The sequence below is a fragment of the Rattus norvegicus genome, chromosome 7 (assembly GCF_021556685.1).
Source record: "Rattus norvegicus strain SHRSP/BbbUtx chromosome 7, alternate assembly SHRSP_T2T, whole genome shotgun sequence".
NCBI lineage: Eukaryota > Metazoa > Chordata > Mammalia > Rodentia > Muridae > Rattus > Rattus norvegicus.
In genome coordinates, this window is record NC_141540.1 from 72,445,458 (window position 1) to 72,720,745 (window position 275,288).

At 49.8% G+C, this 275,288-nt stretch overlaps 16 protein-coding genes, 5 long non-coding RNA genes and 3 pseudogenes across 85 annotated transcripts in view; 9 read left to right on the forward strand and 15 right to left on the reverse strand.

Moving 5' to 3' along the window:
- Window positions 1-4,377, reverse strand: part of LOC120093628 (uncharacterized) — a 5,016-nt gene extending 639 nt beyond the window's left edge. The window contains exon 1 of the long non-coding RNA XR_015624755.1: window positions 4,288-4,377. This is a non-coding gene — a long non-coding RNA (uncharacterized LOC120093628). The remainder of the gene's footprint in view (window positions 1-4,287) is intronic.
- Window positions 4,378-28,619: 24,242 nt separating this feature from the next.
- LOC108351472 (uncharacterized) lies at window positions 28,620-50,350 on the reverse strand. Of its 6 annotated transcripts, none has more exons than XR_015625417.1 (7): window positions 50,190-50,350; window positions 47,967-48,060; window positions 33,980-34,182; window positions 32,397-32,471; window positions 32,048-32,255; window positions 30,135-30,204; window positions 28,620-29,548 (listed from the first exon to the last, which is right to left on the reverse strand). It is a non-coding gene; the product is annotated as an uncharacterized LOC108351472 (long non-coding RNA). The 6 variants fall into 6 exon arrangements; XR_015625418.1 differs by having other exon boundaries at window positions 32,048-32,259; XR_015625419.1 differs by lacking the exon at window positions 50,190-50,350 and adding an exon at window positions 49,793-49,907 and having other exon boundaries at window positions 32,048-32,259.
- On the reverse strand, window positions 45,412-47,750 carry LOC148004733 (uncharacterized). Its single transcript, XR_015625421.1, has 3 exons — window positions 47,403-47,750; window positions 47,240-47,275; window positions 45,412-46,569 (listed from the first exon to the last, which is right to left on the reverse strand). It is a non-coding gene; the product is annotated as an uncharacterized LOC148004733 (long non-coding RNA).
- A 71-nt stretch (window positions 50,351-50,421) lies between the features above and the next one.
- On the forward strand, window positions 50,422-70,325 carry Ctdsp2 (CTD small phosphatase 2). Its single transcript, NM_001398613.1, has 8 exons — window positions 50,422-50,764; window positions 62,533-62,678; window positions 63,962-64,000; window positions 64,348-64,449; window positions 65,355-65,411; window positions 66,441-66,533; window positions 66,631-66,816; window positions 66,973-70,325. The coding sequence occupies exons 1-8, from the start codon at window positions 50,701-50,703 to the stop codon at window positions 67,096-67,098; spliced, it is 813 nt and encodes a 270-aa protein (NP_001385542.1). The 5' UTR covers window positions 50,422-50,700; the 3' UTR covers window positions 67,099-70,325.
- On the reverse strand, window positions 70,251-98,183 carry Tsfm (Ts translation elongation factor, mitochondrial). Of its 8 annotated transcripts, XR_015624370.1 has the most exons (9): window positions 98,124-98,183; window positions 97,785-97,958; window positions 96,881-97,009; window positions 95,914-96,036; window positions 92,228-92,315; window positions 90,696-91,076; window positions 83,793-84,036; window positions 73,112-73,360; window positions 70,251-72,539 (listed from the first exon to the last, which is right to left on the reverse strand). XR_015624370.1 is itself a non-coding variant. In XM_087558979.1 (7 exons), the coding sequence occupies exons 1-7, from the start codon at window positions 98,175-98,177 to the stop codon at window positions 74,689-74,691; spliced, it is 1,017 nt and encodes a 338-aa protein (XP_087415105.1). In that variant the 5' UTR covers window positions 98,178-98,183; the 3' UTR covers window positions 74,016-74,688.
- Window positions 71,089-89,116, forward strand: Avil (advillin). The gene is made up of 20 exons (NM_024401.3): window positions 71,089-71,188; window positions 73,234-73,318; window positions 74,630-74,704; window positions 75,997-76,193; window positions 77,081-77,189; window positions 77,277-77,387; window positions 77,694-77,896; window positions 78,325-78,403; window positions 78,510-78,608; window positions 79,301-79,454; window positions 79,549-79,649; window positions 80,090-80,227; window positions 80,310-80,468; window positions 81,066-81,245; window positions 82,531-82,676; window positions 83,097-83,241; window positions 84,379-84,567; window positions 85,044-85,112; window positions 86,551-86,676; window positions 88,562-89,116. The coding sequence occupies exons 2-20, from the start codon at window positions 73,253-73,255 to the stop codon at window positions 88,673-88,675; spliced, it is 2,460 nt and encodes an 819-aa protein (NP_077377.2). The 5' UTR covers window positions 71,089-71,188; window positions 73,234-73,252; the 3' UTR covers window positions 88,676-89,116.
- Window positions 98,184-99,812: 1,629 nt separating the features above from the next.
- Window positions 99,813-109,388, reverse strand: Eef1akmt3 (EEF1A lysine methyltransferase 3). Its single transcript, XM_087559750.1, is given in 4 exon segments — window positions 99,813-99,941; window positions 99,943-100,318; window positions 108,921-109,032; window positions 109,155-109,388. Coding segments are annotated over 4 exon segments (693 nt in total). The 5' UTR covers window positions 109,332-109,388; the 3' UTR covers window positions 99,813-99,913.
- A 490-nt stretch (window positions 109,389-109,878) lies between these two features.
- Window positions 109,879-114,228, forward strand: Mettl1 (methyltransferase 1, tRNA methylguanosine). 3 transcript variants are annotated; one of them, XM_087558982.1, is made up of 6 exons: window positions 109,879-109,996; window positions 111,036-111,199; window positions 112,455-112,639; window positions 112,736-112,849; window positions 112,993-113,094; window positions 113,259-114,228. In XM_087558982.1, exons 2-6 carry the CDS (start codon window positions 111,055-111,057, stop codon window positions 113,406-113,408), a joined length of 696 nt encoding a protein of 231 aa, XP_087415108.1. In that variant the 5' UTR covers window positions 109,879-109,996; window positions 111,036-111,054; the 3' UTR covers window positions 113,409-114,228. The 3 variants fall into 3 exon arrangements, with proteins under 3 accessions (XP_087415108.1, NP_001385863.1, NP_001385862.1); NM_001398934.1 differs by having other exon boundaries at window positions 109,886-110,057; NM_001398933.1 differs by having other exon boundaries at window positions 109,886-110,000.
- Window positions 114,229-116,322: 2,094 nt separating this feature from the next.
- Cyp27b1 (cytochrome P450, family 27, subfamily b, polypeptide 1) lies at window positions 116,323-121,273 on the forward strand. 2 transcript variants are annotated; one of them, NM_053763.1, is given in 9 exon segments: window positions 116,323-116,519; window positions 117,123-117,313; window positions 117,772-117,974; window positions 118,061-118,261; window positions 118,335-118,507; window positions 118,758-118,930; window positions 119,147-119,225; window positions 119,592-119,789; window positions 120,256-121,266. In NM_053763.1, coding segments are annotated over 9 exon segments (1,506 nt in total). In that variant the 5' UTR covers window positions 116,323-116,345; the 3' UTR covers window positions 120,370-121,266.
- A 2,768-nt stretch (window positions 121,274-124,041) lies between these two features.
- Marchf9 (membrane associated ring-CH-type finger 9) lies at window positions 124,042-127,520 on the reverse strand. The gene is given in 4 exon segments (NM_001100601.1): window positions 124,042-124,895; window positions 125,170-125,362; window positions 125,965-126,120; window positions 127,107-127,520. Coding segments are annotated over 4 exon segments (1,041 nt in total). The 5' UTR covers window positions 127,464-127,520; the 3' UTR covers window positions 124,042-124,560.
- A 3,628-nt stretch (window positions 127,521-131,148) lies between these two features.
- On the forward strand, window positions 131,149-134,587 carry Cdk4 (cyclin-dependent kinase 4). 2 transcript variants are annotated; one of them, NM_053593.3, is made up of 8 exons: window positions 131,149-131,289; window positions 131,745-131,978; window positions 132,110-132,245; window positions 132,358-132,525; window positions 132,675-132,784; window positions 133,491-133,541; window positions 133,630-133,765; window positions 134,224-134,587. In NM_053593.3, the coding sequence occupies exons 2-8, from the start codon at window positions 131,761-131,763 to the stop codon at window positions 134,314-134,316; spliced, it is 912 nt and encodes a 303-aa protein (NP_446045.1). In that variant the 5' UTR covers window positions 131,149-131,289; window positions 131,745-131,760; the 3' UTR covers window positions 134,317-134,587. The 2 variants fall into 2 exon arrangements, with proteins under 2 accessions (NP_446045.1, NP_001389324.1); NM_001402395.1 differs by lacking the exon at window positions 131,745-131,978.
- Window positions 134,579-137,453, reverse strand: Tspan31 (tetraspanin 31). Its single transcript, NM_001008378.1, has 6 exons — window positions 137,298-137,453; window positions 136,552-136,719; window positions 136,106-136,186; window positions 135,671-135,802; window positions 135,469-135,582; window positions 134,579-135,381 (listed from the first exon to the last, which is right to left on the reverse strand). Exons 1-6 carry the CDS (start codon window positions 137,358-137,360, stop codon window positions 135,307-135,309), a joined length of 633 nt encoding a protein of 210 aa, NP_001008379.1. The 5' UTR covers window positions 137,361-137,453; the 3' UTR covers window positions 134,579-135,306.
- A 140-nt stretch (window positions 137,454-137,593) lies between these two features.
- LOC148004734 (uncharacterized) lies at window positions 137,594-138,208 on the forward strand. Its single transcript, XR_015625423.1, has 2 exons — window positions 137,594-137,737; window positions 138,013-138,208. It is a non-coding gene; the product is annotated as an uncharacterized LOC148004734 (long non-coding RNA).
- Window positions 138,209-142,274: 4,066 nt separating this feature from the next.
- Window positions 142,275-159,324, forward strand: Agap2 (ArfGAP with GTPase domain, ankyrin repeat and PH domain 2). Of its 4 annotated transcripts, none has more exons than XM_087558966.1 (19): window positions 142,288-142,602; window positions 149,437-149,495; window positions 150,156-150,243; window positions 150,391-150,476; window positions 150,609-150,756; window positions 151,977-152,111; window positions 152,417-152,526; window positions 153,059-153,217; window positions 153,392-153,478; window positions 153,565-153,669; window positions 154,049-154,211; window positions 154,376-154,495; window positions 155,389-155,517; window positions 156,336-156,395; window positions 156,622-156,770; window positions 156,868-156,958; window positions 157,065-157,287; window positions 157,383-157,638; window positions 157,759-159,324. In XM_087558966.1, the coding sequence occupies exons 1-19, from the start codon at window positions 142,443-142,445 to the stop codon at window positions 157,999-158,001; spliced, it is 2,571 nt and encodes an 856-aa protein (XP_087415092.1). In that variant the 5' UTR covers window positions 142,288-142,442; the 3' UTR covers window positions 158,002-159,324. The 4 variants fall into 4 exon arrangements, with proteins under 4 accessions (XP_087415093.1, XP_087415092.1, XP_087415091.1 ...); NM_023026.2 differs by lacking the exon at window positions 142,288-142,602 and adding an exon at window positions 146,711-147,860; XM_087558967.1 differs by lacking the exon at window positions 156,336-156,395 and having other exon boundaries at window positions 142,275-142,602.
- A 2,892-nt stretch (window positions 159,325-162,216) lies between these two features.
- Window positions 162,217-188,770, reverse strand: Os9 (OS9, endoplasmic reticulum lectin). 3 transcript variants are annotated; one of them, NM_001007265.1, is made up of 15 exons: window positions 188,580-188,770; window positions 187,992-188,168; window positions 187,254-187,317; window positions 187,054-187,130; window positions 186,753-186,851; window positions 166,687-166,897; window positions 166,469-166,570; window positions 166,202-166,299; window positions 165,977-166,031; window positions 165,291-165,376; window positions 164,798-165,073; window positions 164,483-164,672; window positions 163,473-163,637; window positions 163,195-163,307; window positions 162,217-162,929 (listed from the first exon to the last, which is right to left on the reverse strand). In NM_001007265.1, exons 1-15 carry the CDS (start codon window positions 188,739-188,741, stop codon window positions 162,804-162,806), a joined length of 2,001 nt encoding a protein of 666 aa, NP_001007266.1. In that variant the 5' UTR covers window positions 188,742-188,770; the 3' UTR covers window positions 162,217-162,803. The 3 variants fall into 3 exon arrangements, with proteins under 3 accessions (NP_001007266.1, XP_087414042.1, XP_087414043.1); XM_087557916.1 differs by lacking the exon at window positions 163,473-163,637 and having other exon boundaries at window positions 188,580-188,757; XM_087557917.1 differs by lacking the exons at window positions 163,473-163,637; window positions 187,254-187,317 and having other exon boundaries at window positions 187,054-187,162; window positions 187,968-188,168; window positions 188,580-188,757.
- A 15,294-nt stretch (window positions 188,771-204,064) lies between these two features.
- On the reverse strand, window positions 204,065-205,684 carry Coq4-ps1 (coenzyme Q4, pseudogene 1; annotated as a pseudogene).
- Window positions 205,685-210,613: 4,929 nt separating this feature from the next.
- LOC148004735 (U6atac minor spliceosomal RNA) lies at window positions 210,614-210,751 on the reverse strand (annotated as a pseudogene).
- Window positions 210,752-220,624: 9,873 nt separating this feature from the next.
- Window positions 220,625-241,050, forward strand: B4galnt1 (beta-1,4-N-acetyl-galactosaminyl transferase 1). 9 transcript variants are annotated; one of them, XM_087558936.1, is made up of 11 exons: window positions 220,625-220,940; window positions 234,753-234,971; window positions 235,468-235,632; window positions 235,749-235,855; window positions 236,221-236,261; window positions 236,404-236,584; window positions 238,251-238,349; window positions 238,473-238,663; window positions 239,205-239,345; window positions 239,533-239,773; window positions 240,338-241,050. In XM_087558936.1, exons 2-11 carry the CDS (start codon window positions 234,754-234,756, stop codon window positions 240,553-240,555), a joined length of 1,602 nt encoding a protein of 533 aa, XP_087415062.1. In that variant the 5' UTR covers window positions 220,625-220,940; window position 234,753; the 3' UTR covers window positions 240,556-241,050. The 9 variants fall into 9 exon arrangements, 7 of the variants coding, with proteins under 7 accessions (XP_087415062.1, XP_087415060.1, XP_087415061.1 ...); XR_015624367.1 differs by lacking the exon at window positions 220,625-220,940 and adding an exon at window positions 233,912-234,605 and having other exon boundaries at window positions 238,216-238,349; XM_087558934.1 differs by lacking the exon at window positions 220,625-220,940 and adding an exon at window positions 233,912-234,605.
- Rps26l1 (ribosomal protein S26 like 1) lies at window positions 224,073-227,241 on the forward strand (annotated as a pseudogene). The gene has a single exon (XR_015625422.1). The product of XR_015625422.1 is annotated as a ribosomal protein S26 like 1 (transcript).
- Window positions 230,761-235,080, reverse strand: LOC148004736 (uncharacterized). 8 transcript variants are annotated; one of them, XR_015625429.1, is made up of 4 exons: window positions 233,582-235,080; window positions 233,000-233,156; window positions 232,727-232,836; window positions 230,761-231,183 (listed from the first exon to the last, which is right to left on the reverse strand). It is a non-coding gene; the product is annotated as an uncharacterized LOC148004736 (long non-coding RNA). The 8 variants fall into 8 exon arrangements; XR_015625430.1 differs by having other exon boundaries at window positions 232,668-232,836; XR_015625427.1 differs by having other exon boundaries at window positions 233,442-235,080.
- Slc26a10 (solute carrier family 26, member 10) lies at window positions 240,029-248,947 on the reverse strand. Of its 8 annotated transcripts, NM_001134595.3 has the most exons (18): window positions 248,532-248,947; window positions 247,935-248,045; window positions 247,178-247,335; window positions 246,791-246,955; window positions 246,428-246,580; window positions 245,607-245,689; window positions 245,333-245,480; window positions 245,126-245,239; window positions 243,464-243,541; window positions 243,268-243,363; window positions 242,731-242,837; window positions 242,551-242,620; window positions 242,369-242,485; window positions 242,264-242,267; window positions 242,085-242,167; window positions 241,941-241,995; window positions 241,734-241,840; window positions 240,232-241,290 (listed from the first exon to the last, which is right to left on the reverse strand). In NM_001134595.3, exons 1-18 carry the CDS (start codon window positions 248,896-248,898, stop codon window positions 241,252-241,254), a joined length of 2,055 nt encoding a protein of 684 aa, NP_001128067.2. In that variant the 5' UTR covers window positions 248,899-248,947; the 3' UTR covers window positions 240,232-241,251. The 8 variants fall into 8 exon arrangements, with proteins under 8 accessions (XP_087414621.1, XP_087414620.1, XP_087414619.1 ...); XM_087558495.1 differs by lacking the exon at window positions 242,264-242,267 and having other exon boundaries at window positions 240,029-241,290; window positions 241,947-241,995; window positions 248,532-248,909; XM_087558494.1 differs by lacking the exon at window positions 242,264-242,267 and having other exon boundaries at window positions 240,029-241,290; window positions 248,532-248,909.
- A 1,850-nt stretch (window positions 248,948-250,797) lies between these two features.
- On the reverse strand, window positions 250,798-257,911 carry Arhgef25 (Rho guanine nucleotide exchange factor 25). Of its 6 annotated transcripts, XM_087557303.1 has the most exons (17): window positions 257,712-257,911; window positions 257,343-257,457; window positions 257,084-257,198; window positions 254,980-255,194; window positions 254,753-254,848; window positions 254,183-254,259; window positions 253,956-254,022; window positions 253,673-253,776; window positions 253,395-253,464; window positions 253,195-253,284; window positions 253,018-253,110; window positions 252,838-252,888; window positions 252,562-252,639; window positions 252,183-252,383; window positions 251,874-252,054; window positions 251,424-251,620; window positions 250,802-251,253 (listed from the first exon to the last, which is right to left on the reverse strand). In XM_087557303.1, the coding sequence occupies exons 4-17, from the start codon at window positions 255,160-255,162 to the stop codon at window positions 251,146-251,148; spliced, it is 1,596 nt and encodes a 531-aa protein (XP_087413429.1). In that variant the 5' UTR covers window positions 255,163-255,194; window positions 257,084-257,198; window positions 257,343-257,457; window positions 257,712-257,911; the 3' UTR covers window positions 250,802-251,145. The 6 variants fall into 6 exon arrangements, with proteins under 6 accessions (NP_001387885.1, XP_087413429.1, XP_087413430.1 ...); NM_001400956.1 differs by lacking the exon at window positions 257,084-257,198 and having other exon boundaries at window positions 250,798-251,253; window positions 257,712-257,871; XM_087557304.1 differs by lacking the exon at window positions 254,753-254,848 and having other exon boundaries at window positions 257,712-257,740.
- A 319-nt stretch (window positions 257,912-258,230) lies between these two features.
- Dtx3 (deltex E3 ubiquitin ligase 3) lies at window positions 258,231-263,304 on the reverse strand. Of its 15 annotated transcripts, none has more exons than XM_087558638.1 (6): window positions 263,270-263,304; window positions 262,002-262,062; window positions 261,757-261,830; window positions 260,654-261,383; window positions 259,218-259,435; window positions 258,231-258,905 (listed from the first exon to the last, which is right to left on the reverse strand). In XM_087558638.1, the coding sequence occupies exons 3-6, from the start codon at window positions 261,783-261,785 to the stop codon at window positions 258,830-258,832; spliced, it is 1,053 nt and encodes a 350-aa protein (XP_087414764.1). In that variant the 5' UTR covers window positions 261,786-261,830; window positions 262,002-262,062; window positions 263,270-263,304; the 3' UTR covers window positions 258,231-258,829. The 15 variants fall into 15 exon arrangements, with proteins under 15 accessions (XP_087414764.1, XP_087414767.1, XP_087414761.1 ...); XM_087558641.1 differs by having other exon boundaries at window positions 260,654-261,402; XM_087558635.1 differs by having other exon boundaries at window positions 262,002-262,220.
- Window positions 263,305-264,852: 1,548 nt separating this feature from the next.
- Window positions 264,853-275,288, reverse strand: part of Pip4k2c (phosphatidylinositol-5-phosphate 4-kinase type 2 gamma) — a 15,049-nt gene continuing 4,613 nt past the window's right edge. For both annotated transcript variants that reach the window (NM_080480.2, XM_087555524.1), the window contains 8 exons: window positions 274,358-274,454; window positions 273,263-273,406; window positions 268,649-268,795; window positions 268,453-268,491; window positions 267,851-267,964; window positions 267,185-267,452; window positions 266,911-267,014; window positions 264,853-266,771 (listed from right to left, as the gene is read on the reverse strand). In NM_080480.2, coding sequence (NP_536728.2) covers window positions 266,691-266,771; window positions 266,911-267,014; window positions 267,185-267,452; window positions 267,851-267,964; window positions 268,453-268,491; window positions 268,649-268,795; window positions 273,263-273,406; window positions 274,358-274,454 — 994 coding nt within the window. In that variant the 3' untranslated portion in view covers window positions 264,853-266,690. The remainder of the gene's footprint in view (window positions 266,772-266,910; window positions 267,015-267,184; window positions 267,453-267,850; window positions 267,965-268,452; window positions 268,492-268,648; window positions 268,796-273,262; window positions 273,407-274,357; window positions 274,455-275,288) is intronic.

The window sequence follows — 275,288 nt, forward strand, 5'->3', positions numbered from 1 at the left end:
GTACAAGGAGGCCCTTAGGAAACGAGTTTATCTATCGTTTCCTTCCTCTACAGCCGGCATTTCCAGTTCAGTCTTCACCACACAAAAACAGTACTTCTTTGTATCTCTTCCAGAAGGAAGAAGAAGCAACAAAAGTCCAAAGTTACAGTTGCAGTTCGACAGAGCAGCTGAATTCCCGCAGCTGTCTTGTCGCTGAAGGGGAGGCTGTCGGCTGGAGGGATGACTATCTGCTGAGTACTGACTACTCTTCCTCAGGACTCTGTTCAGTTCCCAGCGCCCACAGGGCAGCTCACAACTGTCCAAGGAACCGGACATCTCTCTGGCCTCCGTGGGCGCACGGTACACAGACATACGCGCAAGCAAACACCTGCACCTATAAAAACTTGCTTTAAATGTTGACTTTTTTTTAAGTAGAGGCTCTGGATGGTAGGACAATGTGGAGGGAAAGGACACTCGTTTCCAGCCTGGCTGTAGCTGATGGAAGGAAACCTGCAACGTGGTGAATCGTGAACTCCACCGAAGCCTCGTTCTCCAGACGAGGTCACTCTGGTTCAAAGAGAAGAAATAGCCCTGCCCAAAGCAGCTCTGGTGGCCTCCTGGCCTACCTGCAAAGACTCAGGACTCTTCCCATCCAGGGAACCTCCAACCTCGGTCTCTCTCCTCTGTTCGCCCCACCCCCGCCCCCTGAAGACCTGTCTTCAACTTGAGCACGTGCTCAACTTATGACATCTTCTATGCAGATTCTCTTCCCTGGCTTCCAGGCCCCTGGGCATTCCTGTTTGAGCCCAGAGTCCAGACAAACAAAGAGTACCTGGCCTCCTCACCTCCCTCCAACAGTCAACATCACTTGGAGCCCTCTCTCCCTCCCCAAACCACTCAATCACTCAATTCTTTCTTCTAAACAGCCCCCTACCTCCCTCTCATGCTTGGTTCTTTTTCTCCTAACTTTCCAGCACTGAGACCTGATGTTGGCCTCCCTCCAAACCGCCTCCCTAGGGGCCTCCCTTTGTCCTTACACACTGCTGTAGGATCCTCAAAAATACTGTTGACCTGCATTCCCATTCGGCTGGGGGATTGGGTGGCGATTGCTCCCTCTGCCTTCGCGGGATCACAGTTCATGCTCCGCCCACACTCAAAGCGCTTTCAAGAGAGTGGCCGGCCACCCTGCAGCGTTCCAGCCTCAATCCTCACCACCTCAGTGTTCCAAAAAGATCGCCCACTCTATTCACTCCCCCCCAACACCACGCTCCTTCCTCCCTCCCACTGAGACACCTAGCAGGCTGTCCCCTCCTGCCTCCAGCTCATGCCCACCTGCAGCCAAGGTCCCCAGAGGAGCTCTCCTCCCAAAGTCTGCAGGACTCATTATCCAAACTATTCATCCCCAGGTAATTACGCACGGCCTGTGACTCTCCTCTGTTTAGCCTGAAACAGGTTTTGAAGCTGCCTATGCTGCTTGATCCAGCCCCTGCTTCTGTGTCTGCCTACCTCATCACAAGGCTGTTTCTCCCCACAGTGCCTAGGAGTTAGACAGTAGATGCTAGATATATGTGATGGTTGGTTTTTCTTCCCACATACAGTGTCCTCAAAAGCCAGAGCAGATCAGAACAGTAAGCCCCTGCCTTAGAACCCTGACTACCAGAATTTTCTCCTAAGTCCTCAGGATCCAAAACAGGCACCCGGGGTGTCAGCCGGTTGCTCGGACACACTGCTATTCACAGAGGCTGTTGGCCCACCTCTGAAAGGAGGCCCCATCCCGCGTGGGTTTCTGACTTGGTAATACTGTTTCCTTGCCTTTTCCTGGTCCCCAGGCCAAGGAAATAATCCAAGTACGGAGGAGGGGCCAAGCGTAAACCCTGAACTGTGACAAGTCCCTAGCTGAAGCCACTCCTGCCCAGCTTGCCCTCGGTCAAAGGCACCCAGGGGAGCCCCTGCCCTTGGGAGAGAAAGAAGACACTGCACCTTTAAGTCTGCAGCCAGTTGAGAAAAACAAGCTGTGATTTATATAAGCGGGAAAATCATGTGATTTGCAGGAACGCTGCCTCCTCCCCGGCCCCCGCCCCGTCGCCTGTGAGCCCGTCCCAGAGGGCCGGGGCGTGGCCGGAGCTGGGCTGCAGGGGCGCGGGGTGCGGGCGGGGCGTGGGGTGCGGACGGGGCGCTCGACATAACGCTGCCCAGGGACCTCTGGGCGGCTCTGCCCTGCCTCCGACGCTGGGCCCAAGCGCGCCGTGGAGTTTGGTCCCCAGATAGTCTCAGGGAGCACAGATCTCGGGCACTGCCCCTCCTTCCGCGACCCGCCAATGAGGTCGCACAAAGCAACCCGGGTCCCCGAGCCAACTCCGCCTGCCCCCATCAAGCCAAAGCTTGAGACACCGAGGTTGTTCGCAACTTCTCCCAAAGAAAGGAAAACCCGGGCCCCCGCACACTGGCTTCTTGTGTCCCAAAACACACAGCAGGGGAGAAGAGCATTTTGGGAAATGGTTGGGAAAGGGAATGATGAAAGCCATCCCCACAGCTGAGAGTGGTAGGGGACAGGCAACCAGTTTTCAGGGATTAAACAAAACAAACCCCTGGTGTGGCCCTTTCAGACAGAAGGTCCTGAGAACCGCAGAGACGTTTTTCCATCTTAAAGACAGGCGGTGTCTCTGTATGGAGTTCACACCCCCGTAAGAGTTCAGTCTGACCACTCCAAGAGCAAGGGAAGGGCGTCACTCCTTCGTGGAAAGAGGCAAGGCCACACGCAGGTGGGATAGAGTACATACACCCAAAAACAGACCGAAGAGAAGTGGAGAGGCTTTCTCAGGAGATAAGCGAGGGAGAAAGAGACAGGCATCTCTCTTGCTTCCTGTAAACCACAAAGGTGGGCTTCCAAAGGAACCCAGAAAGGACATCATGGTCTTCGAAAAGTAACCAAGGCCAGACATGTGCCACACCCTGTCAGAGATAGCATTTCGATTCTATTTCATTCCCCCAGGCAGGGGATAGATGAGGTTTAGGATGGATGTCTTCTCCTGAAGAATAAACGCGATGCTAGCGAACATGATAACATGACCTCACGCTCCAGCCTAGGTCAGCCGGAGCCTGCCCTCTGCAGCCAAGGGCCAGCTCAGTGGATCTCTGTGCCACGCCCCCATCCCTGCTGTATCCCACGAAGGGTCTTCATGCAGAGTTCAGGAAGTCACCTGGTGTCCTGACTGCCAGAGAAAGCAGACTCATCCTGGTGAACAAATGTCTCTGGTTATTCTATAAAACCTAAAGGAAATCACTGTAGGTTAACAGTATTCTAGAGGATTCCAGAGGCGCACACTTCGCCTTCACATACTAACACCATTCATCCACTGTGTGTGCTTGGCACAGAACTAGGCAGTGGAGTGCAACGTAAGGGCAGCCGCTCCCTGAGCCTGGATTCTGACTCACAGGAAAAGGCAAAGAAAGACATTTCTGTCCTCCACTGGCACGTCTGGCCCCTCCCAGCCCACCCCCAGCAGGTGTTGCCCCCTCTCCTGCTCTGTGTGCCCCACAGTTTCTGCCAAGAGCCAGTTCTCTCAGAAGGCTCCAAATCTCCAGGGTTTGGGCGGTGGCTATAAGAGGTACCCTAAAGATCTCTCCAGAAAGTGAGATCAAAGTTGGCAGCCTCCTGAGTCCCTCCCCAAAAACGATAAAGCCAGCAAGTTATAATTTAGTTTGTGCTCCATTCAGACCTCCCCCACTTTGTGTTCTACCTCCCCCATATACACCTCCACACCTCTCTCTCTCTCTCTCTCTCTCTCTCTCTCTCTCTCTCTCTCTCTCTCTCCTCTCCCTCTCTCTCTCCTTCCTCTTCCCTCCCCTCCTCTGGTATGACCTTTCAGCTTCCAAGGCCCCTCCTTCCAAAGCTTCCTGAGCCAAGGATTTGCCCAACTTACAAACAGCTCAACTACCCTCTGATCTCTGGGGTGCTGAAGCCCCTTGGCCCTGCACAGATACCCTCCTGGATCACCGGTCTCTTCTGCTGCTGTAAGGATTCCTGTCTGCAGGTGTCCACCATCCACCACTAACCATGATTCTGCCCACTGCACCTGTGAACCCCCTATACTAGACCAGTCTCTGCCTTATTCTTGGGGTTATTCAAATATTTCCCATATTCAAATACCTCTCCTATTTCAAGCTCCCTCCGCCCTTCACAGGCACAGCCTGACAATGCTCAGAGGAAGACCCGACTGTGAGCCTGCAGCGAGCCAAGATTTTAAACGAACAAACAAATTAAGGCCCTGATCTGAGAACACCCAGGGAAGCCATGAGCTCTGTTACCTTTAAAAAGAATCTCTGAGGCTTTTGTCAAACGAAATGAGGAACGCAATGGCCACCGAGTCCGATCGGCTCACCATGGACACTGTCTCTGTCAGGAACCTGAGCCTCAGCAAAAATTAAAAAAAAAAAAAAAAAAGTGGCCCAGACCCTGCCAAATCCAACTGCTTTAAATTAGCCTTCCAGTGAAAAGGGGGTGCTGTACTAACTGGTCCCCAAAGCCCCCCAAGAAGCAAAGCTCTGAGACTGCATTTCCCCTAAATAACCTTTGAGGAAGCACCAGATGCTCATAACAGAGTGGAAAATGGATTGTGGATCAGGCCTGGAGCTGAAGCTAAGAATTGGGCTTTCACAGTGTCTTAGGCCTGCTTCCCTCTCTCTCCCTAAAAGGGCCCCTGCTCTTTCCCAAGCTGCGTCTGAGTGGAAGAGAACATGTAACTCCCCCAGAGCAGAGAGGCCCAGGAGAGGGGAAAGTTGGCCCAAGCCCCAGTGCAGGCTCCCCTCTGACTCTAGTGGAGACATTTCTCCCTCCCAGCTCCCAGCTGGGGTGTGTGTGTGTGTGTGTGTGTGTGTGTGTGTGTGTGTGTGTGTGTGTGTAGGGGGTGTGGGTTTTCTAAACAACATACCCTTCAGCCAGCCCAGGCCCCCAGCATCCTGAACCTTCATTTACAAGTTTTTAGTGGCAACCAGCACATTTGACAACCTCCCCAAATATGGGCCCCACCAGGTCTCATTTCCAGGGTCTATTAGTGGAGGATGCTGAGAGAAAAGGGAGGAGGTATGAGTTGGGGGAGGGGGGAGGAAGGAAGGAATCCAACCAGACAAGCCCAAAGCCTTGGTTTCTTGGACCAAGGCTAAAAAGGACCAGAAGAAAAGTCTCCAGCCGGCCCCATGGCGGTCTCACCCCCGAAGGAGCAGATCCAGAGATCTCAGGAAGGTGAATCAACAGTTCCAGGAAGGGCTACACCCCCTCCCCACCCCCAGCCCACACTCAAGCCCAGGACCTGGCCAGGAATCACCAAGCAGTCCCAAAATTTCAAGGCACAGTCACTTTCCAAGTCAGGCTGCTCTGTGCACCCGCCCCCTCCCGCCCCTCCCGCCCCTCCACCCAGCGAGCGTCTGCTCTGCAGCCCCGTAGCTAAGAAGGGATCAGATGGTTTTAAATCAAGCGTTCCCAGCTCAGCTTTGCTTCTAGCTCTGTCGCATAACCATCCCCTTCCCTGTGTTTATAGGAACTCTGGAGGCAGGAAGCTCAGCTGAGGGTCCCCCCTAAACTGCCCAGTCTGTGCCTACTCCAGATTTTGTCAGGGGGCCTTCAAGAAGAGGCCTTCTAGCTAACTGTGTGCCTGCCAAAACTATATTCAAGTACATGATTGGAGCCCCACCCTGCAGGAGCTCCATGATCGCGCACCCCCACAACCTCACAGTACCTTCCCAAATTTGCCCCCACAAACCACCCCAAGGTCCTAAAAAGGTTTATACTCCCACTGGCCTGTGGTCTGGATTTTCTGCCTTTCTCCCCTCCAGTCTTTATGACCCTCCTCTTGCAGTGTCTGTTCTGTCTCAGCACCCTAGGGCTCTGTCCCTCAGACTCTCTCTCTCCCAGCCACTCCACAATCTGCACAGCAGCAGACTTTTCTCACAGTCTGCAGTTACTAAGAAAAGGAGGCTCTGCTAATGTAATTATTCTCCTGAATATGTATTGACTCCACACCTCCAAAACTTCCCACCGTTCCCCTGAGTCCCCCATCTTTTCTTCCTTTCTTTTATTAATTTCATGATGTTCTTTTATGTGTATAGCTGATTTTTCTGCATGTAAGTCAGCCTACAAAAGCCAGAAGAGGGCACTGAATCCCCTGGGACTCTTGTTACAGATGGTTGTGAGCCATTATGTGGGTGCTGGGAACTGAACCTGGATCCTCTGGAAGGGCAGCTGGTACTCTTAACCTCTGACTCATCTACACACACACACACACACACACACACACACACAATCTTCCGTTTTTTGCCTCTCTGCCTCTTTCTCCCTCTTCTCCTCTAGACCCAGAGCAATTTCAAGTCCCTGTGGGATCTTCCTTCTCCAGCAGAAGTTTATCTGAACTTCAGCACGTCCAGAGAGGCTCACAACCCTTCCGAAAGTGAAGCCTATTCCAGCCTACTCCCCAAAGAGAAGTGTGTTCTCTGGGAGCGTGGTGGGCTTCTTCCCTAGGATGACGAGAAATAGCATTTTATGTTCTAAGTGGCACTGTCTTCCCGTCCACCCCACCCCAACTCTCACATCTGGTACCGCTGACAGTCAAGAAATCTACCCCTAACTGTTCCCTGTTATTTGTTTCTAAATGAGTAAATAAAGACATTTATTAAGTCAGGGCTGGGAGGTGCACATACGTGCCTCGGTGCACAGATGGAGGCCAGAGGACACCGTGTGGGAATCCGTTCTCTCCTACTGTGTGGGATACAAGGATGGAAGTTAGGTCATGAGGCTGGTGTTTCTGAAGGTTCAGAATACCTGTTGTAGTTGGAAAGGACCATTCAGTGTCTAAGGCACAAAAGGACAATAAATGGCTCCCTCAGAGGAGATTCTTAGAGAACTCAGGCTCTCAGGGCAGGAGGAATGAGGGGCAAGGGACCTGGATGGAGTATTGGTGTGGGGTGAGGAAAAGGATGGGTGGTCACACAACACGACGGTGTCACCAAAGTTGGAACTTGAAAGGGAAAATATTATATTACATATGTTTTACTCTACTTTAAAAACTAAGCCAGAAGCATGACCTTAAGAGGAGTTAATCCAGGTTAGAGAGATGGCTCAGAGATTAGGAGCACTGGCTGCTCTTCCAGAGGTCCTGAGTTCAATTCCCAGCAACCACATGGTGGTTCACAACCATCTGTAATGGAATCCAGTGTCCTCTTCTGGTGTGTCTGAAGACAGCGGCTATATATTCAAATATATAAAAATAAATAAATCTGTTTTAAAAAGAGGAGTTAATCCAACAAACAGCAGCCTTCCTCCTATAACTTTGGTCAAAGCACAGCCCCGAAAGCCCCGTGCAGGTCCCTGAGGTAAGAACACCTCACGGGCCTCAGAGCCAGCAGCCTGCCTTCTTGTCAGCCCTGCACTGATTGCTACAGGAGCCTTTTTTGAATCTAAGGAAGACATTAGAACCCCAGAGCAGCAACAACTGGAGTAGCCTCAGCTATTGTTTCTATACCTAAGTCTGTCATTAAAATCAGCAGTGTGATTTTTATCTATCTCAGCGTTCTTATAGAGAAAATCAGAAAGGTAACAGCCAATCTCCCATCAAGATAACAGAGGGGAACGTGCTTTGAGAAGTGTGTGCAAACTGGTTTCACCATCCCATTTCACTTTATCAGACAAGAAATCTCAAGCCTAAGAAGGAACCTGCTAGCTGGAAATAAGGAGGTAGCCTACAACATTCAGTAAACACAACTTCAGCCAACACCCTCCTGTCATCATCCTAGCAAAGACAGAAGGACATCCTCTCCTAGTCTGTGCCAGAAAAAAAATTTTAGCAAGACACTTACTTCTCCATAGTTGACTGTTTTGTTTCAGAGGGCTTTTTTTTTAAAGCTGATGATGATGGTGGTGGTGTTGATGATGATCATGTTGTTGTTGTTGATGATGTTGTGTTGATGATGATGGTGGTGGTGGTGTTGATGATGTTGTTGATGATGATGTTGATGATGATGGTGTTGTTGTTGATGTTGTTGATGATGATGGTAGTAGTGGTGGTGGTGGTGGTGATGATGTGTATGTGTATGAGTGCTTTGCCTATGCAGGTATGTATACCATATGTGTGCCTGGTACCTGTGGAGGCCAGAATAGGATGTTGAATCTCTAGAAACTCTAATTACAGGTGATTGTAAAGTACCACATGGGTGCTGGGAACTGTACCAGGTCCTCTGGAAGAGCAGCCAGCGCTCTTAACCTCTGAGCCATCTCTCCAGCCCCATACTTGACTTTCATTCTGAATCAGTGTCCGGCTTTGCATACAGGTTGTCTGTCATACTGTTCTGATTAGGCACTGAGAGGGCCTCTTGGCAGAAGCATGGCTGGGGGTAGGGTATGACCATCGTGCTCCAAGAATACATGTTCAGAAGTGACACCTTCTGGAGATGGTCAGAGCACTCTAATGTGCTGAGTTTCAATAGATCGATGGGGGAAACGTCACTAGTGCGCGTCCAGTGGCCAGACCACAAATTTCATGGAAAGGTGGTCCAGAGGTGGCTCCTGTTGGCAGTGTTGGCTGCCCTTCAGTCTGCCCACCAGCTGGAGTTATTACTCTGGCTGTTTCCACAGGATGTAGGCGGCAGCTTCTCCTTTCAATAAAAGTCCTTCTTTCCCTCAGACACAAGAAACAAGCTCAAATTACTGTGACCCATGAATGCAGATCATCACCCCTGCCCTGGGTATCCCCGCGTTACCATGACCCTTTTCTAGGTCCTCTTCTGAGAGAGGAGAGTCAATATGGAGTCTTCCAGAGAAAGGTTCTGGGCCTCCTCCTGGTCTCAGGCCCACAATACTCAGGACTTGCCCCGCACCTCACAGGGCCCCCAACTCTGTGCATATGGAAGTCATCTGGTTGAGATTTTGTACTGACTTCACCAATAATTACATCATACTTGGCCACACCCATCCCCACGTCACCTCCTTCCAAGTCCCCTTCCCACTCACCCAGGCTGTGCCAAGAAGCAGAAACCCAGCAGGGGATCCTGGGACGTGATGTGGGCCAAAGACTCGAACCATGCACAGTTTCAGGCCCCTACCTTGTTCTGCACAGCCTCCCACGCATCAGCCTCGGCTCTGTAGTAGAGGCTGTAACACCCAGTAGCCAGGTGCCTTTTCTTTAACCCGTGAGAAGCTGTGGAGACTTCCTTCTACCTGGAGCTTTTACACCTCCTCTCTGATGTATTGCCCTACCCTTGCAGGGTGGCCAGCTCTTGCCTAGTCCCCAAGTCCTCCATTTACCTGGGAGCATCTATAGGTCACCACATCCCTGATTCAAAGGCCCCCCAGAAGAAGAAGAGGGTTGTTGTTAGGGCTCTGAGATTCGAAAATGACCTTCGTTCCCCTTTTGTAAGTGCTTCATCCTGCATGCAGGCAGGGCAGATCAAGAGGACTTTGAACCCGGGGCACCTGGTGGAATAAAATATTACTGTAAACCTCTTCACCCGCTCTCTCAGAGGTGGCCTGTGTAAGAGCAAGGCTTTTCTCACCCAACTATACCACAGCTTAGGAACCAGGAAGAAGACAGAGTGAGAAGGAACCAGAACTAAGAGGCCCAGGAGCTCCAAGCTCTGTGGAAGGGGAGGGGGATTCCAGAACCTCCCTTTCTGTCAGGGCCGAGAATGTCTCCTACAGAGATCTCCAAAAGGTCCACAGCAAGACCCTGGCAGCCTGGAATGTGGGCACAGCCACCTCTTGCTCCAGCTGCCTTCTCTGCTCCTCACCGGAGGGGTAGTGTCCCGTTGGAGGCCCTCAGGCCCTCAGCTTGTGGAGACCCACCCTGCCTTCTCACAGAGAGCTTTGAGGAACTGCAACTCCAGTCTCTGCCCTCACAAAGGCCCCCTCTGTCACAGCCTCCTTGAGAACAACGCCCCCCCCAGTCTCCCCCGACTGTTCCCACCCCCACACATGTGCCTTCTAGAGCAGCAGATTCTAAGCAGAGTTAATGTCAGATACTGTCTCCCAACAGCATGCTGGAACAAAGGCTGTGCATAACTAAGTGCGCCGGGGTGCTTGTCAAGGCTTAGGCAAACTTAATTACAGGGAGAGGCAAAGCCACTCTCAGTAACCACACCTGGCCGTACAGTAAACAGCACTCCTTCCTGTCGAGATGGGGGAGCCGAGAGACAGGGAGGCAGGCGACAAACCACAATTTGAATCATTTGGGGAGAAGCTATAAATATAATAATGAGTCATTTGTAAAATATAATTTCATCCAAAAGCCTAGGGGAAAAAAAAGAGGCAGAAAAGCATCTCCTGTGCTATTTCAGGCTAAACTGTTCAAGGGTGTTCTGCCAGAACCTGGGGAGGGGACCCAGATGCCCACCAGCCTGGGATTCACATATGGGCATCCTCAAGCTCAGCCTCTGCCAGGGTGCTGCTGAGGACCATGCCTAGGCACAGGCTGGGGTCAAGAGGCTGGCATCGCAGAACGCCTGATTCAGAGAAGCAATAAGTCATGGGCAGGGTTGGCGTACAGGCAGTGAACACTTGGGCCTAGGACAGATGTGCTGTTGCTTTTGGACAACTTTTTCCCAGCCTTGGGGCCTAATAGCCTTTCAGGGACAGGGTGACTGACTATTTTTTTTTTTTAGCTGGTGTGGCCAGGGTCTCTGTCTGAGTCATAGGAAGATCCATTCCAGCCCTAGGTCTCAGTCTCTTTCGAGCAGAGATCAATAGGTTTGGTTGTGAAGAGCAAGCTCAATTAAGGAGAGGCAGCATAACAACTCTGTGTGATCTTAAACTACTTAGAGGGCTGGAGGGGTGTCTCCGTCACCTGAGAGCAACTGCTGCTTTCGCAGAAACCCCAGCTCAGTTCCCAGCACCCACATCATGTGCCTCACAACCACCAGCTCCAAAGGATCTGACACTTCAGACCTCCCGGGGCATCTGTGTTCACGTATGCATAGCCACATGCAGACACACGTGCACACACACACACACACACACACACACACACACATTTACCTATTTAATTTAAAATGATAAAATAAATTTTTAAAGAATGCTAATTTCATGACAGATCTTTGTTAAAAAGATCCTCCGGCTTGTTGGTTTTTCTTTTCTTTTCTCTCCTTTCTTCTTTTCTTTTTCTATTTTTTCTTTCTCTCTTTTTTTAATAACTGAAGCTTCCAGGCACAGGAAGTGTGGACAGTTGACAGCTATCAGACCACCCCGTGTGTTCTGCAGCAAGGGCAGCGCCACAGCTGGGAAGAGAGAGAGAGAGGCCAACTGGTCACTGTTATCCTCAAAATTCCCAAGCCCAAAGAGCCTGTGAATGCTGCTGCCATCGCCCGTGAAAAATCCCTTGGGATGATATCCTCTGCAAGGCTAATTCCATTTTCACGGGGAGCAAGGGACCTGTCAGTCAAGCGGCCATTTCCTTGAGCTGCCACCTTTTTGTTTGTTTGTTTTGTCTTGTTTTCTTTCTGTTTTTTAAACACACGATGAACATGATTTATTGTTAATGTTATTACTAAATTGTTGTCATGTGTGGTGGGTGCTGGTGGTGAGGTGAGCAGCGGTGGTGGGTGCTGGTGGAATAGGGAAAAACCTAAGACAGGGTCTCCTTGTGTGGCCCTGGCTGTCCTGGAACTCTCTCTGTAGACAGGCTGGAACTCAGAGATCCGGCTGATCCGCAAGATCAGGAAGACCTTGAGTTCTTGATCCTCCTGCCTCTACCTCTCAAGCGCTGGGATTACTGGAGTGTGCCACCACACCTGGGTTAGTATTTGTGTTTGAATTGAGAATCTGGACAAGATCCATTCATTGTGACACTGATAGACAGACATATCTTGTAGTTTCTCTTTCAATACAAACACTTCCCTCTCACCGTGTGGTGGGTCATGCCTGTCAGCCTGTCACACTGGTGACTGACACAAGAGGATCAGGAGTTATCATGAGTTCCAGACTAGCCTGGGATACACAGTGAAACCCTGACAAAAAGAAGAACAGGTCAGGCGGTGGTAATGCCCACCTTTAATCCCAGGACTGGGGAGGCAGAAGCAGGCAGATCTCTGAGTTTAGAAGCCAAGCATGGTTTGCAGGGTGAGTTCCAGGACAACCAGGGCTATACGAGAAACCCTGTCTTGAAAAAGAAAAAACAACAACAACAACAACAACAACAACAACAAAAACCAAAAAACAAAGGATGAGGGGGGAGAAAAAAAGGAAAGGAAAAAACAGAAGCAAGACAGCCTCTCCATCTTCCTCCCTCTCTCCATTTCTCCACGCACTTTATTTAGAAAAAGCAATGCGGCCAAAGATCCTAAAGAGCTCCCCATGGGGGTGCTGGGAATTGAACTCAGGACCTCAGGAAGAGCAGTCAGTGCTCCTATCTGCTGAGTCATCTCTCCAGCCCACCTGGACTCCTCTGATGTGTGGCTTTCCTTGCAGAAGAATTCTGTCAGTGACTCTTGGAGCTCAGATTTATGGGCAAAGATTTCCTTTGCACTTTGTGCGTCTGCGAAAGATTTGCTTTGGTTTTCTTTTTCTTTTCCTTTTTTCTTTTTTTTTTTCTTTTTTTTTAAGGTTAGGGTCTTCTTACCTACCTTGTGCTGGCCTTGATTTTACAATCCTCTTGCCTTAACTTCCTAAGTGCTGGAATTAACGGCATATGCCATCCTACCGGACATGAAAATTCTTTCTTTCTTTTTTTTTTTTTTGGATCTGGGGACCGAACCCAGGGCCTTGCGCTTGCTAGGCAAGTGCTCTACCACTGAGCTAAATCCCCAACCCCATGAAAATTCTTTTATTTTACTTTTTGTTTGTGTTAAATATACAACTCTAAGGTGGCAGTTTTCTCTTTTGGAAATTAAAAGTACGCTGTTTATTGTCTTCTGGCCTTTGTGTTCTCTCTCTCTCTCTCTCTCTCTCTCTCTCTCTCTCTCTCTCTCTCTCTCTCTGACCTTGACTTGAGCATCTAAACAATCCTGCCTTCATTTCCTAATCTCTACATCCCAAGTGCTACCAACACCCGGTTTATCAGGTTTTCTCCACATTGCCTGTCTGTTTTCCCTGACCTGGGGCTCACACCTAGGACCTTGTTCAAGCTGAGGAAGTCACCTACCATTGCTACAGCGCCATTTTGAGAAGACTTCTGCAGCTGTATCTTCACACTCGTTTATCCTTCTGCAGTATGGAATCCGCTAGTCATCTCACCCAAATATATTTTTTTTAATTTCTCTTTCTTTTTTTTCATATATAGAAGTTTGATATCGGTCTTCCCTATGATTGGTAAATAAAGTTGCTGGCGGCCAATGGCTGAACTTTAGGATTCTCAGGCAGGGGATCTGAGAGGAGGAAGGAGTTAGAATCGTCACGCGGGAAAATGGAAAAGGACCAGGCCTGAGGGGTGCAGAAGAGAGAGCATAGCAATCGTGTAAGGGCCGGGGAAGAGCAGCCCCTAAGCCCGTCCACTGGATCTAGGGCAACGACCGACTATCTATGGAGTATAGATTTTAGTAATAACTCAGGAATATCGGAGAGGAGGTGTTAGCCACGTGGATGTTTGGGAGTGACCCAACCACTGAGCTGATTAAAGCATATTAAATGTAAGGTTGCACGAGTGTGTGCGTGCGTGCGTCTTTCATTTGGGAATCCAGAACATTGGGGCCGGGTATCGAGGAATGCATGCAGCCACTGCCGCCACCCCTGGGGCGATTTGAGCAGGATTAATTGCCTACTACAACACCTACACCTACACCCCCTCCACCCACACCCCACACCCCCTCCATCAAAGTCCTTGGGATTGTCTCCACTAAGTTACAGCCTCCTCTTGCTCTGGATTACTCCTGACACTGAAGCGCCCAGAGACACACTTGTATTCATTTCATGCAACAGTTTTTGTCTGGTTGTTGGTGTTTTGTTTATTGAAACCACATCTCATCCTATCGTCTAAGGCTGGCCTGAACCCCTGGGAATCCTCCTTTCTGGGCCTTCCAAGTGCTGAGAACGCGATGCCCTGCTGATCTTGTACAGCTTTTTAATTGCTTTAGGACAGAGGGTGAATTCTGTTTCTGCTACTCTGTTTTAGGCAGACACAGAAGCCGCAGGGTAACGTCTACTTGTCTGTCTATTCAGCTCAGGGTCCTGTTTTAGATTTTCCCTGTAACCAACACTAACTCCACTACCACCTCCTTGTCCAAATCCATGGGTGGCAGGGTCACATTCACATTTCTTTGTATCCTGGTATCTGGCATAAAGTAGGTGCTGACCCAGACATGGTGTGCACACCTGTCATCCAGAACTCAGGAGGCAGAGGCAGGAGAGTGAGAGTTCAAAATTATCTTCAGTTACATGGTTTGAAGCCAGCCCGAACTATGAGATGCCCTATGGAAAAAAATAAGCAAGTAAATTAATAAAGTACTGATGAACTAAACGTTTAGGACAATGAATAAAGAGAAACAAATGGTCACTTAGTCATCACCAGCTAGAAACAAACAGTACAGTAGCAAGCCATGTGGCAGAGGCAGACGGATCTCTGTAAGTTTGATGCCAGTTTGGTCTACAGAGTGAGTTCCAGGACAGCTGGGGCTACATAGTGAGACCCTGACTCAAACAATGAGGCTCTACCCGTGCTGAGTATGTGCTTTGGGACTTCAGCCCTCACAGCAGCACTGACAGTGACAGCTGTCCTCTGCACTTCTCACCCCAGTGAAGCTGGCAGTATGCAGAGAGCTCCCAAGAATGTGACTTTAAATATCCTGACCTTGACAGTCCTGCAGCCTTTGATCCAGGGCATGTGAGGCTGACACAGGAGACACCCAAGGTGCCAAGAAAGTAAAACTGCTTGCCTGAGGCTCTCAAAACACTGTCAGGGGGTGGGGTGGAGAAGTCTACATGGAAAAGTCTGGAAATCATCCACACTCATGAATGTATTCTGTGTATGCATATGCATGCACACACACACAAGCACATACATACATACACACAAACTGCCTCATGCACACACACATATACATATACACACACAGAAGCACGTACTTATACCCACATGCATATTCAGTGCGTGCACACACACAAACACACACTCACACACAGAAGCACATACATACACATGCACCCCCACATGCACACTGACGTGCACACATACACACATGCACTCACACACACATGCACACATACACACATGTATGTCCATACACAAACACTCACCTAGAACTCCCTGCTTGCGCAGTGACACCGAGTGAAGACCCCAGACATCCTTGTTGCCACTCTGTAGCTGGGCCAGCAGCCCCATTAAAGTAGAACAAGAGGCTGCTTGAAGACCTGAGACCCAGGGCAGGTGAGGCCCTGACATTGCAGCCAGCACATCTCCCCAATTCCCTGGGCTTAAGAATCCACATTTTGGTTTGGTTTGGTTCAGTTTTTCTTTTTTAAGATTAAAATATAATCGTATTGGTTCTCTCTTCAAGTGCCCCACTATATCTGTCTTGGCTCTCTTTCAAGTCCCATGCCTCCCTCCTTTTTCATTAATTGTTATATGCATAGATGTAGATGTGTGTGTGTGTGTGTGTGTGTGTGTGTGTGTGTGTGTGTGTGTGTGTACGTATGTGCATGTCTATATATATTCCTAAATGTAACCGCTCCGTCTGTATACTGTTTATACTGTTACTTGGGTGTAAGCTTTCAGGGCTGACCGTTTGCTATTGAATAACAGGGTCATGTGCTCTTTCCTGGGGACGGTTCCCTGGGGTCTCCCACTCTCAGCTTTCCCTAGTTCCCTTAGCTCTTTGTGTAGGGTTGAGGCCTGTTCTTTCCCCATCCACTTCAGCTGCCATTACTGCCTTTGTTCAGCTCATGTTTCCACAGCAGCCATGTTGGCGAGAGGTGTAGCTTCTGACATTAGGAGACGCAATCTCACAGCAAACACACTGATCATCTGGTTCTTACAATCTTTCCACGCCATCTTCTGAAATATTCCCTGAGCTCTAGGTGCCAGAGTTGCTTTGTAGGTGTCTCCGTCAGGACTGGGCTTCCCAACTCTGCGTTTCGATTGGTAGATCAGAACTGGGCTTCCCAACTCTGTGTTTTAATTGGTAGATCAGAACTGGGCTTCCCAACTCTGCGTTTCAATTGGTTGCAGTTTTCTGTGATGGTCTCTGCTGCAAAGAGCAATTTCCTTGACGAGAGGCAACCCCTGCTTTTGGGGGCTAATAAATAAGCTTCTTTCAAACTCCTAGTCTATGCTCTACATGCGGCAAAAATACTGCAAGGACAAAATACTAATCCTGTTACCTATCGCTAAGGAGTATGTAAGGGCCCTAAATGCAGCTTTCTCAAGGTGGGTCTCCCTAGCCCCCTAAATGTGGATCAGTATTACAGATCCCTGAGCCAAATTCTATATGGAAGGCGTCAGACTTGAAGATAAAGCCCAAGAAACTGTATTCGTGTGTATACAGGAGGGTGCTTTTTTTTTTAAAGGTTTATTATATATATATATTATATATATATATATATATATATATATAGTAGCTGTCTTCAGACACACCAGAAGAGGGCATCAGATCTCATTACAGATGTTTGTGAGCCTCCATGTGGTTGCTGGGATTTGAACTCAGGACCTTCGGAAGAACAGTCGGTGCTCTTAACCACTGAGCCATCTCTCCAGCCCAGGAGGGTGTGTTTTATGTGTGGATACACACTGTGTGTGGAGACCTGAGGTCAAGAGGTTGTTTGTCAAGAGGCGTTCACTTTGACTTTTGATATCGGGTCTCTCAAGCAAGCTTTATGGATCCACTGTCTGCCTTCCCAGCACTGGGCTGACTAGCTGGCGCACGCAGTTTTCTCTATGTGCTGGGGATTGAGCACAAGTCAGAATGCTTCCTCAAGCACTTCGTTGATTGGGCTCTCTCCCCAGCTGCAGGAAGCTGTATTTTAACGAACTTCTTGTAATCTGAAAGTATGAGGACCAGAGCTTTAATAGTTCAGCCCTAAGAAGACTGACTCACCCTGCTTGGGAAACAGAGAAGGAGAAATATATTGGGAGTTGCAAGATCTCCTGCCCAACATAGTCTTCGTCTCAGCATGGCATCTCTCTGACAGCAACTCCCTGCCCTGATTTCAAGTTTGTCTGTTTCTGGATGATTCCCAGAGCTAGTATATAAAACCAAATATCACTGAGGCATATTCTTGCAGCCTGCATGATAACATATAAATCCAGATGAAAGACTGACATCTACCCTCTGTGCCCTGCTCAGGATCAGCAACGTGCTATTTGGTTCTCTAAGCCAGTGTTCCTTAACCTGTGTGTCTTATGAGCAGAGTCAAATGATCCTTTCATAGTCAGGTATCAGACATCCTGCATATCAGATATTTACATTGTGATTCATAACAATAGCAAAATTATGGTTATGAAATAGCAATGAAATAATTTTACAGCTTGGGGCCACCACAACACAAGGAACTGTATTAAATGGTTGCTGCATTAGGTTGAGAACCACTACTCAAGCAGTGAGGTTTAGAAGTCTTCCCAAACCCCCAGCTTCAAGCACAGTCCTGAGTTACACTTTAGAGCAAATTGTAGGAACATGAAGGGAGAGATTTACATCTGGTCCTTGCTCTTAGGCTACCACTCATATCTGTAAGAGGAATAGGGTCTCCTTGGTTAGAGGTGACTCTCAAACAGTGTCAGGACTAGGGAGCAGCTTCATGGATACCCAAGTCTGTCTCGTGTGGTATGTTCTCCTCTCTGCTTCCACATACCAGAGGATACCACATACCTTAAGTGTCAGAGGATGTACTACATACCTTGAGGACCTGCCCATATACTGTAGGGAGTGATCTTAATGCTTTGATCTATCCAAAATCTGCAAGTAATCGCTGAAGGTCCTGTTCCCCAGTTGGTTTTTGATCAATCAATAAAGATGCCAGCAGTCAATGGTTGGGCGGAAGAGGCGGGACTTCCAGTTTCCCCCAGAGGAGAGGGAGGAAGAGGAGATTCACCATGCTTCAGAGGGGGAGAGAGCCACCAGCCATGTGAGATCTTGGGTGGAGTGGACATTGACCACTTCCTCGATTGGGCCGGGGGTAGCGAACAGGAGATTAGAAATGCAGCTAAGCTGAGGGCAGATTTATGGTGTCGAGCAAGGAGAAGGTAACCAGGCAACTAAGATGAGGGCAGATATAGAGTGTTAACCAAGGAGTAAAAGGTAGAGCACGCTGACTGCAGGAGGCATGCTAACAGAAGAGACCAGTCACTGAGTCGTAAGGCGGGTTAAAAATGAACTAATGTGCGTGTGTTTTTTCCTCGGATATGAAATAGCTCCTGGGCGGGTGCCTGCCTGTGACCAGCTGGGAACCCAAAACAGTGTAGACAAAACTACATGTTACAATATACCTACGAGTGCATCTTGAATCCAAGTTTCTGGACTTTTCCAGGTTTTAGGATATTAGCCATTTCGTTTGTTTTGGTTTGTTTCTGAGACAAGGCCTCTCTATACAGCTCTGGCTGTCCTGGGACTCACTCTGTGAACCAGGCTGGCCCCAAACTCACAAAGATCTGCTTGTCTCTGCAAGGTCTCACTGCCCTGGGCCCTGAATCTTCTGACTGAACCAGTTCCACCTTTATGGCCTAGCTCAATTAAACTTGTTCCTATACTCATTGGAAATACTTAGGCTACAGTAAACAAAACTCCAACTCAACCGGCTTTAGCAATATAGAGCCAGTGTTACCTCACCTTACTGTGGAGTACAGGAGAAGGGGTGGCTTCAAGCTTGATCTAAGAGTTTACACAGAGTCAAAAAACAATCAGGTCCCTTCCTCCCTCCCAACTCTGTGTTTCTTGATGGCTTTCTCACTATGTGTGGTGGTTTGAGTAAGAATGTCTCCCATCAGTTCCTATATTTGAATGCTTAGACATCAGAGAGCGGCACTACTTGAGAGGGATTAGGAGGTGTGGCCTTGCTGAAGTATGTGTTGTCTTAGTAGAAAGGGAATGGGCTTTGAGGTTTCAAAAGCCCAAGCCCGGTCTGGTGTTTCTCTCTCTCTCCTGCTACCTACATGCAGGTCTGCATGTAGAACTCGAAACTCCTTCTCCCCCACAACATGTCTGCTTATGTGCCACCATGCCTTCTACCATGACGATAACAGACTAAACCTCTGACACTGTAAGCCAGTCCCAATTAAGTGCCTTCTTTCATAGATGTTGACATGGTCATAGTGTCTTCACATCAATAGAACACCAAAATACCATGTTTCAACAGCTCCCAACACTCCCCTTGACCAATCATAACCTCAAAGGAGTAGCTTCCAAACCACCCTGAGATTCATAGTCTGTCACTGACTTGAAACAAGGTCAAGCATATGACTCTGATGCATCGACTGCAACCACTGTCCTGATTAGCATAGGCATGAGGGGGCTGGGGGTGAATAAGTTTTCATCCTGGCAGAACTGTATGGCTGGGGCTATGATTCCATGTGCTATGTGGCAAGGAGTTTCGAGTTCTACATGCAGACCTGCATGTAGGTAGCAGGAGAGAGAGAGAAACACCAGACCGGGCTTGGGCTTTTGAAACCTCAAAGCCCACTCCCTTTCTACTAAGACAACACATACTTCAGCAAGGCCACACCTCCTAATCCCTCTCAAGTACTAAGGGAACAGACACTGGGGAGGAACAGACTAATGTACAAAAGTGGATGGGGTGTATAGTGACAGTTTCGCCCTTTTGGTTTCTTTAAAAAACACAGAAATATTATAAGAAAGTGTTCTCTTTTTAATCCCAGGTGTGGGATATGAGACCGTTTCAGACTGTCCACAGCAGCTGACTATGAATTCGCCTCATGCTCTGGCAGGGGTGTGATTTTGCCAGTCGCAGGCAATTTCTGTGAGTGTGTGACATTTGAAATTCTGGGAACTTTTCAGAGGATAGATAAATGGGTCTGATTGGGGGGCAGAGGTTTGTTGGTTGCTGTTGGTCATGGTTTGTTAGATAGCCACGTACAAAGAAGAAACAACAACAAGAAGAAATTAGATCAAACTTGCCCCAAGGGTCTCAATGCCCCTAATCAGCAGGAAGAAGTGTAATGATAACACTGCCCCCTTTCTCCCCTACCCTTTGTCTCTCTTATCTAGTGATAGGGGGTTGAAAGGGTGGAGAAGGGTAGAAGAAAGAAGAACCCACAAAAATAGCAAAAAGCCAGCTACAGAAGAGCACTAATTGTCTCCTATGCCTTATCCAAATTGGTCTCAGAATTGGCTCAAGCTCCGTGACATCCCTGTCTTGATTTAAATCCTCGTGGCTTCCACTCCCACTGGAGTAAAGGCTGTTTCTTGCTAATGGGCCTGTTTCTTCCATCTTGCTTCTCTTTCCTGCCTCATGCTTCACTCATGCCTGCCCTTTCATGGCACCTTGAATGCCTCGTGTTGGTCTTCCCTAGCACTTCCATGAGTGCATGCCTTCTCACCAAACCTCTGCCTGGCTAGTCACTCTTCCCTCACAGATCTGTGTGGGTGCCGCTTTTCCTGGACGCTTTCCCTGACCCTCAATATGACCCATTTCGTCTCTTCGGCACCTTGAATTACACATGGCTTGGTAATGTGTCTTGGGTCAAAGCTTTTAGTGTTTCATACTGTCTCAGCTGTCCTCCGGGCGTGATCTCCTATGAGGAGACAGATGGAAAATGACTTCTGAATTTCTGGCCTAGACAATGAAGGGATACCTAGTGTCACACGATAAGCAGTTTAGATTCTTTGTTAGCCATGGTTGAGCATGGAATCCATCATTCCAGCCCTTGAACAATGGGGGCAGGAGGACCGTTGCAAGTTTGAAACTAACCTGGTTGACATAGTGAATTCCAGTCCAGCCACTCGAAAAGGAGTCCCTGTCACAAACAGAACACTCTAAGACCCTTCACCCACCAGAGTCACATGCAGCTGTAAGACAGCCATCACCACCACCACCACCACCACCACCACCACCACCACCACCACCACCACCACCACCACGCTGTCAGCAGTCCTCTTTAGTGGACACCACATGGCTGGATCACACACTTGGATGATGGAGCCTGAGAAACTCAGCCTCCACACAGGGCAGTCTAGCCATCCTGTGCCCAGCATAGTCCTGAGAAATAGCATAAGGAACTATGAGCTAGGCTCCTGCCCTTCAGAATTATCTGAGATGCTTCCACCCGGCTCCTCAGTACCCCATCCAGCTGCCCAGAGCTTAACACCACGTCCCTCAAGCGTTTCCTGCTTGCCTGCTTCCTTACGCCCTCGTTCTAGCTTCCCAAGACCTCCTCCCCGATGGACTGTCTGAACTCGTCTCAGGCTCTGTTTTTATCCCCACAAGAAACGAAGAAGCCACTTTAACAAAGGAAAAACAGAGAAGCAGGGAGAGCTCCCACGGCCCCCTTGTCTATAAGGAATCACCACAGTGATATGACCTTGGCAGAGGCACAGCCTTTGCCCAGACTACAGAACCTCTAGCCTTTATCTCCCCCCGTTGACCCTTCTCGCCTGGACATCCTTTATTGACACAATACTTCCCTGGGTTTCCTCCCACAGCCTGGTTACTATTTTCAGTTTCCTTTGTAAAATACAGTGGGCGGTGTTGACGCCGGTGACGGGTGCATAGGAGGTTGGGACTCTGCTCTGCCCTTCAGTGTGTTTTACTTTCCAAAATAGTTCTTAAGAAGAGCTCTTGCACACGGTTGTTCTCTCCTCCATCTACCTACCGGCTCTCAAACGTGCAGAGGCTTATATAAGCATCACCCTGGGCGTGTATTAAATGGACACTCGCTTGCCTTGCTTGGCCGGGTCCCTGCTCTTTTTCTGACTTTATCTCCAGCCACACTCCTTTGCTCTCACACTGACCCAGCCACACTAGACTTCTTTTTCTTCTTTAAACAAACTTGTCAAGAAGTTCTCGCAAAGCTGGGCAGCGGTGGCACACACACGCCTTGAATCCCTCTGCAAAGCAAGTTCTGGGACAGTCAGGGCCTGTCTCACAAAAACAAAAGAAGTGGGGCTGGGGATTTAGCTCAGTGGTAGAGCGCTTACCTAGGAAGCACAAGGCCCTGGGTTCGGTCCCCAGCTCCGAAAAAAAAGAACAAAAAAAAACAAAAAACAAAACAAAAAAAAAAAAAAACAAAAGAAGTTCTCTGTGGCTTGTGCCCTTGCACAGTAATGATTGACACATGCTGCTACATGATCTCCAGTCAATGTCACCTGCCCCAGCAGTCATCCCGATAACTCATACATAGGCACACACCCTATCACACTGACCTGACTTTTGGCTTCATACGCTTACCACTCTCTAAAAATATCTGATCTGTTTCCTTGGCTTTTGTCCACTAGCTCCAAGTTGGCTAACACTCACAGAAGGTGAACTCCTGTTTTCTCAATCCTGGCACATTCAATCAAGATATGTTGGATGGGGAGATAATTCAATGGGTAGGTGTAACTTTAATTTTTTTAAACCTGATTTTAAATGATAGTTCTTAAATGCTTTAACCTCCCGGGTAGCCAACCAGAGATAGTAGAAGAGAAAGGATTTGGGGGAAGTGGACATGTTTAGAAATGGTTCTTTGGAGCAATTCCCATCCGTGTTATCTGGAAATCGGCAGTTCAGTCCATAGGTCATCAGTGGCAACAGCTCCATTCATTTCAAAAACACTTCACAGATACACCAGCAGTCTAGCTCAGCAAATTCAGGTTAGCAACAGAGGTGACACAGCCTAGCAGAGACAGCCAGGCCTCAGCCTTGGCTCGAGTCATCAGGAGGGACCCGGAGGGACGTCAGAAAAAGTTCTCCACTGTGTCTCTCTGAGAGAAGCGAAGATCAGAGAAGACTCAAGACCAACGAGTGTTGCACAGCTAACTCTGTAAGCAAGCCAAGCTCAGCCCCCATCGCAGTCTGTCAGGTCCTAGTTATACTCTCCAAACATCCCGTGTCCTCCTTGGGCCTTGTCTCAGCATGAGTCTTGCCTTAGCATGTGTGTCTGTCTCAGAAGACATCACTCTGCCAATCAGTCCACAGAAGCAGCGAGAAACTGTGATACACCACCAGAAGTTTTTTGGTGTGTTTCTGAGTCCTGACAAATGCAGCTTAACAACACAGTGTAAGGCAGACCAATACATGCATATCATTAGTGAAAACTCCTTTACCACGTGGTCCTTTCACATGCTTGTTTAGGTAGAACATCTTTTCTCCTGTGTCCCTTCAGCTAAATGTTCCTGTCTTAGTCTTTCATCTGTGTTTACTTCAGAAAAACACTCCTTCACATGTTTGCCCCAGAAAAACACTTTCCAACACAACTGACTTTCAAAAAACCCCTTAAGTTTCCACTTCAGGTAGGTATGTAGATAGATAGGTAGGTAGATGACAGGTGGATGGATAGAAGATAGATAGATAGATAGATAGATAGATAGATAGATAGATAGATAGAGATACATAGATAAATACATAGATACTAGATACATAAATACATATATACATCTGTAGATATATACATAGATACATTAGATAGATGGATAGATAGATGAAAAGATAGATACATGGATAGGTACATACATACATATATGTGTAGATGAATAAATAGGTAAACACATAAATACACACACTGATAGATACATAGAAACATATATATGTAGATAGATGAATAGATAGATAGATAGGTAGATGATAGATAGATAGATAGATAGATAGATAGATAGATAGATAGATAGATAGGTAAATGAATAGCTAGATAGCATTCAGGGCTCAGGAAAGAGCTGGGACTGGAGATTGGAGAATAGGAATAGAATTTCATGGAATGGTCGGCCCAGGGAGAGGGAAGACTAGAATAAAATCCAAGAAATCATCATCGAGGGGAAGGAAGAAGGGCTGGGAAGGAAACCAGGAAGGAGAGAGCAGAGAGCAGGACAAGCAGGGGAGGGAGAAGTGCCTGAGAGACCAGGAGAGATTAGATCGTGAAAACAAGGTCCCATGGACACGTCCAGCAAGGCTAGAACTGGACAGAGAAACACCTGCTAGGTTCATCATCGCTAGGAGCTCCCCTCACCTGACCTGAGGGTGAGGGCCCTGCACACACATAGACATACCCACTTGCAGACAAACACATCTACACATAACTAAAAGTCATAGGAAAAAAAGCACATTTCGACCCTGCACATTTATGTACCTATGATAGCTATGGGTATATACAATGTGTACCTCCACTCTACCAGGCACTAAGACAGGAGCTGGAGTCTGGTCTCAGAATGAAAGAACACAATGTAGCCACTGTCACTTGAAGGATGTGTTATCCAGGCATAGTTTATAACCCTATGAAAGAGCAGAGGCTACCCTGCCCCATTCCTACTCCAAGGAAGAGTTATTTAGGGTCTTAGGGTTTACTGCTCTGAACAGACACCATGACCAAGGCAAGTCTTATAAAGGGAAACATTTAACTGGGGCTGGCTTACAGGTTCAGAGGTTCAGTCCATTATCATCAAGGCGGGAACATGGCAGCATCCAGGCAGCCATGGTGCAAGAGGAGCTGAGAGTTCTGCATCTTCTTCTGAAGGCTGCTAGCAGAATAATAGCTTCCAGGCAGCTAGGATGAGGGTCTTAAAGCTCACACCCACAGTGACACACCTACTCCAACAGGGCCACACCTCCTAATAGTGCCAACCCTGGGCTGAACATACACAAAAAGCATCACGGTTAGCATAGACTAGATAATGCTGGAGAAACAAATAACTACCCAGATTGGTTTGCCCCACGCAGCCCATGCTGCACAGATGCCCAGGAAGTCCTACTGGCATCATGCTCACCCTAGAACCCCGCCTGGCAGAGCCGCCTTTATCTGCACATTGCCCATCGCTGAGTCAGAGGAAAAGAGAACTCGGAAGCATTTTTGAATTAGCCATTGGATTCTTGGCCCCAAAGTGAAGTGTATGGCTTCCACTCACAACCCACTGGTTAAAACCAGCCAGATGGCTCTATCCAACAACAGAGGGCCAGAAAGATAGATCAGACCATATGTCAGAAAGCAGGGAAGCAGAGATATTTGGTTAACAGCTCAAAACCTTCTGAGACCACCAAGGTAGACTGACCTTTGACGAATGTCCCCCAGCAGACAGGAATCATGTGAGAGAGGTCACCGAAGCACCACAAGCCCTGGCAAACATGACCAGGAGTTGGGGGCTGGTTTGGAGTTCAGAATCTGGCGGGAGAGCTGAGCTTACACTGGGAAGGACTTTGAATTACATAGGAAACATTGTATAGTCTAGTAGATTCTTGGCAACAGGAAGTCACCAGAGGAGCTTTAAGCAGGGAAATGATAAAACCCGGTTGTATTTTGGGAAGATTTTGGCAGTACAACTGGAAGGTTAGAAGGGCTGGAAGACTAAGCAGGAGTCCAGGCAAGCAGTGAGGAAGAGGAGACTGAGAAAGCCTCTCAGAGGAGACAGACAGAAGGGCCTTTCACCTGAAGAGGACTGCTCTTGGGGCTGGAGAGATGGCTCTCAGCCATTAAAAGCACTGACTGTTCTTCCAGAGGTCCTGCGTTCAATTCCAAGAAGAAGAAGAAGAAGAAGAAGAAGAAGAAGAAGAAGAAGAAGAAGAAGAAGAAGAAGAAGAAGAAGAAGAAGAAGAAGAAGAAGAAGAAGAAGAAGAAGAAGAAGAAGGGGAGGAGGAGGAGGAAGAGGAGGAGGAAGAGGAGGAGGAGGAGGAAGAAGAAGAGAAAGAGGAGGAGGAGGAGGAAGAGGAGGAGGAGGAAGAGGAGGGGGAAGAGGAAGGGGAAGAGGAAGAGGAAGAGGAGGAAGAGGAAGAAGAGGAAGAGGAAGGGGAAGAAGAGGAAGAGGAAGGGGAAGAGGAAGAGGAAGGGGAGGGGAAGAGGAAGAGGAAGAGGAAGAGGAAGAAGAAGAGGCACTCTTCCATGAGCCTTCTTACTTTTGTGGAAATATTCAAACATAAACAGGAGTAGAGAGATGGCTTAGCAAACACTAATGTCAGGTCACACAACCTTTATTCATACCTGTCTAATGCATCCACTTACCCTACACACCGCTAAACCCTCAAAGCAAATCTCAGTTACCTCAATCTGCAGTTTCTTTAGTATGTGTCCCAAAAGATTAAAATCTCTACTCTTAACTCACATAAAAAACAATAAGCCAGGCAGACACTTTGATCACAGCTCAGGAGACAGGCAGACAAGTCTCTGGAGTTCATGGTCAGCCAGGGTTATCAAAATCATTCAGTTAATATAAAATTCCCTATGGCCTTTTTTAATGATCACAGTTGGTTTGTTGAATCAGCATGCAAATAAAGCCTTTACATTTCACACCAACTTTCAGGACTTGAGGTCATTCGCCCTATGGAATCCCCCAAATTCAAAATCTTACTGACAGACCCCACCATTCCCTAGCCCCCAGCATCAGTAAACATGTTTACCTTCTTCCTGTATTTCCTGTAAACTGGAAACTAAATCTAAAACTTCCCTCGTTAAACTTTTTCTACACTTGTTTTATTTGTGTGTGTGTGTGTGTGTGTGTGTGTGTGTGTGTGTGTGTGTGTGTGTGTAAGCCCCAGCTGTTGTTCCTCAAGTGGCATCCGTGTTAGGTTTTGAAACGGGGTTTCTCGGCAGCCTAGAACTTAGCAGGCAGGGTGGGCTGGCTGACCAGTGAGTCCCAGGGACCCACTTCTCAGCTCTGGGATTACCACTGCCAGAGTGTACACACACACACACACACACACACACACAAACACACACACACACACACACACACTCCACACAGTGGAAACTGAATTCAGGTTCTCAAGCTTTACAGAAAGCACTTTACCAACTGAGCCATCTCTCTAGCACTCCCAGGAACAATTATTTATAAATCTTCATTTTTTAATTGCATTTATTATTCCTGTGTTTATGTGTGCATGAGATGGGGGAGGCAAGCATCCTCATCGAGTGTAGAGAGGCCAAAGCGTGGAGCTGGTTCTGTCCTACCTTTTTAAAGCAATGTATATGTAAGGGTGTTTGGCCTACACGGATATCTGCACATCCTGGATCCTGTGCACCAGGCATCCGATGCATGGATGGTGCCCCCAGAGGCCAAAAAAGGACATAGGATCCCTTGGAACTGGAGTTGCAGATGGCTGTGAGCCACCATGTCCTCTAGAAGAGCAGTCAGTGCTCTTAATTGCTGAGCCTTCTCTCCATTCCTCAACTTTATGATTTTTTTAAAGATTTATTTATTTTTTATACAAGAATACTTGCTGTCTTCAGACACACCAGAAGAGGGCATCAGATCCCATCACAGATGGTTGTGAGCCACCATGTGGTTGCTGGAATTGAACTCAGGACTCTGGAAGAGCAGACAGTGCTCTTAACCACTGAGCTACCTCCCCAGTCCCCTCAACTTTATGATTTAAGACAGTGTCTCGGGGTTGGGGATTTAGCTCAGTGGTAGAGCGCTTGCCTAGCAAGCACGTGTGTCAGGGGGTAGGGGGGACAGTGTCTCTTCACTAGATCTAGAACTCACTGATTGGCTGGCCAGAGTTTCAGGGTCCCATGTCTCTACCTCCCAGCAGTGGGATTGCAGGCACATGCTAGAGTACTCAGCCTTTCACATAGGTGCTGGAGACCTGACTGCAAATCTTCATCCTTGGGCAACAAACACGTTCCCCAGTGAGCCCTTCCATGCAGCCCTGTGTAGGGGTTGTTTATAAACACGAATTGGGTCCTCCCCATGACCTTTCAAGGGGAGTCTTTATTACAAATGAAGAAACTGAGACTTGGTGTGACACAACCTCCCAATCTCACAAAAACCAGGAAGTAACGGAGATGGAGCGGGAACCTGGTCTTCCAGAACAAATGCCAAGAGGAGGGAGCCTAGCTCTCCCGATTCCCCGAATAACTTCAATTTTAATTATAGGCACTGTGATTTTATAGGTGCCTCATGTGTCTCGATGGCCTAAACAACAGGGGTGCCAAGCTTCCACTCTCAGGAGAGAATACCAAGGTCCAGAAAGGAAAAGTAGCTTGTCCTGGGTCCTGCAGCTGGTGCCTGCTTCCAGCCTCATAGTCAGGTGACTCTGACAATGGCCCCTGCTTCCTCCATGCCCTGATGGCCATTTTCTCAAGAATGGCACCGACCTGCCAGTGCCTAGAGATGGAGCCCTGTAAGAAACCGGACACCAGCAAGCCACCTCTCCATGCTGGAGTACAGGAGAGAGCTCTCAACAGACCCAGGGTGACCTACCCCTTTCTGTTATACAGCCCAACCAAGCTCAACTGGCATCATACACATGCTCGCACACACACACACATGTGCACACACACACACATAAATGCACACAAAGAGAGAGGCCGGGAGGGAGGGGTGGCTTATTCTCTCAGAGGCCCCTTGTCCTGTAGCAGTGGGACAAGGATTCAGAAGCCCACTCAAAGGAGAGACAGAGACAAGACTCCCCATGAGCACAGGATCCTCCCTAGAGCCATGGTGACAATTGGAGAGAGAAACGGGGACATTCTCCCCCACTGGGCCATCTTGTGTGCTCTGCGCTGGCTGCTGCGTTCCCTTCATCTTAACAGCTCTAAAATTTCAAATAGAAACGGTACGGTGAAAGCGTCAGCGGCGGGATAAATAGCCACAGCGATCCGAACTGAAGCCCTGCAAGCTTTATTCATAGCTTTAGAAGAACTCCGAAGGTTCCTAGTAGCAGCTGTTACACAAAGCTTCACACTTTAATTCTAAGGCTGCCAGAAATAGGTCTGTCAGGCCCCGAAATATCACCGCATTCCATTACTCTTAACTGTACATTACCATCATGCCTTCATTACCAGCTGGGGGGTGGGGGTGGGGACGCTCACCCCCCACCCCGCCCCCCAGGGAGCAGTCAGGAGCTGCGGCCTGTGGAGATGGTCGAGTAGGGGCCCAGCAGAGGAGACCAGCCGACTCACACTGAGGTCACAGAAGCCAGAGGGTGTTGTTATTAGCTGTAGAAGAGGGTGATGTCACTGGCTGAAGTGTGGAACACATGGGGCAGTGGAAGGAGGGACAGCCCTGCTGGGGTGGGCCACCAGATCATGAAGAACGTACATAAAGAACGAGGCCCAAAGACTCGCTGGGGGAAAGAGTGCCCGGGCCTAGTGCCTAGCAGCAAGGAGGATTCAACCAAAGGGGAATCAGGCCACAGAGCCCCAGGAAACCACAGGCACAAAGCCGACTCCTGGGGGGAGATGCTTGACCCAGGGTTGGGAGCTTAGAACCTGAAGCAATCTGCATGTTTATAATAAAACTGACACTGGGCAGTTGTCAATAATTAAGCAGGTGCTGTGATCTCCTTACACCCGCATGTCCCCGAGGCTCAAAGGGAAAGGGGCAGGCTCATCCCAAGCCCGCTGTTGCTGGGCTCTATGAAAGGGTGTGACAGATGGGCCGACGCTGGCCACCACCCAGTCACGCTTCATGCGCCGATTGGTTTTCAAAGGAGGACAGGGTTTGTGAATGGGGCCAGCTTGTTGCTTGCTGCCTTCAAATGGATCTTGCTGGTCCTGTGGGCCAGTCAGGCTCCCTTGTGAATAGGTATGGCCTGTGGGTGGTAAGCAAACCAGAGATATGACTCTCCCCATCTTGTCCCCCTCCCCATCAAGCTGAAGCTAAGGTAGGGCTGAGGGAGGAGAGGGGAGAGGTCCTCCTCCTCCCTCTCCCTCTCTCTCCCTCTCTCTCCCTCCCTCTCCCTCCCCCTCCCTCCCTCTCCCTCCCTCTCCCTCCCTCTCCCTCCCTCTCTCTCCCTCCCTCTCCCTCCCTCTCTCCCTCTCTTTTCCTCTCTCTCTCTCTCTCTCTCTCTGCTGGTGACTTTACTCCTTCATCAGTCTCCCTTGCCCCAGCTCAATGTCAGCTATGACTGTGTTCTGTCGAACATACGTTTTCCAAGTTAGACAAGATGGAGGTTTCTTTCTCCATCACAAAGAAAAATGCAAAGGTTACAGCACACAGCTAGTGTACATGTTTCTCACTGCCATCACCATCAGAAACCCAGGTCACTTGCCTTTTTTTTTTTTTTTTTTTTTTTTTTTTTGGTTCTTTTTTTCGGAGCTGGGGACCGAACCCAGGGCCTTGCGCTTCCTAGGCAAGCGCTCTACCACTGAGCCAAATCCCCAGCCCCCGTCACTTGCCTTTCTTAGTCCTTGGCATATCACACTGGGTCCAACATGGCTGCTCAAGTTCCAACGTCACATCCTGCCTCTAGGCACAAACGAAAAAGGAGACTGGACGAAGATGTCCATGGTGCGTGCCTGCCATGGAGATTTCCCTGAAGCTTAGGAGCTGGAAGCTTAAGTAGGGTCATGGCAGAGCATGTCATTAATCCCTGCCCTGGGGAGGCTGAGGCAGGAGGATCTCTGAGTTCTAGACAAACCTGGTCTACATGGTGAGTTCCAGGATAGCTAGAGTTACACAGAAAAACCCTGGAGAGAGGCGGGTAAGGAGGGATAGAAAGGGAGAGGGAAGGAGGAAGAGAGAGGAAGAGAGAGAGAGAGAGAGAGAGAGAGAGAGAGAGAGGAAGAGGAAGAGAGGGAGGGAGAAGGAAAGAGGAAAGGAGGAAGGGAGGGAGGGAAGGAGAGAGAGAGAGAGAGAGAGAGAGAGAGAGAGAGAGAGAGAGAGATATGGTTATACCTAGTTCCAAGGATAGGAAAATGTAACGTTGGTTTTCTTTTTTTTCTTTTTTCTCGGAGCTGGGGATCGAACCCAGGGCCCTGCGCTTGCTAGGCAAGCGCTCTACCACTGAGCTAAATCCCCAACCCCATAACATTGGTTTTCTATGGCTATATGGTTGGGGGGGGGGGTGTTCCCATGATTCCCATCCATTCTCCCACATCCTCGGAGAGTCTTTTGTTTTAGATGGTCATTTCCAGGATGTAACAAATGCAGAAGTGAAGGAGTGCATGGGCAAGAGGAGGCCGCCCTGCTATGAAATAAGCACCTGTCTAACATTAAAATTTTGGGGGACTCTACTTAGGGATCCCTCTTGAAATGCAATCTTCCCTGTGCTGCCCATGAAACACTTTGCAAAGCCCTGTGAGGACCTGGAGCTGACACCTGCTTCAGCCACCGCAGTGAACAGCAGTCCTTCATCCCACCTGGAGGCTCTACTCTATTAGCAGCCATGATACGGGTGGGCTAATTTGTGAGCCTATATGTAGGGTGCAATCTCAGTCCCTTCACTGCGGGTGCCATTCAGCAGAGTCTGACTTTCTGCATGGGGTAGTTGGTAGACTCCTGTTCTAGATCTCTTCCTTGCTACCAAGCTGCCAAGATAGGAGTTCCTGGGTACTTGGACTCTTCCCATTATCAGAGAGAAAACAGCGCATCCAGATCAAACTTCAGTCACTTCCAGTTCTAGCAGGCTTTGAAATGCCTAAATCTGTCATCACGAGCCTGTTCACCTCCTCAACCCTCAGAGTTCCCAGAATCCTATGGTTTTCCCTGTCTATGTCCAGGTTAATGAAGGATACCGAATTCTGCTCTGGTATCTGCACCTGAATTGATCTAGTGCCTTCTCTTGATTCTCTAAGACCAAACTCTGCCTCCTTCTATGCCCTAGATGCCTTTTCCCTCGGTGCCACGGTCCATCCCCACCAGGATCTCAGAAACCACAAGCCTGCAGGCTCTACTTCTCCCTCACTACCCTTTGGCCAGCCCCCTTTAGAAATGAAGGCAGGACCCAGCCACCCCATGGCTCCAGTGCTCATGTCTATGCCTACTCAAGATGTTCTTCTGGTGGTGGAGAAAGACAATGCCATCCATTCCACTTCCCCTCTGGTCTCTTTTCTCCTCAGCCTTCCTACCTCCCCCAATCCATGCTCTAAGCCCTACCCCCTTGCACACCCTGAAGTCTGTCCCCATACCCAGCCCTACTGCTGTGGCCCAGGCCTCACTGCTCTTCATGTGGATTCTTATGAAGAAGCCCAGCTGTCCTCAATCTCCAGCCCAAGCCCCACAGAGCTGCCAAAGGAGCCAATCTGCGAATTACATTGGTCCATGGCCCTCAGTGGCTTCTGGCTGCCACCAACCATTGTCTCTTCCTTACCATGGCACTGAAGACAGAACTACAGCTGTTGTTTCCATGCTCCTCTCAAAGGCCTTTGCACTTTGAACCTGCTGTTGTCTCTGCCAGGAGTATCCTTCTCTCCTGTCTTGCCAACATCCATCCTTCAAGTCCTATCTCTGGCATGACTTCATCGGAGAAGCTGTGTCCATGGTCCCTCATCATCCAAGCAGCAGGCTCGGTCTCTGGGCTGCCTGACACACAAGTGCATATACTGTAGTCCCTGAGTCCTCTCCAATCGGGCCCACCCCAGGAGGCACACACTTAACCATTCTCATTACTCTAGAGCTCCTGGAGAGAGGAGCCTGAATTGTGCATCTCTGCTACTAACCAAATTGTCTCTTGCTCACTTCCGGTTTCAAGATGAACTCACTGGGAAGCTGTGACCACATGGAAAAGGTTCCCCCTGGGGATTTGAAGAGAGAAGATGGAGAGAAGATGGTTCTAGGATCAAGAGAAAAGTGGGGGGAGGTGCTGAGAAAGGGTGAATGGGGGTTCGGGAGAGCAAATGAAGGAGTGCAGGTGAATCAGGTTCCTCACAGATGCAGATCAGCCCGAACAAGATCTCCATTCTCTTTCAGGTCGAGTGTGTATTTGGGGGCGGGGACAGGGAGGCAGGACTCTGTAGGACTTGGGAATCTGGATTTGTACTAGGTGCTCTCAGAGCTAACACCCCTTTATAGCAGCAGTAGGAAATCCTGGACTCAGCATGCTTCCCCGTCCTCCGGACAGGCAACTCAGTCAGTGCCAAGGACTTCTGCTTCCTGCCTCACCCCAGGGACAAGGCCCCCAAAAGGAAAGTAGATTTCACAGCAAAGGCTCATAGCCCTAAAGGAAGTTGGTATCCTTGAATGGATCCTGAAATACACAGACAGGAATGGCTGGGCAAATCTGAAATCCAAATAAAGTCTGCATTTTGGCTAGGAGTGTTGGAGCAACATTGGTTTCTCCATTTTGACAAATAGGCCGTGTCTGGGTGAGATGTTAACTTTGGGGAAGCTGGCTTAAGAGCGTCCATAAAGTCTGTTTGCTACTTTTGCTAAATTTTGTTGACTAAAATGAGAGGTCTGGAGAAAGTTCTGTTGGTAGAGTGTTTGATTCTCAGCACCACTTAAAACCTAGTGTGGTGATGCAGGCTTATAATCCCTGCACAGACTGGAGGTGGAGGTAAAGATTAGAAATTTAAGGTCAGCCAGGCAGTGACGTCCTATTCCTTTAATTCCCAGCCCTTGGAAGGCCAAAGCAGGCCCATCTCTGAGTTCAAGGCCAGCCTGAACTGAGTTCCAAGACTGCCAAGGATACACAGAGAAACCCTGTCTCAAAAAAAACAAAACAAAACAAAAAAAAAAAAAAAAAAACCCCACAGCAAACAAAAGTCAAAAGCAAGAAAATTATGACCTAAGTTTTTTTAAATATATATTAAATATAATATCTATATGCATGCCTGTTTGCCTGCATGTATGTGCATGTACCACACACATGCCTGGTACTGATGGAGACTGGAAGAAGGTGTCAGATCCCAGGGACTGGAGTTACTAATGGTTGTAAATCACCATGTGGGTGCTGAGAACCAAAACCCAGTCCTCTGTAAGAACACCAAGCACTCAATCTCAGAGCCATCTCTCCAGCCCCATGGATGGAATTCTTAGGAATCCGAAGATGATCGCATATTAATTCATCCATTCAACAGCTGTTTATTGAGCCCCTGTTAGGTACCAAGCATTGTTCTTAGAGCCTTGGATACAGCACTGTCCCAGCCAAATCCCTGCATTTCCAGACTTTAGGCTTAACAGGTCTCGACTTTAGTGACTTCTCTAACCCCACTCCACTCCACAGACCCCCTAGCTGGGCTCCTGGAAAGGAAAGTGGGAACAGGAAGGGAGGCAGGAGGCTTGAGGTGGCTCCAGATCTCACACTGATTGCATTTCTGAGTTCCCAGCGTTCTCAGCGTCAGAGAGACTCATTTATGAAAAAAGCCAAGCAACTAGAAACCAAGGTTCTTCCAGATAGGCTGAAGATTCGTGGGCGTGAGGGCGTGCTCAAAGGATGACACCGTTGCCGTCATGTGACTCGATTCAGAACAGAGGACTGGGCTGGCAGCCCCCTTCTGGTGTTGGCTGTCAAAAAGGAGTAGAAAATTGAGGCAAACAAACATTCGGGGCTCACCCAGCACCCCAGCATGGGCGAGCTTCAATTTGACAGTCAATTTATAATAATTCCAAGTTCAAGGTCAGGATCTAACCCAAAGCCACAGGAAAGGGAGGATGCCATAGTCCGTCCCCACCCCCAACCCCACGTCCCTGAAACACACTGAGTCCAGCACACAGGCAGGTTTGGCTCAGAAGGGCTTGGTAGCTGTGGTCTCTTTGGTCTGCACTACCACCTAGGCACCAAAACCCAAAGCAGTATCCTAAGAGGGGCCCCCAGCACAAGGCTTGCAGGGCTTCAGCCTTGGGAGGGAAAGTTGCTCAATCGTGAGGAATGTGATGTTAAAGCTGAAGCCAGAGGATGCATGAAAGATGACAACTGGGCCTCTGAGGGACTGCAGGGGAACCGACTGCAGACCTCAGTTGATGGCAGCTCTTAGATGAGCCCACAGACAGCAGAAGATGTTCGTTCGCACAGCTTGCTGCTGCCACTGAACCAGGACTTGGCTCCTGCCTCAGGCTCAGGGACCCAAGCAGGAACCTCCCACTGAGAACTCAGGCAGCAGATTGCTGTGGCTTCAAACTAACCGTCTATCTCAAGCACGCGGGGTGGTTTTGAACATAGTAGGTGCACAATAAACCGTTTTGAATGATCTAATGGCTCTCCACCTCAGTTTCCTCCTATGTACCGGAAGGGTTTGATCTCCGGGCTCCTAGCAACTCTGAAATTATGGGATGCTGCGATTAAATTCATGTTGTAAGGCTGTGGTTTTGCTTTTAGTTTTTCAGGGACATTTTTAGTGCTACCCTTTATGATGTGCCAGGAGTGAATTTGACACCAGATGGCTTTTTTTTTTTTTTTTTTAATAAGAAAGAAGACAAAGGGAGGGAGAAGAATATTTTCCAACTGGCAATGCTGACAGCATTTTGGAAGAAAATCCAGAGAGGCAAGGAGGAGCTGTTTTAGCTTGGTTCTTCCTTCCTGCACTCTGCTTCCCTAGTTTTCAACAGAAAGAGGGTGAATCGTGCTGGAGCTTTTTATGGATGAGGCCCAGGGAACTTCATCATGCCCAGCCTCGTCCTCTTCAGAGAGATGGCCTCCGAGCTCAGGGTCATGGATTCCGGCTACAGGCAGGATTCTGGCTAACGGTTGATTCTGGTGTTCATTGCAACAACAGGCGCCTGGCACACTCCGGGCTTGATATGTCTGGGAAGCATTCAAGAAAAGAAACAGCCAAAGTGGCAGAAACTCTTCTGGAATTCCTCCCTCTCGCGGTGGGGAGCAGGGGGTTGGTCCTTGCTCAAAATGGCCCCTAGCTCAGTTATTAAAGTGTTGTAGCACAGAAGCAGGAAATTCCTAGAATAAGATCTGGCAGTGTGCATGGTGGGTAGATGGATGGATCCAGAGTCAGCTTGGCCGTATACAGTGTGGATAGACGGAGGATCCAGAGTCAACCTGGCCGTGGATAGATGAAGGATGCAGAATCGGTCTGCTCTGGTTCCACTGACTTTGCTGTGGCTCCACTGGTTATTGGTTGTTCCAGTAGTACAAGAGAGCTCTACCTCCGTGTGCCTGTCCTGCTTAGGGTTTTTATTGCTATGATGAAACAACCATGACCAAAAGCAAGCTGAGAAGGACAGAATCTATTTTGTTCACAATGCCACGTTACTTCATCAGGGCAGGAACCTGGAAACTAGAACCAATGCAGAGGCCATGGCGGGGTGCTGCTAACTGACTTGTTTACAGTTTCAGATGGCTAGTCTGTGACTATCATGGCAGGGAACATAGGGACAGACAGGTAGGGATGGTGCTGGAATGTGCAAGCTAAGAGCTTACACCGTGGCAGCAAGAAGCAGGCGAGAGAACATGAATAGGCCTGGTGTGGGCCTTTGAGATCTGGAAGCCTACCCCTAGTAAAGTAAGCACTGCCCCCCACAAGGCCACACCTCCTAATCCTTCGTAAACATACAGTCCACCAACTGGAAACCAAACATTCAAATATATGAACCTGTGGGATCCGTCCTTCTTCAAACCGCCACAGTCCCTTAGCTGCCTCAACTATAAATTGAAACAATTGAAAATCTCACCTCAGAAAACTGTTGTCTGAATTGAATAGGAAAATACAAGTGTTGGACTCAACACAAAAGTCACAATGTCTTCCTGTTCAGCGACAGGAGCACCTAAAATCTGGACCTTGTGAGGGGAAGACCCTCAAACTGTCTGATTTTGATGAAACCCACTATCACCTTTGAGAAAGAGAGTGTGCCTAGTTGGCCCATCCCTACACATCCCTAGCGGACTGGAAGAAAGATACACAGGGTGAGCAGAAATCACATGATGGACTTCTCTAGTCCACCAAAAGGATCCAGCAGAGGAAAGGAGTTGGAAGGATTGCAGGCAGCTGGCTGGTGGCTGGCTGGCAGGTTGTACCAATGCAGTAGACAGTAGATATCTGTCATAGACAGCATGCAATGACCACCGGCGGTCTACAGCTCAGCACAGGGTTTGCATACCCTCAGACATCAGGAACTGAGGAGGGTCTTGACCTGCTCATTCTTCTGCCTCCACTTCTGAAGTGTTGGGATTATTGGTAGGAACCATCACACATGGGTGACAAATTGTCTTCTGTCCCTGCCATGGGATCTTGACTAGAAAGCTTATTTTTAGTGTGTATGTGTGTGAGCATGTGTGCGAAAGCCTGTGAGTGTGTGAATATGTGTGCGAGAGTTTGGTGTGATGGCGTGTGGAAGTCAGAGGATGACTTCCAGGGGTCAGTCCCCTCTTTTTTCTACCATGTGGGTCTTTTTTTTTTTTTTTTTGAGCTGGGGACCGAACCCAGGGCCTTGCGTTTGCTAGGCAAGCGCTCTACCACTGAGCTAAATCCCCAACCCCTTGGGGGATTGTCTTAAATAAGGCTTTGCTGCTGTGAACAGACACCATGACCATGGCAAGTCTTTAAAAGGACAACATTTAATTGGTGCTGACTTACAGGTTCAGAAGTTCAGTCCATTATCATCAAGGCAGGAACATGGCAGCATCCAGGCAGGCATGGTACAGGAGGAGCTGAGAGTTCTACATCTTCATCTGAAGGCTGCTAGTGGAAGCCAGTCTTCCAGGCAGCTAGGATGAGGGTCTTAAAGCCAATAGTGACACACCTACTCTAACAAGGCCACACCTTCAAATAGTTCCACTCCCAGGGCCAAACATATCCGAACCATCACAGGGATGAAACTCAGGTGGGTCTGGCTTGGCAGAAGTCACCCACTGAGCGGGCTCATCAGCCCTAGAAAGCTTCTCAAAGCAGCTCCTGCCTTTAAGTCACAGTGTCTACATTACACAAATAGCAGGAGAAGCTGGAGAAGAAAACTTTCACAAGTGCTGTGTGGCTAGATGGATGGGAAGGTAGGGCAGGCCGGAGGAAGCTAGTGCTTAGGGCACAGAGACAGATCATCTCCTAACCCCAAGTACCACCTCCCTTCAGCACTCTGGCTGCTCTTCCTCCTCCTCATACTCCATTCAAACTTTTCAGCCCCAAGAAAGTCTGGGCACCTAAGTTCCCAATTGATCTATCACAGAGAGGCAATGCTTAAGGAAGGCCTGGGAGCTAGACTTTCCAGTGCTGTCAGACTTGGCTTGCAGGAGCTTCCACGGCAGACCCCTCCGTATCTTTTCCCCTTCCTGAATGACTACTGGACTCCAACTGCCCTAGGCAGGACCAAGCCAGCTGCTTCCTGAAATGTCTTCTGTAGTCTTTGTGTGGTTCTTTTTGAGCTAGTATTTCCATTTTGGATCTCCTCAGAGGGACTTTCTGACAACCATCTATCAAAATCAAGCATCCAGGACTGGGCATGTGGCTCAGTTGGTAGAATGCTTGCCTCCTATTCGCAAAGTAAAACCGGATGTGGTGGCTTGTGCCTGTAATTCCAACACTCAGGAGGGCAGAGACAGAAAGAGCTAAGGAATCCTCAACTACATAGAATGTTTGAGGCTAGCCTAGGCTACGCAGGACCCTATTTTAAAGCTAGCAAATTAATTATACCATAATATGTGCGAAATTGTATCAGGATGATCATGTGTTCAAGGCCAGCCTGAGCTACATAGTAAGACCCTGTCTGAAATAAAATGGAATAAGAAAGAAGGGGAGAAATGAGAAGGAGAAATAAATAAATAAGCTAACTAGAGGTACCTGCCATTATCTTACCCTGCTTACATCATATTCATGCGCCCACTGCACACAGACTGAGTGCTCCTCATTATTCTGTATCACCGTCCTAACCTATTTTGGGGTGTCTGCATGGCGGTGTTTGCTTACTGAGTGATGCCTCTTTCTCCCTGGGATGGTCCCTTTCTCTCTAGCATTTTTAGACCATTCTTTTCCGGTTGGGGTAAGGCTCAAATGTGTAGACTTCCTGAAGATTTGTTTAAAGAGCATCTGGAGTGTCAGGAAATCCAGCCACATCCAGCATAATCAGGGGACTTCCTGTGTCCCTGTTCCCAGCCAATATTCATACAGGAGATAGGAAGATCTGTCAGAGACATGAAACCAGAGAAAAAGAAGCAGAACCAAAAACTGAAAGCTAGCATCCTGAACCAGATCAGAAGTCCCCAGTACACATACAAGCCAGTGCTCACATTCCACATCTAGGACTCTGGGCAAGTATGTGCGTGTGGGTGTATGTGCACGTATGTGTCTGTATGTGTATGATTGTGTATATGTGTGTTGCATGTGTGCATGTGTATGTGTTACATGTGTGTATGTGTGCCCATGTGTGCATGTGTATGCATGTGTGTTGCATGTGTGTATGTACACATGTGTGTGCATGTGAGCGCATATATGTGTGGATGTGCTCAGGTATTCGTGTGTGTGTATGCGTGTAAGTATGAAAGTATGTATAAGTACATGTGTGTGCATGTGTATGTGTGTGTATATATGTGTGTACATGTGCATGTGTGTGCATGTGAGAGCATATATGTGTGCTTGCCCTCATGTGCTTACATGTGTACATATGTGTAAGTGTGAAAGTATGTATAAGTGTGTGTGTGTGTGTGTGTGTGTATGTACGCTTATGTATGTGTGCTTGTATTTCAGGATGAAACATAGGGCCTTGAACACATTTGGTAGGGGTCTACCACTGATCCCTGAGCACGTAGACAGCTTATAACATGCAAGCAGGGGAGGAAACTAACAGGTCTTCTGAGAAAAGGAACTGAGCCAGAGAACAGTGGCTCCTGAGACTGCTAACCTAACAGGCCTTCCCAGGGACAGTCCCCAGCACTGGGGTGCTGAGCCATGACCCTGCATGTGTAACTTCAGCTTCCACCCAGCTCTTGGTCTCCTCTCAGAGATTAATGGGCAGCTAAAGAAAGTCTTCATGGGATAGAAAACATGAAATCCAAGGAGACAAGGAACTAAAGGAAAAAATGTCATAGCTCGGGTGTGGGGAGGAAGGTGGGGGGGAGAGAGAGAGAGAGAGAGAGAGAGAGAGAGAGAGAGAGAGAGAGAGAGAGAGCGCATGATTCCAAATAACATGAAACTATTTTTAAATAGGAAGAAAAGGATAGCCAGTGAGTATGAAAGCACTGATTCATATATATATATATATATGATCAATCTGCCTTTGCCAACAGGGATTAAAATTATGTGCCACCTGAGACCCTGTTTTGAAAGACAAAAGAAAAACGAGAGGGCTAATAAGTCAGCTCAGAGGGAAAGTATAAGTACTGCCCAGTAAACACATGAGTAAAATTTGAAAGTATAGGATTGAACAGAGGAAAACAGTAATGGAAGACATTTAAATAAATAACAAGTACATTGTGGAACAGAGGGTCTTTCATGAGGATGGGTCACATGTCACATGGCGGTAGGGACAGGGGGGCTGGCTCATGGAAGACCAAACTGCAGAGGCCAATCCTAGAGTTTCTGTTCAGTAAGTATGGGCTTTGGGCCAGAGTTTTGTTTTAATAAGTTCCATTACAGGAGGACTTTGAGGGGGGGGACAACACATACGAGTAAGTTAGGACAATACGTGTGTGTGTGTGTGTGTGTGTGTGCGTGTGTGTGTGTGTGTGTGTGCGTGCATGCTCGTGCGTGAGAGAGAGAGAGAGAGAGAGAGAGAGAGAGAGAGAGAGAGATAATATTCTCCCTGGTCCTGGGAATATTCTCAGTCACCAGACTTAGCAGTAAATGCCTCTACCCGCTGGGCATCTCAGTGGCCCTAGTTTGTATCTCTAGAGCATTTCCACAGCCTTCTGGATGCCATGAGCCTGAGGACACAGGTAGAGCGTGATTTTAGATGGAAAAGAGCTCCCAAAGTCAAGGCAGTGAATGAAGAAACGGGCTGTGCCAGCCAAGCAGTGTGCACACACCTTTAGTCCCCACACTCAGGAGGCAGAGGCAGGCGGATCTCTGTGTGCTCAAGGGCAGTGTGGCCTACGGATCAAGTTCCAGAACAGCGGGGCTACATACAGAAACCCAGTCTTGAAAAACCAAAATAAATAAATAAAAAATTTAAAAAGGAAAAAATGGACTGTGTTGTTGGCATTTCAATATACTAGATAGAAAAAATTTATTCAGAAGGCAGAGATGAATCTCTGAGTTTTCGGCTAGCCTGGTTTACATAGCAAGTTCTAGGACAGCCAGCGCTACCTAATAAAACCCTGTCTCAAAGGAAAAAAATACCTTAAAAGGGGACTAAAAAGGAGGTGAATCAATTAATTCAATGTCTCAAAAATAAGGAAATAGCAAAAACTTCTCAACTGCTAGAAGCAGAGAAATAAAGGAACAATGTCTTCAAAATTCTGAAGGAAAGTAATTTTCAACTTAAAATTCCTTACCCAGCCAAAACTATCAATCAAGTACAAGAGTGAAAATTTAAATATGCAAAAATAATATTTAAATATTTAAACTGTGCAAAAGTCTTACATTTAAAAAAAAATGTTACCTCTTAGGCAGTCTTTTTCAGGGAGCTATGGGAGGATTTGCTTCATTAAAACAAGAGACTAAAACAAGAAACCAAAGGAAACCCCTAGTCCAGGAAGGAGAGGAACCGTGGACATAGCTGTGTACAGTGGGCATTTGCTAAGTTATTCGTGAGGCCTCTTGTTCCAAGAGAACTCAGAATTGTTTACTCCTGGCAATGAGACATCTACAAAGGCAGTTTGTACCCCGGACCTCCTAAACACATCCAGAAAAAAATTACCAGAATGGAGTATCCCAGGACACATGACTGTGAGGAAAGGAAAAGATGATAAAATTCTGACAGCCTTAGCCATATACAAAACTGTACTGAGGGCATTTTGCAGAGCTATGGAAGGGTGTGGGAAGACAGAGCCAGCAAGTCAAAGAAACAGAGCAAGTACGAAATGAGACATCTGGCTGAAAAAAAAAATTAAAATGAAAGCAGTTGTAATAAGAAGGAGATGTAAACAGAGCAGACAACAAAAAGTCATGTTGGAAAGGGATATAACCAGAGCCCTGGCCTCAGAACCAACAATATTTACAGAGTTCATGATGTCATCGTGATGACGTCATAAAGGGATGGACACAGAGAAAGCAGCGCTAGCAGAAACCCTCTACCAAAACAAGAAGGGAACAAATTATAGAGATGACGCCAAAATGTCAGGAGATAGACTATTCGGAAACAGCTAAGAGATGAGAGAGAGGGTGGTCCCCAGCGACTAGGGAGAAAAGCCAGGGGGATTTCTGATTCTGTCAGAAGCCTTTTGGCACTATTTGATGTTTAAGCTGTGAGCATGTTATTTTGATAAGATAAATATTAATTTTTGTAAGGCGGCTAGAGTGCTGACATCACTCCCTGCCATATGCCTGCAGAACTCCGTGTACTTGGGCTGTCCCCGCTATCCTCCAGGCTGGCCACTGTTCCTCAATTTACCCCTCTGTCTCCAATGCAGTTTCGCCATTTCCTCCTGTTCACCTGCGTCTGAACTTACTCAAGTTCCCATGCCTCGGGGCTTCGAGCTCCAAAGTCTACCTTCCCCCCACTCCACACTCAGTCCAGCTGATGGACTCCGCTTTCTCTTTCATGCCTCAGGCAATATTTCATTCCTCACCTTCGCTTTTTCTCTAATCTCTTCTTAGCGGCCTACACCTGTAGCCCTTATCTCAGCACAGGATTGTAATTGCCCCCAATTTCCATCTGCCATTGATCGCAGAGTGTAAAAGAGGCAAAATCTCTTGGAGGCCTACTGCACCGTGGAGTCCCGGATAGATGCATGTGTCATTTTTACTGATAGACATTTGTGGGACTGGGGATTTAGCTCAGTGGCAAGGCCCTGGGTTTGGTTCGGTTCTCAGCTCCGGAAAACACACACACACACACACACACACACACACACACACACACACACACACACACACACACACACACACACACTCGAGTGAGTGAATGAATGAATGATTCCCGAATGACTTCCCTCTCACCATGGATATCGAGAGTGCTGGTCTCCGCACAGCGTTCCCCTGTCCACTGGCTTCCTTCCTCTCCAGGAACAATTTACTCCTGAGGCAGTAGGCGGTGTTCAAGTCCCAAGCTAGCCATTCCTGTCTAGCCATCCAACCCTTCCCGGAAGCCAGGGACACTTCCTGTGACCTGGGTCAACTCCAGGGCAGGGTTTTTCTAAGTTTACACTAAATCAAAGTAAGTTGCTTGTTATCTGTCTACCCATTTTGGAAGGAAACCGACCGATCGATCCTCTCAGCTTCCTGGTCCCCTACCCTAAGACAGCTTTCAGAGGCCTCCAACCAGGCTTAACAGGGTTACTGATTTAGACAAGGACAATCTTGGCTTTCGCTAAGTATCTGACTTTAACCAGTCTTCTCACTTCCCTGCGCATTTTGCAGGCCAAGGGCCTAGATTCCAGTCCTTTCAGAAGGCGTGCCCTCCTGACTCCCACCCAACCACGGCTGGGGTACAGAGAGGCTTACAGGTGGTTAGCAAACAACAAATTCGCAGCAGGCTCAAGGAGAGTAAATATGCCCCTGTTGGCCGGCCAGAGGCCAGACCGAAGCTGGCCTTTGGGAGCTCGGGGGAGGAGGGGCCAGAATCTGCAGCACTGTAGGGCGTCAAGGCCGCCTGCTAGGTTAGGGGCTTCCTGCTTTCCCACCCACACTGCACCGCGTGACCTCAAAGAGCCGCCCAGGCTTTGGAATGCAGCGACAGCCAGGGAGCAGCCTGGAGGGAGGGAGAGGTGCGCCTGGTTGGAAGGGAGGGGGTGGGGCACAGAAGGGGCCCCGGCTGTCCTTTCCTTATTCCGCAAGCCAAGAGCAGCTAGGGAGAGGGTTTGGTTTGGTCCAGGGAACCTGTAAACACTGGACTCCAGGAAACTTGATCTGCTCCTGTGGCTTCCTTATTTAGGATCAGGCTAGGTCCCCAATTGCTGGGGCCTAGCTCCAGTGGTCTCCCAGAACCTGGGAGGGGAGGAGCCGCTTTTGCTCCTGGTGGGTGCAGATCAGCGGAGGGGAGTAGGAGTCAGTCCCCCAAATAATCCAGCATTTAGTTCACACTACTCCCTCTGCCCCAATCCGGAACGTAGTGTGTTAGAGCGGCAGGTCTGCCCTGCCCTGGCTTTCCTCAGTGTATGCACCCTATCTGAAAGCTTGGGCAAAGCTGTTAGCTTGAGTGTAGATATGGAAATTCAATGTAGATCTGATTCTGGGGCCTCGGTGGCCCGCAGGGTGTTGGCTTGCTCAGTTATGGGGCTATGGGGTCTTCGTGTCCTGGGTGTGAATGCAGCTGCCCTGATTCAGGGCTCAAAGCAGGGAAGCCAGTCTGAGAGGATGAGTAGAAAACAAGAAAGTCACAGGATGGTCACAGGCTGCTGTGGGCCATCACCTAAGTCACACTGGTACCTGGGAGGATTTGAGGAGGAGTAGCCCCCTGAACCTTAATCTAAGGTGAGGCGGTACCACAAAGACAGGGACATCCAGGCAGACAGAAAGGTCCCTGGGTTCTTCCTTACAGCCGCAAAGTGCAGGGAATGGAGGTGGGGAGTGGGGTGAAGCCAGATGTGGGGACCTTGGGTACTCAGTCAAGACCTTGAGCTTCCTCTTGGAAGCTGTGGGCGAGCTGCTGCATCCTTCCACATAGACAGCAGACAGCGTCAGATTTGCATGTAGGAGCAGGATGAGGCACTTGCTGCCAGCCTGGTGACAGAACAGCCCTGTGACTGGAGAGGAAAGGGAGGAGCCACTAGTGTATAGCCACTCGCTATAGGTGGTGTGGATGGACTCGGGGAGGTGGTGACTTCAGGTCTCTGGGGTGAGGGGCCTGGACTGAGGAGTGATTTTACTAGTGGTGATTCAGACTCCATACTTCACCTGTTTTCTTACTGAATCTTTACAACCAGCCACGAAGGAGGCTGTTATATTTACCGGAATATACGTCCACAGACAAGTGAGCGGTGGGGCTGGGTGACGGCCCCCATCACCTTGCAGAATTCATCCATCTGAAGGTCTGGGCAGGTTCCCAGTCAGCACCAAAAAGAAGCTATGCTCCCTACACCAGCTCCTTCCTCCTCCCTCATCCCCAGTGTCTGGTGCTCCCAACCTCTCTCCCTGTCACTGGTCTCCCTCCTTCTATCGTACTTCCGCACAAGCGCACAAGCCTCGTGACAGGACACAGGGCTGTGCAGCCCTGGTGCTGAGAGCTCACCAATGGTACAAAACAGAATGGGGACTTGGGAACAACGAGACGACAACAAAAAGTACAAGGCTGTGGACTGTTTCTATTGTTAAAATAATAAAGGCCAGTCCTGGTGACACAGCTTTAACCCCAGAACTAGGAGGCAGAGGCAGGAGGATCTCTGTAGCTGAACCAATTCAAACGTATCCATGACTAGCTTACAAATGAACGAGAGATTCAGACTATGGTTATTTTATTTGGCTTTGACAATTACTGGGGGTCACCCCTAATTTACTTTTCTAACTGCTGGCCTGGCTACCTGGTAAGCAGTGTACCCCAAATACTTGCTGTTTCTCCTGGCCATCTCCCTTCATGTTGGCCCCCTCCTCTCTCCCACTCCTGCTCCTTCTCCTCTTCCTCTCCCCCAGCCCCGCCCCCCGCCACATCTCTGCTTCCCCCCAACCAGGGAACTCAAAATCTGTCTACCTCTAATCCCTCCAAGTCATTACCATTTTTATCCAACCAATAGCTTTAAAGAACACGGTTTGCACAAGCTGGTAAACGTGAGAATTTATTGGTAGGCAACCAGAGGCCTTCGGGTACAGAATTCAGCATTACAACACACAGCAACAGGCTAAACCTCAACAGATCTCTGTGAGGTTGAGGTCAGCCAGGACTACTTAGTAAGACTGTCTCAAAAATCAAACAAAAACATAAAGTAATAACAAAGATGGGATTAGGAGACAGGCCGGTAGGTAGAGTGTTTCCCTAGCATGTACAAAGCCCTGGTTTTCATAATTCCCAGTCCCACATAAACTGTGTGTGTTGGTACTACATCTAGAATCCCAAAATTAGGGGGATGGAAATAGAAGATTCAGGGTCTTCCATGGCTGGGGAGATGGCTCAGCAGCTAAGTATGAGGAACTGAGTTCCCACCTCAGAGTTCATGTAAAAGTTAGATTTAGCTCAGTGGTAGAGCGCTTGCCTAGCGCGCGCGCGCACACACACACACACACACACACACAGACAGACAGTCAGACAGACAGACAGACAGACAGACACTGGAATGCCAGGCATTCAAGAACATCTTGGGCAAGGCCCTGGGTTCAGTCCCCAGCTCCGAGAAAAAAAAAAAAGAAAGAAAGAAAAGTTAGATGTGTTGGAAGGAGAAGGGACGAGAAGGGGAGCAGAGACAGGCTGATCCCTGGAGCAACTAGACAGCCTAGCCAAACTGTTTTGCTCCAGGTCCAATACAAGACCCTGTCTCAAATAATAAAATAATAAGGTGGTTAGGTGGTTGAGAAAGACACCTGATATTGACCTTCTGGCTTCCACAAGCACACATACAAGTGCACACACTCAAAGGAATACATACATAACACACACACACACACAGAGAGAGAGAGAGAGAGAGAGAGAGACAGACAGACAGACAGACAGACAGACAGACAGACAGACACTGGAATGCCAGGCATTCAAGAACATCTTGGGCTACCCTTTTGAGTTGGAGGACAATCTAGAATACAAGAGATCCTGTCTAAAATATTTTTTTTCTGTTTTTAAATATAACATTTCCGGGCTGGAAAGATAGGTCAGTGGTTAAGAACACTTGACTGTTCTTCCAGAGGTTGTGAGTTCAATTCCCAGCAACTACATAGCAGCTCATGATCCGGTGCTCTCTTACGGTGTTTATGCACACAGGCAGACAAAAAGCACCTGCATAAATAAACAAACTAACTAACTAACAAATACAACATTTCCGTGACTTCAGAGAGGACCGTGAAAGGTCTCTGTTGGCCTGCCCTGTGCACGTTCTTTACAGGACGTGGTAAGCATGCAGGTCAAGAGGAAGCTCCTCTAGTCCTGTTCAGTTCTGTTTCCCTCTGCCCAGTCTTGGCCCAGGGACACCCGTATGACCTCAATCTCCACAGAAGACAAGGCAGTCACTCTGTGAGTTTTCCCATCCCCATTCCAGTGTTGGGGGGAAGTTGCTGTTTCCAATCTGCTTCTCAACATGCCAGTCACACAATCAGGGATGGTGAATGGAGCAGTAATCTGAGGAGAGTCAACAGGCTAAAGGGTTGGGCTCCACTTATCACTCAAAATAATTGTGTGTGTGGGGGGGGGGGTTGGCCTGCATGCCTGCTTGTGCATCACATGCATGCAGTGGCCTGAAGACCAGAAAAGGCCACTGGACCCCTGGAACTGGAGTTAGGGATGGTTATGATCCATCCATACATGTATGCTGGGAATCAAACCCTGGTCCTCTGCAAGAACAAGGGCTCTTAGCTGCTGAGCCATCTCTCCAGCCCCAACTTGTCACTCTTGAGCTAAGTTAAAGCTACATCTGGGGGTTGGGGATTTAGCTCAGTGGTAGAGCGCTTACCTAGCAAGCGCAAGGCCCTGGGTTCGGTCCCCAGCTCTGAAAAAAAAAAAAAAAAAAGCTACATCTGGGTATCTGGCCCAGAGTTTTCAGGCAGGAGATCATTTATAAGTCTGTTAGACAAAAGTCAGAATGGCCTTGCCTCCCTCCTCCCTTACCATCCTACCTTATAAAAGAGCGCCATCACTGAAACCTTAGAGGGCTTTCCTAGTAGAGATGAACAGAAGGGTGCCCAAACTGTCTTTGTCTGGGCTTGGGAGATCCAGTGGGGCTACCTACCCATGGGCAGAAGAGTCCTGATTGGCCTCTCAGAGGCCTTCCCTCTTGCCCTTCTTACTCCTCCTTTTCTTTCTCCTCCTCTCTTCCCATCCCTGCTTGTTCCTATTTGTTCACACTCTGTCTTTTTTCCCCCTTGGGTTCCTCTGAGTGTGTGCACACAAACTTCCCTTGGCTTCAAGCAAGCAGTGTCCAAGGGTCCCCCCGCTCTGCATCCTTCAGAGATGCCCGGAGCTCTCTGCACATAGGAGAGGTGGGTGATGACATCATTTAGAGAGCATCTTGTAAAAAGAAATAGAAGCCATGGATAAAACGTACCTGTAATTCCAGGACTCGGGGGAGCTGAGGCAGGAGGATCAAAGTAGGCTCAGGGTACCATGGGCTGTGTGGCAATGCCTGACTTTAAAACACAAAAGCCAGAAGAGCAGAAGAGAACACAAGCAGTGGAACATACCCAACCGTGTGTACACCCAAGGATGAGTGCAAGCCTCGTTCAACACTGTTGTCTCACGGCACACAGTTCATCTCTGGCTATGAGCCACTGCACCCTGCACGGAAGAACACCGAGACACAGTCACTACGTGTTGGGCAAATATACAAAGACCTCTCGTTCTGTCTGGTTATACACAAGACACAAGAGATCCAATAATGGACTGGACAGTGCCCAGTCTCCAGGGGCCTTCTAAATTGGCAGGCAGTTCCTAGATAAGCATGTAGAAGGACTGGAGCTCATGCCGGGCCTGCCTCAGTTTCCCCACTGCTGCTGCAGCTTCATGAGCTGAGACCTCAGATGAATCAACCCTTTCCAGACCATCCTCTCGAAGATGAACATATCTATTCTGTCAACCAATGAAACGAAAAATCAAACGAATCAGGTTGTGTGTGTGTGTGTGTGTGTGTGTGTGTGTGTGTGTGTAAGTACTCTGTAAATATTAGAGGGGAGAAAGTATCTGTGGAGGAGGAAATGAGCAGGAGAGCAGTGTCATCCAACAGACAGGAGAGCAGGCCTCAGCGTAGAACCGCCTAGCAGGAGCGCAGGGTCAAAGTCCAACAAGGTCCCTTAGCAACCAGCTGAGACTCTCCTTACCGATCAAATCCCATTGTTTCAACGGTGGGAGGCAAATATGTCAGAACTCCCCCAGCTTCCTTTCTGTTAATGAATTAGAATCTACCCAGACTCAGGGTTTGAGGTTATATAAGCATCATTCAGATCCTCTGTAACAGTCACATTCATTTTGGAAAAACAGGGTTTTCATTAAAATGGTGTTATGTAAAGAAGTATTTTTTGTGTGTGTAGGAATGGGCAAGCATGCGCACTTGTAGGGAACACAGGATATATACATATCATGATAGTACCTTGTAGGTTCTGACCTGCTTGGACAAGATGAAAAGAGAAATGTCCAGTGATGAGAATGAGAACCAGAGTAAGAAGGCCACCACCGGCTGCCCCCATTCCCCAGGAACTAAGGTCTCCTCCTTCTTTTTTTTTTTTTTTTTTTTTTTGGTTCTTTTTTTTTTCGGAGCTGGGGACCGAACCCAGGGCCTTGCGCTTCCTAGGTAAGCGCTCTACCACTGAGCTAAATCCCCAGCCCCAGGTCTCCTCCTTCTTAACTAGGGAAGCTCCCTTGAATCATAGTAACTCATGATAGCAATCTGAATGACCTGGGCAGATCCCTTTCTCCCAAGGCACTTCACCAGAGGACAGATCACCAAAAAGCATTTGAAAGGAGGAATGGAATAGCTCAGCCAGTAAGAGAACTTCCCACCAAAGTTTGATTCCCAAAGCCCACTGTGGATGGATAGAAGAGACCTCCTCTAGTGGCTGCAGCAAATACACAACATACCATTAAAAAAACCAAACCAAAACAAAACAAAAAACCGATAGAGTTGAAAACGCTCCTTTGGAGCTGCTACTCCTAGCAGACAAGTGGAGAAACCCTGAGCAGTTTGGGAGTTCAAACCTGGGCCTGGGCCTGGGCCTGAAGAATGAGGGAGGGCTCTCTGGGTCCATTAGGCACCTCTATCCTCCTCAAACTGAGGATGGAACTGTGAGTATGGTGGTGGGGAGCTGGGCTAGGAGGATGGATGGATGTCTGAGTGGGAGCGGCTGGCACCTAAGGTGGCCTTACAAGTAAAATGTCATTTTAGTGTGGTCACCCGGTCCCGAGGTCAGTTCCCTTCCTTACACTCTGGAGTCTCGGCTCCGCCCCTACACACTCCTTTCCAGGTATATATTAGCGGTATTCTTATATAAGGCACTGGGCTCTAAGCAGAAAATACCGTAACTGCCTCGAACCCAATTTGGCTTCTCCATCTTCGCAGGTTTCATAGGGCGGAACCATTGAGCCTTCTCCGAGTAAAGCATCGGAAACACAAACACCCCAGCACCCAGCACGGAAACCGGAGCTTTGGAGTGGCTTTTAAGTAGTTGGGAAGGGGGTGTGGCCGAGAGGACCAAGAGGCCGCAGCCCAGCAAGCGGGGAGTGGCTCGGGGGCGTGGCCGTGGCGACTGGAATGTTGTTGGGTCCTTGCACCGCATAGTAAGGAGGGGCCACGCCCCCTTCTGCGAGAGGGCCAATCGGAGTGCCGGAGCGGTTTCAAGTCTCCCCGGCCAGCCTGCCCGCCCGCCACCCCACCCCCCTCGGGGATTCGCTTTTTCCGTAAGAAAATAGCAAACCTCTGCAAGGTACGCAGCCCCAGCCGCTCGCAGGTGGAGGGTCCCGGGGCCTAGGACGCTGGGCCGGAGCGGGACGCGCCGGCAGGCGGTGGAGAGGCCGGTCCAAGATCTGGGAGGAGCGCGGGGGTGGGCGCTGCAGCCGCGGGTTGTTTATCTGGAGTACGGAGGGGAGGGGGGAGCCTGGAAACCGCCCCGTGTCCCATTTCCTCCTCTTGTTTTCGCTCCGGATTCTCCATGTTGGACCCAAACTGAGGAGCCCGGAGCTGCCACCGGGGGATCGGGGCTGGGGGGACCGGGGGAGCCGCCGCCTGGGCCGCCCGCCCTCTGTGCAGGCCGCCTCCCTTCCCGCCCGGGGAGGAAACGCGAGGGGGGGGATGTGAACAGCTGCGGGAGTCGGAGTCTCGGGAGCCGGAGCCCGACGGGCCCCCGCCCAGGCCCCCCAGCCCAGCCCGCCTGCGCGCCCGCCCGCGCGTCCTCCCGCCCAGCCAGCCCGGGCCCGCGGGATTGTTAGATGGAACACGGCTCCATCATCACCCAGGCGAGGAGGGAAGACGCCCTGGTGCTCACCAAGCAAGGTAGGGGCGCAACTTCCCAAAACTTTGCGTTGCCCCCGGGCGGGGAGGGGGCGGAGGGTCCGGCGGGGACCGGGGGGGTCCGTCGGTTCTCGCGCACCCGTCGGCACTCGGACCCCAGTGGGGGCTGAGCGAGGCCCGGGCTGCCAGCGCCCGGCGGGAGGGTGTCATCCGCGCAGCTGTCACCCGTCGGGCCACCCCTCCCCCCGGGAGCAGGCAGAGACTCCGGGGGCGCGCGTCGCGCCAGGCCACCCGCGCTGCCCCCACCCGAGCCGCGGAGATGGAGTGGTCACTCCCCCCCCCACCACCACCGCTGCACGCCTGCCCCGGGGCCGCGGGGAGGGCACGAGGGGTCCCGAGCTGGAACGCCGCCCGGACCGGAGTTCTCGTGCAGGACTGGGATGCCCGGGCACTCGGCCGTGGCGGCGCGGGGACTCGGGACGAAGTTCACCGGCCCGAGGCTGGGGTGGGGGAGGGGGAGGGAAGGCCGCGGTCAGGGACGAGCGCGGGACTCTTGCGGTTCGGCTGAGCAAACAAGCCGGACCCGAGGCCGGGCCGGAGCCCCTCCCTGCCCCGTGCGCTCCCCCGGGGCCGCCGCTGCGCGCACACACACACAGCCGCGTTTGTTTAGCCCGGGAGCGGTGTCCCTGGTTACATAATTCGCCGGATGGCATCAGACCCAGTGTGTTTCTGAATCGCGCAGCGAAAAAAGTGCGAGTTGTCTGTGGGCAGAGGCTCGCGACCCCCCGCCTAATTGGGGGGTGGGTCGGGTTGGAGCAGACAGGGGCGTCCTCAGGCCCTCTCTGAGGTGTGCTTGAGCAGCGGAGCAGAGGCCCCAGCCTCCCGCGGGGGCGGGGAGGAGATTGGGGCTGGGAAGATGGGATTGCTCGGGTTTGATCACAGTGGGGTCCCCTGAAACTCTCCTCTCCCTATGCTCATCTGGCCTTGAGTATTGTGTTCAAGATAGCCGGTAGAAATTTCCGCCGAGAGTAAGGACTAGTGTTGCCCCCCTCTCCCTTTTTTCTAGAGCACTCCCAGGACTGTGGCCACTTGGCTCAGAGGCTGAGTGGTGAGCACGCTCTTGGAACCAGATCTCAAGCGTTGCAGCTTGAGATTCCAGCGGGGCATAAAAGGCCCGTGCCACAATTGAGTAGACTGGGGCCTAGAACCTGGAAGGAGGCCAGCTGTGGGGCCTGGGTGTAGGTCCTTATCCCCTACTAATACTAAGCAGCAGGTCACTTTTTCCTGGGTTCACTTTCCAAGGAGTCTACCCAACTTGCCTAGCCTAGGGGTAGGGCAGCTGGGCTGGTGTCCCAGGCTCTCTGGAATTCCTTGTTAGGATGGGGGAAGGGGAGCAAGCGGTGCGTGTTTCTTGGCCTTCTGAAGCAGCCTGCGCAGACAGCCGAAGCCCTGCCTGCCCCTCCTCCTTGCCAGGGTCACTGCATCACTGACCCAGCTGTGAGACTCTGTGCAGCAAGTTCACCTCCTTCTCTTGGCCCCTCAGCCGTGCTGAGTGCTGTAAAGAGAGGCAGCCTGTGTTTATCAGTTACTGCCAGTGTTCAGTTCCCTTGGCAGCCTCATCCCAGGCAGAGGACCCAAGCTTCAGGTGAAGAAATCTGGATGGGCAAGGACATAAGAGGAGGGGGTAGTGACAAGAAGCCAGGAACAGCTGGTGCCTCTTTCCCACCTGTGCCCCCTACAGGGTCTCCTAGTGACGTCTTGAGGGTGGCAGGGCCACTGCGGGATAAGAAGAATCTGGACTGGGCTGTAGCCGCACTGAGCAAATCAGAGCTGAAGTTTCATCCAGCAGAATGAGTGTCGGGCGGCAGAGAGCAGAGCAGCTGGCTTCCTGACCGTGTTGGGTTGCTGGTGCTGGTTGCGTTTCCTTGTAGTTCCATTTTTGTTTTCTTTATTTGTGGGAAGTTTGTCCTTCACATTTCTCCCTGGAGGAACCTGTATTCTCCAGCCAGCAGCCTCTTGGTCTCTCCCCCTCCCCTTGGCATTTGACTGCATTCCAGGGAAGGCGGACTTGCATCTGAGCTGCTTGGCCCCCAGCAACCAGCCAGACTAGCTGAGTCGGACATCATTTACAAACAGAACCTGCATCTTAACACGCCTTCAGGAATTCCTGCCCCTCCCCTCTCACCATCTCCCATCCCCAATTCTTGCCTACCTTTGGAAGAGCTGAAGAGGAGTGTGAAGCAGTTTATTAGTGAGTTGACTTCTAGAAAGAAACAGGTTGCCTCTAGCCTCGGCATTTTCTGGGTGAAGTTGTTTACCAGTGACTTTTTTATGTTGACTATGTATTTTTAGCATTCTGTTCTGAGTGTTAAAGCTGCCTAGTGTGCTGATGATTCAAAGGTAATTACAGTCAGGGAAGTAGAACAAAGTTGCTGAAATTGTTGATAATAAAAGCAGCAAAATTAGATCATCTTTCCAGGCAGAAGGAGAAGTGGCTCCCGGTACAGCAAGAAGCTGGTTGTGTGTGTATCACATCAAAATTAAAAGTATCCCTTTAGCAGGAATGGGTACTTACTGCGGCCTGGTGTAAGAGTGTCACCCAGTTACAGGGAGGCTGTGCCCCTGGGCTAAGATGGGAAAGCAAAGGAAACAAGGCTATCTTTGGCAGCCCACAGTGAGGTAGGGGCAGGGCCTCTATTAACCTATCAGAACTTTGTGGAGGACTCAGAAATAACCTGCTAAGGGAAAGATCCGATGCCTACTCTTGGAAGAATGACTAAGCTTTGGATTCCTCTTCTCACATCTGGAACTGGGCGGGGTCTGATGGCTAGTTACACGGAGGAGTCTTCTTGGAGACTACTGTCACTAGAAAACAGAGTGACTGTTAGATTTAGATTTTATGTGTATGGGTGTTTTGCCTCCGTGTATGTCTGTGCACCACGTGGGTGCCTAGTGCCCACAGAGGTCAGAAGAGGGCATCTGGTTCCCTGAAACTGGAGTCAGATGGTTATGAGCACCATGGGTTCTGGGAATTGAACTCAAGACCTCTGGAAGAGCAGCCAGTGCTCTAAACCTCTGAGCCATCTCTCCAGCCCCTCAGCCCCTCAGCCCCTCAGTCCCTCAGTGACAAGTTTTTCTTCTTGCTCTCCACAGAAGGAAGAAATCCTACCCTTTTCCTTTGAGAGTCCAAGTTCTCTGTGGCTGCAGCTAAGTCTTTAACAGAAAAAGCTTTGAAAGGCACATTGTTGGTGGGTGGGTAGGCCTCCTAGGCCAGCCTGCACAGGTGGGAGCTGACAGACTCAGTCCCGCTCCCTCAGGATTTATCCCCGTCCTGGAATCAGGCTGAGTGGCCGCCGAGACTATGTAAGCCAGATTGCTCCACACTGAGAGCCCTGGGGTGTGACTTTTGCCCCACTACAGTCAGTAAGGGTGCAGAGCCTGAGGCTTGGGGGCTGACTTGTTTAAAGAAGCCATACTTGAGAGAGAGGTTCCTGGGGATCGCAGGCATGGGGAGGTGTGGAGGCGTCATGGGGCCTGTAGAGGGAAGGCCTTCCTCCCAGCCAGAGAAGGTAGGGAGTTAAACAGAGGGGACACTGGAGGGAGGGACACTTCTAACAACAGGATGTGAGAAGTATGAGATGCTGTAAACATTTAAGAGAACATGTAAATATAAGTAGGTTATGTGAGTGTCCATGCATGGGAGAGAACATGGGAACATTTCGTGGGCTGTGAGAGTGTACATACATGCACTTACTGACATGTAGTCAGGCACAGCGTCCCTGAAGTGGGGTGTTATCTTCTATTTCTGTCTTGGGATCCTAGGATTGGTGAAGAAGTGGGATTGGCACTTGTGAAGGAAATGGTTGTTAAGTGTTCGTTATTGTCAGTCCAGGAGCAAAATTGGTTGCTTCAGGCTCATTCCTAAATGCAGCTTGGCTGGCGTTCTGTCCCCCCTCTTCTGATCCCCTGGACACGCTGTGTAAACAGTGCCCAGTCAGATGAATGGGTTTTACCACAAAGGACAGGTGCCCCCAGTCACTGTTGGTGTGGAAGGAGCCTGAGCCTCTGAGCCTTCCACAGCCTTCCTACAGGCGGCTGTGGTGCCTGTGTGACAGAGATGGGGCCTCAGGCCTTCCAGCTAGTGCCTGGGCATTTGGGGGTAGGAGGAGGCCTTACAGCCCTGGGCCTCATGAAGAGTCTCTGAAGTCTAGCTTAAACCTTGGAAGTAGTTTGGTGTCTTAGAGACAGAACTGGCACTGTCTTCATTTGGTAATCTTCAGGGTAAGATTAGGTTCTTCTAGGTACTCTTTTTTTTCTTTTCTTTTTTTTGGAGCTGGGGACCGAACCCAGGACCTTGTGCTTGTTAGGCAAGTGCTCTACCACTGAGCTAAATCCCCAACCCCTCTTCTAGGTACTCTTAATGACAAGGAGAAGGGAGATTTTGAAGAGAGCAGTGGCTTTGGTCTGAGTGACTGAGAGGAAGGGCATGGATGTGGCTCTGATTATGCCTCACATATTCTCACATATGTAGCCAGCTGAGATGTAGATGACGATGCTACACGCAGATCTTACGAAGACACTGGTAGGGATTAGAACGGGGAAGTGGACTTCTTTGAAATGGAACACTCATGATCAGAGACTAAGAGCAAGTTCTGGGTGAGTGCAGCATCCAGCCCTTCACTCCACGGGAGCTTTCTCACCCGGCATCACCGTGTGTTATTCCTCAGACACCACAGCCTGACTCTGGGCAGGAGTGTGTGCTCTCTTCTTATTGGTTAGCTTCTCTATTGCTAGCCTTGAGTGAACCTGACATTCTTTTCCTGAACACACACACACCTCTCTGTCTCTGACTCTTCTCTTGTATTCATATTGACAGAGGTATTCCTCCTTATCCTTGGTGCTATGCTGTAGTGGGACTGAGACCTTGAGCTTCTCCTGCCTATTGCTCAGTGCTGGGTCATAAGGAGGGCCTCCTTGTCAGCCTCTTAGAATCTTGACAGACTCCCGTCCTGTTGATTCGGCTCTAACACACTTGCACTGTTCCCAGGGAGCAAACATGGCTCCCACTCCAGTGAGAGAAAGGCTGTGTCACACAGATCTATGGGAAGGGACAAAGCATTCCACCTCTGTTTGCACAGCAGGAGGGAGAAGGAGGCCTCTCCTTCAAGATACTGAGAGGGAAGACAGCAAGCCCAGGCCTCTTGACTGGGGTCTTGTTTTTTTTTGGCAGTGTAAAACAAGTGGCCTTAGAGAAGCAAACCTGAGTTAGCCCAACTAGTCGCAGGCCATCATCAGATCTGGTGGAGAGAGAGGCTTCCGGGGCTCCAGAGGAATTGCCTTGTAGTCCTGGAAGGGGGTGGTTAAAATTCTCTGACTCTCAGCCAAGGACACACATCAGCCTCTCCCCTGACACTTACTAAAAATACAGCCCCTCCCCCACACGCACACCTGGGACCCACTGACTCAGAGCCTGGCAGGTGGGCCGGGTGTGTGCTCCAAATGCTCCCCGGGATTCTGACAGGTGTCCTGGGAGAAGAGCCAGGAAGCACAGCAAAGACACAGGCAGGCCAACTGCCTCTTCATCCCTGAGCAGAAGATTCCCTCAGGGTCCAGAGTCACTTTCATTCGGCAGCCTGTGGCTCCTCCAGGGGAGCCTAGAGTTTTCTGAGTGAATGGATAGAGTAATTGTTCTTGTTTACTCTGGTCCCAGCCACGATTTACAGAACAATCACCATGGGCAAGGTGCTGTGACCAGAGCTAGTCTCAGCAGCCTTGGAGATAGAAGGTATTCCCACTTGTCAGATAGAGAGTCTGCTGAGAGCTGAGCACCATGCTTGACCTGTGGGGGCCACCCTGGCCCGGGCCTGGCCACTCCACTTCTGCTGCCTTAGGCCAGTGCAAGAACCAGGTTGCTGAGAACCTGCTCTCATCGGCTGCTCCAGTAGCAAAGCAAAGGGGAGTAGGGAGGAGCACAGGTCTTGGACAGATCCTGAGGAGGGAGGGAGCAGGTTGGCTAGCCTCGAACAGAAGCAGAGACATAATTGGTTTTGTATAGTCCTAGAAGAGGCCCACTCCTAGGCCTGTTGCTGCCCCACTGGTTGTGCTATGTGGCCTCTCGAAGTAAGGAATCTCAGTTGGTGTTGTAGTGTGAGCGTTCTGTGATTGAAGCAGACCCCCCCCCCCAAGCTAAGAACTGAACCCAGGGCCTTGCACTTGCGCTCTACCATTGAGCTAAATCTCCAGTCCTTGAAGCAGACTGTTTTTTTTTTTTTTTTTTTTTTTTGGTTCTTTTTTTCGGAGCTGGGGACCGAACCCAGGGCCTTGCGCTTCCTAGGCAAGCGCTCTACCACTGAGCTAAATCCCCAACCCCTGAAGCAGACTTTCAAATGTGAAGGGGCTGTGTTCCTAGTGCCTAGCAGCCTACAGGGGGCTGTCATCAGGCCAGTACACTCTAAAGTCCTTAAAGTCCTTCTCCACTTTCTAAGATAGTCATTCTTTTACCATTTTACAGATGGAAGAAAAACTGAGGTTCCTGCCACATTTGGTACTTACGCCAAAGCCAGAGTTTTTTTGTTTTTTGTTTATGTTTTTTTTTTTTTTTTTTTGGGGTTCTTTTTTTCGGAGCTGGGGATCGAACCCAGGGCCTTGCGCTTCCTAGGTAAGCGCTCTACCACTGAGCTAAATCCCCAGCCCCTGTTTATGTTTTTTTACTGGTGGAGATCTGACCCAAACCACTACGATTCACCTAGCCCTTTTCCAATTCACCTAGCCCTTGGAGCCAGTACATCGTGGGTAGATACTTTTCAGCTCTGTCCTCCTGCTCTTCCTATGCCTCCTCGCCCTGGATTCTTCTTGGTTCTCCGTGAAGCTCAAGCATTTGAAAGGCTGGGACAGAGACCCCAGACTAGCCTGAATCGCCATCAGGATGTCTCAGTCGTGTCTGCCATGTCTCCCTTAGCCCCCTCCCATGAGCGTGCACAGCACCTCTCCAGGAGGAGGGAGGGCTGACAGTGTCACCCTTGCTCTGGGCAGCACTGTGCAGCACAGTAGGATGCAGCCCCTGGCGTTCCTCAGGTTAGAACCTGCTCTTCCTGAGACCCCACTGCAGCTCACCTCCATTCTTATTACTACTGTTTGTAAATACTGACGCTGCCTGCGTTTTTCCCCAATAATTCAGCTAGAGGCTCCTTCTGAGATGAAGTTGCCTGAAAGTCCTTGTTCTGAGAACCAAGATCTTCTTGATTAAAGGAAAGTTCTTAAAATGGAGGTCTGAGGCCCTGAGCGGGATGAGGCTGAGGCAGGGGCAGGGCTGTCAGGCAAGGTAGGATAGGGTTGGCCCATCCCTAAGTCCTCTCGAGGCTATGCAGGATTTTGAAGCTGCTGTGACTCACTTGGAGATGGCTGCCTCAGATACACACAAAGAGGAGAGGAGCCTCTCTGCCCAACAAGGGGAACCGAGGAGCTGTTGGTGAGCAACTACCAGAGGCCTCAGTTGTGCCAGTGCGAGCTAAATCCTGTGACGCAAACTGCTTAAACAAGCCCAGCCCATGCAGCCTGATTCACACATCTACTTTTGCCCTGCCTGCCTTGCTAGCAGAAGAGAGCGCATCAGTTGTTGGGCCACTGGATAGAGAGGCCCACCGTCCACTGTTGGTCTGCCCATGGGCTTGTCTAGGCGTCTCCTGCCCTCTTGTCTCTCTGCCCACTCACCTGCTGGTCCAAGGAGCCCTTCCATCAACTTGGCACTTCAGTGCCTGTCTGTAGCCAAGGCACAGATGCCTCTTGCTGACAACCTGGGAGGACTCCTCTCCACAGGGAGCCCCAATCAGATGTGTCTTGGCTGCAGGGCCCAGGCAGCTGGCCAAGAAGGGCCGGAAATGCTCCAAATACTCTCCTTCCTCCAATAGCAAAGGGGAGGGAGGCCACTCAGAGAGGCCATTTTATAGTGAGAGCCAGCCCTGCCCTTTGCTGAGGTAGGATGGGAGCTGAGGGGGAACCAGGAAAGTATTCATGTATGTGAATGGTCTGACTCCCATCCCATAGCTCAAGGAATGCCTTTTGCCTGTCCTGCGCTATGTGGATTTCCTGTGAGGAGCTCCTTTACCGGGACACATAACTGTTGTTGGCAACCCTGATAACCAGACCTGACCTTCAGAAGGTTAAAGTCCTGTCATCTTGGTACTGCCAGGCTTCACTTGTCTGGCATTACAGGCACAGGTTCTATAGGGTGGTTACTGCTGCGGCGCTGTGTAGGGGAGAGGGTGGTGCTTGTCATAGCCAGAGCACCATCCATCAGCTGAGAATGAAATGGAAGGTCTGATGGATGGGGAGGGGGTGTCTTCCAGACACACATTCCTCTTCTGACCTTGAACTTCAACCACACGGTGAGGTTGGAGTGGTGAGGGCCCCTAGTTCCCTGTTGCCCTTCTGGAATGGGACTCATGCCAACTCCAGTTAGCGGTCCATGTTGAAGCCTACAAATGAGGCCCAGGCTGTTGCCAGTTAGTGTAGTAGCTTTTAGTTTGAGAGGCTACCAGGGACCTGATTCATGCATTTTGTTTATCCTGAGTGAGGTCTTACTATTGACCCAAGTTTTGGATGAGGAAACTAAGGCTCTATGGTTGAATCCAGCAGAGCCTGGACTCCAGCCCAGACAGTACCAAGTGAAGGGAGAGCTCACTGGCTGCCTGGTGAGGAACTAGCAGCCTTGAGGAGGAGGAGTGGTGGGAAGGTGTTGGCTTCTAGTCTTTAGTGGCAGCCCTTTCTTCTTAGAGCTGTCTCCCCACTGTGTCTTGCTGGCCTGTTGGACATTGAGAGGTTTGGAGCAAGGAGAGCAGGTGCTCCTCAGCAGACAGGAAAGGAAGCCATTTTGGAAAGAAGTGGGTGGGGACCAGGATGCTCTTGTGCCTGCCTAGTGTTGCCTCCCTGGCGACCAGGGATACAGTGCAGAGCATTGACTGAAAGGAGCCGTCCATCCGAAGGCTTTTGATACCAGTTTGGGGAGGGAGTAGATTTACATCTCAGCCTGTGTCCTTGCTGCCTTCTGTACCTCGCTGACCTGCTGGAGAATGTGGAGGAGGCTGGCGGTTGAGGCTCCACACTGGTCCTTCCTCAGCTCATCCTGGAAGGGAGAGGATAGCAGTGTGTGGAGCTGTCAAGAAACTGTTGGGGAATGCCCACAGCCTTGGCTCTGGGTTCACATTCTCGCTCTGCCCTCACAGCACTGCATGACCCCAACAGGCTGGTTAACCTCCGCCTTCGTTTCTTTCCCCCTGCAGATGGGGGGCAGGACCTACAAATCAGTCCCTACTGAGAGTTAGTGAGGCACTGACAGCAAGTTTCTAGCACAGCCCAGCTTTGCTCTTCTGCTCTGTAAGCATGGCTGTGGCCCACTCAGCTCCTTCCTTCCCTCATGTGAGAGCTATGGCATGAGAATGGAAGCTTCTCCAGGACCTAGCTGTAGGAGTGGCAGGCCAGAGATGGCCTGCCTAGTAAGTTGGTGAAATTATAGTACCTGCCTTACTTAGGCCAAAGGCTGTGGAACAGTAACTGGTGAGGCTATTGTTGGCCCTGCAGGGAACCAGCCACGTGGGGGAATCTGAATCCCGCCCTGGTGCCCCTCAGAAGTAGTGTTTGGAAAGTAAGGAAAGCAGTCTGCATAAAGGTTGCTGGGAGGTGGGGCCTGAAAGGAGGGTGGCTCATGGTCCTGGGTGTGGGCCTTTAGGAGCCTGCACTCCAGGTCAGGGTGGTTTTGATCTCCTGAGATGCAGAGGCTGTTGGTCACACTGTGCCTTGGAGAAGCCCCTCATCCCCTACAGAGTTCAAGGTTCCTGAGTAGGCCTAGGAACTTGTGCCTCCTACAGCGGACACCGGACACCGGCAAGGCTTTTCCCTGGCCCCAGCCAGCAGCTTCAGGATTACTTTTCCTCACAGAGCCGGTCACAAAGACATTGAGCACACTTCTGAGGCAGCCTCTCCTGAGGAGAGGCCTGGGTTGTGCGGTCTTTTAAGAAAGACTGTGCCTGGGTTAAGCCTCCAATTGTGGTTTGTGCAAGAAGAAACATAAATCAAAGGAATAGCTTCAGCTTTGGTCTTGGACCTCTGTCTCTGCGTCTGCCCTGAGCCTCTGAATGGAGGATTTAGTGCGGGCCAACAGGGGTGGGTGGGAGCAGCCCCTCCCTTCTGGTTTCTGCAGAGATAATTAGGCGTCCAGAGGGTCTTTTCTAAGGAACAGCCAGCTTGTCCCACCACCACTGAACTTTGCATTTGGTCTTGGAGAAGGCTTGGCAGACTTCTTCAGCAAAACCTTCACCACAAAATGCCCAAAGACATCTCAGTTCTTCCCATGTCGCCAGGATGTTGGAAGTGATGCCATGGGGCCAGCAAAATGGTTCAGTGGGTGAAAATGCTTGCCTTTCTGCACTCCTAACAGCCAGACTGTAAACTTTGGAATCCATATACAGGAGGAGAGAATTCACATAAAAATCTGTCCTTTAACTGATGCCCAGATTTTCAGACAATTTCCTGGAAAAGCTCAGTTACTTTTGGAGAGGTCCCTAGCAGCCATACCAAAATTAAGGGTAACCCTAAGCCTAACCCAAGAGGGGAAAGAAATCACTTACTAGAAAGACCCTGGCCATCCATGTGAGAGCACTTCACTGACCGCTGTATTGGCTGCTCTGTGGGGACCTTTTCTCCACCCTTGGTCTGGGGAACTGTTTGGGTTTTCTTTCCTCTTCCTCAGAGTCTCAGGCAGCCCAGTCAGTGGGTATGGTTCTGCCATCATCTACTCCAATAAGGGACCTCCCTCAGGAGCAGAGGAAGCAAGAGTTGCCAATGGGTGACCCCAGCTACGGTGTGGGTTTTCCCCTACCCTGGGAAGAACATAGGGGAAGCTCTTGGGGTGGGACTGGGGGCGTCATTCTGCTTTTCCCTCACCTGGCCCTTACTTGCCTGCACAATAGTTTGTCCAGGCTTTAAAGCGGACCAGCCTGTTTGATAGCTCTGGGACAGGCAACCACCCCCCCCCCCCCCCAGAAGAGATGTAGCTGGGACCATCCATAAGTGGGTGTATAGCGCCATCTCCTGGCCACATTGCCCCTCGCAGCAGCTGCTCTTGCATAACAGTTCCTGGAGCCCATTGCTGCTGCGCCCTGTAATGCCCTTTGCTCTGTATCTGTCCAGCCTTTCTGGGGCTGCCTTGCTGAGCTTCCTGTTAAATTGACTTTGTACTCCAAAGCCCAGATCATCTGGAAACAGGCTTCAGCCTCAGACTGGAAGCTGCTTTATGTCATGACCTAGGGTCCTAGTTCAGCTGTCTGTGCACATGAATGTGTACACTCACCTGTCCACACACATGAGGACAGCTTGTAGAAATTGGTTCTTCCCACCATGTGGTATGGAACTTGGGTGGTCAGGCTTGATGGCTTCTTTATCCACAGCAGTCTCAAGCCATTTTGGGGAACCGCTGAGATTTTAAGCAACTTGAACTTAGACCTGTTGCTGCTGGTCCATGGTCTAGCTAGCATTGATCTGAATCACGACTCCGCTAGCTCTGGAGGACAAGGTCACTCTTGCCTGGAACTGTTGCCAGGGTCCTTAGGGCCTCCCAAGCTCATTGTGGTGGCAGTGTGCTGGCACTGGGTCACAGAACACCCAGCCTGTCTGGGCATCCCCTCCAGACCTGCCATAGTATGACTGATAAAGCCTATCTGGCAGACTTGAAAGCATATGACCATGTGGAGCTGTTGACTGAGACTGACACTGTCCCTGTAGCTAACGCCTCCATCTGTCCTTCGTTCTTTCTCTAGGCCTAGTCTCCAAGTCTTCGCCTAAGAAGCCCCGAGGCCGCAGCATCTTCAAGGCCCTCCTGTGCTGTTTCCACACACAGCATGTCAGCCAGTCAAGCTCTTCCACTGAGCTCACACACAAGGAGGAGGCCAACACCATCGCCAAGGTAGCAGGATGGGTGCACACTCTGGCCTGGTCTGGTGTCATGAAAATCCCCGGCCCCTAAACTCTCTTCCCTTAGTAGTCTGTCTCCTTCTTGATACTTCTCATCTATGGGGGTGGCTATCCAGGTCCTGCAGACTCCAGAACCCCAGAAAGGTGCCTTGCAGATGGGAAAGTGACCCATATGTTAATGTTGATGGTGGGACTGGAACTCACATACCTGGCTGTGGCACCTGTGTTTTTAATGTCTCGTTTCCAGAACTGCTTTCTGAGCTAGTTTCTTTGTAGAAACCAAGTAATTATAACTGCCATGCTCTGAATAACCCAGATAGCATCCCAGCACTTGGGAGGCAGGAGAATCCCTGTGAGTTCAAGGCCACCCTGGTCTACATAGCAAGCAAGCATCAGGCCAGCCAGAGCTATGTAGTGAGACCCTGTTTCAAAACAAAACAGCAACAAACAGAAAGATCCTACTAGCAATTTGCCACGGTGCTATTGTGAACCACTTGTAATACTTTAAGCCACAAGCAGAATGTAAACTCATATATTCCTGTGGGGAAATGCTAGCCCATGTTTGAAAGAAACATGCTCAAATGACAGTCTTAGGGTTTTGTAAGTTCTGGAATAATTTTTTTCAAGATTTACATTAGGAACACTCAGTGCTTTTTACAACACTTTAGTGTTGTTGAATGCCACGTCCACATTCTAGGCCTAGTGTTTTGTGCTGGAGTGCTCAGTGTCTCCATGCTCCCTTGTATAGCGTGTGCCCCATGGGGCTGAGAGGAACAGGTGTTTTTTAGCAAGAAACAAGTTTAAGGGGTTGGGGATTTATTTAGCTCAGTGGTAGAGCAAGCAAGCACAAGGCCCTGGGTTCAGTCCACAGCTCCAAAAAAAAAAAAAAAGAAAAAAAAGGTTTTGGTTTTTTTTTTTTTTTTTTTTTTTTGGTTCTTTTTTTTCGGAGCTGGGGACCGAACCCAGGGCCTTGCGCTTCCTAGGTAAGCGCTCTACCACTGAGCTAAATCCCCAGCCCTCCCCCGCCCCCCCCCAAAAAAAAGCAAGTTTAAGAACTAAGCAAGAGGCTAACTGCAGAGAGGAGCTCAGACCCGAGTCCCTAAGGGCCTGTACTCAGTGTGGAGAGGAGGCTTGCCCTTCTGACCAGCTCCTGAGGAAGACCACTTTGTCCTGAGGGAGCAGCTGGATGGCTGGGTTCTTGGAGAGCACAAGTGGTGCTTTGGCTGGGGCTGTAGCTGATGAGTTAGCACTTAACCATGTCCTTTGTCTCCACAGTCGGATCTGCTCCAGTGTCTCCAGTACCAGTTTTATCAGGTTTGTTAATCTGGCTGGCCCTGTAGGCCCTGACGAGTCTGGCAGGCAGAGCGGCTATCTTCCCTGTCCTGAGCACCTCCTTATCCTCTCTGCTAAGTATTTGCCATGGCCCCTATAAAGCTGTGAGGACAGGCACATGCCCTGTTCCCACCTCTGCTGTCTAGTCAATACCATCCCAGGATGACAGACACTAAATGTTCCTCGGCCTCTGTTCTCTGCCTCTAAGCAGGATGACCTTCCTGGGTTGGTGACTGTACGCAGACAGCCTGGCTCTTCCTAGCTTGTGCCGAGGGATGGTTGGGCCTCTTGTTGGGCACAGCTCAGCAGCTGGCTCTGCTTTCCTTTAGATCCCTGGGACCTGCCTGCTCCCAGAGGTGACAGAGCAAGATCAAGGAAGGATCTGCGTGGTCATTGACCTGGACGAAACCCTTGTGCATAGTTCCTTTAAGGTAAATCAGCATGGTGACACCCTTCTCTAGGGGCTGTGTGAGCTGCATGACAGGGTCGGTAAGGTGAACAGATGAACATGGAAATGATAGAGGGATAGGGCCAGGCCACCCTGGAGTCATGATACCTGGGGGCCAAACGGACGAGGTTAAAAGGGCATATTCACAAGCACACATGCATGCTTACCACCACCAAGGACGAGTGTCTGTCTGTCTCCACTTGTCCTCCACCACCAAGGACGAGTATCTGTCTGTCTCCACTTGTCCACCACCAAGGACGAGTGTCTGTCTGTCTCCACTTGTCCACCACCAAGGATGAATGTCTGTCTGTCCCCACTTTTGGGAGAGTAGCTGGGTTGGCCTCAGCACGTCTGGCCTTCCTGACGACTGTATTTATTAACTCAAGAAAGCCGTAAGCCGGGTACAGAGGCAACTTCCACAATCCTAGTGCTCGGGAAACTGAGGCAGGGAAATCACAAGTTCAAGGATAACCTGGGTTTACAATAAGAGCTGGTCTTAAGAAGCTAGACATGTGGGGTTGGGGATTTAGCTCAGTGGTAGAGCGCTTACCTAGGAAGCGCAAGGCCCTGGGTTCGGTCCCCAGCTCCGAAAAAAAGAACCAAAAAAAAAAAAAAAAAAAGAAGCTAGACATGCATGCCTGTATGTCCGTAGCTCAGGGGAGCAGGAATTAAAGGCCAGCCCAGATGATGGTGCAAGACCCTATCAAAATAAAAGCCCTGAAACCTACTTTAGGTAGAATTTGGCAGGTAGATGGATGGGGGATGAAGGAGAAGGGAGAACCTGAAGAGATGTGGTACTTTGCCCTATGCTGGCTAGAACCGCTTAGTGGGCTGTCTCCAGGGTAGGGGGTTTCCTGTCTGCTGACACTACCCATTTCTGCCTTCTAGCCGATCAACAATGCTGACTTCATAGTGCCTGTAGAGATTGAGGGGACCACGCACCAGGTGAGCTGTCTGCCAGCCCACACCCAGCCTCAAAGGGAGTCAGGGAGCAGTGGTGCAGACATCCTAGCAGGCAGCATCCCTGTTTTCACAGAGTGGGAATGGTCAGCTCTAGACTTCCCTGGGTTTGCCGTTGTAGCCACTCCCCCTTTATAGGCTCTCGGCATCAGAGCCACAAAGCCGCAGCTCTTTGCTCCGCCTGTGAGTCCCTGCAGTCTTGTTGAGGATAGAAATGTACAGAATGTATGGGGCCCTGGCATAGGCTGGTGTGTTCAAGAACTCCTGGTTAATAAAGCCGCCTGAATGGGAGGTGCCATGCCATGTGGATCTGAGGAAAGACTGGGAGGAGAGCCATGCTGGTGAGGAACTGTTGAGGAAGGGGCTGAAGGAGTGGCAGGCTGATAGAACAGTCTGTGGCTGCATGGAGGGTTTCTGCTGCTAAACTGAAAAGGTTCTGCTCAGCTGGTGTCTGGTCTGGGCTGAGAGGTACTGGATGGGCTCACCCTGTGCTGCTTTATAGCTTGGCTGCCTAAGGAACACATGTGCAGGCTGAAGTGAGAAAGAAGCAGCACATTAGTTGAAGAACCTTTAAGAGCAAGCAAGTCCTCAAAGATGGTGGTATTCACTGAAACCCTGTGAGGTGTGTGTTTGAGGAAGTTTGGGGTTCTTGCCACATGGGGACCTACATAGGCTGTCCTGCTGGAATCCAGTACAGAGAGCCGGCTGTGGCTGGATTCAAGTAATCCAGGATAGGCTGTTTCCATCTGTGAGGCCTATTCTTGATTACTTGTTTCTGGAGGCAGCTGATGGTCCACCCCGGATGAAGATGGCTCCTGGGACATGGTGTCCTTTCCTTGCTGGCAGGTTAGGATTGGGCCTGTTGAGGCAGCGGAAGCCTTGTAACCTGGTGGAGCTGTCCATGGTGGGCAGAAGTCGCAGGGGCTTGACATAGGCTGTCAGTGGGCACGGGCAGTGCTGTGTCCTCGGCCTTGCCTCCTGGGGTTCCTCCAGCAATCCACTCTGTTTCCCCAGGTATATGTGCTCAAGAGGCCTTACGTTGATGAGTTCCTGAGGCGAATGGGGGAGCTCTTTGAATGTGTTCTCTTCACTGCCAGCTTGGCCAAGGTACCTGACTTCAGGAAGGGAAGAAGGAACAGGAGATTGTTTGGCAACCGCCAGGACTAGCACTGCACCCAGGCTAAAACTTCTCTTTTTCTTCCAGTATGCTGACCCTGTGACAGATCTGCTGGACCGGTGTGGGGTGTTCCGGGCCCGTCTGTTCCGGGAGTCTTGTGTGTTCCACCAGGGCTGCTATGTCAAGGACCTTAGCCGCCTGGGAAGGGACCTGAGGAAAACTGTCATCCTGGACAACTCCCCTGCGTCATACATCTTCCACCCAGAAAACGCAGTGAGTGCTCCAGACCAGGCGTCGAACTGGGGGTGGCTGCAGGCTGGGACTGTGGGCTTTATCAGAGGAGTCCACTACCCCTGTGTGGCCCAGCAGCCTCCAGTGGCACTGGAAAGGAAAGGAAAAGTCAGATAATGTCACCTTTTCCTGCCCCAGGTGCCTGTGCAGTCCTGGTTTGATGACATGGCAGATACAGAGTTGCTGAACCTGATTCCAGTGTTCGAGGAGCTGAGTGGAGCGGATGATGTCTACACCAGCCTTGGGCAGCTGCGGGCCCCTTAGCCTTCCTGCTCCAAGAAATGGCCACCCCAACAGGGGATTTGCTACACTGTGCCTTTGTGATCAACCTGACTGTCAGGGTCTGCAAGTACCCAGGGCATGCTAGACAAGAGCTGTATGGCAGGTCACATGCAGAGCAGGAAATCAGACTGAGACCCAGAGCTCTCTGAACCCTGTGTCTCCCAAGTGTGCGTGTGGGTGGGTGTGTGTGTGTGCGCATGCATGTGCATGTGCCCGTCCAGTAAACTATGGTCCACGGTGCCCAGTGGCCAGTAGGGGGCGAAACTGAAAGATCAAGACTCGACCCAAGTCTCTTGTCTCTTTTCCTGCTGCCCTGGGAGCTGCTAAGTGTCACAGCCAGGCAACTGTTGTAGACTCCCCTGCCAAACCATGGCCTTTCCTCAACATCACCAGGCCTGTGCCAAGGAGAAGGGAGAGGCCAGAGGCTGCTTTCAGATGCCCAGCCACACACCTAGAAATCTAGCCAGCAGCTGCAGACGTTTGGGAAGATGAGGACATGTTCACAGACCCACCAGGTCCTGTGTCCTATGGACTGCACCTGACTCCAGCAGAATTGCTTCTCTGTCTCCAGGCTCCAGTACCAGGCCAGCCTCCTCACTCCCAAGCCATAGTCTTACTCCCATGGGAAAGGAGGTCTTCTCTCTGTCCTAGGAGAGGACAGCTGATTTCTGTTCTTTTAACTCTTAAAGTTCTCTTTATAAACATGGAGTGGTTTGTATCCAGCCGAGCTGCGGTCATGGGCCTGAGATGCTTGTGGGACGTGCTGGGTACAGGGAAAACGCCAATGTTCAATGCACGATGTCTGTCTCCTGGCTTGTAGATCCCAAAAGTGCTCTTCAGGGATTCTGTGCTAGCTGATGCAAGGCCATTAGCTCCAAAGGCTGGGGAGGGCTAGGCTGTCCTCCCCAGTGTCCTGTCCTGGCTAACTCTTGCCTGTTCTGGCCTTTATCCTTCCTGGCTGTTTCTCTCCCTCCAGGGCCTTGGGAGAACCACTTTCCCAAGTTGTAGGTTTTGCTGTTCTTGATTTGCCAAATGCTTGCTCCTGCTTGTGGAGATGGGGCTGAGCGTTCTCCAGCCCTGTGCTCAGGCATCTCCCAGCTCTCACCCTTTATGCTTTAAGATTAGTGAGTCACAGCGGAAAACTAACAGGAAGTGTCGCTGTTACTGGGAACACAGGGGCCCCCACCTCAGCATCACTGCCTTAACTGAGTCCTGCCCAGGGTTAGGTGGGATTCTCCTCCCTCCCTCTGAGGTTGGTGGGGGTTCCTACCCCATCTCTGCTTCCCCTGGAGGTGGGTCAGCATTTGTGGGTTGGTTTCAGGTGTGGTCACCTCCCGCTCAGGAGTCACAATATTTTCTAGTTTCCATACACGAGGTCCTGCCTCAAGTTCGAGAAAGCCTCTGTTGGAGCTGGGTATTCTGAGTGGAAGCTGGCTGACATCCTTCCAGCATTATGCAGACTTCTTCCTTGGCCCAAGGCTGAGAAGCCTTGTCTTTCACTTCTGTGACAAAGACATGCCATTTCCCCAGCATCATTTGCTGATGTCTATGGGGTCCTCCCAAGGTGAGGTGAGGGCTCCAGGTGCTAGCCAGGAATGTGGGAGCTCGGCTGGCTTCAGGTCCAGGGCCTGGTCTCACTGCCATCCTAATACTGCAGGAGGGGGTCTTCTCACAAGGCTACTCTGAGGGCTAGTCTTAACTAAGCAATAAGAGCCTCAGAGTTGATTGAAGGTCCCTTTCTGACTTCTTGGTTCTCCATGCTTACCTGTGACCAAAGCCCAGTGTGGCTTCATGGGAGCTCCTGCAGCTTCTCCATGAAACCCCAACTCTCTAGGCCTGTCTGCCACCACAATCCTTCTTGCCACCTGCAGTCTGCTACAGAGATGCTACACCAACTCCTCTTCTCAGACCTAATCAGGATCTACCGCAGACTGAGTCAGCTAGGTGGCGTATCTTGCTATCCCTGTGCTAGTTCCGTGGTTTAGAGGCAAGTGATGCAGGGGAGAAGAGTAGGGCAAGACTGAGAGGAGCCAGCTCCTCCTCAAGTCTGTCACCCCAGTGCACACTGCTTTTCAGGAGTCAGTAGACCACTGGGCCCAGTGTCAGCATCCACTCAAAGCCATGCCAGGAATCTGCCCCCTGCCAGGTTCAGCTCTTTAAGGTGCCTCTTCAGGGACACAATGTGTGTCTGATTGGGCTTCTAATCAAAAGCCTGATGTTCCTGTCCCTCTTATAGGGGGAGCTTTGGACACAGGACCAGTTTGATAAAGGGCCAGGTAAGGGTTTCCACTCTGCACATTGTAGAGGGGACACCGTAGGCCCATGGGTCCCTAATTAAGGAAGTTGAGTGAATTGCCTTCATTTAACCAGGGACCTGTCTTACTCCCTCCTGCCTCCCAAAGATTTTTGTGTAATTGTATAACCCCCTCTGTTAACAGTGGCTCAGAAAAGCTTTGTACTAAAAGCATGGGACCCTCACAGCAGCCATTCCCGGGGAAATGGCCCTGCCCTGCCCTGTTCAGAGGCTTCTTGGCAGTGCGGCCCATTTGTGCTGTCCTGCATCCAGTGTATCAGCCTAGCTAAGTGTGAGCCATTTCCATTTGGGGCTACTCTTCAGTTCCTTTTTTAAAATAGCTTAGCCCTCTCCCTTACCTCTACCCCTAGACAGGGTTTCATGAATTCCAAGCAGGGGCCTCAACTCACATTTAGCCAGGAATGATCTTGAACTGACCTCCTGAGTGCTGGGGTTACAGGTGTGATCACCTTGCTGCTTTAGGAGGTGCTGGGAACAACCCAGGGCATCGTGTGTGTTAAGCACACACTCCCAGCTAAGCTACATCCCCAGTCCCTCTTTCTAGAAAACATCATTAGTTAAATATATTCAGGGGAGAAGAGGTCACAGGTCTGGCCAGCTGCCCCATCCTTTAGTGCAGGGTCAGCTCCCAGAACTGCTCTGCTCTGCTCTGCAAGCTGGTGATTCTCCTTACCTGTGATTACTCCAGATCTGCCTATTTCCAAGATGCCATTTGAAGGGGAGGGGTCTGCTTCCCACTGTGACTGGGCTATGGGATCCTTGACCACCTTGCTTCATGATTTGATACATTTGTTGTATTCAAAAACTTGAACTGTAGGATGCCATTAAGAGTCTGTTTATATTTTTGGAATATTTGTATTACAATTGTTTTAATAAAGGCCGGTTTAAAAACCTATGCATGAGTGGGGGCTGCTTTCCTTCCCCGCCACTGGTCCCACACACGGTGGACGCTGTTCTTCCCGTATTCCCTTTTTGGTCCTAAGATTATAGCACCCAGCAGAACAAACACTGGGTTCTGATCAAGGTTGCAAAGGTTGGACTGCATTAGCTCTTCTCTGGCCCAGGTTGGAACCAACTCCCTCTCCCCTGGGTACTTAGCAAACATGTGCTTGCTGTGCTATTGACTGCTGGGTATAGACTGAAGCCCTTGGGGAATTGGGGACTCCTGTGCATGCTCTTGATACTGCCAAACAGGAGCCATGAGACTCAGAGCCCAGCACGGTTTCCAGGCACATAGTAGGAGGACTTGTAAAGACTAAACAAAAGCTTTCCTATCACCACAAATTTGCCCAGAATCATCTCGCCATCCTGAACATCCAGGCATACAGTAGGAGAGCTCTAGCCAGCCGCCTGTCATCAGCATAATACATTCATATCTACAATATGGCAAATTCATATCCTCCCTCACTGAATTATTGATGGACTCTGCACTTTTAAAAAAATCAATAGACCAGGGGTGGAGCTGGAGTTAAAAGAAGCCTTTAAAAGTCTGCTCTTCTTGTTTTTGCTGTTTTGAATAGGAGCAGATAAAGCTTTCCCCGCTGGTTTGAATAAGTCAAGCCCAGGGCTAGGTCGGCTGTGATTGGCCAGAGCTGGGAAAATGTGGTTATGATGCAAACGCAAGCAAATATAACCCAGTGTCTGTGTGCTGTGTGGCCATTGCTGAAACAGGCTTCAGGACCCGAGGTCGCCTGCTTCGGGACCGCTCGTCAGTACTTCACCTGCTGCTTTGCTGGGAAAGGGAGAACAGAGGGTCAGGTAAGGTCTACTGTGTGTGTCCTTGTCAGCTGAAGGTGAGGGGACAGGGGTCACGCCTTCCCTGGATTTTGTCTTCTGGGATGAAGCTTTGAAAAGATTGGTCCAGGAGCTTGTGACCAGCTTTGCAAACCACATTGAAGGAGAACCTGTAGAGCCCACTGAGTAAGTTGGGCACATTCTTGAGGCTCAGGGATTTGGAGCAACAAGACCCCTCTCATCTGTCCCTCTGTGGAGCAAGAGAAGTTTAAACCCCAGTAGGTTACAAGGCTTGTAAGCTGGAATCTCCAAACCACACCCTGTGCCCGTGATCTTTGCAGCGCTCAGGACCCCAAAGTGCTGATGATTAGGACTTGGGAAAACAGACAGACCCAGCTTGGGGGAGTTTTAATGTGGATGGATGGACCTGGGCTTTCCGGGTGTGGCATTTCCTGAATCTTGGGTCTCTAATCAGCTCGTGGATTCTGAAGTTCCATGGGGGACATGGGACCCAGTAGGGAGGGGAGGGACTCAGATTCACTATGCAAACGTGGTAGGTTACCAATAACCAGAGACACGTTGGCTCTAGTCCCCTTTCCTGAGCAGGTCATGAATTAGACTTAAAAGCGAGAAAACTAGCCCTGTGGGAAACCTGAACGTTTCCTGGTGATTCTGAGCTGTGCAGGGTGGGGCCGCACAAGTTATCAAATTAAATACTCAAACATTGGCAGTTCCGCGCCACGGCTCTGCTTTAGTCGACTGCCAGCAGCACACAAAGGGACCCGGCTTTTTGGGGGTAATGGTGAATCCTCTCCAAACCTGGTTTTATCCATCAAGGCTCAAGAAAAGAATGGTCCATGGAGTCAGACTCTCTCTTTTGCCAGGGATGGGGCCATGCTGGGGATGACAAATGTCTACCATTTGAAGCCCCATATAGCACCAAGTTATCAAATGTCTGCACAACCTTCCCCCAGGCGATTTTGTTTTTCAATCTCCCATAAATCCATCCATCCCATCCTTGGCTTTGAGTCTTAGGAGAAACCAACCTAGTGATCACCCAGTGTACGGTGAGAACGCAGCCTCCCTGAGGGTAGGACTTGGGAGGAGGCACGTTCACAGAGATATTGGGTAACTTTGTGTGTTGACCCCAGCCAAGTGCTGACTGTAAACAGTGTGAGGACCCCATGGTCATCTTACTACTTCCCTCCCTGGCCTTATTCAGCCCTGTGGGTGCTGGAAACCTCTAAGCTCACTGAGGATGAGCCTTCTGGGGAAGTTGGGGTCTGTGGGCCACACCCATTTTCCCTAGGCACAGGCGTTATCCTTTCTTCTGCAGGCCCACATACTGGTAAACAGTCATGATAAAGGGTTGTTACTGTAAAAAAAGAAAAAAGAAAAATAAAAAAAAGGGTTGCTATTGTTCTAGGCTTACAAAGTTAGGAAGGACAGCTGAAAGCAGGCACAGAGGGAGGAGGGAGGACAAGATCTTGCCAGGGATCTGGGAAGGGGCGTTCAAGGATTGGGAGAAGGGGCCTCATTGGGAAATACTTTTTCTGCCTGGATTTCCTCTGTACGAGCCACTGAAGGCTAGCAGCGAGAAAGCGTGGCTAAAATGCAGACGTTTAAGGTTGGGTATGAAAATAAAAGGTATGGACCTCGGGCTGGTGGTGGACGCCTGTAAGGCAGGCACTCAGGCAGCTCAGGCAGCTAAGGCAGAAAGAGTTTGTGACCAGCCCAGGCTATGTGGGTAGATCCTATGCTGATAAAATAAAACAAAACATGCCGGGCAGTGGTGGTGCACACCTTTTGTTCCAGATCTTGGGAGACAGAGGCAGGTGGGTCTCTGAGTTCAAGGCCAGTCTGGTCCACAGAATGAGTTCCATCATGGCCAGGGTGTCAGAGACCCTCCCTTGAAAAGATTAAAATGAAACAAAACCAAAAACTCACTGTGTACGGTGGGTCATACGGCGGATGGACATATGGCGTGACTGCTGATGAGACAGGGAAGTGTCATAGGAGAAGCAATGGTTCACTGTGAGGAGCATCACCCTGGCTTTGTGACATTTCAGTTCCAGGAAGACAGACACTATGTCTCTGAGCAGTGCCTTCAGGACTGTGACCAATGACCCCGGGATTATCACGTGGAGAATTGAGGTGAGTGGGAGCCACACCCACCCTGGCCGCTGGGATCTGAACCTGTGGTTATGAAAGGTCAGCATCAGAGGGCAGGTTTCCCCAACCCTGAACCTCTCAGTGACTCAGTGCCGGTCCCCAGGCAGAACCAAGCTTGTCTTTCATCTGTGCATCTGGTTGGCCAGTCTACACTCCATAAACGTCTCAGAAAGGCAGGTCCCTTACCCAAAGACTCTTGGTTGCTGGTCAGAACATGTCTGGTTCCTCCTAGCTTTGGGGTGCGACATGTTCAGATGGGCACTGCTTGTCTCTGTCCTTGTGGCCTTGGTCTCTGGGGTGGCTCTGTGCTGTGGTCTGGGTGCACCTACCGGATACCAGGACATGCCCACCTCTAGCTAGTCAGTTGCTGCAGCCTGAACCCCACAAGTAGCATTTCCTTTCACCCCACTCACCAAAGGGTGAGTCACAAGCTCTCACGGCTTGTGGGAGTCCAAGTTCACGCCCAGTGCCAGGCTCCTCACGTAGTTGAGAATGAATATGAAGGGTGGGCCAAAAGGAGAAAGGTGTGTGCAGCCAAGCCTGGTGTCTGAATGCAAGCTCTGGGGCCCACACAGGGGAAGAAGAGAACCAACTCAATTTCTCTGACCTTCACACGTACAGTGTGGCACACAAGAAAGAACTGTAAGAAGAAAAAAAAACCAACAAACAGGCACCAACCTGGACTCATGAATGTATTTAATCTTTTCACACCTGACATTGGGTTTTACATAGAACATATACAAAGATGGCTACAGGTTTGCTTCACTTGGACAGAGAAAGCATCATTTGTACCTGAGGCCTCGTGCATGGCCCTCCTGGGATGAGCAAATCAGGGCCCCACAACCCAGACTATGACTGTGGGGCCTAGAGCGCCACATGCCTCTGACTTTCTCTGTGCTGTCTGCCTCCTCTCCTGCTCTGCTTCCCAGACCCTGCAGGACAGCACGTGGCTCTAGGCAGTCAGTCATGAGCAGAGGGTTGGAACGCTGCCCAGACTGTGGACAGTCCACACAGCTCAGATGAGGGTTACTTGGCAGTTACACCGAACTCTTTCCCCTGCTGTGGGCTTTGGGAGCTCACAAGCATCCCCAGAAGACTGCGGATGAGACCAAGGGGAGGCTATGGAGGACACCAGAACCTCAGACCCAGAGTGGTCCCGTCCTGCACTGCCTGCCGCCTGTCTGTAAAGATAGGGAGACAGTTCCTCTGCTACCTGTGCCAGCGACAGAACAGGGGGGCTGTGGGGAGGGCAGGAGGGAGGTACACAGCTGCATACTCTGCTAATCCTTCTAGAAAATGGAGCTGGTGCTGGTGCCCCTGAGTGCTCATGGCAACTTCTATGAGGGAGACTGCTACATCATCCTCTCGGTGAGCAATGTCCTCCTCTCAGCAGGTAGTTCCCAAGCTGAAGACAGTTCCGCTGGTGAGAGAAGTGGAGTTCCCAGTGTCTGTGTGTGACAGGCAGTAGGCATGGGGCCCTCAGTCCAAACCCCCTCCTGGGTGTAAGCTACCCTGCATACCGCACGCACACACACACACACACACATACACACACACACACACACACACACACACACACACACACACACACACACACCCCCTAGGTCCCAGCCACACACTCAAGTATTCAGGAAAGCACACAAATATGCAGCCTGACTTTGGCCACAGAGTGTCACTGTGCCTTAGGTGTGATAGTCTCTGTGACTGTGATAAATGCCCTGAGCAAAGCAGGTTGGGACAGAGAGGGTTTATTTCATCTTACAGCTTGTAGACCGCCACTGAGGAGGAGCTCAGGCAGGAAGCTGGAGGCAGGAACTGTAGAGACCACGGGGCAATGCTGCCTACTGGCTTGCTTCTTGTGGCTTTTTACAAAATATACCCAAGGACCACTTGCTCTCCCCCATCAGTCATTGATCAGGAAAAACGCACACAGACATGTCCACAGGCCATCAAATTCTTCCTCCCAGATAACCCCAGCTTGTGACAAGTTGACAGGATAGGCATAGTGTATGCCTGTAGTCATGGCACTCAGCAAGATCACAGCTTCAAGGTTAGCCTGGGCTACATACTAAATCCTTGATTAGCCTGGGCTACGAGCAAACATTCTCGTATGGAGCCTAGTGGCACACACACTTGTGATCCCAGCACTGGAGAGGTGAAACTAGAGAGATTAGGAGTTCGAGGCCTGCCTCAACAAGTTTGACAAGCTTGGGCTATAGAATAACCTGGGTTTTATTGTTGGGGATTTTTTGTTTTGTTTTGTTTTGTTTTGTTTTGTTTTGTTTTAAATCAAAGCTTTTGCTCTTTCTACTGGAGGAATAATATCACATGCACAGTGCTAACAGCTATGCAGTTCTGTGAGTGCAGGGGCCCTTCAGAGGGAGCCTGAAATTCGACTGGGAAAAGGTTTCCCACTTTAGGAAAAGCAAGTGGCCAACTTCCACAAGTGTGGGAAGGAAGTAAGGCTGTACAGCTTCAGTGGGCCTGTAAATGGGTCATGCCAACTCCAGTACAGAGAAAGAAGGGCTGCGTATGTATGTGGAGGGGTCTTGCCCTGCAGCCTGTAAGACAGGCATGCTGGGGCCTTCCCACACCAGAGAAGTCAGCAGGACAGCACAGGTGACCTTGCACCTGACCTTGTCCCTCTGGCTACATCCTAGACCCGGAGAGTGGGCAGCCTTCTCTCCCAAAACATCCACTTTTGGATCGGGAAGGACTCCTCCCAAGATGAGCAGAGCTGTGCAGCCATCTATACCACACAGCTGGATGACTACCTGGGAGGCAGCCCCGTGCAGCACCGTGAGGTCCAGTACCATGAGTCTGACACCTTCCGTGGCTACTTCAAGCGGGGCATCATGTGAGTAGCTATGTACAGAGCACAGGCAGATACAACAGTGTCCAGGAATGGAGACTAAAGGGTCAATGTGCCTTTGAAGTAACCTGAGAGATGCAAAGCAAAGCAAAACAACCACCTTAACCCAAGAGCAAATCAGAGCAGGGTGGGGCTGAGCGCTGGGCAGGCTGAGAGGAGCCATAGGAGGGGGAAGGGTCAGCACTACGTTCTGGAGTGCACTGGGACTATTCATTGTGAATCCCATCTCTCAGGACAACCCCTCACACACCCAGGCCTGTAAGGACCCATGATCCAGAGTGTTCCCAACTGTGCATTAGTGGTGGGAGGGGTCTGTGATCAATGTAGGTGTCTGTCACAGAAAGGTGTGTCCAGAGCAAGCCTCGCCTAGCACACATGAACAAAGACACAAACAGGGTCTACGACAGAATGACAGCCTCTGTTTATGGAAGTGGTGGAAGGGGTGACAGGACACACTTTACTGGAATGAAGGAGGGACCTTAGATTGCCAGAACAAGCTGAGGCAGGGAGAGGCCTGGGAGGTCACATGCAGGCGCTCAGTGCGTAGACACGTAACCTGAGGGCCATGGCAGCCACCTCTAATCCCAACCAATGAGGTTCCCTCTGCCTGCAGCACTACTTTTCTTGTCTGTGGGACTTCTCATCATAATATCTCAGCTCAAACGTCCCTTCAGGAGAGCCTGACCCGGCCACTCGTCACAGACCTAGCCTTGGGGCAGCAGGCGCAGTTTCTGTGTATGTTGCTCATTTACTATGAGTGACGTGGACAGAAGCTGATGTCTCTATGTTACTACTATAATTAATTCTCAGCAGTCTTCCCAGAACCTAGCTTGTAGCAGGCTCAGGACAAATAACTATCAATATCCCCGCAGCTATAAAAAGGGGGGTGTGGCCTCTGGGATGAAGCATGTGGAGACCAACACCTATGATGTGAAGAGGCTGTTACATGTGAAGGGGAAAAGAAACATCAGAGCCACTGAGGTAAGTCCCACACATGACTGTCTGGGCCCAGTGTTCCTGCCCTGGCCCCTAAGACCACCTCAAACAGCTCTGGCCTCTCCCATGCAGGTGGAAATGAGCTGGGACAGTTTTAACCAAGGTGATGTCTTCTTGCTGGACCTCGGGATGGTCATCATCCAGTGGAATGGCCCGGAGAGCAACAGTGGGGAACGCCTCAAGGTCTAGCTCTTCTTCCTCCTCTTCCTCTTCTTCCTCCTCCCCTCCTCCTCCTCCTCTCCTCCAGGCCTGGTGTCAAGCTGGGCTTGCCCTCTTGGGTGCTTTCTCCTTGGCCTTCTGTGCTTGCTGACCCTCGGGAGCCCAGGGGGACTCCTGCCTTAGCCTAGACTGTCTTGCAGGCAGGCCAAGGGCATGTCTCACTCCTCGACCTCAGAGTAATTTGTCCGCAATCTTGGTGGCTCCCACAGAAGGCGTTGGGAAGGAAAGGGCACCGGCTGAGCTGAAGGCCTCCTTTGGCTTCTCTGGCAGGCTATGCTTCTAGCAAAGGACATTCGGGACAGGGAGCGAGGGGGCCGAGCTGAAATCGGGGTGATTGAGGGAGACAAAGAGGCAGCCAGCCCAGAACTGATGACGGTTCTCCAGAATACCCTTGGCCGACGCTCCATTATCAAGCCCGCAGTTCCTGATGAGGTCACCGATCAGCAGCAGAAGTCAACCATCATGTTGTATCAGTGAGTGCTTTAGCTTGGCTGTGGGCTGGAGGTTGGTTGTGGAGAGATGTCCCCTAGAACAGCAGGCATTTGGCTTGGGTAGAGGCATCTGCCTTTGCTCTTAGTTCATCCTTTTTAAGTGTATCTCCTACAAGGAGCTCAGAAACAGCCCCTCTCAGAGAGGCAGCTATCCTCCGTTCCTGTTAAAAAGTCTCCTGACCTACGCGTGTAACCTTTCCGGTGTATCCATGCCTAGGGATGTGGATGGGATAGTTTGGGAGAGAGGCTCACAGTCTCTTCTGGAAAACAGAGTATATCTCCCTCTCTGTATTCAAGCCGTGTCTATCTCAGGAAATCCACTCTGTCCAGAAATGCCACACTGAAACATCACTTTAGCCATGGGATACTTCCCAAAGAGAAGGCACAAGCTAATCTCTCTTCTTCACCAGTGTCTCCGACACAACTGGGCAGCTGTCGGTCACAGAAGTGGCAACAAGGCCCCTGGTCCAGGAGCTACTGAACCATGATGTAAGTCGGCTGGAGGGGCTTTGCTTTAGGGATCCAGAAGTAACTTCAAAGGCAAGTCCTCTGTATCTTGAATTTGAGTGACCATACTTCTCCCTGCCTGATTCAGGACTGCTATATCCTGGACCAAAGTGGCACCAAGATCTACGTATGGAAAGGCAAAGGAGCCACCAAGGTGGAGAAACAGGCGGCCATGTCCAAAGCCCTGGTAGGAGCTGCAGATGTGCGATGCTGACTGAGTATCTGTCAGTACCACAATAGAGCTGTGCCCAAACACGCCAGGCACTTGAGCACAGTGACATAAAGAACTTCAAAGTAGACAGACTGACTAGAATGTGAGTGTAGGCTTTACCTTTTCCAGCTGAGTGTTCTGGGCAAGGCCACTAAGCACCCTGAGCTCCCGATATCTAACAGGGATGGTCCCTGTCTCCCGGAACCACTGTGAGATGAAACCGATTCCTGAAGTGCTCAGAACCATACTCGGCACACAACCTGCTCTTGGAAGGTGCTGTTGTTATCGAAGGGGGTGTCACATGTCTAGATTAGGGCCAGGTCCTCAAGGGGCATTTACTAACTTCTGTAGATCCAGCACATGGTGTGTTTACAAGGAACAAGTGAGCAAATAACTATGATATAGTCAGTAGAGGCGCACAGTAGGTCCCGCAGAAGTCAACCCATAATGGCCATCGTCGTGGCCGTCTAATGAAGAGATACTGAAGTGTTCGTGTCTTTTGGTGGTAGTCACTTGGAACCTCAGACGTGAGGCAGAATAGGCTATGATCCCCAGGGTCAGAGAGGAGAGCATCCCACCACCTGACTTCAGACAGTGAAGTACCAGATGGGCGAACACCCAGTAAGTGCCCTGGCTGACATGCTTTTGTGTGGGGGTGGGGACTGCAGGATTTCATCAAGATGAAGGGTTATCCCAGCAGCACCAACGTAGAGACCGTCAACGATGGCGCAGAGTCGGCCATGTTCAAACAGTTGTTCCAGAAATGGTCGGTGAAGGACCAGACCACTGGCTTGGGGAAAACATTCAGCATTGGTAAAATTGGTGAGATTTTGCCACATGTGTCTTCTTCTGCTGGGATCCTAGAAAGAGGCTCGAGTGTGTGTTCACTTGGCTTTCCCCACCTCTTTCTCTGCAGCTAAAATCTTCCAGGACAAGTTCGACGTGACTCTGCTACACACTAAGCCAGAAGTGGCTGCTCAGGAAAGAATGGTGGACGACGGCAACGGCAAGGTTGAGGTGAGCCCAGAGAGGGCCGCACTGGGCCTCTGGGATCTTCCTGCTGCAGAGGAAGGCAGCCCATTCTGTATGCTTCTGTCCCCACTCCACATTTCCGTACTGTCCAAGAGGTGTGGGGCTGGCTGTTTACCCACAATGCTTCAGGAAAGTGAGAGACGCTTTCCCCAATGGTCTATCACCTGGAAGACATGTTCAAGCTGTCTGTGAAGAACTCGGCTGCTTGACAGGAGCTGTGTGACCTGGGACTGTTCTTGGGATTCAAGTCTTGCAAATGTGACGGCCTTTGAGGCACAGAGGACCCAGGCAGGAGGGGCACTTGAGATAGATGTTAGTGCTTTTTTCCCACTTGGAGTCTGTTCAACACTGCCCAGTTCCCTTCCGGTGGAATTCCCTGAACTGGATGCTCTTCTCTGAGAGACTGTGTCTTCTCTTGTACCCAGGTCTGGAGAATTGAGAACCTGGAGCTGGTCCCTGTGGAATACCAGTGGCATGGCTTCTTCTACGGGGGAGACTGCTATCTGGTTCTCTACACGTATGATGTGAACGGGAAACCCTGTTACATCTTGTATATCTGGCAGGTAGGTCAGATGCAAGCTCTCAGTGCGCGGGACTGGATCCTTCCGGCCACTGGGCTCACTCCTTTCTCTCTCACCACCACAGGGACGCCACGCTTCCCAGGATGAGCTGGCAGCCTCGGCCTACCAGGCGGTGGAGGTGGATCAGCAGTTTGGTGGAGCCCCGGTGCAAGTCCGGGTTAGCATGGGGAAAGAGCCACGCCACTTCATGGCCATCTTCAAAGGGAAGCTGGTTATCTATGAGGTGAGGACTTACAAGTAAAACATCCTATACAGGGATGCTCAGAGCTAAGGAACCAATAAAGAGATACCAGACAGGCTGCGGTCCGGGTGAGGGGTGTGTGAACAAGGCTTAGTTTAGACATTAGGGTGAAGGAGGTGCTTTGTCTGAGACATCCAGGGAAATCTCAAGCCACTATCTACCTGGTGCCCATGGTCTTTCACATTCTGTGCCACATGACCTGCACCGCAGTGGCCTGTTACCCAGTCTAACACTGCTCTGCACCCTTAGTCACTGCCCAGGTGTGCCCCTCTCCTAGTCTAAGGCCTGCCTCTTCCACGGAGCCCTGGTGGAAGTCTCGGCAGGCAACGTAGACACTCACGTATGGGGGAGTCTCACAAGCCTGATGTCAAGTCTTTCTCTTGCCCTGTGTAAGACAATTTTCCAACCTCAGTTTCCTCGTGTGCACAGTGGAATAACACCTGTTCCTCAGAATTACTCTGAGGTCAGTGAGTGGTGGGAGACACTGGTCCTCACCCTGACCCTTCCCGTTAGCCTAGGGGATCCTGAGGGATAAAGAGGGTATGCAGTGCTCTGGAGGTCTGCTTTTCTCCTCTCCAGGGCGGGACTTCCAGGAAGGGAAATGTGGAGCCTGACCCTCCAGTAAGACTCTTCCAGATCCACGGGAACGACAAATCCAATACCAAAGCAGTGGAAGTCTCGGCCTCCGCTTCCTCCCTCAACTCTAATGATGTCTTTCTGCTTTGGACTCAGGCGGAGCACTACCTGTGGTATGGCAAGGTAGGATGGCTGCTGGGGTCTACTAGTTAGTCACGACTGCCCTGGCTCTGCCCTCAGCCCTGTCAGCAAGACAGTAAAGAGTAGTACACCCAAATTCAACCCCAGCAACACAAAAGGCTGTACGTGGAAGCTATACACACACACACACACACACACACACACACACACACACACACACACACACAATCCTATCTCTTTAGGGGCTGGAGAGATGGCTCAACAGAGATGCCTCCTGCAGAAGACCTGGGTTTGGTTCCCACATGGTGGCTCACAACCATTTGTAAATCCTGTTCCAGTATCTGGCACCCCCTTTGACCTCTATGGGCACTGCACACACTTGAGGGCACATACCCATACACATACATGTGGACAAAACACACAAGTAAAATCAATCTTAAAAAAAGCACCAGTGAACAAAAACCTCCTTACACAAAGAGTTGTACCCGCTATGCACATGCATTCACAATCCCCTCAAATTAGAAGCGATCTGGAAAATAGATAAACGTGGATATACCCATTCAATGGAATATTACTCAACAGTAAAGATTGAAGGGCCACTCATGCACACAGTACGGAATCTCCAGTTCCTGTCAAGTGAAAGAATCCATCTCCAAGGCTGGATGTTACATGCTTGCACTTAAGACAGAAACAGCAGGACTGTTCTAATGGAGCACAGCTTAGCATATGTCAAGAGTGCAGGACTCAGGGCTTGACTTCAAAGGGGTAGGAATTGGGGGAGGACTAAGGAAATTGCACTGTGGGGACAGAGATCTGTTTAAGCCTATGGATCCCAACAGAGTCAATGTTACTGTAATTTAAAAAATGTGGATGAAGCTGGGTGGTGGTGGCACACGCCTTTAATCGTAGAACTCAGGAGGCAGAGGCAGGGGGATCTCTGAGTTTGAGACCAGCGTAAGTTCCAGGGCAGCCAGTGCTTCACAGAGAAATCCTTTCTCCAAAAAACAAACAAAAACAAAACAATAATGAAAGTTCATGGCAGGCTCGTGGGATATGGGATATGGTGCTTGCCACAGAGGCAGAGCATTTACTGGGAAAGTGTGTGCTAAAATTCCAAGCGACGCTAAAACAAAGGTGATGTCTGCATAGGAGCACTGTGGGATTCAGAGCAGGGCAACCCTTTGCTTGCATGTCCTGTCTTCCTCACTCTCCCCATCCTGGGGCACTGCAGCTCAGAGCTGACCACCCCCAGTTTCAGAAGCCTGGCGTCCCTATCCCTGTGAGTGTGCCCTGTGTCTCTGACACCCGTGCTCTCCTCACCCCTCAGGGGTCAAGTGGGGACGAACGGGCGATGGCTAAGGAGCTGGCAGAGCTTCTCTGTGATGGTGACGCAGACACTGTAGCTGAGGGCCAGGAGCCACCTGAGTTCTGGGACCTTCTGGGAGGAAAAGCCCCCTACGCTAACGACAAAAGGTGAGCAGTCAGTTCTGTCTTCTTGGCTCCCCTGGCTGGTGGCCCATACAAATCCTGAGATCCCTCAAAGCTTTAAACATTCCGGGCTTGGGACACAGCTTAGTCAACAAAGTCCTTGTGCAAACACAAGGACCTGGGCTCCATCCCTAACAGACAGAAACCAACTACTGCAGCCCAGATCTGTGACTCCTGTGCTGGGGACCGGGGGACAACATGATCGCTCAGACATGCTGGTCGGCCAGTCTAGCCAAACTGACAATCCAGGCCCTAGGAGACCCTGTCTCAAAAATACTACAGTGCAGAGCTATGGAAGACGACACCCAAAGCTATTTCTGTCCTCATATGGACACACACACACACACACACACACACACACACGATTCGTATGCAGCTCTGTCCTTCTACTTGACTGTTCTGCAGGCTGCAGCAGGAAACCCTGGACATCCAGGTCCGGCTTTTTGAATGTTCTAATAAGACCGGCCGGTTCCTTGTTACTGAGGTCACGGACTTCACCCAGGATGACCTGAGCCCAGGTGATGTGATGCTCCTGGACACCTGGGACCAGGTAAGACACAGCCACAAAGTGCAGGATGCTGGAAAAGGTCTCTACATTTGGGCTTGTTTCTCTGTGGCATCCCCACCCAGGATGAAGAGGCAAGTGCTAGACCAACTGAGTCACACTGAGTCGGTGGTTGCTAGAGAGCTTGCTTTATGCCACAGTCAGCAGAGACTGATGTCTCACCTCACCAACCTGAGCCAGGAAACTGACATATGCATGGAGTCCAAGCAGCCAGCAGACAGGCGGGAGGATCCAAACAAAATTTGAGGCCAGCCAGGGCCCCTGTCTCAAAAAAGCTAAAAAAAAAAGGGCGGGGTAGGGGGGTGGGCAGCAAGCCGGCCCAGTGAGTAAAGGTGTTTGCCACCAACACTGTCAACCTGAGTCTGATCCCCAAGACCCACCCAATGTGAGGCAAGAATGGATCCTGCAAGTTGCCCTCTGACCTCCACGCCTACACTCTGGCACAGGTGTTCCCACACCCACCAAATAGAGAGGATAGAAAAATTCGAGCCAAACCAAACAAAAATTTCCTCTCAGCACCCTGGGAATTTTCTCACCTTATTTTGGAAAACAAAGCATAGCATAGTTCCTGCCCTTATGTGAGCATGACAGCAGATTCTAGAGACTATGGCCTTTTAGGCAGCAGGTGAACGAGATGTCTTCCCGAGTATGCCATTTCCCTCCATGCTAATGAGCCTTCAGTGTTTACAGGCTGGAGGGAGAAGCCAGGCAAAGCAACCTCCGGGCTTTATGGTGAGGTGTGTGAAGCACTTAGTGCAGTTCCGAGCTCTCAGAAGACTCCTAGAGAAGGACAAGTGGGAAGAGGGTGAGACACGGAATCCTATCAGAGAATAAAATAAGTCTGGCAGAGTAGCTCACGCCTGCAGTCCTAGCACTAGGGAGGCTGAGGTAGGAGAATTTCTGTGAATTCAAGAAAAGAGTAGGCTTGAGGCCAGCCTGGGCTAGACAGTGAGGTCCTATCTCAAAATCAAACAAATAAACACACAAAGATGTAAGACAAGAGCTAAGATACACCTGAGAGATGCAGCTGAGAAGTACTTGTGGACTCTGAGGGCCTGATCCATCATACCACAAAGCGGCATGGGCCCAAAAGCACTAACAATATGACATCTGTACTCCTAGGTGTTCCTGTGGATAGGAGCGGAGGCCAATGCCACAGAGAAGGAGGGGGCCCTCTCGACTGCTCAGGAGTACCTGGTAACACACCCCAGTGGCCGAGACCCCGACACACCGATCCTGATCATCAAACAGGGCTTTGAGCCCCCCACTTTCACAGGCTGGTTCCTGGCATGGGACCCTCACATTTGGAGTGTAAGAAGAAAGAAACTGAGGATGCTGTTTTTACTGTCTGGAGTCTCAGAACCCATGGGGAGACGGGGTGCTGTTCCAGACCCAAGTAAAGCCAGGCTCTCACTCCCTCCCCACCCACCACCCCTCCCCCCACCCCCCACCCCCAGCTTTGTCTCCATGGCAGGGAGCCTAGTCAGTTCCCAGCTGTGTCGGCAGGAGGCAGTGAGGAGCTGTGATACCAGTGATACCATGTCTACACATGGTCACAATCCTGACAGTCTGCAAAGTCATGGTGGGCCAGTGGGAAGACCAGGCACCTGACCCACCCACCTGCTTGTTTTTACCACTAAAGAATGTTGGTCACATGCAAATGGACCTGAGCATACCCAAGTGCTTCATCGTTCTACCATGTTTTGCTTTCCCTGATAATACACACCAGGCCTATGACGCCTGTTCCCCGTTATCAGGGAATATTTCAGTTTTTTTTTTCTTCCTAGGAAGGAAAATCATATGAGCAGTTAAAGAACGAGCTGGGAGATGCCACTGCTATCGTGCGAATCACCACGGTGAGTCCGGTTCGCACTTAGGAAAGAGAGAGAGTCTGGCAGATGCCCTCGAGTCTTTAAGAACTCCTCCAGTTGTCTACTCGGACGCAGAGGGCTTTTGTTGTCTGTTGTGTTGTGTTCTGTCTGAGGTGCAAACTAGTGAAGCTCTCTACCATTGAATTGCACCCATTCTTGGAGGTCATTTTAAGTAATAGAAAGCAAGTCTCAAGCACTTGAAAAGCAAATGTGGGAGAGTTGTGAGTTCTAGGCCAGGCTAATCTACGTAGCAAGACCGCAAGGCCTCCGTCTCAAGGAGGGAGGGAGGGACGGAGGGAGGGAGAGAGAGAGTGTGTGAGGGGAGGTGAAGGAGGGGGAAAAGCGAGTCTCAGAGCCAAGTTCCTAATTTACTGCATTCAGAACATGGTAGGTATTTGGGGGAGGGGGCTGGAGAGCCAGCTCTGCAGCTAAGAGTGACTGCTGCTCTATCCATTCCAAACACCTGTGTTGGGTGGCTCACAAGAGACCGTAACTACAGCTCCAGAAGTATGTATTCCTCCGGTTTGCAAGAGCGCCCACACTCATGTGCACGCAGATCCCCCCCTATATATAATGTACTAAATAAACTAAAGAGCTTCAGGTCATCGTGCTACATATTAAATGGCGGACCAGCCTGGGCTATATGAGACCCTGGCCCAAAAAAGAAAAAAACAAAAACAAAAACAAAAACAAAACTAGAAAGAACAGTAAGAACAGAACCTAACTTTATTACTCAACCTTTTCTGCTTTCCAGAGAGATTAGGATTATTGTTAGCATTCCCAGGTACAAGCTTCTAACCCGGATGATATTTTATTAGCTTCCGACAGTAAAATCCACAGCAGCTTAGGCCACTGACCCCCTATTTTAACAGCTATAGTAAGTAGAGCTACAGCCAGCCGCGCTGGAATGACAGGACGGGATGCATGGCACAGGGAGGTCCAACATTTACAAGCTGTCCTCTGCATGCCGCTAACTCGGATCCCAAAGCTAATTGGATGCCGTTAGTGTCTTTAAAGTGTACTTAAGCGTGGCTTCAGTTGGAAGGCATTTAGCGACTGCAAACTCAGGACCTAGATAGAAACTGGAACAGAAGGGATACAATCATAGTATTTACAGGTGTACAGCTCAGCCGCAGAGTGCCGGCCTAGCACACGGAGGCTTTGGCTTCAGTTCTCAGCACTACATAAGCAAACGTTTGTACATAATGCATGGGAGGACATAAGTGCAGTCTGGCTCTAAAGCCTCACACTGGACCTGCTGAGTCAGCTTTCCCAGGTTTGTCATGCATCCAGGTTTAGGGACTGCCTGAAAGATGTTCACACAGGATGGAGCAGCATAAGACAAAGTGTAAACCTTATACACGCAGGGAACCGAGGCCAAGCAAAACATCGCTCTACCCACGTCCGTTCTTCTCTTACACAGGACATGAAGAACGCAACCCTCTCCCTGAATTCTAGTGAAAGTGGGCCAAAGTACTACCCTGTGGAGGTTCTGCTGAAAAGTCAGGACCAGGAGCTGCCTGAGGATGTGGACCCCACCAAAAAGGAGGTGAGTGGTTGTGCAAGTGAATGAGGGTGCAGCGGAGCTCCCACGGGTTAAGCACCAAGCTCAGGAAATGGCTCAGAGCATATTGGGAATGCTACAGAACTCCAGGGGCATCTGAGCTGCCGAGTCAGCTCGAGGGTTCCTCCCACAGGAACCCATCTGGTGGACTCTGTATCCTTCACCTCGATACTGTTAGCCTAGTCCAGCCACCGTGGAACTGCTGTGAACTAATGTGTTTCCCCTGCCATTCCCCAATTCTTCCCTAGTGTACCTGTAATAGCCAGGGGTCTTCCGAAAGCAGATATGCTCTATTTAAACCACATGGGGGCTAGAGAGATGGCTCAGCAGTTAAGTACATTGGACACTCTTCCAGAAGTCCTGAGTTCAATTCCCAGCAGTCATGTGGTGACTCACAACCATCTACAGTGATGCCCTCTTCTGGTACACAGATGTACATGAGGATAGAGCACCCACATAAAATAAATCTTTAACAAATAATAGTTTAAAAAATTAAATAAAAAATAAAGCATGGGCTGGCAAGATGGGTCAGTGGGTAAAGGCACTTGCAAGTTCGGCACCCAGGACCCACGAGAGGAGAAAATTGATTCCACAAGTTGTCCTCTGATCTCCATGTCTATGTCCCCCTCCCACATGCACACTAAATACATGTAATAGAAAACTTTGAAACACTTCAGATGGCTTCCCACTGTACTTACAAAAAACTCCAAAGGCCTCCACAGTCTGTCCCTGCCCTGGGGGACCTCACATACCCTCTTTCCTTACCACCTTCAGCCAGTACCTGCTTTTCTGTCCCTTGAACAGGCTTGCCCGAGCCATGCAGTCTTTTGCTTGCTGGCGTTCCTATGTGAGAGAGCCAGCTGCCCGCCACATAGAGTTGAGCTCTGGCCAGCTTTCCTTGACTACCAGTTTCCTAACTCTATTTCCCACCACATACACTCCCCTTGGGCCCTTTCATTGCCTGTGTTAGGTTTTAGTTAAATGAATTAACATATTCATGTTGAATGGATAGATATATGAGTGAATTTTCTCCTTGAAAGAGTTTCTTAAAGGACTCTGACTTTTCGGTAACATCTTCTCTAACTAAGTGCTAAGCATCTAGACTACAACATTCTTACAAGCAGAGACCACAGGTTACTTGGGCTTGGTGGCTCATGGCTGTACTCCCAGCACTACAGGGACCAAGGCAGGAAGGTCACCGCAGGTTCCAAGCCAACCTGGGCTATGCAGTGAATTCTATGACAGCCTGGGCTATGGTAAGATGCTGTCTCGGGGAAAAAAATTAATAATAAAAGTCGTAGTTTAGATCTTGACATGGACACTGCATTGGAATGATCTCAATTGCTTATTTTAAGGATTGTGGGGTACTAGAGGTACAGTACACATTGCACATTCTCAGGTTCCTCAGAGAGCAGTCCTGGGTTCAACCCCTAGCACCAAAAGTAAGTATTCAATAAGAAAGGGCATGAAGCAAGATAAATACTTTACTCAAACCTCCATCCATCCAAAATCAAATGTTTATAATTCATCTGTTAACATATAATCCATTCACTGCCTATCAGGCAAGGAACCAGGACTGAGTGGAAAACCCAGACAGTCTTCACCACTGGCTTACATGGCCCTCCATGGCTAAGAAACAATGTAGGTCTGCTACAGCCTTCCTGAGAACCCATTGACACACCTCTCCCAGGGCCGGCCTACCTCACTATGACTATGACTAGTCTTACCGTTCTGGGCTCAGATCCCCTTGCAAGCTAGGCAGGCACACAGCTGTGCAGCTTCTCCGCCAGCCCCAGGCCTCCCTCCTCCCACCTTGCTCACTTGTACTAACGTGCTGTTTTCTTTCTCAACACAAATTCTATTTTCTCAGAATTACCTCTCGGAACGAGATTTTGTCTCTGTGTTTGGCATCACCAGAGGGCAGTTTGTCTCTCTGCCTGGCTGGAAACAGCTCCAGCTGAAGAAAGAAGCAGGCCTTTTCTAGAACAAGGCGTGACCACAGGAGAGGGCTAATGCAGTGCCAACATCAGCAAAGGTTCATCTACGACTGAGCCCGACACACGCTGCCCTAGATACGACAGATCTCAGGGTCGTGTATTCTGTCTTTTGCATTCATCCTTGCATTTCTAGGTTGCTATACACTAGATGCCAACTATTTGCCTTTTAGCTTTGGTGGTCCTTTAGCGAAAGCCTCAGCAGAGAGAGTGAAGGCATAAAGGTAGAGAGAACTAGAAACTAAGCTCAAAATATTTAATGCATCAGGACCCACATTTGCTTTGAACTATACCCTGCAATCCCCAAAGTGGTGGAGTCAGCACACGCTTCCTGCAGGCCGGACTCCAAATGCCCAGGTCTACCATGTGCCACACCATGTTCATGTGCCACACCATGTTCAGCCTTTCAAATAAAGAGGCCATGTGCCATGTTCTGGTGACTGTAGTTATTATGGGAAGAGTATTTCGGTGCTGAGAAAATAAAGAGGCAATCTTGAAGTTGGGCCTGGTTCGCAAGCCTCTAACCCCAGCTCAGCTGGGGTAACAACACAGTTGTGAGTTCAAGGCCTGCTTGGGCTTCAGAGTGAATTAGCTGAGTAACTTAGAAAGTCCCCGTCTCAATTTTGTAGAGTGCAGTGTAGGGTGGAAGAGATGGCTGAGGGGTTAAGAACACTCAGTGTTCTTGCAGAAGACTCGGATTTAGTTCCCAGCCCCCACATGGTGGCTCACAACCACCTGTAATTCCAGTTCCAGGGGATCCAATGTCCTCTTCTACAAAACACTCATACACATAAAAAAAAAAAAAAGTAAAGGAGCTGGGTGGTGGTGGTGGTGGTGGTGGTGGTGGTGGTGGTGGTGGTACTCGCCTTTAAACCAGCACTTGGGAGGTAGAGGCAGGCAGATCTCTGTGAGTTCAAGGCCAGCCTGGTCTATAAAGTGAGTTCTAGGATAGCTAGAGCTACACAGAGAAACCATTTCAAAAAACCAAATACAAAAGAAAGAAAGAAGGAAAGGAAGAAAGAAAGAAAGAAAGAAAGAAAGAAAGAAAGAAAGACAGACAGACAGACAGACAGACAGACAAGAACACACTCCCCTTAGTTCAATCTCCAGCATCAAAGCAAATAAAAGGCAATGCTAAGAGAGAGAGATGTATCATAACTGGACAACTGCTATTCCCATCTGCCTCAGACCTAGCCACCCACACCCATCTTGGGCACATACCAGCGTATGTGTGCACCACTGCAGAGAGCATGCTGTAGCTGTCAACAAAGGAGCCCACATCTCCCAGACAGCTGTAGCATGTGCCAACAAGCACAAAGTCCAGATTACAGGAAACATTGCTGGGGAAGTTCCAGGGACGATACATGACCCAAAATGTCAGAGTCAATGCAGAATGAGAGACCTTTGTCACAGGAGCAAGACAATGTGCTAGAAACTTCGGCAACTACACAATCAACAGGCTGGGGATTGGGAAGATGGCTTATTGGGTAAAAATGCTTACTACACAAGCCTGGCAAGTATGCACTCATACACTCACATACACACACACCTACCCACACACTCATACACTCACACACACTCACACTCATACTCACAGACACATACACTCACACATACACTCATACTCACAGTCACATAAACACACACACACCCATATACTCACAGTCACATAAACTCACACACACACATACACACTCATACTCACAGTCACATAAACTCACATACACACTCATACACACAGTCACATAAACTCACACACACACACTCATATACTCATATACTCGCAGTTACATAAACTTACATATACACACATGAGTTAAGTATTATGCAAATAAATGATCATGCTTTATTACATTGATATTTAATAACTTTACCCATGAATATATAACTTCATTTTAAACTAAAAAAAAAATCTGAGGGTTGAAGAGGTTTAGAAAATAACTTTTTATAAGGAAATCCAGGTATGAAAATTAAATATTTCCACCTATTCAGCCTCTGCTACCTGCTCACCTTCTCCACATTCGAAGCGCACAAAGTCGACTACGGTCACGCCCTGGGGCTGCACATACTGCCCCAGTGTGATGGAAGGATCCAGGAGATATGGCTGGGGCAGCATCCGGGTCTCTGTCTCCCCTCCAGGCTCATCATCCAGGGAGCCCACTGAGAGAGGGGCCATGCCCACCACATGCTGTCCCAAGCGGCGGCCAACCTCCTCCAGGTTTGTGATCTGCTCAGGAGTCTGGCAGATGACCAGGGCCCCGTACTTCCCCAGCACCAGGTTCTGGAGGGAGGGGCTCTGCATCTCTCCGTGCACATAAGAGCCGACATAGAACCCAGAGGGCACCTTCACCCAGGCAGCTCGCTTAAGACTCATGTTTTCTCCCAGTGTCCCTATAAAAGAGCAAAAACAAGACGACTACTGGATTGTGGTGACTATGGTGGCACCCATGTGAACTATGCAAGACGACCTTTCTGTCCATGCTAGTCATCACACCACTAAACTCACCACTAAATAAATCACTGACCCACCCAGCGATACTAGGCAGCGCTAGAGTCACAACGCTCAAGTCACAACTCAAAGCTGACTTCAAAGCAAACCTGCCCCCATCACCGATCACTTTCGAAAACACATCCACAACTGACTCCCATCACCAACAGAGTCCGGGAAAGGTCTGCAACAGAAAGTTCCAGGAAATCCAAGCCCCTGACACCAACAGTTCCAACCACCACTTATCAAAGGTACAAAGATTCTGTAACATTCTCGAAACCAAACACAGATTCTAGTCTTCTCCTGTTTCCCCAGGATCCCCTTCCAAGAGAAGCCTAAATAAATCAAGATGGGGAAGGGATGTGAAGCAAACAGCAGGGTCTCGTGAAGACACAGGGTTAGACACAGTTATGGTTAGAAGCTGGTCATTCAGAGGAAGATCCAGAGATCAAGTAAAAAGTCCTATTTCTTCCAGGACTTCTTCACACAGCTGTCGGCATGGCTGCTCATTGTGGCTCACCACGCAGAACTGGAGATGACCGTGTGAAAGCAACTACGCCTTGGCTAAAAGCTGCAGACAGAGAATTCCCAGCCACTCCAGTCCAGCCTGCTATCCCCTCCCTCCCTCCCTCCCTCCCTCCCTTCCTCCCTCCCTCTCTCAGGACACAGGGAAAGAGAGCAAGATCGGCACTGTAGCCCCATAATGACCGGAGCATGGTTCTCCCACAGTGGCTAAAGACATGCACCTGCATAAACTCATTATCGAACCCTGAAACAGATGATCTTCAATTTTCTTTAAAAGGGAAAGAATTTTTAGACAGTGAGTAGGGGTGAGTGGCGAACGCCTCTTCTCCCAACACTCAGGAGGCAGAGGCCAGAGGCAGAGGTAGATGGATCTCTATGAGTTCAAGGTTAGCCTGATCTACAGAGTTCTGGAACAACCAGAGCCACACAGTGAAACCTGTCTTAAACCCTCCCTGCCCCAAAAAGGAACGGATACCAAAAAAAAACCCAATTGTAACGTCCACTTTCCAGAACTCTCACAGATACTCACCAATCGCTAAGGCCAACTGGTCCTTGAGAGACCCTTCCCCGTCGGGCCCAGCTGCAAGTTCAGAAAGCTCAGAGGAGTTGAGGAAGCCCTAAGTACAGGAGACAAGTGTGAGCTGGCTTGACAGCTGAAATCACCCAAAGAACAGCCAGAAAGAGCTGAGACCTGGGAAAACGCTTAAGACAACCATCTATAAACAGATGAAACTTCAGCCAAGCCACGGATGTTAAAAACTGATGACATCATGTTCATAAATATCTTACTCTACCACTGCACCACCCCAACTCCATTAGACTCTCATCCTCTAGCCCTGCCTTCTTAGCATTTCCTAGAAACAGGAGTGGGACTTTTATACAATCATAAAATATCAGCACTGCCAGGAATACCTGACAAAGCACACGCAAAGGATTGAGCGGAGCAGAGCCGTCTATGTACGAGGCCTTGGCTCTGCAGTTCTAGGACTGGGAACTGGAGGATGCATTTCCTTTTCCAGTACTGCTTTTAGGAACAGGGTCACATTCTGCAATCCTGAAAGACTTAGAAAAACAATGCAGCCCAAGCTAATCAAAAACTCCTGGAAATCCTCCTGCCTCTGCCTCTTAAGTGCTGGGATTACAGACATGCATCACTATAACAGGCTTGATGATGAACTTTCAAAGACACAAGAGTATGAATTCTTTAAAAGCACATAGCACGTATACAAAAGATTATCCATTGAATAATTATTTCTAATCATTAAAGTTTGGCAATAGACAAATGCCCAAATACAGAAGACTAATAGAATAGTCTGTGGCACATCATACAACAGAATACCATGCAGCTAGAAAGCAAAGGATAGTGAACATGGTAGAATATGGTAGTGAACATGGTAAAATATGACAGTGGACATAGTAGAACTTGACAGTGGACATGGTAGAACATGACAGTGGACATGGTAGAACATGACAGTGGACATGGTAGAACATGACAGCGGACATGGACATGGTAGAATATGACTGTGGACATGGTAGAACATGACAATGGACATGGTAGAACATGACAGCGGACATGGACATGGTAGAATATGACAGTGGACATGGTAGAATATGACAGTGGACATGGACATGGTAGAATATGACAGTGGACATGGTAGAACATGACAGCGGACATGGTAGAATATGGTAGTGAACACAGTAGCGAACATGGTAAAGTATGGTAGTGAACATGATAAAGCATGGTAGTGAACATGGTAGAACAGAATAGTAAACATGGTAGAACACAATAGTGGAACATGGTAGAACACGGTAGTGAGCATGGTAGAACACAATAGTGGAACATGGTAGAACACAGTAGTGAGCATGGCAGAACACAATAGTGGAACATGGTAGAACACAGTAGTGAGCATGGCAGAACACAATAGTGGAACATGGTAGAACACAGTAGTGAGCATGGTAGAACATGGTAGTGAGAATGGTAGAACATGGTAGTGAGCATGGTAGAACACGGTAGTGAGCATGGTAGAACACGGTAGTGAGCATGGTAGAACACGGTAGTGAGCATGGTAGAACACGGTAGTGAGCATGGTAGAACACGGTAGTGAGCATGGTAGAACACGGTAGTGAGCATGGTAGAACACGGTAGTGAGCATGGCAGAACACGGTAGTGAGCATGGTAGAACATGCCTTAATCCCAGCCCTTGGGAGGTGGGGACAGAAGGATGAGAAGTGCTTAGCTGACCAAGGCTACAGTGTGGTCAAGGCTGGCCAAGCCTGTGTGAAACACTGCTAGAGACTGTTTCCGTGATACAAGGATATGTTGAAAAGCAAGTCTATATGTCGCCATCAGTACCTGACACAAATGTATTACAATGGTGTAACAAGAAATAAAACGATAATCTGATGAGACCACTTATGCAATGGCCCTGTGGTCACGAGAACTGGCTACTCTTCTAGAGGACCCTGGTTCAATGCCCAGCACCTCCTGGTCTTAGAGAGCAGTGCACACATATGCTGCACTGTACACATTAATTGAATAAACCTTTTAAAGGGGAAAAAAGAAAGAATCGGAGTCAAGGCTGGAGAGGGCTCAGAGGTCAAGAGCACATGGCTACTCCTCTGAGGACCTAAGTTTAGTCCCCAGCACCCACATGGCAGCTCACAGCCACCTGGAACTCAGCTCCAGGGATCCTGCATCCTCTTGTAACCTTGTGGGCACCATGTGCATACGAACAAATATATATAAAGTTTATATAATAAAAATTAATGACATTCGAAAGGGAGTAAGAGGGAGCCAGCGAGGCGGCTCAGTGGTAAGAGCCCTGTGTCACAGAAGCGGCTCCTGCAAGCTACCTTCTGACCTTCATGCCCACACGCTCACAGGCACGCACGCACACGTGCACATGCACACACCCCAGTGCTACGATGTGATAGGGATGTTTTCTTAAAGCAACAAGACATCTCTTATCCTTTTGTTTGTTGATTTGAGACAGGCTTTCTCTTTGTAGCCCAGGCTGTGCTGGAATTCACTCTGTAGACCTGGCTAGCCTCAAACCCGTAGATCCAGCTTCCTCCTAAGTGCTGGGAGTAAAGGCATGGGCAAACCAGGTCCACCAAAATGATGCCAATGTATTTAATTTATTATTTGTATATTGTCTAATTCAGCTTTGATATGTCTGTATTTTTTTTTAAAGAATTATTTATTTACTTTATGTATATGAGCACACTGTCGCTGTCTTCAGGCACGCTAGAAGAGGGCATCAGATCTCATTACAGATGGTTGTGAGCCACCATGTGGTTGCTGGGAATTGAACTCAGAGCCTCAGAAAGAGCAGTCAGTGCTCTTAACCTCCGAGCCATCTCTCCAGACCATTTCTTTTGTTTTTTTTTTTAAAGATAGGGTCTCACTGTATAGCTTGTTTTTTCTGTCTGTGTGTCTGTCGTTTTTACCTGTCTCCCTCTCTCTTTTCTTTGAGAGGTCCTTTAAGACTGTCATTCATGTGATATTTTGAGTTATGAATCTTGGTTTCTGATCAGCTGGGGGCTGATCAATCAGCCTGTGATGAACAAGAGTCAGCACCGCTGACAGAAAGCTTTGCTTTCCTAGGACAATCAATGCTGTCTAGCTGGGACTGAGAGATCAGCATGGCTGAGGTGAAATCTTCCGGGAAGTATTTCCTCAGTGTTATCACAGTAGGCAGCGTGAGCTCCAACACCCGCATAAAAAGATGGCACGCATCTCCGATCCAGCAGTGGGGTGGCAGTAGTCTTTCTAAAACTCACTACCGGTCAGTCTGGGTGAATGGGTGAGCTTTGGGTTCAGTAAGAAACCCTGTCCCCAAAAATGATGGGAGCCAGGCGTAATGGCTCATCCCTCTACTTCAGGTTCAGGAGGCAGAGGCAGGAGGATCTCTGTGAATGTGAGGCCGTGTGAGGCCAGCCTGGTCCCAGATGCGCCAAGCCTACAGAGAGAGAGATCCTGCCTCAAAAAAACAAAAAAGCGCTTGGGAGGCAGAGAATAACCTGGTCTACAGAGTAAGTTCCAGAGCAGCACAGGGAAACCTTGTCTCAACCCCTTCCCCGCCCAAAAAGAGAAGCGTAGCTCATTGGTAGAGCAGTGTGCACACAAATTCCTGGGTTCAAATCCTCAATTAGTCACCCCAAAAAGGTAAAAAAGAACAGACCCGGCAAGCTGGAGACGACCTTCATGCTCACCTTACTGTACGTGGAGAGCTGATCCGTCAGGTTCTGACAGTGTGCCATGGTTCCCAGGGCTACTTGCTGGACCAACTGTTGAAATTTTACATTTCTGGAGACGAAATCTGTCTCGCAGTTTACCTGTGGGAATGCATGGATGTTGCAGTATAAGCTAAAAGGGCCTTAAGGTTGGAAACCTAGCCAAAGAATTGCCGGAAAAAGCCGAAGACAGGGACATTAAAGCTGCAGGTCCATAGTTGTGGAATGACAGAAGCCGCGGAGGGAGTCAGTCACAGCCTGCATACCCAGGAGCATCCCGGAACACACTGAAGGACTCACACCATGATCACTTCATCCACTGTTTTGCGAAAGGGTCTGGGGCTGGCCTTGAACTCTCTAAGTAGCCCAGGATGACCTTGAGTTGACCTTCCAGCCTCTACTTCCCATGCACTAGAATTACGCCCACACAGTACCTTGCCCATGCCCCAAACTAGTTTACTACCAACTGTTTATCTCGTTCCCTTATCCTTTCATGCCTTGATCCTACAGTGTCCTCCAAATCCACTACTTATCAGACATCAACACCTGAGTAATACATTACTACAACCACCAACTTCCTTATTGGTTTTTCTAGGAGTAAAGATCAGGATTTCACTTGGTAGCCTAGTTGCCCTCAAACTCACAGTAATCCTCCTGCCTCTGCCTCCCAAGTGTTGAGAACACAGGTGAGTGCTGCCACTTCTACCTGTAACAGGTAACAAGGTTGCACTGGATTCATATTTATGAGAAATGATCTAGGTTGCTAGGCCATTTCCCATCAAGACACCTATGCATTTAAACCCAGTCTATATAATGGAGGCCTTGGGGACTTAACTCCAGCCACCACTTACAGATTCTGTAAGCATGTGAGGGTCCACAAACTGTCTGCTCCAAGACACAGCTGTTTTCTAATATGTAGCTAGTATGTAGCACCCCAACAACACACCTCTACTAAAACAGCTGTGTTTTCCTCCTGCAGCAGGCCAATCAAGCCTTCTTTAGTCTTTCTCCCATGGAGCTTGGCGGCTTTGCTCCATCCTTCCTTCTGGGCCTGTTTGTGCAGCCAGGCCTCTGCCTACAAATGCAAAAGAAACACGAGGGAAACGTCCGTCACAGGAAGTAGAAATGAATGGTACTTTAAAATAATGTGTGCAAACCATATGACTTCTTCTGCACACCCACATTCTATAACAGAAATCACTTAAATGCTCTACACCGGGCTCTGTAGTAGCTGATGCTTCTCTATCTTTAATCTTCACGACCCCACAATGAGACAGATGGTAGTGTTTTCATTGTATAGACAACGTTGACACAACACGAAAGTATTCATTGCAATCTCCAGAGTTACAGCATGTGTGAGGGCCTCTAGAGTCTAATTTCAAAATTTACACAAATGCCCGATCTCTAAGCAGCAGCGAATCCCACAGCCTTCTTTTTTTTTTTAAGATTTAACTCCTTATTATATACAACTACACTGTAACTGTCTTCAGACACACCAGAAGAGGGCATCAGATCTCATAATCTCATTACAGATGGTTGTGAGCCACCATGTGGTTGCTGGGATTTTAACTCAGGACCTCTGGAAGACCTATCAGTGCTCTTAACAACTGAGCCATCTCTCCAGCCCTCCCACAGCCTTCTACCAAGGAATTCTAGTTAGTTAACTGAGTTTCTAGGTTAACTGCTTCCAGTGAAAACGAAGTCGAAGGGGGAAGCTATCTTTTATGCCAGAGAACTCTTTGGGTTCTGTGGCTCAGGACACTGGGCAGCAGCAGGTCACGTCTATGCTACCCAGAGTAACCCCGGAAGGAAAGCATGGGGTGGAGCCGTAACACCAAATCGCATTGCACCTGCTTGAGATCCCCGCCACAAGTCTCCAGAGCCTTCTTGCAGTTGACAAAGGAGTAGCCTGTTGTCCGCCGCAGCTTCATGAGGAGCTCCTTGCTGGAGGCAGAAGACGACAACGAGGGGCCCGCGTGAAGCGTGTGCCATGGCTGGGACGGCTGGAGCAGGACAGCCCTTGCCTGGGAGGGATAAGGAGAAAGGGATGAGCGTCCGGAGCAGGACGGAAGAGGGAGGGCGTCCGCGGGGCGCCGGGGGCATTATGCGCGGACCCGGGACGGGGGAAAGGAAGGGCGCGCTTACGGCGCCCAGGAGGGCAGGTTAGCCCCTGGGCCGGGAGCCCTCACCGAGCGGCCGGTACACGCGACCGGGAAGAAGCGCAGCGACCGCAGCAGCGACATCCCTGTGCCCCTCCCAGTTACGGCGCACAGACAAGACGCCAGTCTACGGCGCGGCGCGAGGGCCAAAACGCTTCCCAGAACACTTGGCGCGAGGACGCTGCCGCTTGCAGACCGGGGAGGCAGTGGGAGTGTGATCGTCTCTTTTGCCTGCTTCATTAAAACATTTCACAAAAGACTTAGCCGGTAAAACTGAGCGATAAAGTTGCCACGAAATAACAACACAAGACATGTAGGTGATACTTTGTTTCTTTATTTCCAATGTACTTTCAATATCCGTTTATGACACAGGACAAACCGCAGGTAGGTAGGTGGGCTCAGGAAATTGCCCAAGGTCACCTGGAGAAGCAGAGTCCCTTCAACAAACCCAATAAATAATTGCTGAATTAACAAAATATCTGCTGAACACATGTGTGCCCAGAGCTGTTGCCAGTTTCAGGGGATCAGTGATGAATAAATCATAGCTCTGCCCTCCAATGGATCTATTGGTCTGAGGAAAAAACAATCAGGTAAGGCAATAAAAGGTCCTTAAACAGTTAAAAGATCTCCAGACAAAGAAACCACATCCAAGCAGAAAGCTCAGGAAAAGGAAGATTTTTGGTTTGGGTGTTATTTTCCAGAAGCAAAACTTGAGTTTAGACAGAGAGAAATGATCGTTCTTGGAAGGGAATCATCTGGAAAGTGGAGAAGTCAGGGAATGCCTGCATAGGGTTAGGGAACAAAGCGTAAGCCTTTTGCAATTTGGCTAAAAGTGCAAGAGAAACAGAGTAGGAATTGAGTCCTTTAGGAGCAGACAGTGTGTGGCCTGAGTACCAAGCAAAGACGTTTGTTCTTGCAGTAGAAGCTAACTAGAGCAGTTTTTGGAAATGGCAAGGGTTTGAGGCATGACGTCAAGGTTAAGAGAAGAGTGGCAGACACACCAAAGATGGTTGTGTGCTGAAAGGCTAAGTAAAAAGAAGAAAAAAAAAAAAAGAGCCAGACTACTCCAGAGGGAGAGAGAACCAAAGGCAAAACAAGAAGGAAGAGCTAGAGATCAGAAGAACCTAGAACCCAGTCCAGAATTTGGTACAAAATGCGGGTGATCAAGGTCTTGAGCTTTGCAAAGGACGAAGAAACTACAGTCCAGGGGACATCTCTGACTCTCCTCCGGGGGCTCAGATCAAGGAAGACTCATCCTATCAAGAATCTAATTTCAGCAGGCAAGAAACAGGTGTTCTGAGGCACAGCACCCAACTTTCTGTCAATAACTACATGTTTGGGGATACAGAAGAGATGATTCATGCTCATTTTTTTTCCTTAAGAAATGTCAAAGAGTGTGGTTTTTTAAAAAGTCTATTCTGGGAGCTGGGGATTTAGCTCAGTGGTAGAGCACTTACCTAGGAAGCGCAAGGCCCTGGGTTCTGTCCCCAGCTCCGAAAAAAAGAACCAAAAAAAAAAAAAAAAAAGTCTATTCTGTTTAAAGACCCAGAGGTGATCAGTGGTGATCTCTCTACAGGGACTATTCACAGTTTCCCTTCCTTATTCCTCCTTTGAAGGCAAGTGTTGGGCGCTTTCCTTGTGTTTTAAACTCAAAGCTTCTGGGGCTCCACCATTCTTAACAAGCCCCACCCTGCTGCATCTCCCCAAGAATAATTAGGGGAACCAAAGGGAGGAGGGAAGGAGGAAGGGCAATCCATCCTTTTCTTTTGTCCTGATGTTCCTGGCTCTGGAGGGATGCCATTCCTCAGACAAGAGTTAGGTCAACAGAACGGGTGCTGTCCAGCAGGTGTCCCTGTGCCTGGCCCTATAGATGTTGACATTCACATCCTCATCCCTCTGGGCCAGCTCCAGGTGGAAGTGCTGGGGCAGGAGGTGCTGGAAGAAGGTCTCTGCCCCGTGTTCTGCTCTCATCTTGGAGGCCAGGTAGATGGTGCCGTGGGGCCCACACAGGTGACGGAGGGTCCCCAACAGCATTGGGAAGGTAGGTTCCAGGTACACGATATCTGCCCCCAGCACCAAGTCATAGTTTCCAGGAAAGACATGCTGGTCAATTCCCCAGGACAAGGCGCACACCTGAGCCCGGCCTCCGGGTGGCACATTAGCGTGGACATTATCCTGGATTTGCTCTAGGGCCAGTGGCAAATCAGTGATGGTAACATCCCCCCCTGAAGGAGAGTGGGGAGGAAAAATGCAAGTCAGAGGGACCAAGACAGGGCTCCTGACTCCTGCCTGGTAGGTCAGAGACCCTAAGACCTCGTGTCTCGACAGCTCGAAGTCCATACTTTGACTTTTAGTTGCCCTAACCTCACTGTCAACCATGCCACTCTCCTTACTCTACATTCTACAACATCAACATTCTCTCTGAGCTAATCTTCAACCTCTCTGCCCAACACACAACAATCAGGTGTCAGCAAAAGCCTGAGCAAGACTAAGCCGGGGATGAGCTATGCACCCCCACCCACACAAACCCAGAAGACGTGACCTCAGCTGAGCCCAAAAGGCCAAGCACACACGAGTCAGGTGCACCTTTCTGAGCAGGGAGTAAGGAGCACGAGTGCCTGTCAGGCAAAGGGCATGGCATGCTTAGGGGAGGCTATACTCTAGAACAGAGGTTCTCAACCTGTGGGTTGTTACCCCCCAAACCACCAAAAGACATAGGTAATTACAGTTACATTTTATAACAGTAACAAAATTACAGTTATGAAGTAGCAAGGAAAATAACTATGGTTGGGGGTCACCACAACATAAGGAACTGGAGAAGGGATCCCAGCATTAGGAGGGTTGAGAACCACTGGGCTAGATGTAGAAATTGAAAGAAGAATGTCAAGACCCAAACGGAGGACTATTGCATGCTAAGAGAGAGTCAGGCTTGATGGAGGGTGATCACATGCTAGGCAAGCTATATTGCCAGGCGGAGAAACAGGTTTTAAGAGTAGGATCTGGGATAAAGACAACCAGGTCAGCATTTCAGAACACTTCCCTCACATAACAAACGTGTACTGAGTGCTTGCTAAACACAGGAGAAACAACCAGAGGCAGAACAAAATTGCAGCTTTCTGAGAGTTCATTCCAGACTTGGAAACAGCCACAAAGTAGTTACAAAAGTAACTACTTAATCGGCAGCATGGTTGACAATAAAAAAGAAAGCGGAAGTGGTAAGAGGTGACTTATTGGAGTGCATATGCCAGGTGTCTGGAACACATCAGTGAACAAGACAGGTGAGAAGCCACACGTGTAGAGCTTACAGAACAGTGCCCAGGGCTGGGTGTAATGGCGGCAGCACATCCCTGTGGTTTTAGCACTAGGGCAGAGCCAGGACAAGCAACAATTAGAGACCGGCTTGGGCTACATGGCAAGACCTTAACTAAGTAAAATAGAGGCGAGCTGGAGAGATGAACAGCTCAGTGAATAAGCACAGGCTGCTCCTCCAGGGGACCCAAGCTTGGTTCCCAGCATCTATATCAAGCGGCTTACAATGCCACCCCAGGGGATAGGATGCCTCTGGCCTCTGAGGGTGCTTGCTCTTATGTGCACAAACCTATGTGGGCATACACATAATGTAAAATAATAAAAGTAATGTTTTAAAAGAAAACAAAATCTTATCCCCAATAGAGGAGTTAGAGAAAGGACTGAAGTAGCTGAAGGGGCTTGCAACCCCATGGGAAGAACAACAATATCAACCAACCAGAGCTCCCAGGGACTGATCCACCACCCAAAGAGTACACATGGACAGACCCATGGCTCCAGCGGCATATGTAACAGAGGATGGCCTTGTTGGGCACCAATGGGAAGAGAGGCCCTTGGTCCTGTCAAAGTTCAATGCCCAGTGTAGGGGGATGTCAGGGAGGGGAGGTGGGAGGGAGTGAGTAGGTGGGTGAGGGAGCACCCTCATAGAAACAGGGAGGTGGGTGGGATAGTGGGTTTCTGGAAGGGGAAACCAAGAAATGGGATAACATTTATGATGCAAATTTAAAATGCAGTTTAAAAAAAAGAAAAAGAAAAGAAAATTTTAAAAGGGAGAAGGCTGGGGCTATAGTTCAGTTGAAGACTATTTAAGGACCTGGATCTGAGTCCACCAAATAAAGAAGTAATTGTTTAGACTGGAAGTGATGGTGCAGACCTATAATCCCAGCACTAGAAAGGTACAGGCAGCCCTATCAGAAGGGTCATCCTTGGCTACATAGTTTGAGGCCAGCCTAGACTACATAACACCCTGTTTCAAATGAAGAGGAATGGGGCACTGGCTCAGTGGATAAAGATTCTTACCAAGCCCGACAGTCCAATTTTTATCTCAGAGTCCTATATGGTGGAAGGAGAGAACTGACTCCCACAAACGTTCTTTTGACCTCCACATTCAGGCCATGACAAATGAAGGCCTGTGCCACCACTGCCTGGCTCCAAACTTAATTTCTTTTTTAATTAAAAAAGAAGAGGAGAGGTTGGGGATTTAGCTCAGTGGTAGAGTGCTTGCCTAGCAAGCGCAAGGCCATGGGTTCGGTCCTCAGCTTCCAAAAACAAACAAAAAAGAAGAGGAGGAGGAGAAGAAAGAACAGTGGCAGAAAATGAAAACAGGACCAAAAGAAATGAAATATCCAGGCATGGTATACTTGCCTATAGTCATAGAGCCTGGGGAGCTGAGGCAGGAGGACCATGAGTTCCAGACCATTTGGGGCTACATGGTAAGACGCATTGTCAACAAACCACAAACAAACAGGGCCTGGTGGCTCACATCTATAATCGCAGCACTTGGGAGGTAGAAGCAAGAACATCAGGAGTTGAAGGTCAATCAGGATTATATTAGACCTTTTAATAAGACACACAATACATCGAGTAGCAATGCATGCTACTGTGAGGCACCAAGGAGGGAACGAATCTGAACCACTTGTGGGAGAAGGCAAAGGGCACACTTTTAGTGGGATGCTTGGGAAATCCTCAGTAAGCAGATTTTGTTTGGAAAAGACCTGAAGGCAGCGCTGGAGCAAACCACATGGCCCGGCCTGGCTAAAGTCTACTAAACACAGATCAGCAGGCACAGAGACCTTCAGGCAGGGCTGTGCCCTGCAGGGTGAAGAGCGGTCAGACAAACAGCAGCAGGAGCTTGGGACAGGGAGATGGAGGGGCAAGATCCTCTGCCGTGTGGGAAGATAGGGGGTCATTTTAAGGGGAATGATTACACTGATTCAGGACTTACTAGAAACACTTCAATTACTGTGATTAAAAAACAGAAACAAGGGCTGGAGAAATGACTCAGTGGTTAAGAGCACTGACTGCTCTTCCGAAGGTCCTGAGTTCAATTCCCAGCAACCACAGGGTGGGTCACAACTCTCTGATGGCTGTCTTTTGGTGTGCAGATTCACATACAGAAAAAGTACCCAAGTACATAAAATACAAAAGCAAGTAAATCTAAAAGGAAATAAACAAAACAAAATGTACTTTATTCAAACACAAGTTCACAAACAAGGGAACTGGAGAGATGGCTCAGCAGTTAGCACTGGGTGCTCTTGCAGAGGACCTGGGGGGCTCCCAGCATCCACACAGTGGCTCACAAACATCTGTGACTCTAATTCTAGAGGATCCAGTCCCTCTTCTAGGCACCAGGATAGCATGTGGTCCATACATGCAGGCAGAGCACACACACATAAAAATAAATAAATAAACCTTTAAAAAAAACCAACCCAAACCTATAGAAGGGCAGGACAGAAACAGGGAGATTGGTCAGGGCAGAGATGATTTTGTTAGAACTCGGGTAGTGACAGTGATTAAGAAGTAATCAAGGGGTTGGGGATTTAGCTCAGTGGTAGAGCGCTTGCCTAGGAAGCGCAAGGCCCTGGGTTCGGTCCCCAGCTCCAAAAAAAAGAACCAAAAAAAAAAAAAAAAAAAAAAGAAGTAATCAAATCCTTAACATTCGGAGCACATGGTCAACATCAACAAACTGCCCCACACGAACACAAAGAGCAGTGGGGGAGAGGTTTTGATTAAGGATAGTTTTTGCACATTTGGCCTAACTCAGGGCCAGTTGCCCACTATGTAAATGAAGGGCTTTAGAAGGCCATCTTGGAAATGGGAGCATGATCTCATCGTGAGCCGAGATTGAAATGTCCATCAAACAATCGGTGAAGACGCTGAGTAGACGGAGCTACGCAAACGCCTGGATGTAGAAATGAGAGGATCTCGGTCCTCGACATAAAGAGGACATTCAAAGCCACAGAGTGATGTGACTCCTCAGGAGGGAGAATAGACAGAAGAAAAACAAGGGGTCGAAAGTACACAGCTGAGCTCTGGGGCACTCAGGGTTTCCCTTGTAAGGATAAAAGGGGGTCAACGAAACAGAACATGAAAGTGTGCCGGTGGTGTGTAGAAGCCAGAAGCGTGTTGGCCCAGAAAGTGGAGGACATTTCAAGGAGATGGGAGTATCCTTGTCAAACGCCAAGTCCACTGGGTGGGCTAGAAACTAACTCCTGGATTCAAAGCGTGGGGTGGGAAGTGAAGCTCACAAGCTAAGCTAGAACCATCAGAGGGACAGAAAACCTGAGTGGAATGGATTAAGAAAAGGAAGAAGAAAAGAACTACAGATGGGGACATTAACATTTAAATGTATTCTCTCCCTCCTGAGCAGAGAAATGGCAAAGAATCAGCCACTTCCCCCGATACACACACACAAGTGCACTTTCTGTATACACAGATGCTGTCTATAGATGGTGTGTCTGTATATGTATGTGATATATGTGTACATAACTATGCTGATGTGCCTATCGTGTATGTGTGGGGGGGTGGTTGATCCTACATCCTACATCATATACATAAGCATACACACACACACACAGAGGGAGGTATATTGATACGGTGTATGTGTATCCTGATATGTATGTGTATACATACATATACATCCTGATATATATGTGTATATACATTTATATGTGTGTGTATACATATATATAGAGAGAGAGGGAGATATATATATATGTGTGTGTGTGTATACATATATATAGAAAGAGGGAGATATGTGTGTGTGTGCCCTGATATGTATGTGTGTATATACATATATCCTGATGTATATATGTGTGCATGTATATACATGTATATGTATATGTATATGTGTGTATATATATAGAGAGAGAGGAAGAGAGAGAGAGAGAGGGAAACAAATGATACAGGAGAGAAGAGGAGGGTCTACTGTGGGAAGACTCAAGGCCTTATGGACAGGTGGAAAGGTTTACTCTAGCTAGTCCATCCGCCTGCCACAATCAGATGAAGGCAGTAGACATGGACACGTGAGTAGACATTGTGACGTGCACTTGTCTGAGAACACAGACATAACCAGAAGAAACAACATGGTCAGTTAAGGGTGATCATGGCAGAGGAGGTAAGAATCAGCTGTCTCGGACAGTGGAAGACTCAGTGGACAGGAAATAGGACAGGCTAACTGGGCAGCACAGGGACCTGAGCTCAGTGATACAAGTGCACAATGAGTCTAGTTAGCACTAGTGTGTGAGTACTAAGAAGGCCTGTGTGTGTCTGAATGTATGTGAGGTGTGTGTGGAGTGTGTGTGTGTGTGTGTGTGGTGTATGTGTGGAATGTGTGTGGAGTGTGTGTGGAGTGTGTATGTGTGTGTATGTGTGGTATGTGTGTGTAGATTGTGTGTGTGTGTGTGTGGTGTGTGTGGAGTGTGTGTGTGTGCATTTGTGTGGAGTATGTATGTGTGTGCATGTGTGTGTGGAGTGTGTGTGTGGAGTGAGTGTGTGTGTATGTATGTGGTATGTGTGTGTAGAGTGTGTGTGGATTGTGTGTGGAATGTGAGTGGAGTGTGTGTAGAGTGTGGAGTGTGTGGAGTATGTGCGTGTGCATGTGTGTGTGGAATGTGAGTGGAGTGAGTGTATGGAGTGAGTGTAGAGTGTGTGTGGAGTGTGTGGAGTATGTGCGTGTGCATGTGTGTAGAGTGTGTGTGTGTGTGTGTGTGTGGTGTGTGTGTATGTGGTGTGTATGTGTAGAGTGTGTGTGTGTGTGTGATGTGTGTGTGGAGTGTGTGTGTGTGGCGTGTGTGGCGTGTGTGTGGAGTGAGTGTGTGTGTATATGTATGTGGTGTGTATGTGTAGAGTGTGTGTGTGGAGTGTGTGTATATGTGTGTGTGTAGAGTGTGTGTAGAGTGTGTGTAGAGTGTGTGGAGTATATAGAGTGTGTGTATGTGTGTGTATGTGTAGAATGTGTGTGGATTATGTGGAGAGTGTGTGTGCAGGTGTGTGTGTGAAGTGTGTGCATATGTGTGGGTGGAGTGTGTGGAGAGTGTGTGGAGTGTGTAGAGTGTGTGTGTATGTGTGTGTGTGGTGTGTGTGTAGAGTCTGTATATGTGTGTAGAGTGTCTGTAGAGTGTGTGTGTATATGTGTGTATGGAGTGTATGTAGTGTGTGTGTGTGTGTGTGTATAGAAAGCCTTCCCTTGGAGGAAGCTTTCCCATGAGCCTAGCTATGGAGAATTCATTTGCAGTAACTAGGCAGTAAGACCATTTCAAACACAAAGTGCAGCCCCCATGAAGTCCCTAAGGAAGGGGACATTAAAGAAAATTTGCAGAATGGAGGGGCAGAAGGTCAGCAGATTGCACAAGGAAAACAGGAGGAGAGAGGTACAGAAAGAGGCTAGAGAGGGAGGCAGGCTGTTGGAAGCCACCTTTTGATAAAAGCAGCAAGACTCCATAGAAGGGTGGGGTGTGATAATGACAGTAGCTATTTTGAAAAAAAATTTGATTGCAGGGTGGTGTGAGCAGCATCTAGGTGGGGACCAGAACTAGAAACAACAAGACCAACCAGCTTGACTCCTTATTATAGTCTGAGCAAGTGATGATGACTGCTGAGGCTGGGCAGCCAGGAGTGTCATCAAGAAAACACAAGAGAATCCAAGAGATGTTTAGGAGTGAAAGCCCACAGGACAAGAAGCGTGTGAGGATGGAAAGAAGTGTCGTGATGATGTCTGGCTGTGGCTTCATAATGGGCAAGCCTGTGGGACAGACAGCTTGGCTAGGAGAAGAGCACAGGGTCAGCTGAGAGTGCTAACCTCTCCCACCGAGAAGCATGAAGATAGCTCTGAAAAGCAAGGCAAGAATCGGTAGTCGACAGACTGCGTACGGAGGGACAAGGAAAGGACCCATTGTGCAAGTGTTAAGAAGGCATCCAGGGTTGGCTGAACCCTGACATACAAAGTCAGAGAATAGATTACACCCAGATCTTAGACTTGGCGACTAAACACAGCACAAAAAAGCAGTAGCTATTATGACAGTAAGTGAAGACAGGTATTCTCTCTCTCTCTCTCTCTTTCTCTCTCTCTCTCTCTCTCTCTCTCACACACACACACACACACACAAATACATACACACAGAGACAAACACATATGCACACAGACATATACACACATACATACCATACACACATAATCATATATACACATACATACACACACATGCAACATGCACATGCACCCATATCCACACACAGTCATACACACACACACACACACACACACACACACACACACACACACACACTTTCCCCCTTGTCTCCTTCCCTCCCTTTCTACCTGAAACAGGGTCTTACTCTGTAGCCCAGGCTGGCCTAAACCCTGTGTGCTGGGATTACAGACAGGAACTGTTCCACTTGGCTTCTTTGCTTTTTTTTTTTTTTTTTTTTTTTTTTTTTTTTTTTTTTTTTTTTGGTTCTTTTTTTCGGAGCTGGGGACCGAACCCAGGGCCTTGCGCTTCCTAGGTAAGCGCTCTACCACTGAGCTAAATCCCCAGCCCCGGCTTCTTTGCTTTTTTTTTTTTTTTTTTTTTGGTTCTTTTTTTTCGGAGCTGGGGACCGAACCCAGGGCCTTGCGCTTCCTAGGTAAGCGCTCTAACCACTGAGCTAAATCCCCAGCCCCGCTTCTTTGCTTTTAATGTGACTTGCTGACCCTCCAACTCCTCATCTGCCTAAGCTTCCCCTTGTGGATTGCTCAGCCCTCAAGGTGGCTAGCCAGAGCATAGTCATGCTACAGAGACCTCACTCTCATGTATTACTGTAGTGTCTTCCCACATTGTCCCTTACTAGGCTACAAGTTCCTTGGGGAGAGGAAATCCTTATTTAACGTCATACCCTCAGCCCCAGCATGCCCCTTGGCACACAGAAGACTTAGAATGCATGCTGACTGACTGAATGAATATAAGAATAAATGCCTGCCTCCTCAAAGAGTGCCCTTAATGTAACCCAGTTCTGTTCCTATGGATAAGGACATCCCGGGCTACATGACTTAGCATTAAAAACTTAAGGCTGTAGTGTTGTGTGGTGGCCCACACCTACAATCCCAGCACTAGAAAAAGTAAGGCAGGAGGATCAGGAATTCAAGGCTAATCTTCTCCACGTAATGAGTTTTAGGCCAGCCTGAACAACAAGAGAGCCTGTGTCAACCACCCCCACTTCCCCCCTCCCCCGAAAAAAGAAAAAAAATTAAGAGACCCTAACATAACACCGTCCTAGGTCTGTCGCTCCTTCAGAAAATCCAGCAAGCATTTTAATGAAAGGGCATCTCCAGCGCCCCCCCGCCCACACATACGGAATCCCTATTTGTTTTAGACACCCTGAAACCAACTATCTTGAGTGTCCTGAACGCTCATCAGCGCTGTCTGCCTCGCTGGAGAGTGGAACTGAGCTGAATTCAAAAGCCCTGCCCACCCCTATGAATCCACGTCTAACTTCTCCACACTCAGGCTCCCCCTCCTCCCGCCGCAATGCCAGCTCACGCACCCTACAGCGCCGCCAAGATTCCCACGATGCCTGTCCCCGCGCCCAGTTCGATCACCTTCTTGTCTCGAAAATCCACGTTTTGACTCTCGAAATAGTTACACAGGCTCAGAGCCTATGAGGAAGGGAAAGAGAGAGAAAGTGGGAAACTGTCGGGACGGTGGCTCCATATGGGAGAGGCGGGGTCCCGGGACTGGACCTCTTAGGGACCCTCACTTAGGACAGCCCATTCCTCACCGCATCCCACACGCGTGCGGCCACCCCAAGGCGGGACCCAAAGTTTTGCGTGATGCTCAGCTCGTGTCCACAGAAGCAGAACCGGCTGCTCTCCGAGTAAGAGTCGGTGAAGAGCCCGACCTCCCGTGGGAACACAGATTCGGGCTCCGACTCCGGATCCGAGTGAGAGCTGGCCATTCGGCAGATAGAGAGCCCGTGCACTCCGGCTAGCGCTCGGATCCCCTCAATCTGTGCGGGGTTGAGGCTGGGGACTGCCAGCCATATGGGCTGCTCCCAGACATCGGGCCCCGCCTCCCCAGTTCGCCCTCCTTCCTCCAGCTGGATTTCCTGGAGATGGATAGGGATGACCCCCGAGCCCGGATCCCTGGTGCACACAGAACAGGACCCACACAGCACCATACAGGACAGATTTGGTTTGAGACCACCAGGAGAGAGAAGAAATGATGCTTGAATCTACTGTCAGAGGCGGGTCCCTCACATCCCACTCACCTGTGGGGCGTCTGTGGGCATTTGGGAACCGAGACTAGGCAGGAGTGAGCCAAGGGAGAATGCAGGGTGCCCGGAGGGAGCTCGCCTTCCCGCTCAATTAGACACAGCAACGCGCAGGTTGCCCTGCCCGCTCCCTTCAGGGTCCTCTCTCCACGATTCACCTGAATTTGCTCTTGGCTCTTTAAAAGGCGGGGCCTGATGGAACCCCCACGGTTGCGTCATCACCTTGCGCCAAGAGTTCAGCTCTCCACGTGTACTGTGTGGCATCATGGCGGGAGCCGAGGCCCCCCAGCCGCAGAAGCGCTACTACCGGCAGCGCGCCCACTCCAACCCTATGGCGGACCACACACTGCGCTAGTGAGCGAGCCGGGCGGGATCCAGGAGGGAAGGAGGGAGGGCTCGTCAAGCAGCCTGGTAGGGCGGTCGCGCTGAGGCCGTAGCTGGGACTTGAGATGGACCTGGGAGGATTGTCTGGATGACACGTCAGCTGTGGGGATGGCTGAGGGAGATTGGGCAGAAGGCGGAGTTGGCCAACTGGGAGTGGTCGTGGTGTTGGAGACTTAAGCCTGGGTGGACTTGCCAACCAGATAGATCTAGGAAGAGGAAGAAAACTACTGCTGAAACTAAAATGAAGAAGCGAAGCAAGTTGTCATTTCTAGGTTCCAATTTTTTTTAAAAGAAAAATTGGTTTGGGTTTTCGAGAGAGGGTTTCTCTGTAAAGCCCTAGTTGTTCTGGAACTCGCTTTGTAGATCAGGCTGGCCTCGAACTCAGAGAGATCCAGCTTTCTCTGCCTCCTGAGCGCCGGGACTAAAGGCATGCACCACCATACCTGGCTCCGATTTTGGATTTTGAATTTATAAAAAGATATACACATTCCTGGCCACTCCTTGCTCCATTCTCATCACACAAAATACATTTAAAAAAAAAAAAAAGAGGGCTAGAGAGATGCCATAATGGTTAAGAGCGCTTGACTGCTCTTCCAGAAGTCCGGAGTTCAGTTCCTAGCAATCACATGGTGGTTCACAACCACTTATAATGGAATCTGATTGCTTCTTCTGCTGTGCATGAAGACCGAACACTCATACTCATAAAATGCATGGGTAAATAAAAAATTTTAAAATATGCATAAACAAAGTAGTGCTCCAGTGCCTTAGGCATTCAGTCTCTGGGAGAACATCAATATCCGGAAGCTTGGCAGATCAGCAGCCATAGCCTCATGATGGGACTGTGACTCACACCTTAGAAGCCAGGGGACCTTCCATTATGCTTTCTACGCACCATATGGCCCCATGCATGCAGAATGTTTTCTAAACCTACCATTCCCCCTACACAAGCATGTCTGCAATGGTATGTCCAACAGTTTCATGTGTCTCCTATTTTCTTTTCAATAGCCCTGTGAAGCCAGAGGAGATGGACTGGTCTGAGCTTTACCCAGAGTTCTTTGCTCCACCTAATCAAAACAAGAGCCATGATGATCCAAAGGATGAGAAAGAAAAGCACTCTGGGGCCCAAGTGGAGTTTGCAGACATAGGCTGTGGCTATGGTGGCTTGTTAGGTAATATGCTGGCCCATTTCTTGGGACAAGGAGAGGCCTGGGTTCTGCCATCTCAGCAGGTTAGAGGCAGGATGAGTTGACCTTTCCTCCTGGGACCAGACACCAGTGACATCAGTGTGGAGAACCTCCACTTTCCTTCTACTCTGGGTCTATGGCCTTTGCCCTGGGGAAGGGAGGGGGCTGCCTCAAATGTATCTGAGAGCCTGGGTTGTTCTGTCTGGCTCCAGTGGCTCCAGTCCCTCCATGAGCCATTCCACTGCCTTGTGCTGGGTCAGTGAGCTGGTCAGCACAAGCGTCAGAGATCAGCTACTGTGACCACTGATCCTGAACTGATCTTTCTCGGGGATTCCACCACCTTCCCTCTCCTACCCCCTTTCTCACCAGAACACATTCTGCCCCGCCCTCTCATGTTTTGGGGTTCCTGTTACATTTCTTTGTTTTCCAGAGCATGCATGTCAAGCCACTGGTCTACATTTACATCTTCCCTATAGCTGTTCGCCTCTAGATAACATGTATCAGAGGGGAGGAGCGTGGTGTGTGAGACTGAAGACTTTGGCTCATGCTTGCTTTTTCCCCCTTATTAATTCCATGGTCTTAGTATTTCTGATCCTCAGTTTCCCCAACCTTCACACTGTACCAGAGAGTGTAATAAAGATTAAATGAAGCTAGGCGGTGGTGGCGGACGCCTTCAGTCCCAGCACTTGAAAGGCAGAGGCAGTTGGATCTCTGAGATCAAGGGTAACCTGGTCTACAAATTGAATTCCAGGACAACCAAGGAAATGCTGTCTCGGGGAAAATAAATATGACTGCATGTTGACCTTGTAAAAACTCAAAAGCAAACTGTTGCTGTAGCTTCTGCCCTTTTATTCTTGTCTACATGACAGATCTAGTCCTCCTGGCTGGTTACTTTATGTTTTGAAACAGGGTTTCACTCTGTAGCCCTGTCTGGTCTGGAACTTTCTACATCAAACAGGCTGACCTTGAACTCACAGAGATTTGCTTGCCTCTGTTCCCCTTTTCCTACTTCCAATTCTTAGGATTAAAGGCATGAGCACCACACCCTGCTCCTGGGACAGTGTGACAGTTTTACAGTTTTGTGTTTTTCCTGTCTCTTCCTTAGAGAAGCTCTGCGGGGCATGGGTATCTCCCCCACTCCTGACTTAGATGTCTACAAACAAAAACTCTCTCCTGTGTAACCTCTTTGTACTTCCTCAAAATGTGACACTGATGGTCCCCTCGATGTCTCTGTCCCCAGTGGCACTGTCACCGCTCTTCCCAGATACCCTGATTCTGGGTCTGGAAATTCGGGTGAAGGTGTCCGACTATGTGCAAGACAGGATTCGGGCCCTCCGTGCAACTCCCGGAGGTGGATTCCAGAACATCGCCTGTCTCCGCAGTAACGCCATGAAGCACCTTCCTAACTTCTTCCGCAAGGGCCAGGTGCAGCCTGGGTAGCAGCCGGGTGGGTTAGCTGGTTAGCAGGTGGAGGCGGAGCCTGGCATTCACGGGCAATCCTGTTGGCGCATCTGTCCACAGCTGGCAAAGATGTTCTTCCTCTTTCCCGACCCACACTTTAAGCGAACGAAGCATAAATGGCGAATCATCAGCCCCACACTTCTGGCAGAGTATGCCTACGTGCTGAGAGTCGGGGTGAGTGAGGAAGGAGCTGCTGTAGGTAGCCTGCCCGGGGCTCTTCACTAACAATATAGTCTTGGGGGAGGCACATTTAGGCAGTTGTACTGTGGACCTTGTTGCTCAGCTGTAACCCATCCACAACGATGTTGCCTGTACAGGGCCTGGTATACACCATCACCGATGTCCTGGAACTGCACGAATGGATGTGCACCCATTTTGAAGAGCACCCACTATTTGAGCATGTGCCTCTGGAAGAGCTAGTAAGTACGACACCTGAGGGAAATTGCAAGGGTGCAGGCCATTCAGAGTGGCCCTATATTTAGTCCTGAGCTAAGGCTCAGGGCCGGGCCAGGAGGATGGGAGTCTCCCAGCCCTAGGGCAGTTTGAAAGGTGGGCAGGGACATTCTGGACCCTCTTTCTGCAGAGTGAAGACCCCGTTGTGGAACATCTAGGCACTTCAACTGAGGAAGGAAAGAAAGTTCTACGCAACAATGGAAAGAATTTCCCAGCCATCTTCCGAAGAATACAGGATCCCCTCCTCCAGGCAGTGACCCCCAATCCCACCCTACCTTAGCCGGACCCCCTCTTCTAGTGACTGGAAAAAGATGAGCTCGCCGTTCCAGGCCTTCCCAGTCTGGTGGAACTGTGAGGCCATGACCTCTCCAAGAAGTCAGGGTGCAGTCTATCAGTGGTCTTTCCTATCATTCTTACTGCCTTTCTGTTCCTCCACTGTCAGGAGAAAGCAGATGAAGTGGACTGAGATCAAAGGACCTTAGACGAGAGGGGGTATTTGGGAGACTGTGGGTATTTTGTTCTCCTTGAGCACCCCCGCCCCCCGGCTTCTCTAGCTGGGGTGAAGAGTGCAGTGCTCCACTGTCTTAGGCCAGATGTTTGGCTCAGGTTGCCCTCAGCTGTGTTTACTTTGTAGTCCTGGGGATGATGGGTGTGTGCACACATACCCACATGTATGTGCCTAAGTTCCCGTGTGTGTGCGTGTGTGCGTGTGTGTGTGCGTGCGTGTGTGTGTGTGTGTGTGTGTGTGTGTGCCTGCACGCGCACTCGTGCCTATGCCTGAGTGCCCATGTATATGTGTCTGTGTGTGTCTGTGTGTGCCACTGTTTCCCAAGAATGGCTGGACAATGTATCAAGTGCCTCCTCCCAACTTCTCCCTGCTTACAGTCTGACCCAGGCAGTCTCTGCTGCCTTTACTGTTGCTATCTCTGTGGAGTCTCTGGAGGTCAAGAGGGTAGAGCGCCTTCCTTGTCTTTACCATGTTGAACTTTAATTTCAGAATTTCAGACCTGACTGACTTGCATAGTAAGTAGTACCTCATGGGGAAGGCGGAGGAACAGGGAAATAAGCTGGAAAACATTTAAAGATTTATTTTTATTGTATGTGTTTTGAGTATTTGCATATATATGTGCACCACACATGTTTCTGGTGCCCTCAGGGGCCAGAAAAAGGAAGATGGTTCCCCTGAAACTAAAGTTACAAATAGATGTGAGCTGTCCTGTGGGTGCTGGGAACTAACCCTGTACCTCTGTAAGAGTAGCCTATGCTCTTAACTGCTGAGCCATCTCTCCAGTCACTAACCTGGAGGAGTCTGTAACTGAGAGTGGTTGCTGACCACCGAGGTCACAGGAGGTGGAATCAGTCTGCGATTCAGAGTGCCCTGTGCCCTTGGCCTTCATTCTACCCAGAGACAGGGTCTCCAGATGTATAGGAGGTGAGGGTTGGCACAAGTGCACATATGCTCGTACAGTTCAGTGAGGCCAGCTTTCATCTTCCACTGTGTGGGTCCCTGGAATCAAACTCAGGTCATCAGGCTCAATGTGAAGTGTTTTTACCTGCGGAGCCATCTTGCTGACCCTAGGACATTTCTTCATTTCTGTTCCTCAAACTCTAATCCCATGTCTGAAAAGAGGGGTCTCCTTGAGCTAAGAGACTGCCTTCCCCAGAAACAAAGATGGAGTGTGGAGAGGTGCCTCAGTGGGTAGGAGTACTCAGTCTTCCAGGAGAGGTGCCTCAGTGGGTAGGAGTACTCAGTCTTCCAGGAGAGGTGCCTCAGTGGGTAGGAGTACTCAGTCTTCCAGGAGAGGTGCCTCAGTGGGTAGGAGTACTCAGTCTTCCAGGAGAGGTGCCTCAGTGGGTAGGAGTACTCAGTCTTCCAGGAGAGGTGCCTCAGTGGGTAGGAGTACTCAGTCTTCCAGGAGAGGTGCCTCAGTGGGTAGGAGTACTCAGTCTTCCAGGAGAGGTGCCTCAGTGGGTAGGAGTACTCAGTCTTCCAGGAGAGGTGCCTCAGTGGGTAGGAGTACTCAGTCTTCCAGGAGAGGTGCCTCAGTGGGTAGGAGTACTCAGTCTTCCAGGAGAGGTGCCTCGTGGGTAGGAGTACTCAGTCTTCCAGGAGAGGTGCCTCAGTGGGTAGGAGTACTCAGTCTTCCAGGAGAGGTGCCTCAGTGGGTAGGAGTACTCAGTCTTCCAGGAGAGGTGCCTCGTGGGTAGGAGTACTCAGTCTTCCAGGAGAGGTGCCTCAGTGGGTAGGAGTACTCAGTCTTCCAGAAAACCCAGATTCAGTTTCCGAGACCCAAGAGAGTGACTCACTTCTTGTAAATCCAGTTCCAGGAAGCCCAGTGTCCTTTCCTGGATCCTGGGCAGCTGCACTCATATGAATGTCACACACACACACACACACACACACACACACACACACACACACCAATATGTGTGCACATAGCTTAAAGTCTTTAGACAGAACAGTTAAGAGCTCTTGTATAGAACCTGGGTTCAATTCCCAGTACTTACAGATCCACCGTAATTCCAGATCCAGGGGATCCAACTCCCTCTTCTGACTTTACTGGCACCAGACCAGATAAGTACATGCACATAAACGGCAAGGCAAGTCTAAAATACAAAAAAGGGTGAAGGTGGTTGGTACCACGATAGCCCATATGCCTGCCATCTTGCCTTGCCTTTGTGTTATATGCATAGGAGGTGAGAGGCTTGGCTAGTGTAGGGAAATCCCCATAGGGAAAACAAAACAAACAAAAAAACAAAAAACAAAAAAAACAGGAATATGGGGACAGTTGAAACTGCACCTTCTACTTAGCCTCCATTCAGGCGGTGACAGAATTCCCAAGAATGGGCCTGAGGGACTCTGCTCTCCAGGGAAATGGGAAAGTCATCAGGAACTGGCTCCTGAACTCCAGACACCAGACACACGTGGCCTTCCCCCAAAACAACTTTAGGATGCTGCTGGACCAGGGCATTAATACAAAAGGAACACAAGACCTCTGGCTGGGAGCTGTTGCAATCGGAGACCCAAAAGCCAGCGAGTCAGCCCTAGCCCTGCCTACTGTTCTGGGTGCTGAGCTGCATAGACCACTGCGAAGGGATTGGCTGAAGAGCTTAGAGGGGGCGTCTTCACCTCCAGGGCCAAGGGTTTATAGGGGTTCAGGCAAGTGCAGAAGATGCTCTGGAGAAGTGCTCTCGAGCAGACTCCTCAAACACAAACATGACCCAGGCAGTCAAGCTCGCCTCCAGAGTCTTCCATCGAGTCCAACTGCCTTCTCAGCTGGGCAGTGACTCGGTTCTCCGGAGTTTATCTGATATCCCTGGGCCCTCTACACCTAGCTTCCTGGCTGAACTCTTCTGCAAAGGGGGGCTGTCCAGGCTACATGAACTGCAGGTAAGGGGGCAGTCCTTGCCCTTGGTAGAACTGAGTTGGGAGAGCTGGCTTTAATAGCAGAAAGGACCACGGTGAAGAACACGGGAAAGAGGGCCAGTAAGAATGGGGACCAGTGGATTCTGAAAAACTCATGCTGGGACTGTAGAAGGTTCTACTGCTCCCAGGGTCCATACCTAACTCCAGGCAAAGGGATGTACTCTCACTTCATCAACAGTAAACCCTGCAGATCCAGGACAGGAGTGCTGGAGGAGGAAGAGTGAACGCTCTGCTATCCCGCAGATGAGGCTTAAAGCTACGCGTTCCTTTTGTTTTACTAGAGGCTCATCTTGAGGTGCGGTCTGGGAGAGGAGCCTTGAAGGAACTGCTCCCCCTAGGCTAGAGACAGATAAATAGAAGTTCTGAATGTCTGCGTTAGCAAAGCTGTTTTGCCATTCCCTCTCAAACTTTCATGGGATGGAAGAAAAAGTTTGCCACACCGGGGCCCTACGGTGGAAAAGCTCTGGAAAAGCTCTCCTTTCCCAAGCCTAACCAACACCCTTGGCCTTGGCACAAGCCAAACTGAGAATCACTCGCTCAGGTATTCAAATACGCCGGTTCTCTCAGGTGCATGGCGCTGCGCGGTACGGGCCAATATGGTCCGGCAGCTTCGGGACACTTCGCACAGTTTATGTGGCCGACCCTGCACTTGTAGAGCAGCTCCTGCGACAAGAAAGTCATTGTCCAGAGCGCTGTAGTTTCTCATCTTGGTCAGAGCACCGTCGCCGCCACCAGCGGGCTTGCGGGTTGCTAACGGCGTGAGTCTAGCCCTGAGCCCTGAGCTCTGAGCCCTGAGCCCTGAGCCCTAATCCCTCATTCCTGCCCCGACTCCTCCAACCAAGTTGGGCTTGGAGGGAGGTCGGCCGTTTCCATCGATCTTCTGGAATTTCCCGGTTCTCCAGTCTGTACTCCGGTCCAAACTCAGGTAGAACCGATTCATCACCCCTCCCTGCACTTTTGAGACCAGAATCCTACGAATCCATGAGATAGGCGAGGGCACCAGCATTTGGCTGGAACGTAAGCATCTGTGATTCAGTTTACCATGGAACCCACTCCCATCCCTGGGCAGGAAGTGAGTAAAGACGAACGGAGATGAGAGATGGGCGAGGTCTGGGTGATTTCTACACCCGGAGGAAGCAGACATAATACTCCTGGTCACCCTAGCCTTCTCCACATACGCTCACATCCCTAATGCGCCCTCTCTGCACCCGGGCAGGGATGGTGAAGAATGGCAGAGGCTCCGAAGTCTCCTGGCCCCGCTACTCCTCCGACCTCAAGCAGCCGCCGGCTATGCTGGAACTCTGGACAGCGTGGTCAGTGACCTCGTGCGACGACTAAGGCGCCAGCGGGGACGTGGCTCTGGGCTACCGGACCTAGTTCTGGACGTGGCGGGAGAGTTTTACAAATTTGGCCTAGAAGGTGAGTCCTAAAGTAGAGTTAGGGACCCGTGTAGGTAGCTCTGGGTCCTAGACGCCTGATGTCTGACTGCGCCCTCTCCTGGCCAGGCATAGGCGCGGTGCTGCTGGGATCGCGCCTGGGCTGCCTGGAGGCTGAAGTTCCTCCCGACACAGAAACCTTCATTGAGGCCGTGGGCTCGGTGTTTGTGTCTACACTCTTGACCATGGCAATGCCCAGTTGGCTGCACCGCCTTATACCCGGACCCTGGGCCCGCCTCTGCAGAGACTGGAATCAGATGTTTGCCTTTGGTAAGGCCCGGGGGAGGGGACTGGGTATCTAATGCTGCACTGGAGCAGTGAGGCAGTGTGCCTTCCTTCTCAGCCCAGAAGCACGTGGAGCAGCGCGAAGGCGAAGCTGCCGTGAGGAACCAGGGAAAGCCTGAGGAGGATTTGCCAACGGGGCATCACTTAACCCACTTCCTTTTTCGGGAAAAGGTGTCTGTCCAGTCCATAGTGGGAAATGTGACAGAGCTACTACTGGCTGGAGTGGACACGGTGAGGTTCTCTCTATACTGCGAGTGTCATTTCCAGAGTTCTGTGTCCTCATCCATCTCTGCCCATCCCCCCACCTCCCGTGCCCACCCCTACCCTCCCCCATCCGAGAACTCCAGGGCCACTTTTCTGATTCAGGGATACAGGTTTAGCCTTAGTCTTCTTTGGTCCCCAACTACACCCTCCCTATGATACCCACTTCACCAGGGGTCCCCATGTCTAACAGCTCAGATGATCTCACCTGTTCCCTCAGGTATCCAATACGCTCTCCTGGGCACTCTATGAGCTCTCCCGGCACCCGGAAGTCCAGTCTGCACTCCACTCTGAGATCACAGGCGCTGTGAACCCTGGCTCCTATGCCCACCTCCAAGCCACTGCTCTGTCCCAGCTACCCCTGCTAAAGGCTGTGATCAAAGAAGTGTTGAGGTGAGGGGGAAGGAAAGCAGGAACTAGATAAAATGCTGGGGGGGGGGAGGGCGGTGAGGAAGCAAGCAGTGGGTGGAAGCAGGGAGTGAGAGGAGAGAAAAGTGGCCCTCTACCCCCACGGATTTGGAAGTTGGAGACAAGGGCCCTGGAGGGGACTGGAGGCGCTGTGTTCCCCAGCCTCACTTTGCTGAATCCATTTTCTCTTTCATGACCTAGATTGTACCCTGTGGTACCTGGGAACTCCCGTGTCCCAGACAGAGACATCTGTGTAGGAAACTATGTTATTCCCCAAGATGTGAGTAAATCCTTCTGCCAAGCCATCCCTTACTGCCCAAGCCATCCTCAAACATTTCCTAGAGCCTTTCCAGCCCCTCCCCCAATATAATGGGAGTAGCAAAGGAAGGGCTTTCCACCAACCGGAGCCTACTTTTAAACTAGTCTACAGATCCTTCATGTTCTCCACCCTGCATTCTTGGGCTCAGACTGGTAACTCTGATCCCTCTTGAGGGAGGGTACAGTGCTGAAACAGGGTCTTGCTAAATAGCCCAGGTTGGCCTTGAGCTCACTCTTCTCCTGCTTCAGTTTTCTGAGGTCTGGAATTGCCAAGTGTGAGCATGGAACTCATTACTGAACTGACGAGGTTGTCTCTATTTCCCACCAGACACTGGTTTCCCTCTGTCACTATGCCACTTCAAGGGACCCCGCCCAGTTTCGGGAACCCAACTCTTTTAATCCAGCTCGATGGCTTGGAGAGGGTCCAGCCCCCCACCCATTTGCATCTCTTCCTTTTGGCTTTGGCAAACGAAGTTGCATAGGGAGACGCTTGGCAGAGCTCGAGCTACAAATGGCGTTGGCCCAGGTACGTGATCTAGAACTTATACCGTTTCCTGACCAACCGGAAAGGCCCAATAAACATGGGTGATGTTGACATCTGACGCACATAACAAAACTTATAACTCTTAAACTCTTAAACTTATAACTTAAAACTCAGCAGCTAGACCCATGGACAGTCCCATTATGGGTCTGGAATATCAGCAAAGGTATTGGGACTAGGGTTGGGGATTTAGCTCAGTGGTAGAGCGCTTGCCTAGCAAGCATAAGGCCCTGGGTTTGGTCCCCAGCTCTGAAAAAAAGAAAAGAAGAAAAAAAAAGATACTGGGACTATCGTTTTCCCTCCCACAGTCCCCTGCCCTTATTGACCAAGAAGTCCCTTGGTGACTACAGTTACCATCCCAACAGTGGCCACTCTAATGTTGTTTACCAATTAAGGCCCCATTTTAGACCCACCCATAGTGACAACCTTGTCTCCCCACACCCCTTTCCAGATCTTGACCCATTTTGAGGTGCTGCCTGAGCCAGGTGCTCTTCCAGTCAAACCCATGACCCGGACTGTCCTGGTACCTGAGAGGAGCATCCATCTCCAGTTTGTAGACAGATAGTCCTGTGGAAGGCAGCTGTCATCATCTCTCTCCAGACTGGATTTTTCTTACTATGCACAAGAGGCACACTCTCCCTCGAGGCCTGTCTGTCTGAGCAAACTTCAGGAAGCAGGCCCGGGCCTATCTGTGCTTGACCTGACTCAGCAGGTACCACAGAACCAGGATCCTTTCTCCTGCTCAGTACCTCTCCTGATCATTCCTCAAGATCCAAAGCCTTCAGATTTTAACACATCCTTAAAGGGCCAACTCGGGGGTTAACTAACAGCCCCAGGCAGCCTGGGCAGGGATCCCCCACTGATCCTTCCATGCTTACAGTGTTCACTGACAGCTGTCTAAGCATCCATTGCAGCACAAACTAAGTGACTGTGCACCTGGTCTGCACCTGGTCTGCACCTGGTTGCGTCTCTGCCTGACCATGTGAGCTCTTTGAGAAGAGTGATGACTACTGGGCTTTTAGCTCTTTTCCTTTTTGGGACACAGTCTTGCTATTGTACTCCATGCTGTCCTTGAACCCACAAGCCCTCACCTCACCTTCCCAAGTGTTGGGTTACGGACATTAGCTATGGCTTCCAGCTTTATTAGTCTTTCTATCTCCTGCCATGGTCTATCCCCGGCTATTTGATACTATATATTCTCAGATTGAATCTGGACCATGTGGTAGAAGGGATGACCACTCACCAGGCTCTACCCACCACTTTATCTTAATCTTTTCTCTAGGAAAGTGAATCTCTCCTTGCCTTACAGCATTTTAAAGCTCCCCTTGGCTGTTCTGCTCTTTAGCCACTCTAAAGTGGATCCACTCTACTTCTCACCACCCATCTTTCTGCACCCCAGCCTGTCTTTTTATATTAAAAAAATTGTATTTATTATGTTTTCAAATAAAATGTTTACTCCTTGACTTTAGGTTTACTTTTCCCCAACACCTGGCAAGATCCTGAGCCCCATCTACCTTGACTTCCCTCAGCTCCTGGGAGCAACACCCATAACAATGGGAGGTCGGGATGATCCATTTGAAAGTGTTCTATGACAAACTCAGACATGTTTCTCTGTGTAGTGGGAACAGCCAAGTCCCGTCTGGCTTCCTAGAGGGGACTTAAGGGGGCGAACTGTGAGCGTAGGAGCTAAGTTGTAACCCTGGGTGCAAAGGGTTTTCCAGAAATGGCTAGAGGTGGCTTGGCTCTTGAGGAAAGAAGAGCTTTTAGAACCTGGACTGCCAAACTGAAGAGCATCCTAGAATGTCCATTCTGCCCTCCTTCAAAGAAAAGCGTGAACTCCAGCAGGAGTCACCCAGGCAGGATGAAAGCAGAATATAAGGAGCTCTGGAGCACCGAGGCAGAAGCGGGTCAGGCCAAGAGACCCTGTTTTCCTGAGTCAGCATTCTCTGCCCCCACCCCCTCGTCCCCCCACCCCCCAGGCCGCACACAGTACTCCCCTTGTGAGGTACACAGATGAACTCATCCTCCATCCAAATGAATCTCTCGGCACTCTCCATACCCATGTCTGGATCCAGCTTACCCCCATGTTAGGACTTGCCTCTTTCTCCATCCCTCCCTCATAGTCCAATTAGCTGGGTAGAGATTCCACTTCACACTTCTCCACTCCATCCTAGACATGGCTCCCAACCACAGAGACTGCCAGCCAGCGGACTTCCCATGGGGATCAAATCACGCATTACCCAGAAAAGCGGGGCATGTTGGAGGCTTTGTGACAAGGCTAAGGACTCTGGACATTTCTATCTCTTCCTCGTCTATTCTGTTTGCTCACTATCTCCTTCTACTCTCCTACCACCAAGGTTAGCTTCAACATGAAATCTTGAGTTTTGGCAGGTCTGAACTGGGAGGGTAAAGCTGAGCCTATGAGACCTGTTTCCCTAGAGTCAATAAAGGACCTGCTTTCCTGTCCTGCCCAGTGGCTAGACAGAAATGCCACTTTGAAGAAGCAGTGGCACCCGTGACCCCTTTCCTAGACAAGAATCTGTGTAAGTTAGGAAAAAGGAAAAAACAAGAGGTTTTTAGTAGATGTGCACAGCCCCATCCCAAGACCTCCATCAGTATTGGAGGGGAGGAGAAAGTGAGCCTTTGGGACCCAGAGTCACATGGATATATGTGTGTGTTCTTGAGTATGCCTAAGCTTCTGGAAGAACCATCATGAGGGACACCTAGGCTTGGCCCAGAAGCCCTAGGTGTATCTTATCTACCTGAGTCCCTTCTGCCAACGCAGTTGGTGATTTTCTGTCCCCCATCTGATCTCTACCAACTCTTCTGTTAATAACAAATCAATAAAGTCAGCACCCTCTGTCTCCGGGTAGCGAGGAGGGTGTTTCTGGGTAAAGTTTCCTGCCAGAGAGCTGGAGAATTCCTGCCAGCACTGTTTCCTCTTCACCCTGATCCTCTCAAGATCTTCACATTTGGAATTAAGTTGGACCCCCAACACAGCTCGTTTCTACACCCACAGGCCAATCTGCGGCCAGCACCACGGACAGCAGCCAAGACACCCCCACCCCCACCCCCCCACCCCGCTGGAGAGGCATGGAGCAAGGTTTCCTGTGCTCCAGGGTAGGTGGGCTGTTAGAAGACTACTTCCAAGCCTTCCCAAGAGAAGGCAGAGCAGAATTGCCCATTAGAGGACCAAGAGTAAGAAAGCCCTCTGGATCTGACTTTAGCAATGTATGAAGGAATTTTTTAATTGCCCATGAGTGGTTCACTTAAAAAAGACACCATCATTCACATAACACCCAGCCTCCAGACTCCAGGAGGAAGGGAATCAGGCTTCAAGCTGACCCACATAATTCCTTTGGTGGTATGGGAGTTAGCCCTAGGACCACATGCACACCACTGACCCACACCCCTAGCCCTTAGGCCCACATTTCCCAAATCCTTTCTGTAGTAAGTAAGAGCTGTTTTACACCTCTATCTCCCAGTAATACCATTAGCCAGGCACACCTGGATCAAACCTTCGTGATCCTGAGTGGTCACAGAAATAAGTCTCAATTGGGGTTAAAGGGATAACACTGAGGGAGGAGGCTCCTTCCCTGTCACCCTAAGCAAGTCCATGTTCATTCCCACCATTCCTCTTGGGAAATACACTACCCAGAAAGGACTGTTCTCAGACAGGCTGAATAGCTCCAGCCCCCAGCCCCCAGATCCAGTGTTTGGAGGGTCAGAAGGGTTCTTGTTCCTACAACGGCCACTGTCCTGCACAAATGTGGCATTGACTTCCTCTTCTATTTCTCTATTTTGTCGCTCAAAACACCAAAGTTCTGCGCCACTTCTGACAGAAACCACATTTCAGAACTTGCTATATCACCTACGTTTAAAATAATAAGTGCGACTAGTCTGAAACTCTTTATAAACCCGTCCGTTTTCTTTGTCATAGCGGTCAACCTGTCCCTCATTTATCCTCATCCCGAGTCTGTGAGGTAGACAGGAAGAAAAACAGCTCAGATTTTTTTTTTTTCCTAAATCATGTAACTCACAGGTGGCAAGCCCAGCCCTTCTCAGCTACCTTTGAGCACTGACATCTAGCAGCCAATGTGGATTATTCACCGGCAAGTGGGAGTCCCTCTTCCAACTCCGAATGCACCTCTGGGACTTGCAACCCATGCTGAGGAAGCTCCACACACCCCCCCCCCAGCCCTTCAGAGAAGCCCCAGATGAGAAAGGAGTCTCCACGTGCATATAAATGATTCTTTATGCCCTTCCCCCATGCAGTGGGGGGTGGGGCAGGGGGAAGTCCCCGCCCTCATGCAGGGAACGGGAGGTCAATGTTTACTAGTCTTATTGCCAGATGCCCTGTGGCCATGGGGTGGGGAATGGGGGTCTACAGCCCCTCTTCTCTGGCATTGGTCTCCCTTTACCAAGTCACCATGGTGGAGCCAGGGGACTGGAGGCCCTAAAGCTGAGGTAAAGATGGTTCTCTCCAGGAAGAAACGTTGTTCTCCCCGCTTGCCTGCTGGCCATCCTCAAGATGAATATGAGGCGGTGTCACTGGGAACTGGAATGTCCTCCGGGGTCTCTACCCTGTAGGCAGTAGAGGCCAGACAATGTCTCCAAGCCTGCGGCTGTCCACAGAGATCCTCCATGGTGGGGTCACAGTGCCCCAAACACGTTGTCTAGGTCGTACCTCCAGCAGCCAGGAGAGCTCACCTCTGGCTGATGCACTGACTTAAGATCCCTGCTCCTGGAGTCCAGGTCAAACTGTAGTGACCCTCATGACAACCTCTCGACCAGAATGAGAGCTGGAACGGGCATCTGGTGGCCGTAGCTGTCCAAGGAGATGCAGGATTGTGTAACCACAGCGCTGAGGCAAGAGCGTCCGCATGCGCTGGGCAGCTGGGGGTCGGCTGGGGGCCCCAGCAGGGGGGCTGGTCCTTGAGGTCCTGGGGCCTGGCTTCCCTGCTGCCCCTCCCCCTGCGTCTCCTCCCACGTCCTTGGTCTTGTCATAGTTCAGGACCTTCCACTGCTGGTTCACGGCCTGCCAGCGCTTGAAGATGCGGTAAACAGAAGACCCTTCATGGACGATGAGACCTAAGCAAAGGGATAAGAAAACCAGGGTGAGCTGGCCAGTGGTGGCACACGCCTTTAATCCCAACACTGGGGAGGCAGAGGCCGGCACATCTCCGAGTTCGAGGCCAGCATGGTCCACACAGTGAGTTCTAGCACAGCTAGCGCCCCTGGCTACCCCTAACAGTTCTGCAGTGGGGGAATTATGGCCATGAAGCAGAATGGATGGGCAGGGAAGTCAAGTGAATGGGTAAAGGAAGGTGCTAAGCCAGCACAGGGGAGAGAGACATGTCCTCACCTATGCAGACAACGTCCATGAAGCCATACATGCCATAGCAGATCTGGAAGAGCAGATCCTGGCGTTGCCACTTGGCCGAAGGGCTGAGTGAGGACCAGATGAGCCAGGAGATGCTGGCGACCAGGAACAGTGAGCCCAGAACAATAGCAGCAATCTGGACCTTCTCGATGACAGTCAAGGAGATGGCCTGCCACTGTTGGGGAGAAAGTATTCCAATAAGTAAGGGTTAGACAGGGGGCAATGGCATCCCTAAAGAGAGGACACCAGGTGCACCTCCTACACTCTTCAGGCAGCTCTCAGAATCAGTCTACTCTGTGCCCTGATCTAGCCCAAGATGTGGTACTACGAAGATGCTGAACAGACAGGTACGGGGGAGAGAAGTGTCCACTTGTCCACAAGTGCTTTGAAAGCCAAACATGCAGACTGGAACTCTTAACTAGTTCTTAACCAGTTAACTGGTCACTTACTAGCTGAGTAGTGTAGACAAATATTTAGTCTCTATGCATGTCCGTGCCCTTGTTACTAAAGACAGGCATGGTAATGGTATCTAATAAGATCATTGTGAAGATTAAGAGTTAATATACAACAAATGAGATACAGGAAACAGAGTTCATTTACTATCATCATTAACAGTGTCTTCCTCCCCACTCCCTGTTGCTCTAAGTGAATAGAATAGGGCCAGAACATGTGTCTTGGAATGCCATAATGGTGGAGGGAGATCACTTTGGGAAAACACTAAATAAGATGAAATAGGTTCCCTGCCAGGTTCTGGTTCAGAGATTCCCTGCACCTCACCTGCAGTGGATTCTTGGTGCTGATCGCCAGGACCTGGTACTTGAAATAGCAAAGCTCACAGCTCCAGGAGCCCCTCTCACTGATCCAGCGGATTAGGCAGGGTTGGTGTGTACAACGCACTGAGCCGTCACAGCGGCAAGGGCTCAGGAGCTCCCCCTGGAGGAGAGAGGGGAGGGTCCCTGTCAGCAGTCATCACCCGGACCCCTTCTGCAGCACTCCTGGAGAGGAAACCTTTTCTTCAGGTCAGTCATAGTACTACACTTAAAAACCCAAAGCAGGGCAAGACGCTAACTAAGGCTGCAGCACAAAAGAAGTCAGAGCTCAAGAAAAAACTTCTCCAACCAAAGGGATCAAAGGTGAGACAGGGGGGAGTCTTCCTTTTTCCTAGAAATTGGAAAGGTGATTAAGGCATCCTAAAAAGGTCCTCTCCCTAGGATCTAGAGGGAGGGGAGAGGCCGTGCTGCCGAGCTATGCTTCCCTTCACCCACTCCACAGTACTTCCAGGATATAGATCTGGTGTCAACTGGGAGGGATAACCCATCGTGGTTTCCACGCTAAAATGGGGAGACACTTTGGAGGCAGGAGTGGAACATGTTCCCCTGCAGTCAAACAGTCATTTCTCACTGCACAGAGATGCCCTCTTGTTCTATCCCGGGACAACTTTACCCATCAAATTAAACAAAGAAGACTCTTTAGAATGAAGTGGATAAGTTGCAAGACCGGAGCAAAAACTGCCTCACCAGGAAATACTGAGTGGGGCAGGGTCCTGCCTGGCCCCTCCCCTCAGGGCGCGAACAAATGTACTCTCCTTTCTGCCCACTTCCGATAGAATAGGTTCCTCCAGCTAATGGCGACCCTAAGGTGAGGGGAGCAGTGCTAAGAGCTGTCTGATAACGGGTGACAGAGAGTCTGAGCCCTCCGAGGAGAAAGCCCCACCCCGACTGGGAACCCCTGACCCCCACCCACCCCGCCCCAATCTTGACACACTCCAGGAGTCCCTATCCAGGCCAACCTCACCCCACTCCCACTCGGGTCCTGGGTCCCGCCCAGCTTCTCCTGGCCCCGCCCCCTGCTCCGGTCTCCGCGGACACCCCAGGTGCGCGCCCCCACCCTCCCCGCCCAGCCAGGTGCTCGGGCCTGACCTGCTCCGGGCCTTGGAAGCAGATCCTGCACTGGGGGGTTCGGAGCCCACTGTCCAAGCTGCTGCTGAGCGACAGGGCGTCCAGCGCGCCTGGGGGCGGCGGCGGCGGCGCGGGCGGCGGCGGGGGTCCGGCCCGCGGTTCCTTGTCGCCGGCCAGGCCCCGGGCCCGTGGTTCCGACCCGTAGTACTCCTCTTCGTCGCCGTCACCGTCCCGGGCGGAGCAGCCAGCGAAGGGCGCCCAGCCGCAGCCGCCTCCCCCGCCCCCCCGGGGCTGCGGCTCGGCCCGGGGCCGCCCCCCGCCCGTCAGCACCAGCAGCTTCAGCTCGTTCAGGAACATGCGGAGCCGAGACTTGAGCATCGTCCGGGCGCCGGGGGCGGGGGGCGGCGAGCTAGGGGGGCTCCCGAGCGGCGGGGGGATGGGCGAGGAGCAGGCCGGGAAGGGGGCGCGCGCCGGAGCGCAGGACCGGCCGGGGTCTCCGCGGCCTGCAAGCGCTGTTCACTGCTGCCGCCACCGGGGCACCAGGGCTCGCGGGGCCGAGAGGGCTGTCAGCCCGCGGACCGCGGGGTGGGCAGGCATGGCCCAAGCAGGAGCAGGGGCAGGGGGCGGGGAGGGGGCTCAGGGTGCGGCGCCCCGCGGATCGGGGTCCGGAGCCGGCCGGGCGCCGGGGCTTACGCGCCCCGGTCCTCCTGCGGCGGGGCCGCCCCCCATCGTCGTCCTCCCGGCCCCAGTCCCGCTCCGACTCCCGGATTCGGCTCGGCTCGGCCCGTACGTTCGGCGGTAGCAAATGGCGGCTCCTTCCGGCGGCGGCGGCGGCGGAGACCCCCCCGGAGAGGCGGGCGGGCGGGGCGGGAGCCGCGGAGCCGGTGAGGGATGGAGGGAGGGGTGGGGCGGGGAGGGGGAGCGGAGGAGAAGGGGCCGCGGCTGCGCATCCCCGCCCTGCCCAGCACGAGCAGGTGTCCCCAGGGGCGGGGCGAGTGTGCGAGACACGGGAGGAGGGAGGGAGGGAGGGGAGTGGCCAACGAAGGGGAGTGTGTACCAGGGTGGAAGAATAGGTGTGTGCGCGCGGGTGGGGGTGAGGATGGAAGGTGAGTGGTGGAAGGCTGCAGGTGTAACGAGGCACGGAGGTATATGCATAATGGGCGTGTGCAAAGAAAGCTCTGCAGGGAGTCGGGTGTGCGGGAGGTGAGTGGGCAAGGGATGGACCCTAACAACTCACAAAAGATTGTAAAGGGTGCTGGGTGCGGGACTGGGAGATGCTGGTGTGCAGGAATGGAGTCAGATTGTGTGAGAAGCAAGCGATTGATTGTAACGAGTGAAGGTGGCGAGTGAGCAGAAAGGATGCCAGAGGAATGGGCGTGTCTTTCAAGATAACCCTCCTGCCCTCAGCTCTACTACTCTGAAATGAATACCACACAAACACGCTTAAATCTTTGTTTTAAATTGACCCCTAGAGCTACTACTGGGCCTATCTTCTTTTTCCTCTCTCTTCTTTTTCCTTTTTTCTTTTGGTTCGGCTTTATATTTACACCCTCCCTCTCAGCCCCTTTGTGAAGCTGAGAGAAAGGGATTCCCGGGGAGCCCACTGGGTCAAAGACACTGAGAAAAAAAATTAATTAGTAAAAGAGTAATTAACAGAAAAGGGAGGGAATGAGCAAGTCGAACCGGGGACAGATTGCCAAATTAAGACTCTTCAATGGAAAGTGGCTGCGAAGACAGTAGTGTTTAGGCAAAACATCCAGCCGCTGTGGGTGGACAGACAAATGGAGCAAGGGGGGCAAGCCTGTGACTTAAGCAGACAAAGAAGGCAGCTTCTGGAAGGACAGGGAGCTGCGGTGGGGTTTCATGGGCGGTAAAATGAAGCAGGGAATACCTGTGTTGGGAGTTGAATAAGCTCCCAGACAGCCTTTCAGAAAGCTAAAACACCCAAACAGCCCTAGGAACATAGCCAACGAAACACCCACCTCTCCAGCCCCTTAGCCAATTTAGGCCTGGATCTGTTTCTTTCTGCTCTTATTGGCAAGGCAAGAAGCACCCAGGCAGCAGAAGGAGATCTGTCTGATGCACACCTTCCCTGTGCTACTTGACTCTGATTTACATTAATCCTCTATTTACATTCGAATTCTCATATACATTCCCTCTCTACCCCCTTCTCAGACAAGGTTCCAATGTGTACTCCTGGCTAGCCGGGAACTCACACTAAGTAGACTAGGCTGGCTTGAACTCATAGAAATCCACCTCCCTCTGCTTCTGCCTCCCAGCCTCCCAACCCCCTCCTGGGATTAAAGGCATGTGCCACCATACCCCATCACTGTTACATTCTCAACCAACAAAGTAAGAATAGAAGTTAGAATGGAATGCCCCATAAAACAGGCAATAAAATGGTTTCAGTCTGGGTGTGGTGGCTCAGATCTGGAATCCAAGCGTTTGGACATTGGAGAGTCTAAGGCCAGCCTGGGCTACATGTCAAGACCCAGTCTCAAAAAAAAAAAAATACAGAGAAAGGAAAAGAGAGAAATGAAAAAGAGCGTGTTACATGCATGCCTTTACACTTAGTTCTTGGGAGATGGAGCAGGAGGGTCAAGTATTTGAGTACATGTCCATTTTAAGACCAACCTGGGCTATATGAGACCTTGTTTCATTAAAACAAAACAGTAAAAACAGCCAAAGTAGTTGCTCATGTCTGTAAAAACAGCATTTAGAGGCTATGGCACCAAGATTGCTATTGAGACCAGCCTCCTCAGCTATAGTGTCTCAAATATGATTTGAGAGTTTAAAGTTCAGGAATATAGCTCAGTGACTGAACCAATTCTTACTACATATAAAAACACTGACTCCAATCCTCGGCACCAAAAATAGGTCTAGATTTTAGCAATTCTTCACAGTTGGGAACATGGTCTTTTATCCTCATGCTCCTAATTGATGGGAGACAATAAAGGAGTTGGAGCCAACCAAATCGTCACACAGATCTACCTCTATCTGACTAGATTTCTGTAGGCAGACCATTTAGGAAACGCTGATCAGGGCAAGGGTACGTTCTAAGCAGGACTGGGGAAAAAAAGGAATGTGACCCCTATGAGGAGTCACAGGTTTGCAGAGGGACACAAGTCATATTCCAGCAATGTGGTGGTGACTGCCCTTGGATGTGCTCACCCTGTTGTCTGTTCATGCAATCACATATATATATAGCAATCTTAGTGTAAAGACACTTGTAAGATCAAGAACCCTTATTTCCAATAACTTCTTGCTGCTTTTAATATTCCTGGGGAGGTTTACAAGTTGGGAAGAAGGAGGGCATTACATTGTCGCCCCCCATACAGCGGCTTACTATGTTAATCTTCTTCTATCCATCTTTTAGTTTCCTCCTCGGATAGAAATTGTCTACTCCCTGTTTTTATAAGACCACGGTTGCCTTATTAGCTATCTTTATCATCACTTCAAAGGGCGGAGTGACTGAGACACCAAAACAAAAACATCGCATACCAACTGGAAGGAAGCACTTAGTAAAATTTTGTTGAATGAATGAGTAAAATGAAGACACAAATACGAATGTTTCCCCATGGCGGTGGAGTGGAAATGTTACAGCACCATCTCTGGCACCAGGATCTCCCACTAGCACCTCGACCTCCCGCCCACATAGAGACGCGTAGTGAGACTGAAGATGCTCTCAGGCTCGGCCTTGAGCTGAGCGTTGAGAGCTGGTTGGCCCGGTTGCCATGGCACCGCCTTGTGCCCCACCCTCTCTCGCCCCCACACACCCCCTCCGCAGTCAGGGTTTGGCAGCCGGTCACGTGCCACACAGCGTAACCACACCTCCGCTTCTCAGCGCAAAGTAAAGGGGTCACGTGGGATAGCAACAGGTCACGTGGCAGTACAGGTCCCGCCCTCTTCCCCCACCACACCCCTCCCATCAAAGGGGCCCCGGTCGCCGAGTGCGCATGGGTGGAGGTCACGTGTCCAGAACGTCCGCCGTCGGCCCCGCCTCCCGGGTTTCCGCGCGCCTCTCTGGCAGCTGGTCACATGGTGAGGGTGGGGGTGAGGGGGCCTCTCTAGCTCGCGGCCTGTGTCTATGGTCTGGCCCGAAGCGTCCAGCTGCCCGGGACCGATCCCCGGTGTATGGCGCCGCAGGAAACGGCTCCCGGGCCCAGATAAAGGGCCACCTCCGCAGCTCTTGGCCGAGCGTAAGGTGAGTGCAACCCTTTCCAGAAGCGGGGGGCCAGTCCCCACGAGCACTAGCACCCTCCAGCTCCCCACGCGTGCGCGTCGCTGGCTGAGTATGGAAGGTGGCCCAATGGCGGGAAGTGGGGCCTTTGTGGTCGTGGGCGAGGGTGTGATTTCAGAGAGTGAAGCGCAGACTGTTCCATGCAAGCCCTGTGCACTGTGATCTTCTTTGTGCCGGGCGCAATGGTCCTCCGAAAGAAAAGAAAGCATTCTTTTCTTCCTCCAGGACAAAACGTGGCTGGAAGAGGGTTTGTTGGAAGTCTTTGTGTTACCTAAGGAGCGCGGGCCCTGGATGTGTGGAGGGTGGGATGCTGGTGATAATGTTGGTGAGGTCTTGTGCAGGAGTTTCTTTGTTACTGCCGGGTCATCTCCTCCTAACTGTGAGAGAGAGCTTGGTATTAGAAGCCTCTGTGATTGTAGATCCCCTGCTCCGAGAATGGCTACCACTCGATATGAACCCGTGGCTGAAATTGGTGTCGGTGCCTATGGGACGGTGTACAAAGCCCGAGATCCCCACAGTGGCCACTTTGTGGCTCTCAAGAGTGTGAGAGTTCCTAATGGAGGAGCAGCTGGAGGGGGCCTTCCCGTCAGCACAGTTCGTGAGGTGGCCTTGTTAAGAAGGCTGGAGGCCTTTGAACATCCCAATGTTGTACGGTGAGAAGGTTGGATTGGGAGTGGGGCGGAGAGGACAATAGGACCCGTTAGTCAGGAGTGGGACCCTAGAACGCCAGAGGCCATGTTGAAACAAAGGGGATGGCCAGCTCCTGACCATTTGTTCTTCTCAGGCTGATGGATGTCTGTGCTACTTCCCGAACTGATCGGGACATCAAGGTCACCTTAGTGTTTGAGCATATAGACCAGGACCTACGGACATACCTGGACAAAGCACCTCCGCCGGGCTTGCCTGTTGAGACCATTAAGGTGAGTGGAGGGGTGGGTGGAGGTGGATTGATATGTGCAGTAGAACTTGTTGGGATTTTGGACACAGTGATACATAGTTTCCACAGTTCTCTGCTTCTTTCTTCAAAACCAGGATCTGATGCGCCAGTTTCTAAGCGGCCTAGATTTCCTTCATGCAAACTGCATTGTTCACCGGGACCTGAAGCCAGAGAACATTCTAGTGACAAGTAATGGGACAGTTAAGCTGGCCGACTTTGGCCTAGCCAGAATCTACAGCTACCAGATGGCCCTCACGCCTGTGGTCAGTAAGACAGTAGCCGGAATAGGTTGGGATTCGGGGTAGGGCTTGGTGGTTTCCCAAAGCGACTAAGGAGTCTTGTACTTGAAGTTTTCAGAGCCAAACAGTTGTTTACGAGGACAACACTCACTTATTTCTCCTATTCTCTTTAGGTTGTTACGCTCTGGTACCGGGCTCCTGAAGTTCTTCTGCAGTCTACATATGCAACGCCTGTGGATATGTGGAGTGTTGGCTGTATCTTCGCAGAGATGTTTCGCCGGAAGTATGGGACTAGAAACATTTGTTTTGTTTGCCATGGGACAGGGTTTTTCTGTGTAGCGCTGGCTACACAGAAACGAGATCAGGCAGGCCTTGAACTCTTGCCTCTGCCTCCAGAGTGCAGGAATTAAAGGCATGTACCACCACTGCCTGGCTGGGACTTGAAACTCTTAAGCCACCTTCAGTTCCACAGATCTTTTGCTGCTCTCTCACGGTGCTAGAGGTTGGAATCAGGACTCACGTACACTCAGCCATGCCTCTATTTCTTTTTCTTTTTCTTTTTCTTTTCTTTTTTTTTTTTTTTTTTTTTTTCAGAGCTGGGGACTGAACCCAGGGCCTTGCGCTTGCTAGGCAAGCGCTCTACCACTGAGCTAAATCCCCAACCCCTCAGCCATGCCTCTGTACCACTAAACTAAACACTCTGCCCCAGGTCTTTTACAGACTTATCTGTTCTTGACCATTCTTGTGCATGTACAGTGCAGGATACCCAACCTGGGGTTTCCATAGGCATGGTCCCCTGCCATCCAGCCATAGTCCCAGCCTACCCAGTTCATACCAATCACCTTGCCTAGAAAAGAAACCACATGGGCAAATCTGAAATGCCCTGGATTTAGTAACTTCCTGTTCCTTAGCTCCACACTCTAGTTTGGTCCACTTAACGGTTACTCCGGTTTTTAAAAGAATGTACTTTGACTATCTTTCTACCTTAGGCCTCTCTTCTGTGGGAACTCTGAGGCTGACCAGCTGGGCAAAATCTTTGAGTAAGTATCCACTAAGGAAAAGGAAAGGAACATTCCATAGCAACTGGCTGGGAAGGGGCCCCTCCTGACAGTTGTCCTGTCCCTACAGTCTCATTGGATTGCCTCCAGAAGACGACTGGCCTCGAGAGGTCTCTCTTCCTCGAGGAGCCTTTTCCCCCAGAGGACCTCGGCCAGTGCAGTCAGTGGTGCCGGAGATGGAGGAATCTGGAGCGCAGTTGCTGCTGGTACTGGGCCTGAGCAGGGATTGGGTTAAGACAAGACACGGCATGGCCTGGGAAGCTGGCTCAGTGGGTAGAGCTCCTTTGCATAAGTACTGAGGACCTGAGTTCAAATCCCCAGAATCCACGTAGAAGTCAGGTGCTTCTGTAGTGCCATTCTTGTGGCGAGATGGACAGATCCCCTGGTAAGACAGCAGTGCTGGACTTTGTAAAAGATGGAGGGCAACGACCAGCAGCCCAGACTGCTGAGCTCCACACATAAACACCGGCTTGTGCGTACCCACATTTCCACACATGAGCAAGTGCACACAAAGACAAAACAGAACCTTAGGGGCCCTGGAGCTAAGATTTGGCTATGGACAGTCTGCAAATGGTCAGCCAGAGGAGGATAAAGGAGGCTATTCAGCCACGTTGGGTGGGCATCAGCTCATCAGCTGTTCTCTGACCTTTGCCTCTCCCCTTAGGAAATGCTGACCTTTAATCCACTTAAGCGAATCTCTGCCTTCCGAGCCCTGCAGCACTCTTACCTGCACAAGGAGGAAAGTGACCCGGAGTGAGGAGAGGGGCTGCCTTTTCCAGTTTCCGGACGCTGTGTGGAAAGAACCTTGCTGAAGTGGCAGCCTCTGCCTTCCCCTGAGGCTATGGAGAGTCCTCCGGTTTAGCCTTAAATGACAATTCCCTACCTCTCCTTATGAGGTTTACCCCACCCCCACCCTCCTGTTTCTCTACACTAAAGGGCAGGCATTATCTGTCTTCTTCCCTCCCTGATTTATATTGGGATCTTTTTTATACAGGAAAACAAAACAAGACAAAGAAGTATGGTCTTTATTTTTCTTTAATGTTTTTCTGATTGGCGTTGCCACTGGGAGATTTGAAAAAGAAAAAACCAAATGAAACAAGTTCCCTGCAAGGACCTAGGCAGGCAGTCCAGCTCTTTGGCTGACAAGATCGGAGAGGATCTTTCAAATCCTTTCTTTGAATATTTGGTCAAAATGGCTTTAGTTTAAGTCCACTGGTCCTGTGAGATTGTAGGTGAGGCTGGGATGACAGACTGGTAGAAATACTTGCCCAGCACTTGTGAGGCCTTGGGTTGTAACTGGTTTTCCTTTGGTGTTCTGATTTTGTTCTTGAAGGGAAGGAAAACAGTTATGAAAGGCTCCCATCAGCCACCTGTGCTTCTAGGAGTGCTAGACCCTCCTAGGCAGAGAAATGGAGTCCTCTCCCCCTCCATAATATTCCCATCAAAATACACAGACATAAATAAATGTAGCCATCACTTGATCAGTTCTTAGGAGTGAGGTAAGGGACCTTTTTCTCTCTAAAACAAAAACCCCTGTTGGGGGTGGCCATCCTAGGTTTCCAAGAATTTAAAAAGCCGGGAGAAGGCAAGGCCAAGTCAGAAGGATCACAAGGCTGGCTGAGTGTGGTGATGCCTGCAATACTGGCAGGAGGCTGAGGCAGGAGAATGCGGAGTTCAAGGCCCTCCATGGCTAGAGCTGGGTAGAAACCAGCCGAGGCTGCAAAGATCCTGTCTGGGAGATCAAATCTCATAGAAAGGCACTAGGATTGGCTCGAGGGTCTTTTTGATTCCGGAATCTCATTGCTAGCCAAACACCGAGGATCTGCAGGAGAGGGAGAGAAGGCGGGTTGTTTCCAATCATGGGGTTGAAGGTTCACTCACACGTGTGTGCATGAGGGAACATCATTACCTCTGTGAAACTGAAGAAGAGCCCAACACCTCCTAGGATCTTGAGAGCTTTGTCTGAATGTTTTAGGAATGTCTCCCCACACATCTGGCATGGAGAGCTCCTAGTTTTGCACAGCTGGGGACAAAAAGAGAATGCAAAGCCGCTCACTTGCCACATCCCAACAGCAGTCAATGTCCCATAAATGACAACTCCTTCAACTTACTGCACTGCAGGAAGCATCATCATGTAGGTGCACGGTTGTAAGGTTAAACAAACCACAGCAGTCAAAACTTCTCTCCAGTTCATGCCTGGTACTGTTGCTCAAGACCCACCACGAAGCATTGATGACATCTGCCTAGAGCACCCAGGCATAGGAACATTAGTCTCCCTGCATCCTGCTCAGTTCAAGAGCTTCTATTTCCCTGCTCCTGTAAGGGCAATCCCACAGAAACCACTGCGCGGTATCGTGCAGCACGCACAGTCCTTGGTAATGTCAAGTGTCTTTCTCAGGTTCTCTGCATCTTGGGGGAAATAATCACACATGTCAGGGAGCAGACACCTGTGGGAGCAGTGGGTCTGAGCAGGACAGGATGAGGGGGTCAGACTAAGGTTTAAAAGGTGGGGAAAGCAAGCAAGTACTGAAAGGGCTTACCCTTACCTGTGTGTTTCTGTTAATAGCCAGACATGAGCAAGAGATTCCAAACTGGAAGATGAAGACCAAACCCAGGATGATCATATACTGAGAAGAAGTTATGGCAAAAGAATCTGGTTTCCATTTAAAATACCTCATTCAGGGAGAGACAGGCAAGCAAACCTGTATGGAGGCCAGCCTAGCGTGAGTTCCAAGCTAGGACTACCACACAGCATGATCCCGGTTTTTGTCTTTAAAATCTCACCACTGTAATTCTAACTGCAATGTGGCAGGCAAGGGGGCAGAGTTCAAGGCCCTTCTCTGTTCCCAAAACTGCACCTTTATCAAGTTGGGGGTGGGAGGGATCATCAACTTCTGGGGATTACAGAATAAGAACGAAGAGACATGTCTGAGGTCCCCTGCCCAGGAAAAGCCTGCTCAGCCCCCAATCCCAATCACTTAGGTCAGGATACAAAGAAAAGCAGCACTTGATGGTGGTTCACGGCACCCACCAGTCCAGCCACTGCAATGAGGAGAAGGAAGACTCCCACAGCAATGACTCCTCCAATGATGTGAATGCTGGACACCACACCGAGGCCCTTGCCCCAGGCAGCTACGCCAATGAGCAATAAGCCCACAAGCTGCAAGAAATAGAAAGAATACACTTTATCCAGCCTGATATGGTGTCTCAGACCTGAAACCGAGGCATTGCCAAGTTCCAGGCTAGTCTGTGCTAGCTCACTACACAGTGAGACCCTGTCATCACCAAAGAATTCTACCATGCATCACAGCCCAAGGCTATTACAAGGGGACGTGGACTTAACAAGGTAAGCGCTTGAGGTGTGCAGTCGGTACTATTCATCTCTAGGCGCGCTTCCCAAGTAACTGGGAGTAGCTGGGAGAGAGTAGGGCAAGGTACTCAAGATACAAATGGAAACCTTGGCGTTGTCCAGCATCTCTATTTTGAGAAGAAACTGGAGCAGAAGTGAAGACTGGAACTATAGGCCCGCAGTCTTCAATTCACCTCTGCCCACCACCAAACAAGCCCCCATCACCGGAAGTCTCTCCTCTTCACGGAAGTAACCAGGAATTCCCTCTTCGCCGGAAGTTTCTGGGAAGCTTCCCAGAACCCCCAGTACACCCATCTCCACTCCGGAAGTCCCCTAGAAACTCCCCCATTCTTTCCGCCCCGGAGCTTTCCCCATTTCCAAAACCTCACCATATAAACCACGTTGAGAGCGCACAGCGCATTCTTGGAACAGGCAAATCCGCCGCAAGCCATCTCCCCAGATCTGGGGACCCGAATGGTCCCAAGACTTGTGGGGAGGGTACTGAGGACCGTCTTGTAGGAATCCAACAGCGTCTATCGCTTTAAATCCAAGCCAGCCAAACCAATTCTCTGCGCCTGCACCGTCCCACCCCTGCCTCTGGATTGGCGAAACTCGTGGCTAATCCAGGACATCCAGGACTTCAATGCCAATCATTCTGCATTACGTCACCAGCCCGCCTCTCAGTCTTTCCCTTAGTTTCTTCATTGGACGAAACTTAAAAAGAAAAGAAAAGAAACTGAGGCCAGGGTTTCTAGACAGTGTTTTAGGGACCAGAGATTGGATTCCCGAGCACGGAGTTTCGAGACTAGGAACCCAGGAAGATACTCAGGTGAACAGAAAAACGGGAGCTTGTAGAGGTGGGAGGAAGAGGCTCTGCACCTCTAAAGATTACCCTTCCCCGCCGATTTCCCGATGATCTCACGATGATGCCATCGTTTTGTTGTTAGTGCGTCATACTCTGGAACAACAAGAGGAGCCAAATGAACTATGTAGCCCAGCTAGGAAGGATCCAAGTCAGGCATAGCAATAGCGGGCAAATCCTCATGCATGTGTTAAATGCGTTTACTAGTACTCATGTTCCGTTCTGCACTCCTTTCTCTGCAGTGTGAACACGCCAGAAATTCAGGTGGAGACAGTGACTTGAGGCTGGTGCATTCCTGTTCGTGACAAAACCACAGGCACAGACGCTGGTGTTCTCTATACCTTTAGAACACAAATGTGCCTGATCAGGGCTGGCACATGGCACAGTGGGGGCGAGTCTGGAATATGAATAAATAGAGTCTCCATACTCTAAAATGTATTTATTTTTGTTTTATGTGCATTGGCGGTTTTGCTGCATGTATGTCTGTGTGAGGGTGTTGTATTCAGGAATTGGAGTTACTGTTGTGAGCTGCCATGTGGGTGCTGGGAATTGAACCCAGGTCCTCTGGAAGAAGAGCCAGTGCTCTTAGTCTCTGAGCCATCTCTCCAGTCCCGAGGTTTCATACTTTTCACTCCAGAGGGGGAGTAGTGGATGGCCGGTCGATAACGTTATTGCATAAGCGTTTGGACATAGTGCCCTTTGAGTGGAGTGACAAAGGACACAGCCTTTCTCTTCCTCCTGGGTAAAGAAGCAGCCTTGGTGGGAATGAAACCAGAAAATGCTCCCATCAACTCCACTCAGTGATGTGAATCTGTGTGTGCTCACATCCTGTGACTGCCGACAGCCAGTTTGTGCTGAAGTCAAACTGCACGGGTTTTAGCTTTATGGGCCAGGCACTTAAACCCCCGTATCTCGGGGCTAGGGATTTAGCTCAGTGGTAGAGCACTTACCTAGCAAGGCCCTGGGTTCGGTCCCCAGCTCCGAAAAAAAGAACCAAAAACAAAACAAAACAAACAAATAAAAAAAAAAAACCCGTATCTCCTTCTTCATCTGCAAAAGGGGGATAGATGGCCAAGCACCTACCCCTAACAATACTTCCCTAACAAATCTGGATCGTCGTGAGGACTAAAGGAGTTAGGATATGAGATGCCAGTACCGAGCAGCACTCAAGTATTGCCGTTTAGTCTATTTTTATGGAGTCCAGTAAATAATCCAAACACAACCCCTTTATCTCCAAATAAAAACATTCAAAGTTATTCTTCATATATCACCCTCAAGAAGATACTCTTGAGGGTCTAGAGTTGGCTCCAAGGCTAAGAGCACTTGAGTTCAGTTTCCAGCACCCAAGTGGTGGCTCATACCCTTCCAGAGCTCCAGCTCCAAGGGACCCAATACCTTCCTCCCACCTAGAGAGGCATCAGGCACGCACATGGCACAATACATACATGTAGGCAAAGCACTCACATAAAATACATTTTTAAAGATTTAAAGATTTTTATTTATTTGATGTTTCTGAATGCTCTATCTGCATGCACACCTGCCTGTCAGAAGAGGGCATCAGATTCCATTACAGATGGTTGTGAGCCACCATGTGGTTGCTGGAGATTGAACTCAGGACCTCTGGAAGAGCAGCCAGTGCTCTTAACCACTGAGCCATCTCTCCAGCCCAAAACAAAATAAATTTTAAATAAACTAAATACTGACCAGGCAATGGTGTCACAGGCCTTCAGTCCCAGTACTCTAAAGGCAGAGGTAGTGTGGTTTTGAGACCAGCTTGGTCTACAGAGTGAGTTCCAGGACAGCCAGGGCTGCACAAAGAAACCTTGTCTCAAAAAACCAAATAAAAATAAGATAAATACTTCTAAAATAGGTTTTTTTTCTTTTTTCTTTTTTTCGGAGCTGGGGACCGAACCCAGGGCCTTGGGCTTGGTAGGCAAGCTCTCTACCACTGAGCTAAATCCCCAACCCCTAAAATAGTTTTTAAAAGAAGATATGTATAAGAAAATAATTTGGGGGCTGGAGAGATGGCTCAGCGGTTAAGAGCACCCGACTGCTCTTCCAGAGGTCACGAGTTCAATTCCCAGCAACCACATGGTGGCTCACAACCATCTGTAAAGAGTTCTGATGCCCTCTTCTGGTGTATCTGAAGACAGCTACAGTGTACTTATATATAATAAATAAATAAATCTTTAAAAAAAAAAAAGAAAGAAAGAAAATAATTTGATACCTCCAGTTTGGATGAAACAAAATACTCAGGCGATGGCGCAGAGGCTGAAGTGCCTGCTATGTAGCTCGAGGGCCAGAGGTCAGATCCCACAGTGTACACAAGAGCCAAGTAGGTATGGCTGCTGCCTGTGACTCTCTAGCAGGCACTGAGGGTGGAGACAGGGGGTCTTCACTGCAAGTTGGCTAGCTAGTTTAGCCTGTTAGCAAGCTCTGGGCTTGCTGAGAGACTTTGCCTCAATAAGTAAGTTGGAAAGCAAGCAAGGAAGGCAAGCAATATCACCTTTGAACTAATCCACACAAAGGCACACATGTACGTGCCCACCCATGCACCCATCCTGTGAACGGTAGTTTTAAGTGTCTTGCCACAGTTCAGAATCACTTGGGAAGAGGGTCTCCGTGAAGGAGACCTTGCCTATAGTGGGTTGGCACTTAATTAATTAATTGATATGGGAAGAACCAGTCCAATGTGGGTGGCCCCACTCCCTAGGCAGGAAGTCACTTGAAGTTCCTGACTTGACTACAACTGAGAATTGTAAGCTGAAACAAATCCTTCTTGACTAAGTTGGGTTTTTTTGGCAGAGTACTGTATCACAGTAAGAGAGATGAAACCAGAGCACCTGGGAACACACATGCCTGTGAACACCACGCACACATACACATGCCAAAAATAATACTAACTGGGCCAAACTACCCATTACCCATGACCCCAAACTTGCTTGTCTCCGTTTTCTCCTTCAATTACTCATTCTTTTTCTACTTCAGGTCATGAATCAAGGGCAGAACAATGATACAGAGTTATGAGCTGGCAAGTGCCTCACTTGTGTGTGTATCAGATCCCAAGTATAATTAGATCTTTGTTCACCTGCTATGGACCTTTCTGAGCAATGGTTTCCATTTCTGCACAAGAGTGACAAATTATCCTATCCTACCCTTTGGGCTTGTCGTGGATATATATGAAAGTATGTTGTAAATGATTAAATGTTACACACATGCTAATTACTGTGATAGAAACTGAACTTGGAGCACATAGTTTTATTGGGTTATAGGTTATTTTCTCCCCTATAACCCATTCCCCCCTCAGGTCTTTTAAACAGGAGATGGTTATAGTTAGAGACAGACTAAGGGAAGTCTTTAGAAATACAAGAGAACACAGGAAATACGAGGACAAAAATCGGAGCAGAGTCTGAAGGAAGGGCCATGCAGAGACTGCCCCACCTAGGGATCCATCCCATGTGCAGCCACCAAACCCAGTCACTATTGCTGATGCCAAGAAATGCTTGCTGACAGAGCCTCCCAGAGAGGCTCTGCCAGAGCCCTACTGATACAGATGAGAATGCTTGCAGCTAACCATAGGACTGAGTACAGGGACCCCAATGGAGGAGTTAGAGAAAGGACTGAAGGAGCTGAAGGGGTTTGCAACCCCATAGGAAGAACAACGATATCAACCAACCAGACCCCCAGAGCTCCCAGGGACTAAATCACCATCCCAAGAATACACATGGAGGGACCCATGGTTCCAACCACATATGTAGCAGAGGATGGCATTGTCTGGTATCAAAAGGAGGAGAAGCCCTTGATCCTGTGAGGCTTGTTTCCCTGGTGTAGGGGAATGCCAGGATGATGAGGTGGGAGTGGGTGGATGGGAGGGGGAACATTTTTTTCCTCCGGAGCTGGGGACCGAACCCAGGGCCTTGCGCTTGCTAGGCAAGCGCTCTACCACTGAGCTAAATCTCCAACCGCAGGGGGAGCATCTTAATACAAGCAGGGGAGCCAGGAATAGGAGAGGGGGGAACCAGGAGAGGGGGGAACCAGGAAAGGGGATAACATCTGAAATGGAAATACATAAAATCTCCAAATAAATAAATAAATAAATAGCTGAAAAAAAACAAAATAAAGAAAAGAAAAAAGAAAAAAGGAATGTGTAGAGAGACAGGTAACTGGAGCCTAAACTCTTGATGCTTAGAACTGTGAGCCCTAGGTTTAATGGCTAAGCTATTTCTCTAGCACATGCAGGCCTCTGTGGAGACGGACCAAATACATGTGGATTTCTGTGTTTTTCTAAGACAAATTTGCGAATCGCCAAGAAATTCTACTGGCCACATTCTCCAGAACCCACACCCATCTTAATCAGCTGCCCCCCACTGAGGTCTCACTCATTAAGGCTGCTCCCCTCACCTGACTGAGCAATCATAACTGCGGCCCGGCTGTCAGCTGTCAGAGCTGAAGGGTCAACGCTAGAGGGGGCAGGAGGTGTAAGAGGTAGTACCGTGTGGGTTGTGGGTTTGAAGCTCACCAGTCAGGAAGTGAGGCCGACAGACGGAAGGGCGGGCAGGGTTGAGGAGTTCTGGGGCACAGCAGAAGGGGCCTTCTGAAGTTTGGGAGCTGTGGGGTCATGGGCGTCAGAGCCAGAGGCAGTTGGTAATCTGGCAAGGCAAGACTGCGCAACATGCATGCCCAGAGGCAGTTGGCTATAGTCACAGTAAGAGCAGAAGTCAGGCGACATGAGGTGGCCAAGCAAGCTCTAAGCCGACTCAGGAAGCTGGCAGAGAGAGTGGGTGACCCTGAACTCCGAGCTGGCATCCAGGCCTCACTGGACAGCATACGAGGTAAGAGATGCACCGGTCCCTAACTCGGCTGCTTTAGGGACCAGTCCGGGATACAGAAACGCTTAGCTGTGTCTTAACATAGTTTCTGGTCGTTTAGGCATCGACTTCCTAGTTCTTGAGATGGAGCTGGGAACTGGGAAGAAGACATCAGGGGAGATGGGAAAAGACACGGGGTGTGTTATTATTCCTCTTTCCAAAAACCCACTCTGAACAAAACATGGGTCCCTGTGGAACGGACCTTCTTGGCACTAGAGAGTGGATACACACTGGGGAGACAGAGTGTAACAGACTCGATAGAGTTCCTGTCTAAGGAGTCCCGAACAGGAAGCCGTCGGGGCAGAAGGTTCTGGGACTCAATAATGTGTCCATTCCCAGGACCCACTAAAGATCAGTGACCTCTTGTTCTCCAGCTGTAGAGAAACACACACACACACACACACACACACACACACACACACACACACACGCAGAGGGGGAGGGTGGTACACCACAAAGGATGTCAGGTTCCCAGACACACTAACCCTTAAAACTCCACACTTCATACAGCTGTAGTCGTGGTGCAGCGAGGTCCCCAGGACTTGCCTCAGTCCCCTCGTCTTCTGCCTCCCCTTCTCGTCTTCCCCTCGAGTTCCTTCCGTTCTACCTCCTTAGTGCCATTAGAGTAGCTGATGACAACACTGGGAGGAAGTGCTGTCATGGCAACAGCATCCACCACATCCTCCTGCCCACTGTAGCCTTGGATCCTGTGCTGGGGCCCTGGCAAGTCTGTTCTCCATCCAGGACGCCCAGCACTGAGGAACTGGGGGGCTGTTATATTCCATCCATTTCTGGATTCCCAACAAATCACAAAAGCAGGCTTCTTTGCTTGTGAATTGCATCAGGGAGAAGGAAGCCCATTCTCTGTCAGACCCTGATCATTCCAGTTATCTGTTCTCAGCTACTTCTTTGGGAAGTGAGTGTCCAAAAAACAAACAAACAAACAAACAAACAAACAAACAAACAAACACTTTCTATCCAGGACACCTTCTGACACCAGGGCACAATTTAGAGACAGGATTGGTTGGTTTAGGTTTTTAGTGGGATAGTTTCCATGCCTCTGCCTTCTCATTACTCTTCTGAAGCTAGCATCTCTTTCAGCTCCTAAACACAAGCCTCTGACAGGAAATACACTTGCATCTTCCCTGATATCCACAATGATGGGAAAAGGAGACCTAGCCGAGCTGGTTCACAGAACTGTCTAGGGGAAAAGCTCTAGATTCCACCTTTGTCTGAAATAGCATGGTGTTGGGACCAGGCAAAGAAATTCTCTTAGTCCTAGAAAGGGGGAGAGAGCTAATGTGATTGGGGGGAGGCATCTCAGTAACCCTGGCACCACAGTCTCTCAACTTACGATGGAGATGGAGCAGAACTGAGGGTTCTAGAGCAGCCTCGGTTACACAGCAAGTCCTAGACTCAGCTACATTACATACTGAGCCGCTATCGAAGGAAGGAAGGAAGGAAGGAAGGAAGGAAGGAAGGAAGGAAGGAAGGAAGGAAGGAAGGAGAGAGTGGAGGCTGCTAGACCTTTCTCCATCTCTTTGTGTGTGGTGTGTGTTGCTGGGGACAAAACCTAAGGCCTCCAGGCCTCCTACCACTCCAGGTTCCACCACTCCACAACCCCAATCCAACACTGTTTTTTGTTGTTGTTGTTTTTTTGTTGTTGTTGTTTTGAGTCTGAATTTAGGTCCTGCTGTCTACCTCAGGCTACCCTTGGACTAGCTGTGTGGCTCAGGCTGGCCTTAAACTTTCAGCTAGCCTCCTGCCTCAGCTTCCTCAAAAGAGTGCACTACCTCACCTGGCAAAGCTGTGCTCTTCCTAAGTAATTTGTTCCAGACAGAATTCTGTTCACACTAAATATGAAGGAAAACTGAGACCACTCCACCCCCAAACACTAGAAAGCTAACAATTCCGGTTTAATGAAATTGTCTCCTTCATGAAAAATTAGGGTGGGTCATCTGCCCTGAGGATGTTTGATGGGCGAACCCTAAGAAACCACTGACTTCAAACACAGGATATGGGAGAGAGTGGATATGGGTCTCTGTAGAACAAAGGACTCCCCGCACCCTGGTTCAGCCCCCAACCCTTACCCCCTACCAGGCCGAAGAACACGGTGCTGGCTCCTGCCTCCAAGAGCCGCCCACGGCAGCACTTATTATAGTCTGGGCTGCGTCAAGAGGGTGGGACGCCAAATCAAAGTACCGCCGCTGAGACTCTCAGATCCCGGGCAGGGGTCTCCAAGGCTTCAAGATCTTCTTCCTTCCAGCCCTCCCTCCTCCCTCCATGGGGTCTCAGTCTCTCTTCTGCACGAGCTTAACTGCTCTTATTTCTCTGCCCCTCTGGAGGAAAAGCCTTGAACTCCAAAGCCCCCGAAGGGGTGGGGACACAGAACAAATGGTGTCCATTCACCCCCCCCCCCACACACACACCTGCTGTATGAACCAGGCTACATAGACCTCAGGACATTGAATGGAAACACCTAAAAGGCGGGCTCCCGCTGGCTCAGCTGAGGGGGTCCCTTGTGTCCAAGGAGCAAAATCCCCCCCGCAGGTGGGTATCCAGGTGTGAGAGTAGGGCCTTCACTAACCAGCATCCCCTGATTGGTCTCCCACCCATCCTACACACTGATCCCTCCTCTCCGCTTATCCCCGCTGCTGCTTCGGAGGCACTCTTGGAGCTACGGTTGCTATGGAGACTAGATGCATTTTGGAATAAGGGGGGTGTCAGTCGGTAGATGTATTTCTTCCACCTTGAGCTGGGCCTTTGACTCATGCTGCAGATTGGGCTCAGAAGCCCTCAAGCCTCTCCCCTCCAGAGGCAACCCCTCCTCCCTTCCTACCCTTCTAAGTTCCTTGTTTGTCCCCATCCCTGGGGACACTTTCCAAGTTCACTTTGGGACAATGAGTTCAAGGCGCAGTGCAAGTATTCAGTATGGGGTGGGAGTGGGGTGGGAGCGGGGTAGGAGAGGGAGCTGGGTGATGAGAAAGGAGACTCATCCAGGTACCCTGAGAAGGGAAAGGGAAAGGCCCAGAAAAGGATATCCCATTTCAGCTTCCCCAGAATTGACTGGGACCAAGAGTTCTCTCTGTTCCCTATACCTGTCTAGCCAATAGTTCTGTTTTTACCTTCGTCCCTAAATGCTATATAGTCTACATTCGTGTTCCCTAACCTTGGTGTGAGAAATGAGGGGGCTAGGTAGTTGTTGGAGGTAATTCCAAGTCCCAGAAAATCCAGTCCAGGTTTTGGGAGGGAAATCCAGTCCTGGATTTTGTACCGCCCTAGCAGACAGCGGTGCTGATGGTGGTGGGGGGGGAGGAGAGATGGGGTGGGGGGGCCCGCGGGCCGCCTCCTCCTCAATGTGAGGGGAGCGCCCGGACACAACGCGCATCCGGACCGAGCCGATCCCGGGCGAACTTCCCCCCCCCCGCGACTCTTCTCCAGGATCCACGCCCCTCCCCTCCCAGACCCCAGACCCGTGGGTTCCTACCCCCTCCCGTTCCCTCTTTCCTCCCCCACTGCCTCCAATATCTCCATCCCTAGCATCCTCCCCGTGCTCCTGCGAATCCCCCGCACAGACAGCCCCACTAGTCTCATTACCCCAAGACCCCCCTTTCCCACTGCATCCGCGGCCTCTGTCCATTGAGTCCGCATTCCCGCCCCTGCCTTCCCCTCACCCGAGCTTCTCCTCCAGTCCTCTGTCCCCTTTTCTACCCCTTTTCCTTCATCCCCATTTGCCCCCACTACTGTCCTCCCCACCCTCCTCCGCCCATCTCAACGCCCCCACCCAGACCCGGGTGCACGATCCGGCGCGCCTCCCTGGAGCAGCACCAAGGTCCCGGGGCTCCAAGGGGGTGGGGGCGCAGGGCGGGGAGCATGGGGAGGGGGCGCCCCATGTGATGGGAGGGGGGCGCAAGAGGAGGCGGCGGAGGCGGCGGCGACAGCGGAGCCGGGCCGGGGGCTCAGAGGGGTCCGGGGGCTGGGGGCAGCGAGCAGGGCGGCCCCATGGCTGGGCCCCCCTGAGGCAGACCCGGGGAGTCCCCTCCCCTCCCCAGCTCGGGGGTCTCCGGGCCCCATGAGCCGGGGCGCGGGCGCGCTTCAGCGCCGGACAACGACCTACCTCATCTCGCTGACCCTGGTCAAGCTCGAGTCGGTACCTCCGCCGCCGCCTTCTCCGTCTGCAGCTGCGGTCGGCGCCCCTGGGGCCAGAGGCTCGGAGCCCCGAGATCCTGGCAGCCCCCGAGGCGCGGAGGAACCCGGCAAGAAGCGGCACGAGCGTCTCTTCCACCGGCAGGATGCGCTGTGGATCAGTACCAGCAGCGCGGGCGCCGGGGGCGCGGAGCCCCCCGCGCTGTCCCCGGCTCCGGCCAGTCCGGCTCGCCCGGTCTCCCCGGCTCCGGGCCGCCGACTGTCCCTCTGGGCCGCCCCTCCGGGACCCCCGCTCTCCGGGGGGCTGAGCCCGGACTCCAAGCCGGGGGGCGCCCCCTCTTCCTCTCGGCGCCCTCTACTCAGCAGCCCGAGCTGGGGGGGTCCGGAACCTGAAGGCCGGACGGGTGGCGGCGTCCCGGGCTCGTCCTCCCCGCATCCTGGCACCGGTAGCCGAAGGCTCAAGGTGGCGCCTCCTCCGCCAGCTCCCAAGCCTTTCAAGACCGTGACCACTAGTGGAGCCAAAGCCGGCGGGGGCAAGGGCGCGGGTAGCCGCCTGTCATGGCCCGAAAGCGAGGGCAAACCCAGGGTCAAGGGGTCAAAGAGCACCGCCGGGACTGGAGCCTCTGCCGTTGCGGCCGGCGGGGGAGGGAGCGCTGCAGTCACGACCTCTGGTGGGGTCGGTGCTGGGGCTGGAGCGAGAGGAAAATTGTCCCCTCGGAAAGGCAAGAGTAAGACCTTGGACAATAGTGACTTGCACCCAGGACCCAGTGCCGGTTCTCCTCCGCTCACCGTGCCAGCAATCCCAGTTCCAGCTACTTCTGTCACTGCCGCCTCCACGCAGCCCCTCGGGCCTGCACCCCCTATCACTCTGGAGCCACCAGCTCCGGGGCTAAAAAGGGGCCGGGAGGGCGGCCGAGCGTCCACTCGTGACCGCAAGATGCTCAAGTTTATCAGCGGTATCTTCACCAAGAGCACAGGAGGGCCTCCCGGTCCCGGGCCCCTTCCCGGACCCCAAGGCTTGTCTTCCAGCAGCGGGTCCAGGGAGCTGCTGGGCGCAGAGCTACGCGCCTCCCCTAGTGAGTAGGAAGGGTCAGGGCCTGAGACACCTGGATGCTTACTTGGGATGGAGGGACACTGCAAGAATGAGGGAGGCGTTCCTCTAGGGTGGATGGAGGAGCCAAGCTCCTCTACCAAGGGATGGGGCCAAGGATAGGAAGAGGTCCTGAAGCCAGTAGAGACTGAGATGGGTGTTTTCCGAGCGAGCTTGTGCTTCCCGGGAAATGAGGGCCTTGTTGATGCCAACTGTAGGAAATCCTCCTACAGAAGCCTCAGGCCCCAATCCCAGCCCTGGTTGGATTCTACAAACAAGGCGATAGGGGCTTTGCTTGTTGTTAGAGGGACGCTGGAGGGGCAGGGGATGTGGAAGCCTCAGTTTCCCCCTGAGTAACTGGCACAGGTGGTGTGGCAGTGACCTTGCAGGCAGCTCCTCGCCAGAGACAGCTCTCCTGGTTTGAGAGCGAGGTGGTGGCTTTTCCATGAACTGATGGTGGATTGGGCGGTTCTTGAGTGAGCGGGGGCTGGAACGTGCGGATTTAAATGTGAACTGAGAGGGGGCAGATAGGAAGCCTGGCTTCCCGCACTACCCACCCCCGCCCCACAGCGGCGTCGAGACCCGCCCGGGACTGACCCCGGAGTGAGGCAGGGGGCGGAACTGCTGCTAAGACAATTCTTATCCCGGGAGACTTGGGAGGCCATACAAGGAGGTCGCTTTATTTATTTAATTTTCCTCCCGAGGGTGCCTTTATTATTATTTTCTAACTGGTAAAGAGAGGCGCATTGGGGGTGGGGGTGCGACCGACGACTCGGTTCGGCTCACATTCCCCGGAGGGGAGGCGGGTCTGGAAGCGGGGGCGGCCCCGGGGGTTTGGCTTCTGAGCGGGTGGGAGCAGATGGCTCCGGATCCCCGAGTTCCCGCCGCAGCTGCGGCGCCCCGGGAACGTCCGGCCAGTGTCAGGCGCGGGGGCTGGACCCGGCGGGCGCAAGGAGAATCTTTTCTCCCCAGGCCTGTGGTTTCTCTCTGCTTGGGGATGGAGCTTTACCCCACCGTTCTTTCGGAGGCCGTGGAGGTCTAGGCAGAGGAAATCCCAAGTTTTGTCCCCCTTGGGCGATGGACAGGGGTTAGAACTACCTGTACCACTGACCTTGAAAAAGGGCAGGAAAGTCTTCACCTATCTTCTGTGAAATGGAGGTGTAAAAAGACCCATTCCATTCTAGGACCCAGGCCTTTCCTCTTGAATCTGCTCCAAGAATGTTGGGGGGGGGGGCTCTATTCTCTGTAGTGTAGGGAAATCATTGCTAGTAAAGTCCTGGTCGGGTTTGGGGCAAGGACCCACGTTTGGGGATGAGTTCAAGGGAGATGCCAACTGAAGTATTTTTGTCTTGCTAGCTCTGTTGCTAAGCAACCACTGAGCGGTGGCAACAGCTGTGGGGAGAGCGGCTGGGATGGGAGGACTGGGGACCACTCAGACCTGAGCCACTGCAGGCAGGGTCCTCAGGGTTAGGTGAGCTCCTCAGAAAAGAGAGTGACTGAGGGCTAGGAGTCCTCCTACGCCAGACTCTCCCTTCTTACTGTAGTTTTCTTTACCTTTCCAGAGGCTGTGGTCAATAGTCAGGAATGGACTTTGAGCCGATCAATTCCCGAACTGCGCCTGGTAGGTAGCCGGTCTCTTGGCTTGCGGGGGAAAGTTTACCTCTCACAGGAACTCTTTTCTATTTTTTTTTCTTTTTTTTTTTCGGAGCTGGGGACCGAACCCAGGGCCTTGTGCTTGCTAGGCAAGCACTCTACCACTGAGCTAAATCCCCAACCCCTCACAGGAACTCTTAATTCCCTCTCGCTTCGCCTAGCTCCTCTCTGAAACCAGGAACTCTTGAGTTTAGCATCAGAGCAGTGAGAAAGCTGCTCCATACTCACCCACAGCTTCTCTGGTCACTTTCCATTTGCTCCAGCTTCTCCTTTCTAGCTAACAAAACAAACATACAAAACCCTTTTGGTGTTCCATTGCCTAGAACTGGGTAAAACTTGTAGTTAACGCCTAGACCTGTGCCATGCTACACAAACACGCTTAACACACACACACACACACACACACACACACACACACACACGGGCATTGCTCAGTTTGTGGTCTGCTTTGGCCTTGAGACCATTTCTTATATGTCATGCCCCACTGTCCCCAGCTGACTGGAAGCCCTGTAGGTCCTTGTCTGATGGCTTGACACTGCCCAGTCCCTGAAGGCTCTCTGGCATGAACAGACCCAGCATCTTGTCTTTTGGTAACTCCTACTGTCTCTATGTCACGTCTCTCCTTTAGGGTGTGCTGGGTGATGTCAGGAGTGGGAAGTCATCCCTCATCCACAGATTCCTCACGGGTTCATACCAGGTGCTGGAGAAGCCTGAGAGTAAGTCCTCTGGCACCACAGTAAGCTAAGGCTGGGGCCAGTGCCTAGCCAGGTACCACGATGGCCCTCAAGGCTCAAGATCTAAAGTTTAGGGACTGGGAAGGTCTAGTGACCTGCCCTCTGACCCATTAAACTTCTTCTGGGCAGGTGAGCAGTACAAGAAGGAGATGCTGGTGGATGGGCAGACCCATCTGGTGCTGATCCGAGAGGAAGCAGGGGCACCGGATGCCAAGGTGAGGCACAGAGCCGGTGATGCTAGCAGGCGGGCTAGGTAGGGTCAGTACTGACTTGCTCAGAGACCCTCGGAATGGTACCCAGAAGGAGTGGGCCTGTATGACCTCTGTTTGCCTTCTTGTCCCTGCAAGTTCTCAGGCTGGGCAGATGCTGTGATCTTCGTCTTCAGCCTGGAGGATGAGAGCAGCTTCCAGGCTGTGAGCCATCTCCATGGGCAGCTGATCTCCCTCCGGGGGGAGGGACGAGGAGGTCTGGCCCTTGCCCTGGTTGGGACCCAAGGTAAGGAGAGAATGTGGAAGCCCTGTTTCAGAGGGCAAAGGGTAGATAAGTATTACCCACCATGGTTGATAATTTGAAAGGTGCCTGGCTGCCTATTTAGATTCCAGCATCCCTCTAGAGGGAGCCTGATGTCCAAATAAGGAAATAATGAACAAACAAACTTCCCAAGGTCTGAGCAGAGAGGAGAGGACAGTCTGGGAGGGCAGAACAGTGTAATGGCCGTCACTGTTCCGCTCTGGAAATGTCACCTATCCTGTGTTCACATTGCCATTTCTGACGCCACCACCATGAGACACACAGAAAATGTCAAATCCTAGTGTGGATAGAAAGCCTTTCCCTTCGGCTGGGTCAGGTTGACACCGTTTAAAAGAAATTTCTCTGCAAACAAGGAAATACTGAGGAACCCAGATGGACAGGAAAGTTTTGAGTTCTCCTAGTAGTGCCTCAGAAGCGCTTAGGCTGTCACCACCAGCCCTGCCCAGTTGGTAGGACACTCTGTGTTACTGCACATGCTGTCGCTGCAGGTGCGGGCCTCCACATGTCTCTTGCCTCCTGGTTTCTGACAGGAAAATGAGCAGCCTCCTGTTATCTATAGGCAGTCACCTCTCCCCTTGTTCCTGGGCCAGGTGTCCTCCCTCAAGTTCAAGATGTTTGTCACCTGTGAGTCTCAGCCATTGTCAGAAAACCCAACTCAACCTCTGGAGTTTGGCCTGGAAACACACACATACACACAGAGACATACAAACACACACACACACACACACACACACACACACCACATACAGGGGATGGAGACAGACAGACAGATGTACACGTACACACAGACACACACTGGGGGGACAGACAGGCAGATATACACATACACACAAACAGACACACACACTGGGGGGAAAGACACACACACACACAAACAGAAGGACACAAACACGCACACAGACACACACCACACACAGGGAGGACAGACAGACACATACACACAAACAAACACACACATACACAGACAGACAGACACAAACCAAAAGACAGAGACAGAGACCACTTAACTTGGGCTGGCCCAGAACTCACAAACCTGCTTGGACATTAACCATCCACCTGAGGACAGATGTTCTCCCACGCTAGCTCTAGGAGGTCTAGCCTGGGCTCCACACACGTGGCAGAGGGAATCATGAGCATCAAAGGAAGGGTACCTCGCCAGTCCTGCCCCTTTCCTATCCCCCCAGACAGGATCAGCGCATCGTCCCCTCGAGTGGTGGGTGATGCTCGAGCCCGGGCATTGTGTACCGACATGAAGCGCTGCAGCTACTATGAGACCTGTGCAACCTATGGGCTCAATGTGGACCGGGTCTTCCAGGAGGGTGAGTATGGTAGTTCCCAGCATGCACCAGTGGAAATCAAGAGAGCCTGAGATATCCCAGAGACTCAGTATCCAGTTCTGTGTTTCCCAGTGACAGGACATTGGCCTCTGGGAGGAAGGAGGGGTTTGGGAACCTATGGAGAGATGTATTAATTTAAAGATGCTTTCTGGCTGGAGAATCTAGACATAGGGAGCACAGAGACTCTAGCGATAAGGAAGTCCAGGCTCTTTTACGGCCTGTACGTCTCAGAGGGGACCATGGGTATCTGTCCAGCTCATGACTCCTCCAATTCCCCTTCCCTTCAGTGGCCCAGAAGGTGGTGACCTTGCGCAAACAGCAGCAACTCCTGGCGGCTTGCAAGTCCCTGCCCAGCTCACCGAGCCATTCAGCTGCTTCTACTCCTGTAGCTGGGCAGGTGAGTTGGGTGTCTGAGACTGACTCGGAAGAAGTGAAGAAATGGGTTTGGGGGGATTAGAAAGTAATATTGAGGCCGGGAGGTGGTGGCACACGCCTTTGATCCCAGCACTTGGGAGGCAGAGGCAGGCAGGTCTGAGTTCAAGGCCAGCCTGGTCTATAGAGTAAGTTCCAAGATAGCCAGGGTTAGACAGAGAAATGTTGTCTTGAAAAACCAAAACCAAGAAAGAAATATCAAACTGGAAATCAGCTGGACTTGAAGTACGTACGACTTACAGAGTCTCTGAGCAAGTCAGCTTCCCTCCTCAGATAGCTGCACTCTTGCCTGGCATGGGACTCAGGAGGTCAAACATACAAAACTTAAAGCAGTGTGATAGTGCTGGCGCGGGGGGTGGATTTGTGTTGCTGATGGCAGTGCAAATGAATAGGAATGATGTCAGCAGGAATGAGTAATGATGTAACGGTGATGGTAGACAATAATGTCAGCTTGGTGGGCACGGATGTTAACTGCTGACTCCTCCATATGCCTCCAGGCTAGTAATGGGGGCCACACTAGCGACTACTCTTCTTCCCTCCCATCTTCACCCAATGTTGGACACCGGGAGCTCCGGGCTGAGGCAGCTGCGGTGGCTGGGTTGAGCACCCCAGGGTCCTTACATCGAGCAGCCAAGCGGCGGACCAGCCTTTTTGCGGTATTGGCCATGCCAACCCCTTTTCTCTTCTTCCTGTTGTGACCCCCTTTTCCTTCTGTCCCATTGCCTGCCCGTCATCCTTAGCCGCAGACCTCTCTGTTGGGCTCTCCCTCCTCACTCTCCTCCCATTGTTATGTCCTCCCATCCTCTGGCTAATTCCAGTTACCATTCCAGAACCGTCGAGGCAGTGATTCTGAGAAACGGAGCTTAGACAGTCGGGGCGAGACAACAGGGAGTGGGCGAGCCATCCCCATTAAACAGGTAAAAGGTTCGGGAGCTGAAGAAAGGTTCACAGGAGCTGTTCTTTGCTGGCTTTTCCCCAACACGTCTTCCGTCCTGTTACCCAGAGTTTCCTGCTAAAGCGAAGTGGCAATTCCTTGAACAAAGAGTGGAAGAAGAAATACGTGACCTTGTCCAGCAATGGCTTTCTGCTCTACCACCCTAGCATTAATGTGAGTAGTGGAGACGGTCACACTGGGAAACCCTGAGTCCATGTAGTTCTTTATGTGTCCGTGACTAGTCTTCGAATCTGTTCTGGGAAGCTTTAGTTCAGTCCTCTTAAGTGTGTGAAGCAGGTTTAGAGCCCACACCTGTCGATCCTGGGAAGGTGGATTCATTGCCCTCATCGTAGTCTGGTGGGAGACTACCAAGGGTGAGCCTGTCGCTGGCCTGCCATTCAGGGAATGTTTTCTTGCCAAATCTGACAGGCCCACTCCCTACATGCTCTTGCCAACCCCATCAGCTCACAGGTTTTCTCTATCCTATATAACTAACTAATGTTCAGTACTCCGAAAGGCCCGAGACCCACACAGCAACCCTGTACCTCTACAGGATTACATCCACAGTACACACGGCAAAGAGATGGACTTGTTACGAACAACAGTCAAAGTCCCAGGCAAGCGGCCCCCAAGGGCTATCTCTGCTTTCGGCCCCTCAGCCAGCATCAATGGGTTGGTCAAGGATATGAGCACTGTCCAGATGGGTGAAGGCCCTGGTAAGTGGAGCTCAGGACAAGGGGGTAGGGACAGAAGAGAAAGGTGGGGAGAGGGAGGAGTTGGAACTATACTTGCTGTATGGGGTGAGGCTGAGAGGTACCGTACAAGAGAGAGGCCATGGAGATCTGTTCACTGACAGCTCCTCTCCATCTCCTCCCGACAGAAGCCTCAACTCCAATGCCAAGCCCCAGTCCCAGCCCCAGCTCCCTGCAGCTCCCAACAGACCAAACATCCAAGCACCTGTTGAAGCCAGACCGGAATTTGGCCCGTGCCCTTAGCACCGGTCAGTGTGATCACTCTTCATCTACTGGCTTCCAGATCCAAATGGGATGTGGGTGGGGGTGGGAGGATTGACATGAGATGGAGGTTTAGCGAGGGAGCACAGGAATGTCTGCTGGGTGAGTGGCACCAAGCTCAAATGCCCCATCTCATGGAAGTGAGTCTGCCTGCCTGAGCTCAGGTTCCTGATTTGACTTCCCTGGGCAAGTTACTCCATCTGTTCCCACTTTGGTTTCTATCCTACAGGAAGTGTTTCTAAGGCACTGGTTCTTAACCCGTGGGTCTCATCCTCTTGGGCAAACCTCTATCTCCAAAAATGTTTATGTTACGATTCATGACAGTAGCAAAATTGCAGTTATAAAGTAGCAACAAAAATAATTTTGTGGTTGGGGGCCGCCACATGGGTATTAAAGGGTCTCAGCATTAGGAAGGGTGAGAACCACTGCCTTAAGGTTTAATTTACAAATTGAGGACTTTGGCCAGCACATAGTCAGCCATCAGTGTTTGAAATGTTTGGAAATTATATCTATAAATTATATATGTATATATAATATGCACATATACATAAACAGGAAGTAACACTGTAATAAATGTTCCTTGCAACAATGTATCAGGTCAAGATTACTCTCCATGTTTTAGGAATGAAAAACTGAGGCTCGGAAGATTAACTTGCCTAAGGTCTGGAGACTAATGTGTTGCAGGCTTAAGAGCTGAGGTCAGATCTGACTTTGAAGTGCTCATTCACCTGCCCGCCTCCGCAGGGATGATCCAGGGGGGCCTCTTGGACAGGGACAGCTGAGGAGGGATACCCTAAAATCCCAGTTAGTTCAGGGCAGGATACAAGCTATAAGGGAGTCTATGGAAGGGCAACTGAGTCACTGTGTCCCCCTCCCTAAGACTGTACCCCATCTGGAGACCTGAGTCCCCTGAGTCGGGAACCCCCACCTTCTCCCATGGTGAAGAAGCAGAGGAGGAAGAAATTGTCCACACCATCTAAGACTGAAGGCTCAGCTGTGCAGGCTGAAGGTGAGGCTGTGATGGATAGTTCCACTCCCACTCTGAACCCTCCTCCCCTGTCCCCGAACCCCTGACCTAGCTCCTGCAGAGCAGGATAAGTCCTGAGCTGAGTGCTTGAGTTACCTCTCACATAACTGTGTGGGAGAATGGATGAACACCAACCAGATCTTGTCTGTCCCGTTCCCAGCCCGTTCTTTTCCTGACTCCTAGTCCCTGCCCTCATCTACACTTCTGGCCCCATCCTCTGCACCATATCTAGTATTGCAGCCCCTGAACTCAGTGTCCCTTTTGACTCCCCCAGTCCCTGTTCTCATTCTCACCTATGAATGGCAGGGTCCTCCAAGAGCCTTTCATCACTGATCCCTAAGCCTGCCCCCTACCCCCAACAATCCCTATCCCTGTTCTGCTCCTTCTGAGCCCCAGGGTCCCCATCCCAGTCTCTTGCCCCCTTTCCTACTATTCACAGAGATTCTGACACCCCCTTCCCCACAGAGAGCAGGTTTCTCTCTGGTCACAGTGCCTGCCCCCCTGGCCCGCCTTCCTCCGGGTGCTTGGACCCGGTTTCCAGACCTGCCTATTCTCATGCTCTTGGCTTCTGCTCCACTCTGCTCCGGGGCCACTGACTTCAGTTCTGCTTTCTCTCCCCATCTGTCTGTCCTGCTTTGTCTCTGGCACTCTCTGTCACTGTCTGTCTGTCTCTCCATCTGCCTCCTTCTCTTCTTGGTCTCTCTCTCTCTCTCTCTCTCTCTCTCTCTCTCTCTCTCTCTCTCTCTCTCTCTCTGTTTGCTCTTCATTCTGTCTCTATCTTCTTCGCTTCGGGAAACCAGCCAAGCGCAAAATGTGGAAACTAAAATCCTTTGGTAGTTTAAGAAATATTTATAAAGCAGGTAACAAGTGGGAGCCGGGAGGGGTGCTCAGCTGGGGTGCAGAGGGGTGGGGGGCCCTGCCTCTCCCTGCATGTGCTTGGGCTTCCTGCTGTTTCCTACCCTCTGCTCCCCCTTCCTTCCACTGCCCCCCTCCTAGGGGCTCCAAGGACATCAGGGAGGAAGGGTTTGGGGGAAGTCCTCCTGCTTGAAATCTGCCCTTCATGACCTCTCCCATCCACCCACCCAGAGGAAAACTTTGAGTTCCTGATCGTGTCCAGCACTGGTCAGACGTGGCACTTTGAGGCAGCCAGCTTCGAGGAGAGGGATGCCTGGGTTCAGGCCATTGAGAGTCAGATCCTGGCCAGTCTGCAATGCTGTGAGAGCAGCAAGGTCAAGGTAACCGTTTGGACGCTATGGGTGGAGTGGAGGCAAGCAGGAAGCTGGGGGAGGGTCACAGGTCCGCTGTGCCAGCATTAACTTCACTCCTCTGCAGCTGCGCACTGACAGCCAAAGTGAAGCCGTGGCCATCCAGGCGATCCGCAACGCAAAGGGAAACTCGACCTGTGTGGACTGTGGAGCCCCCAGTGAGTGCAAGGGCGCTGTTGAGGGACCTGGGGGGTGGGATCCCAGGAGTTAGCTGCAGTCCCGTGAATGGTGGGGTGTCTGTCTTACTGTTGCATCCTGTCCCAGACCCCACGTGGGCCAGTTTGAATCTGGGCGCACTCATCTGCATCGAATGTTCTGGCATCCACCGGAACCTGGGCACGCACCTGTCTCGAGTGCGTTCGCTGGACTTGGATGACTGGCCGCGGGAGCTGACCCTGGTGCTGACGGCCATTGGCAACGACACGGCCAATCGCGTGTGGGAGAGCGACACTCGGGGCCGTGCCAAGCCCACGCGGGACTCTTCGAGGTAAGGATCGAGGATCAGCGTAAGGGTGTATGATTTCTCGGAGGTCTGGACTAGAGGTCCCTTACAATTCTTTCCCTTGGCCCCTGGTACTGCAGGGAGGAGCGTGAGTCGTGGATTCGGGCCAAGTACGAACAGCTGCTGTTCCTGGCGCCTCTGGGCACCACGGAGGAGCCGCTGGGCCGCCAACTGTGGGCCGCTGTGGAGGCCCAGGACGTGGCCGCCGTTCTGCTGCTTCTGGCCCACGCGCGACATGGGCCGCTGGACACCAGCGTGGAGGACCCTCAGCTCCGCTCGCCGCTGCACTTGGCGGCCGAGCTCGCCCACGTTGTTATTACACAGCTGCTGTTGTGGGTACGTGAGCGGAGAGGTAGGGAAAGGGAGCCTGGAGGTGGGTTTGGAGATGTCGGGTGGGTAGCGTGTGGGTGGAGGTCCCCTGGATGGTGCGTGGTCACAAGACTTTTCCTCCTGCAGTATGGCGCAGACGTGGCGGCCCGCGATGCGCAGGGCCGCACAGCATTGTTCTACGCCCGCCAGGCTGGCAGCCAGCTATGTGCAGACATCCTCCTCCAGCACGGCTGTCCGGGAGAGGGCGGCAGTACAGCCACCACGCCCAGCGCGGCCACCACCCCCAGCATTACCGCCACGCCCAGCCCGAGGCGCCGGAGCAGTGCTGCCAGCTTGGGTCGCGTGGACACCACGATCGCGCTGGTATAGTTGCCCAGCCGCGGGAGAGACACCCCTCACCCCCGCGCGGGCCAGGCACGACTACACCGGGTGGACCATTGGACAGATGCACCCACTCACCTCTCCAGTCCGCACCCCGTCCCACGGGAGCACTTTCTACCCCCACGAGGGCACAGCCCCGCACGCCTCCCAGGAGACACAAACTCACCTCCCTCTCCCCAGCGAGGCATGGAGACCCTAGCTCATCACGCCCCTACTTCACAGCTTCCTTACTTGGATTGCCCTGGGTCTACCTGCTGGGTGTTTGTAGGTGGGCACTCCCTGTATGGGCTCCAAGGTGCTTGGACTTGCTGGCTTGTGCCCCCTAGGGGCGGGGAAAAGATCCAGTCCTGCCTGCGTTCTACAATCGGGTGGCCGGAGCCGAAACCCAGGCTGGCTCCTGGGGCAACGCCACACCAGAGGGAGGGGTTAGTATGTGGAAGACTAGCCCTGGGACTTGGGACCAATTTGGGGACCCCACCCCTTCCATGCTAATCTCACTGCCCAGTGAGGGGGGAGGGCAGCGAGGGGCAGGACCCCTGCTGCCCATGGAGGTGGAGGGGTCCCCAACCCTTTCCGTGAAAGGGACCATGAGGAGTGGAAATCAGATATCCCCCCTCTACCTATCTATGAATGGAAGCTAAAGAGCCAGGGGGAGCCGAGAGCCTGGGTCCTTCCCCTTACAATCTTGGGGTAGGGGAAGGAGGATTGGAACAGGAGGGGACTAGAGAGGGGCCTTGTAATTTATTGCTTTGTTCCCCAACATGGGGATGGGGTGGGTAGGGGCAAGGGGAGGGCATTTCAGGGTAGGGGAAGCCAGGGGTGGGTAGGGGTGGGGTGGGATGGGGGTGCTCTCGGGTTGTGTCTGTGACTGTGACTGCGTACCTGTGACTGTGCAGCGCCCGTGGTGATCTGGGGTAGGGGGCACCCCTACAATGGGACCCCTCCCCCATAATCCTTTCTGTCCAGCCCCTCTCTCACTGGAGCAGCTCCAGGTCCGTTTCTCCTTTGCTCCCTCCCAGCCGGGGCTGAGAGGGTGTGTAGTGGCTGGAAGGGTTTCAAGGTCCTTGCCCCATCCCCAGAAAGGGGGAGATGGTGTGGACTTCTCTGGCCCAGCCCTGCCACCCTTATTCAGCCCGGCTTTGGGCCGTCTGTGTCAGTGGTTTCCGGTCTTTTTTTTTCCTGGCTAAAATATTTTGCAAAAGACCAGGTAATTGGGCAGTGGAGTGAAGAGGGGGCAGGGGTTACCCCCCTCACCTCCAAAGCAGGTGGTGTGAATCTTAACAGCAATTAAAGAGCAAGTGGTTTTGTCTAGGGGGTGAGATGCTGGTCTGTTATTGGGCAGGCAGGCGAGGGTATGGTCTCCGTGCTTGGGAACTGGGGGAGGAAGAGGGTTGAGAGAGGTGCTGGTTCCTGGGCTGGGGTTAGGACAGCACCCCCAGGCACGGATGTAGCTCCGGCTTTGTACAACAACCCTGGGTTTGTGAGGTAGGAGCAACAGTGGGGACCTGAGAGAAGTTAGATGCACAGCTGATGCTGAGCCTAGGAAGGAGTTGGAGCATGGCGTTTGAAGAAACAGACAGGCCTGGGGAGTTGAGGTGGGGTTGGCAGGCAAGTGAACTCAGTGGCCTCTTAGTGTCGAGAGGACCCCTGCAAGTGCTGTGGCCTCAGGGAAGACCGCTGCCCTGGGGAAGATGTCTGCCCACTTTGATCACTAGGCATCAGAGCTAATGGAGGTGAGACACTAGGGACTGAAGGGGCAGAAGGTTTCCCAACCATTTGCAGGCCCTGAGGTCCACAAGGTCCAGGCATTTGCTCATTTTTTTTTTCTTTTTTTTTTCGGAGCTGGGGACCGAACCTAGGGCATTGTGCTTGCTAGGCAAGCGCTCTACCACCAAGCTAAATCCCCAACCCTGCATTCACTCATTTTTATTGTTGCAGGGTCACCTGGTCATGGTGGCCTGGGCCATAGTACTGCAGCTTAGCGCATAGCCAGCCCTGCCTTTTGTGTGTAGAAGCTGTAAGCACAAGACCTTATAAAGGCACAGCAGGGTGGTACTGCGCTAGTGGCTAGAGAAGGTTGGGCCCCCACCTGCTATGGTCTACCCTGAGGAATCAGTTGGTGGTATGGACGTTGTCTTTGGGTAGGGTTGGTTCCAACTGTCATTGTCCTCTAAAGTTTTCATCTGTAGATGTGCCAGTGAACTGATGGGGTCTGGTCATAGCTCCAGACACAGATCTCATCTGGAGGCTGTTCTGCAGAGCCCCTGGCATGACCCAAGGAGGAGTGTTGTGGAGAGGGAAAGTCAGGAAGACCTGGCAGACCCCAACTGCCTATGAGCTGAGACCTTGATCCCCCCTTCATCATCTTCACCTTCCCTTAGAGCAGACGCTCACACCTTTCCTTAGCATCTTGGGGTGTTAGAGTATGGGGAGGAAACAAGGACCCTGAGCAGAACAGAGTCCCATTAGGGGATCTGCAGGCCAGTGAAAAAACGGTCAGAATGTCAGCAAACTACTGCCAAGTAGTTGGTTTCCTTTAATGGGTGGCATTAGCATTGTGGGGAATAAGATTTCAAGTCCTCTGGGCTGGGGCAGAAAAGGAGGGGTGGGTGGCCCTGGACGGGCACAGACAAGCTGCTGCTCCTTCTGAACCCACACAGCCCCTCGGCAGCCATGCCTCTCAGCTTGGATTTGCATCCCCAAACCTCCCCACCCCTTTCTGGATGCCATCTTCCCCCATCCCCAACACACACCTGCTGTTCTGCTCCCTTTGTTTGCCTTGGCATAGCTGAGGCTGACTGACCTTCGTGGAAATTTTGCCAAAAGTCAAAAGACTGGAAAAGGAGTGTCCTGTTGAAAGTTCAGGTTGATTCAATGAAGCCAGGTTTCTGTTTCTGACCATGCTGAGGCACCGGTGATAAATCTCCTGCAGCCTCTTCAGTCCAGGGGTGTCTCCTATAACTTGGCCTCAGCTTTTAGGGTCCTCTAGGACTTGCCTCCACATTTGTATCCCTTCAGAGCTCAGAGGATGCTTTGTAAGGTGACTGCTGTTCTGAGGAAGTCTGTGACACCTCATTACTGCCCCCCAGGAGGCCAGAGCTTGCTCAGCATTAGAGGAGGTCACTGGGTGTTGTTTGAACCCAGTGTTCTCTCTGCCTTGGCCACTCTCAAGCCCACTTAAGTTCCCAGCCAGCTGTAACACCTATCCCCTTAGGAGACTCACAGGGCTGTGGGAAGCAAGACTTGTTTACATTTCAAAACAATTTAAGCACAACATGAAATCGGCCCTCATCCACACTGAGCAGCAAGAGGGTTGGCCCCAGGAGTTTCTGAAATAATCTTTTCAGTCTTCTGGAGGTGGCAGGTCATGCCCTCTTCAGTCCCTTTCCTGTAGTGCACCCCTTTTGTCTCTAGCTGGGGACTCAAAAGGGAAACTTTGTCTTTACTGTCCTGAGGGCCCACTACTCTGGGAGAGGACACAGGCAGGAGGGACCCACAGCTGGCAATCGGGAAGAGTGGAACCCCAGGCCCACCTGTCTCTGGAGTGCTATGACAATGGCATGTGGGCAGCAGCCCTGTCCTGCCTGTAGGTGGAATCTTCCAGGGAATGGTAAATAACCCGAGGGATGGAGGGATTGACTGGCAAGAGGAATCTGGAGTATGCTGCCGGAAGGGAGATGCCCCATTGGGTGTGGGAGGGTCTCTGTGATCCACATGTTGGCTTTCAGGATGTAAGGAAGGAGAGGATTAGGGAAGATATGCTTCTGCCCAATTGAAGCAACTGGCTGGGTATAACTCAGCTGTTCAGGGCTCACCTCACGTGTGCAAGCCCCTGGGATAGGAACGGATGATGAGAGGAGGAACCAAAGGTCTCCAGTAGCGTTGCCACAGCTTTTAGGGTCCTCTGAGACTTGCCTCCAAATCCTTATCCTTTCAGAGGTTGGCTTGTAAAACGACTGCCAAGCAAAGACTGACACTCAGGATCTCCCCCAGGCCTTTGGAGGCCAGTGCCTGGTCAGCTTACCCAGGAAAGAACAGCATCTCTCTCCATACTGGAAGGCTTTGGTCGGCTGTCCTGGTCACCTCCTGTGTACCCCAGGCACACTGATACTTTTTGGGTAATGTGGCAAACAGGACCGGAGAACATGTTCCTTCCCCTGAGCTTTTCCTACCTCATTCGCCCTCCCAACAAAGCCTATGGGCTTGACAGTCCGGTCTTTTATTTAGAAACCTGATTGCTGAAGAACAGGGGTGGCGCCATCTCCAACCCTTTTCGCTGGGATTGTTTGTGAGGTGATAGTAAGGGCTCCAGTTCCCTCAGTGACAAGAGACAGTCAGCAGACAGGAAGTAGGGGCCCCAAGGGAGAGGCAACAGCTCCCTAAACCAAAGGGATCAAGGTAGGGTGGGGCAAGGTGGGGTTGGGAATCTGCTTTCTTGGGAGTCTGAAAAACTGCAGCCCTGCTGTTCCTGCCACTCCCACGCACAAGGTCTCATCAAGTCTCTGGGTAGAGTGGGGTTAAGTGCTAAGAAGGTGGGGGACAGGAAAAGCTAAAGGAGCAAAGGAGGGTATGTTTGGGGAGCGAAACCTATAGCCTGGTCGTGGCCTTAGGTGGCTCCCTGGGACTGCAACAGGTCTCCCTCGTGGGTCTTCACACACCCTCAGGCTGGGCCCCTGAAATCCAGTGCTGGGTTCCAATCTGCCCTTTGCCTCCAGGGCCCCAGGATGGGGTAAGGAGGCAGAGCTGGTCAGGACGTTGCAGTAATCCTTAAAGGGCCTAGCAAGGTGGTCTCAGAAGTCAAACTCATCCAGGTCCCCTGTATCCTCTCCACCCGGAGAGCCCCATACACGGCGGTAATTGCTCTCCAGCTCACTCTGTCGCTGGCGTTCTTTATTGGCCTCTTCTGCTCCCTGCACCTGGGAGGAAGGAGGGGTTGAGCCAAGGAAACTCCTGTTCTGTGGGATCTAGGGAGGTCCTGAGACCTCGGCGGGAGGCAGGGACTAGGGATGTGGCCTCCCAATGGACTCTCCCAATGGACTCCCCTGAGCAGCAGCTGAGGCTTAGCGTCACCTGGGACAGGAGGATGGGGTGCACAAACAGGTATGGCTGGCATAACCAGACCCTAATTTGAGCAGCACAGTGGTGTGTGCTGCGGCTCAGGATGTGGGTAGGATGTCTCACCAAGATATTGAAGAAAATCTCCTTAAGGTTTCTTGTGTCCTCATCAGTCAGCCAGCGTGTGTCCTCCTCCTTACCTTCAGCCCCGGGTCGCACAATTTTGATCTCAATCTTGCCTGGCAAGAGCAATATGGGTGGTGAGGAGGGGAAGCTGGGAGCTTTAGAGTCCCCTGCCCTCCGGGTGGGTCCCAAGGTGAGGTGTCCAGTCCACCTTGACCCAGCCCTGCCACTCCTGTGGCAAGCCCTTCCGACAGCTCTAAGCACTGCCCTTCAGGGCCCACCTTCCGCCGTGAGCCCCTCCCTCTCCAGCACTTCTGTCACCAGCCCCTCGATCTGTTTCAGCTGTGGGTTTTCCCGGTTCATCTCCAGGACAGTCAGGTCCTGATTGGGGCCTCCATGACGGAGCTTGGTGACTCGGACCCGGACTCTGTGCTCAGGCTCCTCCTCTTAGAGGGGAAGACACGGGGAGACACAAAGCAGAGCCATGGTGACTCCGGGGTGAAGGGCTGTGAGGTGGCCCCTCTCTAAGCCAAGGGCTGCTTTGAGTAGAAGCTCCACCTCTCATGCATGTGATCCAGGGTTCGAAAACACGCCCTTCCCCAGAGGCAGACCCCCACCCCCACCCCAGCCTTCCATCTTCTATAGGAGAACAGCTGTTTCCTAAAAGCCAGGCCAGGCCACCTGCACCTGCAGAAGTGTCACCTTTATGGAGCAGGTTGGAGAGCCATAGCTCTGTTTTCCACAGACTTAACAGCCTTTCGATGTTTACCAGAAAGGTGGATAGAAGGTTGGAAGCTGGAATAACTTCTCTCTGCTCCATTCCAGCAGAATCCCATGACATGAGTACAAGGAGATGGAAGAAGGGATCACACAAGTGTGCCCTGGCTGGTGGTGGCTGGTGCCAACAGGCCTGCCTATTCACACTGACAGCCAGGGACCTTCCTGCTGCAGAGACCCCCCCCCCCCAATACCTGCCTGTTTGTCCATCTCCCACCATGTCCACTATGGAAACCCACAGACTGCCTGTCTCCTTTTCTGCAATCCCCACCCATGGCGAGGCCGGCATAGAGCTCCTTCTTCCTGATGAGCTTTTCAGCGTCCAGACTCAGCTCGTTTAGTCCCTGCTTATATGCCAGGCAGAGCACCAGGCAGTGAGCATGGAGCAAACCAGAGACCAGGCCTGCTCTTCCAGAAGGCTGGCTATGAGGTGTGTCTGCAGGGAGGACAGTGGGGGGAGGAGCTGACACTGCACAGTGCTCCCGAGGGAGGGAGAGGAAGCACAGGCTCTCACCTGTAGGGTGCGGTGATGGGGGAGGCTTTTGAGGGACAACTCTCCTTTTCTTGTATTTCTGGACAAGCTCTGGACTCTGGCTCTCCTGCAGCCTCTTGATGAGTTTGTCCAGAGTGGATGTCAGAGCCAATATTGCCTGCTCCCGCTCAGACTCCTTCCTCAGCCCTTCTGGGTCCAGTTCCTTCTCTGTCTGTGAAGCCCAATGAAGGTGGCAGTTAGGGGAAGAGAGATGGGGCATCCCCTTTAGACTAAGGGCAGCCACCATGCTGGGCGCTCCTGTCCTGTGCACTGTGGCAGTCGCAGGAGGGTGCTCACCTCCTGGATGATGTTTTCCAGCTCGCGCTCCATGCCAGCCTTAACCTCTGAGCGCAGGCGCTCTCGGTCCGAGGGCAGCAGCATCCCCTCCAACTCCTTCTCGAACTCTCCCAGGAGCTGCTGCTCATCCTCGTCCTCGTCCTCCTCCTCCTCGTCACCATCCTCTTCTTCCACGAGACCCCGGGGTTCACCACCCTTTCCCTTCGCCTCCGCTTCCCTCTGCGGGGCCTCTGTGGTATCATCTCCAGGCTGCTCCTGCCTTACGCTTGGCTTCCCCTGGGTGGGGAGTTGGGGAGGAGGAGTTCAGTTTGAAGGAGTCCTTCATAATACTGGGGGGGGGGGCAGGACATGCTAGTGGGGGCCACAGGAAGGGCAGAATGGGAGCTGGTGGCAGGACCAGGCTCTACTGGGGCCAGTTTGTCCCAGGTAAAGGTCTCTCTCCAAAGGAACACAATGGGGAGGTGGCTCCCACTGGCCCTGGGCAGGTCCGTACCTTTTCTGCACCTTTTAGCTCCTCGATCAATCGAATCAAATCTGCAGGACTCCGGATGAGTTTGACCTGCACATTATTCTGAAAATCTGAGATGAAAAAGAGAGTGGGTGTGGGCATTTTGCATTTTAAATCATCTCTTAATTCCTGAAGAGAGGCTTGGGGGGGCGAGGGGTGAGGATCACAGTCTGCCTCAGGAAGCCTGCAGAAGGCAACATGGTGGGCATGTGAGTAGCAAAGCACTGCTACCCCCCCCCCCCCCAAAAAAAACCTTAGTTTTTATTTTTAGGACCATAGAGGAGATTCGGAGCCTAGGACTCCTTACTGGAGTCTGCTTTCAGCTTCTCAGTTCTGGGCCTCCTGCTGTGGAGAACAGATCCCTTTACCCTTCCCCATTCTATAGGTGGGCAAACTGACAAGACATGGCAGGGGAGTGCAGGTAAGTGCCCTTTGACCTCCTTAAGTGGTTCTGCTGATCAGAGAGAAGCTAAGGGTGAGTGGGCTTACTGGGGCCAGGCCGTTGGATGGCTTAGAGGTAAATCATCAGTGTGCGAGAGTCTGGGTTCAGGTCTTGGCCCCAGAAGACACAGGGAGGTAGGGAGGAATGGACCTGATGTCCCGGCTCCCAACCTCCCGAGTAGCTCAGCTCTCCCCATCTAAGAACTGAGGGAGACACAGGGCTGACTAACCAGTGGGAGGGGCTGGAGCTGGGTCTGCTGCAGCCTCATGGTTCAGGTCCTGTTCCTGATGAGGAGAAAGGTCAGACTCAGGTGTGAGGGCTTGTCTCTGCCCTCCATGCTCCTTTCATCCCTAGACAGACAGAGGTCACCTCGTAGACCTTGGCTTGAGGGACCCTAGCCATCCCAGGGCCTGAGTCCAGGCTCGTCAGGGACAGCGGAGAGGCCTGATCTCACCCCTGCCTGTGCTTCCTCTGTTCCTGTAGCCTGCTCCTCTGGCTCCTGAAGCATTTTCCAAAACTCTGATTCCTTATCTTCCTTGGTGGGGCTCACATCTGGGGTATGGAGAACAGAGGAGAATATGGAAAGGGGGCAGAGAAGAAGGCAGGATAAGAGGGGATACACTCCCTCTTATCCTGCCACCCACAATGTCAGCACCGGACAGGAAGACAGGGAGGAAGGTCGTGGTGGCCAGCATCACGACTGGCCAAGGCCTCATCCCACCTTCTTTCTTTGGGGGTGCTCCGGCAGCCTTGCTCCCACTCCACACTTGGTGGTCTGTGTCCTGAACTTCCTCTGTGACTTTCTCTTCATGCTGCTTTGACTCTACCAGGAAACCAGTGCACACCAGCCAGGGATGCGTCAGTGCCTGCGGTGCCCATAGCGCCCACCCACCTGCGTGTAGGTCTGTCCCCGCCTCCCTCGCTGTCTTGTGTACTCACCAGCTTGCCTCTGGAGGTAGGCCATGTACTCGTCAGGCTGCAGGGCTGGGTGACATAGAATAGCCTGTGGGGCAGCGCTGGCTGGTGGGCGGAGGAGAGGGTGTGGGCAGAGCCTCGATGTCCGAATGCTCAGTACGTAGGAGCAGGAGAAGGGTTCATCTACTCGATCGATGTAGTCCCCAGATATGCCCGCGCCCTCGTCACACAGGAACTGTGGCAAGGCAAGAAGGGAGACTCACTGGTAAGAACCACCAAACTACCTTTGGTTCTTGGAACAGCAGCTATCTTTTGTTAAGGAGTCCTTACGGCAGACACCAGGGGACAGCGTGCAGACGCAGAACCACGATTGTGCACATGACATGCTACACAGAGTCAGTTATCTGGTTGTCACACAGACCCAGCAAGGAAGGCAGCATGGCCCCAGCTCGGTCACCCAGGATGCAGAAACTTATCAAATAATGCAGTTTAGACCCTTTCTCAGGTGGCAAGAATGGAAGATAAATTAGGCGGCTTCACTTACATTGGCAATCTGCATCAGTTCCTTGTCCTGGGTAAACATGGTGTGTTGGGGCTGCTGAGGTGGCTCAGAGTAAAGCTGCTTGCCACCACGCCTAATGGCGTGACCTGGCTCTCCAGTGTCCCACATAGTGGCCGGAGGGAACCCAATTCTCAATTGTCTTCTGACACCCACATGTGTGCTCTCTACCCAGCAGCACACACTAAGACCAGAGAGACAGAGACACCAGTGTGGTCCCTAAGCAAGGACAACATGCACTCACGAAGTCACTCACAAAGTCTTCAAAGAACCTATAACCCCTTCACTCAGGAGGCCAACACCGGGATTGCTGTAAAGTCAAGACCAGCCTGGGCTACAGTTTGAGAAAACAAACTAATCAAACAAGTGAGCTTAGGTGTAGGAGTGCTCTGTGGGCTATAACTATAAACTAACACTAGGTAGGCTGAAGTGGGAGAATCTGGGTTCAAGGCTAGCTTGGGTGACAGGGTAAGATCCTGTCGCACACACTAAATAAATAAATAAATAAATAAATAAGGAAGCAAGCTTGCATTCTAATAATAAGAAGGTAAATAACCAATTTTAAAATGTGGAAAGAGGGCTGGAGGATGGCTCAGCGGTTAAGAGCACTGACTGTTCTTCCTGAGGTCCTGAGTTCAATTCCCAGCAACCACATGGTGGCTCACAACCATCTGTAATGGGCCCAATGTACTCTTCTGGTGTGTCTGAAGAGAGTGACAGTGTGCTCATAGATAATAAATAAATAAATAAATAAATAAATAGATGTATCTTTAAAAAAATGTGGAAAGAGCTAACCAGATACTGCTTTAGAGAAGAGTAGCCCTGACCCTGTCCAGGAAGTGCCCATCAGAAGAAGCCACAAGAGATGACCTCTGCCACACTCACTACAAGGGCCACACCAGGAACTGGCCAGGATACCTCACAGACTGCTGGTGGGCTTGGAAAACTGAGCTGCTAGCTTGGAAAAGGTTAAACCTCGGAAGGTCAAACAGGGATGTGTGTGTGTGCACGAGTGTGTGCACAGGGGTGTGTGTGTGTGTGTGTGTGTACAGCTTGGCAACAAGAACTGTTAACTACTGAACGATCCCACAGCCCTGACTTCATTTTTTAATTTTCTGAGGTTAGCATAATTTATAAAGGGAATGGTAGGAGATAGTTGGACAGTTAAAAGGTGGTAACTAGGAAAGACTATTACAGGTCAGTACAGCTCATGAGTCCTGTTGAGGGGCCTCAGTGGGTAAAGCATTTGCCCTAAAAGGGTGAGTACCTAATCTGGAATCCCCAAGCTATAGAGACTCCTACAGCAGGCTGGGAGGTGGAGGCAGAGTCCCTGGATGCCTGAGTGCAGCCAGCCCGAGACAAAGCGGCAAACAAAAGTACCCTATTTCAAATGAGATAGAAGGTGAGGACCCAGGCCTGAATTTGTCCTCTGACCTCCACACACCTTGGCAAGTGCACAGTCACATTCAAATGAACAAACTGTGACGCACGCCTGTCCACTCGGGAGGCTGAACTCAAGGCCAGTCTCGGCTACGCACGGAGACTGTGGAGCATGGGGGTGAGTACCAGGCAGGGAAAGTTGGCCCAATGTTGAAAATCTGTAAGTGATATAACTTCAAACTAAAAGAGCATTAATACATTAAGAAGAGAACATTAAAATGGCCAAACCTGCTGCTGTGGTGGGAGTTTTACCCTTTGAGAATGTTTGGCTGACGTGGCATGAAGCTAGACAGTGTAAACGATGGAACAGAGCCGATCTCGGAGATGGGGCTTGGGCCAGGCCGGAGCCAGCGGCTTGTCTAGCACGGGTTTCATCTCCAGCACTGGACACTGAATACACAATAGTGTTGCCCCATCTTACCTTAAACTCAGTGATCCTCCTGCCTCAGCCTTCCAACTAGTAAAACGATAAGGGTACCTTGACCATGCCCAGCACTGGTGAGAATGCAGAAGTCAATAACTTCAGAAACCTCACTTTCAAATGCAAACATCGAGTTAAAAGAACAGCAGGCACACATGCTCGATGCCAGCACTCCGGAGGAGGAAGATTAGCAGTTCATGGTCATCCCTAGCCTCAGAACAGTTCAAACCAGCCTGAGCCAAGAGACCATCTGCCAAACAAACAAACAAACAGAAAACCAAAACCAAAACCCACCCAAATCTGGGGAACCAGCAGCTACTACATGAACTATCTAGGAAGTCCGGTCTTGTCTAGCCCCACCTAGCCACTGTCAGTCTGACTCACAAGTCTGACTCCACTGTGTGTCTTGGGTCCCACCCTTTGGTGACTATGTGTCACACTGACACATAGTATAGCCATCAACCAAACATAAAACCCAGGCTTGTGCTGTCTGGTTTGGCCTTAGAGTCAGAGAAATGTGTTTACAATGGATGGTCGGTTCTTTGGTTCCTGTGAGTCCTCAGTGTGCAAGCCTACACTTGTGGTGCACGCACAAGGAGGGTTACTGCTGAGCTGGCCTGGGGATTTACCAAAATGGCCAACACAAGGGAAGGAGAGGCACCGCCAGATCTCCAGGCCTTTGGAACACAGTCTTTCTTTTGCCCACTTATATGCCAACCTACAAGGATCATGTAGTCCCCGCGGGGACATGTACTATTCAGCAAAGGACACCCATAAGCAAACCTGGAGTCTACAGCGCCATGAGGAACACTGTCGGCGGTGTTTTAAACAAACAAGTCACTGGCAAGAAAGATTCTTGCTAAGAGGATTAACGCTCGGATTGAGCATGGGGAAGATCTAAGAGCCAGACAGCTTCCTGAACAGGTGAAGGAAGATAAGAAAGAAAAATGAGGCCAAAGAGGAAGACACCTGGGTTCCACTGCAGCACCGAGATACACCCAGGGTAGTTCCTGAGGACTGACAGGAACTGGCCACTTCCTGATTATTGTGGCTTTCTGTGGGGGAACAAACAACCTATACGGTAAAACACAGGGAGACAGCAGACCAAGACCTAAGTAGACACAACAAAAAATTCATTCACAGAGCACAGAACTTGGACGTGAACGAGAGATCTGACACACCCTTGCCCCAGCACTTTGAGGCTAAGGCAAACCCTCCCTAACCAGCCAAAGACAACAAAAGTAAAACATGTTTACATAAACACTAAGAATCGTACTGAAAATGTAAATGCTATATGTTAAAACCGGAGGGAAGCAAGCAAACATGTTCACCAGAGAAGAGTCAGGAAGTGAACGATGTGATCCTTCTGCTCAGGACATTACAGGATGGGCCAGGAGCACAGCCTCTGGTTAGCCAAAGCCAGATTCATTCAATCCTTGGTACCAAGGAGAAAGGGTTATGAGAATAGCTACACAGCCACCAGAATGGTCTCTAACACTTGAATGGACAAGTAGGGAACCGGCAAAGGGAATGCTGGTTAACGTGTAAAGGAGCTGGGCACGGTGGCACATGCATGCCTTTAATCCAGCACTCGGGAGGCAGAGGCAGCCAGGCCAGCCTGGTCTACAGAGTGAGTTCCAAGACAGCCAGGGCTACACAGAGAGGCCCTGTCTCAAAGATAAAACAAAAAAGTGTAAAAAGGACAAGAGACTCTTTTTGGTTTGTTTAGAGACTGTCTCACAATGTCTTGCACCCTGGCTGTCCTGGAACTCAGTGATTTTCCTGCCTCTGCCTCCTCTGTGCTGAGCTTACAAGAGATTCTTAAAGACAAGGAAACTCATTCATCTTTTCTTAAGAGACATCCAAAATAAAACCATCCTAAAAAAATTCTTTATCTGATGTATAGCCAATGATCAGTCAAATTCCTAAAGCTTAAAAATACACCAGGCTGGCAGGCTGTGCAGAGACCAGCATCCTTCCATGCTGGGCAGAGAGCAGTTCCTAAGCCAGGTAATTTATCAGTGCATCCCAATTTCCCAGGTCTCTTTCCAAGAAGATGCTCTGAAAACACTCTGCAGGTACGAGAGGACCATCCACAGCAACATTTCTGTGTTAATAAAAGACTTAAGACAGCACGCACGCGCGCGCACACACACACACACACACACACACACACACACACACACACACACGTGTGCGCGCAGGACCACTCAGAAGTGAGGCTGCAGATGTGGGACAGGAAAGCAGCGTCCGTTTGAGAGAGCTGGAGTTCTTTATGTACTGATTTGGAAAGAGCTCACAGGAATACGCTTATTAGAAATGTGCTTAGAGTCACATTTAAAAGTCTGTGGGCTGCGGGCTAGAGTGGTGGCTTAGTGGTTAAGAGCACTGACTCAGGGGACCTGGGTTCAACTCCCAGCACCCACATGGCAGGTCACAACTGTCTGTAACTCCAGTTGCAGAGGATCTGATGCCCTCACAGACAGCAGGCAAAACCCTGAAATGAAAAAAGAAAAAGGCTGTGGGCTGGTGCCATGGCCCAGTGGGTGAAAGAGGACTTTAATTTGATCCTTGGAACCCATGGTGGAAGGAGGAACAGATTTCCAAACCCCCTCTGACTTCCACACTCGCACTGTGGCACACATATGTGTGCACAGACACTCATGTGTGAACACTCACACACTCTCTAGTAGATAAAGTTTAAAAAAAAAAGATTTATTATGTACAGTGTTCTACTTACATGCATGCCTGCACACCAGAAAAGGGCACCAGATCCCACTACAGATGGTTGTGAGCCACCATGTGAGTTGAACAGAGGACCTCTGGAAGAGCAGTCAGTGCTCTTAACCACTGAGCCATCTCTCCAGCTCCAGATAAGAAAGTTTTTAAAAGATGTATTCATCTTTATTTTACGTGTGTCTTGACTGCACTTGTGTCAGTGCACCATATGTGTGCCTAGTGCCTGTGGGGGCCTGAGTAGGGCATCGGATCCCATAACAGATGGTCGTGAATCACCAAGGGGGTGCTGGGAATTAAACTCAGGACCTCTGGAAGAACAATTAGTGACCACTGGGCCATTTCTCCAGGCCCCAGCATTTCTTACCAGTCATGGTGGTTCAGGCCTCTAATTCCAGCACTTGGGAGGCAGAAGCAGGTGGATCTCTGTGAGTTTGATAGAAGCCTGGTCAATAGAGTGAGTTCTAGGACAGCCAGGGCTATATAAAGAAACCCTGCCTTGAAAAACAAAACAAAAGAAAAAGAGAAAAAGAAAAAGAGAAAAAGAAAAAGAATATGTTCCAGAGAATAAAAAAAAAAGGGGGGGGGGAGTGGGGAAAAACTCAGACTAGGGAAATGGTTCTACAGGAGAATAGGGCCATCTAGCAGCAAAGCAGCAGCAACAGCAGAAAGACAGACAGATGGATGGACAGATAAACAGACAGGCAGACAAGCAGATGGACAGACAAAGGGAGAGGGAAAGAGGAGAGACAGGAACAGATGAATAATAGAGGGAAAGAGGGAGGGAGAGAGGGAGGGAGGGAGAAAGAGAGAGAGAGACAGAGACAGAGAGAGGGAGGAGGGAGGGAGTCTGCCTCAAGAAGATGGACAAGAGCCAACTCCCGAAAGTTGCCCTCTGACGACCACACATGTACATACACTAAATTAATCAATTAATTAGTTTTTTAAAATTAGGTATGCTCCTTGAGAGTTTATGAAGTTAATGTACACTGATGCCAAAACAAAATAATGACAATACAAGAAAACTGAAGACCAATTTACTTATGGAAAATTGCATAAAAGTCAATTAAAATATTAGGGTTCTCAACAGGCATCTACTAAAACACATCATGGCATCAGACTAAAGCTTCTGCATATGGAAAGTAATCAGAAGAGTAGGGAGCAGTGGCTGGAGAGATGGCTCAGTGGTTAAGAACATGTACTGACTTGCAGAGGACCTGAGTTCGATTCCCAGCACCTACATTAGGCAGCTTACAACTACTTGTAACTCCAGCTCCAAAGGATACCCCTAACCTTAGGCACATGCACGTAACAGACATACACATCATGTTGATGTAAATAAATAATATTTTTTTAAAGATTTATTTATTCATTTATTATATATAAGTACACTGTAGCTATCTTCAGACACACCAGAAGAGGGCATCGGGTCTCCTTACAGATGGTTGTGAGCCACCATGTGGTTGCTGGGAATTGAACTCAGGACCTCTGGAAGAGCAGTCGGGTGCTCTTAACCGCTGAGCCATCTCTCCAGCCCATAAATAAATAATATTTTTTAAGAGTGAAGAGGGCTTGCTTAGGAAGCGCAAGGCCCTGGGTTCGGTCCCCAGTTCCGACAAAAAGAACCAAAAAAAAAAAAAAAAAAAAAAAGAGTGAAGAGGGGCCAGAGAGACCGCTCACCCAATGGGGCACTTGCACCAAGTCTGATGATCTGAGTTTAACCCTGGGGATCCACAGAGTATAGCAGGAGAGAACTGACTCTCACAAGTGGTCCTCTGATCACCATACATGGTACACACACGTCACACAAATACAACCTGCACACACATGTGCACACACGCACAGCAGATAAGATGTAGTGAAGAATGGAGACAATCCTCAGAGTAGGAGAAAGCATTTGCAAACTTGTCGAGGGACTAATACCCAGAATATACAAGCTCACACAACTCAATAGCAAAAACCAGACAACTTGGTTAAAAACAAGGAACAAATCTAGCAGCATCACAGAACTAAAAGAGAAGGGAACAAAAAAGCAACAGACCAAATTAACTATTTCACCAAGACATAAACGGCAGGAAGTACTTTTTTAAATGTTCATCAACTCTAGTTATCAGGAAATGCAGACTGAAACCACAGTGAGGTATCACCTCAGTCCAGATGTAACAGTTTTAACAGAAAGAGAAGACACCAAGGGGCAGCAAGGCTGTGCACAGCAGGAATCCCTGAACACTGTGGTGGGGATGTGAATTCCTGTAGCTATTATGGAGAGTTCCCAACAGCCATGCCTGGTGTGAAGAAGGGCTGATGTGGGAAGTGATGAACCACAGGGGACAGACTGCTTGTTTAGCATGCAAAGCCCTATGGCTGCTCCCCGGATGAAACAGGGCACTCTGGTTCCTGCTTATACTCACACACTTGGGAGGTAAATGCAGGAGAATTTTGGAGTTCAAGGTCATCCTCAGCTACAAAGTAAGTTTGAGGCCAGCATGGACTACATGAGACCTGCCTCAAACAAGTAAATAAGTAAATAAACAAGTAGGAGAGAGAGGAGAGACAGAGAGCGTGATGATGACACATTGCAGGACAGTCAGGGCAGCCGAGATACGGGCACAGTCTAAATGTTTATCAACTGATATGTGAACAAAAAAGTCTGCTGCAAGGGGCTGGAAAAGTGTTCACCCCCACCCCCACCACGTTTACTGTGTAGCCAGTCTAGCTGAATCGGTAACCTCCAGGTTCAGCGAGAGACCCTGTCTCAAGAAATAAAGCAAGATGGCTTCACGGGTAAAGGTCCTATTACCAAGCCTGACTGACTATTCGAGCTCTAGGACACCAACAGAGGAAGTCTGCATGTGGTTCTGACTTCCACACGCACACTGTGGCAGAGGACCTGGCTTTGTTTCCCACAACCTACATGGTGGCTAACAACCATATGTAACTCCAGTTCCAGGAGAACTGATGCCCTCCTCTGACACCAGGCACACATGTGGCACACACAGACAAACATTCAAGTCCAAAACTCATATACGTAAAATACATATATATACATAAACAATAAACTTTTAAAAAACAGTGCAGAGTTTCAGAATAAGACACCCAACATAGACCTCTGGCCTCTATCAATACCTGTAATCAACACACACACACACACACACACACACACACACACACACACGAGATGTATATAGCACACACATACAATGTGACTTAACTGTGTAACAGAATGCTGATTTGCCATAAATGGATAAAACCTTGTGGCTTGTAATATTGTGGGTGGGCCTGAGTCGTTCTCCTAAGTAAAACATAACCCAGACACAGAAAGACAGGTGCCTCAGCCAACACTTTAACTGGATCTTATAGCGGTAAGCACATTAGAGTGGCTCTCAGAGGCAGGGAGAACAGAGCAGAGACAGGGAGCAAATCTGAGTAACTGCCACTGCTTTAGAGTCAGATATCCAAGGTGTGGGTCCTACTAGGCAGCAGGCAGCGGACAGCAGCAATGCACTGCAGCTGCTTCTCTTTCCTTAGAGACAGGGTTCACTGTGCAGCCTTGACTGACCTCAAACTCACCATGTAAACCAGACTGGCCTCCAACTCACTATGTAGAACCAAGAACTAACCAAGAACTAGTGGGGAGCTGGAGAGATGGCTCAGTGGTTAGGAGCACTGACTGCTCTTCCAGAGGTCCTGGAATCTGTAACTCTGGTCTGAGGAGATCATGTTTTCTAGTTTCCACACTCAAGACACCAGGCATGAACATTATATGCATTTACAAATGCAAGCAAACATGTATCAAAACACGTACAAAAATAAATCTAAAAAAGAATTCATGGAGGCCCACCTGCTTTTTAAAGGTTTTTGCACTGCAGACAAAAACAAAAAACAAAACAAAACAAAAAATCCCCACCAAACAACTACAACAGATGGGGTAGAGGCAGCTTGCAGAAGAGGAGATGATCTTCACTATCTAAGTATCCGACAGAGGAATTAGATATTTACAATCTGTAAAGGACTCAGCAGCTACAACAAGAAAGTCAAAAGACAACCAGTAATGAAATGAGAGTTAATAACCATGAGAACATATCAACCACCAGTCCTGGATGGGCAGATGAAACTGCATCCACACCCAGCTGACCCCAGCTGACCCCAGCTGACCCCACCCTGAATGGTGCTCACAGACCAGAAAGTGACCTCAGATGCCACAAGGCTGTGGACCAGAGACCCTTCCCACACCCTATTGTGGATGCACGGAGACCCTTTCCACACCCTACATGGATGCACAGAGACCCTTCCCACACCCTACATGGATGCACGGAGACCCTTCCCACACCCTACATGGATGCACGGAGACCCTTCCCACACCCTACATGGATGCACAGAGACCCTTTCCACACCCTACATGGATGCACGGAGACCCTTCCCACACCCTACATGGATGCACGGAGACCCTTCCCACACCCTACGTGGATGCGGACATCTCTGCAGACCTCAGGATGGAAGTCCTCTAACACCAAAAACAGCTGGGTGTGGTGCTGCACGCCTTGAACTGCAGCACTGGCAACGCAGAGACGCAAAGATCTATGTGAGTTTGGGGTCAGCTCAGTCTATACAGTGAGCTCTGGGCCACAATAGCTAAGTCGTGGAAAAAGCCAAGGTATCCAAAAATCCAGAGGTGTAGATAAAGAAAAGGTGGTCTATGCACATACAGTCGAATTATGTCTTCAGCTATGAAAGAACTAAGTTGTGCTGTGTCGGAGTCACTGTCTTAGTGCTGTGAAGAGAGCCGTGACCATGGCAGGTTTATAAAGGAAAGCGTATAGTGCATCATGGCAGGGAGCATGGTAGCATCATGGCGCTGGAGCAGCGGTTGAGGGCTTTACATCCTGATCCACAGGCAGAGAGAGCTTGTGCCTGGTGTGGGCTTTTGAAACCTCAAAGCTCAGGGCTGGAGAGGTGGTCAGAGGTTAAGAGCTCTCACTGCTCTTTCAGAGGTGCTGAGTTCAATTCCCAGCAACCACATGGTGGCTCACAACCATCTGTAATGGGACCCGATGCTTCTTCTGGTGTGTCTGAAGAGAGTGACAGTGTACTCACAGCAATAAATAAATTAAAAAAAAAAAAAAAAACCTCAAAGCTCACCCCACTTCCTCCAACAAGGCCATACCTCACCTCCCAAACCTTTCAATCCTTTCAGACATTCCACTCCCTGGTAGACTAAGCATTCAAATACACAGGCTTTTGGGGGCCATTGTTTTCTAAACCACCACATGGTGTTTATAGAAAAATGTACTTAACAGAAAGTAATCACCTTAAGTGAATTAAGTCATTATCAAAAATGGCAAATATCTCATTTTTCTCATATTTGTGGATCTTAGATTTTATTCAGATCCATGAGCGCTCTCTCTCTCTCTCTCTCTCTCTCTCTCTCTCTCTCTCTCTCATACATGCACTCACACGCACACACACACACACACACACACACACACTCATGCATACACTTAAAAATAATACAAATAAATCTTTTAAAAAATGAATAAAGTAAAAATAGTGGCTTAAAGAAGGAATTTTGAATGTTTCACCATAAAGAGATGATAAATATTTGAGGAGTTAGACATGTTTATCATTATTTAAACATTATCTGGTATGTATATCTTGAAGCATCACATGGTAATCATAAGTGTATGCAATTTTATGTCTGTCTTCTCTCTGTCTATCTACATACCTTATGTTTTGAAACAGGGTCTCTCTGTGTAGTCCTGGATGTCCTGAATCTTGATGTAGACCAGGTCTTGAACTCATGGAGATCTACCTGCCCCTGAGTGCTGGATAAAAAGATGTGCAGCCCACACCTGGCCCTTTAGGGGTATTTAAGCATCATTATGAGGCACGTTACTATGGAAATATAAGGAAGAAACAAAGATCTTTAGAATATCACTCAACTCAGGCTGGAGAGGTGTCTCAGTGGTTAAGAGCCCCGACTGCTCTTCCAGAGGTCCTGAGTTCAAATCCCAGCAACCACGTGGTGGCTCACAGCTATCTGTAATGAGATCTGATGCCCTCTTTTGGTGTATATGATGACAGCTACAGTGTACTTATATATAATAAATGAATAAATCTTAAAAAAAAAGAATATCACTCAACTCACTATATAAATGAATCAAAGATGAAAAAATAACACAAAAAGCACAAGATCATATTAATGACCACAGGAGATAGACTGGAAAATTCCATACTATCTATCATCCAGCATGGACAGCCAAAGACTCACACCAGGGAACTTCATTTTCCTGATGAATGGCACTTAAAGCCAAAACCGCAACAGTAGAAAAGCTACTGGAAAGCACACGGACAATGAAACGCCTCCTTAGAGCCAGGGACAGGGTTAGAGAGACGGCCCAGCACCAGGAGCACTAGTTGCCTTTGCAGAGGACTGGGCTTTGTTCTGGTGCCCATGTGGCAGCTCACAGCCGTCCGTAAGTCCAGTTCTTGGGGGCCCTTCCCTTGCTGGGTATGCACATGGTATGCATACACACATGAGAAACATTCACACACGTAAAATAAAGCAGGTGCATTTATCTAATAAAGCCAGGAGGGCTGGGTACAGCAGTGTGCGTCTGTAATTCCCCCCCTGGGGAGGCAGACACCGGGAGATCCCTGGACCTTGGGCTCTGGTCAGCCTAACTGATGGGCACCAGGTTCTCTCAGAGATGAGGGCATGCAGTGACAGAGGAAGAGCCTAACTGCAACCTCTGGCCTCTACACATGTGCATACACACAACGCACAGGCAAATCTACAAAAACCCTGAATCAGGAATAAGTCAAAGGTGCCCACCAGCACCAGCTCTATTACTTCAGAGTCATAAGAAAACTGAAACATGTAAAGATTAAAATAAACCCCGGCTGGGTGTTATAGCATGCCTTTAATCCCAGCACTAAAGAGACAGGCAGGCGGATCTCCTATATGTCTGACGCAAGCCTGACAGAGTGAGTTCCAGGCCCTCCAGGGCTACATAGTGAGGCCTGTGTCAATTTTAAAAAAAAAAAAAAAAGCACAAGAATTTGCAATTGACAGAAATGACAGACATTTAAGTGTGGTAAGCATACCTATAAGCCAACATTCAGTAGGCTGAGGCAGGAGGATCATAAATTCAAGGCCAACTCCACTACATAGCGAGACTCTCTCAAGGCACAAAGAGGACCAGTTGTAGTGGTGCTCACCAGTAGGATTTGATGTAGGAGGCAGAGGCAGAAGGATCATGAGTTTGAGGCTAGCCTGAACTACACATTTTGCCAGGCCGTGGTGGTACACACCTTTAATTCCAGTACTTGGGAGGCAGAGGCAGATGAATCGGAAGCTCAGGGTTAGGCTGGTCTACAGAGTGAGTTTCAGGACAGTCAAGGCTGCACAAAGAAAACCGGCTCAAAAAAGAAAGAATGTCGGGCCCCAGCTCCGAAAAAAAGAAAAGAAAAAAAAGAAAGAAAGAATGGATGGGCTGGACAGATATGGCTCAGTGGTTATGAGCACTGGCTGCTCTTGCAGAAACCAGGTTTAGTTCCCAGGAGTTTATAGCCATCTGTACCTCCAGTTGCAGGGACCTTCACACATTCTTTTGGCTTCCGTGGACATAGCATGCTTGTGGCACACAGACGTACGTGCAGGAGAACACTCATTCTTACAAAGAAAGAAAACTAATACTTGGGTTAGCTCAGTGGGTGTGGTGGTTTGAATAAGAATGGATCCTGAAGGGGTTGGGGATTTGGCTCAGAGGTAGAGCGCTTGCCTAGCAAACGCAAGGCCCTGGGTTCAGTCCTCAGCTCAAAAAAAAAAAAAAAAAAAAAAAGAATGGATCCTGAAGGCTCCCATTTTTCTGTTAGGAAGGATTGGAAAGGTCAGGAGGTGTGGCCTGGGGAAGGACGTGTGTCCCACTTGGGGTGGGCGCTCAGGCTCCCTCCCTGCTTGCAGATCAGGGACTGCTGCCATGCTGATGGACCTGAGACCACGATCAAGCCTCAGTCAATGCTCTCCTTTACAGGAGTGGCCTTGGGCACTGTGTCCACAGCAGCAGAACACTAAAAGAGCAAGTAAAAGCACTTGCAGCACGGGCCTGGCACCCTGGCGCAATCCCTGGGACCCCTCAAAGTGTCCACCGACCTCCACATGCATACCATGGCTGGCCCCTATCCATCATCACAACACAGATCTGACACACATATACACACAATCATAATAATTTTGGAAGTTAAAAATATATCACAGAACGTGTGGTGAAATCTAGACCTTTGGGACTGCCAGCAGGAATGTGAAAAGATGCAGCTGCAGTGGAAAACACAACAGATCCTAACTCTGTAAACAAACCACAGACAGCCATACTCCACTCCTCAGAGAGACAGAAACAAACCCCTGAAACATAGTCAAGCAGACGTCGGTCATGAGCCTGCTGCATTACCCACCGTAGCTCAGAGCGGTGGTGAGCAGGTGTGCACCCAGCAACAGATGAGCATGGGGACAACAGGGGATAGCTACAGAAGATGAAGCCACAAACAAATACCTCTCCCATAGATACTGTGTCATGTGATTGGAAACAATACACTGGTAAGCTGAGCAAATATTTTATAATTTTACTTACATGTGGTGCTGGATAATTTTATGTCAACTTGAGACAAGCTAACGCAGTTTGCAAGGAGGGAGCCTCAATTAAGAAAATGCATCCATGGGCTGGAGAGATGGCTCAGTGGTTAAGAGCACTGACTGCTCTTCTAGAGGTCCTGAGTTCAATTCCCAGCAACCACATGGTGGCTCACAACCATTTGTAATGGGATCTGATGCCCTCTTCTGGTGTGTCTGAAGACAGCTACAGTGTAGTCACATACATGAAATAAATAAAATGTTAAAAAAAAAAAAAAGAAAGAAAGAAAAAAGAAAATGCACCCATAAGATCAGGCTGTAGGCAAGCCTGTTGGATATTCTCTTAGTGATCGATGTTGTAGGGTCTAGGTGCTATAAGAAAGCAGGCTGAGGGGTTGGGGATTTAGCTCAGTGGTAGAGCACTTGCCTAGCATGCGCAAGGCCCTGGGTTCGGTCCCCAGCTCCGAAAAAAAAAAAAAAAGAAAGAAAGAAAGAAAGAAAGAAAGAAAGAAAGAAAGAAAGAAAGCAGGCTGAGCAAGCCATGAGGAAAAAGCACATAAGCAGCACCCCTCCATTGGCCTCTGTATCAGCTCCTGCCTCCAGGTTCTGACTTCCTTTCAACCCCCATACAGCACTGAGCATAAAACAAGGGAACTAAACGTGGTGATGCCCACCTTTACTGCAAGCATGTGGGAGGCAGAGGCAGGCAGATCTTGGTATGAGGCTGGCCTGGTCTATATCAAGAGTTCCAGGACAGCCAGGGCTACATACTAAGACCCTGATTCAAAACAAAACCCAGCAGAACTGAAAGTGCTTCTCTCCTCAGCAGGGTATAGGTAAGATCTTAAAGTTACCAGGCTGGAGCTCCACATCACTGTCCTGAATCAGAAATACATCAGCAAAAGAGCTTGGCAGTGTACCAGACATGTGACATTTTACTTCGCTTTTCCTGAGATGAGATCATGCTAAGTAGTCTGTCCTTGAACTCATAACTCTCCTGCCTCAGTGTCTTGAGTGCTAGATTTACAGGCCTGCACTGTCACAGCTGGCTACTTCCTTTTACTTTTTGTGGTTTTGGGGATGAACTCAGGACACACTATCACAGAGCCTGTTGCCTACCATAGCATGAAACAATATATTCAGCTGGGAGGTTAAGAATTCAAGGCCAACTTCAGCTACATAGTAGTAAATCAGAGACCAGCCTTAGCTATACAATATCCTGTCTCAAAAAAAAAAAAAAAAAACAAAACAAAAAACAAAGCAAAATGCAACAATGTATACTTTCTATGATGTATGAGTTTATAGTAAAATACAGAGGAAAGGCCAGGGCATTGTGGTTTCAAGAACCAAGGAGGGAGGAGTTGAGAGGTTAAGGTTATATTGTGTTTTTAGCCTCTTAACTCCCTCTTTAATCAGAACATAGACTGTGTGGAGAGATTCATGCCTATTATCTCAGCCCCCCGAAGGCAGACACAGGAGGATCACAAGTTTGAGGGCAGGATGGACAAGAGTGCAAGTTCCTGGCCAGGCTTGACTGTAGAGCAAGACCATGTTTCAAACACTCTCTTCCCAAGACCAAAACAGAGTCAAAGCAAACGTGGCAAACCAGCAACATCGATTCTCTCGGAAGCAGACTGCTCTATCTGAAGCATGTCATAACTAAGAAGAAAAATCAGTGTCATTGCTAGATTCAAAAATACCCAAGGCAGGATCCCACACTGCTAACCAGACCTCAGCCCCACACAACTACGTTTACTATTATTTATTTTTTGAGATAAGAGTCTCACTCACTCCATAGTATAGGCAGGCCACTGACAATGCTTCCAGAGAGATCGTGGATGATCACTGCAGTGTGCTGGTCAGGGAGACTGGGAGTCAAGGACTCACACTCTACCCTTCTTCCTACCATATGCTTGCCTGGACCTTACCAAAATGCCCATGATCACCCACGGCAGTTTTCAGTCTTCCTCTTCTGAAAGGTCAGAGGCAGTCAACATGGCCCTGTCCTTCCTGAGTTCTATGCCACAGTAACACCTCTGTGGCCTCTTAGGAAAGGCCCCTTTCTACTTACTCTCTCAGATGCTATGATAGCTTCCTCAAAAGTCTCAGGTTGGTCTCCAGCTCTTGATCCCTCTGCCTCAGCTCCCTAGGCGTCGGGATTATGGATATTACCATGTCCCGCTTCTCTCCTACTCTCTCAACTGATTGCTTTCACTGAAGTATTTACTCACACCTATGGCTCCCACAACCACACGTGAGGATTGGCCCCTCAATGTGATCTCTCTCCAGACCTGCAGATTTTTGCTTACCTGGGAAATCTCCACTCCTGGGTCTGAAAGCCACTAAAAGTATCATCTGGAAAAACAAACTCACCGTATCACCAAGCTTCCTCCTTTTAACGCCGTCTTCCCAAGTGACAGTTGCAAATCCTTTCTCTTCCGCTGCTGACTTTCCCCTCTAAACCCCTCTCTTCATCCCTGGGTCACTTTTGCTTCTCAACTGAAATCACCATGTTACCTGACTGATTTCTCAATGGCTGGCTGTAGGTCAGAGTGAGATTCCAAAGCCAGGGTGAGCATTGTCTCACCCTGCCTCAGCACAAGAACAGCACCTCTCCCAACCTGTGTCCTGCCCACTAATGGCTGCCCACTCCCATCTCATACATACATCCTTTGCTTATGACTAGCCTTCTCCATCCCTGTGACTCTCAGTTCCCGGGTCACACCATTGCCTCTTGACTCCCTTCTTTTTTTTTTTTACGGAGCTGGGGACCGGCCTCTTGACTCCCAAGCCTTCCTTCTGCACTTGACTGCTGCCCCTTCCACTGGGCACACCCTTTCTTCTTCCTGTCTCCCACCCCTCTACACCAGCTGGGCTAAACTTCCATCAACTATCAGTTCAGAGGTCACTTTCTCCACAGGCCTTCCTTTCACCTTCCATTTAGTGTCCCTGGCTGCTGTCTTGTAGTGTACACCCAGGCTGGAATGGCTCGGATCCACTTCACTGCTCTAGAGACAGGGGCAGGTGCCATGCAGCTAAGTGTTAGAGTGCAGTGGCCTCGCACATGCATGTGGCTTTCTGCCTGAGGAGCACTGCACAGACACAAGTGACCTTCTGGGTGGGTCAACAAGGCTAACATTTGAGGCCAGGCATGGTAGAGCATGCCTTTAACACCAGCTCTTGAGAGGCAGAAGGCAGGAAAATCTGTGTGAGTTTAAGGTCAGCCTAGTCTACATACAGAGTTCCAGGGCAGCCAGGGCTACATAGAGACCCTGTCCAGGAAGGAAGGAAGGAAGGAAGGAAGGAAGGAAGGAAGGAACTGGCTGTCACATAATTCTATTCGTTGAGCGACTAATTGGGCCCCTACATGGTACAAGGTATCATTCCAGGAACTGAGGACAAGAGTAAAAACAGGAAAGACATTGTCCCTTCCCTCTTGGGACTCTTCAGTGGAGTGAGATGGAGACAGATATTAAATAAGATCATTTCAGGCAATGGCACATGACTTTGTCTGTCTGTTTTTGAGACAGATTCTCATTCTGCAAACCAGAATGTCCTCGAGTTCACTATGGAGCCCAGGCTGACCCCAAACTTAGCAGTCATCCCTCTGCCTCACACTCCTAAGATCTGGGTTTAGAGGGGTGAGCCACCCCTCAGCTACTTTATAATACAGACTTTGAAGAACATAAACACTCTAAATGACCGTTGCCAGTATGAAAGGGGTGTGTGTGTGTGTGTGTGTGTGTGTGTGTGCGTGCGTGCGTGTGCGCGTGCTGGCAGAAGGACAAGGCCACTGTGACAGAAACTCCATGAGTATTTTTATCTCTAGCCTAGATTTCGTTGTTGAATCGCAGAGCTAATTGCCAACTGAAGATCACTAGGGGGGTGTCTGACAGGCTTTCCAACCTCCATCTGCACAGAACCAACCCATCTTTCCTTCTTCAAGCCTGCTCCTCCATGCTGTAGCCACTTTCAGCTGATGAGGCTAAAATGGCCATAATCATCCTTAACTATGCCCATGTGCAGCACAACCACAAATGTCACTGGTTTTACCTTCAGAATACAGACACAATGTGCGGGTGTGGGGCGTAGGGAGGCATGATGATCCGCATGTATGAAAGGTCACGAGGAGCTGGAGAGGTGGTCAGGGCTTGGTGGGTAAGAGCACATGCTGCTCCTGCAGAAGACCCAGGTTTGTTTCCAGCTCGCTACTGCCTGAACCTCTAGGTACAAGGGATCTGACTCCCTCTGGTTTCTGAGGGCACCTGTTTACATGGTGCACACAAACTCATTCAGGGGCTGGAGAGATGGCTCAGTGGTTAAGAGCACTGTCTGCTCTTCCAGAGGTCCTGAGTTCAATTCCCAGCAACCACATGGTGGCTCACAACCATCTGTAATGGGTACCAGTGCCCTCTTCTGGTGTGTCAGAAGATAGTGATAGTGTACTCACATACATAAAATAAATATTTCCTAAGAAAAAACAAAAAACAAAACAAAACAAAAAAACCTCATTCAGGCAACATGCACACAGATATATGCCTAATGTTTTTTTACAAAGCTTTAAAAGTTTTTCTTTAAATATTTTTAAAATGTCATAATGAAACCCACTATTTTACATAAAATTAATAGCTTTTTAAAAATTAAAATTAAGGGTTGGGGATTTAGCTCAGTGGTAGAGCACTTGCCTAGCAAGTGCAAGGCCCTGGGTTCAGTCCCCAGCTCTGGGGAAAAAAAAAATGAAAATTAAGCTGGCAATGGTGGTGCATGCCTCCCTCTAATCCCAGCACTCGGGAGGTCAAGGTGGGTGGATCTCTGTGAGTTAAGGGCAGCCTGGTCTACAGGGTGAGCTCCAAGACAGCCTCTGCTGAAGCCGAACTGTCAAATGGTCTCCAGGACCAGGCAGAAGAGGGAGCAAGTGCTTGAAGCAGCACAACAGAGCCAGCTCACACTGCCTCTCAAGGACCGAGGGGAAAAGTCTTGGCCATGTTGCAGGATGGTCGACATGCATCATATGACAGCTTGTTTTGGGCATGGATGAAGTATTCATACAATGGTTGATTGCTGACATTGCCAGCGTCTTTCCCCGCTTGAAACTGACTGCTCAATGCTACTGCGTGACTGAGTGTGTGAACTGGTTTTGCATACAGCTAGTGCTGGTGGGTGCCACAGCTGCTGGTGTTGTAGGTAGTTCTCTAAAGGTGTCTACGGTTGTGCAGACGCAGAAGATTTCTGTATGCACCTGCTTGTGTGCCCCACCTGCCTCCGCTCAGCTGTGACCCAGGAGAATAAAGAGGACCATTCGCTAGGAGGCTACTGACCGAGATGCTGGTGAGAATTCAGAGTCCCAGCCACGGGACAAACGGGTTGTCTCTTGTTCCTTTTCCCATAGTTCACAATAGCCTTAGGCTCACGATGCTCCCACCTCCGCCTCCCAACTTACTGAGATTACAGGTGTATACTGCCATGCCCAACTGGTGAGAGGCTTTTGGTTTTTGAGGCTGTCCTGGAACCCACTAGGTAGACCAGGCTGCCTTTGCATTCACAGAGATCCACCTGCCTCTGTCTCCAGAGTGCTGGGAATCGAAGGCGTGCGCTGACGCTGTCAGCCCTGAAGCCAGTTTTAAAAGGCCATTAAGAGGATAGCTGGGCTTTGAGCGAGCTAGCCTTATCTCCCTCCTTCTCATCCTTGGTTCTACGATGTGGTTCTACGCTGTGACCCTTTAGCACAGTTCCTCCTGCTGTGGTGGCCACCCCTCAGCCATGGGATAATTTTCTTCTAGTTGAAATCTTGCTGCTGTTATGAGTCATAATGTAAATATCTGACATCCAGGGCATCTGATGTGTGGTCCTTGTGGGGTCTCGGACCACAGGTTGAGAACCACTGACTTGTGGCTTCTTTCAGACTCACTTCTTGGGTTAGCATCCCTTGTATATCAGGCCCTCCTCACATGCAGGAACTTCCTGTTTGCTTCCCACTTTGCTGGAAGAGTTAAGGCCGATGTCTCCATGTTACACCCAGAGCAAGAAGAGTCAAAGACAGACAGACGCTAACGTTTACAGCTTAGGTAACGGAAAGGAGAAATGTTGGAAAGGCTTAAATGTGCCTGGAAGTACTGAGGGTAGCCTATGGGAAACGCAGAGTTAAATTACCTCCACAAATGCAATGATATCACTCCGGCAGCTAGACATCAGCCCCAGACTGGGCTCTACACCTAAGAGATACTGTTCACTTCAGGGCACAAGCATCCTTCTCCCATAGTAACAGATGGACTATTGTTATTCAGGGAAGGTTTTCTTCGAAGACTTACCCGAACTTCAGCTTCTCTGGGCTTCCCATTGAGATCGCATTTGGACCCATTGCCGTAGGTCTGGCTGTGGTAGCGTTTCAGCCGATGCTGCTTGGAGGCCTGGAGAAAACATGAGGTAGGATGAGGGCATGAGGAAGGGTCTCTCCCACAGGGACCCGGGGATCAAAAGACCTGATCCAGGGGACTTGATGGGTACCAAACCCCAAGAAACATAGCAGTTCAGTCTGACCCTCCTGTCGCCTGGGTTGTCTGTCTGAAGCTCAGCCAGTCCCCATTCCAACCCCAATCCCCAGCCAGTCACCTTGGCTGTTTCATCGTCCCAGTTGAAGGCTGACTGGTAGTAGCCAAGGTAGAGGACGTCACCTTTGATCTCCGAGTCTGTAAAAGAAGCCACAGTAAAGCACATTATTCTATTATGAGGCCTAGGAGGGAGGACTGAGAGGGAGGGTCGCCATCCACACGGCATCATGAAGGCTTAGGGAGAATGTAGGAGTTACTCACCTTCCATATGGTACTGCTGGATATGGCGTCCATAACAGAATTCATATGTCCACCAGTCCTTGGTCTGACAATGGAAAGAGAACAATCAGGAGGCACGAAAACGGCTCCTTGTGAAACCAGTCTCCTGGATCCAAGATATATAACCTGTCACTGAGTTCTCACCTCCTGCTCTCTCTCCCCTCATGCATTCTTGATTCTAAGAGAAGGGACAGCTGTTTTCTTTTCATGGCCAGAGACGCACATCTAAAGTATAACTGATTCCCACCCACACCCTGTCTGTCTGTCTGTCTGTCTGTCTGTCTGTCAGGAAAGGGGTAAGACAGGGCCACAGTGCACTGTGATCCAACCTAGGATCACAGGCATAAGTCATTCCCTGCCCTCCATAAAGATAAGAAATCATGGTATCCTTGAAGCACTCAGAAGGACCCTCCCACAGGTTCAAGTATTAAGTGAACTTCTTTGAATACAATGGCATCCCGGGGTAAAGAGCAATAGGAGCAGAGGGTGACTTTATGGGTAAGCTCCTGCTCTTCCCATCCCATCACTGTTCTTCTCATCTTGGTTTAACCAATTTTGAGATCTTCTAACGTAACCCTTCCCTACACTCAGCAGAGTCTTTGCTTTGTTTCCCCCTCCTCCGTCTGAAAACAATGTCTAGTACACCAATGGCCCCTTAACTCCCACCGCCCCCCATTCCAGTTCCCAAGACTTCACTCCGCCCACCCCAGTTCCTTTCACCTTCAGCAGACAAGGGGCATCTCTCATTGGGCTCAACAATTCAGGAATCCCGGGCCCCTGGTAAGCAGGTGTCTCCTCCTCCCTTTCACGCTGGAAGTGAATAGCTCCAGCTGGTAGGCGGCACTCATAGCGCTGTTTGTACTTTGAAGACACAACCACCACGTCTGAAGCTTGGCTCTGGGAAAGAAGGGTCGGGAAGGGGGGCAGGGAGGCAGACGCTGGGACCAAGAACAACGAGATCCCTCTTCAGACCCTGGGGACGTGCCCAGTGGAAGAGAGAATAAGCCACAAGTCCTCCAGCAGCCCCGGCTGAGCGGAGGAGAGGGCGCTCTCGCTTCCCCACCTGGCGGGGTCCGGCTCCTTTCAACGCGACCTGGGGACCCGAGGTCCACAGCGGAGAGCCCCACCCCTGCCGGTGCCTGGTCCCCGGGGATAGATCTGCCTGCCATTCCCAGCAGGATCGTAGAAACACCACCATGTCTTCTTCATTCCCCCGGTCTCCCGCGCCGGACGCGCAGCTGCCTTTCCTCCTCCACCTTGCGCCCCTACCTCTTGCACAGGACCCTCGCCTCGCCCTACATCCCTCACCTGCCCTCCCATGACAGGCAACGGCAGGATCTGGATGCCATAACGCATCTCACTCAGCTCCTCCAAATTCAGGCTCCCGACACCGCCCGTCAGATGCGCAGGTAACAGGAGCCCCAGAAATAGCAATCCCAACAGACTGGACAGCAGCGCCTCCGCCGCCATCTTCCGCTTCGTCTCTGCTAGAGATGTTCCTTCCGCCCCAAACCTGGCAGCGGCCTCACCCGTCTATTAGCGCCTCAAGCTCTCATTGGCTGCCCGGGCGCTCTCTCTTACGTAACTCATCCTCATTTGTAAACGTGGCGTCAAAGCCTCCAGGGAGGCGGGTCGCACTGGTAGTAAAAATCAATAGCTGCTTCTGATTGGTCAGGAACAACAACCAATCAGCTACGAGATTAGGCCCCTCCCCTCCTCGCTCCTTATTCCTGAGAGGTGTGGACTGGCTGTGTTCTTTTGCTTCTTGTCTGGTCCCTGCCTTCGCCCAGCTGTCAGGAATAGAGCTTCTTATTACTTTTTCGTATATCTCTTGCGATGTATGGAGCCTCCATTGGGCAGAATATTGAGACGGATGGTGAGTGTGGGGGATATCTTTGAAACTTAATATCTTTCGCAAAACATACTATACAGAAGCATGACTCTTCATATAAACATATATGTATCCGCACATATATTTATGTGTTATATATACAATTATGTACATATATGTATACACAAATATACGTATATGTACATATTTATATATACATATACACACATATGTGCTAATATATTACCAGCAGCCAAATAGTCTGTGTCAAAACCTGAGTTTGTCCTCCAATAAAATTATCTTTTTTTTCTTTTCTTTTTTTTTTGGAGCTGGGGACCGAACCCAGGGCCTTGCGCTTGCTAGGCAAACACTCTACCACTAAGCTAAATCCCCAACCCCCCAATAAAATTATCTTAAGAAGGAGAGTGTGGTAGTGCATGCTTGTAATCCAGGCACTTGTGACACAGAGGCAGGAGGATCAATAATTCAAGGTCATCCTCCTCCATATAGTGAGTTCCAGAGCGTCCTTCGAGATGAGTCACACTCTTTCAAATACACACAGACACTGGTTTAGCGTGTGCAAAGCCCTGTGTTCAATCTGCCGCACAGTGTGAACCAAACATCCTGGTGTACACCTGGAATCCAAGCAGTCCTTGGCTACACAGAGTCGGATCTAAGCCTGAAATACACAAGACTCTGTCTCAAAACAAGAAGAAATGACAATGGAGCCAAGAGTGGAGGTGGATGCCTATAATTACAGGCTGAGGCAAAAAGAATAGACGGTTGGAGCCCAGCCCAGCTTATGAACAGCAAAGTCTTGAGGAGGCAATGAAGGAAAGAGGAGGAGGAGGAAGGGGGAGAAGAAGGGGAGGAGGAGGGGGAGGAGGAGGAAGGAGGAAAAGAAGAAGAAGAAGAAGAAAACAGGCAGGGGTAAGGAAGGCAGGGGAGAAGAGAAGGAGGAAATAAAATAAAGGGGCTTCTGGTTAAAGTTGAGCCAGGGGTTGGAGATGTGGGAAAAGTGTCTGTTCTGTCTAGAACGTAAGAGGAAAACCTGTGAAAACAAGAAGAAAATGAAGCCAGAAACAAACAGAAAGGTAACTGGATTAATAACCCTGAGAATACCAACACCTAAATGAAGGCAAGCGAGAGGTATACTATACCACTGGAAATTTCTGCGGGGAAGTTCACCATGCCAGGGGGAAAATCCAAAAGGTACTCTCACTAGGGTTCTGTTAATGAAACAGGCACACATCCCGCCTAAACCCTTTGGGCTGAGTGCTGAAACCTGCACACAGACTTTCCAATCAGATCTCTACAAGACCTCACACTTAAATACTCAGAAAGCCAAGCATAGTCATCTGTCTAAGGGAAATTCTTAATATACAAGAAAAGAACCAAACCAAGCAAGCCAGAAAGGAAAAAGCAAATTGGAGACTAGAGAGATGCCTGGGGAGGGAGGGACAGGTGCAGATGGGAAAGTGTTTCGGTGAAAGCCTGAGTTCACAGAAAAATCAGACTCAGCTGACAGTCTGTAACATCACCTCACCAGGGCAGAGTTTTATGTCATCATGACACAAGCTAGAGTCACCTGGAGGAAGGAGCTCAGCTGAGAAAATGCCTCCATGAGGTCAGGTTGTAGGCAAGCGCATTTTCTTAATTAGTGATTGGTGGAGGATGACCCACCCATGGTGGGTGGTGCCATCGCTGGGCTGATGAGCCAGGGTTCTATATATAAGAAAGCAACTTAGCAAGCCAGTAAGCAGCATCCCTCGTGGCCTCTGCATCAGCTTCTGCCTCCAGGTTCCTGCCCTATCAGACTTCCTTCAATGATGAATGGTGATGTGGAATCATATGCTAAATAAATGTCCTTCCTGGGGTTGGGGATTTAGCTCAGTGGTAGAGCGCTTGCCTAGCAAGTGCAAGGCCCTGGGTTCAGTCCCCAGCTCCGGAAAAAAAAAAAAAAAAAAAAAAAGAAAGAAAGAAAGAAAAAAAATGTCCTTCTTTATCTTGCTTTTGATCGTGGTGTTTTCTCACAACAATAATAACCCTAAGACAAACAGGGACAGGCAGATCCTGGGGACTTATTGGCCAGCCAGCCTAGCCAAATTGGCATGCTCCAGCTTCAACCAGAGACCCTTCTCAAAAACTAAGGTGGGGAGCAATGGAGGGAGACACCCATGCCAACCTCTGGCCTCCATATGTGCACACACGGACGTACACATGCAAACCCCACACATTCAAATAGAAAAATTAGTAAAGCAAATCAGAGCAAACAGATTGCTGAGAGGAAAACCGCTAAATACCCTCAGGGGATGATCCAGTGCATCTGAAAAGAGCACATTGCACTGCTCTTCACTGAGGCAAACCCAGGAGTTTATGTGCAACAAGCAAATGTGCAACACTGAAATACATCCCCACTTCAGGTAGGGTGACACTTAGCTCAAGGAACCTAGATGTCATTATCCTCCTCCTCCACCTCCAACACTTACAGAGTCGTGAACCACCAAACCCTGCACTCAGAATCCTATTTTTTCTTATTGTTTATTAATTTGTTTATTAATTTGCATGTATGCCCGTGCCCAAGGAAGCCAGAAGAGAGCATTGATTTCCTTAGAGCTGGAGTTACAGATAACCATGAAAAGCTAAACATCAGGGGAACCAACCCCAGGACCTCTGGAAGAGCAGTGTGTACTCTTTTTTTTTTTTTGGTTCTTTTTTTCGGAGCTGGGGACCGAACCCAGGGCCTTGTGCTTCCTAGGTAAGCGCTCTACCACTGAGCTAAATCCCCAGCCCTGCAGTGTGTACTCTTAACTGCTGAACCATCTCTCTGCCTTCAAAGCTGTATTTTTTAAAAGAATTTTTTATTTTATGTATATGAGTACACTATAGCTGTCTTCAGACACACCAGAAGAGCACATCAGATCCCATTATAGATGGTCGTGAGTCACCATATGGTTGCTGGGAATTAAAGTCAGGACCTCTGGAACAGCAGCCAGAATCACTGAGCCATCTCCCCAGACACACGCATGTGGGTGAGTGCGTGTGTGTGTGTGTGTGTGTGTGTAACTACCATTCGGATAAACAAAAGGAGTTCTTAGACATCTAAATGTGATGGAAGAAATAAAATTCAAAAGAGGGAGGGACTGGAGAGATGGCTCAGTGGTTAGAGCACTGGCTGCTCTTCCAGAGGTCCTGGGTTCAATTCCCAGCAACCACGTGGTGGCTCACAACCATCTGTAATGGGATCTGAAGCCCTCTTCTGGTGTGTCTGAAGACAGCTACAGTGTACTCACATATGTAAAATAAATAATATTTAAAAAAATTAATAGAAAGATGGAAGGTTCAAGTTGAATATAAATTTTCCTCTACTTAAAAAAATTTATAGATTTTAGAGCATCAACTCTGAAAGTCAAAAAAGTAAACAATGAAAGTTAAAAAAAAGGGACAGTCAGGAGGGGAAATGTCATCAAAGATATTTATGACACTAGAGAGTTGACTCAGTGGTTAAGAGCAAAGGACTCAGGTTCGATTCCCAGCACCTACATGGAAGCCCACTGTCTCATCATGAACCAGGCACCCATCTGGGGTACAAATGTACACATATGCAGCAAGCCAAGGCCAACCAAACAGACCAACACAACCCATACACACAAAGCAAAAAATAATAATAAATCTAAAAAACATTTAGGCCAGGTGTGCTGGCACGCACCTTTAATGATCTCTGTGAGTCCCAAGGCAACCTGGTCTCAGAACGAGTTCCAGGACAGTCAGGGCTACACAGAGAAACCCTGTCTCAGGGAAAAGAAATAGCCGGACATAGTAGCAGGAAGTTCATTTTGGGACTGGATGCAGAGGCAGGCACATCTGTTAGTTGGGGCAGCAAGACTTGGATACTTAGGCCCTGTCTCAAAAAACAAACAAAAAGAAAGAAGGAAAGAAAGGAAGAAGGAAGGAAGGGAAGAGAAAGAAAGAAAGAAAGAAAGAGAGAAATAAATAAATAAATAAATAAATAAATAAATAAATAAATTTAAAAGTAGTTCCAGGGCTGCACAGATAGCCCAGTCGGTAAAGCCATCCAAGATAAGGACCTATGTTGATGCCTAGAAACCATGTAATCCCAGCAGGTCACTGGCAGCACTGGAGAGGTACCTGGGGCCCAGCACAGGGTACCTGGGCCCTCAGGCCAGCCAACCTATTCTATCTACTAGATGATGCTGGGCTGTGAGAGACTGAAAAAACAAAACAAAACAAGCAAAACCAAACAAAACCACGGTATCTGGCTAGAGGAACAAGAGCAAAGCTAACCTCTGACCTCTACAGGCACTAGCACAGGCACATACATGTACACCGACATGAACACAGATACACAGACACAATGAATAAATGTTTTGTAGTGATGGTTTGTATATGCTTGGCACAGGGAGTGGCACTATCAGGAGGTGTGGCCTTGTTGGAGTAGGTGTGCCACTGTGGGCGTGGGCTTTAAGACCCTCATCCTAGCTGCCTTGAAGTCAGTCTTCCACTAGCAGCCTTCAGATGAAGATGTAGAACTCTCAGCTCCTCCTGCACCATGCCTGCCTGGACGCTGCCCTGCTCCCACCTTGATGATGATGGACTGAACCACCAGCCCCAGTTAAATGTTGTGCTTTATAAGAGTTGCTTTGATCGTGGTGTCTGTTCACAGCAGTAAAACCCTAACTAAGTCATTCATGAAGGGCAGAGTAACCTGCTTGTAGTCTCAGTACCTGGGAGGCTGCAGGAAAACCATTGCAACTTGAAATCCAGCCTCATTGGCACATCAAGTTCCAGGTTAGCCAGGACTACATACCAAGACCTGTCTCAAAAAAGAATTGCTTGCCTAGCATGCGCAAGGCCCTGAGTTCGGTCCCCAGTTCCGGAAAAAAAAAAAAGAAAAAAGAATTGAAAATTGGTCATAACAAATTTTTAAGGATTTATTTGTTTTATGTGGATGATATTTTACCCATCTATACACCTCTGCGCCAGAAGAGGGCATCAGATCCCAGGATGGATGGATTGTTATGAGACACCAAGTGGTTGCTGGGAGTTGAACTCAAGAGACAGTAACCAGAGTCATCTCTCCAGCCTGAAGCCAGCAGTAGGAGCATAGGCCTTTAATCCCAGCAGAGACAGGCGGATCGCCATGTTTGAGGCCAGGCTGGTATATACGGTGAGTTTCAAGAAAGCCAGGGCTACACAGGGAAAATCTGTCTTGAAAAACAAACAAACAAACAAAAACCCAAAAACAAAAACAAACAAAACTAAAAACAAACAAACAAAGCCCAACAACGAACAATTTTAAAAGCTCTCAGAGGAAAGAACCAAGCTGCCCTGTATAGATGACAAGTCAGGGCAGCAGTCTTATCGTTCACAGAGAGTGAGATGGCAGTTAAAAAAGCTTACACGCGTCATTCACAGGGGGCGATGCCACTTCAGCACATTGAAGACACTTGTAGTTTCTAGCTCCCCTTAGTAAAAACCAGTGTGACCTTTGCAATTAAGCCTTGCCAATGTAATTTTCAATAATCATAGTTTCTTCTTCAAGAATTTCTAAATTATGAAATATCCCATGACCGAGCATGGTGGGTATTGTGGTACAAGCCTGTAATCCTCTACTCCCCAGCCAGAGGCAGGGGATGAGAAGTTTAAAGTCGTCCTGAGCTCTGTAGGAGTTGGAGGCTAGCCTAGGCTACATGAGATTCTGTTCCAATAAACAAACAAAGAAAAGGGCAGCAAACAAAATAGAAAAAGCAGAAAACTGGCTTAAGTGACTATAAGAGTTTAAGAGGCTATTTCTAGCTACTACAGGCAAAAGAACTGTCTCTTATCTGAAATGCTTGGAATTAGAAGTATTACAGGTTTCAGATCCTTTTTCCAGATTTTGAAATGTTTGAAAATACATAATGAGATATTTGGCCACGAGCTCTGAGTTTAAGCATGAAATCCAATGTGCACTATATATGTTTTACGCATATGTCTCGATGTAATTTTCTATGATATTGGTTTTTTTTGCTGTTTTTTGGGGGGGTTTGTTTGTTTGTTTGTTTTTTGGAGCTGGGGACCGAACCCAGGGCCTTGCGTTTGCTTGGCAAGCGCTCTACCACTGAGCTAAATCCCCAACCCTATGATATTGTTGTGTGCCTGTTTTGTCTTATTTTTTAAAGACTTTTTACCTTTATTAGAATTATTTTAGATGAGGTCTCACCTTATAGTCCTGGCTGGCTTGAAGTTCTGCCCACTTTTTCCCAAGTAGTGGGATTCAAGATGTATGTCTCTGAGACTGACTGCACCTGCATTTTTGTTGCAATTCCTAAAAAAATGTCATTTGGAAATTTTTTCCTTAAAAAAAATCTTTTTATTTTATACATGTGAACATTTGTTTGAATGTATGTATGTCTGTGGTGCCAGGAGAGGCCAGAGAGTGCATTAAATCTCCAGAAACTGAGCTTACACACAGCTGTAGTTGGCCAGGTGGGTGATGGGTATCCTCCAGAAGAGCAACCACTCTTAGCTAGGTTAACCACTCTTAACCACTGAGCTACCTCTCCAGCCCCTATCCACAGAGTTTTTCAATTTGACAGAATTGGCCTAGCAACAGTTAACATTGCCTGCCAAAAACATTGAGCAAGAGGCTCAAGGCTGAGTGCAGCTGACACAGTGCAAATACACCATTTATGTAAATACATTAAATAACAGAACACCAGGTAAGGAACAGCCTGGGTTTTGTAATATAAGAATGAAAGATAGGATTATCTGCACTTTTGAAGGAAAAAAACTCTAAAAAAAAAAAAACTCGCCAGTTTATAGGAAATATGAGAAACAGACAACTATGCAAATTGACAATGCAAGTGTGTAACTGGGGACATGCGAGAAGAATGTCCCAGTTTCCGCAACAAAGTAGCTGTAGAATTGTTACAGTTGCCGTTCACTCACATCAAGCAAATGCAATCCACAGACCTTGCTTGGACCTGAGCCTAGGACATGTCCTTCCTCAGTTAACTGGGGCACTCTGGAAACAGACTGGATCCCACATATTAACCAGTATCTGAAACTGTCAGATGTAACACTGGTTATGATGGTTGAAGTATTTAAAAATACCCTTAACCCTTGGTGATATTTAGGTGTTTATCAATGAAATGATGTACTGTCTGGAGAGCATTAGTTCACTGGTTTGAGCTGGGTGAACTGGGTGAGCCAGGAAAGAAAAAAAGTCCCTGGGGCTTATATAAGGCTGTGATCATCTAAGAGTATGTGTTGGGACATAAAAGAAAGCACATTAGGGGCTGGGGATTTAGCTCAGTGGTAGAGCACTTACCTAGGAAGCGCAAGGCCCTGGGTTCGGTCCCCAGCTCCGAAAAAAAAAAACAAAAAAAAAAAAAACAAAAAAAAAAAAAAAGAAAGCACATTAAATTGTCTCACTGGTTAAAGCTGAGTGGTAAATGGTAGGGTCAATAAATCTTACTTTCAGTTGTGCTTTGGAATTTTGTATCTGTTTTTCTTTTTTACTCAGTAGCCCAAGCTATCCTGAAACTCACTATGTAGCCCAGGCTGGCCTCAAATTTGAGGTAATCCTGCCTCTGCCTCAGCTTCCTGAGTGCTAGCATTAGAGGTGTGAGCCACCAGTCCCACTAGTGAATGAACAGACAAAGGGGATTGTGGGACATAGGATAGCAGGACAGTTAGGTAGAGCACATGTGATAGAGTAGCCTTTAATCCAGCACTCAGGATTGCAGAGGCAGGAGGATCTCTGTGAGCAGAATGGGCAACCTGGTCAACTGAGCTAGCTCCAGGCCAGCCAGCCAGGGCTACATAGTGAGACCTTTTTCCTCTCTCTCCTTGATATGTCCCCAGATCTGTAAGATGAATATTTTGTTCAAAAGTCCCTGCTTCAAGTAGTTGTAAAAACTAAAGTAAATAATATTTATGGAAAGTTCACATTCTGTACCTAGTACAAAATAGGCACTGAATAAAAATTGACTGCATTTTGAATGGCTAATTTAAGTAAGATTTATTCCAAACCTTTGCTCTGCCTGTATTCCGAGAATTGGTTTATTTCGGCTCCCACTCACTAACCCTGGTTAGCACCAAGAGCAGCAAGGAGTACATTATCTTTGAAAACAATATAAATTGGCTTCCATACTTTTTTTCCACACCAAGTGAATTGATTTCAAAATGCTGAGAAGAGCCAGGGCCAAAATAAATTCACAAACTACCATTGCAATAGTCATTGTCTACTGCCACCACCTGCCCCCTAAAGGAGTAAAGAAAACAAAACTGGTGCTTGAGCCTTGGCTCAGCGGCTAAGAGCACTTGCCACTCCTGCCAAGGATCCAGATTCATCCAGTTTCCAGCAGCCAGATAGTTCACAACAATCTGTGATCAGTTCCAGAGGAGCTAACTCCCTCTTCTGACCTCCAAAGCCTGAAGCACATTTACCTACATACATACAGGTAACATACACGCAGGCATGCACACATGCCATGCTAAATCTTCTTTAAACTTTTAAAAGTTGAGGAACATGGACAACTGATTTTAATCCCTTTCATTCTGCCATTGGTGTAATTCATACGTAGCTGTTTTGTGAAATACTTTAAACTATTAACTAGAATGTCACCCAGAAGTCCCACTACTTGACCTATGTGAAAAGGCCATGAAAGTGCTATGTAGACTGTGAGGTCCAATTTGAACCTCTTCCAGGACCTCTTGAATGAGACCCATGGAGACAGTGATCAATGCAAAAGCAAGAAGAGTTTAATCATTCCAACAAGTCAGGGTCATCCCACTTCAAGGAGAGACTTAAGCAGACTCTAACAGAGAGTAACCTTGTAAACAATTGGGGCAGAATTTGCACAGAGGTAACTAGGCAGGATACTATGCACATTTGGTAGAGTGAAATGACTTTCAGATCAGACTCAGCGTACTGTTCAAGATTTTTCCAAGGAGGGAGGCGAGGTCGTTTAAAAGCCATAGGTACAGTCTATGGGTAACAATTACACCCTCCCAGGGGTTCTCAATGTTCCCCTTTTTGGTGTTAAGGGCTGTGCCCATAGCAAAGTGGATTCTCCTAGCAGTGGTGGTAACCATGATGACCTCTGTCCTGGGCTTGTTGTATCCAGTGAGCTTTTATCACCACTGCACTGCTGGGAAGATCTGTCTGTTAATGAAGCCAGCTTTGACAAGCATAGGAGAAGGAGGCTAGTTCTCGCGTGTCAGGTCTTGGAGGTTCTCAGCCACAAAGAGATGAAAGGACTTGCTGACGTCAGGCAGTCCTAGCACAGGTGCTTCCAAAAGAGCCCTCTTAATGGCATCAAATGTCTGGAGTTCTCCCTCGCCCCAGAAAAAGGGTCATCCAGCCTTTCTTGCACTTGTTTGAGGGTCTTTGGGTCAGGGAAAGAAAAATGATTCCTTTCTTGGCCTCTCATAACCAGTGCCTCCCATCCTCCAACAGGTACCCTAGGTAGCTCACCTTACATTGACAGGTTTGGGCTTTCTTGGGTGAGACTCGATGACCCAATTTGCTCAGTTCTATCAGCAGCTGCTTTATGCCCCTGAGACAGTCTTCCTCAGTCTCGGCTGTGATTAAAAGGTCATCCACATATTGCAGGAGGGTCACCTATGGGTTAGACTCAATGATAGACGGTAAGGTCATGATATGGGGCCTCATTGAAGAGGGTTGGAGAGTTCTTGAAGCCCTGGGGCAGCCTGGTGCTGTGATTCCCCGTCTCGAGATCTTTCCACTCAAAAGCCAAGTACTCCTGGCTCTGGGGAGTCAAGGTTAGGCAGAAGAAGGCATTTTATATTGTTTCACTGTGTCTGTCACTCGTTTTACTCCCAAGTAGTACTCTGTAGATCTTTCTGAGAACAGATCTTGTTAAAGAGGTGGGTAATGTTAGCTTACCTTCAGTCAATCCCTGCCAGCCCATTTTATTTCTTTTTCTGCATACATTAGGTACTCTGGGTGGTTCAGGTAGGACAGCGGTCAATCTAGAGATAGCTGTTTCCTTTAAGGCTACCTCCTTGGCAGCCTTGGCAGCCAGGCTGTTATCTCTAGCCAGTGGTTCCTTTTCCCATTATGAGGGCCTGTGTTAATGTTATTAACTTGGCCCTTTGCATTGAAGTGCCTGGAGGAAGAGACTGAGTCCAGACTACCTCCATTTCCGTTGTCAGCGCTGCCCCTGCTCTCCTCTGACCTCCATGGATGAAGCTGCTTCTGTCTGTACACCAGGTCTGCTCTGTCTCTGACAGAGGAGAGTCATTTTTCAATGGAGTGGACAGTCCAAGTCAGGATCGGGTAGGAGAGTCACAGGGCTCAGGGAAACAGGTGGCTGGAAAATATCTCAGCCAGGGTTGATTAGTAAAGTCTGATAGTGAAGCATGTAGGCAATTAGAATTGCAGGGGCGGGGGTAGTCAAGTCCCAAAGTTAATTTATTGAAGCTTGGAATTTCTTTTCTCCTGGATCCGAGATGTTGTTGGCTAGAAGGTCTCTAATTTTTTCCTGTCTTGATCTGCACTCTTCTCCATGCTCCTTGCACCTTTAACTTTTCTCTAATATTTGGCACTAACTAATTGGTGAAAGCCAAGGCTACTGTACTAGAATTCTCTGTGTTCTCTTATCTAATATCATATCTAAACCTTGGCCAAATTATTGTTGAGACCTGTTTACAGAGCCTGGTGGCAAATCTGGAGATGCTCCTTACCTTTTACCGAGTTGAAGCCCTAATCTGGGTGGGTTCCCTGCGGGGCCAGGAGCCAGTTTCTTGGCCTCTGTCTCTGGTGAAGAGACCCTGTAAGAGGTTTTGGGGGATAGGTGTTAGCCTTTGGTGTAAACTCTACACCACAGTTACCTGGTAACACCAGGTTCGCCTAACATCATAAGAGGGGTCATTTGTCCCCTCCTTGTTTCTTTCTCTTTTCCTCTTTTATTTTAATAACTCAGAGACCATATTTGTGCAGACAAGGAACGAGCATTTCTCTTGGCAAGAAGGATAGCCATTTACTGAACAAAATGATGAACAGGAGTCAGTTGCAAGCAGTATTGAGGGATACATCTGCCCACTCGGGGCCTCTCCTGTCAGGGACCCTGGATGCCAGTATGCACTGTGTCTGCCCTCAGCAGAAGGGGAGGGGAAGAGGGAATAAGCCGGTAAGAGCTGTAAAAACCAGGAGCAGCTGGTCCTGAGGGGGAAAAAAAAAAAGAAGTCACCAAATGACTACTGGGAATTGAACTCAGGACCTCTGGAAGAGCAGTCAGTGTTCTTAACTACTGAGCCATCTCTCCACAATAAAGCTGATGTTGTAGCTGGCTGCTGGGCTGGAGTTGGCTTTTGTTGTTTGGTGTTAGCAAGGGGGAGGAGGGAAAACTTCTGAAACATTTTATCCTGTACTGCTGACCCAGCCTGGGGAGATAAAAGGTCTTCCTCCAGTGGCCATTTAACATCAAAATCGGGTCACTCCAAGTTGCATAAAGTGGCCCTTAGTCTTAACTTCTTTAAAATGAGTCAGAATAAGATCAAGGTGAGAAACAGTCTGTCCCATCTCCAAAAATTTCGTCAGTTCAAGTCTGAGGACATAAACAAAAACAAGGAAGATACAGACAATCCATCCCTGCCATGGACAGAGCAACTCAGACTGCCCAGGTGGGATGCATGCAGACCAATTGCCTCCTTCTGCAGGCAGAGGACACAGACTGTCCAACCCACAGCAGAATAACTCAGTCCACCTGCTCCTGTCACAGCCAAAATTCACACAGATTCTGGCGACCTTGGCGAATTCAAGCCGGAAAACACAGACCAGCCTGTCCCTGCCACGGACAGGATGACTCAGACTATCTGCTTCTGCCACTAGTGAGATACACTCAGATTATACACAGACTTCGCCCCTGCCATGGGCAAAATATATACAGATTCTGGTGACTTTGTCGGCCCAAGCTGGCCCAAAGTCCTAGCAACCCCATCAGCTCACACTGGAACCCGAGTCTGAAAGGCTAAAGCGTCCTCCTAGCTTTTCTCTGGTTACACACAGGCTCTCTAAGCCATCCTGATGCTTGGAAGCATGAACCAAACCAGAAGCAGAACACAAAGAAGCTAGACAGAGGAAGCACAGAGAAGACAACCATGGTACCTTGCTCGAGCTGTCACTCCTTATATTTGCCACTCTCCTGTGGGTCCCCCACAAGAGTGCAGTTCCCTGCCCATGCACCAAATGTGAGGTCTGAATTGAATCTCTTCCAGGACCTCTTGAATGAGACCCATGGAGGCAGTGATCAATGCAAAAGCAAGAGGAGTTTAATCATTTCAACATTGGGGTCCTCCCACTTCAAGGGGAGATGGCCCTGAGCAGACTCTAACAGAGAGTTATATACCTTGCAAACAATTGGGGCAGAATTCAAGCAATTAGGACAGAATTTGCACAGTGGTAACTAGGCAGGGTACTATGCACATTTGGTAGAGTGAAACAACTTTCAGATCGGACGCGGTGTACTGTTCAAGACTTTCACAAAGGGGGTTCGGTTGGAAGCCACAGGTAGCTTTGTGTGACAGTTTGGCTTGCAGTTGTTCCAGGAACTAAACTGGCTTTTTTTCTTCCTGGAAGGGAGGGACCCTTGTGCTTGGAACTTTGTGGTGTGGATTTTCTCACCAGGCCCTCACTGGCCCTTTCAGACATCAGCCCTAATGTGGAGATCAAGGTTGTTCACTATAGCCAAGATACTGAATTAAGTATGTATCTATTAGCTCATGAATAGGGAAAAAATTGGGCGCATGGTATTTAGTTATAAAAATATTGAAAGTCTAGGGGAGGGAAAAACATGAGAAAAATATATTGTATGAGCTGAGTATGGTAGCCTTTAATCCCAGAACTCTGGAGTCAGAGGCAGGCAGATCTCTGTCAAATTCAAGGCCAGCTTGGTCTATAGAGTGGGTTCCAGGACAGCCAGGGCTACATAGAAAGACCTTGTCTTAATGTTTACATATAGCATTTATATATATTATGAAAACATTTTTTTCCAAGAAAAAAATGCAAATCTGTCATTTGCAGAAACATGGAGGGAACTGGGAGATATGTTAAGTGAAACAAGCCAGACATAGAAAACCCAACATTCTATGTGTACACGTATATGTGGGATCTTTAAAAGGAGCCCACAGAAGTAAGGATGAGGAATGAGGTGTGACGGTGGTTTAAGGGTATAGGCGTTAGTCTGCTCTAATCGACCCAGTGGCGGCAACACGCGTTCATTGCTACCCGCGCCTGGATTTTCAAATGAAAGACACACACACACACACACACACACACACACACACACACACACACACACTGCCTTATATTTAATATGCCTTAATCAGCTCAACGGTTGAGCCACTCCAACTTTGCTACCTTAGACCCAACGGGGGCAGTCCTGGGGCTGCTCTTTCCAGACGCTTCCACGATTGTTGCTTTCTCTTCTGCAGCTCTCAAGCCTGGGTCCTATTCCCTTCATGGCCTGCTGATTCTTTTTCTTCTCAGTTCCCTTCCCCACGAATCCTAAAGTCCCGCCTCTCTGCCTAGTCATTGGCCACCGGCAATCTCATTTACCAATCAAAGCCAACTGGGGGCAGGGACCCTCCGCGCCTTACATGCGTGCGAAATTTTCTGCAATTCTGGGAACCCAATGAACATAATACAGGCGTTAAACCAAATCCACCATATAAGGGTCCACGATACCCCGGACTCAACCGTATGTAAGAGTAAAGAGTGTTTTATTCTGTAGAAGTCCAGCATGTTCGGCGTCTTCCATTTACCAGGATGGAGATGTCCAAGTGCTCACTCGAAGGCCCAATTTAAAGCATATTAGAGGAATTCCAGAGGGATGTAGGTAAGTATTATGTTAATTGGTTGGCTCTATATCACAGGACATTCTAGAATCATTGGAGGGCCTGGAAACTGCTGCTGGGGAAGCCTAGAAACGGTTGTTGACTCTGCCCTTGCCTCAGGCCAGATTTCTAATAACTGACTTGCTTGGACTTGCCCACTTTTAGGAAACAGAAATTTAGGCCTAGTCTCCTGACTTGCTAGTTTGAAGCCTGTCATGGAGTCAGCTTGTCTCAGTTTTCTCAGTGGCTCACAACCATAACCCTAGCACTTGGGAGACTGAAGCAGAAGGATTCCAGCAATTTGGGGCCAGCCTAGGTTACAGGGTGAGACACTGTCTAGAAAAGGAAGAGAAGAAGGAGAATGCATGTGTGAATCCCAGCACACAGGAGGCTGAGCAGGGAGGTCGTATGTTTGGTGCCAGCCTGGGTTCCTTTTTATGCAGCCATGAGATGACCCACATTTGGGGTTGGGTCTTCCCACCTCAATGAATGTAGTCTAGAAAATCCCTTACAGACACATCTGAGATTTGTCTCTGAGGTGTTCTAAAGCCTGTGGATTGACAACCTAAACTCACAAATTCACCCCACATCAACTTGATTTCTGGACACATCACCTTTTTTTTTTCTAGCTAGGCCTTATGGGAGATTTATTTGCACAGCAAACATACATTCTCCTAGACACTCTTCTCAGAGCACTGGGACAGGATGTAGCCGGCAAACTAACGATGACCAAGCTTGACAGAGTAGCTGTCCAAAAGAGAGGCTTCAGACCTGAACAAGCCAGTATGATCCAAGATAGTGGTTCCAGGCATACATATTGCTCTGTTTGGACAGCTCACAACACCCTGGGGCCTCACTGTCCTGGCTCTCTCTCCTAGGCTGGCCCTTAATGAATATGACAGCAATGACTATAGCAGTGTAAGTGACACTCTGAGTTCAGGTTCAAAGGGAAGACACAAAGGCTCCTTTGTCCTGAGGAAGGCAGGATGTGGAGAGGCAGGTTCTGCCTTCTCTGTGTAGCAGCTCAGGCACTGGATAAGTTTCCCAGGGAGGACTGATGCTCAGTCCTGCAGGGCTGTCAGAGATGCCCTCAACATTACTGGTAGTAGATATTGAGGACTCATGGGGCCTTGCACCCAAGGGACCAACTCAGAGAATGACACTTGCAGGCTCTGAGCATAGAAGCAGATGGGTGGGAAGAGTGCTACCAGGGTGCACATGAATTGACCATCTGCACGGCCTCAAAACACTTTATCACCATCTCTCCAAGCCTATTGGTGGGCATCCCCAGCAGAGTGTAGACTACATTGTGCACCTCACAGTACCCCTGGATCACACAGGCTGTTCCCACTGTCCACAAAACAGAGAGGTGTTCGTGTACCTGGAGAGACTCTATTCACACCCAGGAACTGAAGGTACTCATGGCCCAGAGAGCCTTCAGGGAGGCTCTGGAGCTGGCTTAGGTCAAGGGTAGACAGTGAGTTCTGAGGATGTCCTTGTAGAATCTGTGTACCCTCTGGACCCTGAGGAATGTCAGGGTGCAGCATCCTGTGGTCTCCCCTAGAACTGCAAACATGCCAGGGTGGCAGTGGAGGTTGTAGAACGCCATTCCTGCCGAGACCATGCCCCACAACATCTTTTGCAGAGGGTGAGAGGGCTATGGTCCAGATGCCTTAGCTCCAGGCCCTGAGGAGCACATCTGCCCAAACACTTCTTCTTTTTTTTTGTATTCTTTTTTTTAATCTTTATTAACTTGAGTATTTCTTATTTACTTTTTAAAAGATTTATTTATTTATTATTATTTATTATAGATTTATTTATTATATTTGTATTTTTTTAATCTTTATTACACTTGATCTTAGCCAAAAGGCCGAGAAGCGATAATCTTTATTAACTTGAGTATTTCTTATTTACTTTTTAAAAGATTTATTTATTTATTATAGCTGTCTTCATGCACACCAGAAGAGGGCATCAGATCCCATTACAGGTGGTTGTGAACCACCATGTGGTTGCTGGGATTTGAACTCAGGACCTCTGGAAGAACAGTCAGTGCTCTTAACCAAACACTTCATTTTTAAGCCATTACTTTCCTCCCCCATTGTCATAGGCTAATGGGCATCTCATAATGCAAAAAATCCATTCTTTTTTGTTTCAAAAAATCCCCATAGTAAAGCTGGGCAAATCTTTGAGTTTGAGACCAGGCTGCTGTACAGAGTGAGTTCCAGGACAGCCAGGGCTACACAGAGAAATCTTGTCTCTAAAACCCAAAAAATACACAATTAATTAAGCAGGTAAGTAATTAAAATCCCCATAATCTTTTGTTTTAAATGATTTATTTATTTTAATGTATGTGAGTACACTGTAGCTGTCTTCAGACACACCAGAAAAGGGCATCAGATCTCATTACAGATGGTCCTGAGCCACCATGTGGTTGCTGGGAATTGAACTCAGGACCTCTGGAAGAGCAGTCAGTGCTCTTAACCACTGAGCCATCTCTCTAGCCCATAAAAATAAATCTTAAAAAAAAGAGTCTCGGGGTTGGGGATTTAGCTCAGTGGTAGAGCACTTGCCTAGGAAGCACAAGGCCCTGGGTTCGGTCCCCAGCTCCGAAAAAAAGAACCAAAAAAAAAAAAAAAAAAAGAGTCTCATCTGAGACTAGGAAGCCCATGGGGCAGGTAGCCATGATGATGGCGAGGCGAGTGGGAACAGAGCCCATGGTCTGAGAACAATGCTGGAGTCTGAGAGCTCTAACCTGATCCCAGTGGGAACAGTCTCCAGATGGAAATGTAATTCTGGGGGGTTTTCTATGGCCCCCTTGTTCCCCAATAAGTGACACAGAGACTTTACATTTATTAATAGACTGCAGGCACTAAGCTAGGCATGTTCTGAGTTAGCCTAACCTGGCTTTGCTGGCCTGAATGACCTCCTAGCTTTGGACCCCATTACTTGCCATCTGAGTCACTTGAGTATTGCCCTGGTTCACTCTGGTTCATGTGTGTCCTCATGGCTGCTCTCTCATTGCAACCTCATGGTGAGTCCCCCAGTCCTTCTCCCCTTCCTCCCTCTCCCTCTGTACCTAGGACCCCTCACTCTGTCTGCTTGGGACCCCTGAGTGGGATTGGAAGTCCTGCTCTATTCTCTCCTTCTGTCCTGCAATCGGCTGATCAGTTCTTTATTACAATCAATCAGAGGGAATAGAAAGCAATCTTTATACATCATTGAGACAGGACATGCCCCACACCCATGACAGTTGTCAACATCTGGACTGCAAGCAGATCTCTGGGCACAGCAATCACCATCTGGACACACAGGGCACAAAACCATCTGCCAGCATCTCGAGCTGCCCCTCTGTCTTTTGGTACACATGAAGCCTAAAAACTCTGCCAGCTGAGGGTGTCGCTAAATTCACAGCCGCATACCTCCAGGGGGTGACTAATACTCGAGGCCGTTAGAGTCTCAGTCCTGTGGTAATTTCACACCCTCAATGCACTTGGGCCAAATCCAAGTTAGTTAGATACTTACCGCGTGCTATGATCTAGGGGAAACAAGTGGTTAAAAGAATACACTTGGGGTTGGGGATTTAGCTCAGTGGTAGAGCGCTTGCCAAGGCCCTGGGTTCTTGGGTTTGGTCCCCAGCTCCGGAAAAAAAAAAAAAAAAAAAGAATACACTCAACCCAGGACTTTAAAGGTTAAGTGCAACAGGCTGGGAGATGACTCAGTGGATAAAAGTGCTCACCAAAACCCTCATGACCTGACTTGCTCCCCAGTACTTTGACAGGGGCAGAAAAGAAGCAACTCCTGCAAGTTGTCCTCTGGTTCCCGAGAAAGTGCTGCCGAAGGGAGTCGACAGACTGAATGGATGGATGGATGTAATTAAAGCTATGTGTGACCAGCACTGGTCCCTGAAAGGTGGGTGGGTGGGGAGAGAGAGAGAGAGAGAGAGAGAGAGAGAGAGAGAGAGAGAGAGAAAGAGAGAGAAAGAGAGAGAAAGGGAGGAAGATGGATGGGCAGGTAGCTCTCAGCCATTAAGAGCCCTTGCTGCTCTGGCAAAGGACCCAAGTTTACATGGTGGTTCACAAAGAGGGCATTGGATCCCCTGGAAGCTGAGTTACTGATGGGATCACATGGGTGTGGAATTGAACTTGGGTCCCCTGGAAGAGGAGCCAGTGCCCCTCTAACTGCTGATCCATCGGGGTTGGGGATTTAGCTCAGTGGTAGAGCTCTTGTCTAGCAAGCGCAAGGCCCTGGGTTTGGTCCCCAGCTCCCCCCCCAAAAAAAACAACTGCCGATCCATCTCCAGACCGTCCGTTGCTTTATTATTAAAGGGGTCTCACTGTGTGGTCCTCTGCCTTCCCAAGAGCTTAGGTTAAAGCAAGCAGTTCCTGCTTTCAAGTTTTGCTTTCTTTTGAGACAAGGTTTCTCTGTGCAGCCCTGACTGAGCTGGAACTCCCCTCACCAGGCTAGCCTTGTCTGCCTGCTTCTGCTTTCCAAGAGCTGGCGTTAAAAGTGGGAACACCACGATCTGGCTCCTGCTTTCAGTTTCCGAGTAAAAGTTTGAAAACCGTTTCATCAAGTGAGATAAACTGCTAATGGGCAAACAGAATAAATTCTCATTACTCAATAGGGTTTTATTTCCTGAATTTTTATTATCCAAACCACAATTAGATACCATTATATACCCACAAGAATGATGAAAAAGACACAATAGCAAATGCTTTTGCAATGTAAAAAAAAAAAATACAGTGGAGACAATGAAACTCTTATCTTTCCAGTAAGAATGCAAATGGCAGTGTGGGTCAGTGTTTGCACCCTTGCCCAGCATGGATGAGGCACGGAGTTTGAAGCAGGAGCTGATGCAGAGGCCATGGAGGGTTGTTTCTTACTGGCTCACTTTCCCTTCCTTGCTCAGCTTGCTCTCTTATAGAACCCAGGACTACCAGCCTAGGGATGGCACCACCCATAGGGGCTGGATCACTAGTTGAGATCACCCTTGATCACTAGTTGAGAAAATGCCTTACAGCTGGATGTCATGGAGGCATTTCCCCAACTGATGATACTTTCTCTGTGATAACTCCAGCTTGTGTCAGTCACTAAGGAAAAGCCGTTGAGTCTTGTCCTTTTTAGGTCCCGTTATCAATCTGACACAGGCAAAGTTCACTTGTGGGACTGGACACACGACACAGTGGTGGAAGGGTACCAGCTGCTCTTCCAGAGGACTCCCTCCTTTTTTTTTTTTTAAGAATTCATATGAGAACAATGTAGCTGTTTTCAGACACACCAAAAGAGGCATCAGATCCTATTACAAATGGTCCTGAGCCACCATGTGGTTGCTGGGTATTGAACTCAGGACCTCTGGAAGAACAGCCAGTGCTTTTAACCACCGAGCCATCTCTCCAGCTCAGAGGACTCAGTTCTATTTCCAACACCCACATGGCATCTCACAACTGTCTGTATTTCCAGTTCCGTTACCCTCCGCTGACCCATACGGTTACACATGTGGTACACATACAAACATTAAGGCAAAACAACCAAACACAAAACACATTTTTAAAAAAACAAATCAAAAAGTCATCCGGGAAGAAGTCTCAGTTGAGCGACTGCCTATATCAAATTGGCCTGTAGGCACATCTGTGGAGAACTGTCTTGATTATTGATCGATATGGGAAAGCCCACCGTAGACATCCGCCCATGAGCAGGTGTTGGTCCTTAGTTCTACGACCAAGAAGACCGAGCATAAACCAGAGGGAGCAAGCCAGGAGGCAGCAGCTTTCACACATGGCTCCTGCTTAAACACCTGATGCAACTTCCCTCAGTGAGGGGCCGATGCCTAGAAGTGCAAACCATAACGAACCACTTCCTGCAAGTCCCCAAGTTGCTTCTGCACGGGGTAGGTGGGGGTGGGGGATCTGTGTGGGCTGGTTCTGGCAGGCACAGCTGCAGTGCGTTGTCTGTTGGCGCCCTGGCCGGTTTATAACCTTTCTCCCAGTCTTCTGATGTTTACAGCCTTTCCCCTTGCTCTTCTGCTGTGTACCCTGGGCCTTGTCATGGTGGCAGTGGTCTTCGGGGCCCTCGACCATCATTCTCAGATCCTGTGCAGCCATGGGTCTTGGCATTCACCACAAGTCCTAATTCTCTGACCAGTCCTGAGAGTTGCTTTTATCTGTGCTTGCCAACAGATACTTAGATTGTGTGAGGCCATGTTAATTCAGCTAAGCAGCCATATTGGGTCCCCCGTCCCTAAGGTCTAGGACTTCATCAGTCATATGTCTGGGACCAGGGTTACAGTATTAGGGATGGATCCTCTGGTAGAGCGGGCCTCAAATACACTCCAGGAATGGTTGGCTTTCCCAGGAACAGCCTGAATATCCTGCTATTATATGTCACAGAGTTCACAGTGGGAGGAGTTATTGCTTTTGCTAACACCCACCCGTGTAGCATCATCCAGCCCTCACACCACTAACAGAAGATCTGAAGCCCAGTTCCAACCTGATTGCTCTGTATCCTTCGTCCAAGGTGTGTAGTGTCTTCAACGAGAGGGTGTTATCAGCTAGTTCTGGTGGGCAACCACCAGGGCCTCCCCTATCAGGTGCTGCTATGGCAGTATCCTATGCCTGACATCGAGGAGTTAGTTTAGTGACCTACATTTCTAGGGCCAGCACTACCCAGCCTCGCAAGGTATCTGCCCTAAACTGTCTTTTATGTGTTATTTTAATTGGGTTGCCAGATAATTTGTTTCTGGGTGATTCACTCACACAGTCTTAATTTTGATTAACCTTCCTCTTCAGGCCCCTCACCTCCCTCATCCTCCATGCCCCACCCCCACTTCCTTCCCCTCAGTGTGTGAACCTCTCCATCGCCAGCCCTCCCCATCTTCACTTTATTTTATCTCCACATTACTGTTCCTCTTCCGTGAGTTGATCCCTGCCTGCTCTGTTCAGTGTGCTGGGCTCCAGAGGGGTTCCTAGATAAGCACACAAAACTAGAGTCAAGTCTAGGGTCCACAAGTGAGGGAGACCATGTGGTGTTTGTTCCTCTGGGCCTGGGCTGCCTCATTCAGAAGAATTTCTTCTAGTCTCGCCCACTCATCTGAAAATTTTATAATTTTGTTTTTCTTTGTCACTGAATAAAATCCCCTAAAAGCCAGATGCCAAAGAGTAACAAAGAATGCTTTAGAAGTTCAGTAATGGGGGTTGGGGATTTAGCTCAGTGGTAGAGCGCTTGCCTAGCAAGCGCAAGGCCCTGGGTTCGGTCCCCAGCTCCGAAAAAAAAGAAAAAAGAAAAAAAAAAGTTCAGTAATGGGACTGGAGAGATGGCTCAGCCATTAAGAGCACTGACTGCTCTTCTAGAGGTCCAGAGTTCAATTCCCAGCAACCACATAGTGGCTCATAACCATCTATAATAAGATCTGGTGCCCTTGTCTGTCATATATAGGCAGAACACTGTGTATGTAATAAATAAATAGATCTAGAAAAATTTTAAAAAGTTTACTTACTTATTTACTTAATCTGTATAGAGATTGTGTCCTAATGTCTATGACTATGAACCATGTACATACCTGGTTCCCTCAGAACCAGGGAGTGAGAGCTCCTAAAATTGCAGTTACAGGTAGTGTTAAGCCACCATGTGGGTACCAGGAATCAAACTGAAAAAGTGACTAATGCTCTTAACCACCGAGTGGTCTATCCAGTCCTAACGTAATACTTTAGCCATGTGTATATTGTAGGCCTAAGGCCTTTCCACCCTGGCCAAAAGAAAACTAACATTCTCTCTCTTCATACAATGCACATTTTATTATTTTTTTTAAACCCGCATTTTCTAAAGCATGAGAAGGAGAAGCATTATTTCCCCTTTGCTCTTCAGTGTACAGCTTAACAACAGAGTGCTCTCTGCCACCTGCTTGCCCGCTGTTGTGAGCCGTTGCTTTGAGTGAGTCATGGGAAGACTTCTGGCTATGCAGTAATATTCTGTAATATTTAACAGCTCTTTCAAATCACTGTGGACATCCTACTTTGACTTTGTGCTAAAAGCTGGGGAACAACATAAAACTGTGACATCAGGACTGAAGACACAAACAGTAAAGGCCCCAGCCACAACCCAAGTTCAACTCAGGACTCAGTGAGAAACCAAGGTTCACACGCTGTCCTCTGACACCATGTGCACTGTGGCACACCTAATAAACAAACTCAAACTTATCCACGACTAGCTTGCAAATCAATGAGACTCAGACTATGGTTATTTTATTTGGCTTTGACAATTACGGGGCAGGGGTCCTCCCTAATTTACTTTTCTAACTGCTGGCCTGGCTACCTCCCCAGTGGTGAAGCCCAGATACTTGCTGTTTCTCCTGGCCATGTGCTCATGGGTCGTCTCCTCTCATGGGGGCTCCTCCCCTCCCTGTTGTAGTCTCTTTTCTCTTCTCCTCTCTCCTCCACCCCCAACCAAGTAACTCAAAACCCACCTAACTCGAATCCCTCCAGTAACTGGATGGAGCCAACTATATTTAACCAATAGTTTTAAATTGCACAATAAAAGCTTGTAAACGGGAGAATCCACTCTCAGGCTTAGACCTTCACAGAATTTAGCATTACAACATGTAGAGCAACAAGCCAAAACTCAACAGGAACAAAATAAGCCCCCACCAAAATAAATAAATGTATTTTTTTTTAATATGAAACCCTGGAACTAGAGAGATGGCTGAGCATTTAAAAGTACATTCTGCTGCTGCAGAGTTCAGTTCACAGCCACTACATTGGGCAACTTCAGGGGAACCAGCGCCCTCTTCTGTTCCCCACAGGGAGATGTATTTATGTGCACAGACACACATGCATACACACAATTTTAAAAATAGAGAATCCATTTCAATAATATTTTATTCTCTATTATATTAAAATCTATCTTGAACCTCTCTGTATGGCTCAGAATATTTCATAAAGACCATATATTAGGTAAAGGTTTCTATATGTATTTCTAAAGTATTAGGACAAATTTTTACACAATCACCGTCACATCTGACAGAAAATAATGGCACTACTACTGTTTGATCAGTATGATCAGTGTTGGACACTGAACCTAAGACACAGTACCTAAGGGGTTGGGGATTTAGCTCAGCAGTAGAGCGCTTGCCTAGCAAGCACAAGGCCCTGGGTTCGGTCCCCAGCTCCGAAAAAAAGAAAAAAGAAAAAAAAAGACACAGTACCTAGGCAAGCACACTACCATTGAGCTATGTATAGCCTTAGCCCTTTTGAATTTTAAAATTTGTTCTTTGGTTAGTGTACAAACATGGTTTTCTTCTTTTTTTTTTTAAGATTTATTTACTTTATGTATGAGTAAACTGTCTTCAGACACACCAGAAGAGGGCATCAGATCTCATTACAGATGGTTGTGAGCCACCATGTGGTTGCTGGGAATTGAACTCAGGACCTCTGGAAGAGTAGTCAGTGCTCTTAGCCATCTCTCCAGCCCCAAACATGGTTTTCATACATATATGTCACTGTACCTTACTCACTCATATCTCACTCATATTTACGCACTGCTCTCTTCCTTCCTCCCTTCCTTACCGATCACCTTCTTCCCCCAAATGGTACTGCTTCTGCCCCTCTCTCTCTCTCTCTCTCTCTCTCTCTCTCTCTCTCGAGACATGCATCTATGTGCATTTATTTGTTTATTTATTTAGGTTTTTCCATACAGGGCTTCTCCATGTAGCTCTGTCTGTCCTAAAACTCACTCTGTAGACCAGGCTGGCCTTGAACTCAGAGATCCACCTGCCTCTGCCTTTTGACTGCTGGGATTAAAGGTATGTGCCACCACTGCATGACATAATTATTTATTTTTATTTATTTAAATATGAACTCCATATGAGAGAAAATATGCTATTTGTCTGAGTCTGGAAGGGGCCAGTCAAGACTACTTGTGGAGGTCAGAGGACAACTCTGTAGAGTTAGTTCTCCTTCTGACTTTCATTTTATGTGTATAGGTGTTTTGTGTGCATGCACGCCTTTGTACACACACATATGGTTCCTGAACGGGGTGTCAGATTCCCAGGGAATCTGTTACAGAAGGTTTTAAATTGACACGTGGGAACTGAACCTTGATCCTCTGGGAGAACAGCTAGTACTTTACCTCACAGCACCCTCCCCCAGCCTCTCTCTCTCCAGCTTTATGTGGACTCCGGAGGTTAAGTCTCCAGGTTTGCTCGTCGAGCTCCTCTACCTGCTCAGTCACCTCCCTAGCCTTGAGTAAGTCCTCTTCTGTTAAAAAATGTAAATGGAGGCTTTATTTAGAGTTAAAATGATTTCATCCAAAAAGAAAACTCATCTCTACTCCAAGAAGAGAGCACTATAGTGAAAATATTCCAAATACATATTAAGCAGACACTTCTTGTTTAAAACCTAAGATCAAAATAAACGCCTCCTTGAATGGAGGAGACGTGACTAAGGGCCACAGGGTGAGCAGCCACAGATGTAAATCAGTCCCTTCTGAAACAGAATGTCCTGTGACATGACAGGATGTGTGACATTGTGACACCTCGCTGGGTGCTCTCCAGTAACGGACTGAGTGTACTTAGCAGCCATTATAGCCTTTTTCCTAATGAACACTCTATCCTCTGCGAATTCAAAATCTATCTCAGGGGGAGATGCAAGCAATACCTACCGCTCGTCCTGTGTGACGATGAACGTCAAACCAAGTCACAAACCCACCAGAGTTCTCTCTGGGGAGCTAGCCAATGAGTTTACTGAACTTCTTTTTTTTTTTTTTTTTTTCTTTTTTTTTTCTTTTTTTCGGAGCTGGGGACCGAATTTACTGAACTTCTTTACAGAAGACAGAAAAGAAGTTACTTACTGGAGTCTGAATGCTTCCCCTCCCAAAAGGCCACACCACAAAGTCTTTCCAGGGGCGGGGGTGATGACTTTCCCACCGCTGAAGGATGGAGCCTTTTTCCCTTGTTTTCCACTATCTTGAATAGCCCACCCACCCCGCAAGGCAGCATTGCTGTACTCACAGGTGAGAGGCTCTGACTGACCCTGCCCATGAAGGATGTGAACCACCCACAAACTCAGCTAGGATAATCATTTTTGTTTTCAAGCAGACACAGCTGGAATTCCCCAGCATGGCTGTTGTTTACCTAAGCTAGTCCCTGTACAACATCTGTGGCAGGAAAAAATGTTATTTAACAAATTCCCTTGTAGTTTGTGTTCTTGTGTTCCTCAAATGCCCATCTAGGAAATCTGAATGGGGAAGGGCCTTACATAGAGCTGCAGTCACAGCATTGCTGGATTTTGACTTCCCTATCCTGTGATGGCTAACCACAAGAGATGCTTAGAGGTCACCAAATATTCTCTAGCCCTAATTCCTTAAATACCCTTAGCAACGACCAACTGCAGGCCCTAAAAGGGGAAATCTTCAGCTAACCCCCACCTCTACCCACCACTTTCAACCCATCCCCTCCTCCATCCCCTACCCCTTACCTCTACCCCCATTCCCCACCTCCACCTTCCCACCCTCTTGCCTCCAATCTCACTCCCCCATGACCCCACCTCCACCCCACCCATCTACCTCTGGTCCCCCACCCCTGCCCCCACTCCCATTCCCCTACTTCCCCACCCCAACCTTACCCCACCCCACCCTTCTACCCCTTCCCCCCACCCCCTTCATCCCATCCTTCCACCCCACATCCACACCCCACCTTCATCTCCCATCCCCATCCCCTACCCCCTTCACCCCACCCCTCCACTCCATCCCCACCCTCTTCCCTTTTTCAGCCCTCAGCTACCCCTTCCAGTAGCAGACAACAGTGTGGTATTTACCCTGGAGACCACTCTGCAGCCTCTTTCCCAGGCAAAAGCCTGTACTGCCATGGGTTGCTCATCCTGTTGCCTGTCTTTTCTCCTCACTGATTGGGATGTGGACCTTCCTAGGAGCACCTCGGTCTCTCTTTTTTTCCTCACCACCGCTGCCCCAACTCCTCAGACGCCTTTCCCTTTGAGCAGCTCCAACAAATACCATCTCCCATGCTCTCACCTGCCCACCACTGGTTGACTTGACATTGGGTAAGCTTTGAGAGATTTTTCTCTCATCCAGAAACTCTTTTGATCATGTGCCAGGAGGACCTCTGTGCTGTCTGGTTTTATGTCATAATTGACACGAGTCTTCTGAGAAAAGGGAACCTGAGTTGAGAAAATGCCTTCGTGAGATCTGGCTGCAGGGCATTTTCTTTATAGGCAATTAATGCGGGAGAACTTAGCCATTGTCGGTGGGGTCACCCTTGGGCTTGTGGTCCTGGGTGCAGTGCTTGAGAAAGCAGGCTAGGCAAGATGTAAACAAGCCAGCAAGCAGCACTCCTCCATGGTCTCATCTGCTCTTGCTTCCAGGTCCTGCCCAGTTTTGAGTTCCTACCCTCACTACCTTGAGTCTCACTGAACTTCAATAAGCAAGTGTAAGCCATTGAACCGTTTCCTCTTCAAGTTGCTATCTGCAACATTGTTTCATCACAGCGATAGTAACCCTGACTAAGACAACTTCTTAAAAACCCTGATGCCTGGTGGAGAAATTCTCACCAAATTTACCGTTGGTCCCCTAGAGATGGTAAGTGGAGGCAGTCCTGTCCCTCTTCATGGCCCCTCGATGAGCAGAACCATTCAGTTGCTGGGTTCCTCTGCCTTTTGCATATCTCCTCGAAAATGTGCGACCCTTAGGATTAAAAGGTTCTAGTAAACCCAAATACCACATGTCCTGCTCTAGCACAGGAAGGCCACAGCGCCCTGCAACAGTGTAGCCACAGCAGGATGGTGACGCTGGGGGGATGAGCAGAGATGGAACATCTTTCGATCTTTCTGGTTACAGCTGGATTTCTTCCTCTTGTGGTGGTGAGATATGAACTCCTCTTATGAAGAGACAATGAAGTTACTCTCTTCTGTTCCTTTATTTTTGGGGCCACTTACCCCAGGCTACATCCTTCTCCCCCATGTATACCATCGTAGGTACAGTGCATTCCCTATATCAGACCAAGGAGATACCAGACCTCCATGATGGCTTCTTTTGATTTTGAGGTATATTTTTATAGAACACACCCACTGGGTTCTAAACAGAACTTAGATTCCCTTTCAGCCATGAAAGATATCAGATGGTGAACCTTCAAAACCAGATGTTTCTCCAGGATCATTCAGGTGTTTTACAAAGATGGTTTCTGTCTCTTGTTGATCCTCGTTCCCACTGACAACCCAGCAGTTAATAGGGTTACTCTGAGGAAGTGTACACAGGCGATATGAAGAGTAAGGGATAGCGTGAGGCCTGACGGCAATAGAGTCTCCAAATAAACTGGTGAATATTTTTGTTCCTGTTACTAGGTTTGACGTTATTAAAAAAGAAAAGAGGTACTGGGAAGGCAGCCCAGCAGTTAAGAGCACTTCTTGTTCTTGCATAGACCCAGGGGGGGTCCACAGCATAAGACAGAAGTTGATACCAGGACTGGAGTATTGCTGTGATAGGCTTGACCATATTTTGGAAGAATATGGGTTTTGGGACTTTGGATTTAGAAAGCAGTGGAATGCTTTAAGTGGGGCTCAATAGGCCATCCTGGTAATGTGAGGTCCTATTAATGGGAGGGGTGGCCCCTGGTCCTGTGAAGGCTCAATGCCCCAGCATAGGGGAATGCTAGGGTGGTAAGGTGGGAGGGGGGAGACACCCTCATAGAACCAGAAGGTTTGCAGAGGGGAAAACAGGAAGGGGGTTAACATTTGAAATGTAAATAAATAAAATAAGCAATTAAAAAAAAAAAGAGTGCCTTGGCCACAGTGTCTGTTTACAGTAGTAAAACCCTAAGACACCAGCTATGCATGTGATACAGGCAGGCAGAACATTCATACACATAAAATAAATAATTCTGGGGCTGGAGAGATGATTCAGTGGTTAAGATCACTGACTGCTCTTCCGGAGGTCCTGAGTACAATTCCCAGCAACCACAGGGTGGCTCCCAACCATCTGTAATGGGGTCCGATACCGCCTTCTGGTGTGTTTGAAGACAGCTACAGTGTACTCATATATAAAATAAATAGATCGTAAAAATAAATCGTAAAAAATAAATAATTCTGAAAGCAAATTTCAAAAGAAGAGAAGTGGGAGTGGGGATAATGCCTTGTGTCCTCTGCAAATGTAACCAGGCCTCTTAAATGCTGAGCCAAACACCGGCCCTCTTCTCCTGGGCCAGCCCCTAGCCAGGCAACCACCCAGCAGAGCCTCTTCCAAACAGCAGCCAGGCTCCACAACCAGATGGAGCACACAGCGGGGTGTAGCTCCATGATGGTGAATGGATGTCTCCTTACCCCAACCAGGAAAAAAAAATCAACAAGAGAATCCCCATGGGCACAAGGGAACAGGACACAGAGAAGGCAACCCTAGAACCCGCGGACTCTCTAGATACAGGTTCACCGCCTGAACCTGAATTGCTCCAGTGTTTGTCCTACACAGAGAAACTAAGTAGCCAAGGAGAAAGAAGCCGAACAGGGCGGAATGCTCTCGACAGACAATAGACCCATACTCCCTGCCACTATCAGAAGACAGATGGCTGCCAACCCCCACAGACCACACAACTGGGAGCAACTAAAACCGCTGACTGCTCGAACCCAGACATTATTCCTAATTTGGGTTTTAGAGCCCTTCTCTCTGGGCTTTGACAATAGCTCAGCTTGTGTGGTCAAAGTTTCCCTAAATCTGACAAAACGTTCTAAATGTTAACTTAAAAAGTTACATGATGCCTATGGCCACAAAGCTCAAGACAGATTAAAAAAAGGGGGGAAAAACTTTAAATATGACCTTGAGACAGGCAAAAATGGGGCCAATCTTCTATCTTTTGCCCGTTCCTAGGGGACAGATGGACCCCGTATCAAAAAACTCAGAAGATAAAAATTGCTAACTGTACTCTCCATGCAACAGGGCCAGTGGATTATTCACCAGAGGATTCGATTGGCTGAGTCCTTCCTTGCCTGGGTCTCAACCTTCTCCCAAAACTCCTGGTAAAGAAAAATCCCCACCCAAACAACGAGGACTCCGCACACCTAGGTGAGGAAGGCTGCAGGAGATAAAGACAGACGGCTCACCAGGTCCCTGAAGATAAGACTGACCTGTGCCCTCTATGTTTTTCCTAGTTTGTTTTTTTTAAATCTCCCCACAGAAAAGGTCACAGACCCTCATAAAACCAGGGCCTTGGAAATGAGTGTTAAGAAAAAAATGGAACCAGGAGCTCATAGCAATCAGCCCCGTAGTTCTAGATGCTAATCTTGTAGCTCCCAGCCTTTTGCAGGGTGAACTTTAAGCACAAATCCGTGACCTGGATGACGTGCTTCAGTTAACAAGAACAGTGAGTCGGGAGCAGAACTACAGAAGCCGAAAAGCAAGATTAGCACATTTAGAGTCTTTTCCAGAACCAGGGACCTCGTTTTCAAAGTCACTACTAAAGTCGGGGGGGGGGGGCTGTTACATTCCGAATGGGTGCTGTGGGCACCGGAACTATCCCGTGGATAGAGCTCACAGCAAGGACTCTTCAAATCTCTCAATAGCAACACTAAATGCCAGGAAATGGGCAGTTATGGATGGTTGTAACAATATATTCAAGTCCCAAGAATGAATAACCTCCAGCCAAGACCACTGTATCCAACCAAGCTAGCCTTTAAATTTGTGGAGAAGCAAAGACACTTCGAGTCGCTTGTCCAGTTACCTGCAAACTAAGGCAACCCTTGAGTCAGCGCAGCAGAGGATACAGGGAGGAGTACACATGGAGGAGAAAGAGAGAGCCTCTGTCCTGCAACATGCATGGGGGATGGGGGGGTGCTACCTAGGGGAGAAAGTAAAGGACAGCAACCTAGGCAGCCAGCCAGCCACGGAGATTAGTAAAAATCTCTTGACAGTGACCGTAAATGTAAAATGTCTTCAACTCACCAATAAAGACATGTGGACCAATAGACTGTGTTTTAAAATTAGAATCTGGGATGTAATACAGCTGGTGAGCACTTACACAGCACAGATCAAGCCTGGGGCTCAACTTCAGGACCACATAAAACAAGATGTGAGTCAGGACCCCACCCCTGCTCTTGGGAGGCTGAGTTGGGTGGATTTCTGTAGGTTCAAAGCTAGCCTGCTCTACATAGCCAGTTTGAGGCTAGACAGAGCTACGTAGTCAGACTCTGTCTCAAACAATAGTGACAAACACACAAACAAGCCAGGCCTGGTGGTACATGCTTATAATCCAAGTACTTTGGTCAAGGGAGGGGGATCAGAAGTTCAAGGTTATCCTCAACTACAACAGAAATTTGAAGTCGGTCTACTTACCCTGATATCCTGTCTCAAACAAACACCACCACATGGGATCAATCAAACAGAGCTGGCTATTTGGAAAATTAAACACAATCAATAATTCCCTAGCCAAATTACCCGAGAGAGAGAGAAGACTCAATAGAATTAGAAGTGGAGAGGTATTGCAGGGTATTTGATCACACTGTGACCCCGAGATCATGAACTGGAAAAGCTTGTGTAAGCTCAGTCCTAGCACACATCTTTAACCCAAGATTATTTTAAACGAGTTTATTGTAAACTCGTTTTGTGGAGTGGCTCAGTCCTCAAGGACATGCCTTTACTCCAAAGAGTTTTCTGTAAACAATGATAAATTATTTCTCTGCCAGTGAAACGAGCCAATTCAAGCCAGATTAGATGATATTAAATGCCAGTTTATTGTGGTGAAGGTGCTCTTGAGTACCCAAGGACCAGGGAAGTCATCATGGGAAGAGGGGCTGGGGGCGTGCTGAGAGAAAGAGAAGAGAAGAGGAGAGGAGAGGAGAGGAGAGGAGAGGAGAGGAGAGGAGAGGAGAGGAGAGGAGAGGAGGGGAGGGGAGAGAAGAGGAGAGGAGAGGAGAGGAGAGGAGAAGAGAGGAGAGGAGGGGAGGGAGGGGAGGGGAGGAGAGAGGAGGAGAGGAGAGAGGAGAGGAGAGAGGAGAGGAGAGAGGAAAAGAGAAGAGGTCTTAGTCAGGGTTTTTTTTTTTTTTTCTTTTTTTTTTTTTTCTTAGTCAGGGTTTTTACTTCTGCACAAACATCATAACCAAGATGCAAGTTGGGCAGGAAAGGGAAGGGTTTATTCAGCTTACACCTCCACATTGTTCATCACCATAGGAAGTCAGGACTGGAACTGAAGCAGGTCAGGAGCCATGGAGGGATGTTACTCACTGGCTTGCTTTCCCTGGCTTACTCAGCTTGCTCTCTTATAGAACCCAAGACCACCAGACTAAGGACAGCACCACCCACAATGGACTGGGTCCTCCCCTTTGATCACAGGTTGATCAAATGCCTTACAGCTGGATCTCATGGAGGGATTTCCTCAACTGAGGCTCCTTTCTCTGTGATAATTCCAGCTTTTGTCAAGTTGACACACAAAACCAGCCAGTACAAGAAGAGAAGTAGAGGGGTTGGGGATTTAGCTCAGTGGTAGAGCGCTTGCCTAGCAAGCGCAAGGCCCTGGGTTCGGTCCCCAGCTCCGAAAAAAAGAAAAAAAAAAAAAAAAAGAAGAGAAGTAGAGAGGAAAGAGACCAAAATCTCTGGATTATATAGGGAAGAACCTCTGGGGGAAGGGCAGCCCAGAAAGTTCAGGTATGCCAGGTAGGGACTGAGGGATGCTGGGAGAACCTGGAGGCCAGGCCAGCTTTGGTATGTGAGATATGCACCTCAGTCTCTTGGCCTGAGTCTGACACAAAACAAACTGGATTAAATAAAATCAATGTGAGGCCAAGAGGCAGAGCAAGCAACCAGCTGCCAGGGAGTGAGTGTAAGAAAGTAGAGAGGAGGGTGTTTGAGTTGAAGGGTGTTTAACACAGTGTGGAGAAGAAAGAGCCTTTTCCTTCTGGGACATCAGTGGAGTAAGAAGGTCAGCAGGGTGCTTTTCTCTGCCTCTCCAAGCTAGCAGACTTTCAGGCAGCATCCAGAATCTTCATTTGGTAAGTCGAACGTTTGGGATTTAGGTTTGTTTTTTTTTTGTTTGTTTGTTTGTTTTGTTTTGTTTTGTTTTTTACAGCAAAGAGATGTTTGTTACTGCAGATTCTAATTTAAAAAAAAGAAATCACTAGTACTTAGAAAAATCTTTTATTCTAAATAAATGGAAAACTTTAATGAAATAAATAAATTTCTAGACACATGAAACTTACCAAAGTTAAAGCAAGATGATGTGCAGGTTTGTAGCCAGCTGAGGAGTGGAGGGTTGCTGGTGGGTTGGTCTCCCCAGCCCTCAGGAAGACTTGAAGGAACCTCAGACCACCCTTGTATTTGGAAGATAAATAGAATTATTCCTGACGTAACGGGGGCAATGGGGTGTGAATTAGGCAATCCTGCACACACACCTTGTGCACACATACACTGGATTGTAACAGTATGCCAGCCTAGAGTGCTCTAAAGGGCGAGTACTTCTGCCAGATGAAGTATGTTGGTGGATTTGATGGTGGTGGTGGTGGTGGTTGGTTGGTTACTTTTGTTTGTTTTGTTGAAGACAGGGTTTGTTTGTGTCGTCTTTGATTCCTAGAACAAACTTTATAGAGTAGGTTGGCTTCAAACTCACAGGGACCTCGTTGGGTTCTTATCCTGAAATATAATTCTTCCTTGTAGTGGTTTTCCCACATCAAGACTCACCTGCTGAACTGAGGATGTGCTGACCCCTGCCATTTCCCCAGATGCAGAAAGCTCGATTTCATAACTTGTGGTAGTGGAAAACTAGGTTTGACCCTAGAGTCTCACCTCTCACCCTAGAAAAAAACAACAGGATATGATCCTAACCCCAAACTCAGAACTCTTCTCTACCCTGGCTCACAGGTACCACCCATAGCACATTTCTTTTTAATAAGTTACTTAAAGCACAGTGAGGTTTAAGGTCATCATGGTTCCTCGTGGCTGCATGGCTCGAGGTAGAAGCCCCAAAACTGCAACAGCTAACTGGACCAGAGCCATGGGCACGGGCAAGGTTACACGGAAGGAAGGTCAGATTTTCCTAGTGTGTTCATTCTGAGAGATGAGGGCTTTGTGGAGCATGTGCCATCAGATCACACACACCACACACTACACACACACACACACACCACACACACACATACACACACCACACACACACCACACACATACACACACACACCACACACACCACATACACACACACCACACACACCACATACACACACCACACACACACCACACATACACGCGCGCACACACACACACACCACACACATACCGCACACACATACACACACCACACACACACATACACACACACCACACATACACACACCACACACATACCACACACACATACACACACCACACACATACACACACACCACACACACACACACCACACACACCACACACACACCACACACACCACATACACACATACACATACACACACACCACACACACACACACACACCACACATACACACACACCACACACACACACACACGCACACACATCTGCATCTTTTCTCAGGGATCCTACACTGAAAACAAAAATTTACTTTCATGTGCAGTCACTTTATCATCAGAATTGGATTCATGACCCTGAACAAGATGTTGTGAGACTCAAAGATGAAGCCTACCTATTTCTCTCTCTCTCTCTCTCTCTCTCTCTCTCTCTCTCTCTCTCCTCTCTTTAAATTGTGTGTTTTCCATCCAAGGAAAAAGTTTATAGAGAGAATACTATGCAGATATTGTTAAATTTTCTTCCCTTGGGCAAGACCCTATCTCTAGGTACATGGGCTACAAGGGCTCTGTGAGGGAAAATTCTACACTATTAGTGTGAAAAGAAGTCTTTTGTGTAAATTTCAAATTTATTTATTCACTTTACATTCCATTATCAGACCCTCCCTCCTCCCAGTACCCCCTCACGAAGATCTTCCTCCTATTCCTCCCTCCCCTTCTCCTTTGATTGTATCACTCCCCCCAATTTAAACTTTTTTTTCTTTTCTTTTTTTCGGAGCTGGGGACCGAACCCAGGGCCTTGCTAGGCAAGCGCTCTACCACTGAGCTAAATCCCCAACCCCCAATTTAAACTTTTTAAAAAAGACTTATTTATTTTATGTATGAGTACACTGTCACTCTCTTCAGACACACCAGAAGAAGGCCATTGGATCCCACTACACGTGAGCCACCATGTGGCTGCTGGGATTTGAACTCAGGACCTCTGAAAGAGCAGTTAGTGTTCTTTTTTTTTTTTTTTTCCTATTCTTTTTTTCGGAGCTGGGGACCGAACCCAGGGCCTTGCGCTTGCTAGGCAAGTGCTCTACCACTGAGCTAAATCCCCAACCCCACAGTCAGTGTTCTTAACCACTGAGCCATCTCTCCAGCCCCCAATTGAAACTTTTTAAAAGACTTGTTTTTACTTGTGCACACTTATGCCTGCATGCAGACATCCATGGAGGCCAGAAGGAGTCACTGGATCCCCTGCACTGTAGTAGCAGACAGTTGTGAGCCTATTTTGGTGCTAAAAACCAAACTTTGAGCTGCTGCAAGAGCAGCAACTTAACAACTGACTCATTTCTCCAACCACTGAATTGTTTTTGGTCTTGTTTTTAAATCTAGTTACTTGTTAACTTGAGAGGCAATCCAAACTGTGTAGTGCAGAAGTCTCACTGTTCCCTGCGTGTGCCAGCCAGTGTGCCACATTCTTGTTGGAGATGAAGTCTAGGGCCAAAGCCCTCTCTTCATGGTCAGTGTCAGTCCAGGGCCTCATAACTAGGAGTGACTGGGAACTCTGACATGGAGCAGGACTGCTTGCTTGGGGTGTGTGTGTGTGTGTGTGTGTGTGTGTGTGTGTGTGTGTGTGTCTTACACATGGTTTGATAAATAAGGTAGAGCACAGTTTAAGCAGATCCACAACAATCAATGAAATTAAATGGAAAGCCTCATAACAGCTGGGCAGTGGTGGCTCACACTGTTAGTCCCAGCACTTGAGAGGATCTCGGTGAGTTTGAGGCCAGCCTGGTCTACAGAGTAACGGCTAGGGCTACCCAGAAAAATCTTGTCTCAAAAACCAAAACACCAAACCCAAGAGAAAAAAAAAACTTCTCAACAGAGGTGTCTTAGTTAGGGTTTTACTGCAGTGAACAGACCAAGGCAACTCTTACAAGGACAATATTCAATTGGGGCTGGCTTACAGGTTCAGAGGTTCAATCCATTATCATCAAGGCAGAACATGGTAGCATCCAGGCAGGTATGGTTCAGGAGGAGCTGAGAGTTCTATGTCTTCACCTGAAGGCTGCTGGTGGAATACTGACTTCCAGGCAGCTAGGACTAGGGTCTTAAAGCCCACACCCACACACCTAATCCAACAAGGCCACACATCCTAATAGGGCCACTCCCTGTGCCAAGCATATACAAACCATCATGAGAGGTAACCACGGAGGAACAAACACTGACATTCCTGGAGCTGGTCCACAAAACAGGAACAGAGGCAACACCAGCAAATGCATGTACAAAGGCAGCGTTTACCTGGTACCAAAATCAGAAGAGGAAATGAAGAAAGAAAATTATATTCCAACTTCCTTGGACACAGGAACAACAGCAACAAGTCAGTCAAATTTTGGAAAACTAAACTCAAGAACACATTAAGGCAAAAGCAGATAGACTGAGGCTAAAGTGTAAAGAAAACATCGTAAAGGACCCATTAATCTAGGTGCACACCAGAAAAGTAATTTTTTAAGAGGAAAGAAATGAAGATAACATTAGGGAGATCAGAGTCAGGACTGGAAAAATGGCTCAGCGGTTAAGAGCGCTTAACTGCCCTTTTACAAGTTCACACCACACTGTGGATCAGAACCATGCATAACTCCAGTCCCAGGGGATCTGGTGCCTTCTGACTTCTGAGGGCACTAGGCACACGTGTGGTGCATGTACACACATGAAGGTAAAACATATAATATCAATAGATCTAAAAAAAAATGTTTTCAAAGAAGATGGGAGGTGACAAGATGGCTTAGCAGGTAAAGGAACTTGCTACCTAGCTTGACGACTAGAGTTTGGTTCCCAGGATCCACACAGTGGAAAGAGAGGTCAGACTCCGGAGAGTTGGTCTCTGACACCTCCCACCCCCACCCCAGCACTACACACACATACATGTGTCACAGAGACAGACAGAGACAAGCATGTACACAAGTGTGTGATAAATAAATGAATAAAATGCAGTAAGGTTGTTGAAAAACATAAAAGGGAAAAGATCATACCCCATGACCAACTTGGTTTCATTCTAAAGATCTAGGCTCAGGTGAGAGTTCACAAATTAACAAGTGTAAATAGGTAAATGACCCAAGGACCAGATCAGGCCGTCACCTCAAACAGTGCAGAAGACCTTTGACACGGCTCAGGATCCCTTGTCTAAATAAACAACTTTGAATAAACTAGGAAACAAACCTTTAGGCTACCTTACACTAAATGGGGGCAGCCTGAAAGGGATCCCCTGAAATCACCGTGTAGCTCAGTAGAATGCTTGCCTAGCATGTGTGGTGCTAAAAATAAATAAATCAACTGATAAGACTTTTTTTTTTCTCCAAAATCCACTCCAGCAAGCCACTTAAGTTAGTCTGAAATTACCGAGAACAACCACTCACCCATCACATGGGTGCTGGGAATGGAACCTGTTGGGGTCCAGGGATCACCTCACTAGCCACAGGAACACGGATCTCAGTCAGACACAGATAATTTAGTGAGCATATTCTCCAGGATTGATTGACCAGGGTCATGGTTCAGACTTGGGAGCTAAACCGCGACATTGAGTTAATATCCTACATGGTCTTTAAGCCTAAAATCCACAAACACCTGTGCCAAGCTACTCCACCAATCAGGATTTAGGGATTTCCTTAGAAATATGTCTTTCTTATACAAGTATCTTGTTCCCATTGGCTGGGGTATTCAAGTCTGGCAGGGGACTTGTCTGATATTCATCTCTCTTTTTTAAGATTTATTTATTTATTATTTATATGAATACACTGTCACTGTCTGCAGACGCACCAGAAGAGGGCATCGGATTTCATTACAGATGGTTGTGAGCCACCATGTGGTTGCTGGGAATTGAACTCAGGACCTCTGGAAGAGCAGACGGTGCTCTTAACCGCTGAGCCATCTCTCCAGCCCCTGATATTTCATCTCTTAACCTGCCAACCAGGAAGTCAGCTACCCAAGGACATGTCTCTTTCTTCCAAGTAGGATGTCAGATCCCAGGGTGGTCTTGTGAACTTAAAATTTACCCAGCCCCTATTCAAAATGGAAGTCTTCCAACTAGCTTCTTGTATTGGTACAAATGTCTCTCTTATGTTGGGGTCCGCCCTAGGGACAGCTTATAAAGGCAAATACCATAAAGGCTTATTATACACAGGTTTAGGAAGTGCTGCTGGGTGGTCAGTGGGTCCAAGCTCATTCGGGGTAACTATACAAAGCAGTTCTTCTGACTCCTGTCGTGATTGGTTTCCAAGGGCACAGAACACAACAGAACATGAAACCAACTTGGACATGAGAAAGTTTCTAGAACCTGCAGAAACAAAATAGGAGAAAGCTTCCTTCTTTTCTTTTTTTTTTTTTTCTTTTTTTTTTTTGGAGCTGGGGACCGAACCCAGGGCCTTGCGCTTGCTAGGCAAGCACTCTACCACTGAGCTAAATCCCCAACCCCAGAAAGCTTCCTTCTAATATTAGTAAAAGCACAAACTGACCAACTAGCCAGGTAACAGGATCCTTTAGAAGAACCCAGTGCTCTGAACTGCTGAGCATCTCTCCAGCACTTTTCAGAACAATCTGAGAGCAGGCTGCATACACTGTACCTCCTTGATGCTTTACTTTCTAGAGTATACCTTTAAGAACAAGGAGTTTTGGAGTCTTGGCTCCAATATGACCAAAAAAAGGAAAAACAATAGTCGTGCCAAAAAAGGCCTGGGCCATGTGCAGCCAATTCGCTGCACGAACTGTGCCCAGTGTGTGCCCAAGTTCATCATTCGGAACATCATAGAAGCCGCTGCAGTCAGGGACATATCTGAAGCAAGTGTCTTCGACGCTTACGTGCTTCCCAAGCTCTTTGTCAAGCTGCACTACTGCGTGAGCTGTGCCATTCACAGCAAGGTCACCAGGAATCCATCTCGTGAGGACCGAACACCCCCACCACGATTCAGACCTGCTGGCACTGCACCACGACCTCCACCAAAGCCCATGTGAAGAGGAGATTTCATGAAGACAGAAAGAAAAATACTTTGGAAAAATAAAAAGGAAGTTATACTTAAAAAAAAAAAAAGAACAAGGAGTTTCTTAGACACCAGTTATCAACTTTACGAAATTTAATATTTACCTTTCAACAATTATCTTTTAACCCAATTAAACATTAACTTTTACTAATCTACTATGCATATTCCTGCTTGTGAGCCACCCTCAAAAGTTTTCATTATAGCTATTTCCCTCGACTGAGAGTCAGAGTTTAATCTAGGATCACGTTATATTTAAGATCACATCTCTATTATAGTTTTTCCCCAACCCTGTTGTTACAGGATTCTTTTTATTCTTTTCTTTTTTTCGGAGCTGGGGACTGAACCCAGGGCCTTGCGCTTGCTAGGCAAGCGCTCTACCACTGAGCTAAATCCCCAACCCCTTGTTACAGGATTCTTAAAACTATTTTCTCCCAGAAGATTCAAATGACTCCTTTGATATTTTCAGATTCATCCCAACTATAGGCTGAGCAGCCTGTAGTTTGGAAAGGCTGCTAAACTCCAAAAGCGTTGGTATTTGCCAGGGTCAGAATCTGCCTTGAACTGTCTCTGTCTCTCTGTCTGCCTCTCTTTGCTTCTCTCTGTGTCTTTGCCTGTCTCTCTCGCTCGCTCGCTCTCTCCCTCCCCTTATTTTGAAATTTATTTGGTGTGATTTGTTCGTTTGTTGTTTATTTGTGAAGACAGGGTCTCCCTATATAGCCTTGGTTGGCCTGGAACTCACTATGTAGACCAGGCTGACCTTGAACTCTCAGAGGTTTGCCTGCTTCTATTTCCCAAGTACTGGGATTCAAGGTGTGAGCTACCATGCCCGACCTATTTTTGTTTTTAGTTATGAGCATGTGTGTGACCATGGATAGACCACATATGCGCAGGTGTCCGCAGAGGCCAGGAGAGGGTGTAGGATTCCCTGGAACCAAAGTTGCAGGCGCTTGTGAGCCACTTAACGACATGGGTTCTGGGAACCTAAGTAGGGTTCACTAGAAGAGCAGCAAGTGTTCGCAACCCTCCAGTCAGTCATCCCTCCAGCCCCTCTTCTCTTTCTCCTGCAGCTTGAGGGCGACACCTCCCACAACCTCATTCAACAGATGCATGGTGGTGTCTGTGTGGTATGGAGCTGTGACTGGAGTGAGGGCAGTTACCCTTCACCCAGATCAGCTCTTCTCAATCATGGCCAGTGACTCCAGCCTTATGCATTTGATGCAAACACAACACCTGTGGATAGGTCCCCGTGGAAGTTCCTTATTCATCTTTAATCTGGAAATTTCTCAGTCTTCCTCTGAAAATAATGACTGGCATTTTAAAAAAAAATACAGGTTGTTTTGTATTCATACACATATATGTGTACACACCGATTTCCTCCTTGTTTGTTTACCTTCCTCCTTAGGATTGAGTTAAGTACCTCAGGTAGGAGTCTGCACTGTAATATGTCTTCGTCAGGGTAGCCTGTGTGGAGGTCCATCCTATACCTCCATTCCTCCTCCCGAGTAATGTCCCTCCTAAGGCACTGACTGTTATGCACTGGACATTTTTCCGTTTTGCAGCTAATGAAGGAGGAGAACTTCGGGAGCTGGGGATCCGGTGCTTGCCTGATGCTCTTGCCTGGGTTTGATCCTCAATGCTACAAAGACTAACATGTCACAAAAATGTGTAGATTCTCCTCTTACCAAGTTTCCCCTTTAATAAAAATTCATTTAAGGGAGGATGGGGAGGGGAACACCCATGTAGAAGGGGAGGGGGGAGGGGTTAGGGGGATGTTTGCCCGGAAACCGGGAAAGGGAATAACAATCGAAATGTAAATAAGAAATACTCAAGTTAATAAAGAAAAAAAAAGAAATGTAAGTAAAGAAATATATCTAATTAAAAATAAAAAAAGTGGTACGAAGCTAAAAAAAAAATTCATTTAACTGTCTCGCTGTAACTGGTTTCCATAGTGATCGTTATAGTCATTTTACAAAACTTATCAATGGGCGCCTGCCCTTTACCTAGGGCATGGCTCATGGGTTCTTAATGTCTGTTAATTATTTGTTCTGTTTATGGTGTGTATGTGTGTGAGCAAGCATGGGGGGGTGTCAGAGGACAACTTCTCAGATAGGAGAGAAAGTTCTGCCCTTGTGTCATTAAGTAACAGGGATCAAACAGGTTATCAATGTTGACAGCAAGTGACTTGAGCACATTACCTGCCCCACCTTAAGTCGAACTGGCTTCCAACTCATAATCCTGGCTACGTCTCCAGCATCAGACTTATGTGGCATGGCCACCACACCCAGCCAGGTTCCTAATTGTTTTTGTTTGTTTGTTTAGTTTAGGCTAACAGATTTGTGTTTTCCAAAAATTCACATTTCATTCTTATCATGAATTATTTTATGCTAAAATTATCTTAATATTCTACCAGTGCGAACCTCTTTAAGCTGCCTTCTTGGAACATTTTGTGTACCACTCACATGCCTGGTGCCCTCGGATGGCAGAGAGGTTGTTGGCGTCCCTAGAACCACAGTTACCTGCCACAGGGTTGCTGGGAACTGAACAGGGTCCTCTGGAAGAGCAGTCAGTGCTCTTACCCACTTAACTGTCTTCCTAGCCCCTCCTGCCAATTTTAAAAACAATGCTTTTAAAAGTTTCTAAAATTACATTTTGTGTGTGTGTATGTGCGAGTGTATGTGTGTGTATGTGTGTGCATGTGTGAGTGTGTGCGTGTATGTGTGTATGTTTGTGTGAGTCTGTGTGTGTATGTATGAGTGTGTATGTGTGTGTGTGCATGTGTGTGTATGTATGAGTGTGTGCATGTGTGTGTGTATGTGGGCATGTGTATGTTTGTGTGTGTGTGAATGTATGGGTGAGTGTGTGTGCGTGTGTGTATGTGGGTATGTGTATGTTTGTGTGTGTGTATGTGTGTGAGTGTGTGTATGTGTGTGAATGTGTATGTGTGTAACTCAATGGGTTCTGGGAACTAACCAACCCTGAGTCCTGTGCAAGAGCCTCCTCCCCAGCCCTTGTTTAGTTTTGTTTTTGTGTTTTTTTTTAACTAATTATTTTCTATAATTCTAGGTTCATCTTTAACTTTCCCTGTCTCAACCTTTGACTAAAACTGGAAATGAGTCCAAAGAGCTTGTTTGTCTTTATGAGAAAGATAATGCAGAGATTGGAAAGACGATTTAGTCCCCAGCACCCACATGGTGACTCGCAACTCTCTGTAATTCCAGTTCTAGAGGATCTGATGCCTTCTGGTCTCCACACACATAGAGAACAAACGCACAGGCAGGCAAAACACTACAGTAAAAGATACACAGATCTCTGCACTCATATGAAGCAAAATCAAACCTCTTAGGCTAATGAGATGGAGAAGGCATTTCCTGCCAAGCCTGACAACCTGCGGTCCATTCTGGGGACACAGAAGTAGTAGGGAGAGAGCAGAGGCTCTCAGCATGTCCTGTGAGTGCCACACTGGCGTTGTGGTATTCTCACAGCGTGCACACATCCGCACGAGCGTGCACACACACACACACACACACACACACACACACAATGTAGGTGCTCTTTTTAAAAGCCTGTTTTTGACAATTTACCATGTGTTGAAGAAAGTCTAAGACTTAAGTCGGCTTTTGTACTCTTGAGAATAGTCTGCACATACACTTATCTTAGTTCAAGCAATACTTCCTCTCTGTGGTTACCAAGTCTTCAACTCCAGAGACAATTTCTTGAGCCAGTTCGTCTGTAACAGAGCTATGTGTGTAAGCTCTTATCTTAGATAACATAAAAGCCCAGGAGAAAAGTTGCTCTGGGAACAATGAACAACAGAACTTCCGCTATCTTTCTTATTTTTCATTTGATGACAATCTTGTATTTTCAGTAATATAAAATTCCTCCTTTAAAAAAATTACTGATCGGGGTTGGGGATTTAGCTCAGTGGTAGAGCGCTTGCCTAGCAAGCGCAAGGCCCTGGGTTCGGTCCCCAGCTCTGAAAAAAAGAAAAGAGAAAAAAAATTACTGATCATTTTATGTGCATGAGTGATTTGCCCATATGTGTGTCTGTGCAGCTTGGTGCCTGAGGAAGTCAGAGGAGGGCACTGGGGACTGTAGTTATACTTATAACGGCCAAGTGGGTGCTGGGAATCAAATCCAGGTCCTGTGGGAGATCAGCCAGTGATTGTAACAGTGGAGTCGTCTTTTCAGCACCCTCAAGAGCATTATTGAAAAGCATGTGTTTACCCAGCTGTCTCTCTGTCCCTAACCTCTGACTCAGGTGACCCTCCTATACCTTACCTTCTTGAGTAGCTGGGAACACAGACGCCACTGCACAGGCTAAGAGCATCTTTATAGTGAGGTAGACAGATGTAGATTTTATTGTCTTTGATATCATTAGTCATCCTTCATGGCCGAGGGGCTCATCACTGAGAGATATATCCAACCTTTTTTTTTTTTTTTTAAATGTCGTTTTCGGTCAAGGTCACACTTGAGCTCCATGAAATTGAGTCACAAGGAAAAAGATCCAAAATTTGTGTTTTGATTAAACATATGGTTTTGTTTCAGACAACATTCATAGCTGTCTCGTGGTGCCTGTGCCTTGGAGGCAGTATGGTACTCTGGTTACATGGATAGATGCTGTCAAGTGTTTAATCTTAGTTTTGTCCTCTGGCTAAGCAACTCCTGCTTCCTCGTGGAGGATGACTAGGAGCTCTTCAGCTGCAGGAACATTGGCTGTCATCAGATAAGCTGGACGCTCAGCACTTGTGACTGGCACAGGGAAAGCGACAACTGCTTAGTTAGGTGTTAGAACTCCAACCATCCTTGTATGCACCGTGTAGGTGTGCGCACGTGTACTGTCTGTCTCTGTGTGCAGGGAGGGCAGTATGTACACATGCAGAGCAAGGTGCGGAACCCTCTGGATCTAGAGTTAGAGGCAGCTGTGAAAAGCACCACATGGGTGACCCCATGGGAACCAAACTCCGATTCTCTGTAGGAACAACTGGCGCTGTTGTTTGAACTCTCGGAAATGCTCCTGCCTCTTCCTTCCAAGCGCTTGCGTTAAAGGTATGCACCACTACTGCAGGGAGCCACACGTGCCCTTAACCACTGGGCCACTCTCCCCCAGCAAGTGCTCCATCATAGAACCACATCCTTGTGTCTTTTTAGTTTTGATTTTAAAGACAGGGTCTCGCTTTGTTGCCCAGGCTGGCTTCAGACTGTTCTACAGCCCAAGCTACCCTCGAGTTTCTGACCCCCTTCCTTCAGCCTCTCAAGGAGCTGGTATCACAGTCCTGTGACATCAGGCTCAGGGCACCTTTTATTATTTTAACCCTCATTTTTGCTACAGTAAGCACAGACCACTAAATCGGGGTGTGTATCTGTGACACCACCAGAACACAATGAAGCGTGTAACTTGATACTGCTAAATTATTCTCATGATGTAATGACTCACCCACAAGGCTATGTACTTTATACCTTGGTCAGACGGAAGCAAGCATATGTCCTGCCACACTTTCTGCCTGCAGACCTCTCACCTCTCATTGATCCAGTGCAGTTGGGTCAACCACCTTGATTAGGAAAGTGGAAGTGTGTGGCTTGCTATGTGATGTGGATCACAGTCTCCATCGACTGACTCAGGTAGTATCTGTCCTTGGGCAAAGAGTTTACAGGTTAGAGACCATTTTGTTTCACAGCTTTCTTGGACACAGTAATTAAAACATAACTATGACTATCAAGTGTTTTGTAAAAAGTTCTATTTCTATCTACATCAATATTCTACCCACAGAACACCCTGGAGCTGGAATTACCGTTGTGAGCTGCCATATGGGTGCTGGGAATTAAACCCAGGTCCTTCCGGAGATCAGCCAGTACTCTTAACCACTAAGCCACCTCTCCAGTAAGCATTTTATATAGGCAGGTTTACTAATATTTCCCTTCACCTCTTGCTTAGGGGATCTTTTCGGACTGAAAAGAAAAAAAAAGTTCTTAACTTATTTTAAAGTTTTTGTAATTCTACTTTTAGCATTTGATCTGACACTTTCGGTTTAAGGGTGGAATTTCCCTCTTTTTCCCAACACTCACGCACACACACACACACACACACACACACACACACACACACACAACACACATGCACGCACGCGCACACACACACACAAAACCTATCTCCCCGCCCCCTGCCGCCCCATTTTTCGTGTTCTATCAGTTTTTCTATTAAATTTTGATCCTTCTGAGAACCACAGGACTTACAGGACTTTGATTCTGGTCAGGGTCAGGGGTCAAGCTACCTATGGCCTACATCACTGTCCATCTAACTAGTATCGACGGTTTCTCCTCAAGTCTGTACCAAGAAGCAGTTAGGGGAAGTAGGCCATTGAGTAACGGCTTGCCTAGGTTGATCGCTGGAATTCGGAGCCGAGGGATCAGAGGGAGGCGGCCGTCTTTGTTGCTCGTTAGGCAGTGTTTATCTCAAGGGCTGGCTGGTTTTCTTTACCTCATCTCCATCCAAGTGTTTCTCGAAACGAGGTTAGACCGCACACTGTACCCAATCGCCCTTCCTGGGGCTACACAGTGAACGAATGGGGAAATGGCAGGGACCGGGAATCGGCTTCTGAGACAGGGAGGTTTGGGGACGAAGGGATGTGAAGAGGACCATCCTGGGAGGCTCCTTGCTTGAGCAATCTTCTCCGCGCCCGCCAGAAGGCGCCGCGGCGCTCCCCATCCCCGCTCAGAGCCCGAGCCTTTGCGGCAGCCAGCCCGGGAGCGGCGCTGCGGTGTGAGAGCCGGGCGGAGGCCTGAGCGCGACGCGGTGCCAGGGCTCCCCAGCTTTGTCGCTGGGGCTGGGGCGCGGCGGATTTACGATTCAGTTCACCCCGGCAGGAAACATTCAGAACCACCCCCGCGCTGCGGTCTACAAAGCCCCGGAGTTCGCAGGCGGGAGGAGTCGGATCCCCGACACTGTCGGGCTCCCGCCCAGCTCCCGCATCAGGCCGTCGCCGGCCTCATGAGGAACCCCCGGCTCGGGCGGAGAACCGGGCAGTGCCCGGACCGCGATCCTGCCGCGGTCTTAGAACGTTAGACAGGTCAGTGCGCTGGCGCGCCCGGCGGCCGAGGTGTGGGCAGAAGCGGCGTCCGCCGGGCCCCGCGCATCGTGCCCGTGGCGCACCGAGGCCACCTGAGGGTCACCGAGGCCGGGCACCCGCGGGCGCCGTGCCTTTGCTGACCCGCCAGGTGCAGTACAGCCGCCCCTCCGCAGCACCCTGGCCCGGCTGCTGCCCGTGGGGTGGGGGTGGGGTCCCCGAGGGCCGCGCACCCCTAGATGCTGCATGTCACCACGCCAAACCTTGGGTGAATGCGGAAGCCCAGAGGCGAGAGAGAGAGAGGCGGAAGAAAGGAGGCCGGGAGACCTTTGGGGTAGGCATGAGGGAAGGGGTGCGCGCCGTGTGGAGCGGAGATGGATGGCCTTGGGTACCTGAGCGAGTCTCGGAGGCGGAGGGGTCCACAGCCTGGGCCCTCATCTTCCCTCAGCGCCTGGTCACCTCTCACCCTCCCCCACCTCAGGATGCGGCTGGACCGCCGGGCCCTCTATGCGCTAGTTCTGCTGCTTGCCTGCGCCTCGCTGGGTCTCCTGTACGCCAGCACCCGAGACGCGCCAGGTCTCCCGAACCCTCTGGCATTGTGGTCACCCCCACAAGGTCCCCCGAGGCTCGATCTGCTAGACCTTGCCACTGAGCCTCGCTACGCACACATCCCAGTCAGGATCAAGGAGCAAGTGGTGGGGTGAGTGCGGACCGCGGCGTGGCGGCGACAGCGCAGAGCATGCTGGAGGCGGTGGCCGGGAGCTTTTGTTTCCTCCAGTGCTGGACTCGGACGCTGCTTTCTGCTGACTGGTTGGGCACAGTCATCGGGGAGGTGGAAAGGGCTACCGAGGCTTGAACTGAGGTGATGGGTGGGGGGAGGCAGGGGCGCGGCAAATCTATCCTCCTTAACTTTGTCGCTGCCACTGGGGTGTGGGAGGATGTACAGGCACAAGAGCACCGGGAGACTGCCTGCTGTCTTGATTTAGATTTGAGATTCCAGAAGGGCTCCTGGATGGCGGCTACGTAGACACCCCAGTAATTGGCCCTACTCCGCACCTCTGTAAAGCTCAGATTTAAGAGATAAGCCGCCTTATCCGTGGGCAGAGTTAAGGGATCAAAGTGTGAGGTGCTGTGCGTTTTGTGAGACAAACGGAGCGTAGGTACCTGCACTCTGAAGCCGCTTCTCCTCCCTTTAGGCTGCTGGCTCAGAACAATTGCAGTTGTGAGTCCAGCGGAGGACGCTTTGCCTTGCCGTTCCTGAGGCAGGTCCGGGCGATTGACTTCACTAAAGCCTTTGACGCCGAGGAGCTGAGGGCTGTTTCTATCTCCAGAGAGCAGGAATACCAGGCCTTCCTTGCAAGGTACCAGTGGGACAGGAGGATCCAGCTCTTCCCAGGGAGGCCAGTGGTATCATAGTGCCCCCTTCCGAAGAAAGAGCTCCTCTCCTACTGATTCCTTTGTCACCTCTGCACTACAGGAGCCGGTCCCTGGCTGACCAGCTGCTGATAGCCCCTGCCAACTCCCCCTTACAGTATCCCCTGCAGGGTGTGGAGGTTCAGCCCCTCAGGAGCATCCTGGTGCCAGGTAAAGAAGGAAGGTCTCAGGGGACGAGCCAGGCCGTGAGGGTGGCAGAGCTACAGGCTGGCAGGTGGAGATCTCTGACAAAGCGGGTTTAGGCGGCAGGAGGTGGAGCCAGAGGGATTCTAAGGTAGTCGGGATTGCAGTCGGAGAGATATCCCTTCTTTGATAGCCAGCTAGGCAGGACAAGCTATGGAAGCCATGGGAAGGAGTTAAAAAGCAGACACTTGAGTTCGGTGCACAGCCCCGCTGAGGCCTCCACGGGGAAGTCGGCCATAAAGCTCTATATGGCACGTGGTGGAACGGGGAAAGAAAATGAGGAAGAGTTCAGGACTGTCTGTGTAATTCTGGCTCCCCGTTCTTCCTCTCAGGGCTAAGTCTGCAGGAAGCTTCTGTTCAGGAAATATATCAGGTGAGAGGAAACAGTAAAGAGACCAGGTGGGCAGGGAGAATGAAGAACGCTTGGAGGGTTACCGATCCACCCGAGGGATGAAAGGCTCAAAACAAGAGTCTGATCAGGCGGTCTAACCCTGCTGTCTCTCGCCCTCTACTAGGTGAACCTGATTGCTTCCCTTGGCACCTGGGATGTGGCAGGGGAAGTAACAGGGGTGACTCTCACTGGAGAGGGGCAGTCGGACCTCACCCTTGCCAGCCCAATTCTGGATAAACTCAACCGACAGCTGCAACTGGTGACTTACAGCAGCCGGAGCTACCAAGCCAACACAGCAGACACAGGTGGGAGGCCCGCAGAGGGGCAGGGACAGACAAAAAGAACAGAAATAACCAGGAGAGCAAATGACAGCCTGTGGGAGGATCTCGGGCAATGGCCAGAGCAGCCTAGACACACAATGAATGTTGCAAGTGGGCCAGCAGGGCCAGGAGTCAGAGGAGCCTTTGTTTATCTGGGGCCAAAACAGGCCAGGGAGAAACCAGAGCTGGAGAGCCCGTTCCCACTTCTGTCCATCATCACAGCTCCAGGAAGTGACCTGTTCTGGCTGCTTCTAGCCCAACCAAGCCAAGCTCCCTTTCTCTTCCTCTTTTTCTCCAAAACTCGCCTTACTGAGCCTTACCTCCGGGCCTTTGAATCTGACATTTCCTGGGATGTTCTTGCTCAAGATTTTTTTCATGGCTGGCTCCTTGATGTTTGCATCTGGACTCAGATGTTTCTTGTTCACTTTAGACAAGGTTCCTTGCCACCGTTCTTATTTAATACCAGTACTGTAGCACTAGTTTTTTCTCATTTACTCAGCCTAAAACCAGAATAATTAGGTCCTCATCGCTTTGTAGAATATGGACAATTTACTTTTCTGTGTCTAAGCTTGGCTTCCTGTAGGAATTTATTAAATGAGATTGCCATGAGGATTAAATAGCTTCATCTATTTAGAACACGTTCTCAATTTTTTGTTTTGTTTTTGGAGACCATCTCATTTAATTAGCTCTGGCCGGCCTCAAACTCACTATTCCTGCTCCTCCCCTTTCTACCTCGCAAGTCCCAGGATTACAGATGTATGCCACCACAACCAAGTTACAGAAAAACTTAAGTCTGTGCAGCACAGAGCAAAGCATAGTGACCCATGCCTGTAATCTTTGTACTTGGAAACCTAGAGCAGGAGGGGAGAAAGTTCAAGGGTAGCCTAGGCTATATAGCAAGAATATATATACACGTGTGTGTGTGTGTGTGTGTGTGTGTGTGTGTGTGTATTAGGCATGTAGTAAATGCTCAGTAAAGATTAACCTTTTAAAAAAGTTCAATTTTTCTCTACATGTGATGATGCTCATCTATATAATCCCAGCACTCAGAAAACTGAGGCAGGTAGGAGTATTGCCTTAGTGTTAGAGCAAGCCTGGGCTATATGCATTAAGTACTAAACCAGCTAGGGCTACAGAGCAAGATCCAGACTCCAGAAACCAAAGGGGCCGGGGTGGGGATTTCTTTGTCTTTGCTCCACCTGCTAAGCTGTTGGGTCTCTGGACAGGAGCTGTAGTTCAATGGGTAGCATGCTTGCCTGGTATGCACAAGACCACGGGGTTGGTCCCCAGCACTGCACAGATGCTGTGACCCCTAGCTGATGTCTCCTTAGGAGACATCTGTAGATAATAACACCTGGCAGAGGTGGGAGGTTCAAGAAGTTTAGGGTCATCCTCCAGAACACCGATAGCTGGGAGTATAGCTGGGTGGTCCCAGCTGGGTGGTAGAGTGCTTGCCAAGCATGTGGTAGGCTCTAAGTTCAATTCCCCACACCACAAAACAACAGTAAGTTCCACAGAAGTCAGAACTGTGTGTTCTTGCCCACCAAGGTCTGGAAAGGCAAAACATAGATTAGGAATTTAAATTTTGGCCCGCTGAAAGGAGAATGCTTTTCTAGCCTTAAGGGTCCAATTCCACGTCCTTTCTTCCCAGTCCGGTTCTCCACCAAGGGACATGAAGTGGCCTTCACCATCCTCATAAGACATCCTCCCAACCCCCGGCTGTACCCACCATCATCCCTACCCCAAGGAGGTGAGGTTGAGACTCCTGGGATTAGGGAAATAAAGAGGGATTGGCCCTAGGGGTGAGGGTGGGGCTGCTTTCCCACTCTATTTTTTTCCTCCCCTTACACTGACCCCTGTATCTTCCTTTCAGCCCAGTACAACATCAGTGCTCTGGTTACCGTTGCCACCAAGACCTTTCTTCGTTATGATCGGCTACGGGCACTCATTGCCAGCATCAGACGCTTTTACCCTACGGTCACCATAGTAATCGCTGACGACAGCGACAAACCGGAGCGAATTAGCGACCCCCATGTGGAGCACTATTTCATGCCCTTCGGCAAGGTGTGCTGCCCCGCAAAGCAGAGCCGGGGCGCCAGAGGACTCTGGGAAGGGGGCGTGCCTCAGTCTTGCAGCTTCCAGGGTACTGGTTAAAGACCATCTGCTTCAAACAAATGTGTGCCTATCACAAGGGTTCCTGGATCAGGAATCCTGCCTATCTTATTCGGTCCGCATTCTTGAAATGGTGCTTAATATCTATAGCAATACAATGGATGGACGGAAGGATGGATGGATGGATGGATGGGTGGATGGGTGGATGGGTGGATGGGTGGATGGGTGGATGAGTGGATGAGTGGATGGATGGGTGGGCGGGAGGACGGGCGGACGGAGGAAGCAATGAAGTACAGGACTCTTCCCCAAAGGGCTCAAAATGTCTAGGAAGAGGGGTGGGAACCTCCGGGGTTTTTAAAACCTAGTTTCCGGTCATCGGAAAGCTCTCAAAAGTCTAGAGTGGGACACAGGCCATCTTGAGTCAGGGAGAGGGAAAAAGATGGCAGGGTTTCCCTGTTTCTACAGACTCCCCAACCATATACAACTCTCCTAGGGTTGGTTTGCAGGTCGGAACCTGGCGGTGTCCCAAGTAACCACCAAATACGTGCTGTGGGTGGACGACGACTTTGTCTTCACGGCGCGCACGCGGCTGGAGAAGCTTGTGGATGTCCTGGAGAGGACGCCCCTGGACTTGGTAAGGGAGAAGGGCCGGATGTGGGGTGGGAGATGGGAGAGCGGAACGTTCTTGGGTGAAGCGAGTCTGGGGGGTAGTGTGGGTCCTGTGTGGTGAGGTAGGATAAGGGTGGGACAGTGGTGCAGGGAGGAAGTACCCTACTCTCCGGGTCCTGGTCTTAGCTAGAGCATTCTCTCGCTCCCCGCAGGTTGGGGGCGCGGTGCGGGAGATCTCGGGCTACGCTACCACCTACCGACAGCTGCTAAGTGTGGAGCCGGGCGCCCCAGGCTTTGGGAACTGCCTCCGGCAAAAGCAGGGCTTCCACCACGAGCTCGCTGGCTTTCCAAACTGCGTGGTCACCGACGGCGTAGTCAACTTCTTCCTGGCGCGCACAGATAAAGTGCGCCAGGTGGGCTTTGACCCACGCCTCAACCGGGTGGCTCATCTGGGTGAGTGGCGCCCCCTCCTGGCAGGGCGTAGGAATGGGAAGGACCAGGCGCAGCGGGGCGCAACGGAGCGCAACGCTGCCACCTGAACCCTCCCACCACCCTCTGCACAGGCACCAGAGTAGTTTAAAGAGGTTGACCAAGGTCTGCACCTGAAACCTCCATTTTCTTCTGCCCAACTTACACCTCCCACAGCACAGGTGCTGGTCAGACTTGACCTTCCCCGCCACTTCCCCAGGCTTAGACCCTACTCAGAGGGGGTGTACTGGTATTTATTGTAGTGAACGCCACACAAGAGTAAATCAGATGGAGGGGTTGGGGATTTAGCTCAGTGGTAGAGCGCTTGCCTAGGAAGCGCAAGGCCCTGGGTTCGGTCCCCAGCTCCGAAAAAAAAGAACCAAAAAAAAAAAAAAAAAGAGTAAATCAGATCAAAAGAAGCTAAAGTGTCCTTGGCAACATAGTTTTTGCATAGCTGCCCTCCGAGCTCTGTATTTCAGTCCAGTATAGGAATTGGCCTTTTCTCCCCTCAGGAACTTTAACAGTGTGCTCTCCCCACCCTCACCCCAGAATTCTTCCTGGATGGTCTTGGTTCCCTTCGAGTTGGCTCCTGCTCTGATGTTGTTGTGGATCATGCGTCAAAGGTGAAGCTGCCTTGGACATCAAAGGATCCAGGGGCTGAACTTTATGCCCGTTACCGTTACCCGGGATCACTGGACCAAAGTCAGGTGGCCAAACATCGACTGCTCTTCTTCAAACACCGGCTACAGTGCATGACCGCCGAGTAACGTCTGATTTGGGCCTTCACACTGTCAGGCTGGGCCTGCCTCCTCCCTGCCAGGAATTTCCAGCAACCACCCCCCCCCAATCCCTGAGCACCCCACTGATGAACACCCTGGCTTCCCGACCCTCTCCACCAATCTGATTCCTAACAGGGGCTTGTCCTGGTGACACCCTTCCTTTCTGTGAGTGACCAGAGGCCAGATGGAGCCATATCCTCCCCCACAGCCAGTGCCAAGTCCTCCCCAACCCCACTCCTATGGGGCAGGAAATGGGGAGGTTCACTTTCCAAGTGCCAAAGAGCCCAGACGGACTCTAAGACCCTCAAGTGGAAACACTCTCACCTCCTGAGGTGGGCAGGGAAACTCCCAATTTGCAACCCCAGGGACATGCACCCCACCCCAGCTCTGGATCCAGCACCATGTGTCCCGGCTCCAACATACCCCTACAGAAAGCACTGTGACTGTAGTTCTGTGGGGCTGGTGAACACACGGTGGAAGCCATTTTTACTTGTGTCTCTGGTACTTTGGGTATGGCGGGGCTTGGGGGGATTGGAGAGCCCCACATGCAGATTCCTGGACCCACTTCATGGGCCTTGGATGTTCTCAGCTTCATGTTATTGGTTGCAACTACCGGGGAGCTCAAGGATCCTGGCCTTCCTCACACACATACTGTTGGGGCCTCTCACACTCTTAAGTAACTGGTCAGACCCACACTGTACAAATCTTCGGGCCAGTAGGTTTCTGGAGAACAAAAGTGGACAGTTCAGGAATATTAGGTACCACATTCTCTGAGACTCACCCATGCTCTGGGAGCATATCACCCCTTTGGAAACCTTAGTTCAGTTCTCCACCCTTGGTAAAGGGTGTCCCACTCTTGAACTTGGCTAGGATGTGTGTTTGTTTGATGAATTGGTTGGTTTGGTTTTTGATGTAGGGTCTCTCTATGTTGCTCTGATTGTCCTAGACCAGGCTGACTTCAGACTCAAAGAAATCCTCCTGCCTCTGCCTCCCATGTGCTGGGGGGATTAAGGATGTTCCCACCCCTGCCCTCCAATCTACTAGGTAGCTTCACACTTCCCTACTTCTCAGTCCCTTCTCTGAATCCCTCTTCCCGGGGTCCTCATCTTTTTAGTACCCTAGCACAGCACTTCCTGGCTCCCACTCTTGGTGCTCCTCCCCCTTACCAGCCTCTCCAGCGCATGCGCAGCTGCATCCTGGACGCTCACAAAGAGTTGTTCTGGAGTCATGCTATCCAGGAGTCCCGCCCGGGTCAAGGTCTTGAGCACCAAGTCTGTGTGGGAAAAGTGTCAGGCGCTGGGGCCTCCAAATCCGCCCTACAAGTGTCCAGTCAGTCCCTCACCTCCCACCCCTCTGTTCTTCACTCCACAAACCATTACACTGAGCCAAGAGAAGGCAGATCCCATCGTCCTGGCACCGCCTGGTAAGCTGCAGGAATCAAACAGAGGGGTTTAACCCAAATGGAGGGTATGAGAGGGATGACTAGGAGCTTTTCCTTAGCTTAACCACTCCCTCACCTGGACCACTTCCCTGGCCCCTGCAGCATCTGCAAAAGTGACACCACTGAAGTCTAGGATCACCACTCTGATAGGCTCAGCACCTATGGTGGGAGGAAGCAGAAGTGCCAGCCAACTCCGTGGTTCACGACCAAATCAACTTCTCTGTCAACCCACCTCACCTTTGTCAGGTACACTACCTGGCTGTAAATAGAGAAAGACAATAAGATCACACAGGTGCCATTCTCAGAACCTACCAGCCTCCCAGTCCCAGAGGGTCCATGCTCCTCAACCAAAATCCTCACCTTGGTTCTTTCTCCAAGCCCCAGATGCCACTCCAAGACGCGGTGGAACTGTCCACGAGTTGCAAAGTAGAGGGGCGCTGGATAGCTCAGGATACACAGGCCTGGAACCTGGAGGAGCTAAGGAGTAAGACTGTCAGAAACAGAGTGATCACTCCTGGCTTCTTAGGCTACAGCCCACCCACCTTATGGCTCTCTCTGATTGGCCTGTAGAGCTCTGTCCCCTCAGCCAATCCAAGCGCCAGGCACTTCACCCTAGGGAAGAAGCTGGAGTCAGCGTCCCAGGCTCGCCCCAGGCTGACTGTAGTCACCCAAGGTATCTATCACCCTTCCCTCAATTCAATGGAGCCCATCTCCATGCTCACCTCTGAGTCCGGCAGACCACTGTCACCATAGAGACAACCACACCCACAGCCAGGCCCAGGTCCACGTTCAGAGTCACGACAGCCACCCATGTGACCATCCACACGGCCTGAGGGGCATGAATATGGGTGGATTCCACAGAAGGAACACAGGTTCAAGGACAAATATAAGCAAGGATGACCCAGGAGAAAGGAAGTGTGGTGGACAGAAGAGCTCACTTAAGCATACACACCAAATATAACATCAAACCCTGGGTGAGTTAGGAGTCTGGACTAGGGGTATAGTTCAGTGGTAGGGAACTCTCCTAATATTTATGAGGTTCTGAGTTCAGTCTTCAGAACCACCCCCAAAAGATGTCCAAACAAACACTCAGGCATAATGGACTCACATCCCACCCTTCCTTTTCCCCCATGCATGTATGAGGTCTGTATGTTGGAGGTTGCACGGATTAAAGAACTAAGGATGGTCAGCTTTAGTACACGGCAGAACCGGGGGGGGGTGCTTGGGGGGCGGCAACCTGGTGTAGTGCCATTTCTCACAAAGTCCACGCGGCTGACGTGCCACAGCTGTGGAAGTTCTTGCATCTGGAAGAACATCTGGCGCATGCTGGAGATGTTGATGCAAGCGAGAACAGCCTTAGGAAGGAGAAGACAGGTCTCTGTCAGGACAAAGGTTCTGGAACCCATCCAGTTCCACTCAAGCACACAGCGATCAAGTGCCCCTTCTCCTTCCTACCTTGGGCAAATAGTAGAAGAAGGGCCCGAGCCATAGCAGCACTGACAGAACCACTGTGCAGGAGAAGAGGCCTGACAGCTGCAGGGAAGGAAAGATATAGACAAGAGAGACCCCCACCTGCATGGGAGCTGCTCTCCCTGGCCAGCCAGCCTGGCTCATCTTCTTCAAAACTCTCCCTCTTCCCCAGAAGTCTCCCTCCTGCCAGAGTTCCTCCCACACAGACATAGGCCCTTCTCACCTTGTTTTTTTTTTTTTAATTTATTTACTTATTTTTATAAGAGTACACTATAGCCATCCACAGACACACCAGAAGAGGGCGTTGGATCTCATTACAGATGGTTGTGAGCCACCACGTGGTTGCTGGGAATTGAACTCAGGACCCCTGGAAGAGCAGCCAGTGCTCTTAACCGCTGAGCCATCTCTCCAGCCCCCTCACCCTGTTCTTGATGTTCTGCCAGTCACGCTTAGCTCCTCCCCCCCACCAGCTAAATGCCTATCACTTGTGAATCCCTCCCAGATGTGCAATTCAGCCTCCCTGTTCTTGTAGCCCACCTCCATCTGCAAAGGTCCTTTGGTACTGATGCTTTGAGAAACAGGCTGGCCATCTACTTAGGATACCAAAAAAAATAGGGGAAACAAAACGTGTATGAAGGTGGGAGTGGTGTGGAATAGCTCTTTCTTTTCGTTTTGTCGTTTTGTTTGGTTAGTTCTTTTGTTTTTTTTTTTTTTTTTGAGAGTGTTTTTTTTTTAAGATCCTTATGGGAAATACTAGAATTTTTTTTGTCGCCTACATTTATAGGTGTGTAGGTGTGTGTGGCACACTGTTGTATGTTTGAATGTGTATAGAAGCACAAGTGTCTTGCAGAATCTGACACCAGGACTCCTTCTCTATCACCATTCACCTTATTCATTGAGGCAGGTCTCTCAGTTGAACCCAGAGCTTGCTGATACAGGCTAGCCTAGCCAGTCCCCTTGCTCTGGGGAACCCCACACCCTCTCTGCCTTTAAGACTGGTCACCATGCCCCTGGAGCTAGAGGACTGAACTCCTGTGCCCATGCCTGTGCTGTAACCACTGAGCCATCTCCATGGCCCAGCAGTTCCGTTTTGACAGTCTCTGCGTGGCCCAGCCTGCCTTGAGCCCCAGATACTTCTCTGTTCAGTCAGCCTGCCTACTTCCAGAACTCTGAGTATGTAATACAACATCCAGCTGTTTTTATTTATTTTTTTTTTCTGGAGCTGGGGACCGAACCCAGGGCCTTGTGCTTGCTAGGCAAGCGCTCTACCACTAAATCCCCAACCCCGCTGTTTTTATTTTTTTATTTTTTATTTTTTATTTTTTTTTGGTTCTTTTTTTCGGAGCTGGGGACCGAACCCAGGGCCTTGCGCTTCCTAGGTAAGCGCTCTACCACTGAGCTAAATCCCCAGCCCCTGTTTTTATTTTTAATCACATCTGAGACATTGCAGCTTTTGTCAGTGCCTACCGCCAACAAAGGTCCTCAAGGAGCTCCGTTATTGTCTAACTCTCCTCTTCATAATCCCTTCTCCCATTCCTATCCTCTGATACATAGATGCTACTGGGATCTCCACCTGTTCCCCCTCCCTCTGCTGCCACCCCTGCTGAACATCCCATTCTTTCTCCTCACCCACGGATACCTTCTTACCTGTGTATTCCCACCAGCATCCACTAATAAGCTGGTTGTAGCCAGTGTGGCCGAGTTGGGAAAGCAAGAGAAGAGAGAGGAAATGAGGTTGGAGACACCGTGGGCCAGGAGCTCCTAGAAGGATGAAGATGGGGAAGACATAGGCACAGGGGAGTAAGGCTAGGGAGTTAATTCTGAGAAGGGATGACAGTCACAATCAAGTCACACCTGGTTGGGGTCAATAGTGTAGCTGTACTTGTCTGCATAGATGGAGGCCAGAGAGGTGGACACAGCAAAAGTAACCAATGAGATGGGCAGTGAGTCAGCCAGTATCCTGGGCAGATCATCCAGGGTGGGGAGGAGAGGCTGGGGAAATCTATGGAGGGAGAGAGCCATGATAAGGACAGGTCATTGGGGTGCTTCAAGAAACTGAGCAGAGGAAACAGGAAGGGGCAGGGCAAGGGAGGACCATCTTGGGAGAGGTGGGAGGTCTTTCTCTTACCCTCCAGGCAATAGTCCCACTACCTGGACATTGTATCTGCTGTCCAGGGAGGAGGTGAAGCACAGCACGGTTGCCAGAAGCACCTGAAGACAATAACCCATTAGGGTCTAGAAAGAGCTGAGGCCTTTGGCAGAGGCTACAAGGAGGTCTCAAGAGTGTAGCAGCTGGGGCTGGAGAGATGGCTCAGTGGTTAAGAGCACTGACTGCTCTTCCAGAGGTCCTGAGTTCAAATCCCAGCAACCACATGGTGGCTCACAACTATCTGTAATGAGGTCTGATGCCCTCTTCTGGTGTGTCTGAAGACAGCTACGGTGTACTCATATATAATAAATAAATCTTTAAAAAAAAAAAAAAAGAGTGTAGAGGCCACAGAGTGTTTGCCTGGAGAGATAGACAAAGGACCTAAGAGGGGATCCTACGGGATTGATGGATACTTGAGCCACATGAGCCATTTAAGCGGAGAGGTGGGACTATCTATGCCTGACCATTTTTGAGTTGCCTGTGGAAAGCTGTGACATTCATTTACACAGGAGGAATTATCTAGGTGAACAATGGAAGGAATTACAGTGAGAGCCCCTGCGGAGAGAAAACGTGCAGTGAGAAGGAAGGAGATGAGCAAAGAGGCCTTGTGCTCGACTCAGGAAGTGGGACTGTGCAGGTGGTGGCTTCGGATGGGTCAATTGCTCTGGTGCTTGGAAAAGTCACTGGTACCTCTCGCTTGTGACTTCTGTGAAATCCACAAGGGGGCGGTAGCCTCCAGATCCCACCGGATAGTGAGGATCCGGACACAGTTGGGGTGAGGGATCTAGGGCCGCCCTCACCATGACAACTTCTCCTGGGATCGGAGTGGGTAGCCTGTCCCGGAATCGCACGTTTAGTTCCTTGACCGGCACTAGCAACGCCAGGCTGAGCGCCGAGATGGTCAGTTCTGCAGGACTGCTCTGGTTCAGTGCGCTGAGGACCGCAGCCAGCGTCTGCGGGCAAGGACAGTGAGCAAAGGCTGGGTACCACAGTTTACTGACCCCGAGACCAGTGGCAGTCAAGGCTTCTACGTCCCCAGCGCCCTCAGGCAGCGCCATAGTTCCTTACATTCCTTCCCTTTTACCTATCCTATATCCCCACCCTCCGTCTCTATCGAGTTGCCCTTTTCCGTGACTTCTAGAAACCTCTTTTCCAACCCCCACCTTGAAGAGAGAAAAGCAGCCGATCTGGCGTGGGAGAGACAATCCCAAGAGGCTTGGCAGCTGGGACACCAGCACGTGCAGCGCGGCCCCGCTAGTCAGCGCCTTGACCACAGGCTCGGATAAAAAGGTGGACAGGACACCAAGCTGCAGCACGAACATCCCCAGCTGTAGAGAAGGCGGCGGGAGGTGGGGTGGGACTGTGAAATCTCCAACAGACCGGCAAACACAGTGCATCAGCTTCCCCACGGCACATCTGCCACTCGGGACCGGAACCCTAGTTCAGGAGTGTTCTTCCCCTCCCCTCCATCCTCTGGCCCAATTGTTCTGGTTCTTTTCGGTGGATCCATCCCCTAGGGTCCTCACCGGGTCGGATCCACGCTCGCTTACCATCAGTGCCCCACTCCCGAAGGCCACAGCGGCTGCCGCCCCAATTCTCTGAGCTTCCAATTTCTCCCTTTCGATTCCACTGAGGTTCCCCGCGAGGGGTTCAGGCACCACCCTCTCGACAACAGAGCCGGTCATTAGACTGAGTACTGCGAACGTTCCTGCAGTCAATAGACCAAATGCAGAGATTAGTAGTCCTGCAGCAGCCGGGACTCCCATAGTTCTGGAGCTGCCTACTTGAAGACCTTGGGGTCACGAGCTGGTGCAGCAGCCAGGAACCGGTGCGGAAAAGAGTGCACCCATGGAACCAGTGGGCAAGGAGAAAAAGAGTGTGCCCACTGGCAAAAAGTGCCCCCGCCACGTGCTCTCACTGGACCATGGGCCGACTGTGCATCTCTTTCCCTTTAAGATCGAGGTCCTTTCAGGTTGCTCCTTTTAACCAAATGTCACAGGTGACAAGGAGATCCTTGTAAACTGTCATCTCTACCCACTCCAGCAAGCTGGGGGCCAGAGGGGAATACAGCCCCCAAAGCTTCTAAGTAGCAGCCTTGCTAAGTAAGGTGTATTTGGTCCACGCTTTTAATCCCAGCATGCAGGTAGCAGAGACAAGCAGATCTCGGAGTTTGAGACCACCTGGTCGGTGGAGAGCTTCAGACCAGCTAAGACTACACAGTGAGACCCTGTCCCAAGGCGGGAAAACACCCCAGGTCTCATGCCTCTTTTCATCCTAAAGAGAAGTCATGGGCATCTGGCCACTCACCAGTGGACAAGTGTCTCCCAGTGCCCAGCAAACTGTAGATGAGGACCGGAAAGAAAGAAGTGTAGAGTCCGAACACGGGGGGCACCGAGGTCAGGAGGGCAAAAGCCATGCCTGGGGAGAAATAGAAGGAAATGGGTGGGGAGGGGGGTGGCGGTGGGGCGGTTCACAACCTCCAGACACTGTCTTTCCCTCACTCTTGGGCTGGCACCAAATACTACAAATCATGACACCTGAGGGAACTGAGAGGTTAATGGGCCTCAGTGGGAGGTCGTGAGGCTGACAACGTCACAGATCCTTGCCCAAGTCCTGGGTGGCAGGTTTTGCGCCTCTCTCCAATTCTCTGAGGCGGAACAGAGTCCAGCATGTCTCACAGGATTGCACAGATGAGGAGGGATGGGGGTGGAGAATTATGATGGAGTCCCACAGTCCTCCCAAACTGAACCTCAATTTCCCCCTCTCTGATCCTCACCCCTGCAGGGACACAATTCCATCATCTCACCGGTGGCTGGACTCTCAGCTCCCCAGCACCCCTACCCCTCCACCCTCGAAGCGCCCCATAATTTGGAATTCCAACAAGATGGAGTTGGGGACTCTTACCCTGGGGCACGTGCACAACGCCCACTGTTATGCCAGCCACAGCATCTCCGAGCAGCCAGGCTCGCCAGCGGTATTGGGGCAGCCAACGCAGCGGGGGCAGCCGTGCCAGCAGCACGCGCCACGCCCCCGGCCCAGAACAGGCGCTGGCTCTCCTCCTCCGCAGCCTGCACAGCCAGGGTAAGCAGGGCTCGGCTGGTAGCTCCGGCTCCTGCTCTGCGCCCCCGAAGAGCTCCTGGAACCGAGCGTGGGTGAGAGGTTCCCTGAACCTTGAGCTCAGGGGAGCCTTAAGGTCGGAAGCCTCTTCCAGATCTGAGCATGTCCCAGAGGCAAGTGGCCCACTCATTTTGTCCTTGGCCCCCTGCAGCATCTCCTGGTCTTAAATACCCTCTCTGCCTCATCAGCCCTGAGCCCGCCTCCATAAAGCAGGGTCCAATCCGGACCTGCAGGGAGTACTCTCTAGAGTACCTCCTTGAGTCAGGCTTGGGTGGAAAAAGTCCCCGTGTTAGGCGTTTCCTCGCACATTCTTAGATCTGACTGCCTGAGAGCCTGCTGTGAGGATGTTGAGGAACTTGGGAAGATAAGAAGAGATCCACAGTCACTTCCAGTGACCCTCACCTCTTCATGGGGGGTTGGGTTGGGGAGGTGTTTTCCTCATTTGTGCTTTGAGTGAAGACAGAGCTGGTTCCTTTGGGTCACAGGTCTTTCCCTGAGCCTCTGCATCCCCCCACCACTGGAGCACAAAATTCACAGCCAGTTGGGGTTCCCCACTCAAATCCCACTCCTCATGTGGCAAACTTGCCCCCAAGAAAACTATAAGAGGCTTTATTGTTCTACAAGCTAGTACGTGGTGAGCCGTGGTGTCAGGGATAGAGAACCACTCTACCCACTAATAGGGCTGACTGGGCCTGCTTTAGGGGAAATATTGAACTAACAAATAATTTTTTATTTTATTTGTTAGGAGCCCAAAAGTTCTGTAACTGTTCCTTACATCCAGTTTTATTCTCAAAGTAGGCATTCAAGAGGACATGCCGAGTTCTCCTGAAACTGCTGCCCATTGCTGCCTGCCTTGGCTACCCACTGTGGCTAACCACTGCCACTGGTGGGTCTGGCTGCTCCAGGGGCACAAAGGGGCTATCCACCCACCTCATGTTCCCCTGTGGTCCCTGAAGAGACACAAAGGTTCTGAGCTCCAGGATTCTGCTGTTTGCCCTCATCCATTCAAAGATAAGTTGGAATACCCCCATCACTCTCTGGTCCCTCCAGTCCTTGACCCCAAAGCCCAGGGTGGGGTCCAGAGAGGGTGGGCCTCTCCTCTTCAATTCCTCCCATTGTTCCCCAGAAATCTTATCTGGGCTTCACGTCCTGTCCCCCCCCTTAAAGATCCCTCCCCTCATTGTCAGCCATGGAGACCTGGGGCCCATAGGGAGGTTCCCACATCTCCCCACCCCTCCCCTACCCCAGTAGTCTATTGTCTGCTGAGGAAACCCCAGTGCATGTGACTGAGCCCAGGGGACTGACAGACTCAGTGGACACACAGATACATAGGGACCTGCACCTGGGTCTCTGCACGCTTGACTCTCTCTGTTCCAGACCCTGTGCCAGAAGCTGGGAGGGGGGAGACACCTTCTGCTCTCCACCTTAGCTCTGCATTGAAAGAGTCCATTCCTACTCAGCGTGCACAAACTTTACCCCTTCCCCTCAAGATGGAAAGGAAAACTCCAGAGCTGCTCCATCCTCTTGTTCTTCAGTAGAACATGGACGCCTCAGAGGAAAGGTACCCAGGGTATTTTGTGTTTTAGATCTAGATGTTGGGGTGGGTAGTAGGGAGTCACACTACAGTGAGTCTTCTGGTGGAGTTTGAACCAAAGGATAAATCTAGAACCCAGAAGGCCTGAATAAAGGGGAGAATACATTAAGATAACTCTAGCATTTTCCCTAAGCCCAAGGGCTGGACTGAGAGATGCTGCAATTGACTACAGGTAAGGAACAAAGATAGAGGTCTCTTTTTATCTTCCAACCTTCTCTTGTCTTACTGTTTTTGAGAGAGGGTCTCCCTCTGTAGACCAGGCTGGCCTCGAACTCAGAGATCACCTGCCTCTGCTTCCTGAGTGCTGGGATTAAGGGTGTACACCACCACATCCCGCTTCTGCCCCCGTCTTATCACCAGGGCCCTCCTCACATGACTGTAGCCAGCAAACCTCTTCTATGCTACCTTACCAACCCATTCTCACGGCAGCCTCACCATCTCCCTCCTGGGACAGCAACCTCGGTGATATAGCAAAAGTTTTATTCACAGGAAAACTCGAAAACAAAATCACAACCCAAACCAATAATTTCTATCTGGTCCCTGCCCTCGCCCTCCCTCCAAGCCCCTACATATCCTCCACTTGAGGGGGTCATGGTGCATGCAGGGAGTGGAGCTGACGGATCCTGTGTTCCTTGGGGAGAAAGGAGTCCTTTCAGGTCTAGTTAACTGCCCTCCACACTGATCTCTCTCCCAGGCTCTCCCATCCTCCAAACACCGGGAAGAATGGATTCAGGCACGTTGCCAGGATTCCCCCCAAATTCGTTGAGAGGTCATGCCTGAGCCAACAGCATTCCAAGGCTTTCAGGGTTACAGCTCATCTTCATCCAGCTTGGCGAGCCTGGCCTGACCCGGGGGACTGTTCACAGTGGGAAGGGCTGGGGGGTCATAAGGAGTCAGGGGGGTCTCACTGAGAGCCTGAAGAAAGAGTCAAGTCAGAGGATCAGCCACGGCTACCAGTCTTCTCTCAGTCCTCTCCAGATAAAGACCCACCCCAGAGTGAAAGAGGATTAAAATTAGGAAAGTCACAAAAAGGAGATGGAGGGAGGGCAAGAAACACCCTCCCCTTTCTGCCCTATTCCTCATACCTGTGTATCCAGGGGCAAAGGCGCTCTGGGCACCTCCCCTCTGGGCAGAAGGAGCAGGGAGGGGAGAGAGCCATTGATGGGTGTGTGCATGCTGACCTGGGCCATTCTTCCAGGGCTCCCTACCCCTGGCCCTCCTGATCGCCCCAGACTGTTGGTCTGGCTCTCCCGTCTCTGGTACTCGATAGGGGACTGCAATGCTGGGACAAGGGAAGGAATAGAGATGTATTACAGGAGAGAATGATCACTTCCCCTGCCTTCCCTTCTTCCTAGTTCCTGCTCTCCTAATTTGGCTAATGTAAGGTGCTTGGAACTTTTGAGGATTCTGGGTGGATGGAGAATGGAGAGAAGCCAGGCTTAAAGAAGCAAAGGCTGGAGACTGGGTGGCTGGGGAAGGAGTTCGGGGGTCAAAAAGCTTTGGGAGCCTCTGTAGAGGGAGGGTGGGAGCTTCACCGTTGAGAAAGTCACGCTGGCTTTCCAGGATCTGGGCCACTTGCTTGATCCAGGCTTGACTGACAGCAGGGTCTGAAGCCTGAAGAACATAGCGCTGGATCCCACCTTCTGGCCCCCTAGAGGTCAGCGCAAAACGGCAAGCGTTGCCTTGGAGATTCCCCTCCAGCCCTAGGCAGCTCACCTGGATTGGCAAATAGAGACAACCCTCAGATTCTGCAAGCCGCAAGAGCAAGAGCCCACTCTATCGGGTCTGCTTCCTCCATATGCCCCGCCCCATCAGGTCTGCTCCCTCCATATGCCCCGCCCCACCTTGATGCTGTTCTTGTAAACATAGCCAGGCTGTGTGCCACCTCGACCTCCTCCTCCCAGGGCCTCACTGAAGATGACAATTTGCTCAAACAGGAAGACACGCCTCTCCCGACCCCGGGAAGAAAGGAGACCCCCAGCTTCAGGCTCTGTAACCAAGAACGTGTCCTGGCCCAAGAGCTTCCCCTGAGCAGTCAGTTTTCCCTGGAACGGAAGGAAGGACACCATGGCCTCTGAGAAGGTGCAACAAGAGTTTGAAGAGCATCAGAGATCCCCTCCCCCACACCAACAGGCCCAAGGAAGTGATTACTCGTAAGGATCCAGAGTACTAAGATTTGAGAACAGCGACAGTTCACTGCTGTGTCCCGCCCCCTCCCCATACCTCAAATCCCCGAAGTCTCCCCAGGGACATCATATCATTGCAGCGCTTGGGTACGAAGCACATGACCTCCACAGCTTGCTGGGACACAGGTGAAGAGGGGCATTGTTGGACAAACGGATTCATGACTGGCGAAGAAGCTCCTTTTGAGAGAGCCTCTCCACCCATCACCACCCCAGGGGCCTCTACCTAAGAACCGGACATCCCTGAACCACCGGGAGACTGTGGTACCCACAAGATGAAGAGGATGAGGCAGAGACGGTGTCCTGGGGACCTCACCTCCAGCTCCTCAGTATCCATGCCAGCTCTTCTGTAATACTTTAGAAAATCCTACAACAGAAAAAAGAAAGCTCTGTAGGGCCTTCAGAGCCCTAAAGATGACTGAAGAGATGCCTGTCCCCAGCCAGCTTTGTCCCAAGGGAGAACGGTCCTGTCCCTAGGGAGAAGGGTGGTCCTGACCTTCAGCAGCAACTGGTATTTCATGATTCGCTGCACCGGTTTAATGAGGAGGTCACTGAGCTGCAGACGGTGTCCCAGCTGCTGCCTGAGCTCCTGGGGACAGGGCAGTTATGTAGCTGAAAACTCTGTTCACACTGATCCTGCCCTTCTTCCCCACAAGGCACCTCAGCCACTGACCTCAAAGTAGCTGTCCCCAAATTCTGACAGCACATGTTCTGACTTGGGTTTATTCTGGCAGTACACCACATACATATGTAGTCGGCGCTCCTAGCAAGGATAATGTTGAAGAAAGCCAGGTGGATGGTGACAGAAGAGAGCCCACCTCCACAGAGCCCAGACTCATCCCAAACCCTTCCCCTGTTAAGGCCCAGCCTCACATGTTTGATGAACAGCTGAGCCAACCAATCAGGATCTTTCAAACACTGCTGTAGCTCCTGCAGGAAATAACTGGAAGAGTTGTGAGAGAGACAGCACCTCACTCAGAGCACTCACCTCCACACATCCCAGATTTTCAGCTACATGTCCTAGTCATTCTCCCTACAAAACTCCAGCAGCTCCTTGACTCTCAGGGGACCCATGGTTCCAATATGGAATCTAGGATAGACTACCAGACAGTGCCCATCCCCAGCACCTGGCTCAGGGCTCCAGCACTCACTCTCGGTGCCACTCATAGATCTGCTGAATGTTCCCAAACACAATCCTGTCACGACCTCGGAGACTCTCAGGGACACCCTGTGTAGCCATGGTAGCCATGTAACCCTGTGGGAGGATGAGATGGGGCTATGATTACGTAAACTCAGCTGTGGGTCACCCTGCACAAAGTCTAGAAGTAGAGAGAATTTGTAAAGTGGCCCAGAGAAGCAACGTCTCTTAAAAATATCCCCAGGCAGAGGGAAGGGGTCAGTGGGTCATGGCTGGGGAGGGGAAGGGAGAACTACCTCTACAATCTGTCCCAAGTCGTCCACATACATTCTTTCTGTTTCTACCAGCTCACTCAGGACAAACCTAGAGAGTACAAGGATGTCTTCACTTCAGAGTGTGGCTACATCCTTAGTTTAGCCAGTTCTTCCTGCACCAAAAGACTATCACCACAACCACCTCAGAGGGCTATAAAATGTGAGGGATCTTGGGGAAGTTTGGCAACCAGAGTGCCCTGTGAACTTACATACTCCTTTCCAGGGCTGTCTTCTTCTGCTCTTCCTCATTCTTGGGAGCTTGAGACAAAGTTTCCTCTTCGGCTGGCTGGAAGGTTAAGAGGTAGGCAAACAAAGGAATACCTTTTAGTGAGAAGAGCCTTCTCAGATCTATTAGTTAGACTTTTTAAGACTCGTTTGTTTTGAGACAGGGTCTCTCTATGTAGTTCTGGCTGTCCTGGAACTTGCTGGCCTTGAACCTATAGACATCGACCTGCCTCTGCTTCCAGAGTGCTAAGACTGATGATGATGATGATGATGATGATTATTATTATTATTATTATTATTATTAATTCTTGTTTTTATGTTATGGGGGCCATGTGTACAGGTACCCATAGAGACCAGCAGAGGGTGCTGGGTACTTTAGAGCTGGAGATACAGGTAGTTGTGAGTCACGTGACGTGGGTGCTAGGGACTGAAGCTGGTTCCTCTGGAAGAGTAGTAAGTATGTTTAACCACTGAGCCATGCCTCTAGCCCCTGTTTGATTGGCTGAGGTTGGCCCAAATGGGTGCATGTCACAAGCCCAGCTCTATTTCTTCACCTGGGCCTTGACTCCAGGACCCTCCAGCAGTGTAGTCAATAACGTCAGTTCTGGCAACTCCTGTCCTGTGGTTAGAGTTGGCTCCAGCATCCAGTTCTGGACAGACAGAGATCCAGTGACTGAGGTCATGAACAGTAGATGGGTTCCCCAATGACCAGTGACCCCAACCTGCCCTCTTTCCCAGTGTCTTTCATGGATGTCTTTCTTCTGTGACATCCCCTACTCACCTCACATTGCCTTGTCTGACCACTGTCTGCCTCGGTTTCCACACTGAGGCAATGTTTGGAATGATCCAACCATCTCCTCAGGCCAGTTACTGGTCCAGGGGGGACCGGAGAACATGGATGAGAGCTGAGGCCAGAGCTGGGGCCAGACAGGGCAGCCAGCCCTGAGACAGCAGACGCTGACATGCTCCCCTCACTGCCAGCAATAGAATAGGATTCTAGAATAGGAGGAAAAGGATAGGAGTCCATGGACACTGGCCCAGCTCTGAGGTCCTAGAAGAACCCCCGTGGTGTTCTCCCCATGATGTTCAGACCCTGTCTTCCAGAGTCTTCTCTTTTGAGCTGGCCAGGATAGAATCTTTGCAAGGGCACCCTGGGGAGGAAGGACAGCAAACACCTGTGCTCCTCTAGTTCCATGTGGAGGTCCCCATACCCTGAGCATAGCACAGATATGGGGGTGGGGGCAGCCATCTGGGCAGACACTGGAAGCTGGGGGTAGCCATCTGCTTTTCTACAATACTCCCCCTTCCGATAGGTACAGACCATTCTCCTGGAGAGGGGTGAGAACGAAGGAACCTAGCTGTCTGCCACCCCCAGGCCTCTCTCCTCCCACTCCAATAATTACTATATATATTGTTTTTGGACAGCCCACCTCTCCAGCACATGCACATACCCAACACAGGGGGCAGTGAGGACAGCTCAGTGAGGTTATCTTTGGCCAGCAATTGGGAAGAGCTGCAATTTGAGTTCTTATAAAAACCCCTTACAGGTAGATGCCCCTCTTCCTGACCCCCCAATCCACTATTCCTCTGCTCCCGTTTTGGAAGATTTTTCAGCCAAGTGATCTGAGGAAGATGCAAGGTTCTGGGCCTAAGAGGATCACAAGAGAATTTTCCCTCCTGACTTGCTGATTATGGGAACGAAATAGATCCTCTGACCCTTCCTCAACTTCCTCAACTTGATTCAGCAGAAATCTAGGAGTAGAAAGGACCTTGGAAATTCTCTGTTAAATCACTTTTCTGGAAAACACATGTACAGGCTCCAGCCTAGGGCTAGAGTAAGCAGATACCCTAAATCCCCCTCAAGCTGCCCCCCAACTCAATACTGGCCCCGGCAGACCTCCCTCACACTCACCACGTCCCCCCCGGGAGAAGCAGCAGCCGCATTTTGCCAGCACTTTTCGTATCACACGGGGACAGGCACAGCGACCCCCTTTGTGACCCCCCCGCATGGCGCCCGGGGCCCCCCGCACCCCCCACCCGGGCCGGCCATGCAGGGGGAATCACGGGGGGCGGGGCGGGAAGGGCGCAGGGCGCACACCCCCCTCCTTCCCTCCGGGGTCCAGGCTTGGGGAGGGGGAAGAAAAGGATAGGAGGCGGGGGTCCAGGAGTAGACGGAAGTAGGGGCAGGGGAGTCTGGAAGGAGGGCCGTGCGGGGCTGGGCCGCGGAGTTGGGCGGGGAGGGTTTCCGGAACCCCGGCGGTGCGGGGCCCCGGGTCCAGATGTCCAGCTAGAGGAAGGGGTGATGGGGAAGGCCCGGCCGGGATGCGACAGCCGCTCCAGCTCCGTCTCCGGCCTCGGCTTAGGGGTGGCTCTAGGCCCGGGCAGGGAGGTGCGGGGGCCGACTCCGGGAGCCACTGGAGCCGCGCGGGTCCCGGCCGAGCAGAGAGCGGAATAACAGGCCGAGCCGCGGTGCTGGGCGGGGCGGGGCCTCTGCGGTCGGGCTCCGCCCCTCCGCGCTCCCCCAGCCCCCTCCCCCAGGCACCTCCACGCCTGAAGTCCGCGTCCCCAGACCTCCGCCCCTCCTCCCAGGCCTAACTCCCTGTAGCATCCCAGCTTCAATTGCGGGGTGCTGGGCTGGGTAGGCGAGAAGCCTGGAGGTGGGGGTCTGCCTCACTCGCCCCTTGGCCTCTGAGATGAAGGATTCTCAGGATGGGGCCTTGGTTTGTGTAAAAGGATTTGAGGTTCTAGCTCTCCCCTCGCCCCCCACGCCCCAAGCAGGGCATACGTGTACCGGGAACACTTTGTAGGGAACACAGCCCAGGTCCCGCCCTCTCCCCCGACCCTTCTTTCCTCCAGGCCCCAGCACTCCAGCTAAAACTAATCACCAATTAAGGCGAAGTCCGGGCGCCTGGGCTGGCCCAGGGCCAGGGGTGGGGCGCAGGGACACTCCACTCCGCCTTCGGGGGCTTGGGACCCGCCGAAGTGAGGACACACATCGAGCTAGAAGAGAAGCGTGGTATCTGCGAATTAATGGTCCCATGCAAATTAGGCGCAAGCCTTTATGCTAATATGAACAGAATCTATCTGAAGTCACCACTATGCGCAGGATGGCAAATTGTGCCCCACCCAAGCCCAGCTTCTTACCGGGCTGCGGAGCCCAGGCGAGGACCTCACGTTCGCGCTCCCCTGTCTGATCCTCCTCGGTACATTCACTCTCTGTCTTGGTACTCCCAGGCCCTAAGGGATCTCTCTCCTGGGGCTGCCGAGAGAGTCACTGTAAGGATCCTTTCTTAGGCTGCCTTGACCTCCCCTTTCCTCTCTCCTTCCTGTCAAAATGCACATTATTCTGAAAGGGTCAACAAGAACTTGGCATATGGCCCTCATAACTGAATTTATGGATTCTTGCGACTGCTCCATATAACTTTTGTTTGCCGGTAAACTGAGTCGTGGAGTGCAATTCTCCTAAAGTTCTCTATAAGACCCCCGACCCCACCCGCGGTCCCTCCTTCTTACCCCCTCCTGCCCGGGTACGGCGCATGCGCGCAGCATGCCCCCCATGACCCCCAGTATCCGGTCAGTGCGGCCAGGGGTGGGGCGGTCCGGGGGCTTCATGCTGGACCCCTACCCTGCTTCAAGTTTCAGGGCCTAGGGGCCACGGAAGCTGGGGGGCTCTGAGGCCTGCGTGCGTCCGGGGAGTTGCTACTGCCGAATCCGCCCCCCTGCCCGGCTCCGCCCCCCGGCTCCCACCGCAGCCAAACTTCTCAAAAGGGGTAGGGTTGTTCTTTTCTCCACAAATGTAGCTGAACGACAAACAAACCCCTCTTAATCCCGATCCCATCAATCCAAGTGTGGCCTAGGGCTTTGCAGGGTTATCGCAGTGCCCAGCATTAGTTCTGCCAGAGGGGAGTGGCTCCTAGGAGGAAAAAGGGCCCATTCAGGCATGCAAGGATTCCCCATTACCCCATATCCTCAGCGGGTCCTGTTCCACACTCCACCCCCACCCTCTCCAAGGAACAGAAAACGGGTGTGGCATAGAGTTGCATATTTCACTTTATTTTTATTAAATTAAAAGCTACAGTCTGGCAGCAATTCCAGATCAGGGGGTGAGGAGGCTCCTTATAGGGGCAGAGAAGAGCGAGAGAAAGACAGACTGACAGAGACAGACACAGGAGAGAAAGGATCCGTTAAGGTAGGACTACTGTTATCTTAACACACAGCTGGCTGGGGGAGGCAGCTAATATCAGTCCAAGGTGAGACAGTATTCAGGGACTAGAGTTCAAGAGACCCCATCCTTCCTACCCAGGTCCTTTCTCAGCTTAGTCACTGGAGCACGGTACATACCAGGAAAAGCCAAGGACACTGGAGAAGCAGGGGCAGAGAGACTATGTACACCGAGTGCAGGGAGGGGAACCTTGGAAACCAGCCTCTGCTAGAGGGGAGTGGCTCAAAGGGCACTGAAGCACTTGGCCAGTGGCGGGCAGGGGAAGGAACATCCCCTTCCCCTCTGGGCTCCCATCCCAGTCAGACATATCCCCTCATGGGTGATGTGGGGGCAGCAAGAGAGGAGCAGAGGCTTCCGTTGGATCCTAGTAGAGGACAGCGGGGGGGGGCCTTGGCAAAGGAGCCATACTTCAGTCGTCTGTAATACCCTTGGCTCTCAGTTCCTCTTGCACCCTAGTCAGGTAGGTTGGGTCCGGATACCCAAACCTGGGGAGGGGGCAAAGAGAAATGAGGGTCAGAGTTAGTTGTTTGGACTTAATCGTCCTTACCCACCCTCATTTTGAGTCACTCAGTAGGGACCAAATTCAGCCCCCTCCCACTTCCCAAGAGAAAGGATCTCCAAACCCAAGATAACCCAGCCAGAGTATGCTTTTGGGGAGTGGGGGGTGGAGTGGGGGAGGTGTTAAGCTGAACACATCAGGACCAGAATGAAAACAGACTGAGAGGGTGGATGGCTCCCCCAAATTAGAAATGGTGAAAGGGAGAAGCCATGGAGAGGGAGATGAGGAGGAGTCGCACAGCTGGGGTCCCCCTGTGCAGCTGGTCTTGTGGTGGATGTCGTTCCAAGTGATGACATTGGGTCTCCCTGTAGTCATGGACGTGCCGATAGTGAAGGTGAGACGCTGGTCAAATGCCTTTCGGAACAGGGTCAGCACCTTGTTGCCCTCGGGGCAGTCCGGGAGGTAGGCCACCCGTGTGGTACCAGGGTACCGAACTCCTGGGTTGGGGTGTTCAGCCTGAGAGGAAGAGGAGGCAGAGAGTAGCTAGCTGACTGTCTCAAGGGCCTGGATACCAGCAAGGGGTCTGTCAGTCTTTGGACGTGTATTCCCAGCAGACTGACAGACAGCCTTCCAGGGAGAGGGTGGCATTGGAGCCCAGGCAGCAAGAGGCTGTTTCTGGGAACAATCCTTATTGTTAATCCCTCAAGTCTCAATTCAGGAACAAATGGGCTTTCAGAAGTGATGGAAGTTACTTTCTAGATAAGTTAGCAAAACTGCAACAACTAAGAAAGATTGTATCTTTTTAATTCCCTCCTCTTCCTCAAATACTACTGCCTTGCTTCTTGTCTCCATTTGTTTTTTCTTTCTTCAGAATTTCTCTGTTGGGGTGATGGCTGGACATGACTCTGTCCAGCAGGAAGACATTGGCCTTCGCTCCTATTGTCTCATAATCTGGAACAGAGTAGCACTCCCAAGGTTTAGAAGAGCTGGGTTCCTTCCTGCTGCCCCTTCTTTCACCTGGGTCACTGACTCCAGGCTTTGCCTCCACGGGTCTGTCACAGCCACTCTCAGGGTAACAGTGGGCAACCCTTTCTCTCATAACTGGTTTTAAGTTCTTTTTTTTTTCAGGCAGGAGAGATGGCTTAGAGGTTAAGAGCACTGAGTGCCCTTTCAGAGGTCCTGAGTTCAATTCCCAGCAACCTCATGGTGGCTCACAACCATCTGTAGTGAGATCTGATGCCCTCTTCTGGTGTGTCTGAAGACAGCTGCAGTGTACTTATATATAATAAATAAATCTTTAAAAAAAATTTTCCCTTGTTTGATTTGGCTTTCTTGGGGGCAAGGACTGAACTCAGGGATGCTCATATGATAGATTACCACTGAGTCACAGTCCAGCCCTCACACCTGAGTTTTACATCTGCCTTTGGGTTATGGCAATAATCCTCGAGCCTTGGGGTTTGGGGATTTAGCTCAGTGGAAGAGTGCTTGCCTAGCAAGCGCAAGGCCCTGGGTTTGGTCCTCAACTCCAAAAAAATAAAAATAAAAAAAAAATAAAAAAATAAAAATAAAATAGTTGGGCCTCAAGGAGATGACCCTGCTGCCAAGCTCCAGAACACCCAGTCATAAAAGGCATGGTGGGAGACAGCAGGAGTGCACCATGTCTAGCAACATATTCTCTTTATCAGAGTGAGTTAATTTGGAGGAGGCCAACAGGAAGGGACTGAGATTTCTTACCCCCTGGACGCCAGGCGGGAAGACATATTGGATGACAATGGTGCCGTACTTCTCATAGCTGGGCAACAGGAGGGTGGCGTCCTTGGAAACCAGCATCCTCCCATTCTGGGGCTGGTTGCCCACCAGCTGCCCGTAGAATCGGCCGCACATGGGGCAGGCCTTTTTCACCTGCAGGGCCCTTGTGATGCAGCCCTCACAGAAGGAGTGCCTGCACTTCTCCAGCGTCTTGGCATTCTGTATCTCCCCCAGGCAAATGGGGCAGGTGGTTTCCTGCTCTTCAGCATCCTCTCTGAGACGAGGAGGGAGTGGAGGGGGCAGGGGAGGAGGAGGAGGGGGGAGCCCTCTTGCCCCTGGGGGCAGGAGTGGGGCTGCTCGGAGAGGAGGTGGGCCTGGGCGGTGCAGCTCAGGGTGCTCCCCTCCACCCCCCAAAGCCAGGCAGCCCATGAGCTCCCCCTGCCTCTGAGCTTTCTTCAGCTCTTTTTCTGCCTCTTTCAGTAGCCCCTTGAGAGCCTTCCTGGCCAGGTAGAGCCCATTGGGGGGGGCCGGGGGAGGACCCTGTGGAGACAGCTGGAGCACATAGATGTCAGAAGTCTCGCCATCTATGAGGATGGACACTCGGTGCTCCTCCCGAAGCCGGGCCAGCCGGGCTGGGGTCTCCTTGCTCAGGAAGTCCCACACAGGCTTGGAGACTGTCACTTTGTTCTTGCAGGAGCCTCCACAGGCTGCCATTCTGGACAGGACGAACGACACTGCCCCCAGGGTGAAAGGGACTCAGAGTGGGGCGTCCCCATTTGGCAGATAAAAGTGCCTCCTACTTCAGGCTCCCTCCAAACCCCATATTACCTCTGTTTTCCTCAAAGCCAACCCCTAACAGCGCCTGCAAACTAAGGTTTTCTATCTCCCACTTCTCTCTTATAGTCCCAGCACCCTTTGGGAACAAGTTTCCATATTTCATCATTATCTAAGCCAAGTACCAGTCTTGCTTGCCTCTTTCATTTCTCTCCTGAGCACAGCAACCTACCCCTTCCCCTCAGAGTGGAAAAAAAAAAGGGAAGGAGACTTCCCACCCCCACCCCCACTCCCACCCCCTCCCATTTGCTCACTTTGATCCGGAAGAGCTTAGAATTGGCATGCAGGCTCACTCTCTTTCCCCCTTGCTACTTGGAGATCGTGTGGCCTGGTGGGATGGGAAAGAAAAGAAAGTAAGAAACCTATTCCCCAACCCCCACAGGCCCCAACTCAGGAGCCCTTGAAACAGCCAGGAATCTGGGGTAGGGGTACTGGGCAATGGGGATTTCTCGGAACATAGGAGGACATGAGAACTGAGGTTCTCTTGGGGCACAGGTACCTGAAAAGACCACGGTATGGTGGTAGCGGATCCCTCCACCTCCACCTTCAGCTGGCCAGAGCTGGGGACGAGGAAGGTAAAGAGTTATGATAGCATTTCCTCAGCCAGCCCAGAAAGAAAACGCTCCTCTATTTCCTCTCTCCTGCAGGATCCTCTCCAAGTTGCTCAAGGAACTTCATCAGGCTAACTTCTCTTTTTCTCCCAGTGCAGAGGGAGATCCTAGGTGCAGATAAAGACAGGAAGGAGAAAAAAAAAAAAAACGGCCTCATAGGATGAAGGTCGTACATGCCACCTCCCTCAGATTACACTGACAGAAATATCTCCTATGTTCCTCGCCTCATTTCTTTACGTTCTCAAATAGTTCAAGTCCCTGTTGTTGACAGGGACCTTTCCTTGAGAGCCGGAAGTCTGTTAGGGATGCCAGTAAAGTGTTAGCAGTCCCGCAATAACAAAGTTCTCATTGTCACCTTTAAACCCAGTGCCTGCAGAGCTGTTGTCAGCAGCAAATCAGGCAGGAGCTCAGCTCCAGGGACCTGAGCCCTGTCAGTCAGCTCCAGGCCTTTCCCACAACATAAAGTACAGCCCAATTAGGAAGAGGGGCTGTTAATGTGACCCCAATTCCTTGTGATCCAAAAAGAAGCCGCTGTCCGTCTGTGCCTCTATCATAGGATCCTTGAGATGAAAACCTAGAGTCTCAACCCGCACGGTCTGTGCACGGTGAAATGCCCCCTTCCCACCAGAGAGAACCCAGGATCTAGGTGTCCTAGCTCCAAGTCCTGCTGGCACAGCACAGGGAGGCGGGGCCACAGTTCAGTCTGGGTCTAGCATTCCTCTGGGGCAAACCAGGCCGGACACGAGACCAGTCTCTTCCTCTAGACAGCAGCAGCTGTCAGGGACGGCGAGAAAGAGCAAGGGTCCCCTGGGGGGTGTCCACTGAGGCACCCCTACCCTTCTCCCCCAGACTGCCCCCGGATCCATCCGACCCGAAACCAACTCCCGCATCCCTACTCGAGGAAGCCCCGGAGTCTCGCCGCTTGGTGAGGGTGTGTGTCCACCTGACTGCGGCCCTCAGAACCCCCAAATGGAGGCCAGGGCTGGAGGTGCGGGAAAGATGACAGGCCCGGCCCCGGGGTCGCCCCCTTCTCCCGCCGCGCGCGCGCAGGGGGCCAATGGCGGAGGAGGGGGCGGAGGAAAGCGGGGGAGCTTGTGAGGGTGCGGACCCGGCCTGGGGGGCACGCGGTGGGTGTGGGGGCGCCGGGCTCACCTACCTCTCGTCAGCGCCGCCATTGCCGGTCACATGACTGAGGCTGTTGCTGGGATGACGGTCCGGGCCTTAGCAACAAGGGGCGGGGTGGGGGGGGGAGACCCCGAGAAGGTGGAAGGGGATGCCGGGGTGCAGACTGAGAGAAAGGAGGGGGAGAGCACCCTTCCTCTTGGTGGGTGATAATCACCGTTTCCTTTGACCCCCTCCTACCCGGGAGCCCCTGCCTCTGCCCCAAAACAAAAATGGAGGCGCAGTTCCAGTCTTTGGTGGGAGGGGTGGCGTCATGTAGCCGAGGGTAGGAGGTTAAATCCCTTAGAAACGCCACTCTCTTGGCTTCCCCTCCCGGAGGAGCCCTCTCCCCACCTCTTTCCCAGCCAACTGTGTGACACCTTTAGGAACTGGCAGGGATGGGAGCAGGCGGGTATATGGATTTGGAAGGGGGGGGGGCAATTTTTTGAAATCTTACGCTGGAATATGTTGGATGGGAAGTTTTAGTTAAAAGGAAAACATTGATACTACAAAATAAACCCTGTGACTAAACTACTTCAATCCCCTCCCTCAACTCTTGCCTCCTTCCAGACTGTTACCTCCGGTGACCCCCCCACCCCCACCCCGCGCAGCCTGTTGCCAAATGGGGGCTGATGACTAGTTTTCCACAAATAGGGACATAGGTCAGTGCAGAATGCGAGGTGGATAGATCCTTTAAAAATGGCTTGGGGTGGTGTTAGTGTCAAGTACGTGGCTCAAATAGAGTTAAAAATTCCCGAAGAAAAAAAGCTCTGCTCCGCTCTGCTTCCCTACAGAGCTGTCTCCGCCTCCTCCAACTCACTTCCCTGGGGCCACATCAAGCCAGGTTTTTCCACCAGCCGAAAGACCTCCTCAGCCAAGACAGTACTGAACCTCCCAGACTAGCAACAACCACGTCATCCACCGCTGTCCATCCCCTCCCCCCTGACCTGAAGAGGACTGGTCACTCCTTCACTTTCCCAGGACCCTGCTGTACTCTTCCTGCCCCCTAAGCTTTCCCAGGAAGCCTGGGTGAACACAGAATTCCTTCCTTCCTACATAGCTGGTACCGAGAGAGAGAGAGAGAGAGAGAGAGAGAGAGAGAGAGAGAGAGAGAGAGAGAGAGAGAGAGAGAGAGAGAGAGAGAGAGAGAGAGAGACAGGGAGAGGGAGAGGGAGAGGGAGAGGGAGAGGGAGAGGGAGAGGGAGAGGGAGAGGGAGAGGGAGAGGGAGAGGGAGGGAGGGGAGGGGAGGGGAGGGGAGGGGGAAGAGAGAGAGACTGACTAGTTGCTAAAGTTAACAGATGGAGGAACCAGAGCCTAGGGAAGAGGGACACCATCCCACTTTTCCCTGGCTGCCATTACTGTTCAATTCTCACAAGGTTGGTGAAATGTTTTCCGGTCCCATGTCCACCCCACACCTCTAAGTTCATAGCCATCTTAGAATATGCCCCTGCATCGACACACACATACTCAAGAACCCCAACACCTTGAAGACCAATATTCTTCACTTGGTCTCTGCATCTCTTAACACAGGATGGATTCCTCAGTTTTCAAAAAGAAAAAAAAAATTCTGTGCATGGTTTAGATCAAATAATTTATTGTGATATTGGGAGTAAATAGATATTTTATTAACAAAACAAAAATGATGGATAACAGAAGCAATAAGTGAAGGTGGTAATACTGCCCATGACCATAACCTCATGGTCAGAAACCCAGTTCTAAAGAACAGCTGCTGGTGTCACTTTATTGCATTCAACCATGGAAAGGTTGGTTGTGGGATTGAAGTGACTCACCGGGACCCTCTCACCCCAACTGGACACACCTCTTGCTGCCTCCTTTGGTGTAGAGGAAGACAGGTGGGCTTCTCCTTGAGGACCCTGAGGTCACACAGCAAAGTAGCTTCTTGCCCTCAATGCCCACCTCACCTCCAGAGCGCTGAGCTCCGCAGGGGAGCAGAACAGCAAGGATGAGTGTCTTGCTTCCAAAGGCTTTGGGCAGAGACAAAGACAATCTATCTCATCTCAGAATTGTTTTCCTCAAGAAGTCTCATGTATCCTTGGCTGGCCTCAACCCTGCCAGGTAACTGATGGTGACCTTGAATGCCTGATCCTCCTTACCACTTTTTCCCAAGGCTTTCACCTGGCTTATGTGGCGCTGGGGTGGAGCCCAGCTTTGTACATGCCAGGCAAGCACACTACCGACTAAGCTATCGTCTCCAGTGCTCAAACCCAAGCCTAGTTTTGAGTTGTCCTGAGACCAGGTCTCAGTAGCCCAGGCTGGCCTTGAACTCCCTTGAGTAATTCTGACTCAGCCTCCTGAGTGCTGGATTTACAGGCAGGAGCTACCAGGCCTAGCAGTTCCTCTCTAGTCTGAGGATATTGTACATCTTTGGAGGGGACTGGGTGACTGAGTTATGGCTCTGACTCCTCTCTGGGGGTGGATAGTGGAGAGAAGGAGGAGCAAGTGCTAGGCATACACGTCCTGGGGACAGGGAGGTTCCCATACTCAAGATCGCTATCCTCTCAAAATTATGGAGACAGACCAGATAGAGCTATTATTCCCCTCTGCTAGAATGAAGTCCTGGGAGTAAGTAGACGGGAAGAAAGGGTGTCACACAGGGAATGAACCCTGCACTCCGACCTGTCCTCCCAGCCTCTATGCTCTCCCTGCACCTAAGCTTGGGCACCTCTGGCCTCAAGGCTCTGGCACCCAGGACTCATGGGAAGAGGTGAAAGTAGGGTGGGGAAGGAGAATGGGAACAGCCAATGCTTGACAAGGACCTTCTCCATCCTCTGCATAATCGCAAAAGTCCACTTAGGTCCTGCCTTGTGAGGTAGGTACCAGCCTGCTGAGCATTCCCCTGACCTCCAGGCCAGACTGTCCCTACGTGAATGCCTGCACCCACACTGGAGTGTCCTGAAAGCCCTCCGTTCCAGGGCTTACCAGGAAGGAAGCAATGCATGCCACAAAGTGCCCCAGAAAGGTGTCAGCAGAACCCACACATTTAGTTCCTTCCATACTACTGCAAAGTGCACCAGGGCAGTTGCGTGCGCCATATCCACCGTCCAGTCAGGCCCTGAAGATGGCAAACAGCCCCTGCCCCCAGCTCCTCCTAATTCACAGAAACAAGGTATTTTTCAAAGATCAAGGCACTTAGGAGAGTTGACAATAACACTCTAATGAAGCAGGCGGGCTTACTGGGAGCAAGGAGGGAGGGCAGAGAGATGGATGAGGGGAGAAAGGACAGTGTAGTTCTGGGACAGGAAAACATTATCCGCCAGAACAAAGGTATTTGGATGGAAGGAGCCTGTAGCCTGAATTTAGCAAAGAGAAGTAATGGCCAAATCCAGCTCCCCTAAGCCTCTCAGAACCTGCCACCTCCAACATAAAGCAGCGATCACCCCGGTCAGGCGGCCACTTAGGCAAAGATGTTGGAAATAAAATCCAGGAATCGCTTAGCGTACTGCTCAGGATGGACAGTGGAGATCTCCGCCCCTGCCTGGAAAGGGAAGAGGAGAAACAGTGTCACAGGAGCACTACCACCTTCCCTTCCCTCAGCCACCCCACTGCTCTGACCCCAGAAGCTCTTTCCAGTGAAAAGTCAAGCCAAGAAAGGAAAGGCTGCGGGGAACTCTCACCCCATGCTTGACGGTTTTGGCTGCATGAGCTGCTTTCTTCTTGGCATCATACTGTGTTAGAATGTCAATGAGGCCCATGAAATACACCTCCTTCTGGGGGGCCCCTGGGGAGAGAGGCTAGCAATGAGGAGAGGGTGTACAACAGTCCCAGTTCCTTCTCCCCAGGAGACAATTTTGTTGTGAAAAGCTAAGCGGGGTTTCTCCATCCACCACCCTGGTCTCTGTCTCCCAAGGACCCCCATCACCCCCCTAACATTTCCAGGCTCCTTCTCACCCTCAGCACTCCGGATAGCATAGACATCGATGAAGGACTCAAACTCTCCTGGGCCCAGGGGCCGGTGGGAATGAATGTAGCCTCCAATGCCCTCAGGGGAGGTGCCATAGGAGCCTACCAGAGCAGGAGGTCCAGTCAGGTTACAGTCCCCATCCCACTCTGACTCCTCCTCCCTCACAGGCCCCTCTTCCTCCGGTTCAGAGCCCCGAATGATGTCGTGGATGCCCAGTAGAAGGCTGTAGTCCATGATCTTCAGCTGCACTAGAAACTGAGACCCACAGACAAATCAGAAATCCAGATCTCCCCCAACTCCAGGCACTACCCACACATCTCCTTTCTTGGTTTCAGGGCCTCCTAGGGAAAGTATAGAAATGGGGGTCAAGGGGTTGGGGATTTAGCTCAGTGGTAGAGCGCTTGCCTAGCGAGCTCAAGGCCCTGGGTTCGGTCCTCAGCTCCAAAAAAAAAAAAAAAAAAAAAGAAATGGGGGTCAAGGCAGACCACCCGCTCCCTAGCTACCATGGGACTAGGGGTTTCTCCTGGTTCATCCCCAACTCTCCATTCAGACCCCGCCTCCGCCCCCAAAGAAAGGCAAGATAAACCTTATTCCACAAACGGAAGAAAATGTTCTTCTTTGATTAGATAAGCATTTCTAAGCACCCTGCTTACCTCCACATCTCGCTTCAGCTTTTCCAGGAACACTTTCTTCTCTTCTTCACCAATATACACTTTCTGGTTTTTGTTAAGAAAGTCCATATCCTTCAGTGTTGGCAGTTCTTTAACCTAGAAGAGGAAAAAGGAAGTTCTGGGAATATAGCCTGTATCAGGAGATCCCTGCCTCCATCCAGGGCTCTCTCCAGCTCAGAGGCTTTGAAGAGAGCAGCAGCCTACTGCTAGTTGCCTTATGCCTGGACTCACATGGGCAGCTGGACCTCACTGTCTGCTTATGGATGGCAGTCAACACCTTCCAGACTGACTTTTCTTCCTTCTTCCTCAGCAGAAATAGCTGCTGGAGCACAAGCACCCAGGATAAGCTGTGGGATGTAAGCACATGGCTCTGCGAGCCTGGTATTCCTGCCTATCCCAAACTTTCCGCACAGACCAGCAGACCACACAGACTAGCACTGTCCCTGCTGCCCCAACATCAGTAGTTTATCATCTAGCTCCTTTTCTAAGGTAAGAATAAACATCTGGCAATCTGTACCCATTATGGAGAACTCTTCTTTATCCATCCGTATCCCTCAAGAGTTATCACCTGAAAGGAATATTACCTTTTCCTTATCGCTGGCTTCCCGGGATACCAGAGAGCCCTGTGAAAAGACCAAACACGAAGTGAGAAGCAATGGCTGGAGGAAGAGCCAGACAGTTCCTCAGGCATCTCTCCTTTAGGTTACCCAGTGTCCTGCCAAGGCTACCCCCACTCTCAGGCCATGAGCATTCCTTTAGCCCAGGTTATCCCATTCTTACCTTGAGGTCATACTTCCTATGCACAGGAAGACGGTGACTAAACATATTGCGCATCACGAGCATATAGCTATCTTCATTTTCTACACTGACCCGGTACATGCCCAGGAACTGGGGCAGAAGGGTGTTGCCGTGACACTTCACTATGTACTAGGGAAGAAATGAGAGAAAGAAATAAAACAAGGCCAGCCAGGAGATAACACACAGTGGGCACAGGGACAGGGACCCAGGAACGTCCACCCCAGAGTCAGGAACCTCAGACAGAGGTTGCAAAGTCAAGAGGTCATGCAATTCTGAAGCCTCCCAAATCCTGCCTGCAACTATTTCTTTAAATTACCTTTTCTCATTTCACCTTTTCATTTCTTTGTCTGCTGTTTGAAACTGAGTCTTACATAGCTGGGGTTGGTCTTGAACTCCTGATCTTTCAGTCTCTACTTTCGAAGTGTTATGATTACAGAAATGAGCCGCTTTATAATTTTTCAAGGAACATAGGTATTGTTACTGCACAAGTCACAAAGCCAGGATTAAACTTAGATTTACTTCTTCTTGGTGGGTTAGGTTCCCGTACTATAAATGTCTACAAGGAGATCTGTCTGAAATCAATTTGGACTGTTTTTCTTCAAAAGGTTTATTTGTGTATATGCGCACTCTATTTGCAAGTGTGCTTGCATGACAGAAGAGGGCATCAGATTCCACTATAGAAGGTTAGGGGTCACCATGTGGGTGCTAGGAATTGAACTCAGGACCTCTGGAGGAGCAGTCAGTGCTCTTAACCACTGAGCCATCTTTCCAGCCCGCTGTTTTGTTTTTTAGATAGGTTTTCCAGTGTAGCCCTAGCTGTCCTGGAACTCACTCTGTAGACCAGGCTGGCCTTGAACTCACAGAGATACCCTGCCTCTACCTCGCAGGTGCTACCAACACTACCAGGCTATTTAAATTTCTTGGTTTCTTGGTGGTTTTGTGTTGTCTTGAATTTTTTTTTTTTTTTTTTTTTTTTTGGAGACAGGGTTTTTCTGTGTAGCCCTGTCTATCCTGGAACTTGATCTAAAGATCAGGCTGGTCTTGAACTCACAGATCCCACCTTAAACTCAGAGATGCTAGGATTAAAGGTATAAGCCATGACATTCAGCAAAGGCTTCTTTTTTTTTTTTTCTTTCTTTCTTTTTTTCGGAGCTGGGGTCTGAACTCAGGGCCTTGCGCTTGCTAGGCAAGCACTCTACCAATGAGCTAAATCCCCAACCCCCAGCAAAGACTTCTTATTAAAAATCTTTATTTGTGTCTGTGTGAATGCCCCAGGAGAGGGTCCCTTGGAACTAAAGTTGCAGGCAGTTGTGAGCCACCTTACATCACCTAGAGTCATCATGTGCTCTGGAGGAATGGGTGCTCCTTACCACTGAGCTGACTCCCTAGCTCATGTCTGGTTGTTTTCTCAGTCAAAGTCAGATGTTGCCAGACTGCCCTCTCATAAAGCTGACTAAACACTTGGAGTGGAGAGATGGCTCTTCCGGAGGACCCAGGTTCAATTCCCAGCACCCACATGGTGGCTCACAACCACATGTGACTCTAGTTGCAGGAAATCCAAAGGTCTTTTCTGACCTCTTCAGACACTAGACATACATATTATACACATTTGCCTGACATACAGGCAAGCAAAACACTCATACACATAAAATATAACAATAAAATATTAATAACTGTTAATTACTAAAAATAAAGCACATAAACACTTGGTCTTCCTTACTCCATCCCTAAAGTGCTGGTATCACGGGAATCTGGCTTGCAGTTTGAATTTTCTTCTCGTTTGACACAGGGTCTCAGGTAGCCCAGGCTGGTCTCAAACTCTCTCTATAGCCCAAGATGGCCTTGAGCTTCTCAAAGTCCTGCTACTACCTCCTAAGTGCTGGAATTAGAGGCCTGGCCACCATGCCTGGTTTATTGGGGCCGATTTTCATGCACACTAGGCAAGCACTCTAGCAGGTAAACTACATACCCAGCCCACAGTTTGAATTCCTCATCTGCATATGGTGATACATGTCTGTAATTCCAGAACTTGGGGGTGGGCAGTTGAGGAGAGAGAGGTATAAGTCCAAGGCCGTCCTGCCCTGGATTTGATTCCCTTCAAATAAAACACTGTAGAGCTCAGCTAGCAGAAAGCCCATGTAGCGGCCCGTACCGTACAATTCTAGCACTCAGGAGTTAGAAGTCATAGGATTTGAACTCCAAGGTTACCCTCAGCTATACAGAAATTCAAAGCTACCCTGGGCTACATAAGATACTGTCTCAAACAAAAACAAAACTGCTCTCTTTGTCCACTTTTCTTTTCTTTATTTTTTTTTTTCAGAGCTGAGGACCGAACCCAGGGCCACTACCACTGAGCTAAATCCTGAACCCCTTTTGTCCACTTTTCTTAAAAGATAACCTAACAAAAGTAATTTAATTAACAGAGACCTGAAGAAAAGGCTCAGTGGTTAAGAGTACTGGCTGCTCTTCCAGAGGGCCCAGGTTCAATTCCCAGCAACCCTCACAACTGTCTGTTAACTCTAGTTCCAAGTGATCTGACAGACCCTTCTAGCCTCCAACAGCACCAGGTACGCATGTGGCACATGCCTATGTAGGCAAAACACCCATACACGTAAACGTTTTTAATAAAGTAATGAATAAGCCATTACAGAAACAGCCAAATCATTGAAGTCTGACTTCAGCAGTCGGCTCCTCAGCTGTGAGACCCAGTGGAGACTGTAGTCACTGGGTTACTGCATCTGTGCACTGGTTCTACTCACCAGCCTGCCTTCAGCCCACTCTGCCCAGCTCTGCTCTCCTCCTGTCCCTTATCCTGGACGGGAGGTACTAGGGCATTGCTGATCCAAATAGCCCCTCCATGCTTAGTCTCTTTCGTGGGCACTCTAATTGCTCCTTAAAGTTTGTATTTTTAAGAAAAAATTTTTTTATTTTTATTTGTGTGTGTCTCTCTCCACAGTCTTCCCTTCAAAACTGTAGTGATTTTAAGTTTCGATAAATGGTTTTAGTGAGCACTTTCTCCACCCATACCCTAGTCATCTCAGACACATGAAACCGAAATAGAATGAACTGTAGAGGCCATGTCCAGATCTGTGCCATCTCCCTCCAGAGATCGCTTCTGTGTTCTGTTTTCTAAGCGTTGGCAAGTGGCAGCAAGTACTCGGAGGCTCTTTTGCCTTAACTCCCAGTCTCCTCACAGGCCTTGCAGCCTGTGGCTTGGCTCTTCCACACTCCCCTCATTCTCACCTAGACTGTTACAATTTACTGGCTCCTCTCTGGACCCACCCTCTCCAACCCATGTTCTTTACGCTGTCAGAAGGGTGGTCCTAGACTGACTTCTCTCTTGCTTTCTTTGTTTCTTTCTGTCTTTTGTTTATGGTACTGAGTATAGAACTTAGGTCCTCACACATGCTAAGTATGAGCTGTATGTCCAGCCATTCATTTCTAAATAGTACTTTCAGTTCCCTGAAAACCACCTTCAGGGTAAGGCCCAAATTTCTATTTGACTTACAGGCCTTGTCATTACCTGGTTCTAGCTTAACTTTCCTGATACTGCACATCCTAGCTACACTAGGATTCTTGTACTCTCCTAGTATCTTCACGGTGCTTTCCCAAATTCTGCTTCCCTTTGCCTAGGACTCTCTGCTACCTTGTCCAGCGATTAACCTCTACTTCTAACCTCTCAAAATCCAGTTCTGGGTGGGTTGGCGCTGTGGCTCTGCAGTTACAAGTGCTTGTCTCTAAGCCTGCAGTTTGTTCAATCCCTGGGGTCAAATGATGAAAGGATAAGATCAGCTCCTAGAGTTATCCAATTGCCATCAGTGGCATGTGCGCCCACAAATAAACACATTTTATATAGGTTTATCGAGACAGGGTTTCTCTGTGTAGTCCTGCAGTCCTGGAATTTCCTCTGTAGATCCACCTACCTCTGCCTCCCCAGTGCTGGGCTTAAATGTGCACCACCACACCCAGCTTAAAACTAAAAATTTTAATTAAAAAATATTAGAGAATAGAGCCATGGCTCAGCAGCTATGAGCTACTATGAGCCAGCTGCTCTTGCAGTCATGGGTTCCTTCCCAGCATCTATGTGGCAGCTTACAACTGTCTGTAATTACAGTTCCAGGGGATCCCATGCCTTTTTAGGCTTCTGAGGACACCAGGCATATACATGTAGTACCAACATGCATGCAGGCAAGACACCCATAAACATAAGTTTTTAAATAAAATGTATTCCTGAGGGCCCGTGAGATGGCTCAGTGGGTATAAGCATGTGAGCCTGGGTTTGATCCCTGGAACTACATGGTGGAAGGATGACCAACTCCAGAAAGTTGTCCTCTGACCTTCTGCTCATGCACACAATATAAACAATGGTTTTAGACCATGTATGCCCAGTGGGAAGAGACACATCACAATTTCTGTTAAGTCAAACCTAAGCAGGCACACAAGGCCCTTCTGGTGTTACTGTACTTCCTAAGTGTTCAGTAAGAAGATTGGCGGTGCTTCTGAAGGAGAGACAACCCATAGCAAAGAGTAGGAAAGCTCTGTGGGCTCTTGCAGCTGCACGCACACAGTGGGACAGCAGGGCTGGAGAGGCCTGACCTGGTGGTAATTGGAGAGGTTGCTGTGCATGTCCGCGATGTCCTCACTGGATACTTCTTTGATGACCAGAGTGCGGTCATAGGAGATAAGGAAGCGGCCATCACTGCCTTCGGTTTCGCTTGGGGGGCTTCGAGTAAGGGACACCTAGAGACAGACACAGAGTAGGCTAGAAGCACCTCTTTCCATCTTATATAAAGGTATGGGAAGAATGACCAAACAACCCCTTTTCAAAGAGGATCAAAGTCTGCAGTAGACTTCTGAGAAGGCTCAGAGGAAAAGGTGTTGGCTCCCACGCCTGACAACTAGAATTAAATCCCTGGGACACATGTGGTGGAAGAAAAGAATGACTTCCAGAAAGGTTTCCTCTGACTCCCACACATGCACATCCACTAAGTCACCCAAATGCACAATAAACAAATAAAATACAATAAACCCTGGGGGAAGAGAGTCAGGAGAGTTCCTAATTTGATTAGCACACATGACTGAATGCAACTGGATGCCAACTCTAAATGTATGTGCGTCCTGACCCACCAGAACAGCTTGACTGGCTCCACCACATTTTCAAAGATGCCCATGGCCACACACAGGAACACAAACACAAATATACAGGCATACAGACACACATACAGATACAGGCACACAGAAACACAAGCACACAGAGACACACAGGCACATATACACACAGGCATACACACACATACACAGAGGCACACAAACACAGACACACAGACACAAATACATAGGCACACTGTTACAACACATACAGATATAGGCACACAGATGCAGGCACACAAACACACAGAGACACACAGGCATACAGACACACAGACACAGAGGCACACAGACACATACAAACACACACAGGCACATACAAACACACACAGGCACAAAGACACATATAGACACAAACACACACAGGTACATACACATACAGGCATTCAGACATACATAGACATAGACACACAGACACAGACACAGACACAGACACACACACATGATGGTATTACCCAAAGTTCTCAATTCTCTAATCATAATGGCCAACAGACTCTCTAGTCACCAGAGACTACCCTCACCCCACACACACCAGACTCTTACCAAGTAATCATGATCATCAATGGCAAACCGATCTCGCAGGTTCCTGAAGACCTGGGGACAATACTCCTTGAACTTGAAATGACTGGGAAGATTTTCTCTGAAATACAGGTTTTTCAAGGTAAGAAATCAGCATCACTTTACACTCATATGAAGCTTGCCGTTCATAAAGTGCCTTTACACTATTGCCTGGTTTAATGCTCACAAAACCCTGTGAAGCATTTACTGCACTTATTCGGGTGGAGTGTGTGCTCAAGGGTATGCATGTGTGGTATTAGGTATGGTGCATGCACTTGAATGTGTGAATGCACACAGCTGTGTGCTCAAATGCAGAGGCCACAGGAGGAAGTCCAGTGTCTTTCTCTACTGCCCCTACCTTATGCTTTGAGACTAAACCCAAAGCCCACCATTTCTAATAAGCCTGCTGGCAAGCAAGTTCCCAGGATTCACTTCCCTCTGCCTACTCCAATGCTGGGATTATGGGCACATGTAGCCACGCCCAGCCTTTTCATGTTTATTGGGGATTCAGGTCTCAATGCTTGCTGTACAAATGCTTGATGCTGAGACATTTCCCCAGCCCCAACTTTATTTGTTTTTGTTGCTTTAGTTTTTGAGACAGGGTCTTATAGCCCAGGGTTAGGCCCAAAATGTTACACAGCAGAAGCTGGACCTGAATCCTGATGCTTTGGATCACAGAAAAGGCAGGTGTCTCAGGGTGACCAAAGGACCTGTCTAAGTTGTTCTGTTGGTCAACGGTGTGAGTAAAGCAGGACTCACTGCACATCTAAACAGTAGGACTCCTTAAATCCCAAGCCCAGTACACATATCCTAAAATGGCAGTGCAGTGGTAGCACACACCTGTAGCTGTCTTCAGACACACCAGAAGAGGGTATCGGATCCCATTATAGATCCCAGCACTGCGAGGCAGAAGCAG

Bases quoted from the DNA above. Each gene is read 5' to 3' on its own strand.
- Slc26a10 (NM_001134595.3), bottom strand. From the start codon at position 248,898: ATGCTGCAGGGGGCCAAGGACAAAATGAGTGGGCCACTTGCCTCTGGG. The intron at 248,046-248,531 runs GTAAGAGTCCCC...ATTTCTCCCCAG, and splicing joins CGTTGTGCACGTGCCCCAGG to GCATGGCTTTTGCCCTCCTG. The intron at 246,581-246,790 runs GTGGGGGTTGGA...CCTTGCCCGCAG, and splicing joins GCTGCTTTTCTCTCTTCAAG to ACGCTGGCTGCGGTCCTCAG.
- Avil (NM_024401.3), top strand. From the start codon at position 73,253: ATGTCTCTGAGCAGTGCCTTCAGGACTGTGACCAATGACCCCGGGATT. The intron at 77,190-77,276 runs GTAAGTCCCACA...TCTCCCATGCAG, and splicing joins GAAACATCAGAGCCACTGAG to GTGGAAATGAGCTGGGACAG. The intron at 86,677-88,561 runs GTGAGTGGTTGT...CTATTTTCTCAG, and splicing joins TGGACCCCACCAAAAAGGAG to AATTACCTCTCGGAACGAGA.
- Tspan31 (NM_001008378.1), bottom strand. From the start codon at position 137,360: ATGGCTTGCGGCGGATTTGCCTGTTCCAAGAATGCGCTGTGCGCTCTC. The intron at 136,720-137,297 runs GTGAGGTTTTGG...TATTTCTTGCAG, and splicing joins CTCTCAACGTGGTTTATATG to CTTGTGGGCTTATTGCTCAT. The intron at 136,187-136,551 runs GTATCCTGACCT...ACTTCTTCTCAG, and splicing joins ATCAAGTGCTGCTTTTCTTT to TATATGATCATCCTGGGTTT.
- B4galnt1 (XM_087558932.1), top strand. From the start codon at position 234,646: ATGGATGGCCTTGGGTACCTGAGCGAGTCTCGGAGGCGGAGGGGTCCA. The intron at 239,346-239,532 runs GTAAGGGAGAAG...CGCTCCCCGCAG, and splicing joins AGAGGACGCCCCTGGACTTG to GTTGGGGGCGCGGTGCGGGA. The intron at 239,774-240,337 runs GTGAGTGGCGCC...CCCTCACCCCAG, and splicing joins CAACCGGGTGGCTCATCTGG to AATTCTTCCTGGATGGTCTT.
- Mettl1 (NM_001398933.1), top strand. From the start codon at position 109,912: ATGGCGGGAGCCGAGGCCCCCCAGCCGCAGAAGCGCTACTACCGGCAG. The intron at 110,001-111,035 runs GTGAGCGAGCCG...TCTTTTCAATAG, and splicing joins GCGGACCACACACTGCGCTA to CCCTGTGAAGCCAGAGGAGA. The intron at 113,095-113,258 runs GTAAGTACGACA...CTCTTTCTGCAG, and splicing joins ATGTGCCTCTGGAAGAGCTA to AGTGAAGACCCCGTTGTGGA.
- Tsfm (XM_087558979.1), bottom strand. From the start codon at position 98,177: ATGTCGCTGCTGCGGTCGCTGCGCTTCTTCCCGGTCGCGTGTACCGGC. The intron at 97,959-98,123 runs GTGAGGGCTCCC...TATCCCTCCCAG, and splicing joins TCGCGTGTACCGGCCGCTCG to GCAAGGGCTGTCCTGCTCCA. The intron at 91,077-92,227 runs GTGAGTATCTGT...GCTCTTTTATAG, and splicing joins CCAGTTGGCCTTAGCGATTG to GGACACTGGGAGAAAACATG.
- Dtx3 (XM_087558629.1), bottom strand. From the start codon at position 261,785: ATGCCAATTCTAAGCTCTTCCGGATCAAA. The intron at 261,384-261,756 runs GTGAGCAAATGG...CGTCCTGTCCAG, and splicing joins CTAAGCTCTTCCGGATCAAA to AATGGCAGCCTGTGGAGGCT. The intron at 259,436-260,653 runs GTAAGAAATCTC...TCTTCCTCTCAG, and splicing joins TCCCGCCTGGCGTCCAGGGG to GCTGAACACCCCAACCCAGG.
- Agap2 (NM_023026.2), top strand. From the start codon at position 146,711: ATGAGCCGGGGCGCGGGCGCGCTTCAGCGCCGGACAACGACCTACCTC. The intron at 155,518-156,335 runs GTGAGGCTGTGA...TCGGGAAACCAG, and splicing joins CTCAGCTGTGCAGGCTGAAG to CCAAGCGCAAAATGTGGAAA. The intron at 156,396-156,621 runs GTAACAAGTGGG...CCACCCACCCAG, and splicing joins AAGAAATATTTATAAAGCAG to AGGAAAACTTTGAGTTCCTG.
- Os9 (NM_001007265.1), bottom strand. From the start codon at position 188,741: ATGGCGGCGGAGGCGCTGCTGTCCAGTCTGTTGGGATTGCTATTTCTG. The intron at 164,673-164,797 runs GTGAGCACCCTC...TGGGCTTCACAG, and splicing joins TGGAAAACATCATCCAGGAG to ACAGAGAAGGAACTGGACCC. The intron at 163,638-164,482 runs GTGAGAGCCTGT...TTCCCCTCTAAG, and splicing joins CCCATCACCGCACCCTACAG to AGGAGGAGCCTGAGCACAGA.
- Cyp27b1 (XM_087555336.1), top strand. From the start codon at position 118,177: ATGGCAATGCCCAGTTGGCTGCACCGCCTTATACCCGGACCCTGGGCC. The intron at 118,262-118,334 runs GTAAGGCCCGGG...CTTCCTTCTCAG, and splicing joins GAATCAGATGTTTGCCTTTG to CCCAGAAGCACGTGGAGCAG. The intron at 118,508-118,757 runs GTGAGGTTCTCT...CTGTTCCCTCAG, and splicing joins TACTGGCTGGAGTGGACACG to GTATCCAATACGCTCTCCTG.
- Cdk4 (NM_053593.3), top strand. From the start codon at position 131,761: ATGGCTACCACTCGATATGAACCCGTGGCTGAAATTGGTGTCGGTGCC. The intron at 133,542-133,629 runs GTAAGTATCCAC...CTGTCCCTACAG, and splicing joins CAGCTGGGCAAAATCTTTGA to TCTCATTGGATTGCCTCCAG. The intron at 133,766-134,223 runs GTACTGGGCCTG...CTCTCCCCTTAG, and splicing joins CTGGAGCGCAGTTGCTGCTG to GAAATGCTGACCTTTAATCC.
- Arhgef25 (NM_001400956.1), bottom strand. From the start codon at position 257,810: ATGAAGCCCCCGGACCGCCCCACCCCTGGCCGCACTGACCGGATACTG. The intron at 255,195-257,342 runs GTAAGAAGCTGG...CTCCTATTCTAG, and splicing joins CGCCTGGGCTCCGCAGCCCG to AATCCTATTCTATTGCTGGC. The intron at 254,849-254,979 runs GTGAGTAGGGGA...CTGTCTGTCCAG, and splicing joins GTCAGACAAGGCAATGTGAG to AACTGGATGCTGGAGCCAAC.
- Ctdsp2 (NM_001398613.1), top strand. From the start codon at position 50,701: ATGGAACACGGCTCCATCATCACCCAGGCGAGGAGGGAAGACGCCCTG. The intron at 64,450-65,354 runs GTAAATCAGCAT...TCTGCCTTCTAG, and splicing joins TTGTGCATAGTTCCTTTAAG to CCGATCAACAATGCTGACTT. The intron at 66,817-66,972 runs GTGAGTGCTCCA...TTCCTGCCCCAG, and splicing joins TCTTCCACCCAGAAAACGCA to GTGCCTGTGCAGTCCTGGTT.